At 35.5% G+C, this 288,358-nt stretch overlaps 2 protein-coding genes across 2 annotated transcripts; one reads left to right on the top strand and one right to left on the bottom strand.

Annotated features, from left to right (window-relative positions):
• The first annotated feature begins 3,458 nt into the window (after positions 1-3,458).
• On the top strand, positions 3,459-75,847 carry LOC124994178 (uncharacterized). The gene is made up of 7 exons (XM_047565991.1): positions 3,459-3,531; positions 26,413-26,507; positions 30,252-30,350; positions 60,710-60,808; positions 65,358-65,556; positions 69,261-69,395; positions 75,472-75,847. The coding sequence occupies exons 1-7, from the start codon at positions 3,459-3,461 to the stop codon at positions 75,744-75,746; spliced, it is 975 nt and encodes a 324-aa protein (XP_047421947.1). The 3' UTR covers positions 75,747-75,847.
• Positions 75,848-80,586: 4,739 nt separating this feature from the next.
• On the bottom strand, positions 80,587-156,848 carry Ugt8 (UDP glycosyltransferase 8). The gene is made up of 6 exons (XM_047565646.1): positions 156,420-156,848; positions 131,745-132,568; positions 90,584-90,726; positions 88,829-88,905; positions 85,709-85,928; positions 80,587-82,852 (listed from the first exon to the last, which is right to left on the bottom strand). The coding sequence occupies exons 2-6, from the start codon at positions 132,564-132,566 to the stop codon at positions 82,489-82,491; spliced, it is 1,626 nt and encodes a 541-aa protein (XP_047421602.1). The 5' UTR covers positions 132,567-132,568; positions 156,420-156,848; the 3' UTR covers positions 80,587-82,488.
• Between the last annotated feature and the right edge of the window lie 131,510 nt (positions 156,849-288,358).

Genomic DNA, 288,358 nt, shown 5'->3' on the forward strand with positions numbered 1-288,358 from the left:
GTCATAACTTTCCTATGTTCATATATAAATATACCTATAAATACACCACCAGTGAAACTCCACATCTGTACAACCACAAGAATGGGAAGTTATATTCCATGTTTGCATAATATGTCAAAATACACTCTATTGTCATATATAACTAAAAAGAACAAATAAAAAAATTAAAAAGAAGTATAATATGATCATAAAACTAAAAAATGCCCCAAGCACATCCAAAGACTTTAAGGGATCCTAAATAGTAGTGGGAGAAACATTCCATATTTAGATATTTTCCTTTGTGTAAGGGTGATAAGCTTTCACTGAATGATAAGCCTAATGATTAAGACCATCCAACTTATATTCTTCTGCCCAGTTACATGATTTTAGAAAGCAATTTGACTTTTCATATACATTGGACTGCAGAGAAAGAATAAACCCATCATTTAATGCAAATATCTCCATGTTCTGGTTGATATTTGTTTATGAGTCATGAATTCATAAATCCTTATTCTGGATTTTATGTTTTGTTTTGCTACACTCTTGGCTAGTTTTGTGGTTAGGTTAGTGACTCTGCATGCATTAGCAATTATATTTCCAAGACAGAAAAGCTAAAGACAAAACCCTGAAATGGGATTGTCAATCACTCCTTTAGAAGGATGGCTAGACTTCCTCAGGTAGCACTATTCCTTCTTATTGCAAAAATGAAACAAGGATAAAGAAAACACTTGGTTTTAGAGTTTATAATAACTGAGAAAATGAAGACATGTATCCTTGAGGGCAGTAATCCAAACATTTAGGAAAGAGTATCAATTTTATGGTATGAGATTCTGTCATAGTAGGTGGCTTAGGGATTCTCAGAAATATAATCTTTATCTTTTCAATCATAAATGATCCCATTGAGAAAGATGGCATAAAATACCTAAAGAATACCTGAAAAATATATACCATGTACTCTGATGAGCTCATATCTTTAAATTCATATATAAATGGTAGAGAAAATTCATTTTAAGATCAATAAGAAGGTGTCATACCAATAAGATCAATACCCATGCATACAAACTCCTAATGAGTTTAGGCTTTAAAAAATTGCTCTGAACAACAATGTACCCCTTTTTGGCTAAATTCAAGTGAAGTAAGATGATGAAATACATAGGCTAGGTTTCTGCAACCTGTGATATGCTATTGACAGACAACATGAGGCACATTTTCTCTGTTATCATGTTTCTATCTTCCCTTTCAAGGAGAATGATCTTCAGCATGGTAAGAAGGAAATAAAACCTAATATGAAAGAGGAGATTGTAAAAGAATACCTGGGATGTTGTAAATGAATTAAATTCTCATGGTGGGAGGATAATTATATCTCAGGATATAGGGAAAATGTGTAAATGAGATCAGTGAACTTCTGTTAGAAACCTTTGAAGAGTTTGAAGAATATGAATGATGCCAAAGGCCTGTGGAGAAATAAATGCCACTGCTAACTTAAAACAAGTGAAAAAATAAAATAAAATCCTTGATATATTTATTATTTATGCATTTATTTAGTTTTGCTCTGCTAATTTCATATAGGCTTTGAGGGGATTTATGCAAAACTACTATAGAAATAATAACAACAATAATTGAAATATAACAGAATAAAAGATTACCTGGGTAGGGAGAGGAGAGACCCAGCATGTGAAATGTTCTTATGGGAACTCCCTCTGTCTTCCTCAAGTTGGACTATTTTTCATTGGCCATAGCTAACTGATCTGGAGTTGGATACCTGATCAGCTTTGAGCCATTCGGATTCTTATTTCCAGGAAACAAAAGTTGAGAATGCAGCAACCTGGAGGCTGGTAGCTATTGGCATCCACTTAGAAGTTGTGCTTTTGATGCAAGATCAGTAAACTGGTACTACTGTGATTCTCCAATCTGGTCTGGATTCTTCTCGTCTTGAGACCTGGTCATTGAACTCATACCCTTACACTTTCCTCCCTGTATTAATGAAGGTAGACTAATCGTTAAAATAATAATTCTTCCAATTCCAATGATTTATCAAGGTAAAAATTTACCTGCTGCTCACACAATGGCCCTGGCTATGTACTTTTGGTAAAATAGCTTTCCTGGGAGGTGTCTTCCATGTGACAATTTGCAGACTTAGGCTTCTTGCATTTTATGACTCTCCTCTGAGTTCTCAAGTGAGTAAATGACTAGATAAAGAAAATACTTCGATGATTTAGAATTTGAAGTTTCAATTCCTTTCCTTCACCATCCATTGTGGGAACTGAGTCTTGTGGCCAAACATAACCACATATCATCTGTCTGTGTGCCCAAAAGAAAAAGACAGAAATAGTTTGGTGAACAACTAGTCAGTCTCTGTCACAGTCAACCCTGTGGTCACCAGATGGCTCATTTATGCCTTCTCCCATACAGAGAACATACTCACTCCATGCTCAAGGAACACCATTCAAAATTCATGTGGTCACTGCAGACAGTTTACATTCCCAGAAAAGGGTAAAAGCCTGGAGCCAAACTTTTCCACATCCAAAATCCTTTATCTAAACTAATAAAAGTAGACTTCAAAAGTTTTCACTTAATTCATGTGAATTGGAGTCTAAATAATGACACGTCTAAGACTCTCCCAGGTGTGTGCAGCATGCATTCAGGCCTGAAACCACTTCTCCAAGGTGAAAAGGCAGCAACTGCATGTGCAACCACCCTTTCTCTAACAAACAGAACCAACAGATTAAGAAGATTATCCACATAGAAGTAATATATTAATTTTCTGACCCTCTTTGATAAGCACATGACTAATGAGTTTATATTCAACATCAATGTACTAATCCTTTATTGTCATGGTTACATATCAGAGTAAATATTGTGAAAACACTATCTGAAAGAATTTGCATTCTGACTTGACAGAAAGTCATCACAGAGCCTAGGGTTCCGAATAACCTAAGGAGTGAGAAAAAATATGGTCCAAGAATGCTATTCAGAATTTTTCCAAAGAATTAAACCTGCCTGGTACGGTATATAATTTCAATATGCCACTGTGTTTTTTCTCCCCTTTTATAAAAAAAAATATTATTTTAATAACAATTTCAGATGTAGTAAATTTTTAGACAGAAATTCACTAAAAAGGGTATTGAATATTTGTAGATACTGGTTTTCAAGTTCCTCTGTTGTGAGTTCTTTGTCTTGTTAGATTGTTCTCTCCTTTTCATTCCCACATCTAGTCCAATAAAGGTAAGACTGAAATCCTACCTGCTGTGAAAGTGGGAGGAGCAAGTATTTGGCAAAAACAGCCCCACAGGCTGCTCAGACTGTGGGCTCAACACTCTTTAAGTTAGGGAGCTACTGACTAAAAAGCTGTCTGCCCCAAAGTTTTCTCCTAACTTTTTTGAGAGGATACAAATGGAATTTATAGTCATAACTTTAAAATTGCCATAGGATTGACACGGCATTCAGAGATTATTGAACCAAGACTTTCAGAAATGAAAATGACGGAAACAAATAACCAAGAAAAATACATTCTCTTAAACAATGACTCTGACCTGGAGGAGTTTGACAAAAGTAAAGTTTCACTGATGCATCAAACTCAAAAGGGGTAAGTTTTATGAAATGTGGGTAGAATAATTTTATTAAAAATGGACTGTCAAACAAATGAACACACAGAAATTCTATCTATAGATGTACACAAGTACTATATGCAAGATGGGAAAATATTTTATCTAAGTACTGGAATATGAGACAATTGGGGTATTTTTATTATCATGTGCAGTTAAGTGATTTTAATAATTTCAAAAAGATAATTTAAATGTACAGATATGTATCAGATTACCTATCTATAAACAGAAAAGCATCATGTAACAAAGGCATGTTTATTATTGACCTGGCATCTCTGACTCCATCTATGGTTCTCTGTAACTGCACATTTAGAGGCAGGCATTTTTAAAAAAGATAAAAAGCCATGTGGTTATTATCCAATATTGATCAGATGTAAATAAGGTCATTTGGCATATTTGTCTCTAAGTATCTTCTATTTGTTTTTCTAAATCACAAGCGTATGAATGGATTAAAACTGAACATTTTTTGGTAGACATATAGATCTGACATTTCTAAGAGCGTGGATTTAGAACTGGTTTCAGACTAACTGGCCAAATATGATAAGAGAAATTTTCAAGCTACTTTATATACTCCCATTTTGTAATCATTTTATTTCTAATTTTCTACCTGTCACTCTCTTTCAAACATAACATATGCTATAAAAGCAAACTGATTACAATCCTTTGAGGAAACAGCTCCAAGTAGTAAACAATAATGAGAACAGTTTCACAGTCTTTAATTTGACTCCAGAAAGGCTAATCCTACCGGGGGGAAGACATTTAGAATAAAAAATTGTAGACAACAATGAAAACAAGACACTGATTGGGTAGAATATAATACCGTCCTAAATTCTTTGCTTTTCTTTTAGTAGTTTTATATAATGTGAAGGTTGTAAATACTTTGCATGTCTGTATTTGTACTAAACAGTTGTATGTGCCTTTGGTAAATTGCCTGTTTTCTGTATGCGATGACATTAACTTTCAATGTCTATTTACACTAAAGCTTCACTATCAAAAGGGACTAGAGGTAGGTACAATTGTAATCATAAGGAATTTTCAGGATGCACTTGAGTAATCAACTCTGGATGAATCTTGATGTTTAAAAAACAAACTATTTCATTTGAAAATTGTAACATCTTATGTACCCTCAGCAAAGATTAGTTTTAACACAGATATCAAAGCCTTTCTCTTCATGACATAAACATTTTAAAAAGCGTGTTAAATGTTAGGACAGCCAGTGATTTAGAGACATGGTAATTAATCTAGGGGGCAGATTATGGAAGAAAAAGAATCTGTACAATATGAAAAGTGAAGACAAGGTTTTTGTTTTATCCTAGATGATATATTGAAAGGTTAAAAGAGGCATTTTCGTGTTTTGTGTTCCAATTGAGGGAGCGTATTTTTCACATGATATAAAGTGACAGTTTCTTGTAAAACAGATTAAAATCGAACCCACAAAATTCAATGTCTCTAAATCACCCAGAACTCTAACAATTGAAAATGTCATTTAATAATCCCTCTTTTCCTTGTGACATACTCCAAATCCCATCCTACTGGGCATAGAAAATTGAGAAAGTTTACGGACAAAAGAAGTACTACATTGTATATTCATCTAAAATTTCCATTAAAGAGAAGAAAAATGCAAAAAATCAAATAATTAAAATACTAATATCTTCTACCTCACAAAAAGAAATGATCTCTTTTATTTAGTTATTTTTTATGAGAGCATTAAAATCATACATGGCTATTGGGTTCATTTTGACAAAATCATACATTCATGTAGAAATGGTCTCTTTTAAAAGTATATACAACATTTTAAGGGAATTGCTTATATTAGTAGAATTTCAAGCCCTTTGCCTTCAAAATTAATATATTGCTTCCCTAATAAGACATATTCAGGGAAGAATGAATTCAAAAGAATGTCTTTGATGTGAAACCATTTAAATACATAAATTCTAGATTAAAACCTTTGCCTCTACCAATAGACCAGTTTCAACTGTGACGAGTAGCTCTGTGTATATTACCAAAAGCATAAAGATAACCTGCACTGGAATTTTGTTGACTTTCTCCAGTTTCAGTTTACCTGGTTTTGTTTTATTTGATGCTCTTTCTGTTCATGCATTGGTACTCTGCCTGACTACTAGAAAAGTTGCTATTTAGCACACTCAGAGTTAACTTTTTTCAGATTCCGGAATAGAAAAGCACAAACTAGGTTTCTTTTAAACTCAATAACTTCTTTTCTTCTTCGATTCCTATTTCCCTTTCTCCCAGGGAATATGGAGGTATAGTTCCAATGGAGACAAGTAAAATGCACTGGAGCCAGGCACAGTGGTGGTGCATGTCTATGAACCCAGAGACTGGGAAGGCTGAGGCAAAGAGGATCATAAGTTCAAGATCAGCCTCAACAATTTAGTGAGGCCCTAAGCAACTTAGTGAGACCCTGACTCAAAATAAAAAATAAAAAGGGCTGTGGCTCAGTGGTTTAGTCCTCAGTACCAAAACAAACATGGATTTGAAATGTAGAAACTATACTGAACTGAACTCAAGTTGGAAAGAGCTAGACTAAAGTTTGTTTAGGAAATTACACATTTTTACTTTTATCTTTCATTGTTGGGAAGTTCACTAAATCAACAATCATCATTTATTGAGCACTAAATCAATAACCATCATTTATTAAGCACAATGTCCTATATAGAATATAGAATATATTGTATTTCACAAAAATTGAAGCTCAGGAAGTGCTATTTACTAAAAAGTATTAAAATCAGGAAAAGGTCCTTCCATCTCTCTGATTCTTCACTGTGAGTATTGAAACCTTTGTGCCTTTTGCTGACTATAGGAGGTAGGTTAGGAGTTTATGTGCTTATACTCACTTTGATACGTTGGTGGCAGATATTTAAAACCTGAGTTGGCCCCTCCTATTTATCCTGGGCAGGTGACTCTAAATGGTCTTCATTTGCTCTTCTTAGTAGGAGACATACCTCTTACATTAATTGTGTGATAACCATGATCCTTTCCCGACAGTAAGCTGCCCAAGGACCCTCAGACCAAACTTATTCACTGCTGTGACTTCTAGACTGCCATAGTATTGGGCATTTAGTTGAGATTCAGGAAATGCTTTCTTAAATGATTGATTATAAATTATTGTCTCTTGGTATGAGACCAATGTACTTGGGAAAAAGAAAAAGATATGTGCCAATGGTAACCCTCTAACAAATTGCTTAAAACTGTAGATACACTTTCGCGGTCAGGAATCTCCCTCTAAGGTAGGAGACCCTGAATTCAGAGACACTGAATTAAACTTGGTGGAAATTTGGTTTCCACCTCATATGCTAATACTTGGCTGGAATTTCGTTGCTAAGCAAGGCTATTTCTATCCGTACTTAGAAGGTACAGAACTGGGTTTCCTGTCTACTCTGTAAATGAGGGCATATGTAGCTTCACTCAGAGAAACTGGTTTTACTAAAGTTGCAGTTATAAGATTGAATAGATCATTTGAAATAGGAGAGTAGAGAAAACGGTTCTTTTGATCTTTTCTGTCTGGTAGTATATAAAATGTGTTCTCTTCAAGATTAAAAAAAAAAAAAAAAAACAGACAATCACATCACTTTTTGTGCCAAATAAACCCTCAATTTGCATCCATTATCCCCCTTGGCTAACTATCTCAGGTCCTTTGATTGTTCTGGCACAATAACTTGCCATCTGAGAAATATAATTGTTATTGCAGAGAAAACTGTTGAATCTTATTGTGTGCTTGGTCTAAGCAAAAACATCACAAATTTATAATTAAAGTGAATTGGACAATTTTGCTAGAATGGATAAAGGCAATTGATAGCCACAGACATATATTTAGACAAACATAAGAAGCAAATTGAGCATGCCATTATTTCAAACTGGAAATTAAAAAAATAATAGATTACTCATAAAGCTATCCAGGAACACAGAAAAATTGGTCATGGTGGAAATTTTAACTGTGAAAAGTGATGCAATTAAATATAATTGGACGCTCACTTGAACAGTAAGATGATACTCAGGGCAATCAAGAATAGATTCAGAATCAGAAAGAAAAAATTGAAGAAAGCACCATCAACAGTCATATTTTTAAAAATGTAGTCAGGCAGTGCACATTATGACTTTCAAGTAAAATTACTTTAACAGTTTCATTTGGCACATAAATGAAATCTTTTGTTCCCTAAATCTCTACAGTACCTCAGGACTTCCTAAAGTCATCTGTGCTCCTTAGAACAAAGGGCTGTTAAACCCAAGCTTAAAATGATCATAATAATATTCTGAGATATATCTATTTTTCATTTATTCATAAGCTCAACTGTCTCTAATACATTCCTATTATAGTCAGGTAGTAGGGAATATAAGAGTGTATGATTCTTCCCCTTGAGATTGCTCAAAGTGACATGTTTGAGGAGTTTATGCAGAGTGCTAGGTAATCTCAGAAAGAGAGTCACTAACTTCCTTCAATTATTAGGGAATCCAGTTTGGCCTAAATCTTGTCAAATGCATAGAAATTTATTATGTAGAGAAGGAGTAAAAGGCCATCCATGTTTGAGGGATCAACTAAAGGAGAAAAATTATGGAGGAGAAACTTTTATTTCCTTGTGCTAAATCATTTAGCAAGAAATATTACACCCTATAAATGAAAGCAACAGAAATATTGCTTACTAAATAGTGATATTTTGATGCTTCCACATTATGTGCTCTTAAATAAGGAGGGGAAATTCTTTCCCAGAAGTCCAGGCCCTGTGTGTTCTCTCCACATTGATTAAAGAAGCTGTGATAAGCTACTACTATGGGTTTCTATAAAACCTCTACTCTTCACACAATATGAAGAAATTGAGGGTGAAAACAGATTTTCGACACTTTTACAAGAGGTTATTGTACCTTTTTCCAAAGAACTAACTCTTCCATACTATCTGCATTTGAATCTAATCTGCATTTCTTTTTCTTTTTTTTTTTTTTTTAAGTTTGGGGAAGTTGAGCAAATTCCTTAATCTTCCTGAGCCTCTATAAATGGCAATTATAATGCTACTACATTTAAAAGTTGTTGTGAAAAGTATGCTTTTTAGTGATATGCATAGCTCCTGGTCTGAGTAAACAGTGTTTTAATTAGTATTTTAATTTATGTAGTCAAAGCTTAATCAAAGAATGCATACACACACAAACACCAAACACACACACACATACACACACACACGCACACACACACACACACACACACACACACACACAAGCATATTCAGAGTTAAGGGAAGAAAATCCCATTTTATCTTAAAAAGTGTAACCATAATTGGTTAAGACACACCCAGGTGTTAACTTCTCATACCAACCTTTCACCTTCACCTTTACTATGCTTTCTCTTTTCCTGTGCATTTTGGTTGAAACAATTAAAATGGTCTAGTTCAGTGTCTTCCCCAACCTTGACAGTGCAGCATGCCTGGCCATCACTAAGACCTCTTGTTACATGAACAGCTAAGTGAAATAATAAGGTGGCCCCGCATTATATGTGATCTGCTGTCTAGATATCATGTCTCTTGTTAAAATGTCTCTTCTTTTTTTTCTCAAATTACATCTACTTCCATCACTTCTTCTCTTTAATATTTAACTCTTTCTCTCTATCATATGTATTCCTATCACTTATTCCTCATGATGGTGACATCTGAAATTCTTATCTACAACTGTAGCTGTCACTTCTCAAAAGCCAACTGATTCTCCCCTTTCAAAACTCTCTTTCTTAAAAATGGCCACCCACCTGTCGCAGGCCCCAGTCTCTCATACGTGCCTATTGTAAGAGTCTTCCTGTAATCATACCAATCCATACAGCAGATCAAGGCCAGAACACACTCTCTTGTGCAGTAGCCTCTAAAGATATCATAGGATGTAAGATTAGCTAAAATTGCTTAGTACTGTGTTCCAGGTAGAAAATTCAAAGAAAAAAAGTCCCACTAAGATGTTTTTTCCTTAATAGGCAATTATTTTAAAAAATGGAAATTTGGGAGGACAGATGAATAAATGGAAGGAAGGAAGAAATGAAGGGAGGAAGGGAGGGAGGGATGGAAGGAGGGGAGATACTGGAGTTCCTGGACTTCATAGGTCAAGGTGGTAAGCAAAAATAACTGAAAACAGGAGCACACCTTGGATCAGCAAGCTGTCTTTATAAAGCAGCTGTAGACTGGCACATGGCATGTTTTCAGGGGAGAAAATGGCAACTGGTTGCAAGAGGGATTTGCTTTTTATAGACCTTAAAGAGAGTTAATCAGAGCAGAATGTTTAGCATAACTTAATCATTAGAGACTTAGGACACACCCGCTGGGCAGTCAGGAAAATAGTGCAGGTTAAAAATCTAACTCAGAAAAACAATTATAAAAGCTTGAAACTCATTCTAACTCAGGGATACAGTTGTAAAGGTTTGAAACTCATTGTTATTGGTATAAAAATCCAGAGCCCAAGTCCATTTGTTTGCCTTCCCCTCCAGGACTCATTGTTACTGGGAAAGGATGAAAGACTAGAGCCCACAGCCTAATATTTACCTCCTTCCTCTTTGGACTTATTGTCAATGGAAGGGATGAAAATCCCCTGTTTACCTTCTCTCTCCTGGGACCTATTGTCCTCCCTCCTCCCTGGAGGCTGTCATTCCCCTTTATTTTCCGTATCCTTCGAAGGTCACATTTGAATTTAATATGACAATGGTTAGAGAATTTCTATTAGCAAAAACAGTAAAACTATATAATAACTGTTGATGATTGCACGTTGTAATTTTGGAAACATTAATTAAAAATACTGATTTCTCTTAAATATCATTACTTACCAATGTATAAAAACATTGGAGATAAAACTCGGAGATATAATCCTTGCTTAGTATGCAGGAGACCCTGGGTGGGGTTGGGGGAGTGGAGACGATAATAAAAAGCAGGATTCCACCCCCTGGGATTAGTTTTCACGTGGAATTTCAAGAACTAAGGTGTATCAGCTGGGTGCGGTTGCACAGGCCTGTAATCCCAGTGAAGTGGGAGACTGAGACAGGAGTACAGGAAGTTGGAGGCCAATCTTAGCAATTTCTGTCTCAGAAAGTGAACAGGACTAGGGGTGTGACTCAGTGGCAAAGCATCCCTGGGTTAAATCCCCAGTACCAAAAGAGAGAGAGGAGAGAAAGAAGTAAGAATTATCCTCCTCGGAAAGAAAGACCACTGTGGTCGATGTGGGAAGAAGTGGAGGCTGCAAGATAAGGGCCTGTTCTGACCACTGCCAGAGGCAGTGCACTCTGGATTCCCCTGGGCCCTGGAAGATAGCTGGGTCCCAGGCTGCTAGGCCCCACCCTGCCTTGGGGCTTCAACTACCGGGATCAGATCACTTTCAGAGCAACTTGGTTCAAACAGCACAAAACAGGAACGGGTTGTGGAGTAGGGGATAATGAGAATAAGTGCAAAGGGAGTCCCGTGGGTGTGTTACTGAAAGTTTGGTCCTTGACCCCCGCGCCCCTCCAAAAGTTATTATGCTATCTCAATTATATATTATCACTTAATTTCAAATCATGGATATTTTAAATAAGAAATTCAATGTATTATATTCTTCAACTTTTGATATATCTCTCATACTTTTTGTATTTTCACTGATTGCCAGGGAAAAATATAGCTCTCCTTTCACTGACGGTAAGAACACAATACACCTTAATTAAAACAACTAATTTTCCATATTTTGGCAGGAAACTCTTCTCAAGAAGTCATAAAATTAAGAAGTTCTCATCCTCTGAAAAACTCCAAAGGCTCTGCCATACTTTCTTTGTGCTGCTGCTATTAACTTCCCAAATATTTTTAAGTTTCTTTGTCCTAAAAACTCATCAAGATTTGAATGCACTTAAACAAAAGGGAGCACCAGCAAATATAAAAGGTAAATGAGTTTATTATCTCTTTTTTTGTTTTGTTTTGTTTTGTTTAAATCACACCTTAAGTTTTAAGTTAGCTAAGTCCCAGGTAAAATCTGGAATCAGGTAGTTTAATTGAGTCTGTTCTATTTTTTAGAGATTTAAAGTTTTTCCAGTTCTTGTTTCTTTTCTCCAATGGGAAAATCAAAACGCTCCCCACAGTTTTCAACAATGGTTCAGAGACCACTGCTATTCTGGTCCCCTCATTCAAATTCTAACCAAATCAACTTTATCCAAACTCTGTTGCATTCATTCAGAGTTCTGCCATACAGATGTAATGTAAATTACGCAAGTAATATAACATTTTAATGTATTTATACCATCCCTAAATATTATTTGAAACATCAAGAAACCCATTTCCAGAATTTAAAACAAAATTTAGAAATCCCATTATTATCTTTTAGTAAGGTGTGCATTCACGTGCACACACATCAGAAATAAAATGAAAGATGAAGTTTGTTATTTATATGTATTTTGGCAAAATTTTCTTAAGGATGAAAATATATCTTTCTTATTAAATTACCTCAAGCCTGTGTGCTTATTCCTCTGGCAATCAATCCTACTCACCTCCAATATTATGTAATTATTTTCCTGGAAATACTTCTATATTTCTTGAAGCTTGAGTTTTTAATATTTAAAAGCATATATTTAGTAATGACCTTAAGAGAAAAGGTAACATATACCTGTGATCAATTATGTTGTATCTCTGCAATTTCAGTTTTAAATGGGTTGAGAAACACAGTTGTACATTTGTCATTTGCTAATTAGTTAAAAAAGTTATGGTCAAAAATATTCCCAGCAATCTATTTACTTTCTAATTATTTAAAAATATCCTTCAGGGCGAAAAAAAAAAGACATCAAAATGAACACTTAGGTAACAAGCCATCAAGTTTTGCCTAAGCATCAACTTTGAGCTTCCTTTCTCAGACTTATTTTGATTTACGTATTGAATCTACAACCCTTGATAACCTTAGAATCCAAAGAGCCTACAGCAGTTGGCTCTTAACTCTCCCTTTATGGTTATGACCAACTTGTCTCCCTGACACCACGCTGAAATCGTTGCCCTCATAACAGCCTGATAGCAGAAAACTTATTTCCTCAAAACTCCAATTGCCTTCCAAATTTTAAAAAGAAAAAAAAGATATCCTTGTAAAACACTTTGCAACATAACCAAAACTGATGTCAATTCCAGCTTTTCATGGTTTCTGAAGACCCTTCACTAATAAACAAAACCCATTCAAAATACCTGGATTTATATATATTATATTAATGTCCAAGAAACAATGGTGGTAACAATGAAGCTCTCAAAACAACAGAAGTAAGTTTTAAGCGCTGGTATCTTGCCAGGTAGTGTCTGAAATGCTTTATAAAGATTTTCCCCACAACGCCTCCACCCAATTAGAAAAACACTACTATTATTATTTTACAGATGAAGACCCAGAGGTTTAGAGAGGTAAAATGCCTTGTCCCAGGTCATTCAGCAAGTCAAATGGAAAAACTGATATTTAAACCCAGAGAGTCAGACTAGTACCTGTGTTTTTAAAAACACGCACTCTACTATAGCCTATATTCTGAGTCAGTACTATGCCATTACTACCATACCACCAGCACTTAATAATCATGATAATAAAAAGTTATGTACAAACCTCTTTCATCTCTTTAAATCATAAAAATATACTCAAAACATCATTTTGGGGGGCTTGATTTTAGCATATAAATTTGATCAAGGTGAGTAATTTGGAATACATGTGAATTTGCAGGAAACATTACAAAATTTGAATTGCTGTGATGCCTTTAATAGTTCTAGGAAGAAATGCAGTTTGCAATATTCACTTTCCTTCAACCACTGTTGGTTAGGCCCCCAGTTACACAGCCTCTGTCTCATAATGTAAGCCTTTATATTAAAAAAAAAAAAAATTACATTGTGAAGCCTGAAATACCAGCTAGTTGAAAGGAGAATATCCAGCAGGGCTCTTTTTATATATGTTTGAGAGTTTAATCATGTGCTGCTGGGTAGATGTTTGGCCTGTGAAGGTTACACAGTGGTCTCTTAAAGTATACTATAAAAATGTTCCTAGAGGGGGAAAGATCTGACGAGGTGATGAAGCTCCCAAGCTGGGCAATTATTTCAGCAAATCTCCATACCTTGGACTTCTTAAATCACATGACCCTTTTTATATCCCTGTGTCTATTAATTGGGAACAAATAATGTCACTTAGAAAAAATAGCTCCTTCAATTTCCTTCCTCCCCTGATTTTAACTGAAGGCAATGCTGTTGTAATGTTATAAGCTCCTGGCTCTTCAAGGGACCTAGAATTCTGGCAGCTTTCTGGGTCTCTCTCTCTTCCTCTCTCTCTTTCTCTCTCTCTCTCTCTCTCTCTCTCTCTCTCTCTCTCTCTCTCTCTCTCTCTCTCTCTCTGTCTCTCTCTCACACACACACACACGTATTTGATGTATTTGATTATATAATATCAAAGTGGAATAAAATACTATTGCTTTCAGCTACCTTGAAATCATTTGTTTTTTGCTCAAGTTTTTAAAATTTGCCAAATATTCACTATCTAGAAAACTCTACCTCCAGATTAGGCATGTGGATCTGAATACTTCTTCCTTCATGGTGTCCTTTACGGGAGCACAGCCGAAGTTATATGATCCTGGTGTCCTGTGAAATGCTAGATAATACCTTTGAAAAACCAATTTGGACAAGATAGGTAGCCCATGATTAAGATCATTCTGAGATTTTCATCATGTTCATTTGCGATCTGCTGTGACTAAGCAGAAATTCAAGATGGTCCCTGAGAATAAAGTCGGCTTTGTGGCATTTGTCAACAAAGCTATATTACTGTTTTGATCCTGATGGCTCTCTAGATGAAAGAGAGATGCCTGTAAATCATAGACTGGATGTAATTTAAGAGGAGGTGAGCAAAAACAGACCTGAACAGCAAAGAATATTATGATGATTTTTTTTTTTTGGTGTTCCGAATTATTAGTGTCACATCCTTCACAATTCCCTCCATTAATCCATCAGCTAGGAAAATATCTACAGCACTGAGAAGAGAAAGGAATACCCTTCAATAGCAACAGGGTTCCACTGAGAAGAGTGGTAATCATCCGGACAGTTACTCTCTATGAGACTTCATGCATCCTTTCAGTTCAATTTATAACATTACCAGATCTTAAAAGGTAATGAAAAATGCATTTCCAATGAGAATTTTCTTTTTTTCAATTATTTATTTTTTTATTTTTTTACAGACTGAATTTTGATTCATTGTACACAAATGGGTAGATCATTTCGTTTTCTATGGTTGTACACAATGTAGATTCATACTATTCGTGTAATCATACACGTACATAGGGTAATGATGTCTGTCTCATTCCACCATTTTTCATACCCCCCCATTTCCTTCTACATAATCTAAAATTTCTCCATAATGAGAATTTTAATCTTAAAAAAATTAAGCAATTTTCCTTTTTAATGAGAAAGAAATAAATACCATGGCTATGCTAGTTCCTACTTAGTTTTATTTTCCCTGTGTTGTGTATTTTCACCTTTTCTTTTTCTTTTGTTAATCTCAGTACTGCCCTGGGAATCTGCTCTATTTTTTCTGTTCTTCCTACCATAAAAAACTTAGGTTGACGTCAACAATGAGTGTACACTGAAAGGTACTGGCAGATTAGATTCAAACATCAGCTTCTGTGAATCAGAGTGCTTGTTACTATTATCATGAGAATAAGACTATGCCTCTGGGTAGATATTATTTCTACTCTTCTTGATTTATTTGAGATTGGACTTTAGCTTACAAACATATTACTATTCTTTGTTTAAGCACACATATTCCGTATTTCCTAATGCAAACAAAATAAATCCAAACACAAATGAACCTCTTATACTTTTTTCAAATTTTCATACTTTTTCTAACTAAAATATTGACTTATATTATAGTCTTCATGTATAAAACTAGACAATGCTGATAAAGAAACCAGTGGATCCTTTTGTTATTTCACCTGTTTTCTGTTGATGTATAATTTACCAACATTACATGAAATTTTATTTTCCAAAGGAATACACATTGCCTTTTTAAAATTTTGTAATAAAAGGAAGTTTTTCTAGACGTTTAAAATTCAGTTTTTAAAAATTGTTTTTCTTCCCAGTGACAAAGACATAATGCATTAAGTAGCAAGACAATACTATATAAACAATCTATTATAATTTGGAAAAGTTCACAGACACCGAACAAAAAGTAGTAAAAATAACTGCCTTTATTCAAGCAAACTTGAAATTACATCTGTTATGCAACTTAGGGAAATTTCCATCTTCCCTGAAATTAATTTTTCTCACATTCTAAAAAAGAAATTAATGCATATTCCTGCCCTATAGAATGATTAAGAATTTGAAATTCTTTTGTTTTTAGGATTTTAATAATTAACTACTTTTCTTTATTATTATTATTATTATTATTATTATTATTATTATTATTATTGAAGCTGTATAGTTATAATAGTAGTTGGGTTCATCCTGACAAACTCATGGAAATTGATTTCAATTCATAATTCCCTTCTTTTTCCCTCCTTTTCTTTTCTGTCCTCCCTCCCCATTCCCATTCTCTTTCCTCTACTCAACTAGATTTCCTTTTGCCCCTCTATTAAGGAATTTCAAAATTCTTATTAGAAAGTTTCTGTTCTAATAAATCCAAAGAAAAAGCAAGGATTATTATTTTTAGCATTATTGAAACCATTAGTTACGAAGGGGTTTTGTTGCTTTAACTTTGTTGACTATCACTTTTCTTTCCATTGCCAGAAGCTCTGTCCTTGTCCCTTATGTCAATCCCATAATGAGGACAAAGAAGGTTTATTGTTTTGATAGCAAAGGAGAAACACAGGGACTCTTCTCACTGGGTGATTCTGCACATCAGCAGGAACAGGGGACTTTAAGAGGTGATTCAAAGGCTACATTCCATGTGTTCTCTGTTGGAGTTGTAATTTGCTTGTTAATTTGGAGATAGTCATTTTTGAGAACTTCTGGTGCCATCCTCAAAGTCAGGACTATTTCATTCCTATTGTGGGTGTGTACTCAAGAATAGATAAATCTGCCTAAAATGGGGAAGAAAGGTAATCCTATTTCCCCTGAGATTAGGGAGGGGGAGAGATTACAGAGGAGCAGAGAGAAAGGAAGAGAGAGAAACATGTCCATTTTAAAAATAAGTTGCAGCTGATTGTTTTCCCTGATAAGTGGATGATGATATATAATGGTGTGCTGGGTTGGGGGGTGAGAGAAGAATGGAGGAACTCTAGATTATGTACAGGGAAATGAGCACGAGGAGGAGTATGAAAAATGATGGAAAGAGACAGACATCATTACCCTATGTACATGTATGATTACATGAATGGTATGAATCTACCTCATGCACAACCATAGAAATGAAAAGATGTACCCCATTTGTGCACAATGAATCAAAATGCAGTTTGTAAAAAATAAAAATAAAAAAAAATTAAGTCACAGTGGCAGAGCAGCAAGGTTTATATTCAAAGCATAAAGTGGACCACTGTTACATTTCTATGACCTAATACATTTTGATTTTTGTTTCTTCCCTGATCAGATCACTAATAAATCTTTCAATGGCACCATCTTAAAGTCTGTATACACACCATCTTCCCAACCATTAACACTTATAAACCAGGAATTTTACAACTATTCTCTCACTTTTTCTCCTTGTATATCTTACCATGCTTTTCAGAGAGAGAGAGAGAGATTAAAGACGGAAGAATTCTAGGATTTGGGCTGTTTTTTAAATCCCACAGAAAACACATAGTTAAATCTATGGATATAAAGCTAAAAATAGAAGTCAAGGCTGGCAGAATAAAAGGGCAGGAAGATCATGAGTTAGATTTTCTGTAAATTGAGTTTGTAGTTCCTTAAATCTATTCAACTCGAGGCATCAGGTTACAGTAATGCCCTGCAGCCATCTGCACTACTGCCCAATCCCACATTCCTTGCCTCCCACTCTTCAGAGAGAATTGGGGCTATGAATTGTTCCCATTCCCACAACTACATTAAACTGTAACTGACTTATCTGTCATTTCTTCTTTTATCTGGTTTCCAGGGAAGGGATATTTATTTTTAAAAACTATTCCCTAAAGTAATAATTTATGTTCTTTGTGTCCCTTTGCTCACCTTATATTCTTAATTTGCTAAAGACAATATGATTTTCACTTCTATAACATATTCAATCAATTGATCAATCTAATTCACAAATTTTTTAGTGTTCAACTTGCTTTGACTCTTCTGCTGCAATTCACTCTGTGATATGTCCCCTTCTGGAAAGTCTTACTCCTTGGCTTCTGTTACATAGCATACATTTTCCTTTTCATTCTCCAAGCATTACTTCTAACCACTTTTGCTGGCTCTTAGTTTTATAGAAATGTATAAAATGTTGATATAATCTCAAATTTTATGCATTCTTTCTTCTCATCATACACCAACACTTCTCATTATACAATTTAACCTACATTCGCAATAGTTCAGTTTCTTATATACTTGAACTCTAAATCACCTATTTACTGTTCTCTAAGCTTACAAATGAATAGCTAACTGACTTCATTGCCACTTGCGTGACCATAGACACCTATGTCAACATATAAAATTGAGCTTATCTTCCCTTTCTGAAATGAGTCTCATATCTTGTATTAACTGTTCCTGGACACTGTTCTTGGCAAACACCTAAGATCCAGTCAAGATTAATCCTTCTCACTCCAATCTTAAAACCAGAAGCAACAAAAATCTTATTCATTCTACTTCTCCATTATCTCCACTATTACTTTCTTTCAAGAACATCCAATTAATCTTCAAAGTTTTACAAAATCATACTTTAATATTCTTTAAAGACTCCCTACTTTCTAGAGAAAATGACGGAAAATACTGGCATCCTGTTCAGGTACTCTGATCTAGGACCTGTATAGCTTTATGATTTCCATCTCTCATGATACTCTCTCACTGTCCACTAAATTTCTGGTCTTTGAATTGTCCATATTACTTTATAATAGCATGCTTTTCTTGTGCTGAGCATCTAGAGATCCTCCCACCTGAAAGGTCTCTCCCTAATCAGTTTGGAGGAAACATACTCATCTTTCAGATTCAACTCAGGTATGTCCTTTTCTTGGAAACATTTCTTGATCCCTTTCTCTTGTGTATTTATGTTATTCAAAGTCACTTGTTTCTTTCGTGGCAGAACAATCTGTTTGTATATTTGTTGGCATGTATCTATATTTACCACAGTGTAAATTAATTGTAAATGTTTTACCCTTGTACCTTGGCATTCCCAACTAAGCTCAGTGCATAATAATACGGAGTCAACACACAACCTAATATGTACAACAATTTTCAACCTACACCTCCACGGTGCCATGGTTTGTCCCACGTCACTCTGAAACCCACTATCATAGTTAGTCCCTAATTTTGCATGGAGTTGATTCTCCTCCAATTTATTTCCCTTATACATTTAGACAGTACTCTGACTTAATCTCTCTTCTTAACAAACTCAGTGAGAAACCCACTCCTTCTGGCTTTCCCATATTAAACTCAAATGTTGGGTTTCCTAGTTGACTCATTCACTCTAAACTATGGACCGCCGTCCTCTGCTAGGAGCCACAGCATTCTCCCCTCCCCTCACTTCTATGTGATACACAGTAATTGTACACTTGAGCCATTAGAGGAATTGATACTATTCTTCTTAGGGCAAGAATTGTACTTAGGTTGTACTTAGGGTACTTAGGGTACTTAGGGTAGTTTATCAATTTCCATCTCAAACTGAATTTGATATTCCACAGTGGTTTAGTCACCATTTTATAAAACAGTATTTCTGCTTATAAAGATGACCATTTATTGAGCATTTATAAATTCCAAGTACTCTTCAAAATGCTGTTTATTAAATAGGAATGTTTGGAATGGGACAATATCAAATTAGATAAAAGGAGACAGAGAGAGAGAGAGAGAGAGAGAATTATTTTATATGTACTCAAAATTAAGTTCCCTATAATATTCTGGTCCTATTTTGAAATTATGACTTCATCACTCACTTATAGTAATAATTCTTTCTGGATCAAAACATGCTTTCACTTAGGTGAATATTCAATGCAATTACTATATTAATGTCAATGCTTGTAAGTACTTCTCTGATCTTTCTTCAATTCTCAAAAGTCTTTCCCTCTTACTCCACCTGTTCTCATTTTCAAATTTTACTAGCTCATTTGTGCCAGGAGCTGGAGGACAAGGACATAATGGAAGTATCACTCATGGTCGGGTGCACATTGGCATAATTGTAGGTAGTGTGGCACTCCCTCACTTTCATCTGCTCCTCCAGCTGGTGCAGGTACCTTACAGGCTCTCTTGGCATGGACAGTTTCTGAGTTGGCTTTTATAGTGTGGCTATGAGAGTGACCTTCATGTGCCATATGGGCCTTCTTGCAGCCTACGGACTTAGATAACTCTCCCAAAGCATGACTGGACCCTTCCTTTTTTATCCCCACTGGGTAAATTACTACATGTCTTCAGTTGGTGTGGTCATTGGGCCTGCTGGGCTGATGCACTAGTTTATATCCCCATTCCAGCCTGCTGAGACATTTTATGAGAAAGAATCTAAAAATAAATTTGTTTTTCCTCAAAGCTTCATGTACTATACAAATTTGGTAAGCATGTTTTATTAATTAAAATGAAGCTATTAATTGAAAATATTGGGTATTACTATAAAGAGTGTAGCTCTCTGAGATTTAAGGTATTTTTCTATACTAACAACTCATTAAATTTTCAAACTTTGCAACCAATTAATAAACTTCTTACAATCTTAATGAATCATATTGCCATTCACCCTCCCACACACCATTCTGCTATGTCTTTCACATGGAGATTACCAGAAATTATCATTGCTGTCCTGTAGGAAATCAAGTTCCATGTATCTGTAAAATTCCCTGATGATATTAATAAGCAAAGAAGGGAAGAAGAAAGAAAGAAGTTAAAGAAGGAAAAATAAAGGGAGGAAGAAGGAGGGAAGTAAGTAAAGAGGGAGGAAGATAGAGGAAAGAAAAAAGTATGAACCAAAAAGAAAATAAAAAACTGTTGTGGTTCCCATTATCACTCTACTAAGCCTCTTCCTCAGTTCTCTGTGGGTGATGATACTGCCTGAAGTTCTCCCCAGGTGTTCACAACTCATTGTGTAATGGCTTCAGTTATTCTCGTGATTTTTAAAAAATTCCATAAAACCTTCCTTTCTAATCAAAATCCTATCTGAGCAAAACAAAGCACTGATCTTTTGATCAGGGTCTTCTTGCTGGGCCTCTCCACCGAGGCCTCCTTTGTCACCACCACCCCTCTCACCTTGCATTGCAGTGCCTGTGATTTTTGCTAGGAACCCCAAGGCCTGGAGAACCACAGGGCATGTCCCACCAATGTTTGCAAAACTCCTGTTGTGTATATCTTTTTTTCTTGAATTACTTCAAGCTCTCCAATCTGCAGTTCAGCTAATCTATGCTCTCCTCTATTTGTTGGAAACCAGAATATTATTTATTTTCTGCCTCCAATTTTCTAGAATTCTTTCCATCCCCCACAAGTCCTCCAAATGTATCAACAGCAGACATGTAAACATCTCTTCCCCAGCTTGCCTCAGAACCTACAATGTAGTTTGTCTGGATCATTTGGAGCCCCAGGTCCACTCTAAATTATCTCACCTTTCTTGAAGATCAATCCCATTTGGCAATAAATGTTCTATCCTCTCAAGCTAAAGGATCATTTTCACTGATAAAGTAGCTAAAATCCAACAGGAATGAGGAATTTTGCTTTTCCCCTGTTGTCTGTTAACATTATACCATCTGTCCCAAGCAGCAGGCTTCATACTTCTGTCTTCTCCTTGCCCTTAACATGCCTCAAAAAAATTTTTGGTACCTTTGACATTTTTCTGAAGCCTAGTTTTATTCAGGGTTATAGATTTTCTGATGCAGTTTATAATTTACAGACTTTTAATTAATTTCCATGTTTTGGTCTTGACAAATTCCACTCTAAAGCAACAGAAACTAAATGTTAGTTGATGTTCTGAATATTAAACTTGAGCTCTTCAACATGTTCTTTCTAGAAATAACAATGGCATTATATCTCTTCCCTGATTCCAACTTGTATCCTCCAGTTTTGGAATTCTTCATGATACCAAAATTTTTGTTTTCAAGTTACCAGTCTCTGTTAAATCATTTTTCCTTTTAAAGTCCCAGGACATGAGATCCCATACACATCTTTACTTTTAACTATTAAAATCTACCTTCCTAAACTTTCCATAGCACATGTGGCAGTTGGTGACTGGTGCTCTTTTCTTCACTTACAGCCATCTGCTTGCAACATCTACACATATCCAATCACTGTAATTTGATAGTTATAATAAGTGCAGAGTAGCAGTCCCAATTATTACTTGCTCTGTGATGTTATGAATGAAGTATCATCCAAGATCATTGTTATGGACTAAATTTTTATTCCTACAAAAGTGAATACATCGAAGTCCTCCAGTACCTCAAAATGTGACCTTATTGAGAAATAGTGTCACTGTACATATAATTAGTTAAGATGAGGTAATGCTGAAGTACGGTGGACTCCTTCTGCATTATGACTAATGCCCTTATTGAAAAGGGAAAATTGGACACACACACACAGACCACCATGTGAAGTAGACAGAAATTGGCGTGATATATCTAGAAGCCAAAGAATGCCAAAGACTATCAGCAAAACACCACAAGTTAGGGAAAAAGCAAGGAACAGATTTCCCCTCACAGTCCTCAGAAGAAACCAGTCGTGCCTACACCTGTATCTTGGACTTTTAGCTTCCAGAATTTTAAGACAATAGATTTTTGTCTTTTAGGCCTCTGTGTGCCTTTGCTATGGCAGCGTATAAATACAACCACTTAAAAATGGATCAAATGGTATGTTTTTAGAAGAATTTCAATTCCAAATGAATTGACATGCTTGGAAAATCCCAACACTATAGAAATTTGTATATGTCTTTTGTCAGTTTTTTCCCCTAAAACCCATTATGCATTTCTACCTTCTGGCTGGAAAGTCTCATCTCTATGTAAATTTTACTTTTACTCCTTAGATGGATGATAATTATCTTTCCTGACATTCTTAATACATTTTTAAATGAAATACTTGGCAATTTATCTGGTATTTCCCCTCTAGTTGTTACATATCTATTGGAAGGACAGAATAATCTTTAGGTCCATGGGCTCAGGAGTTGAACTGGTGACTTTAAATCTTTAATAACAATATAACCTCAGCCAAGCTTCTTAATTCCTTTAGGCATCGGTTTCCTCATCTATATCTGAGGACAAACAAAAGAAATAAAGGAAGAAAGAAAGAAAGAAACAAACAAACAAACTTACCCAACAAGTCAGTGGAGAAGATTAAACAAACTAATGTATGAAAGATGCTTACAACACTTAGAGCATATTGCAAGTACTTTATAAACTTTGGTTCTCATCATCTATCTAGTATAGCTTTTTGTTTTTAAATGAATCAGAATTTCTCTTTCTCCCTCTCTCCTCTCCACTTTGAGGATAAAATTCTACTGATCAGAATGGTAAGTGCCTAGATCACTGTTCTCCATCATTTCCAAATAATTCTGTGGAAACCAAAAGCACATTTCCATAGTTTAAAACATGTCCAGTAAAATAAGTGTGGTCCTTCTTCACAGTAGCTAATTGTTCACTCCCAATTTCCTTTCTTTTCAAATGGTATAATATTCCATTAGAAGAAGATATAAAATCAGCATGTTTTCAAACTTTTCAGTTTTTGAATGGAACATCCATGGCTCCCTAGAGATGCCTTGCCAGTGTACTCCAGCGGTAGTTTCTGTCCCATTATAAACAAACAGAAAAGCAGTAATTTCAAAAATTTCATCAGCCACTCTGCCACATAAATGATGATTAATATGGGAAGACAAACCTTTCCCACCTCACCATGGCCTGTGCACAAAAGCTGCCTTGTACCCATCAGTCCCCCGATATCAGCTGCCTCAGCTTTTCTTTTAGAACCAGAAAGCAGATTCCTCAAATCTGTTAATGACTGAAAATCCTATTTCCTATTCAGACACAGAAAGACTGCATTTGCTCTTAAATATCTCAATTCCACTCAAGGTAAAATGAATCGACACATCCTACCGCACAATTGGTTCAAAGTTTCTTATCCCCTTTCACTTCCTTGTGATTTTTTTCAGTCATCAGCATAGCTCTACTGATTTTGAAAGCTTCAAATTGCTCACACTCTGTCTTTAATCCCCGTGTTTTTCTTCAAGCTATTTATTATATGCCATCCTGGAACAGAAAAATCCCAATAAAGAAGTTTCCCTCAAGCACTCACATCTTTTTCCATCTTTCACTTTTTTCTTGTTGCTATTTTGCTTTAAAATCAAAAATTTCATGAGAATTTCCCAGAGATTAGGATTAATATCCTATTTTTTCAATCAATAAATGCAAACACAGATGCAATCAATGATTTTATAGACAGCTTTGATAAAATGCTTTTGAACGAATTTCGGTTTTCACAATCTTTTCTTTCTGTTTCTTAACCCTCTTTGGCAGGCCTTTAACCATCTTTATAATTGTTTGAATGAATCAGATACTGATACCAATAAATTAAATTAAAAAAAGGCTTTCCTAAATTTGTCATGCAGCATTGTCAGCTGAAGACAATCCTGACCTGAAACCCCGCTTTGGCACTTTTCTTTTGGCAATAACTGCCAAATGGATGATGATTTAATAATCCTACTCTTGGCATGGGGAGTTGTACAAATGGACATTTGGATGAGACTAGCAAACTCATTATTCACATTGACCTAAAAAGTGATCCCTTGAATTCTAGCACTGAAAGGTTAATGGCATAATTCACTAGACTCCTCTGAATTTTAGTTAAATATAAAAAAGATTTTAAATTTCAATATGAACATGAGATTTCTGGATTTCTAGGTTGATCATCAGATATGACATCAAATTTAAATCCTATACATAGTAAATGATGAACTCTGACAATGGTCCTCATTTTTATTGATGAATTTCATTCTGTGAACATTTCTGGGAATGCATTTCAAATTATTCTTATACTTCTTTAACAGAATAATGTCATCCACTATTTGTTGATGACCTCTGTACTGTATTCCAAGAGACAAACTCTCAGAATGATTTGGATAGCTATTTTCTCAGTATGCAAAGGGGACAAGCTTGCATTTTCAACCCATGGAAGATTCTTTTTATACATTTATGTATTTCATGTTTCCTTTCATTCTGTTGTGCTTGATTTCTTTAGATCTTAAAGGGGGAGTGATGATTAATACTATCTACCACAAAATTTTTAGTTTATCTAAACTTTTTTCTTTAATTGTCAAAAGAACTGGTCTCTGGGAATAATATTACCTAGTATCAAACTAAGTAATGTTGATAATAGAAAATGTGTTGTAATAGCACATAACTACATGGCACTTATTCTATTCCAAGCTCTGTGTTAAGTGTTTTACACATATTGACTCAATCCACATGACAATGTTATAAGTGGGTGTTTTAGTCAGCTTTCTTGCTGCTGAGACCAAAAAGACCTGACAAGAACAATGTAGTATAGGAAACGTTTATTTGGGGCTCATGGTTTTAGAGGACTCAGTCCCTAGATAGTCAAATCCATTGTTCTTGGCCTAAGGTCAGGCAGAACATCATGGTGGAAGAGCATGAAGGACATGGCCACCAGAAGCAGACAGAGCATTTGTCACCAGGGACAAGATATATACAGCCTAAAATCACTATCCTAGTGATATACCTCCTTCTGCCACACCCTACCTACTTAACAGTTAATTCCTATCAATGGACTAGTTCACTGATTAGGTTAAAGCTCCCATAATCTGATCATTTCACCTCTGAAATTTCTTGCACTGTTTCACACATGAGTTTGGAGGGGACACCTCATATCTCCTAACAGTAGGTATTACTACTACCTGTCTTATAGGTGATGAAACCAAGACACAGAGAAGATAAAAAAGTGGCCAAGACAGGATTCAAAACTGGCTGCTCAAAGTCAGAAATAAGTGTACAATTTGTTTTAGGTAAAATCATTTATTATCTCCAGATCTACATATGTAATGAAGCCTAATACTTCCAACATGCAAAATTTTTTCACTTAAATAAGACCTTACACAAGTATGACATACAGACTATTATGAGATGCCCGAGTATGATGTTAAACATTGCAATTTTGAAAAAATTAAGAAAAATTGCAATTTTGTTCTCTTTCTGATATAAGTAAAAGAAAAAGAAAGCAAAGGGAAGAACTTTTAAGAAGTAATTTATTGAGTGCTTAAGAGTACAAAGAATACAGTAAAAGAAGTAGCCTAGTGTAACTTGCAAGGAGGGTTATACTTTTTAGTATGTTTATTGTTGGGTATATTCTCCAATGTTCCATCTGTAGCAGAATCAAATACAATGTAATAGCCTTTCATGACTAAATTTTTCAGATGAATCAGTGTGCTAGTTTCTGTGTCATTGTATATTTACATTATAAATATATATGTATATATATATATATATATAAACTTATCCTGATTATTCTTTTCCTCAAAGATTGTCATAAATTATATTTCTTTTTATAATTTTCTTATAAGCAAATGTTCTAGAAGGCATTTATTCCATGTGATTAGGTTTGCTCCTATTTATAATTCTAAACTCAAAATTCTCAGTATAATCCTAAATTATCAAGCCTGATTACACTGTGTATACTAAAGATTTAACTTTTTTCTATGACAAGTATGTTTTAAAAATGTATATTCCATATACTTTAATGTAGAAAATGCATCATATTCTGAAACAAAAGTTTGAAAAACGATGTCACTGTCTATATTTTTATTTTAACAGCATCTTTTAACCTGGCCAGTGAGCAGAGAGATACAGAAACAATTAACAGCAGAAAGAAACAGACAGAATCTGAATTCAAAGACTTAAAACAGCAGGTAAGGATGGATTCATGGTTTACCAAGTCTAGACCCTGCAGTGAGAGAAAAGTCATGATTTAAAAGAAGTAGATGCTTTATTTTATAGAAATGATAAATTAAAACCACAGTATTTTTTAATTAATGATGAAGATGTACTAAATTAATTTATTCAGGAGAATCAGCTGGTATGATTTTAGTCTCCATTTTCCTCCCTCTTAGAAGCATGAAAATTCAATTCTTTTTTACCCCGCTGATTTTTTGACATTTTCCATTTGGCAAAAAAGAAATTTCTCTCCCTCTCTGGTGTTTCTAATGGACCTGAAACCCATGTGATTAACATGGTTTCCTTCTGCTTGCGAGACTTGGCATCAATATCATTGCAGAAATAATGTGTGTATCTCCTGAGATCAAGTGCTAATTTCTGAGAGTTCTAGTTTAAAAAGCTATTACAAATGACTGCCTTTACTGGGCATGAGATTTAAAAGGGAAAGAAAATATTTTTGGTGTTTGGATTTTTCCCTTTAAATTATTGAGGTAGAATTAAAATTATGTTATAAGAATATCATGATAAAGTTATAGACTTCTTCCTCTTTGCAGGGCACTACTCCTCCTAACTTAGCACCAATAGGCAAACTTAAAAGTTTCTAAGCTTGCTGCATATTTATATATAATCATTGGTAAAATCAATAATTTCAGATAAATGAAATATGCAAAATATTTCATTTTGGTAATATCCTTTACTGAGCCAAGGCAGTCCCTCTTGTTTGACATTTCAGTCTTACCAAAAATCAATTGAATGACAGAAGCTTAAAATCAGTTCTCAGAGGGAATCTTTTTTTTTCTTTTAATTCTCACTACCAATTTATCAGTAAATAAAAATATGCCTAGAACCTGATCACTTCTCACTACAGACACTCTTGTTCAGGTCCTATCCCCTCTTACCTTGAAATCCCCAAATCTCATTGGTCTCCCTTTTGCACTACTGTATCCTTACAGAATAGTCCTTTAAGAACCTAGGTCAACTCATGCCAATGCTCTGTGCAAGAAGACTTCCCAAAATCTTCCCATTTCACATCTAATAACAGCTTAAGGACTTCCAAGTCCACAAGGCCCTTCATGATGGCTGCCTCCTCAAATCTCATATCCCGCTGCGTTCCCTAAGTTCCTGCAGCTTCTTGCTCCATCATAAACATTCCAGGTGTGCTCTCTCCTTAACATTCTCACACTATCTATGCCTGAGTTCTTCCCAGATATCTGTACCATCTCCCTCACTGATTTTGTCTTTCTGAAATGCCTGTTCTTCTTTTCTTTTTTCTATAACACATATTTTGAATTATATATATATGTATATATATATATATATATATACATATATATATAATTTTCTTGTTTATTCTCTATTATCTTCCCCTTTTAGAATATGAGTTCCATGAGGTCAGGAACCATTGTTCATTGATTTATTTCAAGGGCCTGACTCAGTGAGTGGTATATATTAGATGTCACAAATAATTATTGAATGAATCAGTGACCAAATAAATACAAAGGCTATCCTACAGGATGACACTTTCTAATGGCAATTCATAATTTCTTATAGAATATGATATCTGGTTTGTGTTGGACTAGTTTTATATGAACAATGTTGTGTTCTGAGTGCTTTAACATTTCTGCAGCCTCCCCAGTCCCTTAAGTTTTTTCATGCAGGGAGAGAGACATATAAAGCACAATAATCTACTTCAATATGAAGAATATTCCCATTAAACTGTTTCTTGATCCCTAAAATTATTGCCCTTTCTTCCATGTAAGTGCAACTTTCTACTTTATCTTCATATTTACCTTATAAAACACACCCATTCCATTTTATGTCAAGCAAATTCCTGGTCTTCACATTATTCTTCATCAGGATATTGACATATCTAAATCCTTAAGCAGAACTTTAAATAATTTTCAAATCTGTCATTTTACCAATTAATGTTGTCTGATAATATAATCTCACTTGATTCAAAATAATTTGAGAGAAATTAATAACTTCAAATACAAATAAGTTCTCTTTCCCAATGACAAGAGTGTGTTTTAGTTAGTTTTCTCACTGCTGTGACTAAAGGACCTGACCAGAACAACTGTAGAAGAGGAAAGGTTTATATCAGGGTTCAGGTTTCAGAGGTCTTGGTCTATAGAAGGGTGGCTCCATTCCCCAGGCCTAGAGGTAAGACTGAACATCATGGCAGAGGAAAGCAGCTCATGTCATGAGCAGGAAGCAGAGAGAGACTCTGCTGGCCAGATACAAGAACACACCTAAAACCAAGCCCCAATTCCCACCTCCTCCAGCCACACCCTACCACTTTAGTTACCACTCGGTTAATCACTATCAGGGGATTAAATCACTGATTGGGTTAAGACTCTTTCATTTCTCCTCTGAACCTTCTTGCATTGTCTCACATATGAGCTTTTGGGGGACACCTCACATCTAAACCATAACATGTGATTCCTTTGGGTTAACTGTTTGATTTTTTATTTTATTAATTTAATAAACAATTTTCAGTGTCAGGCACTATCCTAGACAATGGGGTTCATCAGTGAAAAAAACCAAAGACCCCCATATTTGTGGAGTTCAGTTTAGTCTTCTAATTTAGTGACTGGCTCAACCATTCTTTTCATCCAAATGCCTAAAAATTTCTAGCACATCTGGTGCTGATTAGATGCATAATTAAAGGTGGGTAGACACATTTTAAATAATAGAAAAATGCAAAAGTTGACCTCTTGCTAATGAACATACTTGCTCTCTGTGGTTGCTTTTGTCCCAGGAGTACAAAGCTTGTTGTTGTTAGAGATTTCAGATCTGGGCACATCTTTACTCCATCATGTCCTGGGTGACACTGGAAACACTTCTCAATTCTGCACCTATCACAGTTCCTGTATCCTCAGAATAATATACAGATTAAAATCCCATCAAGCATCTACCACATTGTTAGACAAAAGTGAGTGGTCACCAATACACAGTTGTTATTAGGTTGTATAAAGCAAAGAAAAAAGAATTCCAATATTTTCTGTCAGTAACATCAGTGAATTGAAAAAGTAATTCTTAACATTAAAAAAAAAAATCCCAGCAAAAATATTTTACCAGTGAAGAAAACTACCTGGTAATTCTTGATAATAAAAGCCCTTAGTAAAAATACTTCACTAGTGGAAGAAATAACACATCTCTCATATAGGTGTTCTCTTTGTAGTGGATAAACTCATATCTCTTCTACCCTGGTAAGAATGTACGAGCAACCCAGATTAGGGAAAAACCCTTGCTGTGTTCCCATACTACCTAATCTGTCCTCTTCCCAACACGGTTCACACTCATGATTGCATGATTCATATCTGATGCCACATTTCACTCCAGTCTGCCAGACAGCAGGAAAGGTCATAGCCTGCTGGCCACTAAATCCTCAGCACATAATGTAGACCCTGGGACACAGGAGGTACCAGACAAATATCTTCTTAATCACAATGCAATAGTAATAAATTTTCATTTGACTCACAAAGGCTTATTTACATTTTATAGTATAGCCTAAGTCATCTACAGTCTTCTATAAGAATTAAGAAAAAATATAAAGTACATTATGGAAATCTATTCAGGAAAAACAATAATCATTTGGGTACAAATTTCCTAAAACTCAAAGCAGACCATTTGTTATGGCTTTAATTTTTTTCAATTAATTTGTTATATCTATTGCGATTTTTGTCCATTTGTTTTATTCCTCTTGTTTTGTTTCTCAGGGACTTGCCTCCATAGAAACTATTATTTCCAAGAATACTGAAGAGCAGTCCACATCAGCTAAGAAAAACGAAACTGACATTCCTAAAGACAAAAATAAGGTACTGTAATATAGGAAAAGGTTCAGAAAAAAGAGATGCTGCCCCAGTCCTTCCTTGTGCCACTGTTGGTGGACATTTGTTAGGTTAGGTTCAGAATTCTCAGGAGCACACAACTGTGAGAAGGTGATCTAGGTTCCTATTTCAGAACCCTCTGATTCAAGTCATGAGCTTTTGACAGCTGTTTAACTGCTATTTATTCTTGAATACTCTTCATGTGATCCTTGTCCCGAGTTCACATAGGAACAGTTAGATAAATATATATATATATATATGTATATATATATATATATATATGCACACATACACAATATATACCTATATGTATATGTGTGTGCATATAAATACACACAAACATGCACATATACACACATATGTACACATAACATACATGCATATACATACACAATCATACACACATAATACATGTATAAACACATTTATTTACATATATATGTACATTACAAAAGTAGAAAAGTAAACCCATGAAATAATCACAAATCAAACAACTGATTTAATTTTTCAAATTCATTTGTCTGTAAAGATGTCATAAAGAACTGTTTCATAATAACAACCTAGTTTCAAAGAGCAATTTCTTTCTATAAAGAGTAATGTAGGGACATGCACCACCTTATAGTTAGGGAGAAAAAAATATCCTGGAATATTGTAAGGCATCATTTAGCAGAGAACATTGCCCAAGACTTTCTAAGACATTGAAAAAATAAAATAGCATTAGTAGAAATAACTATTAGCAGTAAACATCTGGGGAATGTTTCCATATTGTTTTCAATATCCTTGCAGCAGGTATACAACCAAGGAATTGGTATATATAAACTAAAATAAGTAAATTTATATGTTCAGTGCTGTAACTGACACACTAATAAAAATGCTAGATTAAGTTTAAAGCAGGAAAAGCTCCTAGCTATATATTATTTAGTGGGTGGTGTGAAAAGTATTAGGAAAAATGGGCTATTTAATTTTATAAAGTCTCTAGTTTTAAGGAGCTCACAATAATTTTCAAATTATAATTCTAGACCTTATCAGACTTAAGAATATAGAAGAGGGGTATTATGTTAGATTATTTACCATTCTCTTGAAGAATAAATTGAAACACAAGCAGGTGACATTCAAAATGACTCTAATTGCCAGCACAGTCAGGAGCAAGAAAGAAGCTCTCTTTTACAAAACGTCCCTAAGTCTCCACCCATCACATGCACACATCAAAAACTTACCAGTAGACTACTATATCAGGAGCTCCTTACTGTTGGAAATAGATTTAAATGGCTTTATCAAACAAAGATAGCTTAAAATTTTAGTGATAGTGTTCAAGTGACATCAAATGTATGAGCAAAAGAAAACTAAGGGAAATGGTAGAAGCATGGAGATATAAGGAAAGTAGATAATGGTTTTAAAAATAGTACTGCTCCCATTTTTCAAAGTAAATTTCCATTTCCTTTGGACTGTCCTATTGCTTCCTTAACCCTCAACGTGAGGATTACTAGTCTACAACACATTGCTGCAAGTAAATGTTGAAAATTAATTCCTGTAGACATCTTAGCACAATTATAAAGGCAAAAGATTCTCAAATTATGCTCTTTGCTCACTTCCTTGCTCAGCTTTTTAATAGTACTGCTGGTTTTAATCTTCTTTTCCCACATAACATTTCATAAATCAACTGAGTACATTCAGTACATTTAGGTAGGATATGAGAGAGAGTGTGTGTGTGTGTGTGTGTGTTTGTGTGTGTGTGTGTGTGTGTGTGTGTTTGTGTGTGTTTCCAAAGCAACCCAATGCTAACCTTGGTTGTCCTAATGTTCTTTCATTCAATGTACTTTGGATAAAAACAATTGCAAAACACAAATGTGGATTGCCAGCAAAAGTGACCTTTCTTTAATATTAGATTGCAAACTTGTTTCTATAAAAATGAAGGTTACCTTTGAGCACTAGTTTCTCTCAACCTTCCTCAGTAGAGTCAGAAGCTTCCCTAGCTTACTGCTGGTCAAGACTTAAAATTTAATTAGATGTTTATAGGGATAGATTCAAGAATCTCTCTATTGATACAAATTGTCCTTATGCAGTTTTTGGTTGTAGTTCTCATTGAAGAAAACAAGGTGCCAACAAAATAAGCAGTAAAGGGTATTCATGGGGAAGGAGGTCTTTCGACATAGACGTGAAATGTTCTGCTTTGTCAGTTCCTGTGGCCTGGCTGACTATTTTTAGAATCAGGTGGTATCAACCCTCGATGTGTCAGAGAGCTCTAAGCAGGGTCGATGCCTGGTGGAGATTGCTGACAGCAGCTCCAGCCAGGTTACTGCTTCACAGTACCCCCTGCCAGCTGCGTGACCATCTTCCTGCCAGCCACACGCTCACCACAGCTGCCTCCTGGTGCTCCCAGCTGCCTCAAGACAGCCCCTGCCAGTCACACCCTGGGACTCTGCCAGCTCCACAGCGGTCGCAACCTGCCACACGGCAGCCCCTGTACCCCGTGCATCAGTCCGGCGGTCGCACGGAGAAAACTCCTTCAGTGGGCTGCCTAAAATTAACTTTTCCACAGAGCCTTTTTCCCTAGAGCTCAGTGTTTGTATGAAGTGTGGGTTAATGTTCTTCTTCTAGACGGTTTGCATATTTTATGTGAAGAGATTCTTGGGCTAGCATGCTCTCACAATTACAGATTTGCTTCTCATGCATTTGACTACTATTTTCTTGTACCATCGAATGAAAACAACTAAATCTGAACTTTGAAATTCAGATTCAAATAAAGTATAGGACATATAAATGATCTCCTAAAATATAGAAAAAGATATAAATTAGCAAGAGAAGTGTCAGAATGCATAACTTCTAAAGTTTTCAGATTTCCAGAATATACCAGTTTGGGCAGGGGTCTCAAGGTCTTGATTAATCAACTGCTACCCCCCCCCAAAAAAAAAAAAAACTATAAGATAATCAACAAATTGCAATCAAATAGCTGTTGTGCTATATAAGATAATATAGATGGAGAGAAATGTGAAAATGCTTAAGATGGCTTTCATTTCTAAGTATTATGCAATTTAATTTGTGATTGAAGTAAGAAGCATTTGCAATAACATGTTATAGAACACTATAACACCAAAAAATAAGTACATGTTGGATTGTACATGGTATACCACAGTTTATGTGTATGTGTAATGCTAAGGGTTGAGGGGAAGGAAAGAATAGTTGCTGCATTGAGTAGTAAAAAGCTTCCATAGTAGGTGGATCTTAAATTAAGCTAACTTAACTCCAGTTAGGAATTTTTTAGAAGAAAAGTGCCATGTCTAGATTTTGAATCCTCTGGAATATCCAAGTTAAGGAAACTGGGTTTTACCTTGTCAATTCACAAGAAATGATTGGAAATGTTTGGGAAGAAGAGTGACACGATAGTTTTTGGAGTAGGTTGAACAGTACATATATGCCTTTTTAGTGGGGGCAGTAGAGGTAGATCAAAATTGTTCGGACATCACATCATTGTCTTAAGTTTCAACTTAAAATAAAAGACAAGGTGAAGAGGAAAAAAACAAAATAGGTTTGGATTGGTTTGGTTTGGTCTTCCGTGTAACCCCTGCTCTATCATTTGCTTAGCCTATTTTCTTAAGCAAAGTAGTGAAAAGGACACACACACACGCATACTCACACACACACAAACACACACACAAAGAAAAAAGATAAGGCAATGGGAAAAGGGAGGAGAAAAAACAGGAAATCAGGAAGAATCATAGAGCATCTTGAAATTTTCTTTAACAGAAAAAGCAACAATATTATCTTGGAAAGCTCTTAAATAAATCTGCATGACTCTTGTACCTAGGTGCCAGCTACTAAAGCAATTCTGAAAAAGTTGCACCCAATCTATTTATGTTTCAACACAATATAACTAGACTTCTATATTTTCTTTCTTTTTCTCCTCAATTAGCTGTTATTTACATTTTCTTTAAAAATATTTTGTTTCTGGGCCTCACATGAATTCTGGCTATTTGTAGCTTTAATTCATTATTTTAAGTTAGAGATATCAGAGTATATCCATTTAGTTGTGTTGCATTCTACAGAAGAATTGTATTTCCTGTTAAACTTTAGCTAATACAACTGAAATGCTAAACATATTCCTTCACAAAACGCAAGTACAATGTACTACTCCTTTTGTGATCTTCACAGCTGGGATATATTAATTTCCAGCCCACACTCTGAACCTCCCTATTTCCACAGAAGAGAATATAGGGATCCTAGCTTAGAACTGGAGTCAGCAAAATATTCTTTTTTGTTGATTATGGAGAATGCTATGCAAAGTCCGCTGCCATGATCCAAACCCCAGAAGAAATGGTCATCTATGTTGGTTTCTAGCATCCATGTTGAATACTAAGCCTAGTATCTCTCTGCTTTCTTCTTGGCAACCATTAACTTTTAAAAATATACAAAAGAGTCATTTACATGTACCAGGTCCTCTGCCAGCAACCTGAATTTTAATCTTTGAACTTGCATTGATTATCTTTTCTGGCCTTTGCTTAGGAAGACATACTCATCTTGGATTCTCTTCTACGAGCAAAACTCAAATTCCTAGAGGGGCCTGAAAAGGTAATATAAATGAATGACAGGTGTAAGAAAAATAAGGTGTGACAGGGACTATGTTGATCTGGAGGGCCCATCCCATTTTAAGAAGACTGTAACTAATGTGAAATTCTTAGTAATTGCTTTGCAAAAAACTTAGCCAGTTTTCAAAGACTTTTTACATATTTAAAATATTTAAATTTGAGAAACTAATAAATATTCTAATTATTGTGACGATGAGATGGTAAATCTTTACAACTGTACCTTCAAAACATTCATTCAAATGAACACTCACTTTTTGGATGCAATCAAGTAGGTTTTCTATACTGGAGGTTAGCAAACTTTTTCAATTAAGGGTAAGATGGTAATATTATCTGTTTTTCAGGTTGTGTAACTACTAAGTTCTGCCACTGAAGTGAGAAAGCAGCCATATGTAAAAGAATGACTGAGGTTGTGTTCCAATAAAACTGTATTTTCCAAAAAATTGGGAGAGCAGATTTGGGCTAAGGGTCACAGTTTGCTGACCTTAATGAATAAGTACTTCCATAAAGCTATTGGGAATTTTACAGTGCACAAATGTAAAAGTTCATCTATTCCTCATATCCCAACTTAAGCAGTGCCTGCTAAGGGAGACCTTTCCAAGGACTGGACCAGATTAGGCCCCCAGTGGAGTGTTACATTGTATCTGCGTCTACCCAACTATAATATTCACCAAAACATCACACTATTTTTTTTTACATTAAAATTTTACTCTGCTTTTACTGGAATGTAAGATTTAGGAAAACAATGCTTTTCTGGCCCTAGTACTCCATATCCATGGTGCTTCGATACATAGTAATTACCCAATTAATATTTTCAGTGTCCTTTCTGATCCTCTTTCTAATTAAGATGAAATTTTTTTAGTTTTTGGAGGATTTTTTGTTTGTTTGTTTTTGCTTGTGTTTAAGAAGGAAGGCAGCATAAGATTTTTTTAATTTAAATTAATTTAATTTTTTATTTGTTCTTATTAGTTATACATGACAATAGAATGTATTTCGACACATTATACATATAAGGAGTATAGCTTCCCATTCTTCTGGTTGTACATGATATGGAATTACATTGGTCATGTATTCATATGTGCACCTAGGAAAGTAATGTCTGATTCATTCTCCTATCTTTCCTATTCTCATTTCCCCTCTCTTTCCTTCACTCCCCTTTGTACTTCTAATCTTCCCTAACCCCACCTCCTTATTGTGATTTAACATCCACATATCAGAGAGAACCTTCAGCCTTTGGTTCTTTGGCTTATTTCACTTAGCATGATAGTCTCTAGTTTCATCCATTTACCAGCAAATGCCATGATTTCATTTCTCTTTCTGGCTGAGTAGTATTCCATTGTGTAAATATACCATATTTCTTTATTTATTCATCCGTTGAAGGACACCTAGGCTGATTCTATAGTGTAGCTATTATGAAATGATTTGCTATAAACATTGATGTGACAGTTTCACTGTAGTATGCTGATTTTAAGTCCTTTGGGTATAAATTGAGGAGTAGAATAACTGGGTCAAATGGTGGTTCTATTCCAACTTTTCTGAGGAATTTCCATAATGCTTTCCATAGTGATTGCACCAATTTGCAGTTTTACCAGCAATGTGTGAGTGTACCTTTTTCCAGTATTTAGAGTTACTTGTATTCTTGATGATTGCCATTCTAACTAGAGTGAGATGGAATCTCAGTGTAGTTTTAATTTGCATTTCTCCAACTGCTAGAGATGTTGAACATTTTTTCATATTTTTATAACAAAATTAGTTGTACATGACAGAATATGCATTTATACATCTTCAATAAATGGTGCTAGAAAACTAGAAATCCATATATAGCAAAATGAAATTAAACCCTTATTTCTCACCCTACACAACACTCAACTCAAAGTGAATCAAGGACTTAGGCACTAAAACACAGACTCTGAGCCTAATAGAAGAAAAGGTAGACCCAAAATCTTCATCATGTCAGCTTAGGATCCAACTTCCAATACTCATAACTTCCTCATAGAAATAAATGCATATAATGTCCTTAGAGAAATGCCCAGGGTCCTGAGTACTTAATAAGTAATAGTCAATATGTTCATTCCCTGTGTTTAAAACCATGACTGTCTCCTCCAGCATCCTACTCACTCCACAAAGGGAAGCCTTTGTTCTGACCCTTCACTGGAACTACCTTTATCAAGGTTACCAGTGACCTCCACGGGACATCATCTGCAATCATTTGTTAGCATCCATTCTACCAGATCTCTAAACAACAGTTTGACATAGTTTATCTCTCCCTCCTTCATAAAGAAATTAGTCCAGTTTTAGGATACTTGTTTCTTTTATATCTGATGTCTACTTCACTAGTCACTTTCCCAAGCATCTCTTTCCCACACATTTCGTTGTCTCACCTTCTTGATCTTAGAATACTCCTACGCTCAGAACTTAAACTTCTCTATCTTTACTCACTCACATGCAGGCTTTAAATATTATCCAGATGTTGATGATGTCAAAATTTACACTCCCATAGTAAACTCTCATGTGACCAGTTCCTACTCACCTCTTGACCTCACTATCTAATTACAAATTCATCTCTGCAACTCTTTATATCTCACATAGTCACATACCCAAACTCCCTTCTGCTTCTCCAGTTATCCCCATCTTGTCAAATGATGTCTATTTTACCAGTTACTTAGAACCAAGGTCAAAGCTCACTCTACTGCCCACAGTTCATCCATCTACAAATCATGCTAACTACACCTTTAAGAAATATCAAGGGGGGTATGAAAAATGGTGGAATGAGACAGACATCATTGTCCTATGTACATGTATGATTACACAAATGGTATGAATCTACATTGTGTACAACCATAGAAACGAAATTATATACCCCATTTGTGTACAATGAATCAAAATGCAGTCTGTAAAAAATTAAAAGCTAAATTTAAAAAATTAAACAAAAAAGAAATATCCAGCATTTAAACACTTTTCATCAAATTTATCATTCCCTCTCAATCCCAGCCCTACAGTGTCTCACGTGATTCATTCTGGTAGCTTCAGGACTAGGGCCCTAGTGTTTAATTTTGTACTCTCAATGACTTACTGCACACAGAGGCCTTTGAAATATTTTAAGAGGAAAATCAGGCCATGTTTCTCTTCTGCTAAAACCCTCTGATTTAATTCTTTTAAGATAGGTGATCCAAGTTTTGCAGTACTATTCTGAGCTAAAATGAAATGTGATGAAGAAATAAGGTTCTAATAGTTCAGTTTAGATGACTGACTTTGAAACAATTTCAACAGATGAGTTAAAAAGTATTTAGAGAAAAAACATTTTGAGCTAGATGTATGTTAAGTAGAACTATTACTTATTCAAATGAATTTCAGAATAGAAGGAGAATAATTAAAAATGATACTGAGACCACTGAAAAATACAGAGTAATTCCCAAAATAGTTCAATGGGAATGCTACCCTGAGTGAAATGCAAAAAATGAAATTGCAGAAGAATACATAAAGAAGGGACTAACATTAAAATAAACAACAAAATCAGTCTGTAGTCTTCAGATTAAAGTAAATTGATCTTTCCCAGATTTTGTCATATGTGTGAAATATGTAAACAATATATGTAAACATTAAAACCATAATTTATTAAAACCATAATTCATGAAAATCATATATTTATTGAGAATTCAATTTTGATGAGGAAATTTAATAGTTTAGACAATTTTTGAAAGGTGGAAGGACAGAGTAGTTCATGTGTAAGTTAAAACAGAGCCAGTTGCCCATAGACAGTTGACCATAAGCTGTCCCTTTCAACCTCTCTGACCTCATTTCTTTATACTCTCCCTATCACTCATGGGGCTGTGACCCCAGTTAGTATTCCTTAAAAATACCAACCACACTCCTGCCTGAGGCCTTTGCAGCTGGGAAATTTTTTACCTGGGATTTTCTTCCTCCACCTAACCTCAGCCCCTTCATTTCCTTCATATCACTAAACAAATTTCACACCTTAAAAGTCTTGTGTTTGCCTGGAAAATATATACCCATGATCATATCCTAGCTTCCTTGTTCTGTTTTTTTCTAGAGAATGTCATTATTTGATATATTATATAGTCAATATATTATGTTTCCCATGTATATACTAGAATATAAGAATCATGAAAGAAGAAATTTCATTATTGTTCAATTGTTCCATCTCTAGTGATTTCAATAAACCTGGGCACATTATAGATGCTCAATAATTGTTTGTGGATTAATTTATCTTAATTATTATGGTTTGGATATAAGTTGACCCCCAAAAGCTCACATGTGAAACAATGCAGGAAGGTTCAGAGGAGAAATGATTGGGTTATAAGAGTCTTAACCCAATCAGTGAATTAATCCCTGATGGGATTAATTGAAGTGGTAGGGTGTGGCTGAAGGAGATTGCAATTGGGGCGTGGCTTTGGGGTATATCTTTTGTATCTGGAGAGTGGAGACTCTCTCTCTGCTTCCCAATCACCCTGATGTAAGCTGCTTCCCTCCACCACCTCTCCTGCCATGATGTTCAGTCTCACTTGGAGCCCCAAGGAAAGGAGCTGGCCTTCTGTGGACTAAGACCTCTGAAACTATGAGCCCTCAAATAAACCTTTCCTCCTCTACAGTTGTTCTGGTTGGGTCTTTTTAGTCACAGCAACAAAAAAACTGAATAAAATAGAAATTATCCCGGTTTTTTGTATATTTGCAAATTTTTTTTTCTTTTTTTTTTTTTTTTTGCGGTACTGGGGATTTGAACCCAGGGCCTTGTGCTTGCAAGGCAAGCACTGAACCAACTGAGCCCAATTTGCAAATATTTTCTACAATTCTGTGTCTCTGTGATATTGAATTTTCTAGAAATGTCAGCCACCTTCCCCAGGTGAATTTCCCACCCCCTCCAGGTAGATTTTTAATGGAATCTGGGCACATATAGAGCATGACAGGACCCAAATCTGTTTTTCAAATAATATTAAATTTATATGACAACTGCAGAGTAAAATCAGAATCTGGTTAAGGATGTCAAGACAAAGTGACATACACTAAGGTACTGGATTCTAATCTAGACATAAGGATTGAGGGATTAGAATTTGGAAAGGCAGAGAAAAGATATAAGAAAAAGAGAATATGTGCAAACGCTGGGATATGTCTAACTCTGGCAACATAAACTGGGGTTTTCTTCCATGAATCTGCTCTAGGAGGCGGGGCTAGCATGTCATATCTCATAGTACATGAAGTTATCTCCCAATACCTCTGGGAAGAAACTCTTCGTCACCAACTTTTGTAATCTCAGTGTTTAGTAGAGTACTCTACACATACTATATACCTAATCAGTGTGCAATTTATTAAAATACATGTGAAATTCACAACAGGTGGATGAGTTAAAAGTATGTATCCCTTTAGCAGATAACTCACTTTTCCTTGCATTTCACCCCCTGTTGAAATTTAGACTTCTGATTGCTAGCTAGGCAAACAGAGGAAATAATCTTTGTGTCATCTTTCTTGGGAAAAATTGTGAAAGGCATAATGAACTAGATGTCAAGAAGAAAAGAGGATTATTCTTTGGATTCTCCCTAGTAGTGATGACAACCTTTCAACACTTTACTTATTTAGTATTTTCATTCTCATCATTTCATTTCATTTCTTTCAAAGAACTTCAATAACACCTTTAACTTGAAATGTGTCTTTTTGTCTTCATGCAAACATTACAGGTAGTCTCAAAATTTTTCTTCTATTTCAAAAATCCAAGAAACTTATGGACAACTGGCTCTATTTTAACTTACATATGAGCCACTTTGTCCTGCCACCTTTCAAAAATTATCTAAACTATTCATTTCCCTCATCAAAATTCAGTTCTCAATAAAAATATATGATAATTATGGTTTTAATGTTTACATATGTTTTTTACACATGTCACACATGTGACAAAATCTAGGAAAGATAAATTAACCTTTATCGGAAGGATAGAAACTGATTATGTTGTTTATCTTAATGTAGTCCCTTCTACATGTATTCTTCTGAAATCTAATATTTTGTATCTCACTCAGGATAAAATTCATTGAACTCTTTTGGGGATTACTCTCATTTAGTTCAATGGTCTCAGTATCATTTTTAATAATTCTCCTTATATTCTGGAATGTGTTTGAATAATTGTCATTGTTAACATATATCTAGTTCAAAATGTTGATGTTCTCTAAATACTTTTTAATTGAAATTATTTTCAAAGTCAATTATCTAGACTGGACTGTTAGAACCTTATTTCTTCATCATATTTCATTTTAGATCAGAATAATACTGTAAGACCACCTGTCATAAAAGAATTAAATTTGTATTTATTTCTAATAGTCAAATATGCTTTTGGAAAAACAAATATCTATAAAAAATAATTTTATAGGTAAAATATCTTTATAGATAAAAATGATATTTTTATAGATAAAAACATGTAGCAACTAAAGGCAAAAGCATCTACTGTAATAGTAGAAGTAATAGTAGAAATAACAGTAGTCGCAACAGAGGAAAAATAAGTACTATTTATTGGATAATTGCTATTTTCCAGTTCTTGTGTTAATCTGTTTATGTAATTACGTATAAATAGTCTTCATATCAACCCTGAAGACAGTGACAGTCTCCTCATTTTATAGATTAGAAACAGGTGTAGGATTTAGTAATTTTAAGTAACTTAACCAGGTCTCACTGCTAGCATATTGCAAAGCCTATTCTAATAAGTTCCAAAACTCAAGACCCTCAAAACTGAGCTCTACTTCCTCTCCAAGTTCTCACCACACACAAAGCTTGGTTAATTCTGAGAATATTTGTGATCTAATGTGGCTAGAATATAAGGTAATGGGATATGTTACAGACTGAAGGTTTGTGTCCCCTCAAAATCCATGTGATGAAACCTACTCCCCAGCACGATGGTGTTTGGAGGTGGGGTTTTTGGAAGGTGATTTGGTCATGCGGGTGGAGACATTACGACATTACTGCCCTTACAAAAGAGACCCCAGAGAACTCCCTGTCCCTTCCACCATACAACTTCAGAGAAAAGACTGCCTTCTGTGAATCAGGAGTTGGCTTCTCACCAGCACCAAATCTGCCAAACTTGATCTTGAACTTCCCATTCTTGAGAACTATGAGAAATAAATTTCTGTTTTTATAAGCCAGCTAGTCTATGATCATTTTTATAGCAGCCTGTACAAATTACAACAGGGTGGTATCAGAAAATGAAATGTGGAGCTTCTTATAAAGAACTTCATAAGTCAAGTTATAGAGTTTAACTTGCTTAACTTGATATAAGAGAGACTTAATGGAGTTTTTCAGTCAGAATAGACAAGATTAAATGAGTTTTAGAAACAAAAGTTTGGAGGGAAGGAAGAGGTAAACTTAGAGAGACCCTAGACATAGCAATGCTGATTAGAAGGTCAGTTCTAGAAAATACATAAAAAGATCCTGAAAAAAATCATTGACAGAATGAGATGGGGGAAACTTATTAAGAAGATATTTAAGAAATAGACAAGACTATAGGAATGACTGGATGAGGTGAAGGAAGATGAATAAGAAGAGATAGATGATTCTTGTAGCTTGGGTTCCTGAGCAACAGGTAATGTTATCCACTAAGAATGTGGAGCAGTTGCAGGTCAGAGTCTTTGGGGGACAGGTGGATATACAGAATGGAGTTTAATAATTGTTTAGTTTGTGGTTCCTGTTTCTATATCATAATTATAAGGGATGTTCTGAGAAAGGAAAGCCTAGAACTGGTATGATAAAAAAGATCATGAGTTAAAATAATTTGAAAGATAGACTAGAGGTAATTAAAGTATAAATGGAACATGAAAATCAGGCTATTGAATTGAATACTAGAATTTTCCTGTCTGAACTTCTATCTTGTGTCAAAGGTTTCATAATGATTCTTTGCCCTTCCTCTTAGAAGTAAAAAAGTGATGTGTCTCTTTTCTGTTTTACATAGGATAAAGTACAGAGGATATTAATAAAAATCCAAGAGAGTTGATGCACTGGCCCCTTTGAGCCAGAAATAGTGTGCTTGATGTTGATTGCTAAGTATAACTGACTTCTGTCCTATTTTGAAAGTCACTTTAACATTTCCAATAATAATAATAATGACCTCTACCATTGCTATCTTTCCCCCTCACAATTGGATGCTGTGGTATAGCTTACCCACAGTGACAAGATTTAGTGAAGAACAAACATAAAGCTACCAAGTTTAATCCATTGCTTCTAATCATTTTGTAATCTGAAAAAGAGGAAGAGGTTGAGGAGCAAAGTAAAAGCTTCTTATTCATTAGCATCAGATGACTTTAGTACCAAGTATTAGACTCTTTTTTACCTCAATGCTGTTGAAATTCTCTACATATTTGGGTGCTGACAACAGGCTGGGAATATGCTGGGAAACTAAATCTAGATGAATGTATTATGGTGTTATTGTAGTAAGAGTACAGCTTAGCCCATCTCATCTCTCAGATTTAAGTTTATTTCTTCTTAAAATGGTGACATTTCAAAACACCACATGGAATTCAATAGTTATATCTTGTAAGAAGTTAATGACAGGAATAAAGAACAGAGGCAATGGATGTAATGTGCAACTTTCATATATAGGAAATTGATATAAATATTATCAGACATCTATTAGATTGTTCATCATGACAAACACATTAAAATTTGGAGCCATAATTTAAAGACTGTATTAAATAGAACACTTAATAAGAGGTTTAGTCTATGTACTTAAAATTACACAAAGAAAAAAAATAAGAATGGTAAAATATGGAAGCCCTGTTAAGTTCATGGCATTGTGGTCTACCTATGTTACCTTTATTGATCAGTCCTGATCTTATTATTCAGAAAAATATTCTGATGTATAAAAAAAATTTTATCTGATGACATTTTCCTTAGGGCACTTTCTATTCAGAGAAAATGAGCTATTTATTTTAAATCTATGCCCCTGTCACTACATCCACACAGCACACTATAATAAAAATAAAACTTCTTGAGAATTCAGTCACTGAAAGTACAACTGATTCATATTCTTGATATTCAATTTTTTTTAACTATTACAGTAGGTTTTAGAAGAGAAGAGTCTTGGAAATCACATCAGTGAGTCAAACATGAAACAAGTCAATGGAAATGGAGCTTTGTGTATAAGCTTTGTTTATATCTTTTGTGGATATTGGATCTGAAATAAAATACAATTACTTTTTTCCAAAACAATTTTCTCTCACATTTGGAATTCATTTGATGAGGCAAAGATTTCTATTTACTCAGGGAAGACCTTGACAAAAGTAGTCAGAAACCTCTGCAAAGACGAATTTGACAGCATTTTATCAGCCCACACCCAACCAAAGCCCAAGGAGGCCTGAAACCTTACTCTGATGGAGTGGAGATGAGCACTCCATCAGAGTGGAGATCATCAGGTTTGTGAATAATTAATAGATTAGTGTAGGAATAATTAAAATCCCTTCTTAACCTGAGATGAGTGGGAAGAAAAATCTCCATTTACAGCATCCTCTATCCTCTTCCATCGGGGTCATGACATTATTAGGATTTCAATATACTGAAACTGACACATACAGACAGATCATTCTATTTGTTCTAATGTGAAACTGTTTAATGAGGTTTATTTTAAATTGTATTTTTAGTTTAATATTTACTGAACACATATTCAGTATACTCATAAAACTTTGTAGTAAGTTTGATCATAGAGTATATGTCTAAATACAAATTATATTATTCACTTGGAACCCATGTATCATCAACTCTACAAAGAATTCTAGAAATACACAATTACAAAGTAAATTCCTACCCTGTATGATTTAACTGGGAAGATTAATATGATAATAAATCACTATAATTCAATAAAGACAATAATAGGAAGACAAAATTCTTAATTATCCTTAGAATAAAATAAATAACTATTCAGAAATGAATCAAAATGTCCGTAAAAATAAAAAATATTTTAATTAAAAAAAAAAAAGAAAAACTTAGCAAGGAGTTGACATTTGAGATGAATGTTGAAGACTGAATAGGAGTTTTCAGGCCACATAAAATGGATGTCTCTCATTGAAAGGTGGCTTTTCTCCACATAGTGATTCAGACTTAGGCTCTTTCTTTCATGGGTCCTACTGTCTCTTTGGGTGTGGTTACTTCCCAAATCTACCCAGCAAACGGGGCAAAGTATCTTTTAGGGTCAAATCTGTTAGCCCAAAAAATAATAAGCATCATATCTATTCACTTCCACTTGCTAGAACTTGCTCATATGGCCATGATTAACTCCAAAGGTTAGGAACTGCAATCTAGGTTAACTTCTATTAAAACAACAACCACCAAAAAAACCCAAAAACAAAACAAAAAACCCCTCATATATTTACCATAGGAGAGTTGGCAAGGAGGCTTTGCTGTATGCCCCTGTTCAAGGATCAGCTTTTTTCCATAGAATGCTTCAACAATATCTTAGGACATTAGGTTTCTGCCTGATCCTCCACAGTAGCCAGAATACAAAGGGATGGAGATTTCTGTGAGGAGCTGGGTCTGAAAATGGAGGACTATCTTGTATACAGAACTTCATTACATGACTTCACCCTTGAAAAAACTGGAGAGTAACATGAAGCTATTTCCCAAACAAAATAGATATTCATGAACAACTAGTCAATCTGTAACACCCTTCTGTTTTGAATATTCCCTTTGCTCTTCATACTTTGAAACACACATTGGCTGTCTCCTTTGCCAAAGGTCCATCCAGTCTTTGCCTCTAGATGAAAGTATAGAATCTCCAAGAGACATGCTGTCCTCAAGCACAAATGTTTGCAGTAGTGACATATGAACTAAGAAGACAAGTTTACTTGGATACCCACACCAAAATATTTATGTGTACATATAGATAGATAAAGATAGATACAGATATAGACATAGTATGTATGGAATGAAAAGAGAATAACCACAACAAATACTAAATCTATTCCCAAAAGGGAAGACTCAAAGTAGTCATTAGGCTATAGAACTCTGAAATCTTGTTGGCTCAACATGGTGAATGAAGGATTTTTTCCTATATTCAGTAGAGTTTCCAAATTGGACCCTGATACTGTTTTCTGGAAGAAATTTTTAATTTTCCATTATTCCCTGTGGTCCCTGACTTGCCCTCTTAGATGAGTCATTTGCCATCATTCTCTATTGGGAAGAATACCACCCTTTGGGAGAGCCCAGATTTCACATCTCATTTATTCCTAAATAATTGGTGGTCCAAAATTTGTTTAATTGCTTGAGCATTCAAAAGTAATTTGGGGGGTTATTGTTTTTTGGCAATACAAATCCCTCACAAACTTGGCAGGCTTCTAATTTATATGCTTCTAATCACCTTCATATGCCAGTTACCACACTCAAAGTATTCTCCTAGACTTAGTTTTATTTCTGTATTTTGCTCATCCTCAAACCACTTCTCTAAACTTAATATGGTACCTTGATGCCAGCTGGAACAATAGGCCTGAAGAGAAGGTAAGTTTAATTTGATTTTCTATGTGTCTGAGAAACTCACTTCAACTGAAAATTCTCCCTGGGTCCTCTGTGCTCACAGCCTTTATTTCAACCTCATCTTTTATGTCTCTCATCCTTTGGAGTTCAGAATTAGTTGGCTTTCCCCTTTAGAAAGGCCTCCAAATGCCTCCTGTTCCTTTCTTTTTTTGCTAATAAATAGGCCAACTATTTTCTGAGTTCCTCTCTTTCTCACAATACCTTGCCAAATTCATGAAATAACAACCAATAGTCCTGAATAATATTCTGTTTTCTAACCTCAGGTGCTAGTTATAATATTGATAGGTTTGTGGTCTATCTTTTTAGTTATAATAAGTTACATTTTTGTCAAATATTGTGCCATAGTAAAAGATGGATCTCAACTGTCAGCCTATTACATTTGTTCTTTATTTTTTTATGTATTCTTTTTAGATATGCATGGCAATAGACTGTATTTTGCCATAGTATACAAACATGGAGTATAAGTTATTCTAACCAGGATCCCATTCTTGTGGTTGTGCATGATGTGGAGTTTCACTGGTCATGTATTCGTATATGAACAAAGGAAAGTTATGTCTGATTCATTCTACTATCTTTACATTTGTTCTTTATAGCTCATTGCCCATGCACTGAACCAATGGCAAATTCCTTGGGTTTTATTTATAGCAACATTCCCCTTCAGTTTCTGTGTTAATATGCAGGCTCGTGGTTATTAGAATCAACAATTAAGTGTAAATGAATTATCACCCTCAAGAAGACGTTTTGTTTACATCATAGTCCAATGTAAGTGTGGGGAGGCATTTCATACAATCTTTCAGGGATCCGAACTCCTGATCCTCTCGTGGTTCTGCCACTCCTTAGAGACTCAGTCTTCCATTATATTGTTCACATCTGGCCTGCAGATAAGGAAAGAGAAAGTGAGCATGGGTAAGTCAGTCAGACTTTAAGAGTCAGGCCTGGAAATGGTATATGTCACTTTTTATGTTTATTCAATTACCCATCACTTAGAAACATGGCCTCACTGAAACGTATAGCCTTAAGGGGGTAAGTAAAGAGATAAGAGAGAGATATTGATTGCACCTGCTAAATTTCTGCCACAACAAAAAAGAAAATGGATTTTTAGGGAGCATCTGGAAATTTCTGCCTTAGCCCATCTCCAGGTTGCCATACTATTTAGAAATTGAGTCTTTGGGGTTTAGCACCAAAGGAACTACCATAACATACCAATAAGCTCTGCCCAAAGTTGGAAGAAAATAAGAAATAAGAAGGCTAGATCCTCGAACAACTTGTATTGCATTGTAAAAACTTATTTTTGATTCTATAGTCCTGGATAATATGAATTTTTTATCATACAACCAAAGTTCCATTATAGAATGATTTATTCAGAAATAACAAGAGAAAATAGAAAACTAACATTAACTGGATGTCATTTAGTACCAAAAATTAGCTAAGCGTAATATCATTTGATTCTAACAGAAACCTTGTATATTAGGTAATTTTATGGTGTCCCATTTTGACAGGTGGAGAAAGTTTAAGCTCGTAAAGCATTAATTATTCTTTCTCTTGTCCCAGGGTAAGTCTCAAAGCCAATATGCAAAATGAGAAGCATCTGACTCTAAAATCCATGTTCTTTTCACTAGAAAAGTAGATTAATTGCAGGTAATACTAGAGTCATAAAGGCCTTCAGAAAATTATTTCAATATCTCATGTAGGGAAGGAAGTAAGTACTGGGCCAGAAGTTATGAGAGAGAAAAATGGTAACCCATTTGGGAAATACCTTGAAAGTACAATAGACAGGACTGGGCATCCATTATATATGATAGATAAAGAAGAGGAGAGAATTAAGGATGTCTCTAGTCTCCAGTTTCTAACTTAGGAGAAATGAAAGCTATTATAGGAGAAGCATGTTTATGGGGAATAATGAGTTAAGTTTGGGTTATTTTGTTCTTGAGAAACCTGGAATTATCATTTTTAGATGAACAATAGACAATGGAAAGTAAGATCTGAAAATAAGAGAGATCAAAGTGGAGATCTATGCTATAGAACACATACAATCATTTACAAGTTCCCTCATATCCTCAACTTACTTTCAGATTGTCTCTCCATCTTTTGCTCTAATGAAAGTGCAGCTGTTTTCTGTGAACCTTGTTTCCTTGAAACCTCTAGTGTGAAACCTGATTTCCCTCTCACTATTCTTGTACTCCTTGGACCTCAAAGTGCCCTTTCTTCTCATAATAGATTCTAGATCATTTTTTCTCTCTCTTCCCTGAAAAATAATGAAAAACTTAAAATTCCTTATTTTCAGAAAACTCCACCACTGACCCTGTTTGTTATTGTCATAAGTGATTCCCTCGTGTATCAGTTGACTTATGCTCCACAGTACAGCAAAATAACCAATCCCAAAGCTCAGTGGTTTATAGAGATAATAATTTATTTTTCAGTCACAGGGCTGTGGCTTGGCTCTAACTTGACTGAGATAAACTAGGCTAACTGTTCATTAGATTGCTGACCTCCTTTGAAGAAGACTCATTCCCACAGTCAACCTCTAGATATTTTTATTACTAAATAACAATTTCAAGCTTACCATTCTCCAAAAACCTCTTTTTTATATACACTTTCTCACATCTCCTCCCATTGTTCTTATTACTACTTTTGATGCCCAGGGTTGGTCAAATAATGGCCCCCAACAAAGTCAGTGTTCTAATTTCTGCTATATTACATTGCAAAAGGAAATTAAACTTGTAAAAGAACTTAAAACAAACCTTACAAATATGTATATTGGGACTGGGAATGTGGCTCAGTGGTAGAACTCTTGCCTAAAATGCACAAGACCTTGGGTTCAATCCCTAGCACTATAAAATAAAATAAATTAAATTAAATAAGGTTGTCCTGGAATACCTAGATGAGTTTAAGTGTTCTTAAATGAGGAAGAAGCAAGCAGAAGAGTCAGAAAAAGAGAGATAGCATCTTAAAAATGCAAATGAACACTAATGATCAAAGATGAAAGGAAGCCATGAGCTAATGAATGGAGGGGCAGCCAACCTGTGGAAGCTGGAAAAGACCAAAAAAGTGGATTTTATCCTGGAGCTTCTAGAAAGAAACTCAATATTGCCATCGCCTGGATTTTCACCCAGATATATTTCACATTTCCAACACCCAAGGTTGTAAAAATAAGTTTGTGTTAACTCACTGTAGCAATAATAGGCAACCAATATACATTCCAGTTCCAACAATTCCACAGCTTAAGAGAAAACAGTGCTTTGATGTTACCACAATTTTATTCTTCTTCACCAGGCTTCACTTTGTTCACTCAGTTCATCAACTTAAATTCTAAGACCATTCCCCTCTCTCGCTTTGTGATTATTAGTAAAACCCAAACACTACTCTCAGACCACTAAAAGTCTATGCCCACACAACAGGATGAGGCAACAACCTGAATAATACAGATGACAACTGTTTTAAATCTATATGTCTTCCATCCAGTGGGACTCTAACGCTGCCCAGCTAATCCAAAATTCCCTTTTCACTCAAGTCTCCATTTTTCCCTTTCTCCTGGACCATTTTCCCCATACATGACCCTGTTGTTATTTCAACAATTTTTTAAAAATTAAAACTATTCTTTTAATCACAAAGCTCCTCCAGGACTACAACTGTTTCTTTCTTTATAGCCAAACTTGTCAAGAGTTATCTATACTCATTATCATCTATTTCTTCTTTCCATTCCCCCCAATTTTTTAGCTACTCCATTAGGCTGTGCCTCACAAGTGACAAGGCAACAGTTTTTGTTATGCCACCAATGATCCTGTATTCTAATATCCAAAGAAAACTACTGGTCATCATTTGATTTGACCTATCAATAGTATCTAATACTATAAATCACACTTTCACCTTGAAGTACTTTTATTCATTTGGTTTCCAGGACCTTTTCTAATTTTTCTTTTATCTCAGTGATATTTCCCTCTCTATCTCTTTCACTGCTTCTTTCTCATACTCTCAATCTTCAAAGAATGTGATATGTCAGATCTCACTGATTGGACTCCTGTATTTGTATTTGCTTGGATATCTCATGACTTGAAATAGCATGATGAAAGTTCCCAGATTTACATTTCTACTCAGAAACTCTCCACTGAACTTCAGTCTTTTATATTTAAGAGTGTCTACTCAATGTTGTCATTTGCATATTTAATTAAATTATATTTAATATATTTGTATATTTAATATTTTCAAACAAAATATCTCTCTTGGGTTTCAGCTTTCTATCACTATAACAAATAACTGAGGTAAAAATTTATAAAGATAAAAGGTTGATTTTGGCTGACAGTTTTGGAGGTTCTAGTCTGTGATCAGATAGGCCCACTGTTTCTAGGCCTGTGATGAGACAGTACATCAGGACAGGAGCACATGGCAGAGCAAATCTGGTCACCTCATGGCAAGGAAGCAAAAGAGAAGATGAAGGACTCAGGGTCACAGCAGTCCCTTCAGGGGCATGCCTCCTAATATCCTAAAGCCCTCCTACTAGGCCACACCTCTTAAAGGTTTCACAACCTTACAATAGCATCTCCCTGGGAACAAAACCTTTTTAACATGTGAACATTTAAGATGTAAAATATAGCACCTCTTGACTCCCTTCTCTCTGCTGCACAAACACATGTGCACATGTACATGCACACACACACACATACACACACACACACCCCTCTCCCAAATCCATTCTGTCTGAACTTTTGTATGGCAATTCTGGCCCTTCCTGTCTAATAACCATTTTCTGTTGGTTCTACTTTCAAGATGTATTCAGAATCTGAACATTTCTTCCTTGTATCTACTGCACTCTCCTTGGTCACAGCTTTCTCCGACAGCAGTAACTCCCTAATTTATCTCAACTCAGTCACTATCAAGTGGCTTCCTATCCCAATGGGTAGGAGTAAAAGTCAACACAATCACTTTGGCTGCTTCCTCAAAGCCAAGCTTAACCCATCTGATCTTTGCATAAAACATTATAAAACTCTTCCTGCCTTGAATACAACCACATTACAGGGCACTACCATCTACCCTCCTAAGGAAGATGGCTCCTGTCTCCACTCCTATTCACCGGTACTCCCTGTCTTCCTTCCTGACTTGTTTTTCTCCATAGCATATTATTATTGGTATATCTCACTTATTTATTTTGGTCATTTTTTTCTCTCATTCCTCTAGAATTCAAGATTCATAATGACAGATATATTTGTCTAGCTTGTTTACTACTGTATTCTTGGTGCCTACAAAAATGCCTGTTGCAATTATATTTGTTTAATTATGTTTCTTTAATAAGAGAACCTAACATAATTGAAACATAATAAATGACATCACTCAGAAAGAATGTTTGGAATGAGAAAACATTGACCAGTGGAGACAGGAAAGGACCCTGAGAAGAAATAGCTAAACTAAGTGCCTTGATTCCAGTTTCCCAAACTCAAAATAAACCAATTGCTTCATGTGATAACACAAATCATGTCAGTGATTCTTAAAGTTGTAAGAGTTATTGTCTGTAAATCTGATGGGGAATGTGAAGAGGAAAAGATATGATATTAACAAATTTAATTTTACCTTCAAAGATTGGAATTTATTGAAATTCACTCCAATTGATAGACCATTATGTATGTTTGGAAAACCTCAGGCTAAAGTTAATGAATGTGAGCAATTATATTGGGGAAGATCATTCCCACCAGAAAATTCTGCAGAGGTTCAAATAAACCAGTTCTAGAAAATTAAAAAAAAAATGTTCAGTTTTATTTTTATCTTTTCTCTGACTACTGAGATTTTTCTCACAAAGTACAAAATCACAAGTAGTAAAATACATGTCAACAGCAGAAAATCAATTTTGAAAATTAAAGACAATTCTTTGCCACATTATTTTGTAATAGAAGATCTAAAATCAGAACCATATTATCTTTACTAAATTTTATTCTTTATATTAAATTTCATTCCTGATGCTTAATTCTTTCAGTTTGATTGTAATTCAGTCGTTCTACAAAAAATGTTAGTAAACTAATTTTTTAGAAAGTAACGTCTTTGCTTTCCATACTCATGTGTTTTTCACCTCACAGAATGTATCCTATCTGAATTCTGAATGTGTTTACAATCTGAACATGTCCACTACACTGGAACTTCATGAAATAAAAGGAAAAATCAACCAACTGCACAATTGTTTGCATAATTTATCAGACCAGTTTCTTTCTATGGAAGTAGTCGTGAATTCTCTCTTCTATACTTTCAATCCTCAGGTTTGTTCACTGCCTTGTTACTTGCTGAAATGAATTCTAAAAGCATGATTCCTATCCTGCGACTTTGGAGTCCAACTGCAAAAATACCAATTGCCATGAACAGCATGGTCTGGCTGCCTGCTCATATGTAACAGCCTGCTCTGGCCAGGCCTTTTCCTTGCCCTTTCCATTTGCTAACATTTGTCCTCTTCTACTAGCCAACTTGTATAAAATTAATTGCTTAGAAATGGCCAAATGATATTTAGATTATATAGAAAGCAACTCAGTAATTGCTTCCCATTTAAAACTATTTATTGTAAAAACAAATTATAAAAGACATTTTAGGAATAATTGGCAACATTTGAGAGTGGACTGGGTACTGGGTGACATGAAGGAAGTACATTTTTCAGATGTAGCAATTTATTTTCAGTATTTTGTAAAGATGCACATTGGAAGTACTTAGGGATGAAATGTAATGGTGTTGGTAATTTATTTCATGATAGTTCAACAAATAAAAAGTGAAATTTTAAAGGGAAAAATAAAGCTATCATTTCCCCAAGCCTAATTAATGATTTTTAATAACTCTTATGTTGGCATATATTATCCAGTTATAAAAATAATCATTACTAAATAATGGTTATTGAGTGCTTATTATGTGCCAGACTCAACTAAGTAATTCATATGCATTATCTCATTTAATTATCTAGTAAACTCATTTGTTGGGTAACAATATTCTCCTTTTAAAAATGGGAGGAGACTTCTGAAAAATTAAAGTATGTGCTTAGGTTATACACCTATTCAGATACTATCCAACACGATAGTGTTTAAAGTGTCTTACAAAGAAGCATAAAGATAAAGAAAATTATATGCCAAGACAAAGAAAATTAAAATAATTAAAGAAGAGTAATGATGAAAAGTTTGGAATGGAAAAGTAAATACAACCAGGGGTGGTTTACCTGACTGAATCAAAGCCTTGAACTTGCATACAATACACTTGTGAAATTAAAAGAAAACTAAATGTGAACTTGTCTTTAAGTTTATCAGCAGATAAAGCACAAAGAAACATATATTACCAACTACAGAAGTCGCAGAATACTGATAAATTTTAAGTTGTTCAGTAGTTTAAGCATAACTATTATTATTTCCAAGACTAAGTTCAGAGAATAATTTCTATGAACCCTATAGGACATAGTAATTAAAAGAAAACATTCATTGAACCAATGATATTCACATTGTTGCTCACAATATTTATCTAATTTAAGTACAGATATCCCCTTTCCTTCATACAGACTTTCTCCCACAATTGGTATCCCGCATCCCAGTGCTAAATGTTACCATCAATGAACCTGTATTGACATATTATCACCTTGTTATGGTTTGGATCTGGAATTCCTCCAGAGTCTCATGTGTTCTGAAGTAGGGTTTTGGGAAAGTGACTGGATCATGGGGCCTCTGACCTCATCAGATGAATGGATGAATCCATTGATGGTCAAATGTACTACTAGGAGGTGGGACCTAGCTGGAGGAAGCAACTCAGTTGGGGGTGCCTGAGTTGATCTTGTCCCTGGCTGCTTCCAGTCCACCTCTCTATTTCTTGGCTGCCATGAGCTGAGCAGTTTTCTTCCACCACACCCTTCTGTCATGATGTTCTGCCTCACTTCAGGCCCAAAGCAATGGAATCAGCTGGTCATAGACTGAAATATCTGAAACTATTACCCAAAATATATTTGTACTCCTTTAAGTATTTTTCCTCAGGTCTTTGTGACATTGATGCAAAGCTGACTAATACACATTTAAAGTGCATAGGTTGGAGTTGTAAGTAATGTGGGCATGGTGAGTCATATCCACCACTGTAGTACCATATAGTTTCACTGCCCTAAAACTCCATGGTGCTCTCCCTGCTCACCTCCTCTCTAACCCTAATCTTTTGCTGGCAACCCCTGATCTTTTTACTGTCTCCATAGTTTTACCTTTTCTGTCATGTCAAATATTGGAATCACACAGTGCATAACCTTCTTTGATTGACTACCCCCACTGATTGAGTTAATTGTCTCATTTTAATAGAATTCTTGACTTCACTCCCAGATACTAGGTTTTAGTAAGTATGGGACAGGCTCAAGGAATGTGCATTCCAGAGAACTATGATAGAGTGGTACACTTATTAGTCTTTGAAAAACACTCTTCTAGAGATTTTAATAGTAAACACATAATGTTTTGTAGAAAGTAAGTCATGTGGATAATACTATGTCAAATGAAATTAAGCAAGCTAAATTACATATGTTACTAACATGATATAGTTTCTGATAATCTATCTTTAAATAGCCACATTTAGACTATCAGTGTAGTAAAATAGAAGCTTAAAGCTTCATGTACCTTGTTTGGACAGTTAAGTATTTTACAAACAAACACACTGTATTTGAATAATGCCTTTTGGAGGTGTATGTGCACACACACATAGATATACAACAAAAATATACACACATACATAGATACACATAGGATGTAGATATTAAAAGTATATTGATATATGTATATATCATATCTATATATGCTTATCAATAAATAGGAAATAGGTATAGATATGTGATATGGACTCATTTCCTTTTCCTGAGCAATCTCTTAAAGACCCTTGGTCTTGTAACCCCAATTACACCAGTGACTTTCAGATTTCCCCATGGGCTTCATTGAAGACATTAGGGGCCTCCTCTCAGTTAACTGGAAATTCCAGGGATAGACTCCTCTTTTGGTGCATTTTTTTTTTTTTATTAAGCTGTTTGAAAAATCTCCTTTATTAAAAAGGTTCTACTACAAAAATGTTTTGAAAAATACAGATTTAGTTGAAGTAAATGGATAACATAATCTTGATTGTCGCCACCCATGGCAACAATCCCGCGGATATTTGTTACCACCTGCAGCAACAATTGCACGGGTATTTATCAGAGGTGGACTGGCAATAAACTACTTCTATTCCTGAGCTGCTTCCTTGCTTGCTTGCTTATTCTCTAGCTTATAGAGGAAGAGAAACTTACTTGATTTTAGAGAAAGAGAGGCTTTGAGAGGAAGATAGGCTTTGTTTATAGAGGAAGTTTTAGAGAAAGACAGGCTTCTATGCTTATCAGAGATCTGTTTCTTCTTAGAGTTCTTCTGCTTCTTCTTAGAGGTAGGTCCTGCATCCTGTGAACTAAAGGTGCGAGCTATCTATCTACGACCTAGAGGTGTGTTCTCAGTTCTCCGCTCTACAATCTGCCTTCTGCCACTGCCCACTGCTTACTGCTTGCTGCTGCTTCTCTCTGCTGGCTGCTTCTTCTAGCTGCTTCTTTTTTGCCTTCTGCCTACTGCCCGCTTATATTCCCTCCAGGAGGCAGAGGGCGGAGCCACGCCACTTGAGATCAGGCAAGGAGCCAGCTGCCCTATCACAGCAAAGATTAAAACGAGCAGGCCCTAGCAGGAACACTCGGGAACACCTGTGCACACGTTGTGTGCATGGACTTAATTGAATACGGCCAATGATAAATCACCTGGGTGTGCTTATGTCAATCAACCTCCTCACTGCTGATGTGATCAAAACAACCTCCGGCTGACCGCCAGGTGCCATCCCAGCGCAGCCCACATGATACAGCCCCCAACACTTGATACAGGACCCTATGACTCTCTCTTTCTCTCTCTCTCTCTCTCTCTCTATATATATATATATATATATATATATACATATATAGTCACACTACATATATATACATACATATATAGTCACATTTTGAAAGCTATTAAAAGGCAGCAAGATCAAGAGTATACTTTTGAAAAGGACCTTAAGCACCGTCTCTCTTACTTTTGGAGTTAAGTGCAGTGCTATATGCTTCAATAGGCTGTTGGGCTGGGAGCAGGCTGACATCCTCCTGTAAAAATTAAGAATTCTGAAAAGGGCCTGTACCTGACTAGAGGGACTTCTTACCTCTGTCATAAGGTAAGCGAGGTAATACCTATGGGTAAGGCTAACATTATCATCAGACAGCAATTTCAAGTGTGCTCTTACACAGCAACAACTAGGCAAGCAAGCCACTCAATTCCAAACCATGAAACATGCTTGCAACTTAAATCATAGAAAAATGTCCCATAAACCATTCATGATGAGTCTACCAATTGTAACTTTTACCTGCAAAAAGTTCTAAGGAAGATGAAAGTTTTACAAGATATGATAACTTCCATTTCCGACTATTTTATTTGCAATTCTTCTATCAGGAAATAAAGATGTTTTCTATGAAGAGTCCTATTAGATCCTAGTAATAACACAAATTTAGTTCCATATAACATAATTCTTATCCTTTAATTGTCTGTGGTAGAGGAATGAATATTCACCTGGAGATATATTTATGGATTATGTTGAAATGAGAAAAGGGAGTGACTGAAACCCATTCCTTTATCTGTGATTTCCTTAGTATTATTACAATGCAAAGTTTTCTACATTGTTAACCAGTTAATAATAATCAGTGTGATACAATCATTAGTAATCTCTGTTCACAAATGTAAAGACTGAGAACATACCAGTGAAAATCACAGTCTTAGATTACTGTGGATTTATCTGGTGACAAAGTGGCACAGAATGTAGCAGTGGTTAGTCCTGGAACAGCAGAGGAGAAACAGAATCTCCAGTTCCCATGGAATATTGTTCTGAAATATCCATAGTTGCATCAAGCAAGAAAATAGCATATATTTAATCATTTTTAAAAGAACTACATTTTAAAAGTAGGGTAGACTACATTCACAGTTATGTCAAATAGTAAAATAGTGGTAAAAGCAAAAAATAAAAAATAAAAAATCTTTGAGTATTCATGAAAGATGGAACTTTCAACACCCCTCCCCAGTATATGATATGCTGTTTAGCCCAATCTGATAATTTTAACTTTGCTCTATTGCCTGGTCAGACAGTAGCCAAGAATCTCTCAATTGGTATTGGTTGGTATACTGAGGAAATTAAATAACCATCTGAATTTGTATCTGAGCTTCAACAGCTTAGCATCTTTATATTTGAGTGGCAAGCTTCCTTATTTAATCTTCTTCCTGGATGTATCCATCAAAGTTGCTCTTCTCCCCATGGAATTATTTTGTAACTAAATTATAAAGTGAACATAACATGTTCACATTAATTTGTCCCTGAATGATGACTTCTCATTTTATTTTTTCCATCAGCTCACGAATCTGGTTAGAATTTTTTCAGTTGTCTGATCTGATCTGGTTTAGATCAGATACTAAACCAGAAATTCCTAATTTCCTGGGACAATGAACACATGAAGTGAATTTAGGTTATTGATCCTCTATGGTAGTGAAAGGAGAAAGTTCTCCCTCAAGTTCCTAAAGAATTTTCAGTGGTCCGGAGTAGCAGTAAATCTCAAATACAACCTGAGAGCACCTTGCTGATCTCAGTATTTTCTATGTTTAAACCCAGTCTTGCTCAATTCAGACCTGAATGCAGAGAAACCTGAGGTTGAAAAGAAATGTGCAAGTTGAAATTGTGCTCAACACCACCCAATCCCATTCATCTTCTCCTATCTCAAACATCCCAGTCATATATTTGGATTTTCAAAATAGTAGGAAATTATACTTGCAAAATGTCTAGCATACAGTACACAGTGCATAGCTATATGATGCATAACTATACATTGATTAATTGGATTATTTGAAAGGTGCAGTCAATCTGCTTATCCACAGTCCTGTGTCTATCATATTCTCTTAAGCTTTCTCACTGTCATAATCTTTTTAATTTTTCATTAAGCCTTCCAGGAAAGAAAAAGAAAAATGAAATAAAAGAAAAATTCATATCCTTAATCTTCACAGAATCCAAAACACTTGAAGATCTAAACAAGACTTAAAAATAATTAATAATCTTTGTTTTAGGTATTTATGTAAAAACAGAATAATAAAAAATTAGGGGTAAAGTTTCATTTCTGTATTTTGTTTTCAGTTATACATTTATTCATGTTTTTTTTGTGTAAGTGTTCTTCTTTTTATGTTTTTCTTGATTGACTCTTTGCAGGAAACTATTTGACATTGGTAGATGTAATGTCTATATTCCAGCCACAATATTCCAATATTCAAAATGACTTTGATTTATGTTACAGAGTTCAGCTCCTTCATCAAACACATAAGGAAAACAAAAACATAAGAAAGTGATTTGTTCAAGATCACTGAATTAATAAAAGCAAAGCTATTGACAGAGTTTTAACTATTCTCAGGTTTTAGTGTTTTTATTTATTTTATTTTACTTATGCTATCCTTTTTATGCATAGATGTAGTGCTGTCTTTTTTCCAAATAGATAATAGAGAATAAGCTTCATTTTGCTTTGAATGGGAACTCTGTGAAAGAAAGAGGGTGAACATCTATCATTGTAAACAAATACATTATAATTTGTTTCAAAATTCTTAGGCTAGTCAACAGTACATGGTTCACTACATTGTTTAGATACCTTTCTTTTACAAGAAATTATAATAATAACAACCTCTCTGAAGGCTAGGAATGTGTCTCAGTGGTAGAGTACCTGCCTAGGTTCAAATCCCAGCATTGAAAAAAAAAAAAAAATCCTGTCTTAAACTGACTTAGGTATATGAATGATGAATGAACTAAATCAGACAACTAATAAATCTGATACTGCTTTTAGGTACTGCTGGATCAAGGGATCCAGAGTCTCTGAGTCTAAAGCCCCTGTCCTGTAGGATTAGTAACCCTGGCAGAGTCTGAAAAACTTTTTCTGTGTTCATGTTCTGATCCCTGTATGTGGACAAAGGATTACTCAAACTGGCCAGATCTAGGTCACATGCATATCCCACTAAGACAACATGCTATCTCACAATAAACAGTGGTTTTATTGTAATTAAAAAAAAAAAAGGAAGCAGCTATACAGAGTAAGGAAACATGCACACACATACATACACACATAGACATACTCATCATGGCCCCCTTTTCCAATTTCTTTTTCAATATAGACTTTGAACTCTTAGTCAAAATTATCTGGGTTTTTAATATGAATTCATTCAACCCTGCTGGACAGTATCCACCCTGCACAGGAAAATTATGGCCTGAATTTCTGATTCTCACTGACATCAGTGACTTTTTAGAAACAATTATTTACACAGACTCTGATTTACTACACCAGTGCTAATGGTTTTCTCATATTCTTTTAATTGTCAAAACACATATAATTATGCAGTATTAGGAAATTGCCCAATATTAACTCATCCTGACTCTATTAAATTATTGGGGAAAAATCTACAATAACTTGCTTTCTTTACTATGAATAATAGGATCATTTTAATGTCATGAGTAGAATTAATTTATTAATTATATTTAATTGTACACATACAATTAAATATAATTATATAAGCAAATGATAATAGTCTAATGAACAAAGAAACAGATACTTACTTGCAGTGACTTTCCAATAATCAACCACAACAAAAAGATTACAACTGAAAACTTTTGACATATTTATACAACCATATGGAAAATAGAAATACTGGTTTGGAGGAAGAATGTAGAGATATGAATATACATGGCTTAAAATTGAATTAATTTTTCAATGTGAAAGATTTCTTAGAAATATCATAAATAACTCTTCTCTCTCTTCAAAGGGAATAAATAAGTTTCAATTTGTATCTCCAATGGATGTCAGTACTGTGCCACTAAAATATCACTGGCATCTTTACCTTGCAACAAAAGATCCTGATAGTTTACTGAGAAATTCAAAAGTTAAATTGTGGAACTGGGGTTGTGGCTCAGTGGTAAAGCGTTTGCCTAGCACGTGTGAGGCCCTGGGTTCAATTCTCAGCACCACATAAAAATAAAATAAAGGTATTGTGTTCACCTACAACCAATATATATACATTATATATGCATGTATATATTGGTTTTTTATATATATATATATATTATATACATAATATGTATATATATTAAGTTAAATTGTTTCAACTCATTTTACCTACAACCCAAGTAATGATATAATTGTTTCTGCCTGATATAAATGCCTTTGTGATGCTTGTCCTCCAGCAGCTACAGAATCCTGTTGGTTCAAAAATGAATGCATTTGAAAAACGACTTGAAAATGTCACTACCACTTTGAATAACCTTCAAAACCGCTTGCAGGAGGTCAGTACTCTGTCTGGGTTGGTGCACAAGTGAGGATGATTAATTTTTTAAAAGGATAATAATTTAATTTTAAAAGATACACAGTTACTCACCTTGTATGCAATAGCCTATTTGTTCATTTTGGAGGTGGTTGGCAGGAAACTACACAATGATTTCTGAAGCTGCAAACGGAGGTATAGAGCATATCATAATATATTTATTAAGGACTAATGCAAACCACATTGAGTTATAGAAAGGAAAATGTATTCCCTGGTGCTTAGAATTTACTGAACATGAAGAATTCGAATGAGATTGTTTAGTGAGAAGGAGGAAGAATTTCCATGCTTACCTCCCCAAACAAATAAATCACTGCTTCTATCCTGGGAATGTTTTCAAATAGATGATGTTTAATGAGATGAGTAGTATTTATAACTGAGTTTATATTCACATGTCTTTTCTGTTTTATTTTTCAAATGTATTCTTCAGACTAGGACTTGAATACCAAATATGTGTTCAGGATATAATACTAGGGTACCAAGGTCACTTGTTCTTGAATTGTTCTTTCATGTTTTAAGACAGCAGCAGTTGATCCACTGAATAGCTAGCTTGTAGTCATCTACAAATAGCACAGAATAATCTGGAGGCACAGCATAGAAACATCTTTGAAATCATCCCTATACCATTCTAGAAAAAAAGAACTGGTGAACTAAACAGGAAAAGGAAGACATTTCACCCCAGATTTGCCTTATGTTCAGATCATTTTATTGAAAACTTAACTTTCGTTCTTCCTGAGCCAGTGTCTTGTTGCTGACTGGTAAACTTTTTAAAGAAATTTGCAAAATTTTGGTTGAAAAATTGAAGTTAGGTTTTCTACATGATACATCTAAAATAGGACATATTTAGGGGAGATCTGAACATAATTATGCTGAAATAAGCAAAGGAGCAAAAGTTAAAATCAGACACCTAGAATTGATGTTAGAAGATCTGAGTGTCAATTATTTTATTCAGGCAACAAAAACATATAACACCTTACAGCCATTCATTTAATGAATGAATTGAAGGTCAGTGATAGTCAAAGCCTATGAATGTATAAAACCTGAGCAAGAAAAATAGTCTCCTTAAACAAGAAACATTTCATTTTTGTAAAACACAAAACTTTCATGACAAAGAAAGTATAACATCAGAATGAAGAAAGTATTATTTAATAGACTGTTACAATATTTAGTTCACATTTGGGAGCAAATTATTTCAGGTAAATATTTCATATCAAAGATAAAGATTAATATATATAAATTTAAAAATCAGACATTAAAAATGAAACAACACAACTAAAATGAGAATCAATATCTATCAACATTCTGGAGGGGACATAGGTGATTTTGTGAGTCTAACAAGTTAAGAAAAAGACAGATGAGGAAATAATTACTATGCAAGAACCTTAAAAGGCAAAGGATATAGTAGTAATATATTTGCACAAACATCAAAGTTCATGTAAATCCTGAAGAAAATTGAAATATGTACAGACAAGAGAATACATACAAGTATCTGTTTTATTAAATAAATGAAAATTCAAATAAAAACTACATGTAAATTTCACTTAGCAAATCAGCCAAAGAAGAAAAAAATGTTTAATTCCTAGTAATGATGTATGGTACGAAAATAAGTACTAGTGAAATTGAAAAATATTGATGTCTCTTTGGAAGGCCATTAGACAAAGTTTATCAAGATCAGTGAAATATTCTTATCCCTTAATCTATCAAATCTCAGTTCTATGGCTCTATCTTATTAAAATATTGCAAATTTTGCAGAAATAGCAAAATAAACATATTTCTGAAAGACTCACAGTAATACACAATGGGAACGAAATACACAACAAAATTTATACAATCTACTTGGCATACAGTATGCACTCAAGAAATATTTCCTAGTGAATTAATAAAAGTCGTTGGCCCTAAAATTTTATCCATAGATTTCAAATATTTGATTACTCATATACAGTATGATTAATGCAGTGAAGCTTATCTAATATAAAGAAAACATTTACTTGGAGAAACTATGGTAGCTTACATTATCATACACTCTCCTATTACGTCTGTTAGTTCAGAGAGCTAAGTCAACATAGTAAAGTGAAGCTAAACATTTAATTTAATCATCATAGACACATTAATGTAGGTAAATGACACTATGAAAATTGAGTTTGGATTTAAACACCTAAAGTAATTAAATTAACTCGATAATTAGCAAAATTCCAATTCCATTTGTAATGTGTGGACACAGCCCTTAGAAACATAGCTGTGACTTTTTTTTCTTTTCCTTGGCAAAATTTTGTACCAAAAAATAAAAGGGTTTGGAACTTATTCAATATTGGAAAATAATTCAATATTTTCTTTTCTAAAAGTAATTTTGAGGCTTAACAATATTAAATAATTTACCCCAATTTCTGTTAGTATGAATGCATTAGAAGAGAAGCTCTGATCACCTCCAGCATAGTGTCTCTGACCCTGAAATATGTGATTCAAAGTCTGAGTGGATTTCTTTTTTTTTTTTATATATTGTTTTTAGTTGTAAACACAATATCTTTATTTATTTATTTTATTTTTATGTGGTGCTGAGGTTCAAACCCAGTGCCTCACACACGTGCAAGGCAAGTGCTCTACCACTGAACTACAGACCCAGTCTCTGAGTGGATTTCTTAAGAATCTAAGATAGTTTTGTTCCTTATAGCATGGTAAAAAGTCAAAGTTTTTTTTTGTTTGTTTGTTTTGCCATTTTGCTTAAAACATTAAATGGGAAACCAGATCAACAAAATTTTCTGCCACTCATTATAAGAACATTTTTACTTGGTAATTCCAAGTGTATGCATGGTAGATTGTAGAAAACAGAAAATATACACATAGGTTCTCTCTTGACTCCCATTTAGCTTCTTTCAGAAGTCCACATTACCGGAATTCACCAAATTAAAACAACTGTCAGGGGGCTGGGGAGATAGCTCAGTGGGTAAAGTGCTTGCCTTGTAAGCACAAGGCCCTGGGTTCAATCCCCAGCACCCCCCCCCCCCCCCCCCCGGAAAACAACAACAACAACTGTCAGCAGGGCATGGTGGTTCATGCCTCTAATCCCAACTACTCCAGAGGCTGAGGTAGAAGGATGGAAAGTTTAAGTCCATTCTTAGCAACTTAGCAAGACCATGTCTCAAAGTAAAAGATAAATACACAAATAAAAAGGGATTAAAAGAACTGGGAATGTATCTCAGTAGTAGAGCACCTCTGGGTTTGATCCCCAGTACCACCACCAAAAAACTCCACAAAAGAAACAAAAAACAAACAAAACAAAGCCAAGGACAAAATCACTAAGTGTAACCCTTCTCTCCAGAATTGAAACACATCCACAAAAGCTAAAATAATTTCAGCTGTATCTATACTATAATCTGGTGAACAAATTATTTTAAAATTTATTCTTTAAAGAAAATTTTTATGATGCAGTTTGAAAATCTTTAGTAAATGTTGATTCTTTTCTGACTTTTCCTTTATTCATAACCAGTTTTAAGGCATTTTTGCTGAAGAAAATAAGATTAATAAATTTCTCCATTTGGGTCCAATCTTCAATTTATGTCAGCTTCTCTCAAGATTATATAAATTGTGTATTGACACCTTAAAATTTTGAAATGTGAATAAATCTACCTTTCACCACTAGATGTCACCAAAGGTTCATTCATCCTAACAGCAGTCCAGCTTTTAGCCGTTGGACCTCAGGACCTTAGAAAAGTCACTCGTTCTGCTTCTCATCCTAATCAGAAAGTGATAGCTTTAGTAAAATATTCTTCATAATATTAAATTCCTCCGTGTTTCAATAATGTTTTATATGTAAAAATATCTTAAACATATATGGAAATATTCGAATATGCATTCATAGAGAAATCATTGTTTATCTTTTCAAAATTCCTAATAACCTAACTGACAGTCATGCCATTTTCATTATGATATAAGCAAAGGTTAGATTCTTTCACCCATGGGATCTTCATCAATGTGAGGAATTATACTACTACTGAAACTGTTAATATCATTATGAATATTATTATGATCACCAAGGTGGAGAACTTGATCATTAATTTCATGTGATTAATTGGCTTAAATGATTTGAATATGTAATTTACATTTGTTCTTTTTATGCACACAAAAAATGATAATGGAAAAATTTATTAATTTTCTTCTTAAGGCTTTATGGTAGAATCCCTTTAAAAACAAAATTTCATGCTACATATATTTTATTTGAAACCTCTATCTAATCATCTTCTCCTTGGTTATATGAATGGTCAGGTTCACCTAAATTAGCATATTTTCAAAACTTTGGCATCAGCAAGGGAAAATTAATAATAAAACAATTTAAATAATGAGTACATTATCTTAAATATAGACTTTATTCTTCATAATTTGCTATCAAATAACATTTTGGATGTTAAATATTTTCCCTGAATGTAGTTTCATCATATAGTTTGATATAATTAGAGCCATTTTGATCAAACATATCTGGTCTTCTTTTAAATGCTCACTCTTTATACTTTGCTCTCTAGGACTTGAATGATATTTATTTGCAACTTTCCCAATTTAAAGATAACATCTATGTTTTGGAGAGTACCCTGACTATGGCCAGGATGGAACATTTGAATTCATATACTGAATCAACAACTCAACCCTTCCAAGAAAATGAAAAGACAGTATATTCTTCAGGACTGCCGTATTTAACACCTAGTGAGAATTATGGTATTTCAGGTATGTCAATCATTCATTGTATGGATAATTTGCTTTAGTATATGGTTAATTAGAAAAGGACAGCATAGTGCATGTTCAGTTCATTGCATAACTTCAGTCACACTTCCTGTCACATAGATTCTCTGTATTACTTATTGAAGAAATTGATAAATGTGTGAATGATACATGGCCATAATCATAACGAAAGAGACTTTGGCTTCTCCTATATTAATCCCTTCTGTAAACAATTTAGATGCCACCTGTGATATAATTTTAATATGGGCAATATTTTCTTTCTGTTATGTACATTTGCAAGTAGGCGGAGATTTTTGTTTTTAATATCTTTTTTTTTTTTTGGTACCAGGAATTGAACCCAGGGGTGCTTAACCACTGAGCCATATCCTCAGCCCTTATTTATATTTTATTTAGAGACAGGGTCTTGCTGAGTTGCTTAAGGCCTTGCTAAGTTGCTGAGACTGGCTTTAAACTCACAATCCTCCTGTCTCAGCCTCCCAAACTGCTGGGATTACAGATGTGCACCACTGCATCGGGCTAGGCAGAGATTATTAACAATGAAGAAAATGAGGCAATCGTCCAACTTGTAGCAGTTGCCTGAGATAAATTGAGAAATAAACTTACTATATATAACAAATGAAACCTTATTATAATATTAATTATTCCTTACATTCCTGTATTTCATAATATTCAAGTCCATGCGGACCATGTAGGACTTGGAGAGGGGTGTTATGCCTTAAGGGATGCATTGTTTACTTACATTTAAGGAAAGAATATCTACAAAATTTTGTGTCACCATTCAGAAAGAGATTATATGGATTGCCTTTGCTGGTTAACACTTACTGAGAATATTCCCTTTTTAGACATTTGCTTGCTCAACAATATTTGTTTATCAAATACCATTTGCCAGGCATTGCTCTGGTCACTGAGGACTCAGCATGCATGAAGTTCCCTGCTCTCTCTTGGAGATTGCATTCTAATTGAGAGAAACAAACATGAAATAAGTGAAAAAAATAAACACAGAAATAAGATGATTTTAGGCAAGGGAAAGTGTTAAGAAGAAATTAAGAATAATTAGGATATACACCTCTGGAGAAGGTTGGCTTAAGCTGCATTATAAAGAAAGGACTCACGGAGCCGAAGGCATTTGGATAGAGGCCTAGGAAAGAAGCAAAGGCATTTACATGAAGCTCTGCCTAAGGCATTCTAGGCAACAGGATCTGCAGTGCAAAGGCCTTAGAGGGAAAATGAGCTTAGCATGTGAGAAATAAAAACAATCCAATAAGACTGAAACTTAATGATTAAAGAGGAAAATTGTAGGATATTGGATCAAAAATATTTCAGGCAGCAGCAAGAACATGTCGAATCCAGTAGACTACAGTGAAATTTTTGAGAAGCCAGAGGGTTTCGACAGGGAAGTAAGATGACAGATTGTAGGACATTTGAAGGGGGCTCTGGTTGCTGAATAGAATCTCAATACTAGAAAGCCAAGTATGGAAGGTGGAAGATCTTTTAGGTGCTTTGTGCTGAAGGCCGGGCAGGAGATCATCATGGTTTGGGTGGAAAGAAATGAAGGGTTTTAGGAAAATGTTCAGCAGTAGAGTCAGCAGGACTTAATCCATCAGATGTGGAGAGAGGAAAAATAATATTTAGCTATCTAGGTGTCAATTCGATGAATATTGGTACCATTTACAACACAGAAAAATCTTGGGGGAAATTATAAGTTCTATTTTGACAATTTGAATATGAAATCCTCAATAGACTTAAAATACAGATGACAAGTAGTCAGTTAAGTTTGGAACTTAAGGTGCAGATGAGAGGTGGAGATGTAAATTTGGGACATTAATATATATTAATATATCAAAGTCATGAGGATCTCTGGGATCATATAGCGAGAAGGTAAGATGAGGAAGAAGGCCCAGGACTACATGTGCTCCTTCATTTTTCATTTATAGGTCAGACAGCTGAGGCACAAACAGAAATCAAAAAATTGTGAAGTGGACATTGAAATAGAAGAGGAGAGTACCTCTTAGGAAACGATAAAAGTTTTCATTCCTGAAAAATATATGCTAGACACTATTTAAAACTGGTCATGTATTAGTGTGAACTCATTTAATCTTCATAATAACTGTGTGATATAGGTACACATAAACACTACTGAATTTCTCTCTTTGTAGAAGAGGAGATAGAGATGGAAATTTAAAAAAGAAAATATTTCAAGAAGGAGAGAGCTGGGTCAAATATCCTGAGAGGCTGAGGTTAACTAAGATGAAGACAAGAAAGTGATTCCTGAATTGGGCAAGATGAAGGTCACTGGTGGTCTTGGAAAAAACAATTTCAATAGAATGATGATGGTGGGGGTTCCACGAAAAGCGTTATGTAAAGAATGCAGGGACTTTGTGAGAAGTTTTACTATAAAAAGGAAGGAGAAAAATAAATTTGTAGGAGGGAGACTCAGTATTAAGATTTTTTTAATATGAGAGGTATTAAGAAATATTTTTATTCTGTCAGGGGTTTTCCTATAGGTGGAGAAAAAATATTACATGGGAAAGATGGTAATTATGCTGTAGCAAAACCTTGAAACCAGGATGGAATTCAAACTGCAAGTGTAGAGAAATTGCCATGGTGGGTGCTGGAGACTTCAAGCATTTAGCAGAAATTCTCTAGCAATATTCAGCTCCTCTGAAAACCTAAGTGGGTTTTCCCAAGTAAATAAGTAGATAGGTTTGGGTTTTCCCCAGGGGAGTTTGTTGAAGATCCATACCTGGAAGTTGGTACAGTGGTTAAATCAATGCAGAATATCCAGAAATGTGCCTTTACCCAAATAATGTGAGATTCTTATCTGTCTTCACTATCTGAATCTTGAGTGGGAGAAATTCCATATTGTATGCATGATGTTGTACAGACATGATTTCAGAGTCCTGTACCAGAGTAGTGCTGAATTTAACAAAGTCTGGAATTTCAATTTTAACTCATATCCTAAGCATTTACATGAGTTAAAAGAATTGAATCAGCAAATTGTCCTTAATGATTCTTTAGGACAAATCCCTCCCCCTAAACTCATGGGATTCTTCTACTTTTCCAGTCTATTGGAACTCTTTCCATTCATACAATCTGGTATTTTATAGTTAAAGTTTCTCTTAGAATCCGAAATAGTTAGCTGTTGCTTGGTTTCTTGAGCATTTAAAGTCATTCTTTCATGATTTTCATTGTCACTGACTGTTTTATTAGACAGTTGAATAAAACTACCTTTGACAATGTTAATTGTACTAGAAATTTCACCCTGGGCATTTTCTACACATCACACCTCCAAGGATCTCTCACTGTTGAACTTATCATGAGACAGTAGTGTTTGTTCCAAAGACAATGTCTTACTCATGGTGGCATCCATAATAACTAGTCCTGCCTAGCACAGAGTGGGTGCTCAGTGAATGTTTTTTGAATAATCAAATGTATGAATTATTCTGCTGAGGAGTCTAACATACACAGTCAAGCAATAAGTGAGATGGTAAAGGAAATGAAACATTAGCCTATGAAAACAGGTATGCCTTTTATAGTGTTTCCAACTGAAAAGAGCATGGAATTAAATCTTCTGTTCCAGATCACTTGGTGAGATGATTATAGAGCTAGTGGTAATTGAGATCTACAATTTGTTTGCCTAGATACCCTATACCAAGTGTGTAATCAATTCATTCTCTCACATCTCCTAGATCAGGTCAGTGTTTCTGTTCCCTTTATAAACACTGCTCTAGAACCAACGTCGCAAAATCCTACAGATGCAGAAAATGCTGAAATATTAGAAGAGAAACCCAAGATAATAATTTCATTCATAAAGAATCTTACAGGTAAGTTTCACTTCGATGCTAAAGGTTGGGATCCAAGCATTTCATCAGGAAATGATTTAAGAAGTTGTGCCTCTGTGTCATCTGCCTTATTTTCAATATTTAGCATACAAATATGGAAAGTCAAGATTTTAATTGTATGTACATATGACTTTTCTACTGCCAAGCTATTCAATATATTTTTATATATTCAACTCTAAAATAACTCTGGGGCAGGGGATGACTGAAAGGGAAAATTTCTTCATTCTACTCTGTAGTGCTATTACGTATAGTTTATTTTATAAAATGAAAGGAAAAATGCATATGCACTTAAATGAGTAGTCTCCAAGTCCTAGAGGCATAAAATCAAGGCACACTAAGGCTGTAACATTTACCCAAATATAAAAACTTGTAGTGAATTTTACATTACCTGAACACTCATAAGTAACATGTTAATATTAATTCATGAAAAGATAACAAAGCCTTCCAAAATGGGGGAAATGTTGATGAAAGAATTAAGAAAATGACTTGACTTTTGGCTGCCTCTGACAGAACTTAGGTTGTTTTATTTTGAGATTTCCATTTGGGTGAAAGTAACATATTTGCATGCGTTTGTGTTTTGGTTTCTTAAAATAACAACTTTGTTTAATTATAATTTACATACCATCTATTCTAACATATCAGTTATATATCATATAAAATCATTGTACATATAGTATTTTTAATTCAAGCTTGATAGTGGATATGGAAAACCAGTATATTCATGCCTTTATATATAAAACATCTATCATCATCAATATCATAAGGGCAGCAGGTATGAAAGGAAACTACTAAACAAAGAACCAGAAATAAGGTTATCTTTAAAAGATCAAGAACAGTGTGTACTTAGGAAAGAAATACAGCCTCTCTCACTCCTATCCTAGACTTGCCCTGGAAGAGAATCAATTAGTGAATTGCACAGACTCTTTGCAAAGCTGTGCTGTGCCAGACACTGAATGTCCATCAGTGAACAAGAACAAGATAGAGGAGAACAAGATGGGAGAGAGGAAAACAGACATGTGCTTAGGGCTAGCAGAAAGCTAGCAAGGGGGTCTTACTTGAGTCAGGGTGATCAAAGGGCAACAGTAAAATATATTTTGTCTCATAATACATGCATTTAGTCCTATTCCGACCCCAGATTCTCATCTCATGTCCTAACACATGCTGATATGGAAGCAGTAATAGGACAATAAAAAAACTAGAGTGCAACTGTTAGTCATTCAGCAAACATTTAATGTGTCTTATCTCAAGTCTGCACAAAGTGGGAATGAAGATGAGAAAGTCAGAAGCACAGTGTTTTTAATGGAGAAGATAATATATGAATAATTATGATGAGAAGCCATGAGCACAGAAAATTAGAAAAGAAGTCGGGATCCAGGAGCATACCTAGGCAAAATCTTTCTCTAAAAGGTAATATTAGAGCTCTGATTTGAATAGGAAAGGGTTAGCCTAGGGAAGGGTGAGGACACAACTGGAGAGATGTGAGGGAAGAGATCAAAGTAATAAGAACTCCATAAAAAAGGAAATACTAAAGGTTATATTCACTAGGGAGCGTAATGCAGATGAGCAACTTCAAACAGTTCTGCCTTGCTAGTAGGAAGACCTGGGAAGTGGAACAAGTGAGTTAGGGGTGTAATCAATCACCAAATACAAAAGGCCTTATATGCCTGGCTAGGTTTCATCTTACTGTGAACAGGATGCAACCTGATAACTTAGGTAATAAAAAATTAGAATGATAAATTTGCACATTTAGATAGATACAACTGTAAGTGGAAGGGAAATAGGTTTGAGGTAGAAAGTCTGGAAGCAGGCTGTTAGCAAACTGTAAACTATAGTCCTGATGAAAGTAGAGAACAATTAGGGAACTGGCAATAAGCCAGACAAAAGATGAAAAACAGCTGAACTAAGGCAATGGCAAGAGAAAGGAGACTCAAGAAACCCTGGGGGCATGAATTAGCAAAATGCTGTTATAGGCTGGAGATGGTGGGTAAGGATAAGGTAATTTCAGGGTTTATTTCCTTGGGCAATTGTGTTGATGCCATTATTGAAAGAGAAAATGAAAAAGGAAGAAATCAGGGGAACTGAGACGAGAAAGTAGTGGTATGATGTGATTTAGGTGCCATTCACTATTTTTCTGCCACGATTTTAATTAATTTTTATTTGATACTAAATCCCAAGCATAAATCTAAAGCCAGGTTTTCTTTCCTGAGCTCTTAATCTGTTGACCAAATATCTCCTAGACCTTTCCATTTGGATATCTTGATAACACCACATAAACGAAGAATTTCAAAGTAGAATCTAAACAATGAGATTAAATTTAGGCACTAGAATAGAAATTTTTGTGAGATTACTTTCTCACCGATACTACAGAAAATTAGACTACGTAGAGGTGGATACAGATAGGTTAGAAGTGGCAGGAAGGTGAAGGACCACTTGTTTATCTACATTATATATTTTGGTAAAGTAATAGATCATCTACTGAAACCAATGGAGGTAAACTGGCAAATAAAAAAGAAACTGAAGGGAATCTGATGAAGGTTTGAAATAGCTATGGAAAAGAAGAAAGGGAGCCACAAGGGAATAAATGTAATGATGCGTAGGTATCAACTGACCAACTAAGAGAAGGATCTTGATTTTTCAGCAACACCAATCCATGTGGCTTTTTAATTCTTGTCAGTGTTGCTCATCAACCCAGGCACAGGAATGGAGAACATTGATACAGGGTTGATGCAGGATTGGATTTTTGCTACAGGAGTGTAGCCGGACACTAGAGCGAGTTTTGAGGGTGTAGTCAACAGAAATGCTAACGTTAAGGATGGAAGGTTTGGATTATCAAAGAAAATCAGGGTTTAGATTGAGAGGGGAAATGGAGGAGTTATGGAAATAAACATCACTAAGTGTAGTGGGAAGGTGCTGGGATGATAGCAAGTTGAGGACTAAGAGTGGGATCCTGGAGAATATTTCAGAAGTAGAGAGACGCTAGGTGATAAAACCCCTGATTTGGCATGGAGGTGATGATGGAGGGGGAAGAGAGGAAAAGGTCAAGGGCTTTGACAACAACATATAATTTATCAGGAGGTGCACCCTGTATTTGGAAGAACTTTAAAGGCTGCTAGTCCAACCTCTTTAAACAGAATTGTGTATTAAGGTTTTAACTTTCAAATCTTGGCCAACCAGCTGTCATCTTAATGAACTGCTCATCCACAATAGATTATCCTCTATGAATGACTTGTCTTAAGTCCTCTAAAGCAAGCATAAAGGAAGTCAGTGGCTTTTTTTTGTTGTTGTTTAGTGATTATTTACATATAATAGTTTGTAAATAGTTTGTGGGGATTTTGTAACTTTTCTCCACAATGAAAAACAGTTGGAAAAAAAAAATAGAACAGTTGACACAATTTGGAGAAGAAACTTGATTGCCCTCTTGAATAAAAGCACTTGATCAAACCTCCTGGATAAAAGGGTAATAAGAGAGTAATGAACATTCTTTGAGTTGACATCTAAATTACTTTTCTTTGCATACACATGAAACCAGTCTCTGTCACCACTCTGTGGGTTATTTGGCCTGCTCTATTAAGTTAAACTCCAATGTCCAGCAACGTATCTGACAGCTAAATCATATTTTTTAACACTTATGTAAATTTTAAAACACATATATTAGCTCTGGGCTTAATATGAATCTAAACATAATTCAAAAAGATGAGTATCTATGCTTGAAGTTTTCATTTAATTAGATACCATCATCACCTTTTAGTGGAAGGAAATCCAAGGCTACTGTCTTTCCCAGTCTCTTTCTCTCATTATTTCCCCAAAATGAGTCCAAAAAATTTTTTTTATTTTTCTTCATTCTCAAGGGGAGGATGTTGCTTATCAACAGCCCCAAGGATATAAAAGACCCAGTGAGCTAGAACAATCTAATCTAATCTAGATAAAAGGGGTTAGGTAGAAAGTATCTGCAGGGGCTCCAGACTGTCTTAATTTCATTGCTTTAGAGCTTGTGCTTTCCGCAGGTTGGCAGACATTGAATCTGGGAAGAGAATTAGTTAGTGAATTAATGGTCACACGCCACAATTGCTGTGTTACCACACCTCATCGGTTCCACTTGTTCCTTTGGCAATGCTGAAGTTTTGTTTACCTTTTCTGTCCCTTCTACACATTTAAGCTTTAGAAGCTGCATTTCATCTGATTCTGGGACCTGGGTTTGGTGTTTGGATGTGTGCTTTTTGCAAAATGGAGATTAATAAAAACAGAGTGATGGCTGCTAATGCAAAACCAAAAATCGTAGAAAAACAAGTACAGATTGAATAAAGGGTATGGCTAGATTTAAAATCTCTAAACATTATATCACATTCAGTTATTATATTTCCTGCATAGGAACGCATTACTAATTTATTTTCTTCTAACAAGAATAACGTTCTGTAGCAATCCATGGCTGCCTCGATGACCACGATCCTTACTCTGTCACTGTTGTTCTTGAACACTTGGTCAGTCAGTATTCCCAGGCATTTTTCATCACCTCGTTGAGTAAAAAAAAGGTTTGTAAATTGTTGCTTTTGCTGAATCTTTTCACTACCAGAATACACTCTCATATTTTAAGATGAAAAATCTTTCTGTTCTTTTTCTTCATACTAGTTAAGCTATACATATTACAATTGAGTATTCCTAAGCCAAGCACAAGCAATCTTATCATTTTATCTATCATATCATCTCTATATATGAAAAACCTTTCCATTATGTCAAACCTGCAACACAAGAAGCTTGACACCAACAGTTTTAAGTGATATGTGCCATATGACTAGGTACATTGGACACAGGTACATAAATAGACATCCCAAAAGATCACTGAATGTAAAGATAGGTTGTGCTTCACAGTGATACAAGGAAGACTGATGAAAAGGAAGACTGATGTCAGAAAGGCTCTTTTCTTTGTATAGTGGTCCTTTCTCAACACGTACGCTCCAGTCAGACTAAACCATGTGCAGGTTCCTAATGTTCCACACTCTTCCTTAACTCAGTGCCTTTGGCTATGGGGCTCACTTTCCCCAGATTACCTCCATCAACTTGGTCTGTTGAATTTCCATGCATTTTCTGTGATTCAACTGAAACAACCCTCAGAGGGAAACGCCCCTCCCTTTTGTTTCAATGGCACATTGTCTGTGCCCATATTACTATACAGATCCTATTGCTTACTGAAACTGCTTATTTGCTGTTTTTGTTCCCTTGAAGTCAGGGACTGTGGCTTCTTCATCCTTGCATCCTAGTATCACATACAGTGCCTGGCACTTTAGAACCCCAGAAAACAATGTTTGCTTGTGTTTTAATAAAGGCAGTACTTAGAGCAGTGAGATGAAGAGGATAATAAGAATATTGACAAAGGAATATTATTTGCTGATTTTATAAATGGAGAAACACAATTTGATTACATGTGAGCTAAAATAAAATTTTACAGGTGATAATCAGCTTATGAATGTAAGAGATGCATGTCCATACCTGATGGCAAATGAGCAGGGATTTCTTGATGTAAAAATTAAGAAATGTTAGAAAGACAAAAGTAGGCAGTGAATGTAAGCAAGATAAATCAAGGAACTGGGAGGAGAAGACCACTGAAACTTAGCCACATGGATTTTTTTTTTTTAATAGTCTTAGGAGAGAAAGAAGATCTGGTGAACATATCAAAAACTGCAGGGCAGTGGAAAATATTCCATTAAAATGACTGTATCAATAAATGAGGCAAATGGAAAATAGCAAAAACATTTATGGTTATTTATGGTTTAACATTAAAACATCATGGGGATACAGGTAACAGAAAGATAATTACTGAAATAAATGATCAAATAATTCAGAATAGACTAAAGAGAAGATAAACAGTGTTGGAAGAGAGGGGGGACAATTGAATCTATAAAGAGTTGCCCAGCAAACACCAACTGGGAGGAAATGATCTGCAATTGTGATGAACAGAAAAAAACAGCAGATGAGAAGCCCAGTACTGTCATGAAGGGTGTAAATGTTTGAGTTCACATTTGAAACTTGAGTTGAAGTACACAAACCATTTTTATTTCCGTAGATCTTCAAATCTTTTTCTATGGTGCTGATAACAATGCAAATGGATATTTAACATACCATGAAATAGAGAGCCTTCTAGGAGAAGAGACACCAGAACAAGAGCAACTGGAGCTGTTTGATGCTGATCACAACCAGATGTACTCCTATGCTGAACTAGTAAGAGCATTTGGACTGACTGGTAAGGGTGTTCTAGGTCTGGAACATGGGTATGGTCTAGAACATTACAGTCCCAAACCAACAACCCAGCTTTCAGTTTTTCCTTTGAATATTACTTAGTCTTCCCTTGTACCTGCTGTAAGGATTTCAAAATGGCACTCTTAATACAGTGAAACTTTAGAGTTTGAGTAGTATAAAGTGATGATATAAGAAGGAACTAGAAGGCTACTATTCATGTCAAAGAAATAAGAAGTTAAAGCAATGTACATTGCATGACATTTTAAATACCCTTTGAAATTGAACATTTCCTTCAGTGCTTCTTTTCTATTTAGTTTTCATGGAGTCTGTTGTGTGAATAATTTGAAAACATTTCCCATAAATACCTAAAAGCTATTTCTCAATCAGTGATGTGAGTAATGATAGACACACTAGAGCTGGCATCCAAAAACTGGTAGAGTAATAGAGCACTCTTGGCATAAAATAGAATTCCATGTAGCCAAATGTTAAAATTATTTACTTTAAAATTCGAGAATGGAGCCAGGCACAGTGGCCCACACCTGTGACCTCAGCAACTCAGGAGGCTGAAGCAGGAGGATGACAAGTCTGAGGCCAGCCTCATTAACTTAGTGAGGCCCTAAGCAATTAAGGGAGAACCTGTCTCAAAATTTAAGAATAAAAAGGGCTGGGGATGAGGCTCAGTGGTTAAGAGTCCTGAGTTCAATCCCAAGTACGAAAAAAAAAAAAAAAAAAAAAGAGAGAGAGAGAGAGAATTAACATGTATTAAATTGCTATTGTTTCCCTCTGATTTAAGGAAACTCAAGTAAAGATGTCTGTATACCTCTGACTTGGCAGAGGTGACTTTATTTACCTCTCCAGTGGTGTAACTACATTCTCAGGGATCACTTCCATATATGTTGAAAAGCACATCACCAGAACATGCACTATGTAACAGGGCCCATGTGCCTGTAGATTGCTGGATATTGCCAATGTCTTGCATTTGCCAAATCCCTCTGACTTCTCTGGATACTACATCCAAGATCTTTAAAGGTCTCTGCTTGATTTTTATTCTTCCTAAGAAATATGAAAGGCATTCTGAGGTGGGTTTTGATCTAAACCTCAACCTCTGCCTTCTTCCCAGGCAGACCCTGCATTTCTCACCCACACCTTTTTACTGACATGTGGAAGATCATCCTGCTGCCATCCTAGGTTGAGATGTTTTTGACTGCCTATCACCTATCCATCTTGGGCTTTTCTTTGACTCTACCAGGCAGCTGACTGCATTTCCAGCATCTTCTGTCAACATTAGGAATATGAGCTATGCTAAATAAGTGGGGTTACAGAATCAGGGATTGAACATATTTCTTGATGCTGAAGGATCCTGTTAGGAGCATCAACAATGAATGTATGAGGCAGGCATCCACTGGGGACAGGCAGAGTTTCTCCTGGTACAAGTGAGCTGTATAAGAATTTTAATTGACCAGTGGGAGGTACAAAGAGGTACATGTGACTTGACAGTTTAGAGATCACTGAGCTGTGCTCCAGAGAGTTCACACAGTGAGTCACACAGTGAGTGTCCTGAGGGAACAAAATGAGCCCTCACTGGTAGGGCTCTTCCAATACGCACTGGAAGCACGATCAGCACATTCATTATTTTCAATGAACCTTACAACCTACATGATATTCAACTGGCACAAATAAAACCAAACCAAATCAAAACAAACACAAGTGCTGGACATTTTCTCCGCTTAGCATTCTGTACTTTTGGATATTTGAGCTCCAGTTGGTTCCACATTCTGTTAATAACAAAAAAGCATTATTAAATACACAGACACAATCTGTGCACCATAAATTGAAAATGGGAGTCCAATTTAGTGAATGCCTAACAAAGGTAAGAGAAAGTTTTGAAGCAGGACAATGGGAGAGAACAGGTAATGAAGAACAGCAGAGGAACTTGAGTGAAATTCTCCATTGCTTTTATCCTCCTTGAGACCCCAAAAGAGAAATTGTCATTATCAGTTGAAGTGATTATGAGAAATGTTATTTATACCTAGAATCTACATGTAGTTTAAATTTCTTAATCTAAAAATATTTTTATTCTAGAATAAATAAGAAGATGGAAATACAAGAAAGAAGAATATATTCAAAGAAGTGGATTAATTTTATATTACAACATGTTCATTCTATATTCTTTCATTTTGGCAAGAAGTGTTAGGAAAGGTACTCCTAACAAGTTTCTAAAACTTGTTAGTTCTTTTTAACTTTCTTCAGCTTAAAAGAAAGTTTTTATTTCCTGAAACAGTCTTTAAAAATTCCATAATACTGCCAGTCTTGAAGAAATACAATGTTTTTAGCTTGAACTTTTAAAAAGTATAATTTCTAAAGAACTGTGTGTGTAATGTAAATATTAAATATACATAAACATATGTAAATGCTATTGATATATTTTTTCTCCCATTGATATACATATCATTAGCATTTGCTTTCTTTTTTTTTTTTTTTCTTTTTGTCATTGGGGGATTGAACCTAGGAGCACTTAACCACTAAACCACATATTCACCCCTTTTTATATTTTATTTTGAGACAGTGTCTCACTAAGTTGCTTAGGGCCTTGCTAAGTTGTTGAGGCTAACTTTAAACTTGTGTGATCTTTCTGCCTCAGCCTCCTAAGCAGCAGGAATTACAGATGTGTGCCACTGTGCCCAGCAGCATTAGCTTTTTCTGATGAAACTTAATTAATTGTTAATGTTAGTATTTTTAAGCATTCCTGTACTGTCCTATTCGTAAGTTGAATCTATGCTATAGCCAGAAGGCAGACTTGAAAGCAGAACTGATGGTTTTTAAGATATTCACCACCATTTCCTTTGATTTGTGAACAAAATGCATAGCCACTCCAAGATTTAACAGCACTCACACACATCATTGCTAATGTAAAATTTAATGTTACAAGAAATTTACCAACGTATTTATATTCAAAAGTTTCCATTCGGAGCTTCGAGTAAGGAATATTCATGGATCTCCATCAACATTTTACTGGTGTGACTGAACCAGAATTGTCTTGAACATATGAAATTCACCTTTTCAACATATCATACTCTAATGCAGTTCTGTGCTAAGTAAAAGAGTAACAGATCTTGATAACAAAACTTTTCTTGGTTGCATTGTTTTTTATTTAATTTTGATCTAAATGGAAATCTGATCCTAATGTTAAAACTAAGTCAGAGTTTAGGAGAAATGGTCTTCTGAAAGTATGGATAACTCTACAGATTTAGTGAAACTCAAGTTAGTCCCTCTCTCTGCAGTAAGGAATGATCACTTATTATACAAGACAGGATTACTGAAAAAAGCTTAGAGCTTAAACTAACTGTGGGAAGTAACATAGGAATATAATACTTTTAATTCTATAAAATTCAGTGAGTAATTCATGTTTTACTGGTTAATACACTAAAGTGCTTTGTAATACCTGAGATATTGTAATACCTGAGATTAAAGTTGGTATTGGACTTCTTTCACAGACTTACATTTTAGCCATCTTACTTGAATAACAGTATCATTTTACATGTAGTCAGGATTCTTCAGTTTGAATTTCGATTATACTCTACTGAAAAAAATCTGGATTTATTATCCTAACTAAGTAGAGTATCAGAGATTTTGCATTATCAGAGTATAATGTGAATTCTCTCTTCAATTATGTCTGAATTACCCAAAAGAAAGAGTGTGAATGATATGATTATTTCATGCCTTTTGGTTTCCATATTTTAAAAACTAAGATTATCATTATTTATGTCACTCTTCCCCTGCTATATTACCCCCAATTCAGGAAAACAAACACACAAGTGATTTGGGACCTATAACGTTCTGTGGCATTTACAGGAAAATGAAAACATCAATATTTTATTTGTGTGAACTTCTAAGCACTTTTTATTAAAACTTGCCCAAAAAACTATTTTGCTATCTGCCAAAAATATGAATAGCATCTTTTCATGACATATATGTCTTTAAAAGCTAGTTAAAACCCTTACCATCTCAGAAGCAGGATAACAAGTTCTCTAACGCATATTTTGGAGAGGTTTTAATAATAATTCCTATGATTCTCAAACTTCATTATATAAGATTTAAAAATTCTCTATTTCAAAATGTTTTTGATTATACCAAAAGGAAACAGACATTCTCAAATGTGATTTTACATTTACAAATTAGCTGAATTGCTTAGCAGCAAGAATGAAAATGAATTAATTGTACTTTTTTAATAAAAGAGATGACTAGATTATCACTTGAAGTCATTCTTCAACTTACTTAGGTCATTTTAAAACTTTTTCTTTTCAGAGTGAAGCCATTCAATTTTAGTAGTACTTTGGGATTTGGTAAGTAGCTGTTTTGAAGAGAGAGTCTACAGCTTTCTCCAACCTCAATCATAAATCATTGCTATAACCCAAACATTTGCTCTTTCCTGACCTTGCGTGCTTATGTGGTAGAATACTAGAACTTACACTGTAGAGGCAAAACTTCTTAATTCTCATTTGTGCTGGACATCATGATAATCAGCTATGGAGATATTTAAAAGTTGCACCAAACTCTTTCTAAAAAGCAAATGAATTAATACCTTCTTGAAAATTTTACTTTATTAGAGAATCTAACCCAAGTGTGGAAAATTTAAAATCATTCTTTTACCAAAACTGTCTAACAGTAAGCCTCCTAAGAAAAAAATAAAAATAACAATGATCAGTAAATACTTACACTTAACAAACTTAATTCTGGGATAGAATTTTAATATCCATGTTGATGTACTTGTAAGGTAGATCCCTCTGTTTAATAAAAACACACCCCCACATTTAATACATTGTTTTCACACTCACATACACATATAAAAATTGGGAGACCTGTCTTAGAAACATGTTTATAATAAATGTCCATAATATTGTGAAATAAAATCTGAATAAAAATTTTATTCCAACAACATTTCTCTATTTTAAATCATGTTTATTGTTTAAGTTTTTATCACAGTGGAGATTAATTTATAATCATCCAGTCAGTGCTTGTTAACTTCACCAAATTCCAAAAAAAGTAAAATCAACTCATTCATACACTCTAAGCCCTGTTACCATCCCACCATTCATTGCCTGTGTCTTTTTTTCCTTTTAACGACAACATTGTGATAAGATTGTGAAAAGGTATAATAGGCTTATATGTGTAATACCATTTCTTCAAGTATTCAGAGAGCAGTATGTTTGTCTGTATTGTACATTAGAAAACTACTTGTGACATTATTTCTAAGTACAGGAAAGTGGCTCCTGGTGGGAGTGTAATGAAGTTGTATGTCATAGTGTATGACAAGGATTTACAGCATTCTAGAATTTTCACAACTCTTCCGTTAGTGAATGGCGTTAGGTAAATGTTGCATTTTTCAGATGTCAGTCATAGGATTTCAAACTACAAATAAATAAAGCATACACTCAACAGGTGTAGTGCAAATGCTAAGTAAACAGAATGACATGGAAAAAAACTAATAGTTGCCACCGAGTAAATGGTCCAGCAGGGAAGTCCTAATTTTATGATGTTTGTGACTTGCGTCCCTGTTCTACACGAATACTGTCACTGTTCCATGTCACTCACAATGACTGGAAAAGGCTGCCCAAATGGGGCTGAAGGACTGAGAAGGGAAAGAAGAACTTATCTTTACAAAACAAGTGATTCTATTTCTGTCATTTCTGTATACCAGGTAAATTCTACAATCTTTGCAGACAAAGCAGGTACCAATAATGAGAACTGCAAATCTTCTGTTTAAAAGAAATAATTGTTGGCACCTATATACTATATAGAGTGTGGCCCAGAAAATAAAAGGGATGAAGATGATATTTTAAAATTAGAACTTTGGATTTGCAACATCTAAATATTCCAAACTTACATCACAGAAAAGTCATCAAATAGTCACATAAACATCCAAGCAATGGCCCTATTTTAAAATGCCACATAAGCAATAACCTCTAGTATTCTGAACAAAAGTCAGAGTTTTGCTGCTTTGTCTTAATTATGCATTGAACAAAATGTTACTCCTTAAAATAAAAATAGGGAAAAAATAATAAGATTCTTCCAGAGGAAAATTATTGGTAGGGGGAAAACAAAAGGAAAATGTGACAATAGATTTATACATTTTTAATTACACATTTTCCCCCAGAAGTATCCATAAGTTGGTAAGAAAAGGAAAAACAAAACAAACAAGAAAACATGAAGTAAACAAAAAGTACAAAAAACTGTGCCATTTATCTTTTCACTTTCTTCCTCTGCATTCAGTTTTGAGAGAGGTGTTCTCTGATGGTAGTGTTCTGAGTGCACACATTAATGCTATAGAAGAAGCTACAAGAGAAGCATGTGGATCTTGACTGTCTTACTACTTCATTCATGAATGTGTTGTACCCTCAACAAATAAAACAAGCAGCCAGATAAAATTCTCTGAATTAGGACACACACACAGACACACACACAGACACACACACAGACACACACAGACACACACACACACACACCTCAATAAGAAAAAAGAAACCATTCCTTATCTGTGACACACACATATCAACATTTAAAACTAAGGTCTGACACGGTCACTTAATTAATTTAAATAATTAAGGCTTCTAAAAGGTTCAGTGCCAAAACTTTCTGCATCAGTATTTGAATCAAATACACTTTCGCATTTTAGGTTTGTGCTTTGTACAGCCATCTTAATTCCACAGAAATTCATTAGTAAGATCTGATAAGGAAGTGTTAGAATTGTTTGCTGACATTTTACTTTTAGTAGCTGTTAGACTAATTTCTAGCAATAAAATTTCAATGACTGAACAGATTTGTTTCCATCACCTGGGCTGCTGGCTCATTTCACTTTCTTTTCATGTTTAATATGGCCATTTCTTTTGTATTTGCCATTGAGGATTCCATTGTGGTAATGTCCATTAACAGCACTATGCTTATTTTTAGACCACAGACTTTTGATTTTTCTGTAGATAAATTTTGTCACCCAGGACAAGAAGAAGTAAAACAAGGCAGCACCAAGCAAAAGCACAAAGGCAATATCCAGTAAAAAATACTGACAGAAAGAGATTTGATGGACAGCGGCACGTAGGTGATGGGCTCCATCGTGACGAAGAATATAATCTATCCAATAGATAGTCCGATTGACAGGGTGACCAGGTTGATCCTTGTGAATTTCTGAAAGCTTTTGAGCTCTCCGACGATAGCTATGGAGTGGATGCAAAACACAAATGATTATGTATGTTGCAGGTTCTGTATTAAGAATCTCTTGATTTAAAAACAGGGGAAATAATAAAACTACTATCCTTCATTGGGTACCTCATAAATTCCAGGCACAAAGAAATGTATGACATTACATGTAATATATGTGTGAATGTATGTGAGCATGTATGTATGTTTAAATATTTTATATTAACTTAAAAATGTATAACTGCAATAAAATGCATTTTAATTTAAAAATATCTGAACACAATAAAGTACATTTTATTTTAACTTAAAAATATGGAAGTGCATAGTAACAATCAATAACAAATGGCCAGAGCCCCTTTATGCATGAATCTCTGGTTGAAGTTGATATTGTTTTGACATAAGAAATAAATTCTACCCAGAGATATCAAAAATATATATCATAGAGGATATAGCTTGAATTGTGCTTTATAGACAAAAAAAAGTTTGCAGATATGTGAATATCTGATAGGTTAAAAGAAAAGTATGAACTAAATCATAATGGTGGGAGGAAAGAACAGGACCAGACAAAGTCATTTGGAAAGGGCATCTAGTGCAAGGGATGGTCAGTTGGGTTAGACTTGCTCAAGGGTAATCAGAATGACAAAATATGTAGCTTAATATGAAGAAATTCAAAAATATGTTCCAGTAGGAATATAAAGATTGCAAAAGGAAAAAAAAAAGTGAATAGTGTAATTAAAATGATCATTCAAGCCAGATTTGAACTATTCCAAGGAACACCTTATATAAGGCCCTTTTGGAAAAAGGAACTACCTTGTAATTATAGCACATTACATTACAAAGTGTGTCTTCCATTAAAAGATGGCCACAGATTAAATATGTGCTTTTAATAGTGATAACTCCCCACCTTTCTTTATAACGTGCCCTAAAATGATAAAATCACCAGACTAAAAAAAAATTTTTCTCAAAACAAGAAAATTAATAAGTTCTTTAAATAAACCTTAAGGACTAGTTAAGGAAGTAGTAAAATATGTAGTATCATTTAAGTATGATATGTAATAATATCATTTAAATCATGGATAAAAGAAGAAATAGCTCTTCAGCCATATTGGTTACTTGGTTTGAACCTTGGCCATGAAACTGGTGAAGCCTTCTCAATAATTATTGCACATTAAATGTGGTACATGGTCATGTATTTGAAATCAAGAAAGATAAACAAATTCACTTATATAATGACTTTTGGCAAAGGACATATTATACAAATTATTATTAATTTTTATATTAATACAGGCTTCTGTCCTGAATGTTCAAGTCTTTCAGTTAAATATTTAAAAATTTTCAAGTTATGTGCAATTAACTCATTGTTTATCAATATGCATACTTTTCTTAGAATGATATCAATTTATTAACCATACAAAATTTAAAATATATTAACTATACAAAATTTAAAATTTAAAATTCTAAAACTGAGCTTCAATGCAAATTGATATTTTGTAACTACCATTTAATTTTAATGTGACCTGAGATTAAAGCCTGCTTTCTCTGTTATTCACCCTAGCTAATCCCTCACAGAACACAGCAGGATTGGGTTGGGGTTATAACTCAGTGGTGGAGCCACATAAGACTCTAACAAAACAAAACAAAACAACCTAGCTGGACTATTCTAAATTACTGAACTTTTTTCTCTTCTCTTTATAATCTAGTGTCAGCAGCAACAGCCCAACCCAAAACACTCTCACTTTAGGACTTTGCTTAAAAATTTATATAGCATATACACACATTTTCCCATAAGAACATCATACTTTGAAATGCATTAGACCACAAGAAGAAAACTATAGGTTACAGAGAGGGATATACTCTGGATCATAGAACACATTGCTCAAGTGCCAGAGCTGTGATTAAGACACTGGGTCTTTTAAGGGGTCAGAGCCTAAAGAGCACGTCTGAGACCACATGAAGGTTGCATAAAGAACCTCAGTTGAATCCAGAATTTTATATGCAAGCTGCATCATTTTATATGAAGTAATATTTTTTACTGTTGGCATTCCTTAGAATTTGGCAATGTTTCTCATCTCAATGTTAAGCATTATATATGAACCAAAAAAGTTTCAAGTCTAATGCCATTTGAAATGCATGACATATTCAAAAAAAGAGGGGAAAAGTCCTCCTTTGTTTTAAAACTACATAGGCTAGTTCTCCACCCTCTGCTCCTTTGTTTTAAAACTACATAGGCTAGTTCTCCACCCTCTGACTCTTTTGCGAAGTGGATTAACTCAGGGCAAAAGAATTTAAAAAACAAAATTTAAAAATTGATTCATCATTCACATAAGGAAATAAATCTCAGCATTTCAACAATACCCAGTACCAAGGAAAGCCAGCAGCAGCAGGCTTACCATGCAGTTACAAAGAGCTCTGGCCTGGGAATCCAATAGTTCTGGCTTCGAACTTCTACTCTAATAGCTGTGTGACTGTGGGCAAATGACTAACGCTCTCTGAGTTCCAAGTGCCTCATTTCTACAATGTGGATAATGAAAACTGATATATTACATTATAAGTTTTACAATGACAAGAAAGACACAACATTTGACACAATGTAAGGACCCAATGATTGTTCCCATTCTAGTTTCTCTCTGTTTGGCAAATCCTGGTAGAATATTATTCAGGGTCATAACATGGCTTGACAAATGATTGCTACTTTTATTTTCCAAATTATGGGAACCATGTACAAGGCATTATCACAGGAATCTAAAGAATATTTCCCTAATGGGCTTATTGATAATTTATTGCCAATAACTGGTTGCAGACAATGTATTGTGATGTGTATGCATGTGTGTGTATGTATATAAAATGTACTTTAGTATTAATTGAAACCTTACCTGGGATTATTGATAACTTTCACCAGTGCTTCATAGAGCTCTCCTTCAGTAACTGTCTTCCACTCTAGCAATATCCCCATGCCTTTTGCCTGTACCCGGGTCATAGTATCATAATGATCTCCAAAGAGTGGGATTCCCACTACAGGTACACCATGATACATAGTTTCAAAAATACTGTTCAAACCACCATGGCTCAGGAAGGCTTTAATATATGAATGCCCTAAAGAAGAATTAAAAAAAAAAAAAAAAAAACCTTACATTATCACTCTAGACGTTTCCAGAAATTTCTTAAACAGCAATACTACAGTAAATATACATTTAATATACAGGATTTTTAAAGGCATAATTTAACTGATTCCTACTTTTCAGCAATGAAAATGTTTACTATATACGAAATTACCTGGTTTGTATACATCAATCAAAAGCCATTTTTAGGTAACTGAAATGTATATCTTTAAGCATTAAAACACATTACGACTTTCAAACACTGACAAGATGTGAATAGCAACACATATTTAAATGGTCAATAATGAATAGGAAGCCAATGAAAGCAGAAATGCCAAACAATACCAGAGTACAACCACATTTTACTAAAAATATGGATCTATTTGCTGACTACTCAAGCGTTTATCTATATTAAATTCAAACACACTTTGTAAAAAAAAAAAAAAAAATGTAACAACGTAAGGCTGGATTCCAGAAGTCAAAGAACAGTTTAGTGCATATATAAGAAAGAACACTGTACAACAATCACCATCTACAACACTCAAGTTCTCCAAAAATCCATTTTTATAGTACTTGTTTATATATCTAAAATGTAAAACTGAACGAAGCAGAGGTGGATATTTAGGCAAAATCAGTAGTACTAAGAGATGCAATATCATGTAACATCTAGTTGTCTTGGGAATAAAAGAGATGACTTCTCTAAATTTTAGTGAGGTATTTCAAAACCCAAATTTGTGCTCACATAGGAAATAGCCTATGTGTCATAAAAGTGACCAAAAACTTTCATACGAAGTTTATAAAAAATAAACTCCTCACTTAGGAAATCTGTTATTGGCAAAAAAAAAAAAAAAAAAAGAATTACAGCATGCAGAAATGTCTTTTAGATAAACACAGCAAGAACAAAGTAGACTGTGTGCGTGAACCTCAGCCTTAAAGGGTTCCCAGAACATTCCTGCCCAATGTCTAACAGTTTGGTCAAGCAGTGTCTCTATCCCTTACCTGCAAAAATGGCTTCTCACACTGTTAGGCTCAACTAAAGGATCAGCTACAGAAGTGGATCTCAAACTTTCTTTTTAGCAGTTGAACCCTTTCTGTGAACATAACCATACCAAGCCCAGCAGTGAAAAATAAAGCAGAGTTGGCATACAGAAAGGAGGGGGATATTAAGAGGTGACAGGAGGGGAAAGATACTAATTTGGTTCCTACTTCTCACCCTGGAAGAATCTTCTGATCATAGTTAGAAACCATCATAGAACATGCATAGATCATGCCTGGAGTAAAAAAGGGCATTTATCTTGGAGAAGTCAAGGAGTTGACTGGAAGAATCCAGAAAAAGGTAAAGATCTGAGGAGTCCTCCAGGCTTGGACCACTGAATAAGCTACACCTTGCTGTGGGTCACACATGATAGAAGTTCAGATGTTGCTGGATAACAGTGTCACACTTGCTCTGAGACAGCTGAATGTCAAGTTACTTTACTGCTTATTTCCAGTCTTCCATGTAATTTGAAGTCATAATAGACACACAAGCAGAAAGGAGGAAAAAATGCAAGTATCTATCACAAGAAAAAAATGCCTTGTAGGCTGAAGCTCTAGCTCAGTTAGTGGAGTGCTTGCCTCACAAGCACAAGGCCCTGGGTTCAATCCCCAGTATCACCAAAAAAAAAAAAAAAAAAAAAAGCCTTGTGTTTGTGTCTCCTCAATTTTATCATTTACAGAATATCTGTAATGAACTAGTTAAAAAGAACCATATGCATAAAACTCTTTACTGTTTAATGTTTACAAAATTCATATTGATGGTTTTACAAGGATCACTGGGTAGCTTCTAGAAACTTTGTTCTAAAAGCTTATTTTTAAGAGCATAATTTAAAATTAAAGCCACTTTTATATAATGTTAGGTATTACTATTCTTGAGTAAATGGTGGCTATTATTGCAAACACCAATAACAGTTTTTATGATTTTCTTAATGTATATTAAGGCTTAATATAGTGTTATATTTTCCTAGAAACTTAATACTATTTTTACTATTTGTGATTATTGAACATAGAATTAAATTATTTAGATTCAAATATACTTAAAAGATAGGAATATAATTGTTATATTTTAATTTTGAGTTGAGGATCAGAAGTTCAAGAAATAAATGAAACCAGAAAATAAAGTGTTTCACAATGAATCCCACTTTCATGTATAATTATGCCCATTAAAAAATAAATGGAAAGGAAACTAGTAGAATAGAAGAAGGGGACCTCGGAGCAGGAGGAAAGAAAGGATAGGGTGATTACTAGGGAAAGAAAGAGAGCAAATTGTGTTGTGTGCATGTACAAATATGTCACAATGAATCCCTATTATTATGTACATTTCTAATGCACCAATAAAAACATTTAAACATTTAAAAAATAATATAAAGTGCTTCAAAAATGCCTACTGATTTAAGAAGAAATTCAGACTGATGACCTAATATTTACATTAAAATAAATCTATTTCTCTAGCTTTCTGCTTGTCTTTCGTTTGACACAAATGACTTCTCATTTCTCTGAGTTATCAGAGACATGTAACACTAGTTTGTATTATTTTCATTGTTTTAATTTTACTACTTTTATTTGCTTAGCCTAATTAGGTATACCTTTATTCACTGGTAATCTGTATAGCTTATTAAATATATCTTACAGATAATTAAATTTGATGACTAGTCTAAAATTTTAAATTGAAGGCTATCATGATTACACTTCACAAATTATTTTCCAACAAAGGTTTGAAATGTTGGTCTAAAATTGAAGAATTGAGAGACTAGACAAAAACACAATGACTTTATCAGAAACTACATCCATATTTTAAAAACCACTCAAGTATAAAATTTAAACTCTTAACATCCAAGTAAGTACCCACATGTCACTCACCAAGCAGGTCATTTTGTGGTAACCACTCTATTAGTTTTGTGTTGTTTCCTAGATTCTTTGGCTTGGTTCCAGAAAACCTAAAATGTACACCAGATAATGAATTTTTCAAAAATCAAACCTCACTCATGGTATAGGCTCTCTGGTTAAACTTTTAGACTTAAAGTAAATGTTTCATGATTATTTGTTGGTATTTTTATGAAAAAATCATGCATCAGCATCGGCAAAAAATTGCTTTAAGTTTCTTTGTGACCAAAAATCTTTCATTGATTGAGGGACAGGTGAGAATTAATTTGCTCCCATAAAGATCTATTTTCCATTGGCTTTTCTGACTTATGCACAGAGATGGGGGGAAACCAACAAAATTGTCCTTCACTAGAAGTCATTCCATCCTAGTAGTCAGAACCTGAAATAGGAAGAGCCACCAGGGGCAGTCATCAGCCCTCATCCTGAATACCTTGAGCCCAAGGGGAGGGGCAAAAACCAGAATAGAGCATAAAAAGCCCCAGGGAAAGGAGGTCTGGCTGTTCCCAACATGATCTTTGAAGATAAATCACAAAGATGCTTAACAACCAGAAGAATGACAAGAGTCTGAAAAGAACAGGCAAAACTATCCTAAATAAAGCAGAAGCAAGTTTTCTGGGTTAAATCTAATAAAATAAACAATGGGACTAGAATCTGAAAGAAAAAGTTTTGAATAGTTAGAATACAACAATATCCATCTCATAGCCAGGAGAAGAGGGAAGTCATCCCTACATAGTTATTATTAATCAAAGGGAAAAATCTACATGATTCAGAGCACTTAGAATGGCTTGAGACACTTTCTTCTAATTGTAGAAACCCTAGGATTGACTGTTTTCATTACTATATCCCTGTAACTCCATAGCAGTGGCACATCTTAAATAAATATGTGCCATATAAAGGGTTCAAAGTTCAGGTATGATTTTTAAACATAGGGTAGGAAATTTCAGAGACAGACAACTATTGGCAGGGCCTGCACAAGAAGCTGGAGCTTCTAGGGGTCATTTTTATTTATTTTTTTTAACCCTGATTGAAATCAGGGGCACTTAAACACTGAGCCACATCCCCAGCCCATTTTAAAATTTTATTTAGAGACACAGTCTTACTAAGTTGCTGAGGCTACCTTTGAACTTGTGATCCTCCTACCTCAGTCTCCTGATCAACTGTATTATAGGCGTATGCTAGATTACAGGCATGTGCTCATCGCTGACGGCTTAGGGGTCTATCTTAACTAGTGTTAACTGGTAAGTTCCTGAGGTTTTAGAGGCCTGGTCTCTTGGATTAAGAAATAAAAAGTATCTGTAAAGTGGGAGCCCAAAGGAGTCCAAAAGTCTTTGAAATATATTGCCTATTTATTCAATCATTCTTTTCTGCCTCATTCCAAAATTGCTTTAAAGGATTACATATGGGCATACATGACTAAATTTTAAAATATCATGGAAGAGTAATCCAGGGTACAAATCTAAGGGAGATATACAAATTAATCTGACATAGGATTAATCATTCCAAATCATATAGGGTAGAAACATTATGGACAAGAGGTCTCTTTGTCTATAACAATCTTATGAATTAATTCTTAAATTTCAATTACCAAGAAACAAAATGAAAATTCAGGGTTTTCTGCTAATCTTGCCAGTGAATCAAATATGATGTGCTTTATGGGACCTGCAGGCCAAATAAGCTGAATAAAGGGGTACTGAAAATCAACAGCAAAGAAAGAATGAATCATTACCTTACCTCCAAATCACTTTTTGAGGCAATCTCCCCAGAGCTCCTGCCAGTTTGTTAGCAATGTCTTCTGACAAATACTTGACACCAGCTCCGAAAGACACCAGGACAAAGCCATGTTCATTAGCACCATTTACCCACCTTTGGAGATCCTGTAAATCAAAATAGGGCAGTTAATTTTATGAAGACCAGTATCATCCTCAGCCAGGATCATCAATACCCCAGTTTTAAAAAGCTAAAGGTAAATATATCTTGGAGAAAAGACAGGATTTTTAACACATGGTGCTGGGAAAACTGGATAGCTATATATAGAAAAATGAACTTAAACCCCTCTCTCTTACCCTGCACAAAACTCAAATTGAAATGGATCAAAGACTTAGAAAGAAATTAGAGAAGAAACTGTACAACGAGAAGAAGAAAACACAGGGTCAACACTCCATCATACAGGTACTGGCACCAACTTCCTTAAGACCCCTAAGGTGCAAGAAATAAAACCAACAACCAATAATGGGATGCCATCAAACTAAAAAGCTTCTCCACAAAAAAGGAAGTGATGAAGAGCGTGAACAGAGAGCCTGCAGAACGGGAGAAAATCTTGACCAGCTACTCCTGCAATAAGGGATTAATATCCAGAAGATACAAAAAACTCAAAAAACTTAACCCAAACACACACACACACACACACACACACACACACACACACAAATAACACAACCAATAAAGGGGCAAAAGAACTAAACAGAAACTTCTCAAAAAAGCAAATACAAATGGTTAACAAATATATGAAAAAAATGTTCAACCTCTCCAGAAACCAGGGAAATGCAAATCAAAACTACACTAAGATTTCATCTCATTCTGTCAGACAACAATGATCAAAAAAGGAACAATAAGAAATCCTGGTTAGTGTGTGGGGAAAAAGGAACACTCACACATGGTTGTTGGTACTGCAGACTAGTACAACCACGTTGGAAAGCAGTATGGAGATCCCTCAAAAAACTAGGAATGGCACCACCATATGACCCAGTTATCCCACCCCTCAGCATATACCCAAAGGACTCAAAATCAGCATACTATAATGACATGGCTGAATCAATGTTTATAGCAGCATAATTCACAACACCTAAACTATGGAATCAACTCAGATGCCCATCAATAGATGAATGGCTTAAGAAATTGTGGTGTGTGAACAATGGAGTTCTACTCAACCATAAAAAAGAATGAAATTATGGCATTTGCCAGTGAATAGATGGAAATGGAGAATGGATTTTATGCTAAGTGAAGTTAGCCAAACTCAGAAACTCAAATGTCCAATGAATGTTTTCTCTCAGATGCAGAAATCTATAAATCTCTAACAAAAAAAAAGCTGAAGGTAACTTTCGAAAACAATTAGAAAGTAAAGAGCATATGTTATTTTCCTCCAAGTAACTTCTTTTGCTTAAAATATTTCATCTGCCAATACTAATTGAAATAAGGAGAACATATTTTTAAGTAGAGGAGAATCAGTAAGTAATAACAATTGGAAGTGGTGGTGCATGCGTGTAATCCCAATGACTTAGGAAGCTGAGGAGGGAGGATCACAAGTTCAAAGTGAGTCTCAGCAATTTAGTAAAACCCTGTCTCAAAATAAAAAGGACTGGGGATGTGACTCAGTGGTAAAGCGCCTCCTGAGTTCAATCCCTAGTACCAAAAAACAAAACAAACAAATAAAACAACCACCCAAACAAAACAAAATCAGTAGCTAATGACCTAAAGTCTCAGAAAACTAAAACTGACATTTGACATACAGTAAGAGATAAATTTTATATGAGGTAATGAACAAAAAGCTTGGATTGAACATGACAAATCAATCGTATTGGCAAAAATGTGTTAATGCATCTTTGACATATGCTTGATTTGTATTGAAAAAGAAAGCATTTCATTTTATGGGATACTACTTGCTTTATTTTATTCCAGAGGCACAAGCTTGTTTTTAACAGCAAGTCATCCTTTTGAATAAATTTTACTGAAGACATCAAGCTTCAATTCCCCATATGAAAACTAATAGAGTTACAGCACTTTGAGGAACACGTATTCTCTTGTGAAGGCAACACAACTGCTGTCCACGGAAAACACCTAGGCCATAGATAGTCAGGAAAACAGGGTCCTGACCCATCTGTGCTCATGTGTGCAGTGAGCTATCAGTTATCTCTCACACAGCCTGCAGCTGTCCTGCTCTAGATCATGAATCATTTCAATGGCTGCATCATCCAGAGTTTTGTATCTCCTATCATTTTCCAGCATAACCTAATGTGTAGCTGAGGAGTACTACTCAATAAGAAGTATTACTGCAAAGTAAAATGGAAGGTTAGGCCCAGGTTTTCTTTATTTTTTTTCCTTTTTCTCTTATCACTTAATGGCATTTGCTTTACCTGGCTCTACTGCACTCATTCTAAGGAGGGGAAGGGAAGGACCACCTTCTAGGCTCCAGGTGAATAAGTGAACACTGTCACTACTGAACTGAAAGTGAAGATGGAAAGGAGGAATAATGTCCTAGCTACTGAGAGAGTAAAATAAACTACACTTATTTGGTAAGGGGGGAAAAAAACTAACCAGTCACATTCTTTTCCAGGAAACTCTATTCATTTATAAACATATAAAAGAAAGAGAGACTCTATCAACTTTAGATTAGAGAGATTAACTTATATTCTGCTGCCTCTACTAAGTATATCACACGTACTGAAAATTTAACGGTGTTATCTGTGGATTCAAAGGAAGAAACAAGAGCAAACTGATTTAAAAATTTAATTTTATGTAAAGTCCTAAGCCAGATGTACTTAAAACACATACAAATGCTGCATGCTAGAATGATTTGAACACAAATGACACTTTATTCCTATGGTTTGTCTTCAAGTAATTTATCACCTATTATCTAGTTCTCTAAAGAAGAAACTTTCAGGGCCAATGTTATTTACAAAAAGTTCACATTCAAATATAGTAAGGCCTTATGGTAATAATGTTATTTAAATTTTGCTTCACAAAAACTTAAAATGTCTTTGAGTTTCAACAAACTCCACATAAAAACGCTTCTTTGGTTATTTGTTCTTTGTTCTGCAGGATATAAAACAAAATCCAAGTGCTTATTTTCCCTACTTTTTCCTTCCATAATCATTAGCCATAACAAGAATTTATTTAAGTATTTGGCCCTATGTAAGGGAACAGAAAAAAAAATGCATCCATCATGGTTATCTTCAGGAAAAGTACTCAGTATTTTTAGCAGATACTCATCTATTTAGCTTAGAAGAAAGAACAAGACCCCAAGGTGATATCCAAACTGCTATTTCCTGGGCTGGAGGTAGAAGAGATGAAGGTAAAGGGCAGAATTGAGACTGGGAACCAGGGGACACTTAGTTACTCCTGGACATACACCTCTTTCCCTCCATAATCTCTAGCTTCCAACCTAAATGCACAGAATTTTGATATGACAAAAGTTTCATGGGAACATTGCAGGAGTGGGTTCTGGATATGGTTGACAAGGGTGACATGCAGGAGACAGCAAACAAATGTAAGAGCCAAGGCTGAAGGGGTCTTAAATTTGCAGAACTCATGGCAAAGACTTTAAAATTGGAATTTCATGAAAAGAATGTCTGTATTTCCGATGGGCTGGGAGGCCCTATGTATACATATACAGGATTTTCTGAACCTTAAAATCCCATCAATTATAAAGTGTCAAAATGTGTTCAATATAAACAAAAGAAATTCAGAAATTTAACAGTTAATCTTTTTTAGCATATATAGTTCAACAAATATTTATTGAGCGCCCAACATATTCCAACACCATTTGAGGTTCTGGGGGTGTCACAGGAAATAAGACAGATAAAAATCTCTTGATTCAAGGTTGAAGTGAAGAAGTACTGATAGTGAACAAATAACATATTCAGCATGCTTGAAGGTAGATGTAATTTGTGAAGGAATGAATGTGCTTTATTTTAAATAAGATGACACTGTTAATTTCTAAAGCATTTTAGAATTGCCCTGTCCCTACTCCTCAGAAAAGGATCAAATTAAAAAATCGGATTAAATCTTCATCCATTTACAATATCAACAAAATCTGTACATAATCAAGAAGAATCTGAAATATCCAAAACATACATGAAAAAAATGAATGCTTTATTAAAAAAGGAAACCTGAATAAACAGAGGGATGTAACACATTTCTTAACAGGAAGTATTAATGTCATAAAGATGCTAATATTTTATATAATTTTTATAAAATTAAATTTGACACAGTCTCAGTATACACTCCACGATGATGAGTAAAAAATTCATTTAGAAAAGAGAATGTACAAGAAACGCTAAGGAAGTTTTTGAATTGCCACTGGGTTTACTGTCTAATTTACCATGTCCCATGATTACCTTTTAAGTAGTCAACATTTTCTGTAATGATTTTTTTTTAAATACTTGGGATTGAACCCAGGGGCACTCTACCACTAAGCTACACCTGCAGTCAGCCCTTTTTATTTTTTATTTTCAGACAGGGCTCACTAAAGTGCTGAGGTTGAATTTGAGATCTTCCTGTCTCCATCTTCAGAGTCCCTGGGTTATAGGTGTGTACCACCATGCCTGGATCTTTCAGTAATTTAGTTAAATTAAATGCATTTCTTTAGTGTTTTAACCTTTCATGCATCTAGAATTTATTCTGAAGAAAACAAATGAGGCTGGGATCCATCTATTTTTAGCCACTCTTAGACAGCACTATTTTTTTTAATATCTCATCCTGTTCTGAGCCATAGGAAATACCACCCTCTCCTTGATTTCTGAGTTCTCTTCTGTTCCACTGATTTATGCATCCATTCCTGTATTAATGTCCAAATTTTACTTGCTGTTATTTTATACACTTTAATATTTGCAGTGTTAGCTTTCTCTTGCAGGAATTTATTCTTATATTTAATGCATCTTTTTAAGGACTCTAACTGATCAACTGCCACTTATTAGCAGTATTACTTCCTATGAATATTGTGGACATTTTTGTATATACATACACAGCAAACGTTTCACTCAAGAGATGAACTGAGAAATTGCATCCAGTTCTTAAATTTAGCTGTCAGCACTGCAGGCACACTGCTCCACTAGATGGCATGGCAGGCACAGAGCAGGCAGGCCTGGGCTTCAATCATCAACAGCCCAAACCCAGAGTCCATCTCTATGGGTTCAAGGAAAGGACTCTTTCAAAATGTAAGTGAAAGCCAAATGATCAAAATAACAGATCAAACACTGAGCAAGAAGTCAGCAACATTCATAAGTACTCCCCTCACTATAGCAGTATTGTATAATCCCATTCCTATGCAATTATCACTGTAGATGGCCACCTATACTTTCCTATAGAGTTGTCATATATACATATATATATACACACACACATACATACATATATGTATATATTTATGAATGATAACTTCACAATAAAAATAATCATTTTATCTCTTGTATGGTTAAATGTCTTAAGTTCCTTGAAGGAAAATGTAGCACAGTAAGGAAACACAGATAATATATATGATATGTATCATAATCAGATGCATGTTAAAGCATTTGCCTTTTCTTTAATGATCATGACCTATATAGAAAACGATTTGTTCTCTAGTGATGCCAGGTTTCTTTTCCTAAAATAATTATATGCCCAATATTTTGACTTAGTCACAGGATGAATAAAAGCAATGAGAGGCCTGCTGTGCTCCCATTGCCGACTGCCCTCCACACAGCACCGTGCAGCCTGATGTGGTGCAAAAGCCTGGCTCTGTGAAACAGCGGACAGGGTGAAACAGGAATGAAGGAACGTACCCGTTACATGCAGAAAGCAAATACTCCAAAAATGTAAAACTTGACATGATGGATGTCAAGAAAGGGAAGATGGTAAAACACAATAAAAGAAGGAGTATAATGTTAGTTCTTGAGACCTTTACAAAAGACTATTATTGGGTGATTCTGTTTTTATATACTCAGCCTCTATCCAAAAACAGTGACCTCCTATTATGGCTCACGTAAACACACCCCCAAATCCAGAAATGTAAAAACAGCATTAAAAAAAAAAAAAATACATGCTACAGAACCAATAAAAGAATGACTAAAAGTTGGATGGTGTAGGCCCGCACCTCTATCCTCACTAGACTTGATTATGAGGACACGAGAATCTTCTAGACCTCTACGTCTTCAACAGGTCTGAGTCCTGTAGCCAGATGGGGCCTCAGATATGTTCTAAGGGTACTCTGTGACCCAAGCCTACTCCTTTCTCTCCCCCCAGAATGGGAACATTGAGAGGGGGCCAGCCAGACAAGAAATCAAGAACACTGCATCCTTTGTCAGCCCCACTATTCTGAGAGAAAGAATGCCTGGACTGTGAGAGAATCCTACACAGGGACAGTGAGGCAGAGGAGGAGGCAGAGTGTTGGGGCTGCTTTCCTTGTTCTTAACACCAACATCCATAGGCCTCTCTTCCCATTTTAAGGTGTCTGATAAAAAACGTTCTGCTTAGGTTAGGTGGGCCGTAAAGAACAGAAAAATTCATTCTGCAAAATCCAGTAGGTAAAATAACAATAAACATTTTGACACAAAATATTTTAAAACATCTTGATTTTTGACTCCCGCAAGGGTAGTTAAGATTTATTAAACAAACAAAAAAACCACAGAGAATGTAAAAGTTGCCATTCAAAATGATCCTTATTTTCAGCAAAATTTGTTTGGCAAGAGATTTTCCTCAAACTCCAAGTTTACAACTTGTTGTGATCACAATGAAAATGGCCTAATCTTTAAGGCCCAGCTTCCTCATCTCTATAAATGCTGATAATACATCACAGGACACGGTGAAGATCAAATAAAACTAAATACATAAAAGTACTTTTTTCAACTAAAAATTAGCCTATTCTTTTCCCTAGCTAGGATGTCTGATAAATAATAGAGTATGGGGATAAAACGATATACACACTGAGAAAAGGGGGGGAAAAGTCATATTACATCTAGAAATTTTCTCTGTTCTTCTTTGTTTGCCATATTTTAAATTCTTCAGAATAAAGCTGCTTGCAACACAGAAACAAAAAGTAGTAAACAAAAAGTAGTTTTTAATATGTAATATCAAGTCTAGTTGTTAGTTTTCCAGAAAATTCAAATTATTTCTAAGATTATCCAAAGGGTTAAGCTTCAACTAACCCAAGAAAGCAATAGAGAATCAACGTCAAGGTGATTTCTATTGAGATTCTGCATTATCTCTTTTTCTTTCACACAGGCTTTTACTTTTTGGCAGTACAGTTACAATTAGAAGAAGTAAGCAAAATTTGAAACCTGGACTTGACATTGAAGAGAGTAAAATTTTCAAGGTTCTTGAGACCTTCAAGAGACTGCACACAAGCAGTCAGGATGTCCCAAAGACATGAATATGACAAGGTATTGAAGTACTGGGGAAAGTACCCCTCCATGGTATGTTAAAAAAAAAAAAAAAAAAAAAAGGAAAGAAACATAAAAAAGGAAACTAAGAATGCAGAGGTTTGGAAAGAATGGGGGATATTTGCATGTGTTTATTTGAAATAAGAACAGGGGAGTCAGGGGGAGAAATAAAAATGAAGAAAGAGGAGGCCCACAACTCTGCAAATATCCTGAAACATTCTTTACTTAATCTACTATCAGGGTAACTGTCAAAGTTCTATCAAATGATCACTTATCAAATAGTGTTCCTCCCAGAAAGTTAGCTGGGTTTCTAATTTCATTCATTAATTCAACACTTATTGAGCATCTGCTGTGCATAGCACCTGACACTCTTCTAAGCATATGGGGAAAAATAAAGAATAAATGAAAAAAAAAAATTCCTGTCTTCGGAGAGTTCACATCATTTTTTAGGGGACTAGGCATTAGGGATTTAACCCAGGGGTACGCTACTAAGCTATATACCTGGTCCCTTTTATTTTTTCTTTTGAGACAGGGTTTCACTAAGTTGTTGAGGATGGTCTCAAACTTGCCATCCTCCTATCTCAGCCTCCTGAGTTGCTGGGATTACTGGTGTGTACCGCCACGTCCAGCAAAGTTCACATTCTTAGCAATGTGGCCATACCTATATTTCCACCTGAAGACCATTGGGTTCTGACACTTTATTCTTCATTCCCCAGATGCAGCCTGCCCCTGGGAGGCCTCACACTTCCTCCTCACATCAGTTATTTATCAGAGGCCCTCTGTTCCTCCTGTAGACCTGGCTTCTCACAGGGTTTCAAACTCACTGTCTTGCTGTGGTAGCATTTGGATATATATACAAGACTTCCCCCCCAGTTTGTGAGACTCAGTACTTAGTTAATTACTATTACCTAATAGTAATTTGAACCCTTAAACAAAATAAAAACAATTAGTAAATTGCTGCATTTTCCCATTCAATTAATTGGATAAAAAAGACTGTCTTTCCCTTAGAATTTAAGAGAGAGTATTGGTTACCTAAAACAAAAGTTTCATTTTAAAATTCAAGTTTAGCTAACATATTATATGACCTGCCTAGAAGAAAGATAGGCCAATCTTTCTGCTATCCTTCCTTCCCTCTAGGAAAAAAAAGAACAACAACTGACATGTTTTTCATAATCATCACAATGGAACATCACAGGGACACAGAGACTGATGAAGACAATTTGCATAGCTTCTAATTTTGAGTGATTACCAAAGTAAAATTAGTAACTTGACAGAGAGTAAGCCTGGGTGTCATAACACCTTAGTCAAAGTGGACATCATCAATAATGAATCAAGTCAAGACCATCTGCCCCCTGATCAGATGCATGCCTTCTGCAGTATTCCTGCCAAGGACGCATAACCTGAATCCAATCAGGAGGAATGGAAGAAAAGTCCAAACTTAGGGACATTCTATCAAATAACAGTTTACACTCTTCCAAAGTGTCAAAGTCATGAGAATCAAAAAAGCACTGAAAAAACATTTATGAAGAAAGAGCCTAAAGACACACACCTGGTTCTGAACTGGAGTCTTTCCTTTAAAGGACATTATTTAAAAATGGCAAAACTCTACTGAGGTATGAGAGTTAGGTGGTATGAATGTACCACTGTTAATTTCTTTATTTTGTTATTCTCTATTGTGGTTATATATGAGAACATTCTTGTGTGTACAAAATGCATACTAATATGTTTGAGGGGCATAAGGTATCGTATAGGAAAATTACTTTCAGATGATTCAGGTAAAAAAATAATAATAATAACTAGCTGGGCATGATGGTGCACAACAGTAATCCAAGCAAATCAGGAGCTGAGGCAAGAGATTGTGAGTTCAAGGTCAGCCTCCACAACTTATTGAGATCCTAAGCAACAGGATGAAATCCTGTCCCAAAATTAAAGAACTGGGGATAAATTTAGTGATAAAGTGCCCCAGGGTTCAATCCCCAGCACAAAACAAAAACAAAAACAACAAAAAAAGCCTTTAAACTATACTTGCAAATTTTCTGTATATTTCCTATTTTTTAAAACATAATAATGTATTTTGCAAATTGCTATATTGTAAGAAAATAAAAGAAATATAGCTTTTAAATTTTTTTTAGTTGTAGATGAACATAATAACTTTTTTTACTTATTTATTTTTTTTAATGTGGTGCTAGGGATCAAACCCAGTGCCTCACACATGCTAGGTAAATGCTCTACCACTGACCCACAATCCCAACCCAGAAATACAGCTTTTAATAACAGTTCCATGCATTATCATTGTTTTAAAAAACAAATACTGGGATTTGGGACACAAATTAAGTAAATAAAATTTTATTTCACTGCAGAAAATATTTCTATTAAGTTTTATTTTTAGATTTAAACTTTATCCACTGAAGTGGATCTGAGTAACACATTTAACTGCATATTTTTTTTAACAAACTAGATACAGGGAACTGATAAGTAATCTTTGGTAAAAGCAATGTAGGAATACATAAATTATTAATCATACCTGAAAATTACAAAGCCATAGCAAAAGACATGGGAATTATATTGCATATCAGACTGTATTTTCCCAAAAAGAGCTAAGGCACTATTTCCAGTCCCTTATGTGCTTTCAAAACCTTTACATCAAGAGGGGCTGTCTACATTCATACCTGGTTAGGTTGGTGACTTCTCTGATTAACAGAGCACAGCAGAAGTAACAAAGGATGTAGTTGTCACCTGTTTCTCTAGCTCTTGGAACATCCACCCTTGGCAGTCCACTACCATGCTACAAGCAAAAAAAAATAGGTGTTCTAGCTAAAAACCCTGGTCAGGGTCTCAGGCAACAGCTAGTATCAGCCACCAAACTGATGACTGAAGGAGACTGAAGATAATCCCACCTTCCAGCTCCTGAGCCTCATTCCATGTGGAATTCAAAACAATCTTTCCCCTGTTTCCTGTCTGAATTTCTCACCTACAGGCATGATAAATGGTTGTTTAACATCACTTGGGTTTTTACAACTCTAGGGACTGAGTGTCTCATTGTATCTTCATTTGGTTCCTTTCTCAAGAGTCACAAGTGGATTTTTAAAACAGGGCTAGGAGATCCACAGGAGGTCCCTACCATTCTTTCTCAGAAGAGATCATGGAGAATAGAAAGTAATTAACAGCAGCTAACATATGACTTTGTGACTTTAAACCCATTTATGTTATCTCTTCTAAGAAAAAACAGGAGTAGATAACAATAAGGCCCGATAATACAAAGAAACTAGTTCTGAGGCATGTACCTCAACAATACTTCAATAAACAAATGCAAAAACCTGGTAGTTTTCCAAAATAATGCTGGAACCATATTGCCTTTTGAAGTTTACTGATATTACCACCAGGGAGAAAGTACAGTGCCCTTTTAATGTGTTGGCATATTCATTTCATCAATAATTCAATCACAGTTAAACAAACTGGTCACCTTCTATGTGCCAGGCACTAGGCGCCAGGAAAATAAAAGAACAAGATATGGTTTCCTGCCCAGAAGTTCATAGTCCAATTCAAATTTGTGGCCCATATAAACACTGTCTTTTCTCCACTCACTGCTTGATGCTGGGGAAATGGAGACCCTGGAAATAAAAAATAAACTTTAAATAGTACAGTTACATTAAATATCTGAAAATTTTATTCCTGTTTTTTCTTGTTTTCAAGGTGGCATTCTCAAAGAGATGAAAAACAACAAAAGGTTGTACACTAATATTTTCAAAACCAATTAGAAAAATATTGATAATAATGTATGATCTTAGACAAAGATCTAAATATGCCATAAAACCATATCCTAAGACCTCATGAATATTCCATTAGTGCTAGTATTTATATCTGATCAACTTGAATAGTGTATGTAGGCAAGAAAGCAGGAGAAGTCTCATTTACTTTCTTGAGGTGAGTGACTGCACAGACCAGAACACTTGGAAAGTTCTGCCTTTTCTCCTCCATCTCCCTCCCCCTTTGCATCATCTATTTCTACAATGATTGATTCAGGAAGTAAACTCCTACTGAACAGCGAAGTCAATGACCCAGAAGGGCATGGCCAGTGGTGCATTAATCCTGGGATGAGTATCTGTTCATCCAGGGAAAGCATTCATACCTTGGGCAGAAACTTGCGGAGCCTGTGAGACTGTATGCTTCCATGTTCTACCTTATATAAAGACAACTTAAAAATAAATCTCACTCTGTTTGGACAGAAAACAGAAAAATCCCAATGGGATTCAGCAAGGGCTATATAGATTAAGACTAAACGTCAGTTATAAAACCCAGTTAATGGCGCACACCTGTAATCCCAGCAGCTTGGGAGGCTGAGGCCGGAGGATTTCAAGTTCAAAGCCAGCCTCAGCAAATTTGTGAGGCCCTGAGCAATTTAGTGAGACTCTGTCTCTAGCTAAAATATTTTTTTTAAAAGGGCTGGGGATGTGACTCAGTGGTTAAGTGCCCCTGGGTTCAATCCCCAGTACAAAAACAAAACAAAACTAAACAACAAAAAATAAATAGAACTGTTTGGGGTTGCTATGCCCCTGAGCATCCCATCCAGGAAGAATACTCCTCATCTCATTGTGTACTATAGAGCCAATTTTATAGAACAAAAATTTTGATTTATCTATTTTTCTTATATTCTAATACAATGTCTTCTTTCCATTGATATAATTAACCACTATGCACTTAGAAAAGTCTAGGTAGTCCTATATCTTTGAATAAGCAGGCAAAAAAAAAAAAAAAAAGTTTTTTTTCTCACCAAAATTTCCATTTATCTTAGTTCCTGGTTCATCTCAAAGTTTACTTCCCAATCCTAACCAGAGTATTCCAAAGTCTTATTCTGGTACTCTCCACTCACGTTCTCAATACTAATTCATTTTTTTAAACTTTACCCATGAAAAAAATTCAAAACTTTTATTGGTTTAATTGCCAAATGACATCCAAGGCCCCATCTGTTTTTCACTGCTTACTCTGATGTGCACTGGGTCATTTTACATTCTCTGAGCTTATTCATCCTTGCCCACTCTGGTGACTGTTCACTCCTCACATGATGTCCCTTCCATCTATCCAAATTCAACAGACCCTTCATGGTCAGCTCACCTGCCATCTACTCTATCAATCCTTGTCTGACCTTGGCAAGTTTAATAATTTATTCTTTAACCTTCTTTGATAATACTTTATACCTTTCTATGGAACTATTCATTTTTGAACTCATTATAATATTATTTGTATAGATATGTCATTTCCTCTAATAAACTATAAGTGCCTTGAATTTCAAGATACCCCATTCAATAAGCATTCATTGAATATGTATAATATATATTATAGTCTCACTATTGTTTTACAAAATTTCATTATTTTTCGCAAACCTATGTAAAAAAATCTATCGGTTTATAAGTGAACTTACTCCAAAGGGTCATTTTTAAAACTTATTTTCAGAAGTCTATGTGCATTTTCCAAAATGATCACTGCTATACAGGATAACTAAAGCTATACTTCAGTACTTCAGGTATATTATGGATTCATTATTAATTTAAAAGCCATCTGAAAGAAGCATTAAAAACCATGGAACATCAAATTGATGTTCTCTACTCCCATTCTGGGTACCAGAGACTAATGGACTCACTGCATCATTCAAAAATTCCTCTCTTGCACATGCTGAACAGTGAGCAGAGATACAGGAAGAACTTTCAATCAGAAGATTTAGAGAGCAGAAGTGAGGCATACTTGTTCTCAATCTTGAAAATGTCATAAATTTTCCATAAAATTAAAAGGGAATCTGAGATTTATTTATTTATTTATTTAGAGGACTGAACCCAGGAGTCATTTACCACTATGACACATCCCAGTCCTTTTTACTTTTTATTTTGAGACAAGGTCTTGCTGAATTGCTGGTCTTGAACTTATGATCCTCCTGTTTCAGTCACCCAAACTGCTAGGATTGCAGAAGTGCACCACAATGCCTGGCTAGACTTTTACATTTATAAAAGAAAAATATGACTAAAGAAAAAAGCTTCAGTAACACTTCCAAGGAAAGGGCACTTTGAGTATTCTCGACTGAGAAAAAAATGGAGACATTCATAACTTGCCAAGACTTTTCAAGTCAAATTGTTTGCAAATTTCATGATATATTTTATATTACCACATGGTTCCAAAGGACAATTGATTAGAAAAAAATGATCTACTAGAATGAAAAATTGAGAGAAAAAAAAGTAAGCAACTTTTCCCATCTAAGCCAAGAAAAACAGGGGAAAAAATGTGCTGGCAAAGGTATCGAGATCTCTTCAAGTTCTGAAAATTTGAGTCTGGGCAATCTCAGAACCAGGGTCCAGAAGGAATGCCTCATAAAGGAGGGATCAGATTTTTCTAGGACCAACAAAGGAGTTTTCAGAGAGGTGAATTTCATGCAGTAAAAGTTATGATATTACAGAGAAGAATTGTAGGATTAAAAAGGGTTTTTCAGGTCAAAGGAATAGTAAATTCAATGGAAAACACTAGAAAGACAGGCATTGCATAATAAAAAAAAATCTTGTACAGGAGAAAAACTTTTCTACAGAAAAGCGAAATGAACATGATTGGTAAAGAGAGAGAGGGTGCCAGAGGGGCTCAAAGGCTTAAAATAAAAAAACCCTGAATTAATAATGAGTTCATCGTGGATTCCTGTTACATGATAGTTGATTCCATAAAACTGAATAAGCCTCCAGATTAAAAACCAATAATCAAAAGTCAAAAACACTACAAGGAAAGAATTTTTTTTTTTTTTTTTTTTTTTTTTAATTTGGTACTGGAAATGGAACCCAGAGACACTGCCACGGAGCTACATCCCCACTCCTTTTAACTTTTTATTTTGAGACAGGTCTTGCTAAGTTGCTGAGTCTGGCCTCACACTTGGGATCTTTCGCCTCAGCATCCCGAGTCGCTGGGATTACAGGTGTGCACCACCACACCTGGTAGCAATTCTTTTAATGGAATTAGAAAATGTAGTCATAATATTGGCTAAGTACTTAATTTTCATAAATATGTAAGAACACATATTTAAATATCATTTTAAGTAGAAACTGATAAATTGACTGTGATATATTTGTAAGTTGCAGTAGTACACAGATTGTTTTGAAGAATATGAGTCTTTAAAACATAGCTATACAACAGAGAGATGTGAACGTGGAAAAATTCAAGTGCAACTTGTAATGTCCCATGAAGAGAACATGAAGATAGAATGGGTAGAAAAAGGACTCCAAGGCCAGCCAACTGCCAGTCATTTTGGAATAAAGCAACACCAAAGGCAACAAATGTGACTATGCAGCTGAAGTCACTGCAAAGAATTTAGCACCAGGGCAGAGGGTACTCAGTGATCCTCATACTCTTGAGGTCCCCAGGGTGAATGCAGAATCTCCATGCGAGCTCAGCTTGGGAAAATCTCTGCATACCAATTGAGTGTGGTTAAAAAAAACTCACTGGTCCAAAACATTGCTGATTTTAATTAACAGTTCACATACAATTCCAAATCACTGTTCACTGAATATAAATAATTACATATAAATCATTACTTCTCAAAGTGAAGGAAACAGAAGATGTACCAGGGAATGCATACCATAAAGCCATAACATCGATACATTATCCTGGAATGTTCATTTTATTCCACATATAAAGTTTAAGTCTCTTTTTAAATTAATAAAACAAACCAAGGTGTATCACTGTGGGAGAGATTGCTAGTTGTCTAGCAATAGTCATTTCCTCTACTTCCTTAATAACATCTCCAAACTTCAGCTGGACATACTACAGCCCAGGTAAAGACTGCATTTTCCAGAGTTGGAGTTAATGTGCCTAGCCAATGTTCTGGCCAAAAAGATGTGAGCCAAAGTGAGCCTTCCAATAAAAGATGGTAAACACCTTCTCCTTAAATAAGAAAAGGGGGGAAAAAGTACTTAATAGAACCGACACTAGTACCATCATTTTAATATGCCAGGAATGGTAGAGGGAGTGTTGAAGGAGCCCGAGTTTCTACAGACTTCTCAAATCTCTCACATGCCATGGGCGTCTCTCAGACATTATTTGATGTAACATAAAAATAACTTTCATTTTTGTATGGCTATTTATTTCCAGTTATGCACATTAAAACATCATTTGAATGATGTGACCATGAAGAATATAAAACAGGAGAAGTTTCCAACTGACATCAATACTTATGGTTGGCTATACATGGCTTTCTCAGTATCACTCAGGTGAGCAAATTCCTTGCTCTGTGGTATGTAAGTTGGAGAAGTACTGAAATGTAAATTATTAATATAAGACTACCTTCTAGGTCTTGTGGGTTGTTTTAAAACCAGAATATTCATGCTATATTAGCAACTTCCAGTACCCTAGGGACCAAAAGTTGCACCTAAAAATCCAACATCATCCCAGCATCATTAATTTGAAAGAAAAGCAAAAATTATGTTGGTTCAGTCATTTAATTCACTGCTGAAGGAACTGAATCAAAACATTAACTGACAGGAGGCAATCAGAAGCAGAGCTAGAACTAAATTCCAGTTCTAAGTTTCAGTCCACTGCTGTCCTTTCTAAAATGCCAGCATGGCCAGAAATCTATGAAATAATGTAAAGGCTATTTTAAGTTCCTCAGAAGCATAAAGCTATATAAACTGAAACAATGCATAAGCTTTTAAATTTTTTCTCAATGAAAAGAAATTGCTGTATATTCCCCAGGGTTAAACTTCTCCTTCCTCTTGGCAGTGCACTTAGAAAAAAGATGATATGCATAAAGAAATCTTAACCTATGTTGCAAATAGCAAATGCTTTGTTTCCTATTTACTGTTTTGATTCTTTTCTTTCCTTTAAACAAAAAGTCTTTTTTTCTTTAGTCACTAAGTATCCACCTTAATTACTGCCACTGGAGTTTAAAAATGTGCTAACATCTTATTTTTCATAAATATATTCTTAATTATGATTCATGACAAAATTGGACTAAATTATATAGACCTTAAATCTCATTTTTGTGCCATAATGGCAAGAATTTTTTTAAAAGTGGCTCTTCCAAAAACTATTATATGTAGCCTAAATATTATTCATTAAGTACTCTGAAGCTGATGTGACTAAGTAAATGAATGAAATACTTTACTACTGAAAATATGTGCATATATATGTGTGTATATATATATATATATATATATGTATTTATATACACTATTTCCTCATCACAGGCAAGAACTGCAAACTCCTTCTCTTATACTTTGAGTGCTAGTAAAGCAACCATTATCATATCTTGATTTGCTGAGAGAAGGCTCATTATGTGGCCACGGCACTGCATCCTATGCAATGAGAGGGAATAAAATGGACTCAAAACAAGGAATCTTTTTCATTATTTATGAATAGTACAAACCATGCAAAGGACCTTAGAAAAAAGGCTGAATTAATTAGAATTTACATTCCTCAGGGAAGAGAAACCACCTACACTCAAGTTGGCAAACAAGACATTTAATCAATACCAACTAACTATAATAACTTATAATAATAAGCAAGTATGCTACATTAACCATGAGCTGAAATATCTGTTAATATCCACAAAATGTCTTCCACAAAATGACTTATGTGTCAATTAACACATAAGAACAAGGAAACAGCAATGGAAGGCTAAAACGAACAGAGCTGGGGTGATGCCCAAGAGCTGGCAGCTTGAGTTCAAATTCTGTCTTCTGCCATCGCTGGCTGTGCAACTTTGGGCAAGTTAGTTAGAACACTTGGACTTCAAGTTGCTCATCTGCAAAATGGATATAAAAGCAGTCTTTATCCAGATCAGGATTCACATCAAGGATAGTTCCTTGATACAGGTCTCCATGCCATATAGTACTAATTCTTGTGTTTGTGAAATGGCCAGATATGAAAGAAGGAAAGTATCTCTCTTTCTCTCTCTCTCTCTCTCTCTCTCTCTCTCTCTCTCTGTCTCTCTCTCTCTCTCTCTCTCTCTTTTTAAGTATCTTGTTTCAGGTAAATTAGTCAAATGGTTGTTTGAGCCACTGCCAGCTTTATGTTACAGTCATGGCCCTGCAAAAAAATAAATAAACAAACATTTCCATAATATTGGGAACAGGCTTTTGCAAAAGTGTCAGAGTTTGAGGCACAGCAGAATCCTTTGGAGTTCAGAAGTTTGACAACTGATTTAGGTAAAAGGAGCATTTTATTGTTCCAGGAATTTAGGGACTTTATGAGGCTTAAATGAGCTAATTGATACAAATTGCTTGAAAGGGTAAAAGGTATAGAAAAGCCTTCAATAAAACTAGGAATAGTGGCACATGCCTGTAATCCCAGCCAACACAGGAGGCTGAGACAGGAGGATCACAAGTTTGAGGCCAGCCCCAGTAACTCAGTGAGGCCCTAAGCAACTTAGACCCTGTCTCAAAAAAACAGAAAAGAAAAAGGGCTGGGAATGTAGCAGTTCAATCCTGAATACAAAAAAAAAAAAAAAAAAAAAAGCTCTCAATGAGCATTAGTTATTAGTACCTAACTTACTGTTAGTACTGATTAAAAGAAAATAATAAGTTCTTACTATAGATCCTCAAGAAGAAAGGAGTTTGCAAGACTTTTATATCATTTCAGCATTTCAGGCACTTCCCCTGGAAACCACTTACAGATTAAAATTACAATTATGTATTTTATAAACTCTCTACAGGTGTCAATATTACTTTACAAAAAGGATGAATTATTTGTCACTGATATTGCCAATCTGTTTCTAGTTGTGTCTTTTTTTGCATCTAGAATCAAGCATTCTAGAATGAAAGCTTCAGAATAAATCCCAGGGAGAGTAAAATGCTCCTTTTCCCCAAGTCAGTAGTCAGGTTTCTGAATGCCAAAGGATTTTGCTCTGTCTCAGTCTTTGAAACTTTTGAAAAGGTCTGTTCCCAGTGATGTGGAAATGCAGTTCTGCAGGGTCATGAATGAGACATGAAGCTGACAATGGCCCAAATAATTTGATCAAATACTTTCATTTCTGGGCACTTCAAAAAACACCACAGGGGGTTGGGGTTGTAGCTCAGTGGTAGAGCACTTGCTTAGCATGTGTGAGGCACTGGGTTCGATTCTCAGCACCACATATAAATAAGTGAATAAAATAAAGGTCTATCAACTTAAAGAAAAAAAAAAAAACACTACAGGAATTGCAGGTAGTACATGGCACCCTATTCCAAGGGTCTGGCCTTGGTCTGAACCCTGATTGGGATCCTTTCTCTCCCCAGGTTTTGAGAGAATTCAGCTGAATGCCACATCCATGTCATCCATGATGGGTAATGAATTAACTTCTTTTGAAGGTAGCTGGAATGGTACTAGCTCTGCGTCATCATTAAAACTGAGAAAATAGTCATTCACATCATTTTAGGTAGGGTTTAATTCTTTTTTGGGACTTCAGTTGAGAAATGCTACTTTTGGGAAATAATCTCTTTTGTTAAAATATAAAATAATGTCCCCTGATACTGTTGATGCTACACTGTTTCTATCACATTGATTGATGAAGCTTTTTATTTTTCTTGCTCATCTAATGTACTTAAATATCAGTTATCTTTTTTACAGTGAATTTCAAACAAAATTTATGTTGTACTTTTTTTTCAACAAAAGATACCTGATTCCAAGTTCTTTTAATTAGCAATAAAAAACTAATAGAAGGCTTTGTTTTTCTCCCTAAGAGGCATTTTTGTTTTGTTTAATAAATTCCATGGGAATCATTCTTTAAATATCATATCACATAAATTTTTGTCAGAAGCACCTCTGAACTAATTCGCTTTGAAAGATCAAATGTGAATAAATAGCCTGTATTTATTTTTATATGCCAAATAAGATTATCTCTGCATTTATGTGTGTTTACATCTGACTCCCAGCTTAAAATGGTATATTCTTGGCAGAACTTTATTTCATTCTATCTTCTTTACCCAAAACCTTGGAAAGCTTTAGCTCTTAGGAAGAATTTAATAAGTAGTTGCTAAAGTAATGGTGTCCTGAAAGACTTAAAGTCTACCTATTTCACTAATCTATCTCTGCATAACTCAGATAAACAAAAAGCATTTTATAGATCATTTGAAGTCCCAAAACATAACAAGTCTATTCTTTGTAGAACTATTTAACTTGAGGCCATGGTATATAAAATTGCTAACTTCTTTAATGATTTTCCTATGACAATCATAAGAAAACTTTTATTTCTTAATTTCTTATTAACACTGTATAAATCATTACAGGGGATTTTCACTGTAGTATTTATTTACAATCTGTAGGTCTTTTTCTATTTCAAACATTGTGATACATTAGCAAGTCAATTATGTGTTTATATAACATGATCTTACCAAATAAATAGAATCATACTATGTGTAAGGGTCCAGAAGACACAAAACACTATTCATTTTGTACTAGTTTTGTTTAATGGTTCAACCTGTTTGATACCAAATCAACCCCACAGAGACCAGAAATAGTGGTTAGAAACAATGGTTTTCAAAAAGACCTGAGCCTGATATTTCACTATGTAACTTGGACAGAGGTACTTATCTTTTCTTACCTGATAAGAATAAAGAGGTTACCAATAGTTCTTGCGCCTCTCAGGTGTAAGAGGATAACATGCAATTAAAAGAAATGGCGTATATAATGCCCTCCACATCATGGCTCCTCATAGTAAGCACTCATCAAATGGTAACCACTGGTGTTATTTTAATGGATACTGAGTGGTGAAATTTGTAATGTTTCTTCCATTAAAGGAACAATTTTTCAGCCAGCGTTTAGATTAGTTAATTTATTTTGCTCATTTAATTTCCTCCAGTATAAACTGTGTGAATTTCCTTCCATATTTTTCCAATCATTGAAGATGTTCAGAACAACTGTATCTCTGGGTCTTGCATTATTTAATTATCATAGAAGAAACTGAAAGTAGCTTTATGAAGCTAATAACCAGGTTAGAAATAATAAGACATAAAGGCTCCAATGAATAAGTTCCAGCAAAGTAGTACGTAAAAATGACAACCTGAGAGGTAAGTGGAGCATTTTCAGCTATAGAGGGACTATGCAGAGGTGCATATTTATCACTTATATACTCAGCACACCCAGGACATTACTGAATGTCAATGGATATTAACTGAATGAAAGAAAGGAAATGTGGAATTTTTGTAGGCATAAAGCAAAAGATAGAACATTTTAGGCAGGGAAAGATTTGAAAATGCATAGAACACAAACTATAAGTAATTTTAACATCACATTCAGTGCCTGTTTATGGAAGACCTACAATACTCTGACTTTAGGGATGCAAAGATGATGGAATAAGACATCCAGTTGAGGAACCAAGGGTCATCATGGCCAAAGAACGAAAAGATGAAGAAATAAATTAATGTGATGGGCTAAAATAGATTATGGAATTTAGGTAAAAAAAAAAAAAAATCAAAGCTTCTGGGGCTGGGGTTGTAGCTCAGCGGTAGAGTGCTTGCCTAGCATGTGTGAGGCACTAGGTTTGATTCTCAGCACCACACATAAATAAATTAAATAAAGGTCCATTGACAACTTTGAAAAAATTTTAAAAAATCAAAGCATCATTTCAAATGAAATGATATTAAAAAGGGAGAACAGATCAGTTGACCTGTAATGAGCAACTGTAAAGAACAAAATCAGACATTTATAATGAATAAGCAAGCAGATCTGATAGCTGCAAGCCTCGTTTTTTTCATGTAGATCATTTAAGTGTGGGCACACAAAGAACGTGTCAGGAGATAAATAACAAGTGTTGCTTTATTTGAAGGTTAATCAATCACTGTTTTTAGAATAGATTAGATTCAGGAAAAAGGGGTACTGCAACTGAAAGGTAAAGCCTGGGAAACAGGTTTGTGGGCTCTATCATTGCTCACACTTGAAGTCAAAACATTTTGCAGAAAACGGGAGTGGAAATAAAATTGAACAGAAAAGGATGAATGACATTTTCAAAGAAAAGCCACCCACATTTGCTGAAACCAGAAAGAAGGAAGCATTAAAAGAATTCAAGGAATATGTATTTCATTTTTGATGTGTCATAGCTTTCAAGAGATTTTAACATTAAATAAGAATGCCTGTTAGTTAAAGTGATTCCCTTTCTATAACTCTATATAATATGCTTACAGTCTTAAGTTTCTCCACCATGTGAGAAACTGACAAATAATTTGCAAATGTGTTCATTAACCCAACAGAGATTCACCTACCATGTATAATACCAATAACATCATCAGGAGATACAGCGTGAGTGATTTATATACTTTACAAACAATATATACTAATGCCCTGAACCTACATAAAGGCTGAATATTACAAACCTCTCTCAGAAAAATGTGATAACATTTTCCCCAACTCCCACAAAGTTCCTTTTTTTATCAGAACTAGATGGAAAACCACCAAACCTATGAACAACTCCTTGATTCCACAGGCCTCAGTCCTAATGTTTTTCAAGTTGAACTATCCCCACTATTTCTGCTTTATTTTCCCCACTGTAACTCAAGTGAGTTTTTAAGTGTTTTATTATTCCCCAAAGCTGTGTAAATTAAATTGTAAACTTATGTTTACAACATTTCTTTCCATCCTCCTGAACATGAGGGTGTAATTGCACAGAAGCCACTGCCATGTACCTAGACATTGTTTTCATACTTTATTATAAACAAAAAAAGCAGAAGGAACATGACTGTTCTCTTAAATCCTGAATGCAACCCATTCAGTTTTTATCTTGGACCTTAATCCAAAATTATACAAGCAATTTTAATAAGAGGAAACTTACTCAGCACATAGGTAGTACTGATGCTCCCTCCCACACTTTATAAGGACAATGAGGTCGCTTTCTCATTGAAATAACGAGAACTCAAAAGGGCTTTTGTTGTCAGTTTTCAAAGGTGACTGTCTTCCTTACAGGGATGTTTTGCAGTTTAAATAGGATTATAGAGCACAGCACTTCATTTAATGCCACACTCAGTGCATTAAATTAGTAGCAGTTACTTAGTTCCTAGCAAGATGAATACGTGGTTATAATTTCTTGGTTAGAATTTTATCAATGTGTTTTTTCTAATGGGTCTGTTCTGCGAAACCTGTTCTTTTTATCAACTTCTTGGGCTGTCAATATTTTGCTTCCGGAATTCTGCTGCTGTATTTTCACTTGAATGAGCTGGTGAATACTGAGTCACTCAGCATAGACAGCTGAATAAATTGCACTCATTGCTTTAGTATATAAATTTCCTTTTATTTATTTTATCTCTTTCTTTCATAGTATTTTAGTTTGTGAGAGTGGATTTAAGTTTGCTGTTTGACTTTCTGTTGACAAATTATAAAAATGTCTTAATATCAAAAGGATATTGCTTTAAAGGCTCTTTATAGGGATAAGTCATAGAAAAATAAAGAGGGTTGAATTAATTGTTTAAAGACTATTTTCCTCTTGCATTTATACAAATGCCTTATAATACAGAATAAGGTGCTTTTATCTTGTAAATTATTGTCCGTGAGCCCCTAAGATAAGCTATGTGATCTCTGATTAGTACCATGCCTCAATCAGAACATAATCAGAAACAGCTATTTTGTTAATTTTTCTCCAAAATGGGGAATCACTTTTCTGGAGCTTTGAAAGAAAGACTAATAGCTCAAAGATGTAAATGGGGGGCTGGGGATATAGCTCAGCTGGTAGTGTGCTTGCCTCGCATGCACAAGGCCGTGGGTTCAATCCCCAGCACCCAAAAAAAAAAAAAAAAAAAGAATAAAAAAGACGTAAATGGTTACAAAAAATAAAAAATTCAAGCAAAGTTAATGTAAGTCAAAAAAGCTCAGTGTCCTTCAGACAGACATTAATGCATCTGACCTTCAATTCTATTAACACATGCGGGTCATGTTAACAATTTTAATAAGAGGAGACTTACTCAGCATATAGGTAGTACTGATGCCCCTCTCCCACACTTTACAAGGATAATGAGACCCTTTTCTTCCTTTAATTAATGTTTATTTCTGTTCCTTTAATATGAATTTCCATCACTTAAAAACTACTAAATTTCAACTTAAAACTTTCTAATTCACTTTTAAAACTATCAGCCATGTTAGTTTTACTGTCATGTTATTTTCAGAGCACATATGGATAGAAAAACATAAACTTACAAACATAAACCATCTACAAATCTTTTCTTTGTTCTGCCAAAGTGCAAAAGAAGATGAGAAGGTTAATTCAGGCCATGGAGAAATAAAAAATTTCCTCAAGTTTAACTGTGTCTATTTCAGATTCTAAAACTCCAATAAATTTTTTTTTCTTTACCATCTTTCTATTTCCCTACAGTTTATTCCAATGGTTTATTACATCAGTTACTGCAATCACTGTACTATAATGGTCAATCATTCATCTTAAGAATCAATAAATATCACCAATACACTAAAGATCTTAAAATCATCATAACTCTGGTCAGATAAATAACTTGGCTGGGTACAGGTGCACAAACCTGTAATCCCAGCTACTCGGGTTGCTGAGGCACAAAGATCACAAATTCAAGGCCAGTGTGGTTGCTTGACAAGCATGTGCAAGGTGCTGGGTTCAATTCTCAGTCTGACTAAATAAATAAGTAAATCTATACTAACATACACTGAGGTTTGACAATATTCTTTTTATTTCTTTTTTTTAAACTGCTATATCATGGAAGTTTTGTTAGTCAAACATTTTAAATTATAATATAACTTTGTTACTTCTGTAAATTGGAATTTATGATTGAGTCATTTAGGGCAGTGATGACTCAAGTTTAATATAATCCAGGTTCAAATACTGCTTTGATTATGAAACAAAGTGAAACTTGAGTCAAGAGGGACAGATCTCTTACTTGGTTGGAGGAAAGGGAAGAAATAAACTAATAATTGATGCCGTATTTAAGGTAACATCACTTACAAAGATAGCAATGTCACCAACGACAGGACCCTAGCTGCCATCCAAAACGAATAGAAGATTTTTTTCAAAGAAAGTGAAAAATACATATATAAATATAACGATGTAGGCAAATATATTCTGGATTTGTTTAATTCAAAGATGTATACTAGGAAATACCACCATAAGGATAGACTTTCATCTTAAAAGGAATGCCCTTTTAAGAGTTCACTTTTGTGGTTCTTTTTTCAGTAATTGGTGAGTAATGACAAAGATTCATTACAAATCTCCTCACCTTCATGCTTAAGCTTTCTAAAGGCTATTAATTTTAGCTACTTGATTTTGATTTTTGCTTCTCAGGTTCTCTGACATTACAACATTCAAAAGTTTAGCAGAACTTTTTCACAGAAATTATTCAAACATTAGAAATCAGGGTTTCCCTTTTAAGATGAGACTATCCTATCCTTATGGTGCTATTTTCTATGGTACATCTTTGAATTAAATAAAAATCCAGAAATATATTTCCCTAGAGCATTATATTCTTATATATTTTTAACTTTCTTTGGGAAAAAAGTCTTTTATTCATTTTGAATGGTTACTAGGGTCCCCTTGAGTTCAACGGCTATGAATTTATTTCTCCCAAAAAATATTACATAAGTAGGAACTGAAAATATTTCTCTTCTAAGAAATATCTCTTTCCATGAAAATTATCAATTCATGAAATCTGAACAGTGAAAAGGAAAATTCTCTAAATATCACCCTAAACTAACAGGTCAAAAACTGGTCTTTGGTGAATCCAGAAAAGCAACCATCATTCCCACTCCAGGATCCCCTTCTCCTCCCTGGTGGCTATGTCAGGAAGACACTGTGAACCAATCGAGGGCAAGTAATGCCCTATGTGCCAGGTACTTGTTATCTTGCTCATTTTCATAATAAAACTATTTTTCTGTTTTCATGAAGTTAAGATTCAAAACAATTGCATCATTTGCCCAATGACCTACAACCTATAATACTAAAGCCACAATTAAATTAAAACTCAGGTTTGCTGTGTCAAAACTTATGCTCATTCCAATACCAACCAGCCTCCTTAAGTTTAGTTCAAAATTGGTTTCAAAGAAAAAAAAATAAAAACTATACTACTCAGATACTGAGATGTTATCAAAAAAGTCAAATGGCAGTTTAAAAGATGAAAAGGCAAAGCAAGTGAAATGGGAGACATTATATAGGACAGAGATTCATTCCAAATTAACTCAAGTCCAGTGTGGTCACCTTTCCTGGCATTAGTCTCTGGACACGACACACACTCCCATTCCAGCCCTTTGCCTCAACTGTGCCTAGGTTTCATGAGGATATGAATGCCATTATGATAAACAACAGACCCAGGGACATCAGAATACCCACATGGACAGGCTTAGAGATGGAAGGTTCTTCCAGTACCTTTATAGGAAGGCATGGTTAATACACTATTCAGCCATGACACTGAGAATAGATCTGAACACTCAATGAGTATTTGCTGGTGGTTAATGAATGAATGAAATAAGTAAATGGAGTCTGATGAAGAGGGTAGAAGAGAAGTTAAGACTGCTGTCCTTTATTTCCTCTTTAGGCTTTCTTTCACAAGTGAAATCAGTTTTGGAATCCCAGAGTTAAGAAAAGTACAGACTGCAGGGATTGGGGTTGTGGCTCAGTGGTAGAGCACTCACCTAGCGCACGTGAGGCCCTGGGTTTGATCCTCAGCACTACATAAAAATAAAAAAAAAAAGGTATTGTGTCCACCTAAAATAAATAAATATATATACATGTGTACATATCATATATATATAAAGAATCCAGAAAAGCATCCATCATTCTCACTCCAGTGTTCCCCTTCTCCTATATATATATAAAGAAAAGAAAAGTACAGATTGCATGTGAGATTCTTGAAAGTATTAAGGACTAGGGCACATTATGCTGGATCCTCAGCACCTAACATAATGGAATCACTCAAAAAATATTGCTCAACAAGTAACTGAATATGACAAATATAGGTATGAAGGACTAAGCATTTTTTAAATAAGAATGAAATGATATTCTTAGTCAAAATCCCCATCACTTTAGGGAAGTCTCTGAGACCCAGAAATTCTGATTTGCACATAGGATGGAAGCTAGAAAATCTATAGTAAGAGTTATGTAAGGATGGCAGTTGGACTTGAGTATGGATGGACCAGTGCCAACCTATGAAATCTCATGGAAATCATAAAATGACAGAGCAGATTCATCACAAAAACAAGCAGCTATTGCAAGGGATTAACTTTTTAATAAAATAGAGATTATTCAGCATGAACAAAGATTAAAATGACCTAAAATGTCAGCCTTTACAGTAGCAGGAGGAAGTTCTTGCTCCATGTCACAGGAGTGAGCTTAAAAGTGTATGTATAATGTGTCACATGAAGTGAGCTTCAATAAAGTTCTGTGTGGAAGATGGAAAAGCAAGGAAAAAAAGAAGAGAGAAGGAAGACAGATGAAGGCCCCTAACATTTGTCTAGGCTAGAGATTTCCTTATTATTCCTTTCAAGGACCTTTGTTACTGGGTTCCAGAGGGCGTTGTTACAAGGCATTGGTCTAACCCAGTAGGAATAGCACAGATTCAGCAGCCAAGAATGGACACACTACAGTGGAGCATCCTTGGAACGCTCATGTGAAAAGCTGGTACTGGTTGGGCATGGTGGTGCAAGCCTGTAATCCCAGCAGCCTGGGAGGCTGAGAGGCAAGAGGATCACAAGTTCAAAGCCAGCTGCAGCAAATGAGCAAGGCCCTAAGCAACTCAATGAGACCCTGTCTCTAAATAAAATACCAAAGACGGAGAGAGAGGGCTGGGCATGTGGCTAAGTGGTTGAGTGCCACTAGGTTCAATCCCCAGTACCAAAAAATAAACAAAACAAAACAAAACAAAATGGTGCTGGTCTATTCATGATATCTAGGCCTTCATGATACATTCCCGTTTTCCTTCATAGCACTTCTGAATGTCAATTAATATGCCTAGCAGTTTAATGTTCGTGTATCTCATTAGACTTAAGCTACTTGAGGGCAAAAATCAAGTCTGTTTTTGTAAGTCCTGTTCCCAGGAGTTAACACAGTCTCTGGATTTAGGAAATTCTCAGTGTATATTTGTTAAATAAATAAATAGATGATTTGAAATTTTCTATGTGTTATGTTCTGACCTCATCATTATAATAAAATAGCCTTTGGGGAAGCTCTTTTTAAGTAACTAAGGCAAGTTCTGCCTATCATTCTATAAACAATATACTTCAAGAAGTCTGACAGAGGTTTAAATATATATTATTAATAATATATATATATTATTCATCTGGAACAAGGTATATATGAGGTTACAAATTTTAACCTGTGGTTCTAAAGGTTTAATTTAACCCAAACTCTTCATTTTGCAATGAATAATCTGGGGCCATTTTGATAAAATAGTTCTGGATCACTTAACCTAGGTACAAATGCAGTTATCTGAAACCTACTGTGAATTGCATCTTTCTAGAACTTTCAGTTTGCATGAAAGCTGAGGTCCTAAGAGGTGCCCTGCACTCCCTTCCTTGATCACACTTAGTATGTACAACATATGAATTTAAATATGACTTGTGTGCTGTGACAGAGAACTGTCCTCAGGCTCTGTGACACTAAATGGCCCAAGAAGGCCAAACCTTATGAGAAACTGATACTCTTTTTATTATTGTTATTCTGGAGGGCTCTCCTCCTTCTCTTACAATTAAACAATTAAACCACAGTTGTCAGTTTCCACTTGGCTTTCAGCATGACTGCTTCAAAAATTAATTTCTGTTTTACTTTTCCATGGATTGTGGAATAAGATAATCAAGCTTTGTAGAAGATACACAATTGGAGTAAATTAAAGCAGGGTGAAAAAGGCCTGAAGGTGACTACTGTGAATAGAGCATATGAACTTTAGTTCCTGGGCATTTTAACATTTACTTTGGCTTCTGAATGTCCTTTTTACTTTCTTTCTAGATCTTGGTTGTCATCCAGATTACTGAGACCTCCAAAAAAACTTTGCTCATTATTGAAATTAGTAGGAGAAATTACACCAAAATTCCAGATCAGTGTATCTCTACTAAATGTGCTCTTAAAAATACAGCTTACCTTAGTGAATGATGTTTTATATTTAAAAAATTCATAATACGGTTTCGATATAATGTTGCAATAATTGTTCACTTTTATAATAATGCTCTGTAACTGACAGAGGCAAGAGTTCAATCTTTAATGAATGTTTTTTTGTAAAGACATAAATAGTATTCCTCTCCCTTTAAAAGAAAACTATCTGCTAAGTTCATGTGACAAGCCCCACAATGACAGATATGAGACTCAAACTCCAAACTCTTGAGTCCGAGGACTCTGTTACTGCAGGGACACTGGATGCACTATGTGAATTGGTGAAGCAGAGCTAGTAAACAAAGGCTAGAACTCATTGTGTACCTGGTAACTTTCAGACAACCAGAATGACTTCATTATTTCCCAAAAGGCATCTTTCTAAACAAGGACACTGTTCCAACAAAATCTGTACATCTCAAACATTTTCAACACACTGAAAATGTGCTAACTTCCCAACATGGCTTATGACCCGCCCATTTTAGTCTTGAACCTGAAAGGAAAGTGAAATCTATAGGACAATGTTAAGCACCCGTTATGTCAGCACCGTGTCGGGAATGTAACATTGGTTATTACTTCTGAAGTCACAGTGATTGTGACATCTGGAGTTGTAAAAAGCTGAAAATGTTACACTACCTCCTTTCTCAAAAAAGTTCAAACCTGGGCTGGGGAGATAGCTCAGTCAGTAGAGTGCTTGCCTTGTAAGCACAAGGCCCTGGGTTTGATCCCCAGCACCAAAAAAAAAAAAAGAGTCCAAACTTTTGAGACTAATAATGCCCCCATGCAAGTGAAACCCAGAGCCTGTCCCTCAATCCTCTGGAACCACTGCCTTTTACTAACCAAACTAATTATGTTGCTAGTATTGATTCTTCTGACTTAATGCTAGACCTCTGATTTCAGTATAAAATATTCACTACTAGAAAGGTAATGAGTTAAACTGCTCTCAGCTACTAATACATAGGACTGAATGAATTTTTTTGTCCTTATTCTTTCCTGCAATTTAACACATCCAAGGTTTAGGAAAAAAAAAGAGGTGTGTGTCTGTGTGTGTGTGTGGGTGTGTGTGTGTGTGTTTTACTGGGAATTGAACCCAGAAGCTCATGCATGCTAGGCAAGTGCTCTACCACTGAGTCATATAACCAGGCCTTTTTAAAATTTTATTTTGAGGCAGGGTTCTTACTCAGTTGCCCAGGCTGATCTGGAACTTATGACCCTCTTGCCTCAGCCTCCCAAGCAGCTGCGGTTATAGGTGTGTGCCACAGTGGGTTGCAGAAAAAAGACAGTTTTTATTAAAGTAAAGTAGAAAGGAATTTTAGAACATCGGGCAGCCTGAGCCACAGTAAGGTCAACTGAGGATGCTACAGTGGGATTCCTGGCCTCAGAGTTGGAATTAGGAATAACACAAAGCAGAGAGGAGTGAGCAGTTGAAAGTTTATGCCTACAACATGGAGGGAGCTATTGAAAGGAGTAGAAAGAGGAAAATGAGAAAATAGAAAGAAGTTGAAAGGCCAAGTGTAAACAGCAATTTTGACTAAGGCAGGCCATATTTTAAAGAGATTATGGATTTCTGTGAAAGGAAACTATTGATAAATTATTCCTAGTGGGTTAAGACATTTTGTTTAAAGATTGCCTGCTTACATATTCAGCACAAATGCTTATTAATGAAACCACTAATGTATAAAGATTATTTATTTGTTTCTTAAACAAAAATGGTATTGTATCAGCTTCACTGAGTATGCTTTGTGTGGTTTGATTTTCTAATTAGCAATTCTTAGCATGATTAAATGCTAAATACACAGCTGTGTAAAGCTTCAGCTGGTAGTAACCAGTAGTGCCTAATACTGACTTTTTAAAGAGAATAACAAAAGTACTCAAATACTGGATATAAAACTTTTGAGGCCCTATTCTACTCAAAGAAGTAAAGTTATCAATATAAGCACTGATTGTATACAATATGTGAATAAAGCTAAAAATTATGTAGTTATTTGTCATCTCTGTTGAAAAGCTCTGTGGACTAGAGAGAAAACAGTCCTAGATTAAGTAGCACATCAGTTGAAATCACATAGAAATACATATGACTTCCGTTAAACTGTAATTTGAAAAAACTTAAAATTTATTACTAAGCAAGTCCATGAGGAATAAACTACACTTTCTACATTAAAACACTGTCATCAGAAGCTCATACATGCTTAAAAAAACGGATTTTTTCATTCAACTGAAAATAAGTTGTACATAATCTAGCATATAAGTAAATTCTTTTTATCTTTACCTTTCTTTCTTGTAATACCTAACTATTCTAGATAGTTAAAAATAATGGAGACTTGTGTATCTTCATAACAGAAAACAACCCATATTACACATCAACATAAACATCTTTAAATCTATGAAGAGCCAGTAGACAAGTCTCATTTCGAAGTTTTATTTACGAAATAAGTTGTTTAAAATTTATCTGAACTAGCTGTTAGGAAAAATAAAATGAAAAGCATTTGAAGTTTACCAAAATGAAATCAAATTTGCAAAGAGTTGAACCATTTACCTATATTTTCAGTTTTTGCCTTTTGGAAAAAGCATTTTATATTATCTCACAATTTCTATATTACAAAAAACAAAACAATTTTCAAAAAGGATAAACTAATACACACATATACATACATACATATGTATGTATGTATATACTAGTTTTATCCTTTCTTACATGCAATCTTAAAGATATATATATATAAATATACGTATGTGTATATATACATATAACGTACATATGTATATCTCTATATATATACAGATATACATATGTATATCTGTATATATATATATGTATATATGTTTAATGTGACTGAAAATTCTCTTTAGGATTGCGGTTTAAGAAAAAAAAATTTTTAACAATGGTAATTTAATTATATTTCTCTGGGGAAAAAAGCAGTTTATGAACTATACAAAAATGAAATGGTGGTTTGAAATTTTAATCGTTAGTTTTGAAAAACGCTATTTGTCTTGATGCTTTTTCTAATTTTTATTTCTGATTTACTGGAAAATGGAAGTTTCCCTAGTACATACATTGCAGAATCAATCCTTTTATGGAACTCCCCTGGTCCCCTGCAAGGCCCCACCTGTTTGACTTTGCTTCTGTAAACATAACTTCACCAAATATAAGAATGTTTTAAGTTGAGAGTAGAAGTTTGCATTTTAATATATGAATGGTGCTCAAAACATTCTCTTTCACATCATCATGAAGTGGAAGAAACTTTAAAAAACAGTCCAAGCCTCACCATTCATTCACCTGTCCATAAGTCAGTGATATGGGCAAGGCAATCTTCCTAGGAACTGTATTCAAAGGCTGATTGTATTCACCTGGTTCCCAGTGGGTGCTCTGTCAACTTTGGCAATGGGTTGGACCCACAGATCTAAGTGGATTGTCAAAGGAGAGTACGGATTTAGTTGTTTGTTGCTATTTATCTGCTTTACACTTAAAATCGTCCAGAGATATGTGACTAAACGTGCATACATTGGGAAACATCAGACTCAGCAGCAATCATAACTGCTGGGCCCAAACACCACTTGTTCTGGTCTCCCTTTACTTCTTAGGTCATGACTTCTCAGAACCTTGGAGACACCCCACCCTGCTGCCAACCTTGACTCAGTTTCTACATGGTACAACACTAGGGACTCTACATCTCTTTGTAAATAATGTCATTTATGTACAGGGCATTCATCCAATATTTTGGGAGTCCCAAATTTGAATACCTATCTCTGACTTTTCCTATCAATACCATGTTTACAGATTGCAGTGTCAACTTGACACCTGCACCTGTATATCCACAGGCTTCTCAAATTCAATATGCCTCAAACTAAATACTGAATTTCCTGCCAAAATATGTTCATCCTTCAGTCTTTCCCATTAAGGAAATGCCATTGCTCAAGCAGGAAAACTGCCTGTTTTCTTAGAATCCCCAGCTCAGTTAGTTCTACCTCCCAAATATTCTTGGAATCATCCCACTTCTCACCATCTCTGAAGTCACTAACCCACCTCTGAGCTACTGCAATTCCCACTTAATCTCCCCTCTCTCCTTTCTTCCCCTTACTTTCTTCATAAAACATCAGCATAACCCTTTCTAAAAGTAAATCCAAGCATGTGCCAGCCCATTTGAAGCCTCAGTACAAAGTCCAAACTCTTTATAAAGTACATCTTCCTTACATGATATGATATCTGCTCACCTCTCCAAACTGAGTGGAGCCACCCTGCCCTCAACTCTTCAGCCCCTGATCTTTGTCATTTTCTCAAAGCACTAGGTCCTTCCCACTTCTCCACTTGGGTATGGGTGTACTCTCCCTCCAGTGACTGGCTCTACTTTCTCTAGAGTCTCTAGAGGCATTACTCTAATCATCTGGGAAAGTGTTTTTGTTTTTGTTTTTGTTTTTGTTTTTAAACTCTTTAATTGTGTCCTATTGGTTTCTTTCACAGCACTTCAACAATGAAATTATGCATCTTATTGATTTGTTTACATCTTTACCATTCTCCCTTAGGACAGAAGTAGCACAAAGAAACTCTAACTTGCACTTAATGTTGCTAGCGCGGTGCCTGGCACATATTGAGACACATGTTGGCACATAATGATCTGCACTGAATATGGAACTAAATGGCTATCCCTTGTGTGAGTAGTCATTCCTTTGTGGTTGGCAAAATTTTTTGCACTACCACATGTGTGAAAAAGTTCTAAGAGTACTTCGCAGTCAAAAAGTAAATGTCAAACCAGTTTATTTGACCCTCACCATGACCGAAAAAGGTGGTAGGAGATTTAATTAGCTTCAAAGTTTTAAAATTTATCAAGTTATTTGGGTTGTTTTTCACTGATAAAAAGTCTGAGAATTTATAGTATCAAAATAATCTTATTCCATTTTTGCAAAATGAATTCAATTCATTCATTCGCTGCAAATTGAATTAATTAATTATCAATTATTAATTATTGCAAAGTGAATTAATATAACTTCAAGTTACAAACACTGGGCATGAGAGTGGGCAGGATGTCAAGAACGACTCAGTTCTCAAAGAATTTTGCTTCCTCCATTATTCTTTCCAGAAGATTTGAAAGTTTATAGAACCTAGTGTTTTTTCTTAAAGAGCTATGCAAATTAAAACTTTTCAACTGCTATAAGAGACCATTTCTCTGAATCTAATTGAGTATAAAACAATTCAATTCAACAGACATTTATTAAGCAGTTGCTATATTCAATGAAGTATAAAATCAGCTCAACTTTGACAAGTTTAGTTTTACTATATTATAGATCTGGGAACTTGGGGAAGCAGAAGCAAATCAAGGGAAAATAAATAACATCTACAACATGGCATTAGGCTTCTCTCTTGCATCTGAACATAATTCTCCTGAAAAGTCACCCTTTCGAAAGTCACCCACATGAAATACTACAGGCGAAAGTTAATGACCTCTCTAATAGGAAGTCTATGAAGTAGAAAACCATTTCAGAGAAAAGCAAGACCCGCCTGTTGATCTCCCTCTCTCATATCTCACTACACTCTTACCTCTCAGAGTACTTTCTGGATGCTCTGTGAACCAATTAATTAACTGACTATATTTATGTTGATAGAATGAGAATTTTTGAATATCCTACTAAACAAGGTTCCTACAAAGAGCAATAAAGGCTGCTTTACAAAATATACCTTGACACAGAGCCAAAAACAAACAGTAGAGATGAATGAAAAGAGGGAGAAGAGTTTAAAAGGATTAGTTCTGAGGTCTTTACCTACTACTAACACAGCTGCACGTAGACATTGTACTTAGATCAACATCTTAAAGCAAGGGTTGGTAATTCCACAGAAATTTTGTCTAGTTTCACAAAATAGAACTGTAAGGTAATGAGCTGACTAAATACACAGTGAAATCCAGGGCTTTTCTAGTTCTTGAAATCAAAATACATACACATTTTCTTTGATATAATTTACACTGAAAATAATTCTCTAAAACAGAGGAAAATCTGCAAAAAACAGGTAAAAAGTACTTCTCATACAAAACACATTACATAATAATCAAAATTTCTAGATCACAAGATTTAGACTGAGTCTAAAGCAATGGTTCTTAAAGAGTACACTAACAGTGTCATATCCTCAGGGAACTTGTACACATAATTAGGCCCATACCAGACCTATTAAGTGGCCTACAATCATGAATTAACACGTATGTCACAGAATTCTAATCTAAACAACACTGAGGAAAGTAAATAAGAGTACAAATTATACAAGGGGATATATCATACATATACAGGAAGAAGAGGATGAAGACTGGGGTTGGTTGCTGGATCTGTACCCTCAGTCTTAGAAAATACTCAACTTACTTTTAAGGTTTCTAGGTTACATAGTCTAGACTCATTGAAGTTTGACTACAGAACGGAGCCTGGGCAGGAACTCTGACTACAAGGATGGCAGTCATCAGTTTGCCTGGAGTTTCCCCACAGTTCCCTCAAGAATGAGAAACACAGAAGCAGGAGAATGGACAAGTGTGGAGGCAGCAAAGAGAGGCTGGAGTTCCAATTGTCCCAGCTCCTCCATTTAAAGGCCTGAAAAACCATAAACATACCACTAAATCTGAGGAGGCCAGCAGCTGAAGGCCCTCAGAGCTACTCCATTACTTCTTCTTTCTACCCTTGAAAAAAGATATTCATCAGTTTCTGCTCCTTTCTAAGACACTCTAGAAGGCCTAAAGATCACATATCTCACTCATCATATTCCTTCTACTTCCGTGAGAAAAGACAAAGATCCCCAACATGGAAAGAGAAGTACCAGAGTCAAGTGATAGAACAGAGGTGAAGCCATGAATGCTTCCCCAATATCCATCCTACACCTACACCCTGAAACCATTCTTCTATTTACCATGTGGAAAACAGGAAGTGAACTGTGACTCAGTAGTTATAGATAATCTTAAACTACAAGAGTTATTACAGCAATAATAAGAGTAGCAACTACCACCACCAGATCTGGCCACAGCTCTCATTGACCAAAATCCTCTAGGGCAAGTATCCTCATGTCAATAGGGATGACTCCTATTCAAAGGATGAAGACCAGGATTCAAAGTTAGGATCATTTGGCTAAAGAATATTTTAAACATGTTTTTTTTCCCTTTGCAAAACACTGTCCAATATCTGGAAAGCTGGTATAAAATATTCCATAAACAAAACTAGGAAGTAGGGAGTTTGTTTTCAGTGCCACTGATTCTTCATAAACCTATGCTCACTTCATCCTCACTGTCAAAGTCTGCACTCAGGAATAGATCTAGCAAACTCATTGGCAGTAGCAACTTTAACTTCCGAAAGAGAACTATTTGCTTGGAACGAGAAGCATTTATTGAAAATATCACACCAAAAATGTTGGTGCCAACAGTAATTTATTTGCAAAAATTGTCATTTGTAGAAATGCTCTGTTAAAAAATATTTCTCTTACCATTTGCCAGTGTTTGAATTAATATGTAAATGAATGATTCACTGGGGCATATTAAAGCTTAAAGACTTAGCAGAGGGGAAAGGTGTTTAAAAATCACACCAGGCCCTGCAATATCAACTATTAACCAGTTTTATTTGAATTTGGTTGTATATATATTTGGTTCTCATATTAAACATGCTTTTATACTCATAATGCCTAGAAACAACATATAAGTTGTTTAAAACTACAATGCTGCTCAGAAAATTATGGTATCAGTGAACTGAACAGTAAGTTATTGATGGTTTCAACAGTGCCTGATTTACTTCCTGGATAGATTCACTTAACAAGGCAGTCTGGTTTCTTATTACAAAATAAAGACAAAAATGTATGAACAAGCTACAAAACTACTGCAAAAATATCTGTAAGAACATTTTACATTAATGAGTTCCCATAGGGAAACTATCATTTCTGCTCAAATATCATGTTGTGTTGAATCTGAACTCAGAATTGATAAATGGAATTAAATTATCAGTCTCTTCCAAACACTGCAGTTCTCAATTTTCTGAACCCCAGATAACTATATGGCATCTATGGCATAATAGTACTATACAGATGAAGACATACTATAAAAACTATTTGTTAATGATGGGATCCAAATTAGGAACCCAACTACAGAGGATATACATTTTGATTAAATGATACTGGCATTGTAATCAATATGGCATAATAGTTATAATCCTGTCTACAGTTTTAAATTTCATTAAGATAACATGTTAGAAATGTAAATATAACATATTGTTAAAATGGTCTTCATATCTGCTGCAATCTGCATCAACCTTTTAGCACCAAGGACTCTCATTCCACAACCCAGCCTAGGAACTGCATTCCTTAGTGGTGAGATCAGCTTTCAAATACCACATGCAACAGTTAAATAATAGCTTCCATGTGAATCAATGAATGTTGAAGACATCCAGGAAGGCATTGTTTTATTTCTTGGTTTCATTCTTCTCACAACCTGATCTCCTCACAAAGGGTTTATCTATTCAATGTTATTCATTCTCTCATTTTCCCCAACACTTCCTCCATTAAGTCTGACCAATGAAAACATGACGGACAGCGGTTATCTCAGGATCCTGACCTTGATCTCACGCTATTTCTTATCTTTCTCCTTTTTTTTGGTAGCAGGGATTAAACCCAGGGGCACACTCTGAGCCACATCCCCAGCCCTTTTTATGTTTTATTTTGTGACAGGGTCTCACTAAATTGTTGAGACTCCCTTTGAACTTGTAATCTTCCTGCCTCAGTCTCCTGAGCTACTGAGACTACACGCCTGGCCTTCTCTCTCTTCTTATCTCTTAACTACCTCTCTCTCAAGACAAAGCTTCCTTCAATTAAAAATGTTCCCAGAACAAGAAAATGAAGACCCTCCTAGTTCTCCTTACCTGGAGCATCAAAGCATCTCTGAAGGTCACCTAAGGAGTGCCATGCCACCTAATATCTTCCTTCAAGATGGAAGTGGCAGGTCTGTCATTCATTATTAAACCTGTTTACAGGCATTTTTGGAACACAGTAGAAATTATTTTACTTCACCAACTGAGTAATGTATGGTTCCCTTTTTTCTCAATATCAATAACATCAGAATAGGTATTGCAGTTCATTAAATAACTTAGCCTGGAATTTTGGGTTGCTTTATGGCTGGAATGGTATAAGGACCTCCATTTGGAACAAACAGATAACAATGGTTATAATAATAACAACATTGTTGCAATAGCCAAATCATCTAATTTTTGGCAACTATTTATTTGATATAGTTCATTTAATATTAAACATTTAGTGAATGCAAACATTTTTTGCAGGCACTCTGGATGAAAAAAGTGAATAACTAGGGTATGCACCTTCAGGGTGGCCATGTTCTGGTCAGAAAGAAGGTGGTGTGATAAACCAACAGTGAAGGAACAATGGTTCAGTAGTGTAAGAGCTGAAAAGTGGCAGAGATTAACAGTCCAACAGGGCCAGAGCATTTCAGTCAATGGGAGATCACCCAAAACCCATCACGTGAAACGTTTTCATTTTAATAACTGAAAGTTTCCCTAAGTAAGCTCGTAATCCAGTAAACTGGTACTACTGTTATTACTCTCCAATGAAATTACTAAAAGCTACAATCACTCTCTATTGGATTTCATTCACTTTTAACATTTAAAGGACCTACTCAAAATAGGGACCTGTTTAAAGAGCTCTGTCTGGGCTGAAGCAAAGCATATTTATTTATTTATTTGTTTATTCATTCATTTTGCATCCATGTTCTCTACTGACCTGCAATGACATAGCAGGTAAAACACTGTACTGATGGGATCAAACCCAGACCTCTTCCCCTTAATCCACATCTTTTAGGACTCCTTCTGTGGGCACCCAGGTAGTTGATAGTATGATGAGAGGGTTACTCCAGGCACAGTTCTTACATGTATTTTAAAATGACTCTATCATCCAGGTACTCTGTTTCTTCATTCTATACCAACACAACAATTTGGAATCAAAAGCATTTGGATTTGGCTGATTTCTATTACCAAATTTTTAAAGAACTAAAGTCCAGAAAGAAAGAGAATCATCAAAGGCTCACTTTAAGCACTCACAATCTTTTGAGATATCAAAAAAAAATGATATTAGTAAAACTGCTATCTGTGTATAGTTTTGTACACAATTTTAAATGTGTAAATGACCAGAAAAAAAATGAGTGACAAGAGGTATGGGCATCTTGATAAACACCAAAACAATCCACTTACATAGGCTGTGCCACAATCTGTTTGGCAGAAAAAATTGGGAAGAAAAATTAAATGAATGGAGCTGATCTAGATACTCTCCCAAAGATTCTGAAGACTCAATCCTTATGGAAAGATCCTAAAAAAAGTCTTTTAGAACTTTTCACTACCCTTTCATCTCAGGTTGTGAAATTCAAATCCCTCTGGTCAAATCATCTCCAGACATCTGGAAAACTTAATCCATTCCCAGTGTAAGATACCAAGGCAATTAACAATTAAGTCATTATTAGTGAATTGTGTGTTCTCCCTGGCCACTAACTGGGCCCTCTTGTTTTAGTGCCACAACCATGCCTTTTAAATAATACAGGCATTTGAAAAACTTATTAACTTTTAGAACCCCACAGTATAGTTTATCATCTCAGATAAATCTACTTGAGAAATCTCAGTAGGAACACAAGTGTTCTTAATCACATAAAACCTCAACAAAGTAAGGAATATCTAAAAGAGTAAGACACATCATTCTTCAAATACTTCCTGCTCAAGAACTACAAATGGTATACTGAAATGAAAACAGCCTTTTACACTTAGAATCCAAAACTTTCAATGCTAATAATATACTTATCCATGTCCTCATATTACATATAACACACGTCATACATCTATGTCTGTGCGTGACCCAATTACAAAGCAATTGTTGCAAATAGAAAACACACTTTAATAAAATCACTACAGAAAGCCTGAAGAGGGAAAAAGAACAAGGAAGCCCATGAAGTAGATCAAACTCAGTGACAAACAAGACATTATGGCAAATTAAAAACTTTTGAGTATTGGCTCATGTGAGCATACAAAGAAAACTCAAAAGATTTTGTTTTTAAAGTAAAACAGTGAAACTAATCAAGATATCAGTGGATAGAGGGATCCATGGGAAAACAGATGACTTTGACTATAAGGAAAAATGCTCACATACTATGCACCTTAATGAAGATCAAAGTATAAAAAATGACATGAAATATCATTCTGCACTTAAACTGTGACATTCCAGTTGCTGCAGGGAGTAGATTCCTTTTCATATTGATTCCTTCTTTAATAAGGTGATAAAAGAAAAAAGACAGCATCCAAATCAAACCAAAAGGAGCTGGCGGAGGGCACTGCTCTCAGGGGAGAAAGAGGAAGACCTGGAGAGAACAAGGCTGATCAGTATAATATTACAAATGACTCCATTAAGGTCAAGACAGACTTGCTTACCAAATCTTTTAGAAGCTGCTTCTAAAATCTGATTTTAGCTACCTTTAATTAGGAGAGTTATACATCACAAGGTGACTCTGGCAGAGAATATTTAAGGATTCACATTAGACTTGGATAAATACGTGAGTGAGTGAGATAAGCTGGGGTTAACCCTATCCTTTGTACTGTGACACTGGCTCTCGTGGCTGTTATCTATTCACAATGCTAGTGCTGTACAGGACATGGATCTGGCCATTTCCATGTTTCCATGCTACATGAAATATATCGAGGTATTTCTTCTCAAGTGTAATTTCTAATGGTTGTATTAGAAAGACCATGTATTCCAAACACTTTATTACCCCATGAAAAAAAATCTGCCCAGTAACTATCCTTATCTGATATCTAGAGCAGAAAATCTGAATTTACTATTCATCAAAGCTCTGATAAACTTGTTTGCATGTAGTGCCCAGAGCTAGGAAGCAAAAATTTAGGAGAGTTATTGTAATTATTTCCAAAAATAAAGAGTAGAAATAGTTTCAATAAACAAAATTCTGGAACAAGTCCTATGCTTCCTGGTAAATGGCATCAAATGTTGAGTCAGCCTGAGATTAGAAAACCCACTACAATAGACACATGTTTGGCTCCTGTTGGTTTAGGATACCTAATTACAAACAAACTAGGATGGAGAACAGAACTTTCAGGGATTCACTGATAGCCCAGCCAAAAAAATTGAGGTTTGGCAGTGAACAGAAAGATTTTCTTGAAGTGGCATTAATTCTGTCCTTGAAATGAAATTGTACTAGGGATGATTTCCTTAAAGAGTTACATTTCCTTACTAACTTAAAATTAGTTGACTGACCACTTTGATGGAAGTTCATGTCTCATTCCCATTGTTAGGACATAAGTTTTCTAGTGGTTCTGACTTTCCAAAAGTGAACCTTTATTTTCTCAGTTTATGTTAATCTAAGTTGACTAAACAGACACCTGTGATTGTACTATTTGAGGAAAACAAAGAGGACTCTGTGTTTAATTAAAAACAAAAATTAAACTCATTAAAACTAACCATCTCACTACATTCTCTTCACATACTATAGCTATTACTTAAACAAAACTCTATTTCCCAGCCATATGGCAGAGTGGCCTCTTAGAAATACAGAAATGCTCAGTCAAAGCAGGAATATGTCCAGGGGAAGTGGTAGATCTGCAGATGACAGCACTTTATATCCTAACTGCTTTTTCAAGTAGCCTTAGTTTTGGAACAAACCCATCTCTTCCGGAAATCAAAAGTGACCTTTAAAAAAAAAAAAAAACAACAATTACCAAGGAGTTCAGCAAACCTTACTTCTGGTAGTGGGCTGGCCGGTTTGGTGAGGATTCCTCCTACATAAACAACGTTAGGCAGAGTGGGTCTTGGAAACTCCAGTGCCACGTCAGTACACAGCATCCACAGGCTGGACCCATGAACCAAATCATACATGGACTTCTCCGGCAGCAGGTTGTACTTCTGCATTATCCTTTCATATTTGGGAAGAACCAGAAAGCTGACCCCTAATCTGGAAATGAGGTAAACGCCGGTATTTTTCATCCTTTGTAGCAAGTTCATGCGGTCTGTGAGGAGTGAGTTAAACTCTGGGACGTAAGCTAATGGAGCAGGAGCTCCCACTTCAGCAGGATACCAAAGGCCAGTTGAAAATACAGCATATTTAACCCCTAAAAGATGGGCTATCACAAATCCACACATATCATTCGGGTCTACCAGCAGCAAATCAAACTTTTCCTTTTTCAGGCTCTGGATTAGGGCTCGGTTGCCAACCATCATGTCACAGTTCTTAGTATAATGATCCAGTATGTCAAACAGTTCGATTGCTGTCAATCTCCCAGAGAAAATATTCCGCATTTTGGACTGCAGGAAAGCGTCCGAGGTGGTACTGTTGAAGATCCCTGGGTAGCGCTGGAGGCTGTAATGATTAGATGGGGCGATGTCTCTGCCTTCAGAGAGGAGGAACACTGTGTGGTGGCCCCTCTCGTGCAAGGCTGAGGCAAGCGTCTTGAAAATGTACATATGGCTTTCAAACATAATTGGCGGCACGATGATGATTTTGGCAGCCCTTGCTATCCCAACAGCGCTCCACAGGAGCATGAAATACGGAGTGTAAGACTTCATAGCTGTAATGACAACCAGAGAACAACTTAAAACAGAATACAAGTTTTACTACGCAAAACAATGTACCAAGCCTATGTTTTTCAAAATATCTGATGATCCAGTACTTTTAGAAATCATGCTAATATTTTCTCTAATTAAACCTTCATTTTTAAAAGCTAGATTGTTTAAGAACAGAACTGGAAGCAAAGTGGATACACAATGCAATATACTTAAAATGAATCAGTCTGAAAGCATATAATTTCATTAATAAACTAGGATTTTATAGCTTGAAATAAAACTTATAAAGTTGAATGACATGTAATATTTCTTCTTTCAATATAACCTATGAAATAGTATGAAGCCATTTATCTGTTTATCTCCTAATTGAGCATCAATGTTAATTTCATGAACTGTCAAAATTTTTGATTTCCAGGTATATCAGCATACACATTTCTTATTTAAATCATCTAAATCAGTAGTCACATTCCCAATTATAACCAAAGCATACCAAGGACAGCATGCTTTAGAAAACAATTATTTTAAGTAATAGTTCAGTAATTTTATAGAAAAGACTTTTCCCCCAAAGGTATAGTCATACATTGCTGGTGGGGTTGCAAATTGGTGCAGCCACTCTGGAAAGCAGTATGGAGACTCCTTAGAAAACTTGGAATGGAACCACCATTTGACCCAACTATCCCACTCCTTGGCCTATACCCAAAAGACTTAAAATCAGCATACTGCAGTGATGCAGCCACATCAATGTTTATAGCAGCTCAATCCACAATACCTAGATTACGGAACCAACCTAGATGCCCTTCAATAGATGAATGGATAAAGAAACTGTGGTACATATACACAATAGAATATTATTCAGCCTTAAGTAAGAATAAAATTATGGCATTTGCAGGAAAATAGATGGAGCTGGAGAATATCATGCTAAGTGAAATAAGCCAATCCCAAAAATCCAAAGCCTGAATGATATCTCTGATAAGTGGATGATGATATATAAGAAGGGGGTGGGAGGGATAAGGCCAGAATGGAGGAAGGATGGATTGTGCAGAGGAAAATGAGGAGTGGGGAGAGGGCAGGGAAAGGAAAGATAATAGAATGAGACAAATATTACCCTATGTACATGTACGATTACACAAATCATGCGACTCTACTTCATGCACAACCAGAGAAATAAAAGTTGCACCCTATTTGTGTACAATGAATCATAAAATAATAATAAGTAAGCACTAAATGATCCATACATTGGAAATGATGATTCCAGATACATGTTATTTTTTTTAAATTATGACCTATTATTTTCAATATATGACATAAGACTACACATGACATTTTAAAATGCCAAGGATATACTTTTTATTACATGAGGTAAAAAATAATAATAATAATGCTACCTTTTTAGTTTGGTGCATAATTACACTAGCATAGACTTGGGTGGGGCTTTAAATGCAATATCATCGAAGAAATCAAACGTATGAATCCCTCCTACTAATGCTTTTCAAACCCAGAAGGTTGGTGACAACTTAAGAATTCCCCATTATCTCTACTTATTTAACATAATGCTGATGCTCAAGCATGTAATAGAAAATAAATGAGATACAATAATTAGCAGGAAGCAAAATTTATGGAAATTTTCTTCATGGAAAACTCTAATGAATCAACTAATATCAAGACAAATTGATAAGAAAAGTCAAGATTCCCATTTATCATACACACACACACACACAAACACACACCACACACACACTTCAAAAGTTTTTACCACCAGCAATAATTACTTATTCATATGATAACCAATTTATTTCCTAGAAAGACAAAGAGGATTATTCAAAAAAAATAATTTTTAAGAAATACAGAAACCCTTACCATTAGGAAGTATGGGTTCTATTGGAAGGGGAATAAAAATTTAAGAAAAAACAAAAATACATACTATATAACAATTTATAAAATATTACCAAATAGTAAAAAAACAAACAATTAAAAGAAACCCTCTGCATCCACTTTCTAAAAACAAATGTTAAAGTCTTTGATTTTTATGAAATTAACCTGAGCATCTGAGCACTAAACACACTATTTGGTTCAAGGCTGATGTTTGTCTTTTAATTTTAAGGAACTATTCTTGTATTTTCAGGAGATTTTTTAAAAAGCAGAAATTTTTGTCAACTGTTTATCTGTTTTTTTTTTTTTTTTTTTGCATCTCAAGTTCACACTTTTGTTCAGAAAAAACACAAAAAGAATAGTAAATGGAAATGGCATTATATACCTCATTCACTCATTATTTCATACTTATTTAAATAATATAACATGCATACATTTTAAAACTGCTTAAAAACAAAAGAAAATGAAAATCACTACAATGTAAAGATCAAAAAATTTCTCAAAATACAGATTTATAAAAACCACAAATTACTAGTAACATATGACCCCAAAGTTAACCAAATGATTCTGCAGTCTACTTGAAAAAGTGAATAGTAAAAACAAGAAATAAAATATTAAATGGGAGAAAAAGGAGGAGGCTTGAATTTTCAGCTGTTAAAACACAGTACAATGTTACATTAAAATAATGTTACATTAAATTAATGTTACAGCAAAAATAATGTAGTAATAGCAAAAAAAGAGAGTTGGGTTAAAATGAAAGAAAGAAGGCCCCAAACATGTCTTTATAATACTTACAAAAATATACCTTATACTAAACTTGAACATTTCAATTCAGTGGGGGAAGAATCCCTAAAATAATGGGATTCCTCACTCTTTAAGTAACTAGAAAAGAAGTTAATATCATATTTCAAACTTTGAGATAAAACAATTTCAGATAAGTTCAAGTGAAAAACTTTACAAAGAACACTTAAAACTCAACAATAAGAAAATAAACAATAAATTTTAAAATTTATTAGGCAAAAGACCTGAACAGATTATCTCACCGAAGAAGATCTACAGATTGCAAATAAGCAAGTGAAAAGACATTCAAAGTCATATGTCACTAAGGAATTGTAAATTCAAACAATGAGAGACCACTACACATCAATCAGAATAGCCCAAATCCAAAACACGACCATCATCAAACACTAAGGAGGATGTGGACTAGTAAGAACTGCTATTGGATCTGATGGGAATGCAAAATGGTAAAAACACTGTGGAAAGAAGCTTGATGGTTTCCTAAGAACAAGAACCACTCTTACTGGATGATCCTGAAGTCAGCCTCCTTGGAACTTACCCAAAGGAGTTGAAAAACATATCCACACAAAGAACTGCACATAGATGTTTATAAGCATCTTTATCCACAACTGCCAAAACTTGGAAGCAATCAAGATGTCCTCCCAGAAGGGAGTGGATATACTGTGGTACATCCAGAAATGGAATATTTTCCAGCACTGAAGCAAAAATGGGCTATCACACCATGAAAAGACAAGAAGGAGGAATCTTAAATGCATATTACTAAGTGAATCTAAAGTGAAGCCAATCTAAAAAGGCTACTTACTAGATAATTCCAACCCTAATGACATTCTGGAAAAATCAAAACTGGAGATAGTAAAAAGATCAATGGTTGCCAGAGGTTGGGAGTAAGGAAGAGATGAATAGGCAGAGTACAGAGAATTTTTAGGGTAGTAAAGGTACTTCAGTATTATGTTGGTGGACATGTGACATTATACATTCTTTAAAGCCCACGCAGTGCCCAGCACCTATTGGTGCCCCCTAATGTAAACTATGGTCTTTGAGGGATGGTGATTCGTGAGTGTAGGTTCACTGATTGTAATAAGATAGCACTGTGGTACAGGATGTCCATAGTGTGGGAATATGGGAAATCTGTTTTTTCTGCTCAATTTTGCTGTAAACCTTAATCTACATTAAAAATAAAAGTTTATTAATTTTTAAATGCTTCTATGCAAGCAGTCCACAATATTTATCTTATAGTTTAATATTATTATATAAAGTAATATTACATTTTAGTTATTATGTAATTATCTTATATTTTCATATGATTACAATGTCATTATAATAGTTCATATTATTATTTATATTTGAAGCTACCTAAAAGAAAAACTTAAGAAAAAGAAAATAAACTTTGTTAAAAAAAAATGTGAATTGGGCTAACTAGAAAAAGCAAAGTGGATTAATTAATCAAAAACAGATTATAGAGTCTGGCTAGCTGAAGAGCAAGTTCTCAAGACATGTAGTTCTTCCTGGAGTTTAGTATTACATGGATAGCAAGAAGATGAGCAAATATTCCAATCATAATTGCCATAACTGGTCAATCTTGGTGCTACACGAAATAGTATTAGAGAAACTTCATCTCTCTTCAAATACTCTCTACAAGTAAGCCTTGGAAAATACCATTAGTAAAGATTCAGTAAAATAAACTGATTGGACATCATTACTAGTGCTTTTAAATAAGTATACATTTTATTATAATTTTTTTTTCTCTCTTCCCCTACCACAAATTAAGCTCCATAAGGGTAGGGATGTTAGTAAACTGTAGTAATTGTCATTCTCAATGTCTAACCAGGTATTAAATGCTCAGTAAATAATAATATTTGAGTGAATGACTGCAGGTGGGACCATATACCAGGACCACAGAGACCACCACTAAGAGACCTATTTTTTTCTTAATTTAAATGATGTGGCCTTCTAATCACATCAATTGCCTGACTTTGGAATAAAATATTAAGCCAAAAGCTTTTGCCTGAGGCACTGAAATTAGTTACAGGCATCACCTCAACTACAGAGACCTTTCAGGGTTAAAAGGACAATGCAGGTGGAGGAAGAAAGTAGCAAGTCCAAGTGCAGACCTCACTACAGTTTTTCCCTGAGTTTAGGGGTCTTTTTTTCATTTTGTTAACGAACTTCAACAATCGTAGCAATATTACAAATGACTATGAGAATTACCATTATATTCAAAGATCACAAAAAGAAACTGGAATTTGTTGGGTGCCAAACAGAGGCACATAATAGGACACAGCGGTGGCATCTATTCTTTTCCAAGAATGGAATCCTTACTTTAGCATGGCTGATAGACAAAAAGAAGACAACATATCCAAGCCTTCCTAACAAGTAGTTTTAGTCATACATATAAGTTCTAGTGCATGAGAAAGAGATGGAAGAAGCTGCCTGCAATTTCTAATTTATGCCCTCACAGGTTTCACGTTTCACCTTTCTGCCAGTTGGAATGAGAAAGTGGTAATAATTAACATCCTGGATCAGGCAGACAGGAAAGGTGTAACAACAAAGCACTTGAGCCCCAGCACCGTGGAACCAGAACACCAGTCCACCCTGCTTCAACCCAGAATACTGTTTGTGAGGCAACTGAAGTACCTCTGCTAAGCCACTGTCTCTGAAGATAGCACCAGGGTGACCAACCATCCTGGTTTGTCCAGAATAGAAGGGCTCAGGGTGGGACTTTCAGTGCTGAAAGTGGGAAAGTACTGGACAAACCAGGGCAAGTCAGTCCCCAGAGCTCTGACCCTGTCTGTTCCTTTCCTACATTACAGACTTTATGAGCATTATTTAAAGAGGACAAAAGAGCCAGAAGAATCGTTCCAATTTTATAGATATTAAGACAGAAGAACTTGTCAAAGATGTAGTATCTAGTAAGTTAATCCACTTATATTCTACCACGTGAAGAAAGGAAGAACATTAAAAGAAAATATTGTAACTATGAGCAAGCTGCTGAGAACATCAGCTTTTTTTGCTACATAGTTGTTAAAATAGCCTAGGTTTAAAAAAAATATCTTTCATATGCAGACAATATCTGATTTTTTAAAGGTAAAAATGACTGGTTTTCTGCAAGTAAACTACTAAAAACAAAAAAGTCCACTAAAATCATTTAGAGAATGAGAACCTTTTGTTATGGGGTAGGGAGAGGAGATAATTTATAAAATGAAGGTCACCTACTACTGTGGACTCCAACCTTAAAAAAAAAAATAAATACATAAAGTCCTAGCCCCTTAATTAACTTAAGCTATAATCCCAGTGAATATTTTACATTCGGAGAATTCAGATTGGCTATCAGCAGTTGAGAGATTAAGACAGACAATGCTAAATTTTCAAATCCACCTCTTTACTAGAAACTTGTTTGTATGGTTATGCACAGTTTAACTGCAGAGATAAAACTGAAAAATGATACATGCAAAAGAAAAAAAATATTTGGTTCCATTTCATAAATTAGGTTCCCTGTCAGAAGTTTTTTGGTCAAAATTTCAAACACAATCACTTTTTTTTTTAACTGGTGAATCTCAATTATACAGAACAGTGGGTTTCATTGTGACATATTAACACATACATGAAAACACAAGCTAATAATTCCCATCCTCCCTCCTTGGGTTCCTTCCTAGTTCCCTTCCTCTACCCCAATGATCACCCTTCTACCTTCATGGCATCTACTTTTATCCTTGTTGCCCACCCCCCACACTCCAGCTTCCACATATAAAGGAAAACATACTTCTCTGAGTGTGACTTTTTTCACTCCAGTTTCATCCATTTTCCTGCAAATTACACAATTTTTTTCTTTATGGTTGATAAAACTCCATTGTAATACAATCACTTTTTCTTTTTTAAAACACTGTTTTGTCTAAAAACAAAAATCATTCGAAAGGGTATGATGGAAAGTATTTTATCCATATGACTTACAATCCTCGTACTAACATATCCTGTTATAGAAGATAAAGATTAATATAAATCTCTAGAAGCACTACACAGGTATCTTTCTTTGTACACATGAAATATTGGAAGGAACAGACCATTAGCAGTACCATTCAAAAAATTCCATTCTGGGACTCTGATGAATTGCCAAGGACATCCAAAATCCTATCCTTGAAGAAGAGGTTATAAAGAAAGTTGTTGCTTTTGTAGCATCCCAAGCCAGCTGCACTTAGCACTTCTCCTCACTACAATTATCTGCAGTTATCTCCTTTCAGACATCTACAGTACAGGTGGTGAAGCTGTAACGAGAAACTCAACCCCATTCCTTTATCAGTGATAGCTGGTTCCCACCCACCTGGGGAGTTTCTCCACAATCAGGTAGGGAAGTGAGGTAAAAACAAGACTATGGAGAGGAAAGGAAAACAGGATAGTAAGAATTATCAACAGACACTAAACCCAGAACCTTGTATCCAATTAACACTTGAAGATAGTGACTAAAATTAGTCACTTAAAACCCACAAATTGAATCAGTTAAAAAAGTGAGCCTCAAGTTTTAGGGTCTAGAAGACTCACCTGAGGAGGTACTTACTAAAAATGCAGATCCCCGCAGGTCTCTTCAGCAGATAGTCTGTTACTTGGGGAGAAACCCAAGAATCTGCTTTTTAAATAAGCAGCTGGAAATTTTTATGCAATTCTTCACCAGAATGATGGATAAGGATCTAGTACTTAACATCCTAGCTTGTGGCTCTAGGGCTGAGGTAATAGCTCAATAGTAAAGCACACTGCTCTCATACATGAGGCACTGGGTTTGATTCTCAGCAGTGCATATATATAAATAAAGGTCCACTGACATCTAAAAAAAAGATGTGCATCTAAAATGGAAAGATATGAATTAAAGCCCAAGTGTTTGGTTGATTCAGAAAAGTATAATGCATAGCTCCAGATCCCAAAGAACACAGGATAAACAACTAAAACTATCCCAAAATAGTTTTTTCATTTGCTTTTTTTAAAAAATGCCTACAGTCTTTCAGGAGCACATGAATAAAGCTTCTGTGTTTTAAACACAGAAAAAAAAATGACAGTCCCTTTCATTTTCATTCAGTTTAATATTTGCTTTCCCCATCATCAATTATTACACAAATTCTAAACCACTTTGAACTATTAGTGTGTTTGTAAAATATTATTTTCAAGCTCAATTTTAAAATAATTAAATGTCAATTTTAAGTTTGGAGGTCTGAGGATATATGTCATATTTAGTAACCTAAGACTGTCTTTCAGTTAGCTCACATTTCTAGTTCTCTAAATTAAGAAAATAATATTTTAAATGACCTATAATGAAAGCAAAAATTAAAATGAAAGTAATGTGCATCTATGGATCCCAACAATCAACAGTCTTAGACCAAGTCTTTAATTTCTCTGAATCTTATTTTCTTGACCAGCCAAGTGAGGATATCAAATCAGATGGTTTTGAAGATCTCACTTGCTAAAACTTACTGAAAACTGGGTTTTTATATAGGTTTAAAGCTAGATGCATTAGCACAGACCTATAATCTCAACAATTTGTGAGACTGAGGCAGGAGGATCACAAATGTGAGGCCAGTCTCAGCAACTGAGATCCTGTCCCCCAAAATAAAAAGGGTGGGAATGTAGCTCAGTGGCAAAGTGCCCCAGGATCTCTTACTCACCCAAAAATAAATAAATACATAAAATAAAAGACAAAAAATAAAATACAAAGAAAAGGAAAGGAAAGTTTTAATGAGAATTGGGAGAATTAGCCTTAGTTTACTGTTGGGCACTTCCCTAGTATGCAAGAGGCCTTGGGTCAGAACCCCACACAGGGTAGCGGTGTGGATATTAGTTTAATGAGACTGATATTGAAACAGACTGAATTTGGGGAGACCCTCTGAAATTAAAAACAACTTCCTCATTATGAGACTGAAAGCTGAGAGGCCTTGCCCCCCCACCACCAGAGGCTGACAGGCTCCAAAGAAGTTAAGGATGGAGACTGCCCCTCCCTCCAGGCCTGTCTGGCACAGTCTAACTAAATCTGCCTATGTACAGTTCCTGCTTTTTGTCTCCTTGCTGCCTCTTCTGCTTTAAAAGATTTCCTCACCTTCAGAGAGTTCAAAGATGAACTTCTAAAACAACAAGTTTCTTCCATTTTCCTTCAAGCTGGCTTTGAATAAAACCTATTTTCCCACCAATTTGACTCCAAATAATTCTGGAGCACAGTAGCCTAATCTCTTCCCCAGACAAGTACTGATGCTGAACAAGTAACATGATTTGGTTTACAAAAGTAGTTAATACCAGGAGCAAAAGGGTACTAAGGAGGAAAATTAAGAGAGAACAGTATTCACCTTGATTTTCAACTTTATAGGAAATCTTATAATGTGAACACAAATTTCATAGGGTTACTGTTAAAAATATAAATTAAAATTCAAAAGGTATAGGGTGGGACCCAAAATTTTTTCTTTGTAAAACAAGCTCTCTGGTGATAGGATGCTGCTGGTGCATGGAATATACCCTTGAGTTAGCCAGGATTTAGAGTAAAGACAAAGAATCATGAAATACTATCAAAGGCAAACAGTCAACAATATGAAAAACCTACTGGAAAATAAATTACTTTTTAATCACACATAAAGAGCAATTTGCTTCAAATAATGAAAGGACCTAATGGGCCTAATAAATAATTTTTTTTTTAATGCACTGATAGGTGGTAGGTGAGTCAATCTTTAAACATATGGCTCTATTTCAACTCTGGCTGCACATTATCATGATGTGGGGAGCTTTTAAAAGCTAGAGGTGCCTGAAAAGCTGCCACCCCCAACCTACTTCAATTAAATGAGAGTTTCTGGAAATTAGGCCCAGGTCTTAGAACTTTTTGCTTTTTAAATAAATACTCCCCAGATGTTTATAAAATTGAGAACCACGAGCCTGCACTCAGAAAAATACACAAAATTCTCTTACATTGCTGGTGGGGCTGCAAATTAGTGCAGCCACTCTGGAAAGCAGTGTGGAGATTCCTTAGAAAACTTGGAATGGAACCACCATTTGACCCAGCTATCCCACTCCTTGGCCTATACCCAAAGGACTTAAAATCAGCATATTACAGAGATACAGCCACATCAATGTTCATAGCTGCTCAGTTCACAATAGCCAGATTGTGGAACCAACCTAGATGTCCTTCAAATGATGAATGGATAAAGAAAATGTGGTATATATATACAATGGAATATTACTCAGCCATAAAGAATGATAAAATTATGGCATTTGCAGGCAAATGGATGAAACTGGAGAATATCATGCTAAGTGAGATAAGTCAATCTCAAAAAACCAAAGGAAGAATGATATCGCTAATAAGTGGATGATGACACAAAATGGGGGGTGGGAAGGGTTAGTGTTGGGGTTGGAGTTGGGTTTAGAGAGGGGGGCAGGAACGGAGGAAGGAAGGACTGTATAGATGGAGGGGAGGGGTGGGAGGGGTGGGGGGGAGGGAAAAAATGGCAGAATGAATCAAACAACATTACCCTATGTAAATTTATGATTACACAAATGGTACCTTTACGCCATGTACAGACAGAGAAACAACATGTATCCCATTTGTTTACAATAAAAAAAAATACACAAAATTAACAAATACAAATGAATTTTTCAATAGAATGAGGAGTGTGTGTGTTTTAAGTAGAAATATAATATCATGAATTTAGGCTATAATACTAAAGAGGGAAGCATTAAGCAGAAACGTACTTTGAAATCTAGGTGAAAATTTCCTTTTGTCCTCAAAATGATCAGAAATTTTTTATCACATGAGAAAATGAAATGACTGGATGGATATGTGGTATCACAGATCAGTGGGTCTCAAAGGTAGCACTGACCAAAAGCCCCTAAAGGGCTGAGCTGTGGTTATGCATTCCTAAAATTTCAACAACTTGGGAGGTTGAGGCAGGAGATTCTCAAGGCCCTGTCTCCAAAAGAAGCAGGTGAGGGGGCTGGACAGGCAGTTTAGCAAGACCCTGTCTCCAAAAGAAGTGGGTAAGGGGGCTGGACGGGCAGTTTAGCAAGACCCTGTCTCCAAAAGAAGTGGGTAAGGGGGCTGGACAGGCAGGGAATGTAGCTCAAGTGGTTGAGTGTCCCTAGATTCAACTAAGTACTGAAAAAAAGAAAACGAGGGGAAAAAAAAAAAAACAGAAAACAAATCTAGATTTGTTACAACATAGACTGCTGGAACAGTCATCATGGTTTCTGATTCTACAGACTTAAGATGGGCCCAAGAATTTGCACTTCTTGAGTTTCTAGGTAATGCTGATGCTGTCAGACCAAGAATCACTGATAAGGAAAAAAAAAAAAAAATTTCAAAAATGCAATTTTCCTTTTCAATAAAGAACATAGTATCAGAAAAACACTTTCAATTCTTTTATCAGTCTTAGTTTTAAAATCCATGCATATGTGCCCTCAGGTGTAGCTCTCTTTATCTGCAGTTCCTCAAAGACCGGAGTAGTACCATTTAGCTGTATGCATTGCAACATGTGATCAATATACAGCAAATAACATGGAAATTGTTTGTTTTGAATCTAATCTCATCCTTAAAGAAATGAGAAAAGTTTCACAAATCATACAACCTAGATTGAAGTTTAAAATTCTGATGGGTATATGCGTTCTTAAAAATAAAACCACTCTTTGTTTAAAAAACTCTTTAACTCTTTGATTGGAATTTTAATTAGTGAGATACAGTAAGTGAATCTGGAGGAAATACAGATCAAATTTCACCTCCCACACTGAAACCCCTTCACAAGTGCAGGGAACTGCTTTTCAAATATACCATGACTTAGAGGTTTTTAAGGCTACAAATACGTACTAGGATTGTAAAAGATCATAGAAATGCACCCTCTATTTATTAAGAACATCCCTTTTTTAATATCACTAAATGGATTTTAACATGATCTGCATTGACATTATTAAGGGTAACAAAATAAACTTCCAAGTGATGTCTCAAACATATTTTGGGGCCAAAAATGTCTGGCTGAACATTAGCAAAAAAGAATTCTAGGTAATCCCCTATTGATTTCTTTGGAAATCATCACAGTTAAACAAATAACAAATTTCCCCGCTGTTGTCTCATGAAATTCCATCACAATCACTACCAAAAGCTGCTTACAAACCGTTACATTAAAAAAATAACAAAGTGATATCAATCCCCAGATTTTGGAAGATTCTATAGAAAACCCATGCATTTCTTTGATGTTCCCTTACTAATGGGTAAAAATGTACAGTTTTGTGTCTTCTAAATATCTAGGATTATAACAGATATTTAGCACAATGAAGCAAGTGGTAAAGGTATATCACTGTTGTTGTTATTAGTCTTCCAAAAATAATGTAAATATACTTAACCACATTGACCCTTAATGCTTGTTATAAGATGATATGAAGCATGTAAATAAAAAAGTATATCCGTTTAAAAAGTGAATCAGAGCTACAATTTAAAACCTAAATATAACTCAGTACAAACCCTCTCATTTGTTGGAAAGGGACAAAGTCTCTAGGGAGTGGTTGCCTAGCATCATACAACTAATTCATAGTTACTCATTGGCAGAGTTGAAACTAGCACTCAAGTTTCCTGGGTCCTCACCCAGGATCTCTCACCTGTACCATATAAAGACACCCCTAGGTTGTCACTGCCATATGTCAAATACTTATTCAACTTTTGCTTGAATTCTGGAATACATGAATCAAAACAGTAGCCTTAGAAAAGTCTTAGTAAAGATGTTCTTAAAATAAGTCAATTCCCACCTTGGGAAAAACTAAAGATATCGTTCAGTGATGTTTGAATATCTTATCTCTGATAAATACTGTTTGTCCAAAGTGGTATGAGGGTAAAGAAGAGGAAAACTTCACCCTTTCAGAGCTCCTTTCTCTCCTTATTGGGAAGACATGAACAAATTAGGGGTCAAACTATCATCAATGTATCTAAAAATAGAAGTCAAAGAAAAGTAAAAGAAACTGGGAGGCAATCGTCTGAGGTGGAAATTGAGTGTCAAAACCTTTTAGGGTGATCAGGGCATAGCACTGCATGTAATTCCAGCCACTGGGGAGGTTAAATCAGGAGGACTGCAAATTTGAGGCCAGTCTTAGCCATTTAAGGAGACCCTCAGCAACTCAGGGAGCCACTATCTCAAAACAAAAGAATAAAAAGGGATGGGTTGTAGCTAGAGTGCCCATGAGTTCAATCTCCACTGCCATAAAAATAAAAAAATGGACAATGTAGCTCAGTGGTAAAACACTCCTGGATTTGATGTAAGGGCTGGGTGGAGGAGAGGGGGGCTTGCCTGGGATGGAGAATATCCTGAAGCATATGCTCCAAGGGACAAATGTGACCCTGACCCTGTCGTGGGTAGAAGATAAGTAAGCGTGATCCTCCCAATGCAGCTGAACAAGAGATAGCCTTGCAGGCCAGGCGAAGATTGTGGATCCCCAAGTGAAAATGAAGGGCACAGCCAAATTACTCAAAGGCAAGTCGGTCAGCAATAAGGACAACTGCCGAATGGGAAAAGATTCAAGGCCAAGGGAATTGTGAGAAAAAAGGCACTAATGCAGTCAAGGTCAAGAAGTGACAAGAGACTGTGCAAAGAGCACATGATAGATGGAATGAATTAAGAAAGGCAGGAGCTCTTCATGAAGAAGACGATGTTCGAATTAGGACTCAGACTAGCAGCAAGGGACAAGGCAGAGGGTAAACTCAAAAATAACACCAAATCTGTCACTTGAAGACTGATGCAAACAAGGATGAGTGTGGAAATTAAGTTTGAAGCTTTTGAGAGAGCAGGTAAGAAATCAGAGTTAGAACTATAGCTCATCTGTTTATAAAACAACACCCAGCCCAGCACATGAATAACCTCACCGAAAAGGGCAAGAACAAAGAAGAGAGCGGAGGCTCAGGAGCAAGTGTGTTCTTTAAAATGCCCAGGAAGGAGCAGAAGCACAACCAGAAGAATAGATCGCTGTTACAGCTCGCACAGGGGTATGGCAGAGCAATTCTGGGAGGCTCTGTTGGTGTTGTTGGTGTTGTTTTCCTAGGGATTGAAGCCAGGGTCACTTAACCACTGAGCCACATTCCGGGGCCTTTTTTTAAATTTTTATTTTGAGACAGGGTCTTGCTAAATTGCTTAAAGCCTCACTTAGTTGCTGAGACTGGCCTCAAACTTGTGATCCTCCTGACTCAGCCTCCCAAGCTACTGGGATTCCAGGCGTGTGCCACTAGGCCTAGCTGGGGAGGCATTTTCTTAATAAAAGTTTTTCTTAGAGCTACCTTCCTCCTCCCCACTGGAGCATTCTCTAATCTATTCTTCCATTGTGTACAGCCCTCCCTCAGTTCTAGAAAAAGCCCCCTGCAAAGCCTCTCCCCTCAGATTAAAAGGCAACAAGTTCATCTGAAAAGAAGATGCAGATCTGGAAACAAGAGGTTGAGGTTCCCTTTGATGTGACAAGGAGGCAACTGGAACCTGGAGACCAGGTAGGCCAGAATGTCTTGGAAGAGGGTGAACCTTGTGAAATTCCTGCCTTAGGTCTCAATCTACTCCTTTCCCTTTCATAGTTTTCAGTGTCTGAGCCCCTCCCCGCTGAAGGTGGAGCTTTGAAACAGAAAGTTCTCTAGGTTCCTGATCCAAACCTGAATAAAACCTGTTTTTCCTTTGCCACACTGTCTCCTGAGTTTCAGTGGAGTGTGACCAGCTTGGTAAACCCTTTCCTTCTGGGTTTAGGGGGAGGAAATCTCAAGTGAGAAAGGAGTGGAGAGGATGGTGGAGACTAAAGAGCTGCTACCTACAGGTAACTTTAGTGAGGTCAAGGTCTTCACATTCCAGAAAATTAGGCAGGTGGTGAGCTGAAGCTCAAGCACATTGCTCTAATCAGGAAGCCCAGGTCCTAATACTAAATTCCCCAAGGATGTCCTGGTGATCTCACGAAGCGACCTAAGAACTCTGGGTCCCATGTCAGGGTCTATAAAATGCTAGCACCTACTACTGGTCAGTGCTCAGGGGAAGAATGAGGATAAATTCATAGAATGTACATTGCTGAGATTTGCAAACTATAAAAAAAAAGTTGCATGAATATAACGTTTTATTATTATTTAAGGGAAATGAGTATTTCTAAGATGATGAAATTAGTGTCAGAGAAGCTCACTATATTTTCCCACCAATATTCCTAATATATACACCTCAGGCCTGATTTGGGATGGTGTGCCCCGCTTTGGATGCTTAGGACCACAGCTTGGAGTAAGTATAACAAATATTTCTTAGTAAGTATTTGTTATATTTACTCTCATCCTGTCAATACTATAGTTTCCTGGCATGAGACACCCAGTTAAAACAAGGCCCAACTATGACACTGAAACACCTTCCCTTTCCTCTTGAATTCTGTTTTTCCCTTCACTGTTAATTTCCTTTCTGTTTCCCCACCATGTTCTTATTCCCTTTCTCCCTTCCCATTCCAATTTCCCTTACTCTCACTTATCTCCATTAAGACACATTTTCACAAATAGTTACAACATATTTTCAAACCTATCACACAATTTCAAAAATGGCATTGATATTCCTTAAAAGGGTTTCACCTTTGACCTGAATCCATAACTGTCCGTTTATCCCTGTCAAATGGACAGGCAAACCTATTGGACTAGTTTCCTCCTAGTCCTACTCTCCTGACTGGTTCTGTGACAACAACTGGACAGAGAACAGCAGCACAAATGCAAAAACTATGTAAAACCAAGGGCTTTCCTCCTCAAGAAGGCTGCACACCCACTGCCCTCTGAGACCAGCTCTGTCAAAGCAGCAAGGCAATAGGTACTGACATTACTATTAAAAAAAAAAAAAAAAAAAAAAAAGCTTTTAAGTCTTCCTATTGGTTCTTCCTCTTCTAAATTATGAATACTATGATGAGAATGAGGTAGAATCAGATTAAGTGCTCACGTGAAGAAGTTTTTAAAAATGTGAGGAATGAGACCACATCTAAAATGTAATTATGGAAGTGCCCATGTTTCTCCCTGTTGTGGTTGTGAGTGTGTGTGTGTGTGTGTGTGTGTGTTAGCTTAAGCAGAGTAAAAAGTTGAATTTTCATAACAGATTAAACAAAATAGAATTTTTTTCCAGTATAAAGGTCTAAAGCTCTTTTTATATGTTTATTTATTTATTTATTATTTATTTTTATTTTGAGACAGGATCTCCCTAAATTACTGACACTGGCCTTGAACTTGTGATCCTCCTGCCTCAGTCACTGAACAGCTAGGATTACAGGCATGCATCATTGTGCTCAGCTAAATAGGATTTTTTGTATGAAGATTTATTTTGATATTGCTCTAAAGAGCAAAGTCCTTGTAAAATATGCTTTAAAATCAATAGCCACATTTTTTTAACTGGAAAATATGTCTAATATTCAGAAAAGTATGACAAACATCTGTAAACCATCACTGTATGTATTTATTTACTTTGTTACTGGGAATTGAACCCAGGGGCACTTAACCACTGAGCAAAATTCCAGCCCTATTAATTTATTAATTTATTTATTGAGACAGGGTCTAAGTTGCTGAGGCTAGGTTTAAACTAGAAATCCTCCCATCTCAGCCTCCCAAGTTACTAGGATTACAGGCATGTGCCACCACTACACCTGACTCATCATCTATATTTTAAAAGGGTTAAATGTTTGACCTATTTTCTTCAGATGTTTTGACATTTTAAAATCCTATGATCCTATTTATAAAAACTGAATTCACTACAACTTTTCAGAAACATCTTATCATAGCAAATACAACTATTTTGTACCAGGTATTGAACCCAGGGGCACCTAACCACTGAGGCACATCATGAGCCCTTGTGAGTGTGTGTGTGTGTGTGTGTGTGTGTGTGTGTGTGTGTGTGTTTTTAGAGACGATGTCTCACTGAATTGCTTAGGGACTCCCTAAGTTGCTGAGGTTGGCTTTGAACTTGAAATCTTCCTACCTCAGCCTCTCAAGTAGCTGGGATTAGAGATGTGCAGCCACTGAACCTGGTCAACTATTTGTACAAATGATCATACTTTCTAATTATAAGGACCCATATTACTTAAATTTAAAATCTCTCATGGAGTAAAATTAGTCCCATAGGCACTGTTTGTTAAAGTGAGTTATAACTAAAATACTAACTAAAATATTATGACTTGATATCTTGAAAATATTTCAAATATTAACTTTCTTCATGACAATTGAAAAGTATAAATGATTCTACACATAATATATCATGTAATTATTCCCAAATCAAGCAAAAATTTAACAAATTATTTTTTGGTTTTTTTTTTTTTTTCTCCTTTTTCTTGGCACTAGAGATTGAAACTAGGAAAGCTTTACCACAGGATTATATCTCCAGTCCTTTTTCTTCTTAATTTTGACACAGGATCTCACTAAATTGCTGAAGCTGACCTTGAACTTGCAATACTCCTGATTCACTCTTTACAGTCACAGGGATTACTAGGCATGTAACACTGTGCCTAAAAAATCAGTTAGTTCTAAATGTAATTATTTTTAGTGAATGAAATATTTGCAGATGCATTTCTGTTATTTACATCAAGTCAATGGAAACTACTATACCTTAAAATACAACCAATATTCTGATTACTATTCGTTAAAAATTCAGACAAATAGCACAAAGCTATAAGCAAAACACAGTGTCTCTAAAATGTTCATATTACACATTCTTCCCACCTAAGTTAAATGTTTTAAAACTTACATACATTTCCAGACTGAGAATAGGAACTGACCTAGGCTGCTCAGGTACCCCACCATTCACAAATCCCAAACTACCATTTTTATCCTGGCTACACCTCCTATGTGCTTACCTAAGTATGGCACTCCTAGATAGGTGAATTCTGACTTCGTGGTACTTTTATCTCTGTAAGGGAGGGTTGAGCATAGCAATATATAGTATACAAATGAACTGATGTATACACACCATTTCCTAACCTGAAAATCGCCTCCACGGGTCACTACAAATTTCAAATAAGAGAACCATACATTATTGAGGTAGTAAGCATAGTGGGAAAAAAGCACCAAAATTCCACTCCAGCCTAACAAATTGCTGATAACCAAAGTATAGCTGGAGAATTTCAGGTAAAGAAAAAGAACAAATATAAAGATACATACATAAAGACCGCAATTCATCTTAAAAATATAGAACATCAAATTCCATTAACTCAACAAGTACTTACTGGGTGTCCTAAAGCTATGTACTACTCTAAGTACTATATAAACAAAAGAACAGCAGTAAATAAATGAGATGTACTGAGACAACATGCTAATTTGAATTAAAACATATTATAACCAATTAATCACCATTATTTCTTACAAACAATTTGCACTGTGTTCAATTACTGGCTGATCTCCAAACCAGCTCATAAATGTAAACATTTTATCAAAATACCAACTAATTATAGGGTAAAATACTCATCTGCATCTGAAAATAGAAATCTCACTTTGATGTATGTCACTTACATAAAGTATGGCTTCAATGAAATAGAAGAAATCTTAAGATTAAAACTAGGTATAATAAAATATTATTAAAGTAGACTCCATCAAAAAAAAAAAGCAAATAAATCTCTGTGAATCAGTCCTTCCTCTATTACTTTTCATTGTCAGTTTTAAGACCCTGTAGGATATCAAAGTGTTTTCTGAATCATTCAATATTGAATTATAGTTTAAGTTTTGATAACATGTTTTGTATTTTTTTGCTTCTGTTTTCTGATCTATTAAAATGAATAATCAACATCCTTATTAGAATATCTAAGGATCTAGTGCACTTAGAACATCAAGAATACTTTAAACATGATGTTTAAAATTTCTACTATTCAATATTCAAGTTCCTTTAAAACAACCCCTTCAGTCTACAGGAGGTTTCTCCCAGAAACTTACCATATGTCTCCAGAGCCCTGGAGGAATTCCCACTCTCTTCAAGGATCTTATTCAGTTAATTTCTTTGTTTCCTTCAAAACGTTCAATTGCTGTTAATCTACTGGCTTCTAACCCAAAAGGCCATAAACTGGATCAAGTTTTCATCTTAACAATCTCTTTTCAATCACTTTCCCTGAACCCTGACAGCTAGCACTTTTGAAAGCAAAAGTCACTATGGGTTTCCTAACTACAAATCCAAAGCTTTCATAAAAACGGCTCACATTTATTTAACACAAACCAGGAACCTTCCAGGAGTGTGCTTGATGAATTCTCTCAATCAATCTTCTCAGTAGCTCTATGAAGTAAGTAAGTAATGATCTCCATTTAGTAGATAAGGAAAAAGAACTAAATTATAAGCCCAAGGTCACAAAGCTCCTTGGGGACAGAACCAGGACTGTTTGATACTCCTCATTTTAGTACCTGAACTCTTCTTGAAATTCTTTCCTTCTTCAGTTATTAAAAATCTATTTCCCCTAATTCTCCTTCTTGCCTTTCTTTCTTGAATCTTTTCACCTTTGCTGCTATTTACCTACCCAACTCTCAAATTTTAGGATCTCCTCAGGTCTCTATTTTCTTCTTAATACATGGTACTTACCCTGGCACTTACTTATCAACTTTCATTGTTTTCAATCATACATATGCTGAAAACTGCTAAATCAATCCATCTATCCATCCATCAATCATCCATCTATTATCTACCTACTGTCTAGCCCAGGACCTCTCTGCTCACAATTATGAAATGATTTGTTGGACACACACCTCCAGCTGGATTTTCTAGAGGCATTTTATAGTCTACATGTCCAAAAATCTAACTTGCCCTTGCTTCTCAAATCTGCCATTCCTTTAAGATTCCTGTCCCATCCTCCTGTGTCATCCACCCCAACTCCATCATCTAATTAATCACAATTCTTGAAACTCTACCACTAGAATATCTTTGTGATCAAATCCTTTTCTTCATCTGACTGCTACCACTTTGGTATAAGATCCTTAACCTTTCTTACAAAACTCACCCAAATACCTTCTAAACTGCTATTCCTGTCTTACATACCTCAGATCCACACTTTTAGACTACTGTGAGAACTGACTTCTCATCATATTTTGTTTAAAACCCTAAACAGAAAATCGTCCACACTCCTGAGGGTGACAACAGTCCCCCATGATACTACTCCTGCCTGCACTGATTCATCTTTTATGGCACCTTCTAGAAGAACTTTTGGGTCTTCTGCTGCCCAACGGTTCACTTCCAAATCCTGCATATCTCTACCACAGCACTTACAGAAGGTACAGCACTACCTTATGTTTCTTATTGAAGCTAGCTTGTTTCCTATCTGCCCCCCTTTTAAACCCAAAGCTCTCCTGTGTTCTTAATTGTCTGCACATCTCCAGGACACAGTCTGGGTACATAGTATGCCTTTTTTTTTTTTTTTTTGGTACTAGGGATTGAACCCAGGGGTGCTTTACCACAGAGCCACATCCACAGCCTTTTTATTTTATTTTTATTATTATTTTTTTTATTTTGAGACAGGATCTTGCCAAGTTCTTAGAGCCTCGCTAAGCTGCTGAGGTTGGGCTTTGAACTTGCAATACTCCTGCCTTAGTTCCCAAATCGCTGGGATTATAGGCATTTGCCACCAGTGCCTGGTCACATAGTATGCTTTTTAATAAACATTTGTTGAAGCAAAGAATGAATGCTTGAAATGCATCAGATTAAGATAATATTATCACCCTGTTCAAGACTAAATTAAACTACTTTATTCAAATGAATTTGATTATGTAGCTCCTCCTTAGATAGGTATGCAAAATGCCAGTATGGTTAACAGGATTATCAAAATGCACTTCTTCCTAGGTTCCAGGGCAAGGCAATACTAATAATTACACATAGGGTTAATGATTCTTAATAACAGAAAGAAGCATGCAAAATATCAGAGTATACATATTCCTAAAAAGAAAAAAAAAAGAATATTTATGCCTTCCATAAGACAAGCAAATTTTTTTTAAAGGGGTGCTTCAATTTCTCAGAAAAGCACAGAGTTTTTTTTAGAAAACTGAACTGTCTAAAATTAGGATATTCTTCTAATGACCTCATATGCAAAAATTTCTACAAAAAACACATTAAAACTTTGAATATAAAAGTCACCCTACTGGGAACCTCAATCATTCAGCTCACTATCCGGTTCAGTCTAATAATAAATTAGAAATAATTTTTTAAAATTTTTCAGTAATGGTGTGAGAAGTAAGCTTTCTAGAAAATATGCTTACTAGTGCTTACAAAATAAGCACCAATGGACATGACATCAAATAAATAAGGTATTATACATTGCGTAAACATAAAAATTTCTCAATCTCTGGGTTTATCTTGGCAATTTCCAAGTGTGGCTTGGAAATCCAGTGTAAAACAGCAGCAAAGCACGTGAAAGTATCTGTCACAAAGTCCACAGGCTTTACACATGCCCACATCATTTCATGAAGAAAGAAAAAAAAAAGACAACAGATAATATAGCAGTAGGGCCGCTCACAGCCTGACAGCAGTAGAAAGTGATAGCTGATAACAGAAAGAGGACCCAAAGAAAAACCATAAAAAGAAGAATGGTACTTCTGTCTCCATTCTAGTATTTCAAACCAGCAGGCTAAGACTATCCGCTATAAACAAACACAGCTCTATACACCTCGACCAATAGCACTATTCAATTCTTTATGAATTCATGCTCATAAAGAAAACCCAACCACCACCACAAAATAACATACCCAATATCTTCCAAGGATAGACTAACGTTTATCTGTTTTAATGTCTAACTTTTTTAAATTTTTCAGTAATGGTGTGAGAAGTAAGCTATCTAGAAAATATGCTTACTAGTGCTTACAAAATAAGCACCAATGGACATGACATCAAATAAATAAGGTATTATACATTGCGTAAACATAAAAATTTCTCAATCTCTGGGTTTATCTTGGCAATTTCCAAGTGTGGCTTGGAAATCCAGTGTAAAACAGCAGCAAGTCAATATTATTTGATAAACAGGCAAATACGTAAGTTTGAAAGAAATTTGAGGGTGGTATTGCAGCAATATTAAATGGTAATTAAATTGATTGTTGTTCATGGATACCTCAGGATGTTTTAATTTAAATTAAAACGTAAACTGTCAATTTTTAAATTCAAAAACTAAATTTTACAAAAATAAATTTTGTTAGAAATACATTTTCTGTATTTGTTTAGTCTTATAAGGGCACCAAACATAAATAAAACCATAAAGCTCTGGAAATGTTAGATTTAGAAAAAGTTAAGATCTCTACTATAGTATTACCCAGAGCTCAGTTATGTTCAAGCTCTAAACAGAGTAGCAAGCTTTTTTACTGAACTTGCAGTCACTCTGCTTTACCATAGGGGTTAAGGGATGCCCTGTGCAACTTAGTGAGACCCTGTTTCAAAATACAAAATAAAAAAGGTCTGGGGATGTTGCCCTGGGTTCAATCCCCGGTATCTATCAATCAATCAATCAATCAATAAAACATTCCTATGACACAACACTAGATGTCAACTTATCTTATTGTATGTGTAAATCAAACAATACTAGTTATTTCCCGCTGGCACTATGGAGAATAGCTGCTGAACAAAGACATTCCCAAAGCAAAATTTCAAACTATGGAGATAGTTTCTATAGAAGAAAACAGTGTGCAGGCTCAGATTTACTTCAACTAACACAGAGTTTTGTACTCCCTTCAATTAATTTAAAAATCCTCTGGGGACAAAAAGTGATTATTCCTCATACTACTAAAATATCCAGTTTAATCACTTTCTATCCTTCCTGCAAATGGTAATCATTCCCCCCACCCACACACCCCCGGGGATGTAAAGGGGATGAAGTATGCCAGTTCTGAAAGGATACAGATTTTTTTGTAACATGAAATTATCAGAAATATAAATAACAGCACACCTGGCAGCTAGCCAAACTGCCACACGTTCATGTCATTAATCTTGAAAGACTCCTTGTACAAGGTGACAGCCTGAGGGGACTGAAAATATTTTGAGTAGTGTAGGGTTTTTTCCTAACCTTTTCCAAAAGAACCTACCTGAAACAAAAACTGTCTCCATGGTTAACACTGGTCCATAATAAAGGTAACTCTCCAGGTAATGCCTAATTTGGAAATGCCACCCGCCCCTTCTCTTTGTGCTACTCCTGTTGAGAATGCCTAGTTAGCGCAGCCTAGCCTTCTGCATTAGTTTCTGGGACTCTCAGTTCTCCATCTTCTCCCCTCCTGGTCCTCTGGCGTGCTAAAAGGTGACAGGAACCCGTGACCCAGGTACAGGTGCAGTGGCGGAACCCTCAGGAAGTGCTGCCTGGTGGCACGTTCACCAGACCCAACTTTATAAAACCTCAATGAAGGCAGTGAGTTGGCACGTACAGATTAGGCACCCGATCCCGCCAACCTCCGACCGTCCTTTCGCCCGGACGCACAGCCTTTGCTGGCTCTCGCCTATGCGGTTTGCCTCCTACAACTCCAAACCACACATCACTGGGCACCTCGTCGCTCCTCCAGCCCGTGGAAGGCGCCCTTCTCCAACTACAGCGCGTCCTTCTCTCCATCCTCCCGCCGCAGCTCACTTCTTCTCTAACCCGCACCCCCACACACACACCACCCCCGCACGCACAAGCTTCTCAATGCAAGGGCACCCCGTACTGTTCCTCAAGCAGCGCGCGACCCTGCCACCACTGTGCGCTCCCGGGGTCGCACGGGCATACGGACACCCGCGGTAGCAGAAATGTCCCAGCTTGTGTATACAGCCGGAGACATTCCCTGCTCCCAACCCCCAACAGCGCCCGCTCAAATTCCCCCTTAGGGGAAAAACGGAGTAAAGGAGTTGGAGAGGTCCCGAAGCACCCAGTCCCGCACTCCTGCCCAGCAGCTGTCTCGGGCCTCGAAGCTCCGGTGTGCCCATCCCTCCCCGGTCAAGTACGAGGTCCTGGGCGGGTTAAGCGCCCTATTATCCCCTCTCTCCTCTCGTGCGCACGAAGCCAGAGGACCCTCGAACCTGGGCCATGGAGGGGGAAGCGGCTGAGGGCGCCCCGGGGGGCAACCTGGAAAGATCTCCTTTCCCCTGCCCCCACACCCACTACCCACTCCTAACTCCCCCATCCGCACTTTCCGATTCCTACCCCAACCTCTGGATCGCAGGCATTCGCCCGGCACTCACCTCAGGGAGCCAACAACGCCCCTCTTCTCCGCCCGCCCCTGTCCCCCTGCTGGAGCGCTGTGGTCCTTCCTCTTACCTCTTCTCTGGGCTGCTACGCGTGAGTTAGAGTGTGCCTCTGCCGCGTAATTGTATCCGGGACAGAAGGGACCCGTGTTTGTGTGCTGGATCAGGTGTCGCCGCCTTTGGTGGCACGGGGGCGTGAGGGAGGCTGCAGAGTTCGCGTGTGGGCTTAAGACGGGCTCTCACAGTTAATGGCAATACTTTAACCGTGCCCTCCCTCGGGGCCGCAGCGCGCCTGCTCCTCCGCAGCTCCCCGCGGGTGACCGGGCCCCCCCAGCAGCGCCCCGCCCAGCGCGTCGCGAGCAGAGCTGGAGCGCTCCCGGTCCTCCCGCGCCTGGTTCAGCGGGACACGACCACGGGCCGCAACGCGCTCAGCTTCTCATCACAGGCCCCGGGCTGCGAGCACCTCCCGCTCACTCAGCTGGGACAAGGATGCGGACACGCTTCGTACCACACGCTTGCAATCTGGGCGAGTCAGAGACCGGAAACCAAGGTTTTCGCCCGTGGGGTGGCTGTCGGCCGACAGGCTGGGACACTGGTGAGCTCTCCCGACGAGTTCAAGCTGCTAGCTCTGGGACTGGCACGTGGCCCCGCCTCCTATCTCCCCCTACCAAATGTTCCTGAATCCTCTCTGCCACCACCAGGCTGGTCCCCGCGCCCGCCTTTTTTTCATCACGTGCACGCAGCGAGCTCGGCGAGTTGGTAGCGCGCCTTCTCTCACCTTCCTACCTATCCTGTGACACTCTTCCCCAACACATTCAAAAGTTGCCCTTGGACTAGTGGGTGGAGGAGACACGCGAAAGAAAGGAGGAGAGGCTTAGGTGAGCAGACACCTGTGCTCCCACCAAACCAGGCTTCATTTCTGGGCCACATGAAACGGAAAGCGTCAGAAAACGTGGGTTTTGAGATCCTGAGAAAAGTAAATTGGGTTGCTGGGCTCAGTAACATCCCTCCTTTTGGGCTTGTGCTGAAAGGGCCATTTATGTTTTGCTTAGTTGAGTCTGTGGCGACTTTATTCTGACTAATCTGTGTTTGCCAGCAGCATATCCTTGCCAAGTTGGCGTCTAGGCCAGGAAGCAACTTTGCCCAAGACCTGCTGGAGCAGTCTTCCTGTGGCGCCTCAGACCAAAGGAACCAAGTACCTCTAAGTGTCCAACAGTAGATTATGGGCTTCATGAGAACCAGGAAAGTCTAATTAAAGTTTAAGCTTTACCTCAGTGCCTGGTGGACATTGCATTCTATGTAGATAGAGACATATGACCTCATATATATGCATGTATATTGACATGAACAGCACTGATTAGTTCAGACTTTTAAAAAATTAAGAATCAGACTGAGTATATATTCCAGAAGCTGACGTGCCACCACTGCACACAAGCATATGTTTAAACGTTGGGAAATGGGGGAAAAAAAAAAGTCCAGTGAATCTGTTCTTTCTTTGCTACAAAGAAAGACAGATTCAGGAACAGATTGGGATTTTCTACTCTTAGATAAGAAAATGGAACTTATATTTTATTGTACTTATATAATAATAAATGAAAAAACATACATTGCTGTTATTAATATGTCTAGGTTTAAAAAGTGCAGGACCTGCAACTCATATATTCAAGTCTGTTCGCTATTGAAAGTATTTTCAAATGCCAGTTTCAAAATGATAGAGCACATTTCTTCTTTGCAGATTAAAAATTGGATTTTCCCAGACTTTGCACCTGACCTAGAGAGATTACCATATGGTTTATTTCCTATTTATATTGAACTAGAAAAACACTAAAACAGATAAAAAAATTAACAAAAGAGAACAGAGAATGTTATATTTTCTTTAAAGGATCTATTATCTCAAATGTCAGACTTTCATTTTAAACCATTGTTTTGATGATGCATATGTAAATTCTTGGTAAAACAATTAGAAATTATGACAATATCCTCAGCTTTTATTTTGCAAAAGCTTCCAAAATTTGTCACGTGCATGTGCTTAATAAAATCATATGAACATCATTGTGTAAGATTCTGTTAGACTCATAGATATAAAAGGCGTTACTATGTATTATGTGTGACTGTGTCCATGTATATTATTTTTATGATCTATTGTCTTCAATGTTTTTATATAATGATATAAATGATATTATTGATATAATGATATATAATATTATTGACTGTCTTAGTTCTACTGAAAGAGCATCCCGTAACTTAAGACTTTAGTCAATCTCTGAATAAATACAGTTTTTGAAGTTCAAAACTATAAAAGCAAGAAATCAGTAAGTTTCTCCCTTCCTCCCCTCTTTTCCACCTTCCCTTTCTCTGTGTGCATTTCTACTTACATCTCTATCTTGACCTCTCTCCCCCTAAATGCACCACTAGCTCTTAGCATATAACATTATTGACAAAATAGTTGGATAAAGTAAATAATGAAAGAATTTGCTTTTTCATTTGCTCATCTTTTATGAAAGATTACTATTTTTCATATTTAATCGATCCTTCAAGTTCCCATCCAAATTAACCAAGATTCTCCCCGTCATCTTTAGTTCACAGAATGTTGAATTACACAGCAATTCTTTGTTACGTTTCAGTTAATGAAGAGTATGGTAGTAAAATTCCCTCATTGTTTCTGTATACAAGTTGCATCAATTTACTCAATTTTACTTTTTAAATGCTTGTTAGAATTCTTCATCCATTTGGGCTCATATAATTTTATTGAAAAATATCAATCAACACATGGGAATTACTAGCTTAGCCTGGTAAACGTTAGCCATTAAATTCAGAACCACACTGCCTAGAATTAAGCTTTAATCTCACCATTTGGCATGTTACCTAACTTCTCTGTGCCTTGATTTCTTTACCTATAAAAGGAATATAATAATATTATCCATTTAATAAAGTTATTATGGGAATTACAGGAATTAAAACAAATGGCATAGGACACAGTTTCTGATGCCTGCTAAGTGCTGAATAAATGTTAACTTAGTGTCATCTACCATAACTCTAATGGACAGCAGAAGATTTAATCAACTTTGTAAATGTTGGGCCGTTATATTTACTGACACATTTATTGAGGAATTTTCACATTACTGGAAGCAACACACTATAGTAGAAAATTCTTAAGTCCTTTGCTACTTTCTTGATTTTAGGATTTTACTTTTCATACAGCATTCTAGTAAGATAAGTTCTCATGCTTGTCCACTTACTATGACAAGTATATTAGTATGTCTTAAAAACTGATCTTAGATTCATTTTATTTATTTATTAAGTATTTAATTAAATATCCAATGTATGCTGAGTTTTGTATGCACTGTAGAGGACTTATTCCATTAATACATGACAAAAATTATTTCGTGGATCCTACCCTGAGCTGGAGAAAGAAGTAACTTAAGAACATTTAGAAAATTATGAGTATATAATCATAGCTTATTTAAATGTATTCAAGCATCAAATGCATCATAAGAACAAGAAGAAATATAGAAAGGAGAAAGAAGGAGATTAATATCAGCTAGACTTGTCAGAAAAAGTATCTTGGAAAAGATTATAATTTGACTTAGAGCCTGAAGAACAGATAAGGTTTTAATGGGTATTTTGTGTAAGAATCAAATAGTCTATTATTAATTCTTCATGAACAATTTTATATCCCAGACGAATAAAACTACTATGTTAAAGTACAAGCATTAAAAATAAAAAGATAACTTTTGTGTCTAAACTTGAAGTATATTGCTGTGTTCAATTGTACTTTTCACTGGTTCAATCCAAGTGAGCAGATAATTGAGCACCTGTAGGGGCAGACCCTGCTAGACACTCCAGCCACAAAATTGATAGTGACATGATCCTTTGACCCTGAAAGAACTCAGAATGGTGGGGTAGAAGAACAACTATATTATGTATGTAATCATAGAACACAAAAGCACAGAAGTAATTCAGAGGAAGTATGTTAACTGCAAGGAAAAGTCTAAGAAGACTTTCCAAGGAAATGATGCTTGAACTGTGTTTTGAAGGTTGAATATACGTTCAAAAGTCATCATAAGGACAATTCAACTAGAGGGACTATTCAGTTACTCTATTTCCCTTCTCATTAAATTCATGCATTTCTGGCCATTGTCCCCTTAATGTATTTGGTACTGACTCTTGTGTATTCTCTGATAAAAATTTCCTACATTCTAGAAATAATACAGATAAAACCTACTGACAAATATAAGAAAGAGTAGATCATAGATTGTTTTCATGTAACATTTTAAGTGAAGAAGAATGTAAAAGTGGGGATAGGTTTTAAATGAAGATTTCTTTAAAAAGAATAATAAAGAAGAAACTGTGCTCAAAAATCTGTGTGGGTTTTAGGCACATGACTAAGAAAGCATGGCTTTAAAAAGCTATTATTCAAATATTAAAACACAAGAGTATAATTATGTAACTTCATGATTGATTACTAATTTAAAGCTAATATATTGTACAAATTTTCCTTTCCTTAAAACTTAAAAAAATGGCAAGCCCTACCATCAATTATGAATGGTACAGCTTTATATCTTTGGACCCTATAATACAGACCATGTAATGTAAAACACAGCAGAATGGATTTGCATTCACTTGTGGGCAGAAATACAGGTAATTGTGCATTTCAATACTGTTTTGCCGACGGTCCCAAAGATTTGAGTATATTGTTTTGGGACGCCTTATTGCACTGACAGCATCACTGACTTCACAAACCAGTCTTGCTCTTCGGACACTTCAAATGTCTTTGTCAAATAGAGAGTTGAGGAAGAGGAACAGAGATTAGGTCCACACTGATGCTGTTCTCCATAATAATAACAAAAATTATGACTTCCACTTTGAACCCTTTATAATACATAATACTAAAAGAGATTTCATTTAATTTTCACAAAAAAGTCTGGAGGAGGTAGGTACTATTATTATTGAAGCAGAAAGATAGCTCTCCCATAGGCAGCCAGGATGAGGGCCTTGAAGAACAAGATGGAAAGGGCACATCATGCCAACCTGAAAGGAGACCTTGGGTCTGAAAGACATCCTGTGACTTTCTACTTCCTGCCAGCCTTAACCACAATGCCTTCTTCTGAATACCTGCTTCTATTCCTCATAGCAGCCTTTCCTTAGTTACTGTTGCCCTTACCCCTAGTAACAGCTAACCACAAGCAGACCCCCTACCTGCAATGCTTCCTTTTTTCTAACAGGTATCAGAAAACACCAGGTGAGATCCATTCTCTTAATTTTTTAATAAGGGGTTAAAATCATATACTTCTGATTGGCTTATTAAACTCAGAGCTCAGACAGCTTGATTGGTTCACGCTAGCATTCCTCACCCCACCAATCACCTGTGCTGGGTCATTAGCTATGCCTTTAGAAACCCCTAGACAGGGTCTGGGTTTGTAGCCTAGTGGTAGAATGCTTACCTGGTACTTGTGAGGCACTGAGTTTAATCATCAGCACTACATATAAATAAATTAATGGTATTGTGTCCATCTACAACTATATATTTTTTAAATCCCTAGACAATAGATAACAGGTGGCATTCCTTTCTTTGGGAACTTTCCCTTCTTTCTATTACTCTAATAAATCCTGTTACTTTGTTCTCACCGTGGGGTCCATATATTTTATTCCTTGAATTTATGAGACAAAGAGCCTGACTACCTACATCCAGTGTTACACAATCACTTTTTAAGGGAGAGTAGCAGAGGTTAAGGAATAAAACTTATCCAAGTAGCAAAACTGGGAATTGAATCATGGTCTGCTTGAGTCAATGGTCATGCCATGAGCAGCTTTAATGATTAGACAATGTCATCAATGAAACTCTGCTTCCTAACCAAGTGCACAGTAAGATGGATCTTTAATTTCTGACAGTGATAACAAATTTTAAAGGGGAATAAAGTCATACTATAAGACATTGAAGTTAAGGTTCTCTTCAAAACACATCTTAGTTCCCACTCCCCTTCCTATCCACTTTATAGGTGACACTTATTATTATGACCTTCTATATTTAGCCTGTAATGCCTCCTGGGAATAAAGAGATTCAAAATACATTATAGTAGTAGCACTATAATTTCTTTTATTTGACATAAATATATTCCAAACTCCAGGCAATAATAATTAATTCCAATATCCATCATAGGCGAATGAGGTATGTTCCACCATATTCTCTATATTTTTACAGATGGTAATCTTCAGATCTTTTTATTAATCACACATCTACATGCAACAGCTCTCAGATTTGTTGAGCATAATTCTAAAACATCAAAACATTCTGACCTTTTCTTCATATATCCCTGGTACCATGATAGACATTTCTATTTGTTAGTATACTTGCATAATCAACTTGTCTTATTGATGAGTTTAAAGAACACCCTAGAATCCATGATTTTATTTAGAACAATACCTTCTGTGTTTTAACATAAAGAGCTACTTTTATTGTTTTCAGGAAAGAAACAAGGAGCTTGCCCTGGAATACTGGTAAAAGCAGTATTATGTGGTCCTTATTTCATGTGATTACTTTAAAATCCTGGAGCTTAAATAGTCACTTCTTCAGCTCAGGCTTGAGTTGTCAGATGAAACTACTAAGTATATGTTTGCCCATAGTGTCAGTCCTAACTCTGACCCTCCCAAAGTCTGCAAAGAGCAGGAGGGCTTAATCAGTTAGCCACATCCCCACCAGTCTCCCCCAACTCTTTTTTTCTTTTCTCTTTGAGACAAGATCTCATTAAATTGCTTAGGATCTCACTAAGTTGCCGAGGTGGCTTTGAACTTGTGATTCTCTTGCCTCAGCCTTCTGATAGTGCGTGCAATATCAAGTCCAACAAGCATAGATTTTTATACTGTTAAAAAACAAAGACTAAGAACTTCACTTCTAGTGATAAGTCGTATCAAGTCTTATCAATGATAAGACTTATCACTATTTACCAATGTGTGTTTTACTTTATAGACTGAATCTTGTTTTGAATATTTCTACTGCCTTGTTTTTCCTTCATCACTTCCTTTGTTTTGTGTAACAAAATATTATAGTGTACTAAATAAACTGTCTAAAGAAATAGTCAATATAAAAGGGTGAACCAGGTGGAAAAAATCTGACCACATACAGTAGTTTTCCATAATGTGAGGACATCAGAGTTGTGGGGTATTTTTCAGGGTATAAGTAGAAGTGAGGTTCTTATTATAAACCAGAAACAGACTACATATTACTTTTTTAAAATGTGATGGTCAAGTAAAAGTTGCTCCTGTTATGTTTACAAAAACCTGATCTTTCCATATCAAAATAATCCTCTCTACCAGATCATCTCCCTCAAACCATTTGGTTAAATAATCACCTACCATTAAACATATGCAGGGTTTTAGATTCTATTCCTACCCTGATTAAGTGATAATTTTTACAGAACACAGATGGAATAAAGTGACTTCCTAAGATGCTTTCATGTAACCTTTCTTTTGCAGACAAAAATTGGTAAAATATAAATGGAGGTGGGAGGATTAGATAAAAAGAATTTAGAAATTAGGTAAACATTCTCATAAACTAAATGGTGGATGACCTGGCAACAAAGAAAACTGTGGCTGTGGGAGGAATGAGGACTCAAAACTCTAATCAGTTTAAGTTGTTAGCTAACTCTACAGTCAGGATCCATGACACTCCAAATATCTCTCCAGAACAGGAGCTTATTAATCCTGTAGTAAAAGTTAGATCTGAACTGGTGTCTGAGGCATGCCAGGTAAAAACAACTATTAGTACCTGAAAACTATTGGTCAAGAAAGGCAAGACCAAAGAGAAAAGGAAATCATCCCCCCTTCAGTCGAAACAAGATATATTCACAAATCCAAAGGCAAATAAAGAACTCTAAACCTAAAGAATGAAAACCACAATGCCCCAAGCATGAATTCCATACAGGTGAAATTAAATTTATGGACTAGTTTGACACAGGTTTTGAAATACTGGATTAAGGAATAGTATCTACTAAGAGTCATATGAATTTGAAAACAAGGACAGGTCGCAAGAAAATTTGAACAGGAAAATGAAGATAGATATCTTAAAATGTTGTATGAAATAAATTCTACATATTTGTGAAAGTAATAAGTAAATATGAAGATGGTTCTGAGAAATTCATTCAGGATAGAGGAAACTCACATATACACATGAAAACTTAAAGACCTGAAGACGATTGTCTTACGATACATCTAACTTGTGTTTCAAATGAAAAGTAGGGAAGAACTGTCAAGAGAAATACAAGCCAGGCATGGTAGTGCACGCCTGTAATCCCAGCAGCTGGGAAAGCTGAGGCAGGAGGATTGAGAGTTCAAAGCCAGCCTGAGCAAAAACAAAGCACTAAGCAACTCAGTGAGACCCTGTCTCTAAATAAAATACAAAATAGGACTGGGGGTGTGGCAGTGGCCAAGTGCCCCTTAGTTCAATCCCTGGTTATCCCCCCCACCAAAAAAAAAAAAAAAAAAAAAAAAGAAAAACAAAATAATACCTAAGATTTTTCCAAAATGTAAGAAAGACTAGATCATCACATCTTAACTGATATCTGGTTGTCACTAGATAGAACAAAAAGCACCTGTTAGAAGAAACAACATCATTGATGATCTCTGAGAACATTTGAAAATCTTTCACTCCAGACCCATTAAATTGTAAACAAGTACAAAAATGCATACTTGAAAATATTTCCAATCTTCCTTCTTTAAACTCAACCCTAGCCAAGTCATGAAAAAAAAAAAAAAAAAAACAGCATCAGATAACTCCCAGTTTAGGAACATTCTACAAAATACATGGCTAATTTTTCTCAAATCTGTCAATCATCAAAAATAAATCTAAGGAACTGCCCAAGCACAGAGGCACCTAAGAGACATGATAATCAAGTGTGTTGTGTCCTGATGGGGTTCGGTAGCTGACAAAGACATTAGGTAAGAAGCAAGATAATCTGAATAAAATGTGAACTTTAGTTAAAAATCATGGGTTAATATCAGTTAGTTATTTGTAGTATACCTACCACATTAATGTAAATAAGATGTTAATAGATGACAATGGATATGGGGTATATGGGAACTTTACTGTTTTTGCAAACTTTCTGTAAACTTAAATTATTCAAAAATTTTAAAGTATCAAAAATAAAAACTCCTAGTTTCACTTTCATTATCAGATATATTAATTTATTTTATGCCTCATGTTACAGGTGAGAAAACCAAGGCACTTTAATTACAAGCATTTGTTGGGTTCTACTAACATTTGGAGGTAATAGAGTAGTTATTAAATTATTATTGCTACCAATTGTGATTACAAGTTTCTTTGAAATATCTTAAAATTAACTTTATTTTGGATTCTGCAGTTTTAAAAGAATATCAATGGAAAAAATATTAATCACAATCAATGTTTATTTTTCAGGACTTTAAAATGGTACCGAGACATAAAGTAGGTTATAAAATCAGCCTCTGTTAGTGCTAAATACTGCTGAAGTGTGTCATTGAAATGTTTTTGTGGTACCAAGCCAGCACTAATGCAGTATAAGTAAAATTGATGAGAAGCAGTCTTAAAAGAATATTATACTCTTACTGCTCCTTTTCTTCTTTAGTGATTGCCTCTTACGCATTTCTTAAAGTTTTCTACCTTTCTTCTTTGTACCTTGTTACTTTCCAGTAGTTCTCTAGAAGGGAATAAATCACCTTCTCACAAAAAAGGTGCAGTCCCACTCATCCCAATTATCTATATGCTTTTTTTTCAGGCTGATTTTTCTTATTTGCTCTGTCTTCTAAATCCCTCCCTTCAGATGGACTGAAGCAACTCTCCCTGCTGACAATAGCTTTGGAATTTCACTCTGGTAAAATTTCACTCTTGCTAGATGTGTGTGAACTTAAGTATATCTCACACAACTTATTAATGACTCATTTTTGCAACTTGAAAAAATAGCAACAGGATTACCTACTGCAGAGTTGTCAAGATGAAATGAGGTAATATAAAAGGAGAAAGTTCCTAAGTCTCTGGTGTTTTAAAGATGTAATTTACTAAATGTCATTTCTAAGAATATTTTCTAGTTTCTAGGGAAACCCAAACACTACGTGGAAAAAAAAAAAGTATATTCACTTTTTATTTACCTTCAGAAGTCAAATCAGTTTTTCCTAAACTTGATATAGTGCACTTAGATATAGTCAACTGAAGTCTTATAGGTTTAACTGAATTCTCATAGGTTGTTGCTATTAAAATTATGAATGTTATTCTTCTACAATATATTTAGACATGGTGGAAATGTGCAACTTTCTGTTGCAACTCAATTTTACTTTCATTTCTAGGAAATAATTGTCTTGATTTACTTCCCACAGACTCTGATTCCCAAGTAGAATAATCATATGATACAATATGACCATAATTAGATAATGCACAATATCATGATCCAACTGTAATAAGTTTATGTATGATTATGTTTAAATTATGTGAATTCTCCACTGAAAGAGCCAACTTTTAAAACATCTGGAGCCTTTCCCTAAAATTCCTTCCAATATTGTTTCAAGAATTTTGCATTTTAGCCTAGAAATTTAGTTAAGGTGGTTTAACTGCTGGTATTAATTAGACATTCAACATCAAAATGCCATGATGTGTTATGGAATCTTAAGTTCAGATCATATTCCTGGAAATTTATACACTGGATTTCCATCACTTTAAGATAAATCTTGGTATGAAGGCCTCTAAGTTGTCACCACACATAGTGGATACTAAATATTAACTACATGCATTCATTTGTGAACGTTCATTGAGTTCTTTTACACAAAGATCATAAGATATTGGTCTTTGTTCTCAAATACTCCCAGTATATTGAGAAGGGAGAAAGGAAAGAAAGAAAAAATGAGGAGGAAAGGGAGAGGAAGAAAAAGAGAAGAGCAAATCACTGCTACAGAGGGGAGAAATGCCAGTAAAACTAACAACAAAGTAATATGGAAACAGAACCAATAAATGTTTGAAAAGGTTTTATTGAGAAAATAACATATTGGGGGGGGGGGTTTGCCAGGGATTGAAGCCAAGACACACAACCACTGAGTCACATCCCCAGTCCTATTCTGTATTTTATTTAGAGACAGGGTCTCACTAAGTTGTTTAGTGTCTTGCTTTTGCTCAGGCTGGCTTTGAACTCTCAATCCTCCTGCTTCAGTCTCCCCAGCTGCTGGGATTACAGGCATGCTCCACTGTCTGAGCAGAGATTGATAGTTAATTTACCTTCAAGGTAACAGGAGCTTCTATTAGAACTTAACCTCCACGAGAAGAGAAACTTCGGTTTTTATTTTACTCTTCTGTCTATCTCCATTGCCTGGTTTATAGTGTGCTAAAAACTTGGGATTAAGTGGTTGAATAAATGAATGTGTACTAGGCAATAAAAACTTCTGAATGAAAACATTTACTACCTAGTGATCTTGCTCATGTTTAAATATATATACACACACAAATCCTGACACTATTGGTTTTCATATAATTTCAAATGTTGCTAGAGTCAAGCTAAGTAACTCAAGTCTTAGAAATTTTAAATTGCCAAGAGTACCATCAAGAATTTTAGGAAATAGGAAGAATCTGATAGTAAGAACAAATAACTTAAAAATATTAACGATAATAATCTGAAGTTGAGAAAAAGCCAAGTTGATCTACTTCTTCCACTAAAATTCCCCACAAATATATGCATTTACATGACTTGCTGGACTGGATCAAAACTTTAGTAAAGGCTATGACACATGATTAAAAATGTATACAGAATCACTTCTTGGATCAGTTGAACAGAAAGAATCTTCTCTATAGCAAGACTAAAGAGTCTCCAAGTTTTGGACATGTGCTATATGGGACACATGACAAAAAGTTGTGGAACATACTCTTCCCTGTCAAAAATTTTTTTAATCCTGTCTTTGTAATGTCAGGTCCATTGTGAAGCATTCCTGAAGTGATCTCCCCTTCCTTCCTATATCCTCAGCTCTTTGATCAGATCTTTCTCCTGACATTCAGGAAGTCTGTACTTATTTAAGTGTATCCCAAATTTCTATTAATTTCTTGTGGTCTTGAATGACACCTTCTCATTCTTGTAACTAACCTATTTCTTCTACTTTCCCATGCACATACGTATATACACACAAACATTTGTTGAGTGAATGTTGATATAAAACTAAAACTTGACATAGGGGAACAACAAACTTGACATTTTCTAAAATAAGGAAGGATCCTTAAAGAAATACTGATATAAGGTTTATAATGGCAATGCAAGATGTTTAAAATAAGCTAAAAAAAAAAACAGAAAAGTAATTTAAAATGTGAAATATAAACCATGATGTAACATTAAGAACACTCTTTGATGCTGGTAGATATTTATTTCATATCTTTTCTTAGGGAAAACTATACCACTGCTTCTGATAACTTTAAAAGCAATGACTTCCACATCATCAAAACATATTTATTTGTTTTGGTGGTAATGGAGATTGAACCCAGTGGTGCTTTACTACTGAGCTGCATCTCCAGTCCTTTTTATGTTTGTATTTTGAGACAGGGTCTTGCTAACTTGCTGAGGCTGGCCTCAAACTTGCAATTCTCCTACCTCAACCTCTTGAGTTACTGGAATTATAGGAGTGCACCAACAAACCTGGCCAAAACGTCCTTTGATTATCACCTGGAGATGCTGTGTCCTACTCATTTCTTATATCAGTAAGGATGCTTTCATGTATAAATATTGCATTACCTGTGGATAGTTGCCAAAACAATAGGATCTTTATCTCCTTTACTAAGAAGCATGGAGGATGGTGACTCCACAGTACCATTTGGATTTAAGTTTTTTCTACCTTCTGCTTTCATGCTGCAATATGGATGTGAGAGCTGCACATCTGGTATCCCAGATAAGAAGGTAGGAGCAGACATAAAAATGACTATTCTCTTGAGCACCTCTTTCTTAAAGGGAGTATTTTTCTTAGAAGAAATTTCTTAGCAGATTTCCCCTTATATCTCATTGACAAAATTAGGTTAAAGACACCTATCACTCACATAGGGGAAAGGTTACTGCTGGTGACAAGTTCTACTTCCTCAAATGTTGGAAGTTTGAACATTAGAGAACCACGCCAAGGCAAGCATATTAAGAAGGTTTTATTTAAATGTAATAATACAGACTTCTCCTTGGAGGGAGAAGGGGACCATGGCTGATGTCCTAGAGTCCCAAGAAGTGTTTAGGGTCTCCTTTGTTCTGTTCTCTCCCCACTTATCTCTCCTTCCTGCCTACTGCTGCTGGTGAGATGAAAAACTGAGAAAGGGATGGGCAGGGGGAAGGGACAAAGTGATTCAGCCAGGTTAGGGCCCAGGGAGTATTAATTAGCAGTTTCTTGCCTGTAGTCCTTCACAAGGGCAGGTAAATTTAGTAATCAATGGGCTCCAGGGATCCTTGACAATGGGCTCCAGGGATCCCAGGGGCAGTCTCTGATTTCCAGGAGAGATGGCTTTCATGGCCCCCACTTCCTCGATTTGACCCAATCCCCTATTTCCTACACTAATTGCCTGTCCCCAGTTCTGGCTTCACTATGATGTACTTATACCAGTTGAAAGCACTCACTAGAGCTGGCATACCACAGCCTCAAAAAAATCAAGATTCTGTTAACAATGATGGAAGACAAATAACTCTTGAAGAGGAAGTCATTAGTGCCCACCACATCACACAAGGATAGTCTGTGTAATCACTTTGACATAGAATGTAGACGTTTGCTGACCTTGATTTCATTGATTAGTAAAAATCCCTGAAAATCCTCTATTGCTTTAATATTAGGTTTCATATGATTTCTTTAAGACATGGGTAAAGTGAATTATGTTCATTTGTAGCATCTGCAAAATAATTGTAAATAGCAGAGAAAATCATTACATTTAATTTTCAACACCTATATCAAGTAATTCAGATTAAAGAAACATTGTTTTAACAAAAATACCAGAACTTAGATCCAAATGAGTGTTTTTCTACTTACCTTGGGGAAACATACACTTCTATGGAGCTACTGGCTAAAGAAAGTCAAAAAAGTATTTGTGTGTGTGTTGGAGACAGAAAGCGAGAGAGAGAAAGAGAGAGAAAGAGAGAGAGAGAGAGAGAGAGAGAGAGAGAGAGAACTAGTTATACTGCCCAGAAGAACTTGAAACCCTAGGTTCAGGTAATTGTCCTATCTCAGCCTCCTGAGTAGGTGGAACAAGATACGCACCACCACACTGGTTCCAGAAAGTAATCTTGAAGAGTTGCTGTGTCAGGGCCTATGGTATCATTCTTAGAAGTATTTTCAGTAATAAGAAATCTTGGTCTCTTTGTGAATGAATTTGCTGGCTAGCAGTTAACGCCATTCTGAGTCAAGCCCAGAAAACTGGATAGATAGTTAAGCTGATAAAGCCATACTTTGATTGAAAAATAATGACTACTAAGAAATATCTTACATGCTTACTACGGCTTGCTAACATGCTCTAGAAATAATTTCAAACGGGAAATTCTAAACCTACTTTCAGAATTAAATCACATCCCAAAACATGATTAAAGGACAATATTATCTTATGCAGTTACATTTGAAAATATTTATAAGGTCAATTATATGTACAGTCACCTTCAAACCAGACCAGTTTTTAATAACACTGTCCACTAATCTGTAGTCTATAAAATGTTTATTTTAAAAATAAAAATTTATATTTTCAAGCAAGTGTTTTTTCTAATATTATTTGAGATTGATGACATCATTCAATTATACAACAGCATGCATCAACTGTCTTTTATGTCTTAAGCACGCAGAAGAAATCTTTTAAAATTGAATATATCATTTCAAAGATTTTTTTTTAAATTGAATGATGTCAATATCAAATAAGTAATAGATTAAAGAACACTTGCTTAAAAATAGAAATTTGTATTTCCAGGTACTAAATGTCTTCCCATTGACTTAAGTTATTTAGAAACTTAGCAATGGGAATGCACCTATGTATGCGTATCGTAATGGAATCTGTATTTTTCATTCTACTTGTCATAGTCAAATGTATATTTCTGAATGAGAAGCTTCATATTTAGAAAAATTACCTAGGATTTTAGATACAGTATAGATCCAGAATTGCATATATGAGTATGATCTTAGCCTTTGTGGCAGGAACAACTAAAAACGTAACAGAATAAATAACCACCATAGTTGGTAGAGCCCTCACAATTTAAGTATGTTACTTTCCACTGTAGATGTTTAATTACCAAAGTAAACAATAAGAAAACTATCTTCATTTAGAACTTTAGCTATCCACTTATAATTCTCGCCAATACTATTTATTTACTAGAGGAGCAGTACGTATAGATTAACAAAATTGTTGGATTTAACTGTATCCCTGTAAGAAGGGAAATCAGTCCATCAGGGAAAAGATATTAGTATCAGTGAACATGCCTTCAGATGTGAACTTATTTCTCCCTTGAACTTACATACATGATAAGAACAGCACATATAAACTTGTGAAAGATGATCATGTATTTTGAAAATATAACAACATAATATTTTGATGTATCTTCTTATATTAATTTGATATTTATCCCACCCTAATACAAAAATTTCATAACAGATTTTATTTACCTTTAATTTGTTACATTTTACCACTTTGTTTTCCCAAAAGAGTCATTTTAACTTTCCTATGTTTCCATGTTACTCTGCGTGTTTCAGACTGATGTAGTTTTATTACAAATGTCCTCAATTTGTGTCTTTCCCACACCTTATTTATCTTAGTATTAGTCTATGAAGAGTTGAGAACTATACTAAATTGTAAATTTCTAAGGAATGGGACCTTATTCCTATATTTTCAAAAGAGGATTCTTAACCTGTGCTGATTATTTGTTGACTTTATCTCAGCTGGGACATAAATAACCTCTCTGTATCATCTCTGTTAATTTGGAAAAATGACTTCCCCTTTGAGTGTTTTTTTTTTCCCTCTATTTGATTACTAAACAATTTATATTTACTCTGTAAATGTTGTGATTAGTTCCTTTTTTGCAGTTGTATACTATCTATGAAAAATTAAGATATCAACTATCTCTGTGTCTTCTAGTCATCCACCCTTAAGCTAGTTTCTGCTCAACAAGTACTCCCATATGTAGACACTTAGACACCTTTATATGCTGAAATCTTTTTCCTCTTAATAGAAATTATAAAAACACTATCTCACCTTCCTATATTTAAGAGTTTAAGAGTGCACAAAGTATAAAGGATTACTGTCATTATTTCTTATTTATATATGAATGCATTCCATTATACAGTGTTCATCTCATGCAGCAACGTGTTCCCACAGGAAGAACAGAAAGCTTTGAAAACATTATCTCACTAATCACTTGTAGAATCCTTGAAGGTGGCCTGATGATGAATACTACATGTATTTTTCAAAGAAATAGTGGTGTAGGACATGACTTACTGGCTCTGAGAATAAAAAATAACTAAAGGTGTGTTTGGAATTGAATTAAGATGTTAGGTTTCCTCACCAATGATGTGATACACACAATAGTATAATGTGTGAACCCTAAATACAAAAATTTAATTTATTATCTATAAGATCATTTCAATTGCAAAAAAAGACATTAGAGTCATTTCACACTGAAATGATAACTCTGCAGAGCTGTGCAGAACAATAGTTCTTTCATCACTGTAACACAATGAATGCATAATCAAAGCTAAAAACCAACAGAGAAAAAGATATAACAGGCTTTGAAGAATCACCCCATCAGTATTTTAACAGTGCACAGCTATTAATTAACATGCTGTATATAATATATGTGACATACCTATGGCATGGTAGGATTATGAAAGTATATCACACACACACACCACTACTTTAAGAATACATTCATTTCCTTACTCACTCTATAATTTCAGTTCCAATATATCAAGGTGCTGCTTGAAGCTTGGTTCTTGTTCCTGATGCCAAGTCAATAACAAGGACAGTTTTGAGAAAAGGGAAAAAGATGGTTTATTGCTTTGCTAGCAAAATAGAAACACAGGGACTCCTGTCCCAAAGACTGTGATTCTGCCCACCAGCAGGAAAAAGGGGCTTTTATAGAGGTGACTCAAAGAGAATAAGATTAGGGAGGAAAGATCAGGAAGGAGAACATCAGGGGAAAGAAGATCAGGGAGGAGAAGGTTAGGGAAAAGATCAGGGAGGAGAAGTTCAGGGAAAAGAAGATCAGGAAAAAGTTTAGGGAAAAGAAGAGCAGGGAGAAGTTCAGGGGAAAGGTTGGGAAAAAGAAAAAATCTTGTAAGTTTCAAAGCGACAAGGGATACAATCGAAGCATCAAGGGAGCCTCTGTTACAAAGGTACTCAACTGTGATGATCCCAAGAACTCAATGTGTGATAGATACTAATTTCACCAGGCATACTCTGAGCCATAATTATGCAAAGTTATAGAACTCTACTTCCTAACAAGTATGTAGTGAGCCTTGATGTGGCACTCCACTGAGTTCTCTAGAAGAATTAAAAAGAAGTATGTGAATTGCCTTAGCCCTTTGAAGAAACAGGACTAAACATTCTCACTGTGTAATCTGAATTTCTTCTTTAACAAATTCTTTCAATACTAGTATCTCCATTAACAGTAATGTCACCAAAACTTGTCATAAAGTCTTCATTTTTATTTTTTTAAAAAGTATGTACTCTTTCTCTCGGCAAACTTTGCCCACTAGTCCACTTAGGTCTCAATTTGTTTCTTTTCCTCAGAACATACCCTCTGATCCCTTCCTGAGCTGATCCTGTAACTTCTATTATACCACTAAACTTCTATAACAATGGTCCACTTCACCTTTTGAATATAGCCCTCTCTGCTCTGAGGCTTATTTCTAAAAGAACATATTTTTTTCTCTCTCTTCTCCCTTTCCCACTCCCTAACAGGATTAGGGAGACAGGGTTATCTTTTCTTCCCCATTTTAGGCCTAGCTATCTACCCTTGAGAACACACCCACAGCAGGAAGAAGATGGCCCCTGATCTAGGAAATGACTATCTCCCAAATTAATAAATGAATCACAGTCCCTCTACAGGTAACACCTAAACTGTAGACTTCGTATAGTTTTTTGAAAAACCCTCTGTTCTCCTAATGGGCAGAATTCCAGTCTGGAACTGGAGTCTCTGGAACTGGAGTCCCCTGTGCTTCTCCTTTACTAGAAGAGCAACAAGCTTTATTTCCTTTTCCTCAAAATCGTGTCCTCCTTATTAAATTGGCATCAGGGAGAAGGACCCAGTTTTCTGGAAGACTTCCCCTAACTAGCCCTTAAACTAATTTATTGTAATCACATAATTGTCTGTATCCTTTGCTAAACTGCAAGTTCTACAATGACCAAGACATGATTTGAAATGAGAAATTGATGACTAATGAATGATAGTACATATACTTTCTGTAATGTACAAAGCTGCTCTCCCCACCCTTTCTGTTGCAGCCATTTCCCCACCTCCCAACTACTGTCAGTCTGTGAACATCCTAGCTAGCTATTGGTTCATCATTCCGCTTGCAAGTATCCTTCTCCATTATTGGTCCTCTGTTAGCCCAGTGGAATTCAACTGCTTCACAGTAGCTACCCGCCATCTTTTCTCTCTTGCTTTTCTCTCTCCCTGACTCACTTTCTTTCTCCTCTTCGCTTTCCACTCTCTCTAGCGCGCACCCTTTCTCTTTCCCTTTCTTTTCCTCTCATTTTCTCTTACCCTGCAGGGAGACACTCTGTTTGCTTAATAAACTCCCTTATGTGATTTCCCATGTCTGGAGTAGTTTCCGTGGGATTCCTTACACTTTCAGAATCCCATTGTTTGGAATGTACACACTTCCAAGCATCAAAGATTTCCCAAGTTTTGGAGTCTCACAAGTAGAGAGCCACAATATAACCAGAAGTTTTTGCTTAGAAAGAAAGAAAGAGAGATGGTGGGTGCAAGGAGGGAGGGGTGCAGGAGGTGGGGGGGAGGAAGGAAAGAAGGAATGAAGGAAGAAAAAAAAAGAAATTGGGACACTATCTTGCTTTATAGTGCAAATAAAATGTACACTAGTGTCTTAGTTAGCTTTTCATTGCTGTGATAAAAATACCCAACAAGAACAAGTTAGAGGGAGAAAAGTTTATTTGGGTCTATTTCAGAGGTCTCAGCCATAGCTAGCTTACTCCACTGCTCTGGGCCCAATGTGAGGTCGCACATCATGGGGAAGGGGCCTAGTGGAAGAAAACTGCTCAGCTCTTGCCAGGATCAGGAAGCAAAGTAGAGAGAGGAAGGGGCTGCAGGAAGAACAACCGTCCCAGCCGGCTCCCTCCCTCCTCCCCCCAGGGTCCCCCTCCCCCAGCCATGTTGCAGGTACTATTACCACCCAGTCAGCCCGTTCAAATTAGGATGAACGGATCATGTTACAGCTCTCTTAGTCAATCATTTCACCTATGAATGGTCCTGCATTAATAAGAACTTGGGGGGACACCTCATATTCAAACATAAAAACTAGTTAGCATTTGTCACACACTTCTTCTGTGCTTGGCAGTACACTAAGCAATTTATTATATTGTTAAATTTCTTTCTCATAATAACTCCATGTTAATAATTGTTCCCATTTTATACCTAGGGCAATTGATTTTATCAAGTGTAAGTAGCCAAAAGACACAGCTATTAAGCGATGGAACTAACTTCAGGCAGCTACCAGCCCCGCTCTTCTACCATGGGTACTTATTACTATGTTTTCCGCACCAGTTAATATCTTCTCTTTCAGCTTCGAACTGCCTTTCTTCTATCTGCTCTGGAATTCTGAGGTAGGAAAGACACATTTCCACATTTCCAGCATTGTATATTAGGCTTTGCCAAAAGGGGGCCCAAGAAGTTGGAGGAGGAATGCCCTTCCCTTTTCTGCGTGCTTCCTGTGGACTTCCTGTGGCTCCAGTCTACTTTGCTTCCACTGGGCAATACATAAGCCTGCATGGTTCTTCATTCAAGTAGCAAAAAGTCCTTTCTCTAGTTGCATGAGAATCCGGCTTGTAGTTCTTAGACACTTCCAAAAGCAGCCTCTTCAAGACCATGTCCTCAAAGGGTTGGGTTCCATACCCAGGGAGACCTTCCCCTAAAGTTCTAAACTTCAATAAATCCTTCTATTTTCCTAGTACTATGTATGAGGGCTGATCTTGCAGTTATAACCTCTATGAAATCTAGAGTTCCCTTTCATTGACCTAATTAATTACTTCATACTAAAGGGCAATCTCATCTGACTGAATTTTGACCCTTAGGAAGTTATACATGCAGCTATTAAGTGATAAAGTCAGTAATTAGAGTTGAACCAGTCTACCAACCAGAGCTTTTATCTACTGTGGAATACTCTTATCACTATGTGAAATTCCATTAGTTTTTCATCTTTTTCTAAATAAATAATAGTAAAAAGTGGAACAAAAAAGAAATAAATTCACAAAAAACAAAGTTTAAGGCTTATAAACTGTCAAATTTTAAAATCTACATTTGTCCATGCAATCACATGGATTTCTTTAAATAAAGTTTTTAGAACCTGCCTGGTGGCGCATGCCTGTAATCCCATGGCTTAGACTGAGGCAGGAGGATCGAAAGTTTGAGGTCAGCCTCAGCAGCCAAGAAAGGCCCTAAGCAACTTAGAAAGACCTTGTCAAAAAATTAAAAAATAAAATAAAATAATATGGGCTGGGATATGGCTCAGTGGTTAAGTGCTCCTGGATTCCATTTCTAGTACCAAAAATAAATAAATAATCTTTTCAGTTCAGAGAGAGAGAGAGAGAGAGAGAGAGAGAAATCACTGTGTCATATACCTTATATATAGCCACAGATAGAGGGTGTGATAGAGAAATCTAGCTAGATTATCCACTAATTTGGGTTTTTAAGTATTTGATGAGGTGATCAGAAACATTAACTTTTTTTTTTTTGCAATACACACACTTGTTCACAAAATATACAAAGAATGGAAAACTCAACAATCAGCAAATAATGCAATTAAAAATTAACAAAACACATAAACAGGTATTTCAGAGAAGAGGATTATCAAATTGCAAATAAGCATATGAAAAAATATCAAGCATTATTTGTTGTTAGAGATCACATTAAAACCATAATGGAATACCTAAGAGATTGCCTATGATTTATATATATTTATATATATATATATAATATATATATATAATATATGTGTATATATGCCATTTATATGTAAATATATATATAACCATTTATATGTATATATTATTTTTTATTTGCAAAATAAAAAGTGTTAATAAACAATAAAATAAATCTGTTGCTATGTACCATATGATAGATGAGAGAATGAACAATTGCAACAAAAGCATTCCAACAATCTTTTCGAGCCTGACAGCAGGACTATTCAATCCATTTTCCTGAATATTATATCATCAAAACTATCATTTACCCAGTTTTTCACTGACCTTCATGTCAGGCGTCCTTTTTTTCCCTAGAATATCAATAATTAATTTAAATATAAATGATCTTGCTATTGTAATTAAAAGGTACACATGTTCATCATGTGTAAAAACCAAACAATAACTATAGGCTCTATCATATGTCACACTTTAAATATCAATATACCAATAAGTTAACAGAAAAAAATGGGGAAAATAAGCATGAGAAATGTGAAGTAGAGCTATTAATATAAAGTAAATTTCAAGAAAAAGTATTTTCAGAGATAAAAGGGAACATGTCATAACCATAATAGGATAACCTCTTCAAGAAAGTATAACAATCCTAAATGTGTATGTGCCTAATAACAAAATTTTAAATACATGGAATAAAAATTAATAAAAACAGAAAGACAAATCCACAATCATATTTGGAGATTTTAATTCCCCTCACTTTGCTGGAAGGAATAATGATACAGAAGGTTTAACAGCATTTTCAGTCACCTTGACCTGCTTGTTATTTATAGAAAACTATACACAAAAATGAAAAGTAGAAAAATAACAAAGATAGAATATATTCTATCACAAAATAAGCTTTGAGAAATATTAAAAATTTGAAATCATACAGACTATGTTTCCTGCATGATTTATTACATGTGAAATCAATCACCTTAAGATATATAAAACCCCACTCCCACATTTTGACTACTTCAAAATTAAATGGCACACTTATAAATATCTCACAGATCAAAGAAGAAAGCACAGAAAAATAAATAAAAAGTGCTTTGATCTAAGTGATAATAAAAGCTTAAAATATGAGAATCTCTGGAATGAAATAGTACTCAGATGCATACTTATAATTAAAGTATTTGTTCCAGAAAGAAGCTAGATTTACAATCAAATTATTTTCAAATTCGGTAGTAGAAAAGAAAAAATAAGAGTAGGGGCAGAAATATGTGAAATAGAAAAGAGATGATACAGTGAGAATTTGATAAAAATCTAACAAATCTAATCAAGAAAAAAGCAATAAAAAAATCAATGGAAAGGGGGAATTAAAACAACCCTACAGATGCTAAAAATATATTAAGGTAATATTACAATTATATAATTACAATCATATAGCTTACATAATTTGGTCTAATTTAGAAGATAGAAACCCCTGCTTGTTTATGCAGTCCATGTAAGTGGCATGTTTTTTCCCACCCTTTCACCTTCAGTCTGTGGACGTCTTTGCCTATGAGGTGAGTCTCTTATCGACAGTATACTGTTAGGTCGTGTTTTTAAATCCAATCTGCCAGTCTATGTCTTTTGATTAATGACTTCAGGCCATTAATATTCAGGGTTATTACTGAGATATGATTTGTATTCCTGGTCATTTTGGTTTATTTTTTATTTTTAACTTGACTTAGTTTTAACTTTAGTGTAGTTCTTCCCTTTGCTGGTATTCATTGTTTTTTTTTTTTTTTTTTTTTTCATTTCCTCTTCATGGAATATTTTGCTAGGAATGTTCTGTAGTGCAGGTTTTCTAGTTGTGAATTCTTTTAACTTTTTTTTATCGTGGAAGTTTTTTATTTCATCTTCAAATATGAAGCTTAATTTGCCTGGTTATAGGATTCTTGGTTGGCATTCATTTTGTTTCAGAGCTTGGTATATATTATTCTAGGACCTACTAGTTTTGAGGGTCTGGGTTGAAAAATCAACTGAGATCCTAACTGCTTTCCCCCTATATGTAATCTGATACTTTTCTCTCACAGTCTTTAAAATTTTATTCTTACTCTGTATGCTAGGCATTCATTATAACATGTATTGATGTGGGTGTGTTGTGATTTTGCACATTTGAGGTCCTGTAAGCCACTTGTATTTGATTTTACATTTCATGCTTTAGCTTTAGGAAATTTTCTGATATTATTTCACTGAAAAGTTTGTGCATTCCTTTAGTTTGTATCACCACAACTTCATCAATCCCAATAAATCTTAAATTTGGTTTTTTCATATTATCCCTTAATTCTTGGAAGTACTGTTCATGGTTTCTTAACATCAACTTTATTTTCATGATTATATATTTTGTCTATATTGCCTGAGGTTGTGTCTTTCAAGTAGTCTAGTCTGTTGGTGATGTTTTTTTATTGAATTTGTAATTTGGTTTATTATTTCCTTCACTTCAAGGATCTTTTTTTTAATCTCGATGTCTTTATTGAAGTGATCTTTTGCTACCTGTATTTGCTCTCTTACACTATTATTTCCTTGTAGATCAGTTTACCCATGTACACTCTAAACTCCTTCTCTGACACTTCTTCCACTGTGGTATGGATGCATTCTGTTATTGGAGTATTTTGGTTTGCTTGGGGAAATTTGTTCCCTTGCTTTTTCATGTTGTTTGTGTGTCTACGCATCTAACAGTATGGATCTGAGGCAGTAGAGTTTCTACCCTGTGGACTTATGGTGTCCCTGAATGTTTCCAGTACCTCACTATTTATGGGGGAGACAAATAATAACAACAACCAATGCAAGCAATTTGCAGTGTTAAACCAAATATTTTCTACTATGTTGTCTAAAATGTTAATAATTACAATAAAGAGGAAGGATATGATCAGTTATGCCTATAATAAAAACAGCAAGTTTGCAAAAGGGTTTACACTTTCAAATGGTAGGCAGGAAGAGAATAGAAGTGATAGAGGATGTGATGATTATGAGAGAGGAGGAGAGAAGACAGAAGTAAAAGATTAAAGGAAGAGTGAAAGAGAGAACAATAGAGATTGACTATTAGCAGAAGAAAAGAGAGAATCAAGAGAAACAGGAGAAAAATATACATAAAACAAAAATTTAAATAAAAAAATTAAAAATAAAAATAAAAGAATACAAAACAAAACTATAATATAATAACCAAACATCCTAGTTCACAAAAAACTAATCCACATAAAACAATTGACTTCAAAAATGCTAGACTGGGGATATAGTTCAGTTTGTAGAGTGCTTGCCTGTCAAGCACAAGGCCCTGGGTTCAATCTCCAGCACTGAAAAAAAAAAAAAAAAAAAAAAAAAAAAAAAACTAGAGATGAGAAGAAAGAAAAAAAATAGGAAACTGTATAAATGTCCATGTACAATTAAGGTCACAATTAAACAGTGCAAAAGAATTTTTAAAAGTCTTGATGAAAAGTTAAAGAATTATTTCCATTGGAGTTCAAAATAGTCTCAGCTTCTCTTCTCAGCAGTTTAGGTGGGTTCATCTGGAGCATGATGCTTCTTCACCTTCTGGATTGTTGGAGTGAGAGATAACCCCATGGGTGGGATTCCTGGAGGCAGGGTTTCAGCTTAGGCAGGCTCCAGGCTCTTCGCTGAATGCCAGTTGGTCTGGAGATTTTAAATCAGTGCCCCTCAGCACACACAACCACAGTTACAAAATGGTTCCTTGCTTTGCCCTCTGCAAGCTGACTGGAGAGATGGTGGCTTCTTTCCCCACGCTTGGATATTGAGCAGGGCTTTTTTCAGGTTTGTGGGGTTTGTTGTGCAATGTACTTCGTCTCTAAACACTCTATAACCAGACAAACCTTGGGCCTCCCAAAAATGTTCGTTCCTTTAATTCTCTTTCCATCTGTATGCTCATGGGTGGATCTCTTTGGTTGGAGCTTCCAGCCTGGCTGTGGCAGTAGCTGTGCCACTGGAGACTTTTTTATTTTTTGACTTATAACCAACTTTATTTTTTTTAATACTTTTATTTTTACAGACTGCATTTTGATTCATTGTACACAAAAGAGGTACAACTTTTAATTTCTATGGTTGTACACAATGTAGATTTACACCATTCATGTAATCATGGGTAATACTGTCTCATTCTACTATCTTTCCATCCCCCACCTCCTCCCACCCCATTTTCCTCTACACCATCCAAAGTTCCTTCATTCTTCTCTTCCCCCACTACAAACCCCCCTCATTGTATGTCATCATCCACTTAACAGAGAAAACATTCAGCCTTTGGTTGTTTGGGCTTGGCCTGTTTCGCTTAGCAAGATATTTTCCAACTTCATCCATTTACCAACAAATACCATAATTTTATTCTTCTTTATGACTGAGTAATATTCCATTGTGTATATATACTACCGTTTCTTTATCCATTCATCAATTGAAGGGCATCTCAGTTGGTTCCACAATCTAGCTATTGTGAATTGAGCTGCTATGAACATTGATATGGCTGCATCACAGCAGTATGCTGATTTTCAGTCTTTTGGGTATAAACCGAGGAGTCAGATAGCGGGGTCAAATGGTGGTTCCATTACAAGTTTTCTGAGGAATCTCCATACTGCTTTCCAGAGTGGCTGCACCAATTTGCAACTCCACCAGCAATGTATGAGTGTGCCTTTTTCCCCACACCATGCCAACACTTATTATTGCTTGTGTTCTTGATAATAGCCATTCTAATTGGAGTTAGATGATATCTTAGGGTGGTTTTAATTTGTATTTCTCTAATTACTAGGGATGATGAGCACTTTTTCATATATTTGTTGATCATCTGTATATCTTCTTCTGTGAAGTGTCTGCCCATTTCCTTAGCCCATTTACTGCTTGGGTTCTTTGTATTTTTGGTGTAAAGTTTTTTAAGTTCTTTATAAACTTTGGAGATTAGTGCTCTGTCTGAGGTGTGTGTGGAAAAATTTTCTTTCACTTTGTAGGCTCTCTTTTCACATTATTGATTGTTTCCTTTGCTGAGAAAAAGTTTTTAGTTTGAATCTATCCCATTTATTGATTCTTGCTTTTATTTCTTGCGCTAGGGGGGTCTTGTTAAGGAAGTCTGATCCTAAGCCAACATGATGTAAATTCGGCCTACATTTTCTTCTATTTGGTGAAGGGTCTCAGGTCTAATTCCTAGATCCTTGATCCATTTTGAGTTGAGTTTTCTACAGGGTGAGAGATAGGGGTTTAATTTCAATTTACTGTATATGTATTTCCAGTTTTGTCAACACCATTTGTTGAAGAGGCTATCTTTTCTCCATCATATGCTTTTGGCACCTTTGTCTAGTATGAGATAACTGTACTTATGTGGGTATGTCTCTATGTCTTCTATACTGTACCATTGGTCTACCTGTCTACTTTGGTGCCAGTACCATGCCACTTTTGTTACTATTGCTCTATAGTAGAGTTTAAGGTCTGGTATTGTTGTATCTCCTTCATCACTCTTCCTGCCCAGAATTGCTTTGCAAAGACAGAACATGTGGTTCCAGTTTAGCAATATAATAGGTTTGATGTTAAATAAGTGGTACTTGATGAAAATATTCAATTTTATTCATTTATCTGGGTTTTTCAGTAAAAATAAGAAAATACCTCTTAATGTACAACTAGAAGATAGTAATCAAAATTTAATTTTTTTTTTTTTTTTTTTAGCAAATGAATTCATTATCTCAAGTTCATGAGTTACATGGCAACTTCAGAAACACCAAGAAGATATGAAGTGCCCATGTGTTGGTAACACAGCTTACCCTAATTTAAGGTCATGCCAACCCCAACTTTAATGTCTATATAGAATTGGTAGTATTGTTAAGTAACAGAATGAAATTACATTAACTCATGAGTAATATTTGCCTTTCATAGATGCAGTTCTCACCATCCACACATTAATCACTGTGAAAAGTTTTCTTCTTTAGGGTTATTAGAGAATGGCTTTGCTTCATTCCATAAAAGAAACTGTGACTGGGAAGAAATGATAGCTGGATGTCAATATCTGCCTCTGAATCCCCTAAGACTAATTCATTGTTTTCTATTGCTCTACATTTCACACAGATTTTATAGTTGTGGTTTGCAAATTTGGTGTACTCAAGAGTCACTAGAAAACTTGTTAGAAATGCAAATTTCTCAGCTCTACCTTTAGAGAGTCTCTTTTTTATTTTTAAATGGATCTGCAGATTAGAAAGCTCAGATGCAACAAAACCATTGCTTTGAAGATTAACTAGGTGCATCAGAGTGTGTGTGAACCAGGAGACAGGTAAAATGCGGGGTCAGGATCTAGAACATAAGTAAATCCATATAGTTTCAGAAGATATCTTGGAAATAGATCATTGTAACTTGGCTAATGATAAGAGTCACCTGGGCACTTTGTCAACCAGATAATTTCTGGCTTCATTTCCTAGAGTAACAGTTCCCAACTCCATTTGCAAAAGAGAATGACCTGCAAACATTAATAAAAATCCAAATATCCAAGCCACATTGCAGACTCAACAATGCATACTTTAAAAAAAAAAAAAAAAAACTCCATATTCAATTTGAATGTGCAGCCAAGGTTTTGAGACACTGTAAGTCAAGAGTAGTGGCCAAATATTGGTTTATTTATTTATTTATTTAAACATAAGTTCTATTAGTACAAGCTTCTGGTGATTCTTAAAAACACATAGTTCGGAGGATTATTAAATTTGAAACATAAGTACCTATTTCAGGTTATTTAAGGAAAGAGTCATCCACATTTGATTAATTTCTAAATATACAGGACAAAGAGATGAGTTTCTATTATTTGGAATTGATAATTTTGACATTCTTTAGCTCATACTATCTTTAAACACCATCAACAACCATACCAGAATATATGTATGTGTGTATGTTCATATTCTCAGTGTTCTCAGAGATAAAAAACCAATAGAATATAGAGGTGTATGTAAAAGGAGATATATTATAGGAATTGGTTCCCATAGTTATGGAGGGTGAGAAGTCCCATGTCCTGCTCTCTTCAAATAGCAGAATCAAGAAACCCAGTGGTGTCATTTAGTCAGAGTCCTCTGAAAATTAGAGGGTTGATGTGTAAACTCTGGTCTGAGTCCACAAGCCAGAGAACCAAGAGTGCTTATGTCTGAATGTAGAAAAATGTAGCTGTCTTAGCTCAAGTAGAGAGAGTAAATTTATACTTCCTCTGCTTTTTTAATTCTATTTGAGCCCTTGGCTGATAGGATGGGCTCATTCATGATGGAGAGGCCCATAGGCTTCTCTCATTTCATCAATTCAAATACTGATATCTTCCAAACACCCTCATGGTAAACATCACAAGAAATAATGTTTTCCCAGCTATCTGAACAACCCTTAGTCCATTAAGTCTATACATAAATTAATCATCCATAGCTAGATAGATAGATAGATAGAGGAACAGACATAGAAACATTTGTACTCTTATATTGTGAAATAAAGACTAACATGCAAATGACTAGTTACTATCTTAATAAGATTTACTGCCACTTTAGAAATGTGATGAAACATTATTTCCTTAAAAGATGAGTTTTCAGGGTGTGGGGTTAAAATTGCTTTTCCTGATTTAAACCTACTATTCATCTCCATCAAGTCCTTTAAAATGAAAAGTGAAGCAACTTGTTCCTAATGAAAAAGTACTACCCGACCTTCTTAAAAGACTTACATGGGAACACAGTGTAGGTTCTATTGAGGGCAATAGAACACAGAGAGGTTACCTCTTCCAACCCTATCAAGAAGAGAGTTACTTACAAACACCTCCACGAAACTCTACAACGTAGATACCATGCTGTCACTGTGGCTCCATGCCAGGAAAAATCCATCATGCTCTGCAGTCATCTCACATCTGCTTTTAAGTAAGAATGGGACAGCAGAGAACCCTGGTCTACTTAAACTGCCACATTTTATAGAAGACTAGTGAACAGAGAAAGTAACTGATTTGATGCGTCACATTTCCATGCCTTCAGAGTTTAAATCAATCCCTCACCCAACCCATACATACTCTGTCTTTTCCTCCTGTCTGCTCCCTAGCTCACCTTTAAACTGTTGTTGTTAAACACTTTAAAATCTAGTACTTTTGAGGAATCTAACACCCTCCTCCTTCACTTTGGGGAAGGGGAGCACGAAACTGGCAAAAAATCAAACATACAATACAGTGCTGAGGATGGGCTCTTGGTGTGAATCTGAAGGGTTTTAAAGTCTTTGTTTTGTGCACCTTGAGTAACTTTTTTTTCTGTCCATTCCTTGAGTCATTTGGGGGTAAGATGCTAAGGATGTGAGTAATTGGTTAAGCTATGTTCTAGTGTTTAAGTAGATTTCACTTTCTTTTGACTCTCATTTCCTTTTGCTTATCTTGTTTCTACTATGGCTTCCACGGTGTTATGACTTGGTATATTTTGTGGGGATGGCCTGTTTTTCATCTAGGCTATACATTCTCCAACTTGTATTTATTCTTTGATATTCTAGAGTAATACATGAGAAATTATAATGGATTTCGTGCATTCTATAGCTTTTGAATGACAACCTTTTATCCTAGTACCATAATTCGGTTTCAATGCCCACATTTGTGTTTGTGTTCATAGGTGCATTTCATTAAATGAAGATCAAATAACACAGGATGCTGTGGAAAGAAAAGCTTTCAGCAGTACAAATAAAAAAAAAATGGGAGGGTAATTGGATATTTTGCTGGTTTGGATCCATTCTCAGTACGAAACAAGTTAAATTAGTATAAGTGTAAGAAAACTTACTGATAATTTTCCTCTATCATGTTCTAGAATCATCTTACAGAACTACTTCACCTGTGAATTAAAAAGTATTTTTAATGTGCAAAAATATTTTTGTTCTGATTCTAGTAAACATCAGATAAATTTTCTCTTCCTATAGATTTTATAATTGGTATGGTGCTTTTTCTTAAGTGAACAAGACAATCCTATGAAGTTATCTATTGACACCTGATTAAATTATCATTTGTGAATTTCTTGTGAGTAGTTTGGTTCAGTATGATATTTGAATACACAGATTTAGCAAACAGTGATTGAATAAAGCTTCCTGGTCAAAGGCTCAAGCTCTAGAATCAGGACACCTAGGTCCAAATCCTAGTTCTCTTGGGTCTAGATAACTTTACTAGACAAGTTATGGAACATCTTTGTATTATTTCCTGATCTGTAAAGTGATGATGATAATGCTTTCTACTTCATAGAATTATTGTTGGGATTAAATTAGTGATTCATAAACTTAGAATAGTAATTAGTGCATAGTAAATGCTCAAAAAGTTTTAGTAGTATTGAAATTGAAAAACAAACATTTAAATATTACATATATTTTATCATTAAATCTAACTGGTGATTTGGTGTCAGTCAAACACAGTATTATCTGCCATGTAAAATGCTAATTCTTTCTTTCAAGGATTGTAAATATGTTTATAATTAATTTGTGAGTCCATTTACACATGATTTACATTTGTATAGATTTAGATAATAGGTGGTAAAAAGTAATTTATATCAGTATACTTGGTATTTTACCTAACATATCCATTTATCAAGTTTGAAAAATAGCAGTGGAAGCCAGTGGTTATCAATACTTGTTTTAAACAACAATGCTCATTTCATTTTTCCTATTGGAGGAAATAGATTTACAAATAATAAATAGACTACTCAACAAAAGGATGTATAAGTGAAATATGTGGGATGCCTGCAGAATTATTTTCACTTGGTAAAAAGGGAGAGTTAATTAAGACATGGTTTTAAATGGTTTTATAAACAGATGAGAACTTTAATGGGTAAAGATGGTGCTATCTTTGGAGCCAAGGGACAGGTGTATTTAGTTGAGTGTATCTTGAATAAGGATTGGAAGAAAGGTTGGAACTAGATCAAGTGGCAAAAGGGATCTGAAGTGTCGCTGAGTGCACGGTTGAAACTTGATCATGTATTTCAGAATGAACAGGGATAGAAGGGAAGCCAACAAGGTTTGGGTAAAGAAAAAAAAAAAAAAAAAAAGATTGAGAGTATTTGTCCTGAATAGAATGAGTGCTGTGGTTACTAGGAGACTAGAAAGAGCAGGTTATGGCTCAATATGTCAGTAAGTGGAGGTTTCAGTAGTATGGTAGAGTCTAATTTTGTGTAAATACCAATGCATTCAAAATGCCCATTTTTTTTGTTGTGTTTCCTTTGAATTCATAACCCTACTATTGCAAGTTGCTCTTTCTAAAACAAAAGCCTGATTATATTTTTCTATGATTTCAAACACTTTCCTGACTCCCTGTTGCCTAAGGTATGTATAAATCCTTTCCATAGTAAACAGAGAACTTCATGGTTGCTACAGATGTTACATACTTACCACCATCCTACCTGTACATTTTAAAAAATATTTCACTTAATCCTGTTTTGCCTTTGATTATGTTGTTCCTTCTGCCAGGTCTACTTGGCAAAATGGCAAGCCCATCTGTATTATTTTAAGCCTTTTCAAAAATATTACAATTTACAATGCCCAACACATGCATCAGTTCATCATTTCCTCCTCATTTCTTCTTATATACTTTGTGTGGGCTTTTGTTGTTGATCTCAATGCCGTAGGGTAAAGGTAACAAGCCAAATACTTGTAGAAGGCGTGCATTAAGCATAAATGCCAGAAATTGGATGAAAGACAATTCACGCTAAGGTGCTGTATTTCAACTAAGCAGAACACCTGCTAGTAAAACTGCTTTTTAAAGCATTGTTGGCTTAATGAAACAATCAGGCAAAGTATACCAGGCACACATGTTCCTCTTCTCTACACAGGTCACAGCATAACTAAAATGAAATTTAAGAAGCAGCACATAAAACTCTGCTGTTAAGGTGTGTCCATCAGAAAAGCACTTTAAATTTGAGGTGGAAGGCTACTCTACAGGTAAATACTATGTGACATCATGAGTTCAGTTTGTAGGATGGCAATGTCTACTATGAGTGTTTCTTAGTCGAAGGCCTGAAGAAAACAGTGGCACAAATGTATTACCTCGGAAGGACCTGAAAGTGAACTTTGTACTGATGTGTAAAGACCTATAGAATCCACCTGTCACTTTGTTGCCTCTCCCATCAAATTGGCCCTTATGATGTCTGAAAAAATGACAATGCCACTTTTCAGATTTATAAACGGCCTCTGTGATTTATCTCTCAGTTCATGGTTTGGTTAATGAAAGTCAGCCTAAAAGAGTCCTCTAAGAGTTTGACAATGGAAGCAGGTTTTCACAGTACTTTCAGGAAGCTCCAGAAATGAAAAACAGTTTTAATTATTACCTATCTTTTGATGGATCATGCATCTTTATTTCTTATGAGCTTCAGAGGTATATTTCCAACTTTCTTCTGGACATCTTCGTTGACTCATAGGTATTATAAACTTAATATATTCAAAGTTGAATATATCCTCTCTTCCTTCATAACCAAAAACAAGGACAAAGCATTGTTTTTCTTCATGATTCATCTAGCTGTTTAGTGCATAAACATATGGATCATACTGGAGGACTTCATTATTCTTTCTCTTCCTTATCCAGCCCATCACCATCTTCTCTTCCTGTTTTCTCATACCATGCCCAATGGTTTAATCCCAGTTCACTCTGGCAACTGAAAGATTGTCTCTTTTCTAATCTGTTCTTTACATGGAAATCAAAACCATCCTTCTAAAGTGTAAACTATAGCTGTAAGCTCTTCTCCATCTTCACCTACCCTTAGGTGAAGTGAAGAACTCCTTAAAGCTAAGAATCCCCTGCTTTATTTGTCTCCTGGGTAACTAGGGTCTTTCTTACTATTCCCTCCCTAACCTTTGAACTATTAGTTTTTTTTTTTTTTTTTTTTTATTGATTCAACAAATATTTATTGCCTAAAATGTGCCATAACCATGTGAGGGTGAACAAAACAGAAAGTAGAAATAGAATTTTTTAAAAAAATCATAAAAATGTAGAATCACATGCTATGCTAAGAGAAGAAGAATAGTATGGCATTTGCAGATAAATGGGTAGAATTGGAGAATATCATGCTAAGTGAAATAAACCAATCCCAAAAAACCAAAGGCTGAATGTTTTCCTTGATAAGTGGATGATGATATATAATGGGGGTGAAGGGAGTGAGAGAAGAATGGAGGAACTTTAGATTACATAGAGGGAAATGAGAGGGAGGAGGGGGATATGAAAAAAGGTGGAATGAGAGAGACATCATTACCCTATGTACATGTATGATTACACAAATGGTATGAGTCTACATCGTGCACAACCATAGAAATGAAAAGATGTACCCCATTTGTGTACAGTGAATCAAAATGCAGTCTAAAAATAAAAATAAATAAGAAGTCAAAAATAAAAACAAAAAAAATCATAGAAATGTAGATTCACATGTTATGCTAAGAGTTGTGTAGGAAAAGTAAAGGAAAGAACATTAGAGGGTAGCATAATTTAGATTAGATGTTCAGGGATCCTAATCTTAAAACTCCATCACAGCATTCCTGAAAAGAGCTGTGCTCTCACACCTGTGAGGCTCTCCTATGTCCACAGCTACCACCAAGCCCATAGCTGTCCTTACTTATATAATGCTCCTTCCAAGACGTCACCCCTAAGACTCAAAGCCTGAGATTTGTACTTCTTAGCCCCCTACAGTCTCTTTACCCATTGTATTATAGTTTTTGGTTACCTTTCAGTAGTTCAGGGATGCAGGCACTCTGGTTGTGTTCTTTTGGATCTTTAACTTCCAGCACAGTAGTCAGTACACAATAGTCCTCAATAAACATTCCTTGGATAAATAAATGGAAGAATGTTGCTGTCACTGACAGAATTGAAAATCTGGACAACAAATACTCATGGAAACTGTGCCCCTTTACTACTGATCCCAAAAGATGAATCTTAAATTCTTTCTCTTGTCCAAATATGTTCATACATCAACCCTATTTGTATTAATTATTTGATATATAATAGGTAACTGACAATTGCAAGAGGGTGAGGAAGATTGACGATTGTTTAAACAGAAAAGAGTTATTACTTAGGAATCTAAGACCCCATGCCTCTGTTATAAAGATAATCTTGCATTGTTTTGAGTCATTTTATCTATTAGCATCCATTTCCATCTCCATCCCTGATAAGGGATCAGAGTTTATGTCCTTATAATTTGTTGATCACAAATTGATCAGCCTGAAATATTGCAGTAATAATTCTCTGAAAACTTGTCATATTATAGAAGAAATGCATAGATAACTTTGTGATATGATATATGTGAATCGTTGAAGGGGCTCTGTGCAAAGATTTAAGTAGGCTCCTTTATAGATGGGCTGATAGTCAGTTTTTTAAAAAGAAATAGATTAAGTTTATAACCTAATCACCACATTTGGGAAGCCAGGTGTATCGTAGACCATCAGATGCAAATCATGTTACCTACTGAGAATAGATTAACCAAATGTATACAAACCAGTGTGTTTTCATTTCCCTTATATCACTTATTGGTTTATCAGGGTAGGTGAGCAACATGCTTCCCTGTAACCCATAGCCTTAGCAATTCCCTGGAACCCTGTGAAACTCTGTAGTTAATGGCTCTCACTCTTCCAGCCTTTCCTCTCCCCTGCTTCACTTTACTCGGAAGCAGAAGACCCAGCATGGATATATAGTGAGGTTAGGATGAATGACCCACATGTCCCATCTTCTCTACAGCTCAATACATTTTCAAGAATTGTGATATATATTATAGAATTCTAGTGTAATTTCTTTCTTTCTTTCTTTCTTTTGAACCCAGGGGTGCTTAACCACTGGGCTACATCCCCAGCTCTTTTTAAATATTTTATTTAGAGATAGAGTCTCACTGAGTTGCTTAGTGCCTAGGTAAATTGCTGAGGCTGGCTTTGATCTTGCAATCCTCCTGCCTCAGCCTCCTGAGCTGCTGGGATCACAGGTGTGCACCATCACGCCTGACCGTCACATTTTAAACCTGAGCTTTAAAGGTTTGCTGGGGATAGTATACATCTAATAGCAGTGAGGGGTATTAGGGATGGGCCCTGAGAAGAAACAGCACTGTCTTGCTTGGTAACTGCTTCACGGGAAGCAGTTACCATAATCCAGGTGACTGGAAAGGCTGAGGCAGGAGGATCAAAAGTTTGAGATCACCCTGGCAAATTCGTGAGTCAATGCCTCCCACCCCAAGTCTCAAAAAAAAAAAAAAAAAAAAAAAAAGGCAAGAAAGAACATGTGTGGAAATAGATATATTAAAGATATGGGAGTATAGTGGAAGCAACTTGAAGTTGGATCAGGCCCAATGGTGGGGTTGAGCACCTCTGGGTTCAATCCTCACTAAGGAGAGAGGGGAATAGGGGGTAACTCAATGTGCCACTTCATGAGGGTATTTCCAAGAGCTTCGAGAGACTGGATCTCAGGGGTGAAGTCACTCTCAAATTGTAGTGTAATTTCTTGCTAAAGAAAGTTGGAAACAAAATGTGACAAGGTCACATTTAATTTAAGTGACTTTAAAACTCAAAGTCATTTTAAAATAAGAATTTCAAATGACACAACATTGCCTGAATGAATTATCTCTACATTTCTTCATATCTAGTGGGTTCCCTCAACATCATATTTTATAGGTCTAAATCCTACCCACCTACTTGAGCTCAAATGCCAACTCAACTACAAAACTTGTCAGATTTGTCCAGTTAGATGTGTTCTTTCCCTGTTTACATTAGACCTAGCTTCTGAGCTCTCCTATGGGTTAAATTTCTTGAAGGCTTTGTTCTTGTTGTTTGTTCACAAATGTTTGCTGATTGATTAAATAAATAAATTACATAATTAGGTAGAGCAAGAGTTTCAAGTTTTCTAGACATTGAATTAAACCCTTGCATTTGGAAATGGAAGTAATCTCTGGAACTTTCTGTTACATTGAGCTGATGATTCAAGCTCCAACTTGAAAATATATCTGTGACTCCACAACTTTCTCTTCTTTCCTCTATTTTTCTAACTACACTATAAAACAGCCCTGTTGATGAATTGGCTGAATTTTTCCCTCCTAAGGTGATTTGTGCTAGCTCTTTTCTATGCCTGGACTTCCCTTCTTCCAAAAAATGGTGCTTTGGTTTGAATGTATGTATCCCCAAGGTAACATTAGTAAGAGGTGGAATCACTAGGGTGGTGATTAGGCCATAAAGGCTCTGCCCTCTTGAGTGATATGAATGGCTTTATAAAAGAGGTTTCAGAGAACTGCCTGGTCCTTCCATCACTTCTGCTATGTGAAGATACAGTATCAAGCCACCATCTATGAGAAACAAGCCCTCAGACACAGAATCTGCTGGCTGCCTTGATCTTGGATTTCCTGACCTCTGGAACTGAGAAATAAATTTCTATTATTTATAAATTATCCAGACTAAGGTGTTTAATTATAGTAGCAGGAAGAGACTCAGGCAAGTGGGTCTATGTTCCAATAAGACTGTATTTAATGAACACTGAAGTTTGAATTTCATAGACGTTTTGTGTCACAGAATATGATTGTTCATTTGAGTCTAGTTTTTCAACTTAAAATATAAACACCATTTTGACCTCATGGCTATACAAATAGATAGGGAGTCAGATTTTACCTTTAGGTTATAGTTTTTCAACCTCTGTATAGGCCACTAAAAGGTTAAGATTAGTAAAGAGTTGAAGAAGATAGAAGGGTGAACATGACAGCATTCTGAGCAGTAGGGACAGTTGTTGCAAACATTCTAAGAAAGGGGTATGCTCATGTTTGGAAGAACAGGCAGTGAGACTGGAGCAGGTTAAGTGGAAGCAGATGGTAGGGGGGCAGAGATAATACAGGTGGGATGGCTCATGTGTGAGCTAAGCCCCCACACTCCACAATTCTTAATTCCCTCTCAAATTAAATGCAGGCAAACAAAACAAAACCAAACAACAATAAAAAACAACAACAACAAAAAGAGAAAATAAGCCACCCAGAAGTTTGAGAGACCATAATATGCTTTAAATGAAGAGAGTACACATTATCAAATCATTGCCTTATATCAGTCTCCAAAATTTTGGTCTCAGGACACTTTGTATTGTCAAAAATTACCGTAGGCCATCTGAGGGGTTGACTTTAATTCTGAATTAAAAGTTGAGTCATTGGAGGATTCTGGGTAGAGCAGTGATGTGATTTTTCTATTGTCACAGATGACAAGGAAGCCTAAAAGATTATCTCTAAGTCCCAAAGATTTAAACTTAGAATTAACTCTGGTTGGGGTGGGATGTTGGCAAAGATTCTGAGACTGGAACCTGTCTGTCAAAAACACTTGTATGATCAATTAGCAATCCTTACCCTGGTGTAAGTTCTATGTTGTCTTGTGCTTATGCTCCTCAGCTAGTCTTACCTTTACCTTTTTTGCCATTTAGATTTGCTGAACTTTCAACAGGTTACTTACTCATCAAATATCATCACTTAATTAATATCAGGACTTTCTGATCCTCAGATTAGTGATCTCATTGTATCCAGACCTTTCCCCCTTTCAGGATAGTGATCACTTCCATATTTCCTAAAAACTGAAAAGAGACATTTTAAAACAAAACTGGTGTGGCAATGAGGATCACTAATGCAAATTTTATTCCTTTAAATTTGTACAGACTTCATAGTTTCTAAAGCACCTTTGTATTTTCTTAGGCAAACCTCAGAATGGCCTTATAAATCCCTAATAATCCAAAAGAATGATCCTAAGGCCCTGAACAAGGAAGAGCCACACCTCTGGGTTACTCTTAACTTTGGCAGTATTTGCCTGTGACTGCTGAGCTTTATTTTTTTATTTTTAACAATAATGTTTATAAAATTTGATTTGACATTATAATCATAATTATATAATTATTACCAAAATACTTCTCGGTGTAAATAGAGTACAGGAAAGGAAGGACCAAGGTCCCAAATGTTCCATGGTAAGCTGAAAACTGCCATTCTTTCTGTGCATTGTGGGGAAAAGGAGGAGGAGGAGTTTGTGCTGCGCTTCTGTGATGACTAATGAAATTTTTATTCTTTTCAATAAGAAGACCTTTAACAATTAGGCTGTGTTATAATGAAATGTGCATTTGTCCAAAGTCTGATTCCTGGTCCATCAATACCTCTTTGTGAGAGGTACATCCCTAAAACATGTCTTTGTCTGGAGTGGAATGCAACCAGAGGCGTTTAGTGCAAGGAGTCTTAGTAAAGGGGGCTGGAGTGAACAATGGGGCTTCAGAAAAGCTAAAATTAAAATGTATATATATTTTCAGTACCATGTGCTATTCATTACCTGACTAAAAACTATCTAAAACAATGAGTTAGTAAAGCTTCACATTTCAACGTGATCATAGAGAAATGTTTAAAAATCCAAATTCTAAGTGAAACCCATTTTTATGTTCTCAGAGACAATGTAAAGGACATCTGAAAACTACTTTTTAACATGCATTTTTAATGAATCTAGGCTTCAAAACTCTCTAAAATTTTTAAGCAGCCCCTACATTTCCTATTTTAATGAGAAGTAGTCACTTTCCACCCCTGTTTCTACTGCAACCCAAACCAGCTGGGGTCTAATTTTATTACTTTCTTGTTCTTGCACCACACCATCTCCTTTCATGAATATTTAACATTTAGGGAGAACCAACGACCATATTAAATATGATCTTTGTCACAAGGGATTCACATTTCCAACAGGGCAGGAAAGAACTAAGCATTTATAAAGATTACACATAGTGCAGAGAATGAAAGCAATATGATAAAATCCTGGGGATTTATATTCCCTATAATTTGTTTGCGTTTGTTTTCATAGCTTGAGATAATTCCAAATGCTACTGAGAATTCTAAAAAAAGATGTTTACCAAGGATGGCATTTAAGTTTGTAAATCTCTGTGGAGAATGAAGTCCCCAGAGCTGAGGGGAAGGAAACAAGACCAAGGCAGAGGCGGGCAATGAGAGCAATGATGGTGAGACTGGTCCACAACTCTGCTGATGCTTTTTCCACGGTTGCATGATTAATCCATGTATCTTTGACATTAAATGAATATTAGTTTCCATTCCATTGTGTCCCTCATTCCATAACCTGTATTAGAACCTCTGAAGTTATGGCATTTGCCATTAAATGGATGGAACTGGAGTCTATCTTGTTACGTGAAATAAGTCAATCCCAAAAAACCAAAGGTTAAATGTTCTCTCTGATATGTGGATGCTAACACACAATAAAGGGAGTAGAGATAGAAGTTCAGTGGATTAGACAAAGGAGAATGGAAGGAAGGGAGCGGGGATAGGAATAGAAAAGACGGTGGAGTGAATCTGACGTAACTTTCCTACGTTCGTATAAAATGTATAAAATACACAACCAGTGAAACTGCATCATGTACAATCACAAAAATGGCATCCTAATTAGAATAAATTTTACTCCATGTATGTATAATATGTCGAAATACATTCTACTGTCACATATATCTAAATAGTACAAATAAAATAAAATGAAACAATTAACCAGAAGAAATACATTTGGTCCTACTTTAATCCCGTTAAGAAATAAAGTCTTCTTAAGAATCCTTGAAGATTTGATGCCATAAAGTTGAAGGATGCTTTAAATAATTGGAAGGATGGTTTTTATTTCTTCTCTGTGTTGTTATAAATTTCTAAAAGACAATATCTGATATATAATGAAATAAAGTAAAAAAAAATAAAAAGGAACATCTGATGGGAAGTGACTACTGGACCCATTGGGCCTAAAAAACTTTATCTCCTCTCACAGACAATACAATTATCTGCCCATGTTCTGTTATCTTGTTCCTTGAATGAGATGCCATTTTTTCTGCCTAGCTAATTTCTAACCAGCTCTTTATCCCTTTCCCTTTCCCTCTCCAACAAAACCAGTAAAACTCAGTGAAAGTCACCTGCTCTGGAAAACTTCTTTAACATCTTCAGTCTGAATGAATGATCCTTACTTGAACTTCTGTAATACTTCGGGCACACTTCTGTTTTTACATGATTATTTGTTGTGTGTACTTTGCTTCAGGTTTGGTAAGACATAATGGATGTTTTTATATACGTAACATTACAAAATGATTACCATGATCTAGCTAGTTAACATCACTTCATGTAGTTGTTTATCTTTGTGTGTGTGCATGATGAGAATATTCAAGATTACTCTCACTGCAGATTTCAAGTATTCATATGTTATTATTAACTATAGTCATCATGCTATATAATAGTTCTCCAGAATTTATTCATCATATAGCCAGTATCCTTTGACCAACATCTTCCTATTTTACCCACTCCTCTTCCCCTGCAAACCACTGTTTCTATTCTTTGTTTATATGAGTTTACTTTTTTAAATTTCACATATAAGAAAGAGAAAAAGCAAGATTTTTTTCTATGTCTGGTTTATTTCACTTAGAATAATGTCCTCCAAGTTTATCCATGTTGTATAAAATGATAGGATTTTCCTCTTTTTTTCTAAGGATAAATAATTTTCCATTGTATACTTACACATGTTTTCTTTATCCCTTTATCTGTCAATGAACACTTAAGTCATATACATATCTTGATTATTATGAATAATACTGCAATGAACATGGGAGTACAGATGTCTCTTCAAGATAAAGATTTTATTTCCTTTGGATGTATGCCCAGAAAGAGAATTGCTGGATCATATGATAGTTCTAATTTTGATATCTTAAATAATCTCCATACTATTTTCCATAATTGCTGTACCAATGTACATTTCCACCAACAACATACAAGGCTTTCTTCTCCTTACCCTCACTAACATTTGTTAAATTCTTACTTTTTTGAGAATAACCAACATAACATGTGTGAAGAGATATTTCATTGTAATTTTGATTTTTATTTCCCTGATTAAGTGATGTTCAGCATTTTTTATATACCTGCTAACCAATGTTATATTTCTTTTGAAAAAATATTATTCCCCCATCTTTGTCTACATTTTTCCTTGGTGCATTATAGTTTTTCATAATGATGAGATTTGTTGTTACATATTTAGACATGTATACAACATAACATTATAATTTACCTTTTTTCATTTTTAAGGTAGGTTGTTTGGTTTATGTGTTACTTGTTTTTTCCTCTGAATTGTTGAGGTCCATAAATATTTTGGATATTTGCAAATACATTGTCTCCAAATATTTTCTCCCATATCTGGGTTTGACTTTTCATTTTGTTGAAAATTATTTGGTTTCTTGTGCTGTTTAGTCATTTTTTAGTTCCATTTACTGTTGCATTAGTTATGTATGCTCTTGGTTGCCACATCCAAGAAATCATTGTAATAGGGCTTTTCTTCTATGTTTAAATATAGGAGTTTAACAGCTTGATGTCTTGTATTTCAATGTTTAATCCCTTTTTATTATTTTTGTTTAGGTCTAAGGTAAGAAGCCAATTTCATTTTACTGCATGTGGATGTCCAGTTATCCCACCATCATTTATTGCACAAATTAAGCTTTCATTATTATGTGTTCTTGAGATTTGGTTGTGTGTATGTCTGTGCTTACTATTCCATTTAAATGAATGTATGTCTGATTTTATACCAGTACCATGTGTAATCAAATTTGAAATCATGAAGCATGATGCTGAGGTCTCCAGATTCTTTCTTTCTTAATATGTGCATAGCTATTCTGAGTTCTTTGTGTTTCCATATAAATGTTAGTATTGTTTCTTCTATTTCTGTGTAAAATGCTATTCTTGTTTTGATACTTACGCATTGATTCTGTAGCTCACTTTGGATAATATAGATTATATATATATATATATATCTACACACACACATATATACATGTATATATTATATATATGTACACATTTATTATATATTATACAACATAGATATTCCTGACCCATTAATATGGGATATCTTCACATTTATTTGCATCTTCTTCAATTTCTTTCTTCAGTGTTTGTTATTTTCAGTGTGAAGATGTTTCATCTGTTGTTGAATTTATTCCTAAGCATTTCATTCTTTTTGATGCTATTGCAAAGAGAGAGTTTTTTCCTTACTTTATTTTTCATAGAGTTCATTATTAGTGTATAGAGATGCAACAGATTTTTATATGTTGATTTTTGACCTTGCAATTTCACTGAAATCATTTTTGGTGACTTTTGAAGGTATTCTATAAATAAGATCATGTCATCTGTAAACAGAGATAATTTACCTTTTTCCTTTCTGATGTAATTCCTTTTATTTTTTATTCTTACATAATTGTTCTCACTAGGACTTTTAACATTGTGTGGAATAGAACTGGCAAGAGAGAGAAAGTGGTTGACCTTGTTTGGCTCCAGATTTTAGAGAAAATCACCATTGAGTATGTTAATTGAGATAGATAATCTTTATTGTGTTAAGGTAAAACCCTTCTATATGTAATTTATTGAGTTTTATTGGGAAAGGATGTTGAATTTTGTCAAATGTTTTTTTCTGTATCTATTGATAATGATTATATGAATTTTGTCTTTCTTTCTGTTCTTGTAGTCTTTCATATTTTTTATTTGAAAGTGTTAAGATATCCTTGCATCCCAGAGATAAATCCTATTTAATGGTGGTATATGATCCTCTTGACGTGCTATTGTATTTGGCTGACTAGTATTTATTGAGGATATTTGTATCTATTTTCATTAGGGATATATTTCTGTATGTATTTTTTTCTCCTAGTATCTTTCTATGGTTTTAGTATCAAGGTAATGCTGGATTTGTAAAATGAATTTGCAAGTATTCAATTTTTTAAAGAAGACTTTGATAAAATTTGGCAATGATTCTTTAAATGTTTGATAATTTCATCAGTGGAGCTATCAGGTCCTGGATTCTTCTTCAGTGGAAAAATTTTGATTACTGATTCAGTGTTCTTATTGTTATTGATCTGTTCAGATTGTGCTCTCCATCTTGATTGTATTTCTGTGGTATTTCATTTTGTTAATTGTGTTCTAGACTTTTTTTTTTTCTTCTTGTTCTACCTTCCTTGTGATTTTATGTCTTTCTGAGGGATATTCTTTGATTACTTTCTCTTTGTGCTTCTCTTTTTTGTAAGTTTTTGTTTTGTAGTTACCATGAGGCTTACATAAAACATCTTATAATAGTCTTTTAAAAACTCATAATTAGTGCTCCTGGGTTCAATGCCCAGTACTGTAAAAAATAAATAAGTAAAATAAAACTAATAACAACTTCTCTTACATACAAAAATTGTATGCTTTTACTGCACTGCCCATATTATATAATTTCATGCCACAATATATCTTCTTATACTATGTGATTCTTTTTACATAGCTTTAATTGTTTTTAATATTTTTGTCTTTTAACCTTTATAATAGAGTTATCAGTGATTTATATACTACCATTAAAGTATAGGGTATTCTGAGTTTGCATACTTACTTGGACCTAGTAAATTTAATACTTTCATAAGTTTTTATGTTACTAATTAGCATTCTTTAGTTTTAATTCAAAGAACCTGCTTTGGCCATACACTAACTCCATGGCTATGCTTGGCTATTCATGGCTATGCACAGATGCTATGTACCAGACATCAGAACTACTGGTACCATGAGTATAACTATAAGGAGCACAGTCAAGGAAGACAGTATGTGCAAGAGATAGCAAGGACTATTGTGTGTTTTGGTGAAGAAAAATGCTGGAAATTCCCCTAATGTTCTTTTCTCCCACAAGGGAACTCATGACCAAAGAGATCCTTATTGGGGCATGGGTTCAGGTGAAAGGATCATAACTCTGAAGTCCAAAGGAGTGGTGACATTAGTGCCTGGTGGGAAGCTACTCCCACTGCAGCATTAGTAAATGTGTGTGAAATGTGGGTGTTTGTGGAATAACTGTGGAGCTTGGGTCTATAGTCAGTCATGCACATAAACAGCTACACCAGCTCTGACAACCTGGGTGTATACAGAGTAACCATGTCATCAGGGTCTAAAGAGTGGGTTAGCATGCAGTAGTGGTAACTCTGGTGTTGGGGTTGAGAGTAAATGCAATTTGACCCCTGAACCTGGGCTTGGAGTGTGGGCATGTGCAGAGCAACTGAAGCTCCAAGGTGGGGCTATGCATGGAGGCAAGTGTGTGGTGATCCAATTTAGGATGGAACAATAGCAGTTCCTTCTTATTTTTTCTTGTTGGTGGGATCAAGCGGTGGCAGCCATTGCAGTTGGTTACCTCAGTGGTGATAGCTGCCATTACCCTCTGCAGAGCAGGCCACTGGGACAAGGTGGAAACCACTACATGGCTGATATTGACAGGCCCCACACTTCTTCATTCCTAGCATCTCCAGATGTATTAGGCTTGCCAGTCTCCCCTTGATCCTTTTTCTGTGTATTTTGATCCTTTTTCTTTGTATTTTGCTCCATTACATTGCTGAAGTTTCTTAATTGGACTCCTGTTTTCTTTCATGGAGAATTCATTATCTATTTCTATTAATAGGTTATAAACTACTTTGAGGAGAACATATTACTTATATGTGTATCTCTAGTCTAATGACAGTTCCTAGTGTGTGATAGTCATTTTATAAATTTTTTAAATTCATTTTTATTGTAAACAAATGGGATACATCTTGTTTCTCTTTTTGAACATGAAGTAGAGACCATTTGTGTAATCATACATTCACCTAGGGTAATAGTTTTTGATTCATTCTGTTATTTCCCCCACACCCCTCCCAACCCTCTTATCCCTCTATAGAGTCCCTCCTTCCTTCATTCCTCCCCCCTTCAAACCCCCTATATGTGTCATCATCCGTTTATCAGCGAGATCATTTGTCCTTTGGTTTTTTGAGATTGGCTTATCTCACTTAGCATGATATTCTCCAACTGCATTCATTTGCCCGCAAATGCCATAATTTTATTATTCTTTATAGCTGAGTAATATTCCATGGTATGTATATATATATATATATATATATATATATATATATATATCACAGTTTCTTTATCCATTCATCAATTGAGGGGCATCTAGGTTGGTTCCACAATCTGACTATTGTGAATTGAGCAGCTTTGAACATTGTTGTGGCTGTATCTCTGTAGTACGCTGATTTTAAGTCCTTTGGGTATAGGCCAAGGAGTGGGATAGCTGGGTCAAATGGTGGTTCCATTCCAAGTTTTCTAAGGAATCTCCACATTGCTTTGGAGTGGCTGCACTAATTTGCAGCCCCACCAGCAATGTATGAGTGTACCTTTTTCCCCACATCCTTGCCAACACCTATTGCTGCTTGTATTCTTGATAATCGCCATTCTAATTGGGGTGAGATGGAATCTTAGTGTAGTTTTGATTTGCATTTCTCTTATTACTAAAGATGTTGAACATTTTTTCAATTGTTTGTTGATTGCTTTTAGATCTTCTTCTGTGAAGTGTCTGTTCATTTCCTTAGCCCATTTGTTGATTGGGTTATTTGTATTCTTGGTGTAGAGTTTTTTGTGTTCTTAATAGATTCTGGAAATTAGCGCTCTATCTGAAGTATGAGTGACAAACATTTTCTCCCACTCTGTAGGCTCTCTCTTCACATTACTGATAGTTTCCTTTGCTGAGAGAAAGCTTTTTAGTTTGAATCTATGCCAGTTATTGATTCTTGCTTTTATTTCTTGAGCTGTGGGAGTCCGTTAAGAAAGTGTGATCCTAAGCCAACAGGTTAAAGATTTGGACCTACTTTTTCTTCTAGAAGATGAAGGGTCTCTGGTCTGACTCCAAGGTCTTTGATCCATTGTAAGTTGAGTTTTGTGCAGGGTGAGAGATAGGAATTTAGTTTCATTCTGTTGCATATGGATTTCCAGTTTCCCAGCACCATTTGTTGAAGAAGCTATCTTTTCTCCATTGCATATTTTTGGACCCTTTGTCTAGTATGAGAAAACTGTATTTATTTGGGTTTGTGTCCATGTCCTCTATTCTGTACCATTGATCTGCCTGTCTATTTTGGAACCAATACCATGCCGTTTTTGTTACTATTGCTTTGTAGTAGAGTTGAAGACCTGGTAGTGTGATACCCCCTGCTTCGCTCTTTCTACTGAGGATTGCTTTAGCTATTCTGGGTTTTTTATTCTTCCAGATGAATTTCATGATTGCTTGCTCTATTTCTGTAAGGTACATCATTGGGATTTTAATTGGAATTGCATTGAATCTGTATAGCACTTTAGGTAGTATGGCCATTTTGACAATATTAATTCTGCCTATCCAAGAACATGGGAGATCTTTCCATCTTCTAAGGTTTTCTTGAATTTCTTTCTTTAGTGTTCTGTAGTTCTCATTGTAGAGGTCTTTCACCTCTTTAGTTAGATTGATTCCCAAGTATTTTATTTTTTTTAAGGCTATTGTGAATGGGGTAGTTTTCCTAACTTCTCTCTCTGGAGATTCATCACTTATGTATAAAAATGCATTGGATTTATGAGCATTGATCTTGTAATCTGCTACTTTACTGAATTCACTTATGAGTTCTAAAAGTTTTCTGGTGGAATTTCCAGGTTCCTCTAAATATATAAATATGTCATCAGCAAATAGGGATAGTTCGAGTTCCTTTTCCTATTCCTATCCCTTAAATGTCTTTGGACTAATTGCTCTGGTCAGAGTTTCAAGGACAATGTTGAATAGAAGTGGTGAAAGAGGGCATCCCTGCCTTGTTCCAGTTTTTAGGGGGAATGCTTTCAGTTTTTCACCATTTAGAATGATATTGGCCATGGGCTTAGCATAGATGGCCTTTACAATGTTAAGGAATGTTCCCACTATCCCAATTTTTTCTAGTGTTTTGAACATGAAGGGATGCTGTATTTTATCAAATGCTTTTTCTGCATCTATTGAAATAATCATGTGATTCTTGACTTTAAGTCTATCGATATGGTGAATTACATTTATTGATTTCTGGATGTTGAACTAACCTTGCATCCCTGGGATAAAACCCACTTGATCGTGGTGCACTATCTTTTTAATATATTTTTTGTAAGTGATTTGCTAAGATTTTGTTGAGAATTTTTGCATCAATGTTCATTAAAGATATTGGTCTGAAATTTTCTTTCCTTGGTGTGTCGCTGTCTGGTTTAGGTATCAGGGTGATATTGGCTTCATAGAATGAGTTTGGAAGGGTTCCCTTCTCTTCTATTTCATGAAATACTTTGAGAAGTATTGGAATGAGCTCTTCTTTAAAGGTTTTGTACAACTCGGTTGAGAACCCATCTGGTCCCAGACTTTTCTTTGTTGGTAGGCTTTTGATGACTTCTTCTATTTCATTACTTGAAATTGATCTATTTAAATTGTGTATGTCCTCCTGGTTCAGTTTAGGTAATTCATATGTCTCTAGAAACCTGTTGATGTCCTCAAGATTTTCTATTTTGTTGGAGTAGAGATTTTCAATATAACTTCTAATTATGTTTTGTATTTCAATCTTGTCTGTTGAGATATTTACTTGTTCATTCTGAATTTTCATAATTTGGGTTTTCTCTCTTCTTCTCTTTGTTAGTGTGGCAAAGGGTTTATCAATTTTGCTTATTTTTTCAAAGAATCAACTTTTTATTTTGTCAATTTTTTCAATTGTTTCTTTTGTTGCAATTTCATTGATTTCAGCTCTGATTTTAACTATTTCCTGTCTTCTTCTACTTTTGGTGTTGCTCTGTTCTTCTTTTTCTAGGACTTTGAGCCATAGTGTTAGGTCGTTTATTTGTTGATTTTTTTCTTTTATTGAGTGCGCTCCATGAAATAAATTTTCCTCTAAGAACTGTTTTTATAGTGTCCCAGAGATTTTGATATGTTGCTTCTTTATTCTCATTTACCTCTAAGAATTTTTTAATTTCCTTCCTGATGTCTTCTGTTATCCATTCATCATACAATAGCATATTATTTAATCTCCAGGTGTTGGAGTAGTTTCTGTTTTTAACTCTGTCATTTATTTCTAATTTCCATCCATTATGATCTGATAGAATACAAGGTACTATCTCTATCTTCTTGTATTTGCTAACATTAGCTTTGTGGCATAATATATGGTCTATTTTAGAGAAAGATCCATGTGCTGCTGAGAAGAAAGTGTATTTGCTCTTTGTTGAATGGTATATTCTATCAATTTCTGTTAAGTCTAAATTATTGATTGTGTTTTTCAGATCTATGGTTTTGTTGTTCAATTTTTGTTTGGAGGATCTGTCCTGTGGCGAGAGAGGTGTGTTAAAATCACCTAGTATTATTGTGTTGCGGTCTATTTGATTTTTGGCACTGAAAAGAATTTGTTTGACATATATGAATGAGCCACTGTTTGGGGCATAGATATTTATGATTGTTATGTCTTGCTAATTTATGCTTCCCTTAAGCAGTATGAAATGTCCTTCTTTATCCCTTCTGACTAACTTTGGCTTGAAGTCCACATTATCTGATATGAGGATGGATACTCCGGCTTTTTTGCTGAGTCCATGTGCATGGTATGTTTTTCCCCATCCTTTCACCTTTAGTCTGTGGGAATCTCTTTCCATGAGATGAGTCTCTTGCAGGCAGCAAATTGTTGGTTCTTTCTTTTTAATCCAATCTGCCAATCTATGTCTTTTGATTGATGAGTTCAGGCCATTAACATTCAGGGTTATTATTGAGATATTACTTGTAATGCCGGTCATTTGGCTTTTTTTTTTTTTTTTTGACACGACTTGATTTCTCCTTTATTTGGTTGTTCCTTTATGGTAGTTCCTCCCTTTGCTGATTTGCATCATTGTTTTTCATCTCTTCCTCATGGAATATTTTGTTGAGACTTTTCTGTAATGCCAGTTTTGTTTTTGTAAATTCTTTTAGATTTTGTTTATCATGGAAAGATTTTATTTCATCGTCAAATCTGAAGGTAAGTTTTGCTGGGTATAAGATTCTTGGTTGGCATCCATTTTCTTTCAGAGCTTGAAAAATGTTGTTCCAGGCCCTTCTAACTTTTAGGGTCTGAATTGAAAAATCTGCTAATGTCTGTATTGGTTTCCCCCTGAATATAATTTGATTTTTTTCTCTTGCAGCCTTTAAAATTCTGTCTTTATTTTGTATGTCTAGGTATTTTCATTATAATGTGCCTTGGTGTGGGTCTGTTGTAATTTTGTGTACTTGGAGTCCTGTAAGCCTCTTGAACTTGATTTTCCATTTCATTCTTCAGATTTGGGAAATTTTCTGATATTATTTCATTGAATAGATTGTTCATTCCTTTGGTTTGTTTCTCTAAGCCTTCGTAAATCCTGATAATTCTTAAATTTGGCCTTTTCATGATATCCCATAGTTCTCATAGATTCTGTTCATGATTTCTTACATCTTCTCTGTTTGGTCAACTTTGTTTGAAAGATTAAATATTTTGTCTTCAATATCTGAGGTTTTGTCTTCCAGGTGTTCTATCCTATTGGTTATGCTTTCTATGGAGTTTTTAACTTGGTTTATTGTTTCCTTCATTTCAAGGATTTCTGTTTGTTTGTTTTTTTCAGTATCTCTAACTCTTTATTGAAATGATCTTTTGCTTCCTGTATTTGCTCTTTTAACTTTCGATTGGTTTGATCATTCAATGCCTGCAATCGCCCTCTTATCTCCTCCTTCAATGCCTGCATTTGCTCTTTCATCTCCTCGTTTCCTTCTCTGATTGTTTTAATTATGAACATTCTGAACTCCCTTTCTGACATTTCTTCTGCTGTGCTGTCATTGGATGTTATTGCTATACCATCGAGGTTTGTTTGGGACATTTTCTTCCCTTGTTTTCTCATATTGTTCAGGTATCTACCCCTCTAGTAGTGAAACTCTGGGATATTGCAGATTTCCTCTATTGACTAATATTGTCTCTGTAGATTTCCGAAAACTCACTGGTTAGCCTTCAGTAGCCTGAAGTCTTGGAGGAACTTGATAATGAGGTGCTCCACTAGGAAGCAGCCTTCTACAGGCGGTGGCCTTCAGGTAGGGTATATTCCCTGGTGGCTCTGAGTTGGTCCCCAGTCTCTCAATACCTCCTCTTCTTGGCTCCTGGGTCTTGTCAAAGGTCCTCTAGCTTCCTGTAGGTGTCTCAGGAAGGGAGTTGCCCCTCCAATGATGATGGCCACACCCTCAGGAGTAATTCAAAATGCCTGCACCAGCCTATAAAGAAGCCTCTGGCTAACTCCGTAATGGCGACAAACCTGGGAGTGGTGGTTGGGCGGGGTTGTTCAGTGGTGGCGGCTGTATTTGGCCTGGTGGTTGGGAAGGTTGACTACCCACCGCAGGGCTCACAAGGCAGGCGGGTTGAATGCCTGCCTTCTACCTCCACCATGCAAGTAGCCTGACTCACCCGTCAGCTCGCTCCACGACTACAACCAACAGTGATGGCTTCTGTCCTTGGCCTGCTGGCTGGGCAGGTTATCTGCCCACCGCTTAACTCTACAATGTAAGCGGCCTGTCTCACTCCCCAGCTCGCTCCACGATTGCCTATAAATATTTTTGAACAAATATATGAAGAACAGAGGAGGAATCTTATTTCTCATTCTATAGTTTTGTCCTTTTCTTATCAATTTTACTGTTGGTAAGAAGTTGTAGGTGAAAAAGAAATAAAAATTCAGGTAATATGTATTTACAGAAGCTTATATAAAATTGGAAGTGATTTTAAATTGATTAAAATGATTTTTGTTCGTGTTAATATAGAATGTACATTAGCAAAACCCACTGTAAGAGTTGATTGCAATGAAAAATCATACCAAGTTAAAACTAGCTTGTCTTAGCAGTGTCTTTTGTAAAGCTGTGTAAAATATCATGCCAGGTAGAGCTGATTGAAACAAGGAACATGTTTTAACCTCAGAGTAAATTTGCTAGGAGACCTTGATAGAATAAGTGGTGCTTGCATATAAAGATTTATATTGTCCCCAGAATCTCCTAGATTCCAAATCTGTCATTCATTCCTCTGACTACCATGATGTTGAAATCATTCTGCGATGATTTTTTATCTTTTATCTAACATTGTTTCTATCAGAAGAGATAACCTAGAGATGTTATCATTTCTCACTTGTTTAAAGCCACTCACTGCTATGAATTATTTGCTAGAATAGATGAGAAATTATGCATTAAAAATAGAAATTAGCAAATACTACAAAATCTGAAGATTGTCTGATAGCAGCACTAGCTAGAAAATATTTATGGAGATTTGATGAACAGTCTCAATTCCTTGGGGGTTCCAAATGGTTGTCTACATAAAGGTTTAAAGTTTTGAGTTTAATAGTTCCTTGTTTTAAAGAGATACTTAACCAGATACATTTATAATAATAGAAAGTAAAACAAATGGTCTATGCCAGAACATTAGAAGGATCTTGGGTGGAATTTTTTGGTAAAGAACCAAGACAAGCAGACAGAAATATCTTAAAACTAACAACTTGTAGTATGAGATAATGGGGTTAGGGTTAATATCCACTGACTTCAATCATTTCACAATTTTTCTCAAAGCTAGTAAGAGAGAGAGAGAATTAGACTTTACAGAAAATTGAATGACAGGCACAAAAGCACATGATCTTGAGAGCAATTAGAATCTTGAAAAGCTTCTGGAATAGTATTTTTGATCTAATTGTGACTATACAGAAAATGAATAATAATGAATTCTGGTGGAGTATAGGTGTTGTAATTATTTACTAGCTTCCTGAGGGTTTAATTCAAGAAATACATATGAGGCAATTTTACATAAAATAATTTTACATAAAATAATTAATAAATATCAGTTATTCTGTTGATAGTCTCTGGCTAATTATTGGTTTTATCCTCCTTACCCTCCTATGAGGCACATAGTATTTAATTTGCATTTTACTGGCAAGAAAACTGACACCCAGGAATATTAAATAATTTGCTTACAGTAAATGGTGAAGTATATTTTGAACCCAGGCCGTGGACTCCAAAGTGGCCTTGAACTCTTATCCATTAAGCAACATCAAATTGCTAAAATTTTGTTTTAAAATGTAATACAAGGAATTCAGCAATGTTTTAAAGTGATGATCTTGGAAGGGTGGTGTTCGGCATGTAGCCATCCTCTTCACCCTGGAACTCTTAGTCCCCTGTTTTGTGAAGCATCAGTGGCCACACTGTGCTGAAGGCAGAGGCGGTGTGCTCACCCACTTCTGGTTTGCAGGGCTGCAGCCGTCCACCTGGGCTGCGTGAGCACTCCATCCTTACAGCTCTCCCTACCCAGGTAGGAGCAAGCCAAACTAGGCCCTTGTTCCACTCTAAGTAGCAACTTTGTGTAGAAAAATGACATGGAGAATATCTCTTCATTTCTTCATGGTCTCTAGCACTCCTGACACAGGATTTACACTCCACTCATGGAGTTGATTCAGTTCCCAGGATGGACTTATGACTCAGATTGCCTCAAATATCCATTCTTCACTTTTCTTAGCTTTGTAACAAGACATATTTGGTTTTCTTTGACAAAGGATGGTAAACTAAAATGTCAAATGAATTCTCCAGTTATTAATAGGCACTTATCAAGAAAAGAACACAAATAAAACACGTTTTTAAAATTTATTAATTCACCATTTGATTCTTTAAAATAATACACTCATAAAGTCTATGACGTTATGTCAGTATATTTTAGGTACTTTTAGGTAAATCATATTCACAAAATCACAGAGTTATAGAGCTGATAGTTTCTTAAACACTTTGGTTCTTGGCCTAAGTATCAAAGATACTGAATTGCAAAAACTCTAAAAAGTATTTTCCCAATTCTCACTTCTGTGTGCATTGCATCATACCACATTGTCTTGGAATTTTGACAGCGGAAAAAAAAATGTATAATAATGACAGGAATAATTGAATAGTGTCTATTAGATTATTCAATTTCTAGATGTCAGCATGGCATTTTTGGAAATACTACTCTTTCTCATATCAGTCACCTTTCATCTATCACAGCATTTCCTACAACAAGACCCCTATTTCCTATAACTTCAAATGAATACCATTTTAGAAGCCATTTGAGAAAACTTTTCAGCTTAGATTTGATTCTAGTCAGTTTTATATATGGCTTTGCATCGCATTATTATATGTACACCAGTTTTTAATCTTAAAAATAGTCACTGCAGGAAAGCTCTCTGGGTGACCTTAGAGTGATCAAGTTTCCCCCCTCTTTCTCCCTTGTAATTTTCAAAAATAACTATAAATTATGCTGATAAACTAGCATTCTGAGATAATAAGGGTCTGGCAGAAGCAGCCTAGGCTGTATACCTGCCCCCTTCACCATACTTCCAAATAGAATGACCTTCAAAGTTTCAGCCTGGCCTGTTTTATTACCCCAGGGTATAAAATCCTGTGAAGCAGTCTCCCACAGTGACAGTGAAAGTAGAATGCACAGAAATGAAACTCTATCAGCCTTAGGCAGCTTTGGGGGACTGGCTCACAATGAATTCCAGGATTTTGTTGTCCTTTGTTGCTTCTCTGTAATTAATAGATCTGCTTTTATAATTGTTTCATATATGTGTGTTCTATTTCACTGGACTCAGGAAAATTAGTGATCAGGTCAAAGTGAACCTTCTTTCCAGTGACCATATCTTCTATTTTGTATAAACCTTCCCTTGGTGATCTGCTGCCTGCTTTTATAAAAGAAATGCTTAATAAATCTCATTTTCTTGGACAAGCTTAGGTTTCCCTGAGTTTCTTTATTACAGTTAGAGAAATAAATTGAAAAATAAATAAACAAAAATATATAAAATAAATAATTTGAATAATTGAATAAATTTAGAAAATTTAATCTGTGAAACAACCTCCTCTCAATACCAAAGTACATCCTTCCATTTTCGTCACAAATAACTCACATAGACCTATACCCAGTCTGGCACCTAAATGATCATCTTGAATTTGTGCACTTGATTGAGTTATAAGGTCATTGTTTCTTAAACCCTGGCAATGACCTATTTCAACATGATAATTAATCAGTGTTCTCACAGGTTTACCAATATAACTCTTTGGCAACAAGATCTTTTCTGTGTCTAGAACTTCAGGAAGATGACTTGGGAGTTAATGGAGTTCCTGTGTCCCTGTAGTTTGCTTAATCTGGGTAAAAATGGGGACAAAAGATATCAGCCACACCTTCAGTCAGTCAGGTACCTCTCCTGGCAGGGGCATCAAATGTGTGCCTAGATGAAGTAAGAGTCTGTGAGGTTAGGTGGAAGGGACAAGGAGAAGGAGCCCTACCTTGAATTGTTTCTTTTCCTGCTTGTAAATCCTGCTTTACCTGTCTAAAATTCCACTTCTAAGCTTTATTATTCTGAACATAGCAATAGATCTTCATTCATTACAATTGCCTTTACAAAGTATGACAGCAAATGATACAGTCACTGAAATTAGCCATCTTTTGTTTACTATTTCTTTTTCAGTGTGATTGCTCAAAGTAGCCTCTGACTGGTGACACAGTATGAGAGAGGACCATGTGATGCAGGAGAGAATGAAGATGTGGGGAAATGTGAAAAATGCCATAGTTTTGCTTTGGATTAACTGTGCTTCCCAGGGTATCTAGAACATCTTGGAATACAACCAGGATGTGAATGCTTTCAATAGAACCTAAAACTGCCTATAGGTATGTCCTTGGGCACACAATATGGATCTCTAGCCAGAAAGATGCTCACTTTTCAGAAGTCACACCAGACCAGGAACAACTTGGCCCTCTTTCCCTTTCACTGTAGATCTAGCGCAAAGAAATTATAGCAGTTTTCTTCAAATCAGATTTTTGAAAGTATCATGTGCTCTTTGAAGGCCAAGTAAAATAATTTGGTTTCTTATATACTTCACAAAGCTTATAAATGTGGCCACAAAGATATTCAAATGAGTTGGACAATAAGAACACCATGCAACAAAAGGAGGTCGTTCAGTCTGAAGAAAACTGAATGGTTTAATAGGCATATTAACAGTGAAATGGACATCAACAACTTCTTATAAAGGTGAAAACTACCCACCAATCAGTGTAATCCTTGCTGTAATTCTATAACACAACATTTGAAAGAATGATAATAATTTTCCTCTAGAAAAGTAGTTCATTCTTTTTTTAGTCTTTTTAGTTCATTATTTTTACTCATCAGTCTTCTGAACTACAGAGATATAATTATTTCCTACTATTCTTTAAAGGGATAACAAACTATTTTTCAATAAACTGATGTTAGCAAAGTACAGTGAGGTAAAAAATACAAAAATATTCATGTTACACGTCTTTATATGTACTGCAGGTGTTCAAATTTTCCACATCTTCAGGCTAAATTGAGAAGCATGATGTTGCTAACAGAGGTCTAATAGACCCTTGCATAATCTCTAAATCTACAGAACTAGAGAAGTTTTGTGATAGGATAGTCCCTATCAATCCTCATTTTATTAAGAAATTTAAGAATTACAGCTAACTGTAATGCTATTTGGATCTCAATTTACTGTTGCTTAAAAAGATATATTCTCATTCACTCTGGGCGTGACTTGGTCATCCCCACCATCCTCACTGCTTCTAACCATACCCATTCTAAACACACATAGGCTGTGGCTTCAGAATTTTCCATTCATTCTACTTCCCAATTATTTCATCTTTGTTTCATCTTTCTGTGTAGGGAATCATCTACTGTAGTTTACTTTTGGATTACAAAATCAGTGAGATGTATCTTTTACAAATACAATAATTTAAACATGTATTAAATTCTATCTGGAAAGACAGGGATTTATAAAGCAATAAGTGAGAGAAACAGGAAAATCGAAATGGTTTGTGCCTCCAAAGTATTTGCCTTGAAGCTATTACCATCTGACTGGATCCACACTTGTGATGGGAGTAATGGTGGGTATCTGAGTGGTTAGACAAATTACTTATTTTGTTTTGCTTATTAGCCAGAGTGATTTCATTTTTAAACTTAAAGGAAATTTTGAATTGTTTCTTTTTAAAATTTTTGTTATTTATTTTTTGTCAATTCAATATAATTGTACATAATGGTGGGATTCATTATGCCACATTCATACATGTAATCTGATCAGTCTCAATTCCTAACACCCTTCTCACTTCCCTTCTTCTACTCCTGATCTGCCTGTTCCATTCCACTGATCTCCCCTCCATTACTGCTCTTGTGATTTTAATTAGTGCATTATAATATCTATATGTGTGTGAATGTATGTGTATATATATATACACACATATATATGTGTATGTTTGAATATATATGTATTTACATTTCTACATATATGTGAATGGAGGCTTCACTGTGGTATATTCATAGATAGACACAGCCTTATTTGGTAGATTTCATTTTATAATACTTCTTCATGCCCTTCCTTTCTCCTTCCCTTCTTGATCCTTGTCCTCTACTATATTTCTTCCATTTTCCTAAGATCCCACACTTTTAAAAAATATATTGCTTTTCTCTATCTCTGTCTCTATCTTTGTCTCTCTCTCTCTCTTTAACTTCCATGTATGAAAGAATGTATCCAACTATTGATTTTCTGAGTCTGGATTATTTCACTGGTATGATGTTCTCCAATTCTACCCATTTACCAGCAAATGACATTTTCACTCTTACTTGTGACTGAGTAAAACTCCATTTTGTAAATGTAACATGGTTTCTTTATCCATTGTCTGTTGATTAATATCTAGATAGTTCTATAACTTGGTATTGGGAGTTGTATTACTAAAAACATTGGTATGCATGTATCACTATAGTATGCTTATTTTAGTTCTTTTGGATAAATACCAAGGACTGGGATATCTGGGTCTTATGGTGTTTCCATTCTTGATCTTTTAAGGACTCTCCATAATGCTTTCCAAAATGGTTGTACTGATTCATGGTCCCACCAGCTGTATAAGTGTACTTTTTATCTCACATCCTCACATATTGATAATTGCCATTCTAATAGGAATGAAATGGAATCTCAGTGTAGCTTTGATTCCCAGTTCTCTGATTGTTAGGTATGTTGAAAAATTTTTCGTATATTTGTTGCCAACTGAGAGTCTTTTGAGAAATGTTCATTTAGATATTTTGCCCATTTATTGATTGGGTTATTTTTGTTTGTTTGTTTTGGTGTTAAGTTTTTGAGTTCTTTATAGATTCTAGTCATTAATCCCGTCAGAAGAGTAGCCACAAAGATATCCCTCTATAATGTAAATTCCTTCACACTCTTATTTCCTTTTTCATGCAGAAGTGTTTTAATTTGATGCCATCCCACTTACTGATTTTTGGTTTTATTTCTTGAACTTTAGGAGTCTTATTAAGGAAGTCAGTTCCTGGACCGATATGTCAGAGGGTTGACTCTGTTTTCTTCCAGCAGTTACAATGTTTCTGGTCTTATTCCTTATTCCTTTGATTTGATTTTTTCCCATTTTTATTGGTTATTTTTAGTTACATATAACAATAGGATTCATTTTATAAAAGCATGGAATATAATTTGTTCTCATTCAGTCTGTAGTTCTCCCTCTTCCCCTCCCCTCCTCCTTACCCCCTGCTCCCTTTCCTTTACTGACAGGTGTGCTTTGGCTATTCTGGAACTTATATTCTTCCACATAAATTTGAGAACTCTTTTTTTCTATTTCTGTAAAAATCATCATTGGTATTTTGACAGGGGTTACATTGAATCTGTGGATTATTTTTGGTAATATGTCCATTTGGACAAGAATAATTGAGCCAGTCCCCAAAAATGGAAGGTCTTTTGATTTTCTAAGGTCTTCTTCAATTTCTTTCTTCAGTGTTCTATAATTTTCTTTTTAGTGTTATTTAATCTCAGTGGTTAACCTCTTTTCCCCAATTTGTTTTGAGGTCATATGAATTCTTTCTCAGCAGAAAAGCTACTGATCTTTTTTTTTTTTTTTTTTTTTTTTTTTAGAATGAATTGGAAAATATTTATTTTTTAACTTTCTTGAAGATTTTTTTTTTCTTTTTATTGTAAACAAATGGGATACATGTTGTTTCTCTATTTGTACATGGCGTAAAGGCATACCATTTGTGTAATCATAAATTTACATAGGGTAATGTTGTTTGATTCATTCTGCCATTTTTTCCCTTCCCCCCCTCCCCTCCCACCCTTCCCCTCCATCTATACAGTCCTTCCTTCCTCCATTCCTGCCCCCCTCCCTAAACCCAACTCCAACCCCAACACTAACCCTTCCCACCCCCATTATGTGTCATCATCCACTTATTAGCGATATCATTCTTCCTTTGGTTTTTTGAGATTGGCTTATCTCACTTAGCATGATATTCTCCAGTTTCATCCATTTGCCTGCAAATGCCATAATTTTATCATTCTTTATGGCTGAGTAATATTCCATTGTATATATATACCACAGTTTCTTTATCCATTCATCAATTGAAGGACATCTAGGTTGGTTCCACAATCTGGCTATTGTGAACTGAGCAGCTATGAACATTGATGTGGCTGTATCTCTGTAATATGCTGATTTTAAGTCCTTTGGGTATAGGCCAAGGAGTGGGATAGCTGGGTCAAATGGTGTTTCCATTCCAAGTTTTCTAAGGAATCTCCACACTGCTTTCCAGAGTGGCTGCACTAATTTGCAGCCCCACCAGCAATGTAAGAGTGTACCTTTCTCCCCACATCCTCGCCAACACCTGTTGTTGGTTGTATTCTTGATAATTGCCATTCTAATTGGGGTGAGATGGAATCTTAGGGTGGTTTTGATTTGCATTTTTCTTATTACTAGAGATGTTGAACATTTTTCCATATGTTTGTTGATTGCTTGTACATCTTCTTCTGTGAAGTGTCTATTCATTTCCTTAGCCCATTTGTCAATTGGATTATTTACATTCTTGGTGTAGAGTTTTTTTGAGTTCTTTATAGATTCTGGAGATTAGCGCTCTATCTGAAGTATGATTGGCAAAGATTTTCTCCCACTCTGTAGGCTCTTTCTTTGCATTGCTGATAGTTTCCTTTGCTGAGAGAAAGCTTTTTAGTTTGAATCTATCCCAGTTATTAATTCTTGCTTTTATTTCTTGTGCTATGGGAGTCCTGTTGAGGAAGTCTGGTCCTAAGCCGACATGTTGAAGATCTGGACCTACTTTTTCTTCTATAAGATGCAAGGTCTCTGGTCTGATTCCGAGATCCTTAATCCATTTTGAGTTTAGTTTTGTGCATGGTGAGAGATATGGGTTTAGTTTCATTCTGTTGCATATGGATTTCCAATTCTCCCAGCACCATTTGTTGAAGAGGCTATCTTTTCTCCATTGCATATTTTTGGCCCCTTTGTCTAGTATGAGAAAATTGTATTTATTTGGGTTTGTGTCCGTGTCCTCTATTCTGTACCATTGATCCACCTTTCTATTTTGGTACCAATACCATGCCGTTTTTGTTACTATTGCTTTGTAGTAGAGTTGAAGATCTGGTATTGCGATACCCCCTGCTTCACTCTTTCTGCCAAGGATTGCTTTAGCTATTCTGGGTTTTTTATTCTTCCAGATGAATTTCATAATTGCTTGCTCTATTTCTGTAAGGTACATCATTGGGATTTTAATTGGAATTGCATTGAATCTGTATAGTACTTTTGGTAGTATGGCCATTTTGACAATACTAATTCTGCCTATCCAAGAACATGGGAGATCTTTCCATCTTCTAAGGTTTCCTTGAATTTCTTTCTTTAGTGTTCTGTAGTTCTCATTGTAGAGGTCTTTCACCTCTTTTGTGAGATTGATTCCCAAATACTTTATTTTTTTCGAAGCTATTGTGAATGGGGTAGCTTTCCTAATTTCTCTTTCTGAAGATTCATCGCTTATATATAAAAATGTCTTCGATTTATGTGCATTGATCTTATATCCTGCTACTTTACTGAATTCACTTATGAGATCTAAAAGTTTTCTGGTGGAATTTCCTGGTTCCTCTAAGTATACAATCATATCATCAGCAAATAGGGATAGTTTGAATTCTTCTTTTCCTATTCGTATCCCTTTAATTTCTTTGGTCTGTCTAATTGCTCTGGCTAGAGTTTCAAGGACGATATTGAATAGAAGTGGTGAAAGAGGGCATCCCTGCCTTGTTCCAGTTTTTAGAGGGAATGCTTTCAGTTTTTCACCATTAAGAATGATATTAGCCATGGGCTTAGCATAGATGGCCTTTACAATGTTAAGGAATGTTCCCACTATCCCTATTTTTTCTAGTGTTTTGAGCATGAAGGGGTGCTGTATTTTATCAAATGCTTTTTCTGCATCTATCGAAATAATCATGTGATTCTTGACTTTAAGTCTATTGATATGGTGAATGACATTTATTGATTTCCTGATGTTGAACCAACCTTGCATCCCTGGGATGAAACCCACTTGATCATGGTGCACTATCTTTTTAATATGTTTTTGGATGCGATTTGCTAAAATTTTGTTGAGAATTTTTGCGTCGATGTTCATTAAGGGTATTGGTCTGAAATTTTCTTTCCTCGATGTGTCTCTGTCTGGTTTAGGAATCAGGGTAATATTGGCTTCATAGAATGAGTTTGGGAGAGTTCCCTCCTCTTCTATTTTCTGGAATACTTTGAGAAGTATTGGAATGAGTTCTTCTTTAAAAGTTTTGTAGAACTCGGCTGAGAACCCATCTGGTCCTGGACTTTTCTTTGTTGGAAGGCTTTTGATGACTTCTTCTATTTCATTACTTGAAATTGGTCTATTTAAATTGTGTATGTCCTCCTCGTTCAGTTTAGGCAATTCATATGTCTCTAGAAACCTGTTGATGTCTTCGAAATTTTCTATTTTGTTGGAGTATAGATTTTCAAAATAGCTTCTAATTATGTTTTGTATTTCGGTCGTGTCTGTTGTGATATTTCCTTGTTCATTCCGAATTTTAGTGATTTGGGTTTTCTCTCGTCTTCTCTTTGTTAGTGTGGCTAAAGGTTTATCAATTTTGTTTATTTTTTCGAAGAACCAACTATTTATTTTGTCAATTTTTTGTATTGTTTCTTTCGTTTCAATTTCGTTGATTTCAGCTCTCAGTTTAACTATTTCCTGTCTTCTACTACTTTTGGTGTTGGTCTGTTCTTCTTTTTCTAGGGCTTTGAGCTGTAGTGTTAGGTCATTTATTTTTTGAGTTTTACTTCTTTTATTAAATGCGCTCCATGAAATAAATCTTCCTCTAAGTACCGCTTTCATAGTGTCCCAGAGATTTTGATATGTTGTTTCTTTGTTCTCGTTTACCTCTAAGAATTTTTTAATTTCCTTCCTAATATCTTCTGTTATCCATTCATCATATAGTAGCATATTGTTTAATCTCCAGGTGTTGGAGTAGTTTCTGTTTTTTACTCTTTCATTAATTTGTAACTTCAATCCATTATGATCTGATAGAATACAAGGTAGTGTCTCTATCTTCTTGTATTTGCTGACATTAGCTTTGTGGCATAATATATGGTCTATTTTAGAGAAGGATCCATGTGCTGCTGAGAAGAAAGTGTATTCGCTCTTGGTTGGATGGTATATTCTAAAAATGTCTGTTAAGTCTAAATTATTGATTGTGTTATTGAGATCTATGGTTTCTTTGTTCAATTTTTGTTTGGAAGATCTGTCCAGTGGTGAAAGAGGCGTGTTAAAATCACCTAGTATTATTGTGTTATGGTCTATTTGGTTTCTAAAATTGAGAAGGATTTGTTTAACATATATGGATGAGCCACTGTTTGGGGCATAGATGTTTATGATTGTTATATCTTGCTGATTTATGCTTCCCTTAAGCAGTATGAAATGTCCTTCTTTATCCCTTCTAACTAACATTGGCTTGAAGTCCACTTTATCTGAAATGAGGATGGATACTCCAGCTTTTTTGCTGAGCCCATGTGCATGGTATGTTTTTCCCCATCCTTTCACCTTTAGTCTATGGGTATCTCTTTCTATGAGGTGAGTCTCTTGCAGGCAACATATTGTTGGATCTTTCTTTTTAATCCAATCTGCCAGTCTATGTCTTTTGTTTGATGAATTCAGGCCATTAACATTCAGGGTTATTATTGAGATATGATTTGTATTCCCAGTCATTTGGTTCATATTTAAAATTTTTGACACATCTTGGTTCCTCCTTTATTTGACAGTTCCTTTAGGATAATTCCTCCCTTTGCTGATTTGCTTCTTTGTTTTTTATCTCTTCCTCATGGAATATTTTGCTGAGAATGTTCTGTAATGCTGGCTTTCTTTTTGTAAATTCTTTTAGCTTTTGTTTATCATGGAATGATCTTATTTCATCGTCAAATTTGAAGGTAAGTTTTGCTGGGTATAAGATTCTTGGTTGGCATCCATTTTCTTTCAGAGCTTGAAAAATGTTGTTCTAGGCCCTTCTAGCTTTTAGGGTCTGGATTGAAAAATCTGCTGATATCCGTATTGGCTTCCCCCTGAATGTAATTTGGTTCTTTTCTCTCACAGCCTTTAAAATTCTGTCTTTATTTTGTATGTTAGGTATTTTCATTATAATGTGCCTTGGTGTGGGTCTGTTGTAATTTTGTGTATTTGGAGTCCTATAAGCCTCTTGGACTTGATTTTCCATTTCATTCTTCAGATTTGGGAAATTTTCTGATATTATTTCTTCAAATAGATTGCTCATTCCTTTGGTTTGTTTCTCTAAGCCTTCCTCAATCCCAATAATTCTCAAATTTGGCCTTTTCATGATATCCCATAGTTCTTGGAGATTCTGTTCATGATTTCTCACCATCTTCTCTGTTTGTTCAACTTTGTTTTCGAGGTTAAATATTTTGTCTTCAATATCTGAAGTTCTGTCTTCCAGCTGTTCTATCCTATTGGTTGTGCTTTCAATGGAGTTCTTAATTTGGTTTATTGTTTCCTTCATTTCAAGGATTTCTGTTTGGTTTTTTTTCAATATCTCTAACTCTTTATTGAAATGATCTTTTGCTTCCTGAATTTGCTCTGTTAACTGTCGATTGGTGCGATCGTTCAATGCCTGCATTTGCTCTTTCATCTCATCGTTTGCTTCCCTAATCATTTTAATTATGTACATTCTGAACTCCCTTTCTGTCATTTCTTCTGCCATGCTGTCGTTGGATTTTATTGATGTAACATCTAGATTTGTTTGGGGCATTTTCTTCCCTTGTTTTCTCATATTGTTCAGGGATCAGTGGGTCATTAAGATATTGCAGATTTCCTCTATCAACTTATAATGTCCCTGAAGATTGTTAGTATATCCCCTCTTATCCTTCAGTAGCCTGAAGTCTTGGAGGAGGTTGATAATGCAGAGCTCCACGAAGAAGCTGCCTCTCTAGGGTGGTGACCCTCAGGTGGCGTATATTCCCTGCTAGTGGGCAGAGGTGTCTCCACTTGTTGACCAATGGTCATCCAACGGGGAAGTAGGCTGCGGGCTGAGGCAAGGCCTGTTTGTGCCTATGTCTCTGACTTTACTGTCCCTGTGGGAAAACCTCCCCTGGCCGGGAAGAGTCACTCGGTGGGGACGTCTCGCTAGTCAGTTGCCCTCCTAGAGGTTCCCCTCAATCTACAACTACCCCCTGGGCTGGGCTGTCTTCTTCTGCAACGATCCCAGGGGCCCGGGCCTACGTCCTGGGCCTGGGAGCCTCACCCTTCGCAGAGGAGTCTCCTTAGGCTGCCTCTCCCAGAGAGTCTGCCCGCCGCCCTGGAAACTTCGCTCCGCCCCTAGGCGTGTCTCTGTGCGGCTCTTCCAGCAAGAAGCCACCTAGCTCCTGGGACCCTGCTCTGCACCAATCGCCTGGCTATGCAGCCCCTCCCCTGAGCCACTACCTGGAGCCCCGTACAATAGCTCCGAGACACAGAGACCCGCCACACACCTCCTCCTCCGGACAGCCGCCCGGTTTCCGACGCAGTCACTAGGAATCCAAACAACTCACTTTGGGTCTCCTCCTCCCACCAACCACCCGTAGCCCTAGGCAGTCACTCCAAGTCCAAGTGACCCGCCCTGTTCCTCCTCCTCCTCCTTGGGTAGCCGCCCGGGTGTTCAGGAGCGGTGGCTCCGAGACCAGGTGACTCACCACGCTCCTTCTCCAGGCAGGCCACCGGTGTTCCGGAGCGGTTGCTTTTAGTCCAATCAACTCACCACTCGCCTCCTCCTCTGGCAACCGCCTGTGGTTCTGATGCAGTCACTCACAGACTAAGCGTCCCACCGCTCTCCTCCTCCAGGCAGGCCACCAGTGTTCTGGAGCAGCTGCTCCGAGTTCAAACAGCTCGTCATGCAGCTCCTCCTTCGGCAACCGCCCGCAGCTCTGATGCAGTCACTCCCAGGTCAAACAACAAGCCACGCTCCTCCTCCTCCTCCGGGCAACCTCCCGGCACTCAGGAGCGCTAGCTCTGAGTTCAAACAGTTCACCACACAACTCCTCCTCTGGCAACCGCCTGTGGTTCTGATGCAGTCATTCCCAGACCAAGCGTCCCGCCGTGCTCCTCCTCTTCCTCTGGGCAGTCCCCCGGCGCTCAGGAGCGCCCACTCTGAGTTCAAACAGCTCACCACGCAGCTCCTCCTCTGGCAACCGGCCGTGGCTCTGATGCAGTCACTCCTAGACCCAAGCGACCCGCCGGGCCTCTCCTCCTCCTCCGGGCAACCCTCCGGTGTTCGGAAGCGGTCACTCTGGGTCCAAACAGCTCACCACGCAGCTCCTCCCCAGGCAGCCGCCCGGAGCCCCAGCGGCTGCTCGAGTCCAAGCGCTATGCTGAGCCGCCTCCTCTACGATGATCCCAGTTGTCCGTGTTTACCGCTCCAGTGGGGGGAGGGGCGTGTCGCCGAGCAATTCCACTTCACAAATTCCCTTCGTTCCGGGGCTACCGCCCCATCCGGGACGCCTCCCCAACAGGAGAGACTCACCCGGCAGCTTTGAGTTGGTCCCAAGTCTCTCACTATCTCCTCTTTTGAATCTTGCGTCCTGGAGCAGCGTGAAATGCAGCCGCCCTCTAGTCCGCCATCTTGGCCCCTCAAGCTACTGATCTTGTATCCTGCAACTTTGCCAAATTTGTTTATCATATGTATAAGTCTTTTGGTGGAGTTTTTTTTTGAATCATGTCATCTGTAAAAAGACAGCATATGACTTTTTTTTTTTTCCTGAGTGTATCCCTTCAATTTCCTTCTCTTGTTGATTATGTTTATTGATTTATGTATGCTGAACCAACATTGCATCTCTAGGATGAATCCAACTTGATCATGTTGTAAATCTTCTTAATGTATTTTTGCTAATATTTTATAAAGGATTTTTGCACCTATGATTATCAAGGATGTTGGTTTGTAGTTTTCTTTCCTTGGCGTGTCTGCCTGGTTTTGATATCAGAGTATACTGGTTTCATAAAATAAATTTGGGAATGTTCTCTCCCTTCCTGTTTTATGGCATAATTTGAGGAAGATGGCATTAGTTCCTTATTGAAGATTTAGTAGAAGTGGGCAGAGAATCAACCTTGTCCTGGGCTTTTCTTTGTTGGAAGCCTTTTTATTAGTGTTTCAATCTTTTTGCTTAATATTGGTCTGCTTACCTTTTTTATATTCTCCTGGTTCAATCTGGGTAGGTCATTTGCGTCTAGACATTTGTCAATGTCTTATAAGCTTATCAGACTTGGTTAACTTTTTAAGAATCAGTTATTTCTTGCATTGATCTTTATATTTTTTTTTTATATCTCTATTTTATTCATTTTAGCTCTGATCTTAATTATTTCCAGTCTTCTGCAGGTTTTAGAATTAGTTTATTCTAGCTCCAATCTTAATTTTTTCCAGTCTTCTGCAGGTTTTAGAATTAGTTTACTCCTGTTTTTCTGGGACATTGAGATGTAGCATTAGATTGAGTTTTTTTTTTTTTTTTTTTCAAGGGGGACAATCATGCTACAAATTTTCCTCTTAGAAGTATTTTCATACTTCTAAGTATTCTAAGGAATTTTAGTATACTGTGTCATTATTCTAAGTATTCTAAGGAATTTTAGTATATTGAGTCATTATTCTAATTTGATTCTAGTAGTTTTTTTAAAATTTTCCTCTCATTTCTTCTATGATCCATTCTTCATTTTTAAAAGTTTATTTCAATTTCCAAGCATTTACTTAGTTTCTCCAATTTTTCTTGCTGTTGATTTCTTTTTATTTTTTAAAATTATTTATTTATTTTGATTCATTGTAAAAAAAATGGGTTACAACTTGTTTCCCTGGATGTACATGAAGTAGAGTCATACCATTTGTGTAATCATACATGTATATAGGGTAATGATGTTTGTCTCATTCTGTTATTTTTCCTTCCCCCCACCCCTCCCACTGCTCTATTTCCTCTATACAATCCATTCTTCCTCCATTCTTGTCTCCCTTCCACCCTCCATCATCTGCTTATCAGAGAGATCATTTGGCCTTTGGTATTTTGGGATTTTGGCTTATCTCACTAAGCATGATACTCTCCAACTTCATCCATTTGCCTACAAATGCCATAATTTTAACTTCTTTATGGCTGAGCAATATTCCATATCTTTATCCGTTTCTTTATCCATTCATCAATTGAAGGGCATCTAGGTTGGTTCCACAATGTAGGTATTGTGAATTGAGCAGCTATGAATATTGATGTGGCTGCATCACTATAGTATGCTGATTTTAAGTCCTTTGGGTATAGCCCAAGGAGTAGGATAGCTGGGTCAAATGGTGGTTCCATTCCAAGTTTTTTAAGGAATCTTCATACTGCTTTTCAGACTGGCTGCACTAATTCGCATCCCCACCAGCAATGTATGAGTGTTCCTTTTTCACCACATCCTCACCAACACCTATTGTTGCTTGTATTCTTGATAATCGCCATTCTAATTGGGGTGAGATGAAATCTTAGGGTAGTTTTGATTTGCACTTCTCTTAGTACTAGAGATGTTGAACATTTTTTCATATATCTGTTGATTGCTTGTAGATTTTTTTCTGTGAAGTGTCTGCTCATTTCCTTAGCCCATTTGTTGATTGGGTTATTTGTATTCTTTGTGTAAAGTTTTTTTGAGTTCTTTATATATTCTGGAGATTAGTGCTCTATCTGAAGTATGAGTGGCAAAGATTTTCTCCCACTCTATAGGCTCTCTCTTCACATTGCTGATAGTTTCCTTTGCTGAGAGAAAGTTTTTTAGTTTGAATCTATCCCAGTTATTGATTCTTTTGCTTTGGGAGTCATGTTAAGGAAGTCTGGTCTTAAGCCAACGTGTTGAAGATTTGGAACTACTTTTTCTTCTATAAGGTGCATGGTCTCTGGTCTGATTCCTATGTCCTTGATACATTTTAAGTTGATTTTTGTGCAGGGTGAGAAATAGGGGTTTAATTTCATTCTGTTGCATATGGTTTTCCAGTTTTCCCAGCACCATTTGTTGAAGATGCTATCTTTTCTCCATTGCATGTTTTTGGCACCTTTGTCTAGTATGAGAAAACTGTATTTATTTGGGTTTGTGTCCATGTCCTCTATTCTGTACCATTGATCTACCTGTCTATTTTGGTGCCAATACCATGCCATTTTTGTTACAATTGCTCTGCAGTATAGTTGTAGTTGTGGCATTGTGATACCTCCTGCTTCACTCTTCCTGCTAAGGATTGTTTTAGCTATTCTGGGTCTCTTATTCTTCCAAATGAATTTCATGATTGCTTGTTCAATTTCTATGCAGTGCATCATTGGGATTTTAATTGGAATTGCATTGAATTTGTATAGAATTTCTGGTAGTATGGCCATTTTGACAATATTAATTCTGCCTATCCAAGAACATGGGAGATCTTTCCATCTTCTAAGATTTTCTTTCATTTCTTTCTTTAGTGTTTTGCATTCTCATTGTAGAGGTCTTTCACCTCTTTTGTTAGATTGATTCACAAGTATTTTGATTTTTTTTGAGGCTATTGTGAATAGGGTAGCTATGAATTCTCTGAAAATAGCTTATGAATAAAAATGCATTAGATTTATGAGCATTGATTTTATATCCTGCTACTTTACTGAATTCATTTATGAGTTCTAGAAGTTTTCTGGTGGAATTTTTTGGCTCCTCTAAATATAGAATCATGTCATAGGCAAATAGGGTTAGTTTCAGTTCTTCTTTTTCTACTCGTATCCCTTTAATTTCTTTGATCTGTCTAATTGCTCTGGCTAGAGTTTCAAGGATGATGTTGAATAAAAGTGGTGAAAGAGGGCATCCCTGCCTTGTTCCAGTTTTTCAGGGGGAATGCTTTCAGTTTTTCTCCATTTAGAATGATGTTGGCTGTGGGCCTAGCATAGATGGCCTTTACAATGTTGAGGAATGTTCCTACTATCCCTATTTATTCTAGTGTTTTGAGCATGAAGCAGTGCTGTAATATGATCTGACATGATGCAAGAGATTTATTGAGTTTTTTTTTTTTTTTTTTTTGTATTTGCCAAGACTTGCTTTATGACCTAAAATATGGTCTATTTTGGAAAAATTTTCCATTAACTGTAGAGAAAAAGGTGAATTCAGATGTTGTTAGATGAAATAATCTATGGATGTCTGTTTGGTCCATTTGATTTATAGTATTATTTATGTCAGAGGTGTTTATGTTGACTTTATGAGTGAACAACCTGTCTATTGGTGAGAGGGGTATGTTGAAATCACCCAGTATTATTTTATCATGGTCTATTTGGTACTTAATGTCAAGAAGCATTTGTTTTATGTAATTAGGTGCACTGAAATTGGGGTCATGAATATTTACTATCATCGTGCCTTTTTGTTGGATTATTCCCTTTACCAATATGTAGTGAACACTGTCAACTCTTGATTTTCTTTCTTTCTTTTTTTTAAATTTGCTTTGTTGATATATCAATAGCTACCCCTGCTTGGTTTTGGACTCAATTTGAATGGAATATCTTTGTCCATCCTTTTACTTTCAATCTTTGAATGTCTTTATCCTTGAGACACTTGCAAACAGTATTTAGTTGAGTCTTGTTTTTGAATCCACCTGCAAGTCTGTGTGCTTGAGATCACTTACATTCCCAATTAATATGAAGATATATTTATTGTTTCCTGCCATTTTTGTTGGTTTTACATGTTTAACTTGGTCATAGTTTTCATTTGCTTAACTGCTCTTCTTAATTCATTTGAGGGCTCTGGAGTTTGTTTTTGAGTTCTTCTGTGTATAGTATTTGTTTAAGTGTTTGATTTAATACTGAGAGTGTTCATGATTCTTTTAGTTTATCTTTATAGTAGATAATTTTTATTCATCTTCAATTCTGAATAATATTTTTGCTGCATATAAGAAATCTTGGTTGGGAATTGTTTTCTTTCAGATCTTGAATTATCTAATTCCGACTCCTGGATTTTATAGTTTGAACTGAAAACTCAGAAGTGAGTCTTACTGATTTACCACTAATTTTAATCTGACATTTTTCTTTTATGGCATTTAATATTCTATCCTTATTTTCTATGTTAGACATTTTGATAATGATGTTTTTGAAGATATTCTTGTTTTGATCTTTTCTATCTGAGATTCTATATGCCTACTTTATGTGAATGTCCATATCACTTTTAAGGTTCAGAAAATTTTCTGGTATTTCACTGAAAAGTTTCTTACTGCAATTAGCCTCTATCTTCATGTCTTCTTCTATCCCAGTGACACTTAAGTTTGGTCTCTTAAGGTTATCTTACATATTCTTATATAGTCTGATTGCTTTTTATTTCTTTGTTGCAACTAAGTGTTTAAGTTTATATAACCTATGTTCTAGGCCTGAAGTTCTGTTTTCTAGGTAATATAATCTGTTGGTGATCTTTTCAAGCTAATATTCAACTTAATTTGTTCTGTCTTTAATTTCCAGGAGTTCTGTTTGACTTCTTTAGAGAGTTCTAGCTCTTATTGAAATGGTCTCTCATATCCTGTATCTGCTCTCTGAATTTGTTCCTTGGATCTTTTCTTAACGATCAATTGTTTTTAGTCTCTGGAATTTCATTCCCTTCCATATCTGCTGATTATTTTATTGGAAGATTACAAATTTTGTGGGGAGATGTATTTACCCATTTCCTTATATCTTCAAATTTGCATATCTCATGAGATTGACTTCTATACTTCTCTTATGAGGTTGCCCTTTGGTATGCAGTTATCTCTTTGATAATAAGTCTTGTGTTGTTGGTACATCTTAGCTTCAATACCTAGGGTCAGGGTAATCCACGTGTTAATTTTAACCACCATTTTCTCTCAGTTTGCTACTTTAGTACTGAAGAGCTACTGCAACACTGTGGGTTTTTCTGAGCCATGATTTTGGAATCTCTCCCTGTTTTTACAGTAGGAGCTGGAGCCTAAGAGTAGGACTTGATATCCCCCTTAGCCATTCCTACCTTGTGCCTCGTCATTGATTTGGTTTACCTTGTACCTACTCATTGATTTTTTTTGTCTCCCCTATTTTATGTATTAAAGTATTTTTGAAATTTGAGTAGGGTTAGCTTGTGTGTGGAGCAAAGCTGTCACTTGACTGAGTTATGGGTGTAGTTCAGCAGGAGAGTGTCTGCCTTGTGAATTCAGTGACCCGTCACTTATTAGCCCCTCAGAAAAAGGAGAAAAGGGAAAATGAACAACAGGAGTTGTGAGCAATATACAACAAAAACTACTCATACACCTGGAGACTAAATAATATGCTATTGAATGATGCAATGATAACAGAAGACATCAGGAAGAAATTTAAAAAAAATTCTTAGAGGTAAATGAGATAATGACATAAAATATCAAAATCTCTGGGACACTCTGAAAGCAGTACTAAGAGGAAAGTTCATTGCATTGAACTCATACATTAAAAAAATAAAAAGCCAACAACTAAATGACCTAATATTACATCTCAAAATCCTAGAAAAAGAAGAACAGATCAACACTAAAAATAGTAGAAGACAGGAAATAATTAAAATCAGAGCTGAAATCAATGAAATTGAAACAAGAGAAACAATTCAAAAAATTGACAAAACAAAAAGTTGATTCTTTGAAAAAGTAAACAAAATTGATAAACCCCTAGCCGCACTAATAAGGAGGAGAGAGAAAACTCAGATTACTAGAATTAGTGATGAAAAAGGAAAGATCAGGACAGATACCACTGAAATACATAACATGATTAGAAGCTACTATGAAAATCTGTACTCCAACAAAATAAAAAATATCAAAGACATTGACAAATTTTTAGAGATATATGATCCTCCCAAACTGAATCAGGAAGATGTACCCAATCTAACAGATCAATTTCAAGCACCAAAATAGAAGAAGCCGGAAGGTTTTCAAGATGGCGGACTAGAGGGCGGCTGCATTTCATGTTGCTCCAGGATGCAGGATTCAAAAGAGGAGATAGTGAGAGACTTGGGACCAACTCAAAGCCGCCGGGTGAGTCTCTCCCGTTGGGGAGACGTACCAGAAGGGGCGGTAGCCCCAGAACGAAGGGAACTTTGTGAAGTAGAGTTACTTGACAAGACGCCCCTCTCCCCCGCTGGAGCAGTGAACGCGGACAACTGGGATCATCGTAGAGGAGGCTGCTCAGCACAGCGTTTGGACTCGGAGCAACCACTGGGGCTCCAGGCCACTGCCTGAGGAGGAGCTGCGTGGCGCGCAGTTTGGACTGAGCAATCGCTTCTGAACACTGGGGGGTTGCCCGGAGGAAGAGGAGAAGCGCAGCGGGTCACTTGGTCTAGGAGTGACTGCATCAGAGCCACAGGCGGTTGCCAGAGGAGGAGGCGAGTGGTGAGTTGTTTGGACTCAAAGCGACCGCTCCTGAACACTGGTGGCCTGCTTGGAGGAGGAGTGCGGTGGGTCGCTTGGTCTCCGAGCGACCGCTCCTGAACACCCGGGGGGCTACCCCGAGGAGGAGGAGGAACAGGGTGGGTCACGTGGACTCGGAGTGACTGCCTAGGGCTACGGGTGGTTGGCGGGAGGAGGAGACGCGAAGTGAGTTGCTTGGACTCCTAGTGACTGCGTTGGAACACTGGGCGGCTGTCCTCAGGAAGAGGTGTGTGGTGGGTCTCTGGGTCTTGGAGCTATTGTACGGGGCTCCAGGTGGTGGCTCAGAGGAGGGGCTGCATAGCCAGGCGATTAGGTGCAGAGCAGGGTCCCAGGACCGGCTTCTTGGTGGAAGAGACGCACAAAGACACGCCTAGGGGCGGAGCTAAGTTTCCAGGACTGCGGGCAGATTCTCTGAGGAGAGGCAGCCTAAGGAGACTCGCCTGTGAAGGGTGAGGAGGCTCCCAGGCCCAGGAGGTAGGTCCGGGCCCCTGGGAACATTGCAGAGGAAGACAGCCCAGCCCAGGCGGTAGAGTAGATTGAGGGGAACCTCAATGAGGGGAACTGACCAGCGAGACCTCCCCACTGGGTGAGTCTTCCCTGCCGGGTGAGGTTTTCCCACAAGGATGGTAAAACCAGAGACACAGGCACAAATAGGCCTTGCCTCAGCCCTCAGCCTAGTTCCCCTTTGGATGACCATTGGTCAACAAGTGGAGGCACCTCTGCCCACTATCAGGGAATATACCCCACTTGAGGGTCACCAACCCTAGAGAGGCAGCTTCCTTGTGGAACACCACATTATCAACTTCCTCCAAGACTGCAGGCTACTGAAGGATAAGAGGGGATATACTAGCAATCCTCAGGGACATTATAAGTCAATAGAGGAAATATGCAATATCTTAATGATCCACTGATTCCTGAACAATATGAGAAAACAAGGGAAGAAAATGCCCCAAACAAATCTAGATGTTACATCAATAAAATCCAACGACAGCATGGCAGAAGAAATGACAGAAAGGGAGTTCAGAATGTACATAATTAAAATGATCAGAGAAGCAAACGATGAGATGAAAGAGCAAAAGCAGGCATTGAATGATGAGATGAAAGAGCAAATGCAGGCAATGAATGATAGCACCAATCGACAGTTAAAAGAGCAAATAAAGGAAGCAAAAGATCATTTCAATAAAGAGTTAGAGATAATGAAAAAAAACCAAACAGAAATCCTTGAAATGAAGGAAACATTAAACCAAATTAAGAACTCCATAGAAAGCATAACCAATAGGATAGAACACCTGGAAGACAGAACCTCAGATATTGAAGACAAAATATTTAATCTTGAAAACAAAGTTGAACAAACAGAGAAGATGGTAAGAAATCATGAACAGAATCTCCAAGAACTTCGGGATATCATGAAAAGGCCAAATGTGACAATTATTGGGATTGAGGAAGGCTTAGAGAAACAAACCAAAAGAATGAACAATCTATTCGATGAAATAATATCAGAAAATGTCCCAAATCTGAAGAATGAAATGGAAAATCAAGTTCAAGAGGCTTATAGGACTCCAAATACACAAAATTACAATAGACTCACACCAAGGCACATTATAATGAAAATACCTAACATACAAAATAAAGACAGAATTTTAAAGGCTGTGAGAGAAAAGAACCAAATTACATTCAAGGGGAAACCAATATGGATATCAGCAAATTTTTCAATCCAGACCCTAAAAGCTAGAAGGGCCTGGAACAACATTTTTCAAGCTCTGAAAGAAAATGGATGCCAACCAAGAATCTTATACCCAGCAAAACTTACCTTCAGATTTGATGATGAAATAAAATCCTTCCACGATAAACAAAAGCTAAAAGAATTTACAAAAAGAAAGCCAGCATTACAGAACATTCTCAGCAAAATATTCCATGAGGAAGAGATAAAAAACAAAGAAGCAAATCAGCAAAGGGAGGAATGATCCTAAAGGAACTGTCAAATAAAGGAGGAACCAAGTTGCGTCAAAATAAATAAATAAATAAATAAATAAAATTTAAAAAGTGAACCAAATGACTGGGAATACAAATCATATCTCAATAATAACCCTGAATGTTAATGGCCTGCATTCATCAATCAAAAGACATAGACTGGCAGATTGGATTAAAAAGAAAGATCCAACAATATGTTGCCTGCAAGAGACTCACCTCATAGAAAGAGATACCCATAGGCTAAAGGTGAAAGGATGGGGAAAAACATACCATGCACATGGACTCAGCAAAAAAGCTGGAGTATCCATCCTCATTTCAGATAATGTGGACTTCAAGCCAAAGTTAGTCAGAAGGGATAAAGAAGGACATTTCATACTGCTTAAGGGAAGCATAAATCAGCAAGATATAACAATCATAAACATCTATGCCCCAAACAGTGGCTCATCCATGTATGTCAAACAAATCCTTCTCAATTTTAGAAACCAAATAGACCGTAACACAATAATACTAGGTGATTTTAACATGCCTCTCTCACCACTGGACAGATCTTCCAAACAAAAATTGAATAAAGAAACCATAGATCTCAATAACACTATCAATAATTTAGACTTAACCGACATTTTTAGAATATACCATCCAACCAAGAGCGAATACACTTTCTTTTCAGCAGCACATGGATCCTTCTCTAAAATAGACCATATATTATGCCACAAAGTTAATGTTAGCAAATACAAGAAGATAGAGACACTACCTTGTATTCTATCAGATCATAATGGATTGAAGTTAGAAATAAATGAAAGAGTAAAAAACAGAAACTACTCTAACACCTGAAGATTAAACAATATGCTATTATATGATGAATGGATAACAGAAGATATTAGGAAGGAAATTAAAAAAATCTTAGAGATAAATGAGAACAAAGAAACATCATATCAAAATCTCTGGGACACTATGAAAGCAGTACTTAGAGGAAAATTTATTTCATGGAGCGCATTTAATAAAAGAAGTAAAACTCAACAAATAAACGATCTAACACTACAGCTCAAAGCCCTAGAAAAAGAAGAGCAGACCAACACCAAAAGTAGTAGAAGATAGGAAATAGTTAAACTCAGAGCTGAAATCAACAAAATTGAAACAAAAGAAACAATACAAAAAATTGACAAAATAAATAGTTGGTTCTTCGAAAAAATAAACAAAATTGATAAACCTTTAGCCACACTAACAAAGAGAAGATGAGAGAAAACTCAAATCACTAAAATTCGGAATGAACAAGGAAATATCACAACAGACACGACTGAAATACAAAGCATAATTAGAAGGTATTTTGAAAATCTATACTTCAAAAAAATAGAAAATTTCGAAGACATCAACAGGTTTCTAGAGACATATGAATTGCCTAAACTGAACGAGGAGGACATACACAATTTAAATAGACCAATTTCAAGTAATGAAATAGAAGAAGTCATCAAAAGCCTACCAACAAAGAAAAGTCCAGGACCAGATGGGTTTTTAGCCGAGTTCTACAAAACCTTTAAAGAAGAGCTCATTCCAATACTTCTCAAAGTATTCCATAAAATAGAAGAGGAGGGAACCCTCCCAAACTCATTCTATGAAGTCAATATTACCCTGATACCTAAACCAGACAGAGACACATCGAGGAAAGAAAATTTCAGGCCAATATCCTTAATGAACAAAATTCTCAACAAAATTTTAGCAAATCGCATACAAAAACATATTAAAAAGATAGTGCATCATGATCAAGTGGGTTTCATCCCAGGGATGCAAGGTTGGTTCAACATCAGGAAATCAATAAATGTAATTCACCATATCAATAGACTTAAAGTCAAGAATCACATGATTATTTCAATAGATGCAGAAAAAGCATTTGATAAAATACAGCACCCCTTCATGCTCAAAACACTAGAAAAAATAGGGATAGTGGGAACATTCCTTAACATTGTAAAGGCCATCTATGCTAAGCCCATGGCTAATATCATTCTAAATGGTGAAAAACTGAAAGCATTCCCCCTAAAAACTGTAAAAAGGCAGGGATGCCGTCTTTCACCACTTCTTTTCAATATCGTCCTTGAAACTCTAGCCAGAGCAAATAGACAGACCAAAGAAATTAAAGGGATGCGAGTAGGAAAAGAAGAACTCAAACTATCCCTATTTGCTGATGATATGATTATATACTTAGAAGAACCAGGAAATTCCACCAGAAAACTTGTAGATCTCATAAGTGATTTCAGTAAAGTAATGGGATATAAGATCAATGCACATAAATCTAAGGCATTTTTATACATAAGTGATGAATCTTCAGAAAGAGAAATTAGGAAATCTACCCCATTCACAATGGCATTGAAAAAAAGAAAATACTTGGGAATCAATCTAACTAAAGAGGTGAAAGACCTCTACAATGAGAACTACAGAACACTAAAGAAAGAAATTAAAGAAAACCTTAGAAGATGGAAAGATCTCCCATGTCCTTGGATAGGCAGAATTAGTATTGTCAAAATGGCCATACTACCAAAAGTGCTATACAGATTCAATGCAATTCCAATTAAAATCCCAATGATGTACCTTACAGAAATAGAGCAAGCAATTATGAAATTCATCTGGAAGAATAAAAAACCCAGAATAGCTAAAGCAATCCTTGGCAGAAAGAGTCAAGCAGGGGGAATCGCAATACCAGATCTTCAACTCTACTACAAAGCAATAGTAACAAAAACGGTATGGTATTGGTACCAAAATAGAAAGGTGGATCAATGGTAGAGAATAGAGGACACGGACACAAACCCAAATTAATACAATTTTCTCATACTAGACAAAGGGGCCAAAAATATGCAATGGAGAAAAGATTGCCTCTTCAACAAATGGTGCTGGGAGAATTGGAAATCCATATGCAACAGAATGAAACTAAACCCATATCTCTCACCATGCACAAAACTAAACTCAAAATGGATTAAGGACCTCGGAATCAGACCAGAGACCTTGCATCTCATAGAAGGAAAAGTAGGTCAGAGCTTCAACATGTCGGCTTAGGACCAGACTTAGGACTCCCATAGCACTAGAAATAAAAGCAAGAATCAATAACTGGGATAGATTCAAACTAAAAAACTTTCTCTCAGCAAAGGAAACTATCAGCAATGCAAAGAAAGATCCTACAGAGTGGGAGAAAATCTTTGCCAATCATACTTCAGATAGAGCACTAATCTCCAGAATCTATAAAGAACTCAAAAAACTCTACACAAAGAACACAAATAGCCCAATCAACAAATGGGCTAAGGAAATGAATAGACACTTCACGGAAGAAGATCTACAAGCAATCAACAAACATATGGAAAAATGTTCAACATCTCTAGTAATAAGAGAAATGAAAATCAAAACCACCCTAAGATTCCATCTCACCCCAATTTGAATGGTGATTATCAAGAATACAAGCAACAACAGGTGTTGGCGAGGATGTGGGGAGAAAGGTACACTCATACATTGCTGGTGGGGCTGCAAACTAGTGCAGCCACTCTGGAAAGCATTGTGGAGACTCCTTAGAAAACTTGGAATGGAACCACCATTTGACCCAGCTATCCCACTCCTTGGCCTATATCCAAAGGACTTAAAATCAGCATATTACAGAGATACAGCCACATCAATGTTCATAGCTGCTCAGTTCACAATAGCCAGATTGTGGAACCAACCTAGATGTCCTTCAATTGATGAATGGATAAAGAAACTGTGGTATATATATACAATGGAATATTACTCAGCCATAAAGAATGATAAAATTATGGCATTTGCAGGCAAATGGATGAAATTGGAGAATATGATGCTAAGTGAGATAAGTCAATCTCAAAAAACCAAAGGACAAATGATATCGCTAATAAGTGGATTATGACACATAATGGGCGGTGGGAGGGGTTAGTGTTAGGGTTAGAGTTAGGGTTAGGGAGGGGGGCAACAATGGAGGAAGGAAGGACTGTATAGATGGAAAAGAGCAGTGGGAGGGGTAGGAGGGAAGGGAAAAAATAACAGAATGAATCAAACAACATTACCCTATGTAAATTTATGATTACACAAATGGTATGCCTTTACTCCATGTACAAACAGAGAAACAACTTGTATCCCATTTGTTTGCAATAAAAAAAAAAAAAAGCCAAAGGGGGGAAAAAAAAAAAAAGAAGCCATCAAAAGCCTACCAATCAGGAAAAGTCCAGGACCAGATGGATTCTCAGTCGAATTCTACAAGACTTTAAAGAAGAACTGATATCAATACTCCTCAAAGTATTCCAGGAAATAGAAAAGGAGGGAACCCTTCCAAATTCATTCTATGAGGCTAGTATCACTCTGATACCAAAACCAGACAAAGACTCATCAAGGAAAGAAAACTTTAGACCAATATCCTTGGTGAACATAGATGCAAAAATCCTTAACAAAATACTGGCAAATCGCTTACAAAAACATATTAAAAAGATAGTGTACCATGATCAAGTGGGGTTTATCCCAGAGATGCAAGGTTGGTTCAATATCCGGAAATCAATAAATGTAATTCATCACATCAATAGACTTAAATTTAAGAATCACATGATTATTTCAATAGATTCTGAGAAAGTGTTTGATAAAATACAGCATCCCTTCATGCTTAAAACACTAGGAAAAATAGGGATAGTAGGAACATACCTCAACATTGTAAAGGCTATCTATGCTAAGCCCATGGCCAACATCATTCTTAACGGAGAAAAACTGAAAGCATTCCCTCTAAAAACTGGAATAAGACAGGGATGCCCTCTTTCACCACTTCTATTTAACATCATCCTTGAAACACTTGCCAGAGCAATTAGACAGACCAAAGAAATTAAAGGAATACGAATAGGAAAAGAAGAACTAAAGTTGTCACTATTTGCTGATGACATGATTCTATATTTAGAAGATCCAAAGAACTCCGCTAGAAAACTTCTAGAACTAATAAATGAATTGAGCAAAGTAGGAGGATATAAAATTAATACGTGTAACTCTAATGCATTTCTATTCATAAGTGATGAATCCTCTGAAAGACCTCTGCAATGAAAACTACAGAACATTAAAGAAATAAACTGAAGAAAACCTTCGAAGATTGAAAGATCTCCCATGTTCTTGGATAGGCAGAATTAACATTGTCAAAATGGCCATTCTATCAAAGGTGCTATACAGATTCAATGCAATTCCAATTAAAAACTCAATGACATTCCTCATAGAATTAGAGAAAGCAATCATGAACTTCATCTGGAAGAACAAGAGACCTCAAATAGCCAAAACAATCCCAAGTAGAAAAAGTGAAACAGGAGGTATCACAATACCAGACATTAAACTTTACTATAGAGCAATAGTAACAAAAACAGCATGGTATTGGCACCAAAATAGACAGGCAGACCAATGGTATAGAATAGAAGACACACAGACAAAACCACATAAATACAGTCACCTCACACTAGACAAAGGAGCCAAAAAACATACAATGGAGAAAAGTTAGCCTGTTCAACAAATGGTGCTGGGAAAACTTTAACTCCATATGTAGTAAAATGAAATTAAACCTCTATCTCTCACTCTGCACAAAACTCAACTCAAAATGGATCAAGGATCTAGGAATTAGACCAGAGACTCTGCACTTAATAGAAGTCGAAGTAGGCCCGAATCTTCATCATGTTGGCTTAGGATCAGACTTCCTCAACAAGACTCCCAAAGCACAAGAAATCAAAGCAAGAATCAATAAATGGGAAGGACTCAAACTAAAAAGCTTTTTCTCAGCAAAGAATACAATCAAGAACGTGAAGAGAGAGCCTGTAGAGTGGGAGAAATGTTTTCCACACACTTCAGATAAAGTGCATATCTCCAAAATTTATAAAGAACTTACAAAACTTTACAACAAAAATACAAAGAATCCAATCAATAAATGGGCCAAGGAACTGGACAGACACTTTACGGAAGACATCATACAGGCAATTAATTAATATATGAAAAAGTGTTCAACATCTCTAGTAATTAGAGAAATGCAAATTAAAACAACTCCTAAGATTTCATCTTACTCCAGTTAGAATGGATTATTATCAAGAACACAAACAATAATGAGTGTTGGCATGGATGTGGGGAAAAAGATACACTTTTAAAATGCTGGTGGAGTTGCAAATTGGTGCAGCCACTCTGGAAACAGTGTGGAGTATACTCAGAAAACTTGGAATGGACCCACCTTTTGACTCAGTTATCCCACTCCTTGGTGTATACCAAAAAGGACTTAAAATCAGTATACTATAGTAACACAGCCACATCAATATTTATAGCAGCTCAGTTCACAATAACTAGATTGTGGAACCAACCTAGATGCCCTTCAACAAATGAATGGATAAAGCAACTGTGGTGTGTATATATATATATATATATATATATATATATATATATATATACATACAATGAAATATTACTCAGCCATAAAGAAGAATAATATGGCATTTGCAAATAAATGGATGTAATTGGAGAATATCATGATAAGTGAAATAAGCCAATCCAAAAAAAACCAAAGGCAGAATTTTTTCCCTGATAAGTGATGAATGATATATAATGGGGGTGGGAGTGTGGGGAGTGAGAGAAGAATGGGGGAACTTTAGATTATGTAGAAGGAAATGAGAGGGAGGGAGGTATTAAAAATGGTGGAATGAGACATATATCATTACTCTATGAACATGTATGATCACATGAATGGTATGAATCTGCATCGTGTACAACCATAGAAACGAAATGATGTACCCCATTTGTGTACAATGAATCAAAATGTGGTCTGTAAAAAATTAAAAGATAGATAAAAAAAGAAAAAAAAAGTGGCATAGGAAGCCAAAAGAAAGTTTAAAGTGCTCTAAAAGTGAACAGAGGGAAAACAGAAGAGACAGCAAGTCATCAGTATGAAGAGTGAGAAGTAAAAAATAACTAAAAGAAACAAACTAAACAAAGAGAAAAAGCAAGAGTTTGGCTGTTAGAAGGGGAAGGAAGGAGAAGAATAGTATCTAGAGAAGCAAAAATGAAAGCAAAATCAAACAAACAAACAAAAATTCAAATCCTAGCAAACAGACAAATAACCCTAACATTCCAAAGACAAAACAAGGTGAAATAAGAAATGAGTGGAAAAAATAATAAAAATGAAATGTATATATTCACAAAACAATTAATAAAACAAGAAAATGTTTGTATATATGTACATGCACACACACACACACACACACACACATACTCAAAATGGAAAAAGGAAAAAGAAAAAAGTAAAAACAAAAACTTAATGAAAAGTGGAGGAATTACCTCCTCTGAGGTGGTCAGAGGTATTGACAAGGATGGATGCTCACTGTCTGTGCCATACTGTCCTTTCCATTTTGTCCTGGACTGTGGCTCCTTAGACAGAGCAGGGTTGGGGGATTGTTAACCTGTCTTCTTGGTGTTTCTTGCCAATCTGTCAACTATAGGGGCCTAGAACTGCAGCTGGTTGTGATAGTTCTCAGCTTCCCTTCTCACCATACAAGGTAGTGCAGAATGGGAAGTGTCAACAATTAGAGTTTTGTCTGAACAGACTAGATTGATACACTCCCAGGGTGGGGCTGATACAGAGTTCAAAATGGGAAATTCTGGCAGCTGGCACTTAACTCTGATGGGAACTATGCAGCTTTGTCTCATGGCACCTGGTCCAGAGTTATTAGACCAACACATTGTAGGGCTGGGCAGATGCTGACTTATGCTGGGCAGCAGGATTTCAGGAGCCTCCAAAAAATTCCATTCATAGGGTCAGGTAACTAATATTCCATGTTATGCACATTCCCCTGCCCATGAACGTGATTTTCCCTGCATCAGACCCCAAGGGCAATCGTGCCCACCTGAACAGCTTCTAAACTCTCCCTTGATGATCCTCAGAGTCCCCAAACCTAAAGGGAAAGTGAGCCACCCTCTCCTTGATATCCCCAACCTAAATCCCCTGGGCTCCATCCTCTCTGTGCTCATCCCAGTTGGGCCCCACCAGGGACATTCTAGGCCCATGGCATCTATTTGCTGGGACAGTCTGGCAATGCTTTCTGTGATCTGCCAGGCTTTTCAAACACCAACTTACTGTGAGTCCCTGTTCCAGTTAAAATCAGACTGCCTTTCTCTTCACAGGTTCTTCCATGCCAAATTTGTTAGCTTGTTTTTCTCTCTTCCTGCCTCTGTTACCCTTCCCTCTGAGGTAAACTGGTGTCCTTGGCACCACCAGCCTGGTTCCTAAGAACTCGTTCTATATTGAAAACACATGCATTTCTGTCTCTGTTCTTACTGTCTGATATTGAATTTCATTGAATTCCCTATTATCCACCTCATCGAGAAACCATACTCGCACTGCTTGAATCCTGAGTCATGGAGTATCTAGAAGATGCACTCTTCCTCTATTCTTTCCTGCTCTTGAATTATTTCTTAAGAAATAATAATGATTTTTTTCTCAGAACTTATTCATCAGAGGACTCTCAACACTAAGGAGAAATGATCAGAAATTAACAAACAAGAATTCAATATTGAATTTATTTGATTTTTTTTCTCTCAAACTTAAAATTCAAGTTGAGTTAATTTCTCACATTCTGATGTATCACAAAATAAACTCAAGATATCAGTGTTGATAAACAGTGTGTCCTATAGAATCACCTCTGCCCTTCCTCCTTAGGAACAAATAACTAGAAGTATAGCTAGTCATCTGGCCAGAGTTTGCTCTTCTTTGACCCCTCTGACAGCCAGAGTAAACACGTGACTGAGTTCCCACAGATAGAATATGATCAGAAGGGCCCTAGAACATTGTATTATTAGTGCTCCTCTGTACTATTCCTCCTTTTCTCAGGGAAAAACTGGACATTGTGGTAACTAAGCTTCACATCCTGGGATGGTAGTCAGTCTCTGGGCAACATCATACACTTAAGTCTACTTACCCTCCCTGAACATTTACATGTAAGAGAGAAATACAAATATAACTAATACAGATGAAGACTAATACAAATTTATTTTAGGCATTTGGTTTTCTCAGAGTAGAACATGATATATTGCTAGAATTGGATATGATTCAAGTGATTAAGTTGGGGAGCCCTTTTATACTTTAATTATTTATTAGTTTGTACTATCCTTGCTGGTTAGAAATAAGCAAAACTCAGAATTAACTGAGATTAGAAAAAAACATTGCATCAGTCTGAAAAAATGTTGTTTATACAATACAAGTGCTCCATTTGAGGGCTTTCCAGTGTGTTTAATGTAGAAATACAAATGTAACATATGTAAAAATCACTGTATAATTAACTTAGAATTGATAAATGTTGCTTGAACCTCATAATTATATTCAAAGAGCAGTAAAACTCCTTTAAAATTGGAATATTTGCAGGTTAAATTTTATTTATACTTAAATTCTCTAGACCTTCCCACCCTTCCTGCTCTTAATTGTGTTTATTTTTGTTGATGGGGAGTTCTTAGGTATTTGACTATTGTGTTGTAGCAGAACAGAACCATGAAAAAATTTTATAAATTTCATTGAATGATCAGAAAACCAGTGTCCATTTAATTATGACCAGAGTTTATAGAAAGCTAGATAAAGTTTTATCCATTAAGCACTATACTGGTGTTGAAAAAATTAAAGACCAAAAAGCAGTACTGCTAAAAATGGTAGGGCATGTATTTCCAGTGGCCCAAGCCTTTAATCCAGCTAAGAGAAACATGCTTTCTGCTCCAAATGATTCAATCACTTAAAAGTTTGAGAGTGGTGAGGTCATGCCATCAAATGGAGAAATTTGCTCAGAGAAGATGGGTAGGTCCTGTACAGAACCAAGAGGGCAAATGAGTTGAGGCTTGAAGAACAGGTCATGACATCCTGATTATACAACTGAGGTGTGTTTGTCTGGAAATTCCCATTCCCAAGCATAACTTTGAACTTCTTGAATTATATCTACACCTTGACCACCACTTCTGACAATAAATTTTATCACTGGGAAGTGTCCTTTGACTAATGGTTTTTGTATTCTTCTTCACATGTGCATGAACATGGATATAAACTTTCCCCTTTGGGCATGTTATAGTGAATATGTTTACTATCTCTTATCCCCTTTTCCTTCCAAAGTGAATCCTAATATTTAGTTACCAACACCTCAGTTGTGTAGGTTAAGTGCCTCATAAAAGCTCCAAGAGTGAGTCTGGTGCTTCTAATGCTAACACCACTTTCATTTTTAGTTTTTGGCTAAGAGACAGGCATAGGACATTCAAAATACTGAAAGTCAGACAGTGTTTGCAGGAAGCAGGTAGGAAATTTTCACTATTTTGGAAGAACTTCTAGAGGGCATCCTCTCTTATATTCACTGAAAAATATAAGCACGTATCTTTATTTGCTATTCTAGAACAAGACCACCCTAGGCCCAGGCAAGGGACTAATGCTAGAAGGAAGATGACAATGAAAGTCATAGAAGAGGTAGAAGATGGAGCTTGCTGATTCAAAGTATTAGATCAGCCAAAACTCAAAAGCCTGTCCTCCCTTTGGATTTTCAGTTATACTAGTCAGTACATTTCCCTACTACTTAAACCAGTTATAATTATTTAATTACTTCTAGCTGAAATCATCTTAGATTATATTACATAGGATGCATTATGAAAGCATGACTAAAGTATCACATATGTGCCCAGACAAATTTTCCAAACCAGGCTACATAAGAAAAATATTCATAGTTTGCAGAAGACATGTTTGGGTAACCCTAAGATGGTGGCTGGCGTTGAGCTAAGAGGTGGCGCATAATTAGTGTTAACACGGTGTGATCTACTTTTGCCTGATTAGTTAATGTCTCCTCTGCACTAGTGGTCAACAGATATTCCTCATTCTTTCTTGATTGGTACCGAGGGGTGTGCTTCAATTGTGCTAATCCTAAGCTGATTGGCTGCCTTAGGTATATAAGACACACCTATAGGAAGCACCACGGATAATCATATAAGCAGCTAGTAGAGGGGATAACCGGATAAGCATGGAGAAGCGGCACCTCTGAATGATGGCAGAACCCAGGTTGCAGATTGCAGAACGGAGAAGTAAAGCCACACCTCTAGATAGCAGAGTGAAGGACGCAGGATGCAGGATGCCCTTTAAGAAGCAGCAGAACTAAGAAGATACAAATCTCTGAAAGTGTAGTCTCTCTCTCTTAAGCAAAGTCTCTCTTTCTCTCTTATGCAAAGCCTCTCTCTCTCTCTCCTCTCAAAGCCTTTCTTCCTCTATAAGCTAGGGAACAAGTGAACAAGCAAGAGAGCAGGGCACTAAAGAGAAAGATAATAGAAGTAGCTCAGATTCCAGACCACCTCTGATAAATACCCACGCAATTGTTGCTGCAGGCGGTAACAAATTGCCTCGGGCGGCGACAATAGTTGGGTTTAAGATGTTTACTGGTTGAATCCATCAACATTTTTGACCCTGCTTTCTTATAAGTTACCTGTCATACTAAATAGATAAACCACCCATCATCATCATTATTTTATGGTTTGTCCATCTAGTTGTTTTCCAGCATGCTGCAGCTAGATTTCAACTCTCTTGGATAACATTTATTTTGGTTATAGTGACTTGTATTTATCCAGAGAAAGGGAATTTTGATGCCATGCCAGTGTAGCTTATTATTTTTATTATGTTATTTTGTTTGACTAAGTATTGATATACCTATCTTAACATTCATATCAACTCATCAGACACTGATATATGATAATACTTAGTATGGAACTGCCCAGGATAACAAATCTGATCTAGAGATTGAAGTCATATTCTTTATCTACCAGATTCTCAAAGGTATGCTGTTTTTCTTTTTCCTTTGTATTTATATAACAACAATTATTTAAAATATTCCCAATTAGTTAAATAATAATTTAATTCTTTTATCAATCTTCAACTAAGTGTGCAGGAAGCAAGTACTTTACACGCTTCACAACCTTATAGAGTCATTGTAATTGCATTGAAGAATGTTTGGAAATCAACATAATCCCAATGTTCATTGAAAATGTTTTATTCATTCATTTTTTTAAAATGCCAACATATACACATAAAGTACAATCAAGAGTCATGTATTTGGAACATATATAATTTTGTGCCCTGATGATTTCAACAGGTCCTGAAGATGTTTCATGTGATCATTCTTTTCTTTCTTTCTTTCTTTCTTTCCTTTTCTTTCTTTCTTTCTTTCTTTCTTTCTTTTTTTCTTTCTTTCTTTCTTTCTTTCTTTCTTTCTTTCTTTCTTTCTTTCTTTCTTTCTTTCTTTCTTTCTTTCTTTCTTTCTTTCCTTTCTTTCTTTTTTGTACTGGGATTGAATCCAGGAGTGCTCTTCCACTGGCTTATATTCCCAGTCCTTTTTATTTTTTACTTTGAGATAGGGTCTTGCTAAGTTGTTGAGGAACTCACAAAGTTTCTGAGAGTGGCCTCAAACTTGCTATCCTCCTGCCTCAGCCTCTGGAGTTGCTGGGATTACAGGTGTGTATGACCATGTCTGGCCCATACAATCTTTCTTAAAGTCAGAAGAATGTCTCAAGTTTTAACAGCAAGCACCCCTGTGGAAAAGTAGTTGAATGTATTATGGTTGAATAGCAATTCACTTTATATTTTATTTGATAATTTTATAAATCAGTGGATTGTGAGTGGTTACATTTACATCTTCACTTTGCACTTTCTGTATTTTTCCAATTAAAACGATAGGGCACAATAATTTACCAAAGATTCTACCAAAGAACAAAGAAGAACAGGATTAAAAAAATGTATCATCCATTTTATATGACTTTCGTACATATCTTTTTAAAAATGTTTTATAGATGTTGATAGACCTTTATTTTATTCATTTATTTTTTAATATGTGGTGCTGAGAATCGAACCCAGTGCCTCACTTGTGCTAAGCAAGCGCTCTGCCACTGAGTCACAAACCCAGCCCTCGTACATATCTTATATGAAAGAAGTGTATAAAACATTCAAGTGATTGCATATATGAGATTTTAATAAGTTCTTAGTTGATGTATATACAAGTTGCTTAAAATTTTTCACTATTACATTTAGCACTATATTGTGAATGTTTTACTTAAAGCACTTGTCTTATTAAGAATAAATTTTAAGTGAAATTTATCAGAAGAAGCATTGTTAGATTTGAAAATTATTTTTCTTATAATAATTTTATAGAAAATTATAACGAGTTTTAAAATTTATTTTCTAAAACCTTGAATTAGTTTACACTGTCATCAGCAACATAAAGTTTTATATTCACTTTAAAAGAAGTATAGGGATAAAAATTTATGAGTATCTCTTTCCTATTGTTCTTACAATCACTTTTCATGTTTATTCATCCATTTATTCATCTGTATTTGTTCATTCAGGCTACTATAACAAAATAAGATTCTCATGATTATTATTGTTATGGTTCCTTCCTAATCTGGTCTTGAGGTCTCTGCAGAGTGGCCACAAACCAAGGTAACCATTCTCTAGGAGAATTGTGACATGAAGAAATTTAGGTTTGGGTATGTCAATCAGGTGAGTCACAATGAGGAAATGAAACCAAGATATAAAATTCCTCTCCCACAATGAGGTAAAGAGTGCTGAGAGAAGCCCCACAAGAAGTGTGAAGGTAGAAGGGAGCCAATCAAAAGGTTGGGATGAGGGGTATAGTACCTGTGGGATTATGTTCTTATTAAAGTCCTTGGTCATTATCTGTGTGGCTTTGCCACAGATTGGCTACTCCAAAGAAAACACATGCAGAAGGGAACTTATTTACATGACCCTATGTTGACCACTAGGTTATATCATGGTCATCATCTGTGAGATGTGTTGGGTTTTGGATAAGTGAGATGAGAAACAACTGGGCTAATTCTCAGACAACTACCTGGGAGGGGAAGTTTTAACTAGGCCAAAGATGACAGAGTAGAACTGTGTTTCATGTAACTTATGTTGGATCTCAAAATGGTTGCTGAAGCAGCAACTCTATTAAACAAGTTTAAGACAGCCACAAACTGGTAGCTTGAAAACAATACTTGTTTATTTCTCATGGTTCAAGAGTTTGGGAAGTTCCAAGATCATGATGTGAGCCGATTTATGTCTGGGGAAGGTCTGCTTCCTGATTCATAGATGGCTCCTTCTGACTGCATCTTCACCTGGTGGAAGAGGCAAGGTGACTATCTGGGGCTCCTTTTAGCAGAACAATTTTGCCACTCAGAGTCTTCATGACCTGCTCGTCTCCCAACTGTTCTATCTCCTTATATTAGCACATGTGTGATTAGGTTGTAACATCTTCATTTGGGGTGGATACATACATTCAATCTATAGTTTAATCCATTTTTTCATTTAGCAAATATTGAGTGTGACTATCAGTTATATTACAGATATGGGTACTCACTACTGAGAAAAGACAGAAATTCTCATTTTATTAACTTCTTATTAACTTAATCCCCAAGTTTGAAGAAAAGATAAAGAGACACAGTCAAACTAAGAATTTATTAAAGATTACACAGAACTGAAAGACCCAGGATTTAAATTCAAACTGTCAGATATCAAAGCTTATATTCTTTGTAGTCTACCTGCCACCACTGAGTATTATGAAATAGAACTTTTAGTCATTTTTGCTGAGTGAATATGGCAAAGTGAATATCTTATTTTTATTTTCAGTTTCTTTGATATCACAAGGTTGAAGATATTTTTCTGTTTGTTTACTAGTTATGTATCTTTGTGTGACTGTTTCTCTGTTTATGTTCTTTAGTTACTTGTTGCTATTGTGACTTTGATACTTTTTTTTTACTAATTTGCAGAATATATGTTTGTGTGTGTGTGTGTGTGTGTGTGTATCTGTGTTTATATATACACACAGATACATATGCTGGTTGTAAGAGTTTGAATACAGATTAATTTAACACAGTGTCTTTTACCTTTATATTTATTGATGCAAACAAATGGAGGCTATTAAAAACTAAGATGAGTAGCAATCTAGGAAAATATGAAAAAGGTTCCTTTGGTATTTAACCATCCAGTTTTGATTATATAAATATGTTATGATTTGCATAATAAGTAACAGGGTCTATTGTTAGAGAAATGTTGATTGATCAGTAATTGTTTGGAACACAAATCAACTTTTTATTTCAGTTTGAAAGAACTGTTTCAATGGGATGTTTTAGGACTTTCTCTAATCTTCACATTCAGAAACTGTAATCCTTGCCCATATTTTCTGTTAATATTTTGCTTTTGTTATCACTGGATGAATGTACAGTTTCCCTAATAAATGCTGTTATATAACTCTAGACTTGTTTTATTGTTGTCATTTAGTTTTATCATTGTAATTTAGAAGTTAATGGCACTGTGTTTACTCTTCTCAGTGAGTCATGTTTCTTTATTTATTAATATGCTTTACAAGATAACTTTTTACACCATTTATGTCTTTAATTACTTGGAGGTTTTTTGATAATGAATTGAAATCTGTTGTGGGCAGAATTTTTATGGAAATTAGCTTAATATTGGTTTCTAATATATATAAAGGAACTATAAGTATGAATGAATAAGATGTATAAAACTGGGTCAGTGAAAAAAATATTAATGACATAAATAAAAATAGAAACCTAAAGCCTATTTTCTTCTATTAATGCTATGGCTACTAGCTCCTATTCACTTAGCATTTACTAATTGCTATATACTAGCTAAGTACTTTTATTTTTAAATTTAATTTCACAACTGTTCCATAGATATAATAATTATAGTATTGTCTTTACAGATTATGGAAGAGCCAAGTATTTGATGCAATTCATATAGACAAAGGATATGTACAAGTGTGAATTTAACTTTGGTTCCAAATTTTTCTGAGCATAAAGCATTAATATCAGAAATGCCTCTATCTTAGTCTGTTTTCTGTTGCTATAATAAAATACCTGTGAGTGGGTCATTTATGAAGAAAGTGATTTATCTTGGCTCACAGTTCTAGAGACTGAAATGTCCATGACTGGGCAGTCACACCTGTTGAGAGTTATGTACTATTTCAATTCATGGCAGAAAGTGGAATGGCAGTTGGGTGCATGCAAATAGGTACATGCATGCAAGGGTGGGGAGAGGTCAATCCCATTTCATTTTAACCTATTATCTCAAGAAATAACCCATTCCTTTGAGAACTGATTCACAAGAAAGACAAACCACTCATTAGGATGGAGCTCTCATGAACTACTTATTAAAAGTTTCACTAATACTCAACACTGAAACATTGGCAATCAAGTCTCAACATGGGTTTGGAAGGAACAAACTATATCTAAATCATAAACAACCTCTTTGTAACTCTTAGGACAGTTTTGTTCCAAGGAGCACAGTCTAAATATGTCATTAGGTGTTCCAGACTCACTCAGACTTGAAGAGTCTGAGTCATTAAAATAAAGCTCATGAGACAAAAATAAATTAAAATGCTAATTTTATAATGTATAGTAAGCATACATGTTAAAAGAATTAGAAACTTGAATTTCCCCAGTCAGTGCATTCTCTTCCTTTAAGCAAGTTACAGGAAAGTGCCATTTCAAACTGAGATCCTGAAAAAAAATTCACAACAGGAAAAATCTGATTATTTTATATGAATGCTTAAAAGTATCAGGATCTAAATCTTTTCTCACAGAAGACACATCTGTCAATAGCTTGGATAGCTGAAGTGCTTTGTCCAGGAATTCCCTTCCTTGGAACAGTATTTGGATTAAATGGCTAATATTTGACTCTGTTACCACATCTTCTATAATTTCATAACTTACAACCAAATTTCATTTGACCAACACTGTACTTAAATCTGTTAAGATTTTACCAAAAATCTAACAGGCCCAAAGGAGAATTTGCGTTCGATATAATCAATATACACAGACAAACACATATACACACATATATTGCATATTCCCATAGTATGTTTATTTCCATAGAAAATTCTTGTTCCCAAGGTGAATGGGTGAATGGGTGAAGGAATAGCCTGGGACAAACCCAGGGCTATTCCAGCTATTAGGTGCCCCCATGACATGATAAATACTCATTAAATATTTGTTATGATGAATAAAATGTGAATCAGGGGGCGATCCAAGATGGCGGACTAGAGGGTGACTGCATCTCCAGTCACTCCACAACACAGGATTCAAGAAGGGGAGGCATTGAGAGATTCTGACTAAAATAGAGCCACGGGGTGAGTCTCCCCCACCAGGTGAAGCTTGGCCTCGGTGGCAGGTACGGATAGGGGCAGCTTATCAGAGCAGGACAGGGCAGCTAGAGTCTTCACCAGGTAGCCCTGCACACTCTGGCAGTGGGCTCCTCCCACATGGCCAGCTTCTCAGAGCAGGCCCCCCAGTGAGAGCCTTTCAGCACCGAGCCAGCTACAAGCCCTGGAACCAGTAGCAGTCTGGGGGCAGCTTTCTTCAGAAGCACTGCACTATCAAGTTCCTCCAAGACTTCAGGCTACTGAAGGCTGGGAGGTGATACACTGGAAACACTATAAGCCAATAGAGGAAATCTGCAATATCTCAGAGTCCCTCTGACATCTGACCAATATGAGAAAACAAGGGAAGAAAATGTCCAAAACCAACCTAGATACTATATCAATAAAACCCAATGACAGCACAGCAGAAGAAATGTCAGAAAGGGAGTTGAGAATGTACATAATTAAAACAATCAGGGAAGCAAACGAGGAGATGAAAGAGCAAATGCAGGCATGGAAGGAGGAGATGAAAGAGCAAATGCAGGCATTAAATGATCGCCCCAATCAACAGTTAAGAGAGCAAATACGGGAAGCAAGAGATCATTTCAATAAAGAGTTAGAGATACTGAAAAAAACAAACAAACAGAAATCCTTGAAATGAAGGAAACAATAAACCAAGTTAAAAACTCCATAGAAAGCATAACCAATAGGATAGAACACCTGGAAGACAGAACTTCAGACATTGAAGACAAAATATTTAATCTTGAAAACAAAGTTGAACAAACAGAGAAGATGGTAAGAAATCATGAACAGAATCTACAAGAACTATGGGATATCATGAAAAGGCCAAATTTAAGAATTATTGGGATTGAGGAAGGCTTAGAGAAACAAACCAAAGGAATGAAGAATCTATTCAAAGAAATATAGGACTCCAAATATACAAATGAATTATAGGAATTCATATAATGAATTATAGGACTCCAAATATACAAAATTACAACAGACCCACACCAAGTCACATTATTATGAAAATACCTAACATACAAAATAAAGACGGAATTTTAAAGGACGCGAGAGAAAAGAATCAAATTACATTCAGGGGGAAACCAATAAGAATATCAGCAGATTTTTCAATCCAGACCCTAAAAGCTAGAAGGGCCTGGAACAACATTTACCAAACCCTGAAAGAAAATGGATGCCAACCAAGAATCATATACCCAGCAAAACTTACTTTCAGATTTGATGATGAAATAAGATCCTTCCATGATAAACAAAAGCTAAAGGAATTTACAAAAAGAAAGCCGGCATTACAGAACATTCTCAGCAAAATATTCCATGTGGAAGAGATGAAAAACAATGATGCAAAGCAGCAACGGGAGGAACTAGCCTAAAGGAATAGCCAAATAAAGGAGAAACCAAATTATGTCAAAAAACAAATATGAGTCAAATGACTGGGGATACAAATAATATCTCAATAATAACACTGAATGCTAATGGCCTGAACTCATCAATCAAAAGACATAGACTGGCAGAGTGGATTAAAAAGAAAAATCCAACAATATGCTGCCTGCAAGAGACTCATCTCATGGAAAGAGATACCCATAGACTAAAGGGGAAAGGATGGGAAAAAATATACCATGCACACGGACACAGCAAAAAAGCTGGAGTATCCATCCTCATATCAGATAATGTGGACTTCAAGCCAAAACTAGTCAGAAGGGATAAAGAAGGACATTATATGCTGCCTAAGGGAAGCATAAATCAGCAAGACATAACAATCATAAATATCTATGCCCCGAACATTGGCTCATCCATGTACATCAAACAAATCCTTCTCAAATCCAGAAATCAAATAGACCACAACACAATAATACTAGGCAATTTTAACACACCTCTCTCACCACTGGGGATGGATCTTCCAAACAAAAATTGAATAAAGAAATCATAGATCTCAATAACACAATCAACAATTTAGACTTAACGTACATATATAGAATATACCATCCAACAAAGAGCGAATACAGTTTCTTCTCAGCAGCACATGGATCCTTCTCTAAAATAGACCATATTTTATGCCACAAAGCTACTGTTAGCAAATACAAGAAGATAGAGATACTACCTTGTACTCTATCAGACCATAATGGATTGAAATTAGAAATAAATGACAGAATAAAAAACAGAAACTACTCCAATACCTGGAGATTAAACAATATGCTATTATATGGTGAATGGATAACAGAAGACATCAGGAGGGAAATAAAAAAATTCTTAGCAGTAAATGAGAACAAAGACAAATCATATCAAATTCTCTGGGACACTATGAAAGCAGTACCTAGAGGAAGATTTATTTCATGGGGCGCATTCAAAAAAAGAAGTAAAAATCAACAAATAAACGATCTAACACTACAGCTCAAAGCCCTAGAAAAAGAAGAACAGACCCAAACCAAAAGTAATAGAAGACAGGAAATAGTTAAAATCAGAGCCGAAATCAACAAAATTGAAACAAAGAAACAATGGGAAAAATTGACAAAATAAATAGTTGGTTCTTTGAAAAAATAAACAAAATTGATAAACCCTTAGCCACACTAACAAAGAGAAAGAGGGAGGAAGCTCAAATTACTAAAATTCAGAATGAACAAGGAAATATCACAACAGACACGAGTGAAATACAAAACATAATTAGAAGCTATTTTGAAAATCTATACTCCAACAAAACAGAAAACCTCGAAGATATCAACAAGTTTCTAGAGACATATGAATTACCTAAACTGAACAAGGAGGACATACACAACTTAAATAAATCAATTTCAAGCAATGAAATAGAAGAGGTTATAAAAAGCCTACCAACAAAAAAAGTGCGAGACCAGATGGGTTCTCAGCCGAGTTCTACAAAACCTTTAAAGAAGAATTCATTCCAATACTCCTCAAAGTATTCCATGAAATAGAAGAGGAGGGAACCCTCCCAAACTCGTTCTATGAAGTCAATATCACCCTGATACCTAAACCAGACAGAGACACATTGAGGAAAGAAAATTTCAGACCAATATCCTTAATGAATATCGACGCAAAAATTGTCAACAAAATTTTAGCAAATTGCACACAAAAATATATTAAAAGATAGTGCACCATGATCAAGTGGGTTTTATCCCAGGGATGCAAGGTTGGTTCAACATCTGGAAATCAATAAATGTCATTCACCATATCAACAGACTTAAAGTTAAGAATCACATGATTATTTCAATAAATGCCAAAAAAGCATTCAATAAAATACAGCATCCCTTCATGCTCAAAACACTAGAAAACATTGGGGTAGTGGGAACATTCCTTAACATTATACAGGCCATCTATACTAAGCCCATGGCCAATATCATTCTAAGTGGTGAAAAATTGAAAGCATTCCCCCTAAAAACTGGAACAAGGCAGGGATGCCCTCTTTCACCACTTCTATTCAACATTGTCCTTGAGGCTCTAGCCAGAGCAATTAGACAAACCAAATAAATTAAAGGGATATGAATTGGAAAAGAAGAACTTAAAATATCCCTGTTCGCTGATGACATGATTATATATTTAGAGGAACCTGGAAATTCCATCAGAAAACTTTTAGAACTCATAAGTGAATTCAGTAAAGTAGCAGGTTACAAGATCAATGCTCATAGATCCAATGCATTTGTATACATAAGTGATGAATCTTCAGAAAGAGAAGTTAGGAAAACTAGTCTATTCACAATAGCATCAAAAAAACATAAAATACAAGGGAATCAATCTCACAAAAGAGGTGAAAGACCTCTACAATGAGAACTACAGAACACTAAAGAAAGAAATTCAAGAAAACCTTAGAAGATGGAAAGATCTCCCATGTTCTTGGATAGGCAGAATTAATATTGTCAAAATGGCCATACTACCTAAAGTGCTATACAGATTCAATGCAATTCCAATTAAAATCCCAATGATGTACCTTACAGAAATAGAGCAAGCAATCATGAAATTCATCTGGAAGAATAAAAAACCCAGAATAGCTAAAGCAATCCTCAGTAGAAAGAGCAAAGCAGGGGGTATCACACTACCAGGTCTTCAACTCTACTACAAAGCAATAGTAACAAAAACGGCATGGTATTGGTACCAAAATAGACAGGTAGATCAATGGTACAGAATAGAGGACATGGACACAAACCCAAATAAATATAATTTTCTCATACTAGACAAAGGGTCCAAAAATATGCAATGGAGAAAAGATAGCCTCTTCAACAAATGGTGCTGGGAAAATGGAAAACCATATGCAACAGAATGAAATTAAACCCCTATTTCTCACCTTGCACAAAAATCAACTCAAAATGGATCAAGGACCTCAGAATCAGACTAGAGACCCTCCCTGCATCTTATAGAAGAAAAAGTAAGTCCAAACCTTCAACTTGTTGGTTTAGGATCAGACTTCCTTAACAGGACTCCCATAGCACAAGAAATAAAAGCAAGAATCAACAACTGGCATAGATTCAAACTAAAAAGCTTTCTCTCAGCAAAGGAAACTATCAGTAATGTGAAGAGAGAGCTTACAGAGTGGGAGAATATCTTTGCCACTCATACTTCAGATAGAGCACTAATTTCCAGAATCTAAAAGAACTCAAAAAACTCTACACCAAGAATACAAATAATCCAATCAACAAATGGGCTAAGGAAATGAACAGACACTTCACAGAAGAAGATCTACAAACAATCAACAGATATATGAAAAAATGTTCAACATCTCTAGTAATAAGAGAAATGCAAATCAAAACTACCCTAAGATTTCATCTCACCCCAATTAGAATGGCGATTATCAAGAATACAAGCAACAATAGGTGTTGGCGAGGATGTGGTGAAAAAGGAACACTCATACATTGCTGGTGGGGTTGCAAATTAGTGCAGCCACTCTGGAAAGCAGTGTGGAGATTCCTCAGAAAGTTTGGAATGGAACTACCATTTGACCCAGCTGTCCCACGCCAAGGACTTAAAATCAGCATACTACAGAGATACAGCCACATCAATGTTCATAGCTGCTCAATTCACCATAGCCAGATTGTGGAACCAACCTAGATGTCCTTCAATTGATGAATGAATAAAGAAACTGTGGCATATATATACAATGGAATATTACTCTGTCATGAAGAATGATAAAATCATGGCATTTGCAGGCAAATGGATGAAATTGGAGAATATCATACTAAGTGAGATAAGCCAATCTCAAAAAAATAAAGGACGAATGATCTTGCTGATAAGCAGATGATGACATATAATGGGGAGTGGGAGGGGTTAGCATTAGGGTTAGGGTTAGGTTTAGGGTTAGGGATAAGGAGGGTGGTAAGAATGGAGGAAGGAAGGACTGTATAGAGGGAAAAGAGGGGTGGGAGGGTGGGAGGTGTGTGGGGGAGGGGAAAAAATAACAGAGTGAATGAAACAACATTGCCCTATGTAAATTTATGATTACACAAATAGTATGCCTTTACGCCATGTACAAACAGAGAAACAACATGTATCCCATTTGTTTACAATAATAAAAAAATGTGAATCAATAAATAAAAGAGCACTTTTGATGGTAATTCCTTCATTGTCATGTATTTAAGAAAAATGAAAAATAAATTCTTTGTAAATTTTGTGCTGAAATGACTTATTGCCAATATTATAAAATGCTAACACCCCAAGACCTGTCTGTTGGTTTTATTGTGTAAGATAATTACATTTTGCTTGTATCTTGAATAATAGAGTTACTATGTGCTTACATATGGAAAGGTTCCTTTGATTTCAATTATACAATGCTCAAAACCTAGTTTTTTACTTTGTATATGGTCAGAGTAAATGGCTATAATATAGAATGTATGATTACTAAACTCTGGCAGAGTACAATATTTATTCATATTTAGCCATCCTATTATAAATTTCAAAATTTCAAATTTTCCATTTGATTGTGCCCCTCACTCTATACGTCCTCCTACTACTGTCACCACCACCCATCACTGATTCATATTTTTAAAGGCTGCAATATTATCAAGAGTGAGAGAGGCAGGCAAAGACACCTTTGCCCTTGATGGTGATATTTTTCTCTGGTTAATTAGTAGATGTGAAGAAACAAAAGAAGATGGAGAAACACTTGTGCCTTTAGAATGATAGACAGACATTTATACCCTACGTGGATTTTCATCAATTTAACCTTGCTGAAAACCTGTATATCCACATTTAATTGTACCTTTGTTTGTTGAAAAAATGAGAGAACTAGTAGGGAAAATGCAGAGCTTGGGAGTTGGCAAGTTTTGAACTTAGCTTATCTGTAAGAAAAGAGAAGAGAGTTCAGAAGGAGAAGTAGAAGAGAAACTCAGAAAAGAATGAGGAATGTGACAATAAACTTGGAAATTGGACTTATTTGACAACTTAGCAGCTATAGCACTGTGGTAAATGCCCAAGAGCTTTCAAGAGAGGTCCGAAAATTAGTCTTGGTGCTTACCCAGGTCTCTTCCCCCATGTTAGTCCCGATCAAATTCTCCAAGTCCTCCTGGTATCTGCTATCCAGCTTTCAGTCATTCCTTGTGAGATATAGAGGAATAGAATAAAATAAGCACAAAGAAGGGATAGACTCATGTCATCATCTATTCAGTTTTTTTTTTTTTTTAAAGGCTAAGTAATGTCATTCCCTTAGAGTTACCTGTCTATGGAACATATTCCTTGTGAATGTCCAGTACTTTCCATGATACTTCCCCCACTGCCACTGAGCTACAGGTTTCCCACCTGACTAGGCTAGGCTTTTGAGTGCCCACCATCGCCAGGATGCTTTTGACTCTTGTGATCCTGAGGGTGACTGGGAGTTATGGTTGACTGCTGCTTCCCAGTGTCATGAGAGTATGATCCTACATATTGCTAGGTTGGGAAAAGATCAGTCTTAAGGTACAGTTTCTAGTGAATGTGTACCACCAGAAAAATTGTAATGTCATACAGAATGCAATGAAAGTTAAGACAAGATTAAAGTCAGAAATTTCCAATGATGAGGAACTTAATTGTGTTTGGTTGGCTAGCTCCTAAATTGCTTTCTTAACCATCTCTCCCCCAAAACCATTAATTGTTGACCTAATCAATGTAAGACCAGTAAAATGTTTAGGCTAATGAGCTTACATTCAAACTGTTTGTAGTGGTACAGATATAAATACTATGAATTTACAAAATGATATCACCACAAAGTAAGCTTTTCATTAAATACTTTATAAAAGAACAATTGACCTTCCTGCTAATAAATAACTTGTTAGGAGGTGATATCATTTTCAGGTACACATTTTCTAGTAGGAGTGGACTTCACAAAGATATGGACTGTAGTAAAGGTTAAAGTCTTGTTGTTACCCTCTCAATTTCCTCACATATATCTCTTCAAGAGTGCCATCTGATATTTTTAAGTGAGTGGGCTGGAAATTTATTAACAGATTTTGTGTTTTTTGACACAAACTATTGCTCAGTATATTTGAAGATTGTGAGTCCAGCTGCTGTTTTGTTTCAGAACCCCAATTCAAGATTTAGAAGTCTTGATTGAATGAAATGTTGCAAATTAACACTGAAATTATCAACAACCTAAATAATCAACATTAATTCAAAATAAACTTTATGCAAAATAAAATTATGAATGTTATTAATATTTAATGCTAAAAACCCAATTATACTTTTCCCAAGGAGGTTAAACTTAACATTACTTGTAAAGCTAAATAAAGAAGTTAGATACTGCAAGATAAGAGGGCTTGCTATGAGATCATATAAAGTTGTGTTTTTTTCCTGATATAATTTTCTTCTTTTTTGTTTATTTTTGAATGATATTTACTATGTTTTAAAAACGTCTTTTGTTGGGGAGCAGAAGGCAGAATGAAATCTAAGTAATCCTGCTGACTGTAGAGGCAGTGATAATATAACCAATTTCCTTTACCAAATGCTCCTGAGTGACTCACATAACATACATTACCAGCATTTCTTTTTTGTCTTTTCCATGTCAATTCCCTTAACCTCTTTCTATTCACAATAGGTCCCAGATACACCTATTTCGACATGTCCTCTATTTCCATCGACCTCTCTTGATGTGACATAAATTTCTAATTTTCACTTGGAACACACCATCCAGAATTTCTTCAGTTCTATTTCTGTACTCAGAAGTTCTGGTTGATCTTACTCATTTGTGTTTTGCATGCAAGTACACATTCCTCATTTATGGGACCACAGTAAATAATGAACGTAAAGAAAAAAGGTGAAAAAACATCTGGAAAGAATGAAGCTCAAAGCATTGACATAGCTGGACTTAAGTCTCAAGTTATAGCTGCTGATGGGAATTTTGAAGAATTGGAAGTGGCAAAGGAGGAAGCAATTTAACGATTTGTATGCATAATAGGAAGTCAGAAGTGGAAGTAAAATATGATTAAGTTCAAAATGATGATTTATAATGAAGAATAAGAGTAATAAGAATATGATTTCAAGTAAATACAGGAAAAGGGCAATTGTTTTACAGCATGAAGAAGGAGAACATGGGAATGGAAAGGGATAAGATATAATTCTTATAAGAATATAATTATATATAATTATATATATTATATAATTATAAGAATATATATATTCTTATAAGAATTATATAAGAATTATATAATTAATTATATAAGAATTATATATAATTAAAAAAGGAAATGTATATTTAATTATAATTATATATAATTCTTATATTCTTATCTTCTTATCTCAGAAGATGGGGAGTACTAAGGAGATTTACTAGGTCCTATAGGCAAAGATAAAAGAATGTTTTAGTGTTATGATGTCATGCCTTGCTACTCAGTGTGTGGCGTACTGAATTACATCATCAGCATTGCCTGGGAACTCCTCAGAAGTAATGGAATGCATCACACCATGGGCCACCAGAATCAGAATCTGCATTTAACAGTAACCACCTGAATCTGTTGATTTGTTTGTGCATTAATACATGAGAAGCACTTATGGAATGGCATCTTCTAGTCATCATTCTGGGCTTTTTTTTTTTTTCTTATGGTTGTTGTTGCTTTTGTTGTCTTATTCTTTTTTTAATTTCTAGAAACAAATTAATATCAATGATTTCACAGATGTTAGGAACGATTAATTAAAATGTATTCTCATGGTACACATGTAAGATAGATGCTTGATAAATATACATTTCCTTTTGCTGAAAGTTTCCTATAGTTTTTCTTGTAGCTCAAAAAATAAGGAAAGAAATTTTAAAGGAATAAAGGTAAGAAATTTTAACAGAAGCAGATTAGATAATTATGCTTCAACCCTGTAGTGAGAATTATTAGGAAAAAAACTAACACAACAAACACATTGGCACTGGAGCTTATTAAAAGATACTGGAAATTATGGAAAAAATAAATAAATATGTGGATGTGTCAGGGAAAGGAAGGAAATGGAGAGGTGAGCCGGGGAGGGTAACTGATTCTTCCTAAGAAGAATCTGCATACAGATTCTTGAAGAGGAAAATGAGAGGATAAGAATGTAGACAAAGAAATCCACATAATCAATGGATTTGCAAAGAAAATCTATGTTCAGAGCCTTCTAGTGAAAGAAATGTACTGACAATTTACTGGTTTGTGAGTTACTCACAAAGAGTTAAACCCTAGGAGTAAGAGTAAAGCAAAACCAAGTAGGCTTTTAAACTCAAACTTCCAATCAACTCAGTTTCAGAACTAGATTAAGATGGTCTGAAATTGAGTGTAGATTTAAAAAAAAAGAAGAATTAAAAACTATAAACAATTTCTGGAGGAAGATAACATCATCCTAAGTCTTATAATACTTCTGCGAATTTTCAAATAAAATATCTGATTTAAAGCACACAAAGAACCAGACATGAGGTAAAAGTGTGCCCAACACAAAAAGATACAGCAGGCAATGGCAGAGAAGTCAACAGGGGGAATCTGGATAATGATTATATTTAATGTGTTCATGGACATAAAGTATAAGGTGGTGAATTTGGCAAATAACTGAGATTACAAAAGAACAAACTAGACAAGGAAATTTAAAATGGCAGATTAGAGGAATGCTGCATACCTAGTTGCTCCATGACTGAAAATTTAAGCAATGGAAGTACTGCTTCTCAGTAAGGTGGATGAAAGAGAAATTTTACTAAAATTTAATATTGGACAGTTAATGTCCTAGAGACTCAGGAATTTGGGTACATTGAACAAAGAAGAAAGACTGCATTGGAGCCAAGTTGGTTGGGGCAGTGGCAGAAGCACTGGTTGACTACAGAGGGGAGGATAACACAGAAAGATACACAACAGACAGATTTGTATTAAAAAAAAAAAAAACCCAAGATTAGAAAAGTAGCCTGAACTTAGCACATTTAGAGGATGCACTGTACACTGTTGTTTGAAAAGTTCTGTTTCTCAACTGGCCAGGGAGACGTGAGGCAGAGCCATCTTGAGGTGGCCATGCTGCAGCTGCTGTTTCAGGGTCAAGAGATCATAGCAAACACTGCCACATTATCCTAGCAAGTGTCCACCATGTGGCCTAGGGTGTAGCTAGCAGAACACAATTGAAACAGGCATGAAGAATACTGTACCCAGAGGGACTCAAGTTGGAAAAATGAAGAGAGCCCAACTGGCTTCTCCTTTGAGTCTGGTGACTAATGGGACCAACTGAAGTGGTCCACAAATCTGAACAGGAGGGTGTGAATACACTCAAGGACTAATCCTGGGAAGGCTGTGTTCATGGGCAGCAGAGTGTGGAGAGGATTGGCTCCTCTGGTCCACAGTAGAATTCTTGGGAGGCTCCTGAGATCCAGACCCCCAACAGAGAACAGTAACTGCCTGGCTTTAGAGGTGTGTTAAGCTAATCTCTCCAGAACAAACATCACCCAACAAGCCCCTAAAATCTGATTAGACCTAAACCCTGCCGTTGGAACTCATGGAACTTCTCCCACAGAACTCTGTAGCAACCCCTCCCTGGAAGTACATCGATTTGGTGTTTGCAAACAAAACTCTGACTGCACTTCCCATTCCATCTTGCCTTACAATGATGAGAAAGGAAGCTGAGAGTCCTTTCAATCAGCTTCAGTCTTAGGCCACTCCAACTTGCAGCTTAGTGAGCAACACAGAAGAAGGAAGGGCTTAACAATTTATGGCACTTGTGCACTTTCTCTCTCTCTCTCTCTCTCTCTCTCTCTCTCTCTCTCTCCCTCTCTCCCAAGAAGAAAGTAAGACATTTGGGCATAGACAGTGACCATCCATTCTCATCAACTATTTTGACTACCTCAGTGAAGTCAATTCATTCAATTTTCATTAAAAGACTTTGTGTGTGTGTGTGTGTGTGTGTGTGTGTGTGTGTGTGTTTTCTTACTCTTCTGTTTGGTTCATGGGCATATATGCATATTTGTTTCTTTTTTTCTTATTTTCTTTTTTTTCTTTTTTTTATTGTAAACAAATGGGATACATTTTGATTCTCTGTACATGGAGTCAAGGCATACCTTTTGTGTAATCATAAATTTACACAGGGCAATGTTGTTTGATTCATTCTGTTATTTTTCCCCCTTCCCCCTTCCCCACCCAACCCTTTTTTCCCCTCTATACAGTTCTTCCTTCCTCCATTCTTGCCCCCCTCCTTAAGCCTAACCCTAAACCTAGCCCTAACCCTAACGCTAACCCCTTTCACCCCCCATTATGTGTCATCATCCGCTTATCAGCAAGATCATTCATCCTTTGGTTTTTTGAGATTGGCTTATCTCACTTAGCATGATATTCTCCAATTTCATTCATTTGCCTGCAAATGCCATAATTTTATCATTCTTTATGGCTGAGTAATATTCCGTTGTACATATATGCCACAGATTCTTTATTCATTCATCAATTGAAGGACATCTAGGTTGGTTCCACAATCTGGCTATGGTGAATTGAGCAGCAATGAACATTGATGTGGCTGTATCTCTGTAGTATGCTGATTTTAAGTCCTTTGGTTATAGGCCAAGGAGTGGGATAGCTGGGTCAAATGGTGGTTCCATTCCAAGCTTTCTGAGGAATCTCCATACTGCTTTCCAGAGTGGCTGCACTAATTTGCAACCCCACCAGCAATGTATGAGTGTACCTTTTTACCCACATCCTCTCCAACACCTATTGTTGCTTGTGTTCTTGATAATCGCCATTCTAATTGGGGTGAGATAGAATCTTAGTGTAGTTTTGATTTGCATTTCTCTTAAAACTAGAGATGTTGAACATTTTTTCATATATCTGTTGATTGCTTGTAGATCTTCTTCTGTGAAGTGTCTGTTCATTTCCTTAGCCCATTTGTTGATTGGATTATTTGTATTCTTGGTGTAGAGTTTTTTGTGTTCTTTATATATTCTGGAAATTAGTGCTCTACCTGAAGTATGAGTGGCAAAGATTTTCTCCCACTCTGTAGGCTCTCTCTTCACATTATTGATAGTTTCCTTTGCTGAGAGAAAGCTTTTAGTTTGAATCTATCCCAGTTGTTGATTCTTGCTTTTATTTCTTGTGCTATGGGAGTCCTGTTAAGGAAGTCTGATCCTAAGCCGACATGTTGAAGATTTGGACCTACATTTTCTTCTATAAGATGCAGGGTCTCTGGTCTGATTCTGAGGTCCTTGATCCATTTTAAGTTGATTTTTGTGCAGGGTGAGAAATAGGGGTTTAATTTCATTCTGTTGCATATGGTTTTCCAGTTTTCCCAGCACCATTTGTTGAAGAAGCTATCTTTTCTCCATTGCATATTTTTGGACCCTTTGTCTAGTATGAGAAAATTGTATTTATTTGGGTTTATGTCCATGTCCTCTATTCTGTACCATTGATCTACCTGTCTATTTTGGTACCAATACCATGCCATTTTTGTTACTATTACTTTGTAGGAGAATTGAAGATTTGGTAGTGTGATACCCCCTGCTTCGCTCTTTCTACTGAGGATTGCTTTAGCTATTCTGGGTTTTTTATTCTTCCAGATGAATTTCATAATTGTTTGCTCTATTTCTGTAAGGTACATCATTGGGATTTTAATTGGAATTGCATTGAATCTGTATAGCACTTTTGGTAGTATGGCCATTTTGACAATATTAATTCTGCCTATCCAAGAACATGGGAGATCTTTCCATCTTCTAAGGTTTTCTTGAATTTCTTTCTTTAGTGTTCTGTAGTTCTCATTGTAGAGGTCTTTCACCTCTTTTGTGAGATTGATTCCCAAGTATTTTATTTTTTTCGAGGCTATTGTGAATGGGGTAGTTTTCCTAACTTCTCTTTCTGAAGATTCATCACTTAGGTATAAAAATGCATTGGATTTTTGAGCATTGATCTTGTAACCTGCTACTTTACTGAATTCACTTATGATTTCTAAATGTTTCCTGGTGGAATTTCCAGGTTCCTCTAAATATATAATCATGTCATCAGTGAACAGGGGTATTTTGAGTTCTTCTTTTCCTATTCGTATCCCTTTAATTTCTTTGGTTTGTCTAGTACTCTGGCTAGAGTTTCAAGGACGATGTTGAACAGAAGTGGTGAAAGAGGACATCCCTGCATTGTTCCAGTTTTTAGGGAGAATGCTTTCAGTTTTTTACCATTTAGAATGATATTGGCCATGGGCTTAGTGTAGATGGCCTTTACAATGTTAAGGAATGTTCCCACTATCCATATTTTTTCTAGTGTTTTGAGCATGAAGGGATGCTGTATTTTATCAAATGCTTTTTCTGCATCTATCGAAATAATCATGTGATTCTTAACTTTAAGTCTATTGATATGGTGAATTACATTTATTGATTTCTGGATGTTGAAACTTGCATCCTTGCAACCTTGCATCCATGGGAAAAAACCCACTTGATCGTGGTGCACTATCTTTTTAATATATTTTTGTGTGCAATTTGCTAAAATTTTGTTGAAAATTTTTGCATCAATGTTCATTAAGGATATTGGTTTGAAATTTTCTTTCCTCGATGTGTCTCTGTCTGGTTTATGTATCAGGGTGATATTGGCTTCATAGAATGGGTTTGGGAGGGTTCCCTCCTCTTCTATTTCATGGAATACTTTGAGGAGTATTGGAATGAGCTCTTCTCTAAAGGTTTTGTAGAACTCGGCTGAGAACCCTTCTGGTCCCAGACTTTTCTTTGTTGGTAGGCTTTTGATGACCTCTTCTATTTCATTACTTTAAATTGATCTATTTAAGTTGTGTATGTCCTCCTCATTCAGTTTAGGTAATTCATATGTCTCTAGAAACTTGTTGATATCTTCGAGGTTTTCTGTTTTGTTGGAGTATAGATTTTCACAATAGCTTCTAATTATGTTTTGTATTTCACTCGTGTCTGTTGTGATATTTCCTTGTTCATTCTGAATTTTAGTAATTTGAGTTTTCTCTCTCTTTCTCTTTGTTAGTATGGCTAAGGGTTTATCAATTTTGTTTATTTTTTCAAAGAACCAACTATTTATTTTGTTAATTTTTCCAATTGTTTCATTTGTTTCAATTTCGTCTCTGATTTTAACTATTTCCTATCTTCTAGTACTCTTGGTGTTGGTCTGCTCTTCTTTTTCTAGGGCTTTGAGCTGTAGTGTTACGTCGTTTATTTGTTGATTTTTACTTCTTTTTTTGAATGCGACCCATGAAATAAATCTTCTTCTAGGTACTGCTTTCATAGTGTCCCAGAGATTTTGATATGATGTGTCTTTGTTCTCATTTACTTCTAAGAATTTTTTTATTTCCCTCCTGATGTCTTCCGTTATCCATTCATCATATAATAGTGTATTATTTAATCTCCAGGTATTGGAGAAGTTTCTGTTTTTTATTCTGTCATTTATTTCTAATTTCAATCCATTATAATCTGATAGAATACAAGGTAGTATCTCTATCTTTTTGTATTTGCTAAGGTAGCTTTGTGGCATAAAATATGGTCTATTTTAGAGAAGGATCCATGTGCTGCTGAGAAGAAAGTATATTCGCTCTTCGTTGGATTGTATATTCTATATATGTCTGTTAAGTCCAAATAGTTGATTGTGTTATTGAGATCTATGGTTTCTTTGTTCATTTTTTGTTTGGAAGATTTATCCAGTGGTGAGAGAGGTGTGTTAAAATCACCTAGTATTATTGTGTTGTGGTCTATTTGATTTCTGGAATTGAGAAGGATTTGTTTGACATATGTGGATGAGCCACTGTTTGGGGTATAGATATTGATGATTGTTATGTCTTGCTGATTTATGCTTCCCTTAAGCAGTATGTAATGTCCTTCTTTATCCCTTCTGACTAACTTTGGCTTGAAGTCCACATTATCTGATATGAGGATGGATACTCCAGTTTCTTTGCTGAGTCCATGTGCATGGTATTTTTTTTCCCCATCCTTTCACCTTTAGTCTATGCGTATCTCTTTCTATGAGATGAGTCTCTTGCAGGCAGCATATTGTTGGATTTTTCTTTTTAATCCACTCTGCCAGTCTGTGTCTTTTGATTGATGAGTTCAGGCCATTAACATTCAGGGTTATTATTGTGATATGATTTGTATTCCCAGTCATTTGACTCACTTTTGTTTTTTGACATGATTTAGTTTCTCCTTTATTTGGCTATTCCTTTAGGCTAGTTCCTCCCGTTGCTGATTTGCATTGTTGTTTTTCATCTCTTCCTCATGGAATATTTTGCTGAGAATGTCTGTAATGATGGCTTTCTTTTTGTAAATTCTTTTAGCTTTTTTTTAACATGGAAGGATTTTATTTCACCGTCAAATCCGAAAGTAAGGTTTGCTGGATATAAGATTCTTGGTTGGCATCTGTTTTCTTTCAGGGCTTGGTAAATGTTGTTCCAGGCCCTTCTAGCTTTTCGGGTCTGGATTGAAAAATCTGCTGATATTCTTATTGATTTCCCCCTGAACGTAATTTGATTCTTTTCTCTCGCAGCCTTTAAAATTCTATCTTTATTTTATACGTTAGGTATTTCCATAATAATGTGCCTTGGTGTGGGTCTGTTGTAATTTTGTTTATTTGGAGTCCTATTAGCCTCTTGTATCTGGTTTTCCATTTCATTCTTCAGATTTGGGAAATTTTGTGATATTATTTCATTGAATAGATTGGTCATTCCTTTGGTTTGTTTCTCTAAGCCTTCCTGAATCCCAATAATTCTTAAATCTGGCCTTTTCATGATATCCCATAATTCTTGTAGATTCTGTTCATGATTTCTTACCATCTTCTGTGTTTGGTAAATTTGTTTTCAATATTAAATATTTTTTCTTCAATGTCTGAGGTTCTGCTTCCAGGTGTTCCATCCTATTGGTTATGCTTTCTATGGAGTATTTAATTTGGTTTATTGTTTCCTTCATTTCAAGGATTTCTGTTTTTTTGTTTTTTTTTTTCAGTATCTCTAACTCTTTATTGAAATGATCTCTTGCTTCCGGTATTTGCTCTTTTAACTGTTGATTGGTGCGATCATTTGATGCCTGCATTTGCTCTTTCATCTTCTCCTTCAATGCCTGCATTTGCTCTTTTATCTCCTCATTTGCTTTCCTATTTGTTTTAATTATGTACATTCTGAACTCCCTTTCTGACATTTCTTCTGCTGTGCTGTCATTGGGTTTTATTGATATAGTATCTAGGTTTGTTTGGGACATTTTCTTCCCTTGTTTTCTCATATTGGTCAGATATCAGTGGGACTCTGAGATATTTCAGATTTCCTCTTTGGCTTATAGTGTCCCTGTAGATTTCCAGTGTATCACCTCCCAGCCTTTAGTAGCCTGAAGTCTTGGAGGAACTTGATAATGCAGTGCTTCTGAAGAAAACTGCCCCTAGCCTGCTACAGGTTCCAGGGCTGGGGGCTGGCTCTGTGCAGAAAGTCTTTCACTGGGCGGCCTGCTCCAAGAAACTGGCTGTGGAAGGAGCCTGTTGCCGGAGTGTGCAGGGCTGCTTGGGGAAGACTAGTTGCCCTGCCCTGCTCTGAAAAGCTGCCCCTGTCCGGGCCTGCCAACCGGGTCAAGCTTCACCTGGTGGGAGAGACTCATCCCGCGGCTCTATGTTAGTCCCAGTCTCTCATTGCCTCCCCTTTTTGAAACCTGGGTTCTGGAGCGATGGGAGATGCAGTCACCCTGTAGTCCGCCATCTTGCAAAAAAAAAAAAAATCTCTTATTTTCAACTATTAAAAAATGTAGTTCTTTTTTCTTGCCTTGTCTTTTGAGGGTGAGGGTTTTTAGTTTGTATCTTTTCATTTTGTTTCCATTTCTTTGTTTTTCTTTCTTTTCTTCTCCTGCTAACAGTCAAATTCTCTTGTTTTCCATTTCTGTCCCTTTACTTTGTTTCTCCTATTTTTTCCCCTCCTTTATAACCATTATTTGCTATTCTCTTATGCATTGTGTCTGACCACTTTTGAAAATTTTAAACATTTCTACCTTCTATCACATTTTTTTTCCTCTCAATTAACTGGATTTTTACCATATTTTAGAACTAATTGGTATCGATAACTCATGCCTCCACCATTAAGGCTGTTGAAATTATTACTGCTGTGGATGACATAATTGGCACTTGTTGTTTGCTTTAATGGGAGATCTAGTTTATGGTTGCTTATTGTTTTTGCTATTGGCAATTACTAACCTCACCATTTCATTTTTTGTGGTAATTAACATTGTAATTGTCATAGTAGGAACCAGCAACATTTTTAATGCTGGATATTGTTTGCATCAGTTTTTGCAATTGTTTGTTACTCCCTATTCTATAAGGTGCTGGGAACCTACAAAGACATTACAAGTTTACAGGGTAGAGACTCTGCTACTGAACTAAACTCAGTCAAAAGAGAGTGAATTTTGCTCCACACACAAAATAATGACACTCAAACTTCAACTATATATTAATACAATGAATATAAACATGAAAACTCAAACTAATGAGCAGACCCCATGTAGAAACAACTAGGGACAGGCCCACAGGCCCCACTCATAAATATTCACTGCTACAGCAAAAACAGACAATTAAAAGATGGGCTGTGGACACCACACCTATGAGGGAATCTAAATCTACATCACTCTAGGACACTTTGGCAAGTGAAGACCATGCCCCAAAAAGGTCTCCACATAACAGTGAAATTCCCCCCAACAGATGCATAAATACAATAATATAAGAAATATAAAAATACAAATATAAAAATATATAAAAATATAAGTATAAAATATAAAAATATAAATATAAAGTATAAAAAAGGTAACATCGCATCTTTTAAAGTTCATCACTTACCAGTAATGACCCCAAAGATATTGAAGTAGATGAGATATCAGATAAAGAATTCAAAAGAATGATTATAAAAATGTGTTCAAAAGAACACAAAAAATCCTGAATGAATTAAGGAAATGAGTAAAGGATATGAACGATAACTTCAATAAGAAGGTAGAGATATTGAAAAAGAATCAAGAGAAATCTTGGAAATGAATGACACAATAAATCAAATAAAATGTTCAGTCAAATGTCTCTCTAATAGAGTAAAACATATCAAAGACCTGGAAGTGGCCAGCCTTGAACATTTAGACAGCATTAAAGAAAAGAAAAGAAGTAACCATTATCAGAATATACAAGAATTCTGGGACAACATGAAGAAATAAATTTAAGAATCATTGGAATTGAGGAGTGAGTGTTGTGAGATAAAAGCTAATAAAATAGATAACCTCTTCAGGGAAATAACAACAGAACAATTTCCCAACTTTCAGAATGAGATGGACATCCAGATAAAGGAGGCATTCAGAACCCCAAATAGACAAGATCAAAAACAAAACAAAAACCTCGCCATGAAACATTATAATTAAAATGCCTATTATGCAGAATAAAGATAGAATTTTAAAAGCCTCACAAGAAAAATGTCAGGTAACATTTAGAGTCAAGCTTGTAAAAATCACTTCTGATTTTTTAGCACAAACTCTAAAAATCACGTAATGTGCTCCATATCTTTAATGAAAATAACTGTCAACCAAGATTGCTAATCTAGCAAAGCTATCCTTCAAAACAGGAGATGAGATAAAAAACCTTTTAAGATAAGCAGAAAGAATTCATGACTACTAAACTGGCACTACAGAACTTACTTAAAGAAATACCCCACACAGAAAAAAATCAAAACCAAATTCCAGAGTTCACAAATGAACAAATCTAATAACATTAATAGTAAATGGTGTCAACTCTCCAATTAAAAGACATAGGTTAACAGAATGGACTCAAAAAACAAGACCCAACTCTACGTTGTTTTCAAGAGATGCACCTTATAGGCAGAGAGTCACAGGCTAAAAGTGAAAGGATGGAAATTGATGTTATGCAAATGGAGCCCTAGAACCAGCAAGAGTAGCTACTTTCATATTTGACAAAGCAGACTTCAAACCAACATTAACCAGAAGAGACAAAGAAAATTATTTCATATTGGTAAAGGGAACAATCCAAAATAAAATACTAAATAATAAATATTTATGCCCCAAACACAATGCTACTAATTACATAAAAGAGACATCCCTCAAATTGAAGCCTCAGATAGAACTCGGTACAATAATACTGGGTTATTTCAACATACCTCTTTCACTATTGGATGCATCATTCAGATATAAATTCAACAAAAAGTCTTTGAACCTGAAAAATATTATAAATCAAATGGGCTTAACAGACATTTATAGAATATTTCCTCCAACAATAGCTGAATACACTTTCTTTTTAGTGGCTTATGGAGGCTTCTCAAAAATAGACTATCTTTGGGACCACAAAACAACTCTTAGCAAATATGAAAAATAATTGATATAATTCCTTGCATCTTATCAAATCATAATGGAATCAAATTATAAATAAACAGAGCAAAACACTACAGAAAATATATAAACACAAGGATATTGACAATACCCTTTTGAATGATGAATGAGTGATAGAAGAAATCATAAGAGAAAGTTAAAAACTCTTAAACTCAAATGAGAACAGTAATATAGCATACCAGAACCTCTGGGACAGTATGAAAGCAGTTGTAAGAGGAATGTTTATAGAGATTAAACATTTCTGCCTACATAAGAAAATCAGAAAGTTTCTAAATAAACAATCTAATGATGCATTTCAAGACCCCTGAAAAAGAAAAATCAACCAATTCCAAAACCAGTAGAAGAAAGGACATAACTAAGACCAGAGTCAAAATCAATGAATTTGAGAATTAAAAAAAAATACAAAGGACCAATGAAACAAAGAGCTGGTTATTGAAAAGTTAAATAAGATTGAAAAGTCCTTTGCCAAACTAACCAAAAGAAAAAGAGAGAAGACTCAAATTAGCAAAATTAGAAATGAAAAATAAGAAATCACCACAGACATCACAGAAATCCAGCAGACTCGTAGGGAGTATTTTGAAAATTTATACTCTAATAAGTTGGAAAATCTAGAAGAAATGGATGCATTTCTAGACAAATGTGATCTGCCAAAATCAAATCAAAAGAACACAGAACATCTAAACATACGAATAACTTGTATTGAAACAGAAGCACTAATAAAAAGAGTTCCAATGAAGAAAAGCACAGGACCAGATAGATTCTCAGAGAGTTTGACCAGATCTTTAAAAAATAAATAATGCCAAAACTCCTCAAATTATTCCATGAAATATAAAGACTGGAACACTCCCAAATTCTATGAAGCCAGTATCACACTTACACCCAAACCTGATAAGAACAATGAAATGAAACTAGATACCTATATCCCTGATGAATTTAGATGCAGAAATACTTAATAAAGTACTAGCAAATTGTGTTCAACAATACATTAAGGTTATAACCATGACACGTTTGGTTTTATTCCAGATGAAAGGATTATTTAACATACACAGTTCAATAAATGTAATTCATTGCATAAATAGAATTAAGGACAAAAACATTTAGTCATCTCAATAGATGCAGAGAAGACCTTTTACAAAACTCAGCACCCGTTCATGATAAAAAACACTGAAGAAACTAAGGATAGAAGGAACTTACCTGAATATTATAAAGACTTTATATAAAAAACCAAAGGCCAACCTCATAGTAAAAGGGGGAAAACTGAAAGCATTTCTTTTAAAATCTCAAAGAAGGCCAGGTGTGGTGGCATATACTTGTATTCCCAGCAGCAAGGGAGGCTGAGGCAGGAGGATAAGGAGTTCAAAGTCAGCTTCAGCAATGGTGAGGGACTAAGCAACTCAGAGAGACACTGTCTCTAAATAAAATACAATATAAAGCTGGTTATGTGGCTCGGGATTGTTTAATCCTCATTATCAAAAAAAAAATCTCAAAGCAGAGAAGGGACAAGAATGTCCACTTTTGCCACTCCTATGAAATATACTATTAAAAATTCTAGCCAGAGCAATTAGATAAAAGAGGGGGAAAAGAGCAGATAAAAATAGGAAAGGAAGAAGTCAAATTATCACTGTTTGCAGATGATATGGTCCCATACTTAGAAAATCTAAAAAGTTCCACCAAAAAACTGCTAGATCTGATAAACAAATTTGAAAAAGTTGTAGTATACAAAATCAACATACAAAAACAATCATGAGCTTTCCAACACACCAAAAAAAAAAAAAAATCTACTGAGAAAGAAATCAGGAAAACATTATATTCACAGTAGCCTAAAAGAATATCTAACCAAGAAGATGAAAGATCACTATACTGAAAACTATAGAACACTGAAGAAAGAAACTGAATAAGTCTTCAAAAAATGGAAAAACCTCCCATGTTCATGGATAGGCAGAATTAATATTGATAAAATGGTCATACTACCAAAAGAAATTCACAAATTCAATGCAATCCCATCAAATTACCATTGACATTTTCACAGAACTAGGAAATCTAGTCCTATAATTCATTTGGAAGAATAAAAGACCCAGAATAGTCAAAGCAATTCTCAGTCAAAAACCAACACAGGAGGCACCATAATACTTGACTTCAAATTATACTACAGAGTTATAATAACAAAAACTGCATGGTATTGGCATTTAAAAAGACACATAGACTAATGGTGGAGAATAGAAGACACAGACAAACCCACAAACCTACAAAGATCCTTGACAAAGGTGCTAAAAACATATGTTTTTAAAAAACGGATCTGGAAAAGTTGGTTATCCATATGTAGAAGAACGAAACTAGATCCTTATCTCTCACCTTGCACAAAAATCAGCTCAAAATGGATCAAAGGCCTAGGAATTAGACCAGAAGCTATGAATCTCCTGGAAGAAAAGACAGGGTCAAAACTTGGACATATGAGCATGGCAATGACTTTCTCAGTGGGATCTCTAAAGTTTAGAAAACAATGCAAAAGTTAATAAATGGGATGGCATCAAATTAAAAAGGTTCTGCACAACAAAAGAAACAGTTAGGAATGCACAGAGAAAATTGACAGAATGGAAAAAATCTTGGCTAGCTACTTTACTGAGAGAAGATTAATATCTAGAATATATAAAGAACTCAAAAACTTTACACCAAAAAATCAAATAACCCAACTAATAAATGGACAAATGAATTAAAGAGCCACTTACAAAAAAAGAAATTCAGAAGTCCAACAAATACATGAAAAGGTGGTCAACAAAATTAGCAATTAGGGAAATACAAATCAAAACTACACTGACATTTCATCTCACACAAGTCAGAATGGCAGTCATCAAGAATACAAATATTAATAACTGCTGGAGAGGATATGAGGAAGAAAGGAATATTTTCACACTTTTGGTGGGATTGTAAATTTAGTACAAATGCTATGGAAATCAGTATGGAAGTTCCTCAAAAGACTAGTCATGGAAACACCATCTGACCATTCTTCAGTACTTATCCTAAAAAATTAGTCATCATACTATAAGTGATACATACATACCCATGTTTATAGCAGTACAATTCATAACAGTCGAACTATGGAACCAGTCTAGTGTCCATCAATCAATGTATGGATAAAGACTATGTTCTATATACACAATGTGTTTTTATTCAGCCATAAGTAAAAATTAAATTATGTCATTTACAGGAAAATGAATGAAACTAGAGACCATTTTGTTAAACAAAATAAGCCAAACTTAGAAGGTCAAAGATCTTGTGTTTTCTCTCATAGGTGGAAGTTAGAGAGGAAGTCTCATGAAAATCAAAGGACTATCAGTGAAGGAAAAGGACCAGGAGTTTGGAAGTGGGAAGGAAAGGGGAAGTTATATTGGCCAAATTATATTATTATATTGTGTGTATGCAACAACAAATCTCATCAGTTTGAACAGTTACAATGTACCAATAAAAACTGTGAAGAAAAAAATAAAGAACTAGACAAAAATTTAAAAACTAAAAAACACAATAACTGAAAATAAGAATTCAACAGATGGGGTAATAGTTGATTAGATACAATTTAAGAGAAAACTAATAACTCCCTAATGTAAATTAGAATAACAATAAAATATTTGGAAAATAAAGAAGAGAAGGTAAGATAGAGGATAATGAGAAGCTCAAATATATGTGTAATTAGGGTCCCAAAGGGAGCAGAGATAGAAACAATGTTTGAAGAAATAAAATTTTCACTATCATCCTGTTATTAATCATTGTACTGGGAATTCTAACTTTTCAACAGGGAAAAGAATCCTTTTAATAAAAAGATTGGAAAAAAAAAACAAATAAAATTGTCACCATTTGAGATCACCATGAAGTTTAGAAAATCTATAATAATGTATTTTGGTTTTGTTGTCCTCACTAATTTATCTCATAACTAAGAATAGTTCCTGACATAATATAAACTCAAAAATATATTCAATGAACAAATGTAGCATATTGTCAACAAAAACAGAGGACATGTTCCCTAATTTCTATACTGGAAGAGGATGTATGCAGCTATTACATGGTCATATCAAATTGTAAAGATCATAAATAGGTTATTAGGATACAACATTGGCTTTTACTATTTTAGACTGAAATATAGCTCAATAAGGGGTCATTTTTATTCACAATGATTATTCCATGGAATCTTGATGATAACTTTTGAGTGGTTTTAATAGCCTAGCATCCACATTGAGGTCTCCAATGCTCTTAACTATGTCCTTAACAAAATAAACAAAGTCTAGTGAGAGCCTGTAACAGTGAAGTACATTGGTTGTACCCGTCTTTGTGCAGAATTTGACTTTATGTTGATAGATCACTGCTGAATTTGTTTTCTATGTGAATTATTCAGAGTTTTCTATATCATTTCTGTAGTATGTAGCCATCTTTATGAAGTGTTGGTCTCTGAACCAAACAAAATTTGCTGATGATTGAATTACCTGAATGTAAATTTTAAGTAGTTAGCTATTTCTATTAGATAAGGAATCATTTCTTGTTCCCTGAAGGAAAACTTCTATTATGATGATATAGTACTCTCACTATAGAAGGAAGGGTTAAAAAAAATCCAAAATGACAGAATTTACTTCCCTCTATAGGAAAATATCCATTTTATTTTGCAATTTTTATAATACTTGACAAGTTATGTTTCACAAATCAAATGGTTAATAATTTTCATTATTACAGTTTATTGGAAGGTGACCTCTTTTAGTTCATCCACAGAGAGGACTGATTGTACAGAAAATGACATGATGTCTCCTGGTGTGAATTGATCGTTTTGACTCCTCTCTTCTGTTAGTTATGTACAAAAAAAGCAAGTTGACTTTGAAGCCCGTGTAACAACAGGGAGAATGATTTAATTCTTCTTTTTAATGATATAATAACATGTGCTTGTGTTAGACAGTTTCATCTAAATCTTCATGCTTCATTTATTCACACTCAGGCAAATCTGCTGAATCAAGTAAGACAAGAAAATGGCCTGCCTGGTGGAAGTTGATGGCTTTTTCAGACTTGAAGCATGGAACCAAAAACTCGAATGCAGGATCAAAATTGAATTTCAAGTATTGATGTAGACAGAAGGCTAGAGTTAAGAATTATTAGCTAACTAAGAAAGAAATTGTTCATGGTTTGTATGACTACAAAGCTTTCAAAATGAAACATAACATGCACAAAAGAGAAGATGATTTTTGGTATTTTCCTGGACCCTCAATTAGAACTGTATTAAAAACTGGATTCCTATTTTCACTGACACATTTCTAAGATGTTTAGTCACTAATAGCCAACATTAAGATATTATCACTGTGCTAATTTTATATTTCTCTTTTGAAAATAAAATTACTATACAAATGTATACACAAACATAGTAATACAATATATGCAAAATCAGAAATGTGTGCAAAGCCATTACAATACAGAACTCTGTACTCTCAGTCATCTGCCTCTGGTACTCCTACTAGACCCATTTTATTTGAGAATAACAATTTTCCATTAACAATTTATATTTTCAGTTTACCCTAATTTGTTAGCCTATGTTTTTAGATTCTGTCACCTACTTTTTCTCCCTTATTTACTATTGATCTTCTTTAGAGTTCTCATTCTTCAGCCAAATGTTGCTTTCAATTTCTTGACCTTTCCTGTGATTAGAAAAGGCATAAATTAAAGATTAGAAAGAAAGAAAGGTAAGCTATATGACCATGCAATGTAATTAAAATTTTTAAATTATATAATAATATGTGTTTATTGCAGGACATTGAAAGAGTATAAATGATGCTAAAAGAAAATATATCACTGATAATTCCACTACTCAGAGAATACTACTGTTAACATGCTGATTATCTTATCTACTTGTACTTAAAGAGACAAGACAAACAAAGGATTATATAACTAAACATTTTACTTGGTTTTAAATTTAATAATTTTTCATAGATATTTTACTTCCTATCTTAATTAGAATAGCTTTTTCATTATTACATTCATACCTGCATGGTATTGTATTATACACATATGATAAATTATTAGATTAATATCCTTTGCTTCCAAATTTTCATTGTTATGCATAAAACTAAGATTAATATCTTTAAATTTGCACATGTATTCCTCAGAATAATTTCCTAGTGGTAGACAGAATTAAAAACCTTCAGATATATAATGTCAAACTACTTTGACAACATTACTCTTCTCAGAAGTACTTTTCAACAATGGATCCTTTGCCTTAAGTTGTCATCAATTCTAGGTTTTACATACCATCATTCAAGTATATTTAATTTTATGTTTATTTTGCCAAATATATTATTTTGAAATATGTTTACACTGTAATGCCATAGTTAAGCTGATTATCATGAATTACCTCATATACTTATCATTTTTTATGGTAAGATAACTTAAAAACCTCCTCTTCATTTATTTTCAAGAATACAATACATTGCTATTATCTGTAACCATCACGTGGTACAGTATATCTCTTGAGCCTACTTCTCCTAATTAAAATTTTATATCCAATGAGCAATAACTACTCAATTCTCCTTTATCCCTTTAGCTGCCATTCTCCTGTCTGGGTCTACAAGTTCAAATTTTCTAGATTCTACATGTGAGTGAGACTGTGCAGTAATTTTTTTTTTTTTTGTGCCTGGTTTATTTCACCTAACATAATGTCTTCCAGTTTCTTAGTTATCATTCTTTTAATTCTTGCCACTCTGATAAATGATCTCCTCTCCCTGCCCCCCCCAATAATATGCCTGTTGCTTCTATATATATTTGCTCCTATTAATTAAGAAATTGAAACTTTTCATCACCTTACACTTTGTGGAGGGTTCGGGGAGAGGCAGAAACTTGGAATTGATCCCAGTGATGACTGACCACTAAACTGCATTAAGAGATAGGGTCTCTCTAAGTGATTGAGGTTGGTTACAAACTTTCAATTCTCCTACCTCAGCCTCCCCAGTCACCAGAATTACAGTTGTGTACTGTAGGGATAGAGAAAGAAATTGCAATCTGACTAGTAGGGAAAGTAGAGCTGAGTTCTGGATAAAGGGATATAAAAGGGCAAGAGCTAAGTCTTCTTTCCATATACCCTCTGTGGCGAGCAGTGAGTAAGAGAGGAATCAAGTTTGGTTGCAACAAGTGGATTTTATTCATGCAATGCACACTCAACTTAACATTCCTAATAACAGCAAGTCACAAATACATTGAAGATTCACTCCCTTGTTCACCTAGAGTCCAATCCCCGTGTACTTACTCCATGCAACTTAGCCAAGAAGTCAGCCTGGAAGACCGAGGGGATTCTTTTCAGCCATAGCCTCTCTCAGCTCCTCGGATGTCTTTGGATGTCCTCCGGTGTCCAATAAGCTGGATGCTGGGTGGCAGTCATCGCCGTGGGAGAGGTTTGTCAGTTGTCTGGCCTCGGTGACAACGGTTGATCAGCAATCAGTGATGGAGTGGACAGCAGCTGGGGCAGTCAAGAGACAGAGCAACCTGGAGTCCTCTGGTCATGGTGCTGCTGATAGTTTGTTCCAAAAGACCAGGGGTTGAAGTAGTGATTTTCAGCCCAGTCATGCTCTGGTCTTCATTGATAAAGACAAGAACACGACTATACTAGGAGCCACCACTCATATCATAGATAAAGGTTCACATTGGCATTGTTCAGGAGTGTCATCCTGCCACACAGCAAGTTTGTCACCAGGCGCCTTTATTTTAGTTTTACAAGTTCAGGCAAATACAAAATACAACTTATTATTACTGCATAACACACAACTATAGCAATTCCTACTATTTCTTTGTCTCATTACACTCTCAGCCCTAATTACTGACTCCAGAAATCATGAAATATGATGGACTATCTGTCTCCTAGTATCCATGTTGAATTCCTCCTAAGTGTTCCCTCTGCCTCCTCCCTCTGTTATTCACTTTGAAAGACCTGCACATCAGACCCTGTCTACTTTATGGATAGGGAGACTCAAAATTTTCATGAGGTAAGTTTTCCCATCTTCATCTAAGGTTTCAATGCAATCACAATCAAAATTCTATCAAGTTACTTTGTGGGTATCAACAAATTGATTATAAAGTTCATCTGTAGAAGAAAAAAAGACCCAAAATAGCAAACATAATGTTGAAGTAGAACAACAAATTTGGAGGACTGACACTACCCAGCTTCAAAAATTACAATAATCTACAGAAGTCAGGACAGTGTGGTATTGGCTAAAGTACAGACAAAACAACAATGAGATACCACTACGTGCCTATTAGAATGGCTCAAATCCAGAACACTGACATTAAATACTGGGGAGGATGTGAAACAGTATAAACTTTCATGCATTGCTGGTGGGAATATAAACTGCACAGCCACTTTGGAAGGCAGTTTGGCAGTACCAGCAAAACTAGATGTATGATGCAAGATTTACACTACTTGGTATGGACCTCAAGAGCTGAAAAACATCATCTACACAAAAACCTGCATTTGGGTATCTACAGCAGTTTTATCCACAATTGCCAAACTTTAGAAGCAACCAAAATATCCTTGTCATGAATTTAATATAGTTTCTGCTTTAGCCTGTATTTTTAGACCTGATATAAATTGTTTAAAACATAGTGAGAACCCACCCTGTTTGTCCTTATTAAAACTTTCCTTCTGCAGTAGTTGTTTGAGCTATGGCCTATGTGTTCCTCATCTCATAGACTTAAAACCCTACAAATACCACAGCTGCTGATCATAATAAAACCTAGTAGTTAACACCAGAGTCATGTAAATATGTAAATAACTTATATAACTTATCTCCCTTGTGAATGTTTTCTTTAAACAGACCATTCCACAAGCCCTCAGGAAGGCTTAAAGGAAAATGCCCGCAGATATTAAAAGCAGCCCCATGGTCCCCCCCTCTTTCTCACTCCCTACCCACTGGTTGAGTTACCCACTACCTCTAGACTTCCTTTTAGCCTCAGACAATTACCCCTAACTTCTTCAGGATCTGAAAATAAGTATCTATTATTTTGTGTGTTTTGGCTTCACTGCCAACACTCTCAACAGGAAGAGCTCCAGAGCAAATTAAACAACAATAAACCTGCCTGCCCTTCCACAAAAATTTAAAAATCAAGCACAAACTGTCAGAATCAATTGATAAACTCTGGAAAATAACAAAAGCTTTATAGAAAGAAGGTGATTATTGAATCAAAACTGGGAAACTTTAAAATGAAGGAAGATAGGAAGGAAGGAAGGAAAATAGGAAGAAAGAAATGAAATTAGTTTTTTAAAAATTTTCTTTTCTAAAAAAATTTTTTAAGTGAGGAGAATTATTCAGCTAAAGTAGTATATCAATAAGGAGACAAAAATCATAGAAACAAAACAATTTCTGGAGTCGAAAAGTGCAACAACTGAAATGAAAAAAAATCCCTAGATGATGTGGGCAGCAGATTTGAACAGGCAAAGGAAAGATCCCAGTAAATTCAAAGGTTAGTTATTTGAAATCATACAGTCTTATAACAGACTGGAAAAATAAAAAGAGTGAAGAAAAGTGCATAGAGATTATGAGACAGCATTGGGCATATCAGCATGTGCACAGTGGTAGTCACAGAAAGAGGGGCAAAGGAGAAAGGAGCACAAAGAATATTTAAGTATTAATGGCCAAAAAGTTCTCAAATTCATCAAGATAAATGAATCCACATGAAAAAAATCACAGTGAACTTAAAAGAGATAAATGCAAAGAGCACACCAAGATTAAACTCTTCCAAAAAAAAAAAAAAAAAGAACACATCATACTCATACTACAGGCAGACAAAGATATCACAAGAAAACTAATTTGATATCCCTTATGAATCCAGATGTGAAAATGCTCAACAAAATACTATCCAACTTAACCCAATACCAAATTTAAAAGGATTTTGCAACAAAAAGACCAAGTGGGATTTTTTTTTTTAATTTCAGGAATGCAAGGTTTAGCATATAAAAATCAACCAGTCTAATGTATCACATTAATAGAAGGAAGAAAAACATGACATTATCATATCAATTGATACAGAAAAAATATGTGATGAAATTCAACAAACTATGATAAAATTGTTTAACATGATTAAAAGACTGGGATCCTAATTAGAATAAGATATAATCTATGTTTGAATAAATACATCAAAATATACTCTACTGTATATCCAAAAATACCCAAAATTTTAAAAAATATTTAACAAACTAGAATAAAAGGAAATTAACATGATAAGGAACAGTTGTAAAAGATCCACAGCTAATGTCATACTCAATTGTAAAAGATTGAGAGTCTTGCTACTAAGAACAGGGACAAGATAAGAATGCCTGCTTTCAGCACTTGTATTCAAAATTGTACTGAAAGTTGTACCCAGAATAATTAGGTAAGAAAAAGAAGTTAAAAACAAGCTACCCAGTGGAAGAAGATATTTGCTAATCATAGATCTGGTAAGAGAATATACCTAGTAAGAATAAGAATTCCTATAACTTAACAAAAACAAAAAAATTAAAAATGGATAAAGATTCTGATTAGATATTTCTCCAAGGGTACACAAATAGCACATAAAAAGATACTCAACATCTTAATCATTAGATAAATCCAAATAAAAATCACAATGAAGTATTATTTTATACCCAATTAATATGACTATAATTTGCACAAGAAATAAAAGCAAGAATAAACAACTGGGATAGATTCAAACTAAAAAGCTTTCTGTCAGCAAAGGAAACTATCAGAAATGTGAAGAGAGAGCCTACAGAGTGGGAGAATATCTTTGCCAACCATACCTCAGATAGAGCGCTAATTTCCAGAATCTATAAAGAACTCAAAAAACTCTACACGAAGAATACAAATAATCCAATCAACAAATGGGCTAAGGAAATGAACAGACACTTCACAGAAGAAGATGTACAAGTAATCACCAGATATATGAAAAAATGTTCAACATCCCTAGTAATAAGGGAAATGCAAATCAAAACTACCCTAAGATTTCATCTCACCCCAATTAGAATGGCGATTATCAAGAACACAAGCAACAATAGGTGTTGGCGAGGATGTGGTGAAAAAGGAACACTCATACATTGCTGGTGGGGTTGCAAATTAGTGCAACCACTCTGGAAAGCAGTGTGGAGATTCCTCAGAAAGCTTGGAATGGAAACACCATTTGACCCAGCTATCCCACTCCTTGGCCTATACCCAAAACACTTAAAAGCAGCATACTACAGAGATACAGCCACATCAATGTTCATTGCTGCTCAATTCACCATAGCCAGATTGTGGAACCAACCTAGATGCCCCTCAGTTGATGAATGGATAAAGAAACTGTGGCATATTTATACAATGGAATATTACTCCGCAATGAAGAATGATAAAATTATGGCATTTGTAGGCAAATGGTCGAAATTGGAGAATATCATGCTAAGTGAGATAAGCCAATCTCAAAAAACTAAAGGACGAATGATCTCGCTGATAAGCGGATGAGGACATATAATGGGGGGTGGGACGGGCTAGCATTAGGTTTAGGGTTAGGTTTAGAGTTAGGCTAAGGAGAGCAGTAAGAATGAAGGAAAGAAGGACTGTGTAGAGGGAAAAGAGGGGTGGGAGGGGTGGGGGGGAGGGGAAAAATATAATAAACATCATTACCCTATGTAAACGTAAAAAAAAAAAATAAATAAATAAAAAAAATAAATAAATAAAAATAAAAATGTGTTGGTGAGGATGTGGAAAAATTTGAATCTTCATATATTGCTAGTGAGACTATTAACAGTATAGCAACTGTAGAAAACAGTTTTGTGGTTTCCCAAAAAGTTCAACGCTGAATTACCATATTACTACAAAATAACTCAAAGCAGGTACTTAAACTTACGTGTTGTATGTGTCCACAGCATCATCATTCATCATAGCTAAAATGCAGAAACAACCCAAAATTCCATCATCTGATTAATGAGTAAAGTATAATACATACATAAAAATAGAATATTATTCAACCATAAAAAGAATGAAATACTGATACATGTTAAAATATGACTGAACTTTGGAAACACGGTAAGTAAAAGAAGCCAGACACAAAAGATCACATACTGTATGATTTTATTTATGAAATATTCAGAATAGGTAAATTTATATAGAAAGCAGATTAGTGGTTGTGAGGGGTTTGGGAAAGAGGGAAATGGGTAGTGACAGCTTTGTAAGTACAGAGTTTCTATTGGAATGAAGAAACTATTTTTCAGCAAAAACAGATGTTGGTCAGACATCATTGAATATATACCAAATCCACTGAATTATATTCATCACAATGGTTCATTTCATGTTATATGAGTTCCACTCAATTTTTCAGAAGTTATAAAAAAAGTAATAATTTTTATCTGAAGGAGCTATAGAAATAGAAAAAGAAAATGAACCAATGGCAGAATGCATTAACAAAGCCACAAACAGTACCTCCAAATAATTAATTAGACTTAAAATCTCTTACAAGAACTGATCAAAAAATAAAAAGTAAAAAAACACAAGTGACCTACATATCAATGATTGAAGTGACATGATTACAGGGTTCAAAGATATTAAGAAGGTATGAGAATATTACATAGAGCTTCACAGTGATAAATATGATGAACTGGGGGAAAGAAAAAGTATTTTGGAAAGCCTAATATACCACCCCAACAAGTGATTGACTAGGAAATCTGAATAGCTCTATATCTTTTGAGAAAATTGAATCCATTACCACAAGCTTCCCACAAAGAAAACATTAGACTTTTCTTAATTATTTAAGGAAGAAATAATTATTCTTATTATTATGTTCTTTTCTCAAAACAAAAATGGAAATAACATATCCCAGCTTGTTTTATGAAGATGGCATAACCCCAATATTAAAATGTCAGAGACATTACAGGAAAAATTATTGATCAATTAAGCCACTTGTAAAATGAAGAGACTGCCGTTTCACATCTGTTTGCATTTGATTGATAGATGTTTTAAAGACCAGGAGGTTATAAATCACTCTTTTATAATGTGATTTTTTAAAAATCAAATATCACAGGAATGATCACTACCTAGTAGACAGGACAGGAAAAATGGAGCAGAGTCACAAGTTTCCATCTGTGGGTCATACATAACAGACGTTATGTTGAAGAGCAGTAGGAATAGCTGTCACAGAGCTGTTAATAGAAACCATAGACAGGGAACTAGTGATGTCAACATACACTGTAACTTCTAATACAGAAAGAGGATTCCCAGAGCATTAGTGTCTAAGCAACTTAATAGGTGCAGTTTCACTCTGCCGGTGCTGAAGAATGAGGTGTGCCTTGGCAAACATTATCCTAATTGAGATCCCTTACATGTTAAATCCAGAAGAAGGTGAGAAGCTCATTGTGAAATAAAAATAAGGACTACTGACACCCAGAATGTCATATCACTAAATCTTACTAGCAGTTCTAAAATGGAAAAATAAATGCATTTACTTAAGATAGTACTTCCTATTGTCTAGTCTGTGACTTCTCTCCTTGATGAATATTTTTAGAAATCCATTAAAAGAAATTCTATTTTAAGATAAAGACTAGTGTCGGCATTTTTCCCCTGTGAAATTGTAAAAAATTATCTTTTGTTAATGGGCTGTATAAATCTTTATTACACATCTGAGGACATTTGATGAGTAAAGGGGGAAACAAATTAATGTTTATGACTCATGAAGATTGCTAATATTTCTTCATTTAATCAGCACTTAGTTAAATCTTACTTATTACTCTGAACAACCTTCTTCATGGCACATGCCAGCATTCTTTATTACTTTTATTTATGATATATGCCTATAAAATATTTCTAGTGTGTCTACATTTTCTTCAGTAATCCAATGTCATGGTGAATACAGTTTTGCTGAATTAGTTAGGAGCTATATCAACCCGTTGAGATATTGTTTATCTTCACATGTGACCAAAACAAGTAATCTTTTTGGATTTTCCTTATCAAATAGCTACTAGATAGAAAAATAAATTAATATCTGTGTACATGTGTATCAGAATGAAACCCTTGAGGACTTGGCTTGGAAGAGTAATGTAAGTCACTGACCCATATCACTCTTAAAAAAGTTTAAAAATACAGGCTGGAGATGTAGCTTAGTTGGTAGAATGCTTGCCTTGTAAGTACAAGACCCTGGGTTCAATCCCCAGCACTGCAAAAAGAAAAAGAAAAAAAAAAAAAGTAGACCATTAAAAAAGTTTAAAAATCCATACTCTTTAAAAATGTCATATCTCTATCACCAGTCACAATGGTACATGCCTGTGGCAGGAGGACTGCAAGTTCAAGGCCAACCTCAGCAACTTAACAAGACCTTATCTCAAAATAAAAAGGGCTGGGGTAAGTTCAATCCCAGTAACCCCCAAAATTATACTCTAGCAAAACATAACCACTTTACCCAGATAGTGACAGAAGTTAGGTCCCTTATAGTGAGTAGATGAAATCAACATCTACTTTTAATTCTGCTGTATTATCCATTTAATAAAAACAAATTGTTTCTGCCCTCTGCTCACATATACATAAATAAATATACAACATATCCACCCGTTCTTGTTACACTTCTTACCACCATATAACTTATTTCCTAAGTAGATTACATCTCAGCACATATGCAGCTCAAACAGAAACTCACCTAAAATGCTTTGATTCCTATTCATCTTATTCAAGCACTTGTTCCTCTTTCTCACACATAAGTTCCTCTGCTTACAACATTAAACCCATAGTAAATTGAAAATAGCATAAGTTGAAAATGCATTTAATATGTCTAATCTATCAATTGTCATTACTTAGCCTAGCCTACCTTCAACATGCCCAGAATACTCATAATAGCCTACAATTGGGCAAAATCATATGACAAAACCTTTCTTATAATAAATATTGAAACTTTCATGTATTTTATTATAAAATTGAAAAAATCATTAAATAAGCCTCTATGTGTTGGGGACTATCTGTAATGTCAGGCATGGCTTATTGTCCCCAGTTCATGGTTTCTGTGTACCTCTGTGTATTAATGACTGCTACACATGCAAATGTGTATGCTTGCAAACAGAAGGTCCCATTTGTCATGTACATTTATTCCTAAAGGTTTATATGAATTTAATCTCATTTCAGTTTAACCCAGAGATACTGTGTTTAGATATTCTGTTCATCAACCAGGCAAGTCTACTCTTTTCAGTTGGTCCTTTTTTCTGCATCATTCTTTTGCCTCAAGTTACTTTTGGTACCCTTACAAAAGCATCACTTCCTCATGCTCTTTTCTACAACATCCTAAATGTTTCTTAATTACTACTTCAATTCTTCACCTAAGGATTGACCTGCTCTTCCCCATCATAGACCCAAGAAAGGCAAAATTTCTTTCATTCTTGAGAGAGATCTAGATCAGGGGTCAGCAAACCAGGACTAATGGCCAAATCTAACCTGCAGCTTGCTTTTGTACAGCTTAAAGAAAGGAATGACTTTTACATTTTTAAATGGGGGAAAAGATCAAAGGAAAATAATATTTTCTTACACACGAAAATTATATAAAATTCAAATTTCAGTGTCTATATAGGTTTATTAAAAGCTAGTCATACCTATTTATTTACCTATTGTCCATGGCTCCTTTCCCACTATAATGTCATAGATCAGAAGTTGCAACAGAGCCTGAATGGCCTGCAAATACTGAAGTATTTATTACTGCATAAACAAAAAACATTTTCCAGACCTGATCTGGAGCATTAGAAAAAAATGGAAATTGTTCACAGAGGTAAAAATGATTTTTCCAAGGCCACAGAAATGTATTGCCTAGCAAGGGCAGGAACATTGATTCCTTTCTTTACCAACCAATACTATTCTTATTATAGCATAAGCAACCTATCCCTTTAAAATATATAGTTAATCTTATAAAGGAAAGACAAGGGAAGTTCCACTTCTCCTAAGGTCTACTTCTACTGCATCTCTAGCATTAGTGACAAAGACACTACAGAGGACAACATTTAGATGACTCCTAAAACAGGGATTATCAATGAATTATTATTTAGATAGCAAAAATTATTTATGCCCTGGGTTAAAAATTTCTAGTTAGAGTTGTGTTAATATTCAAGCTACCATATAATGTTTTACTTCACACATTATTTTTTATATGTATATATAGATTCTTAGAAGCAAATAAGAATGCTTTTCTGCCATAATTTATTATCTTGCTTTAAAATAAAGAAACGAGTTCTGCTGCCCAGAGGTTTCTCACATGGTCCACCCTTGTCAGGATAAAAAATTGTTTGATCAAAATAGCAACTGGCCTGGCACCACTGGTTGAGGGAGCTGATTAATGAACTTGCATTAGTAGTTAAAACTCTAGAACCACCCAGCAGTCTCTGGATATCCTCTTCCTGCTCATTGCCTCCGTTCTCCACTTTTGCCTCTGGAGTGAATGCAGGGTCTCTTCACTTACCTGTCTGAGATAGAAGTTAAGGGCAGGAAATGCAGTGATCTCCTATTTGCTATTTCCTTGGACAAAGAAACAGGAGACTACAAAGAAAGCATAATGCTTTTAACTACCCTTTGTGACTGTGACCCAAAGTTCTGTTTCTTCCTTTTGTGAAAATACTTCATCCTTTTCAGAGCCTGTCCATGCAGCCACCACTGCCTCTCCCCACAGGGCAGTTAGCGCTCCAGGAAGCCTTCATCATTGCTCTGCTGGGAGCTACTTGCTGAACAGCCCAGTTGAGGCAGTGAAGGTGTTACTGCCCTAGTGTCAGCAGAGCATATTCAGGGAAAGCAATACTGTTCTTTACTATCTGTTCCCTTAATGCCCCACAACACTGCAAGTCTGTGTGTGGCTCTGATCTGAAGGTAGAGGCAAAACTCGAGAGAATAGGCAGACAATAGGATGTAACAGGAGAATCCACTTACAACTATACTAAATATGGCTCTTACCAGAGTCCGAGGGAAAAAATTGACCTCAGCAGGATGCCTCCACAGCCAGTTCAGCGCTTCATCCCCTCCTTCATGACTAAAGGGAGACCTGTCTTATAGACATCCAGAAAAGAAATTTCCCTGATCACCTTAACATTTTACTACCATTACTCACAAAAAGGTATATAATTTGGGTCTTATCTTCTCTTCTTCACTAGTGTAATACACAGAAGTAAAAAAAACAAAACAAGTAAACAAACTATTATCTAGGACCTTGGCAAGAAATGCCTGATGTTAAAACCAAAGGTATCTATCCTCAGACGCCCTGTTAATAAAGACAAAGTGAATGTATTCAAACTTCCCATAGTAAGCCTTTCTTTGCATTGTGAGAAATTCAGTAGGTTTAATAAGACTGAACTCAAACTCTGTTGAAGGTAGATCTTTTAAGGCAGAGAAATTCATAGAACTGGGCAAAATTCACGATACAATTGCTTGGGATTAGCAGATGCATAGAAGTGAAGGAATTGAAGTCATAAGGAAACCCTTGATTCATAAATGATCTCTTTACTGAAGTGAGCAAATTGTTATCTCTGATAAATTGATTTGTATGAATTTCTTGAAGTGAACTGTGAAGTTGTTCATTGGTTTAGTCTTATTTTGGGTGAAGTTTTATTTTTCAGAAGAAAATATAACTAAGGCAGGTTGACAAAGATGTTTCCAGTTCTCCTTAGGATGATCTTTAATTTTCCATAGTAGCAAAACAGCCATGAGATGGTTTGAATGTGTCCCTCTATTTTCATGCACTGGAAACTTGAGATGACAACACAAAGGTCCTCACCAGATGGGGCACGGTGCTCTTGTACTTCCCAGCCTCTAGAACTATGAACTAAATTAACATCTCTTTAAAATTTACCCAGTCTATCATAGCAGTACAAAACAGGTTAAGGCACTTTTACATAAAAAAAAATAAAGTTCCATCTTAATATCTTAATCCCACTTTGTTGGTTTGTTTTTACTTTTTCTGTTATATGACCATATGAAAATTCATAAATGATGTGACTTGCCAGGTTATTATCAGGAATCTACAATGCAAATTTAAAGCTTTCATGGTCATGGAATACATGTTACGTAATACAAAAATATGACTTTTTATACAATTAAACCTGAACTTTTAAAATTCCTTTGGAATTCCTCTATCAAAAATGAAGAGAAAAAAACAACTGGCAGTTATTTTTCCATCGTCTCCATCCTAAAGCAAAACGTTATCTTCCAACATTGTGCTTTTAACTGTTTAAAATCCTAGTGAATGAAAATTCTCAGAATAATTTTAGACAAGTTGAAATAATAACAGGTTTTCCAATTAGATCCCTTAATATGCTAAAATTAGGTAAATTTAAGGAATATTTATTTTCTTTCAAGTATCTTATGAAATATCAACTATAAGATGCTAAACACTAAAACTGTGCTGAGATTTTGTTTAGATTATATATGTTGTTTAGGTTTTTATTAAACTACTGCCATAACATTTAATTCACTTATTTCCAAATTTTAATGGATTCACAAATAATAGCTGTGAAATATTAGATCTTCGTTTTCTTTTAAAGCATGGTTTTGTATTGTACCCTTATAATGGTAAGGCAGGCATGATCAGAACAAAACAGCATTATCATTTCTAATTCCTATTTTTAAAACTCCTATTATGTGTCTAGAATATTCGACATTATTATGTATTATTCTATCTGCACATTCAGGAGACTTAATAACATTAATTAACCTGATATTCACAGGATGATATAAAATTCAGTTATACATTTACCCACTTTGTAGGGAAGACATCAGAGTCTAAGAAGGAGTATATGATCTGCATGAAGCTATTATCTGGGAAATAAATTACAGGGCTTGATGAGACCCCACATCTATTTGGGAGTGGTTTATACTCATGTTATTTAAATTCTCATCACTGTGAATCAGAATTTAAAGCAAACAGGAGTATTTCCACTTGTTTTATGAAGTCAATTTGATAGAATACTAGAAGTTATGTGATGTGTTCATACTTCATTTGCTCTCTCAGCACTTGTGACACTGAAGTGAGAGAATCAGCAAATAAAACAGTTGCATTATATCAGAATTAATTTGTCTAAAAAGTTTTCACATTGAATTTTATAATGGTCTTTTTAAATTATGCTTTTAATTGACTGTCCGAAGAAAATCTGGTTCAAAAAAGTTCTCTTTTTCTTATGTTTTTGTGGTAGTTTATTTCCATAAAGCTTAACAAAAGAAATCTTTTTCTTTAGGATTTTTTCTTCTGAAATTATAAGAGGACTCTCTGACCTTGCAGTTCACAGGGTTAATGATTCAGCTTTAACTTATTAGAGTTAATTAACTACATTTTAATGCCTCCAGAAAGGCATTACCTGGCTTGCTCACAATAGTCTAGCTAAATAGTAAATATTTCTTTCAGTAGTCTAGCATAATAATACAAAAGGCTTTATTAAAACAAACTTGTGAAACTCACTTACTTTCTTTGATTTTAACCTGGGTTTTAAAATAATTTCTTGAATTAGATTCTTCTCACCATTTTTTTACAGAACAATATCTTAGTGTTAATGTGATTCATCTAACAATTTTATTTGCTTGAATAAGACATTTAGAAAATTTCTACTATCTTAATACCACCTATTACAAGTAATTTATGCTATTTATCAAGATATAACAAACACATTTCATTAACCTATAACTAACTGCTAGGATATTTAAGTTGTGTACATTAATTTACCTCTAGAGTTTTGACAACAATTGCTTGAATATGCAGTATTTTCAGTTTGATTTTTTTTTCATAATTTTTAACCTAAAAATCCCTTCGATTTAAGTGAGTTTCTTTTGTTGTCAATTTCAAGTTCTTAGATTTTTGTCTTTGGTGTTTGTTGTTTGTTCTTAAACTTGAAATATTGAGTTCTGATTTTATTTATGGTTTTACACTTTTTGAAATAATAATAATGAAATGTAAGTGTAAATGTAGTGAATGACATTTTGGATTTTTTAATATTAAATTATGCTTGCATTTCTCCAGCAAAAATCTGACTTTAGCATGATGTGTTATTTTTAATACAAGGTATTGGCTTATGTTAATTATTTCTGGGTTGCAGTTTTATTCAAGAGCAAAAAGGCTATACATTTTACTTATCACATTATTCCTGTTTTTCTCTGAAATCATTTAGCCTCATACACAAAATAAAATTTTTACTTTTTTATTCTACAAAGATTTTTAAGAATTGAATAATTTTCTCATTAAAAATTTGAGCAATAAAACTGAGTTTGATGTTTTCTTTAGAGGAAGAGATTTAGCTTCTAATATAATGACTTCCTGTTTTTTATTAGTTTTTGTGTATCTATAAAGTATTATTTGTGTAATGAAAATGAAAAAAATTTTCCAAGTAAAAGATAAAAACTCATCATGCCAAAACTCTGAATACTTTTAATGTGCTACCCCTTAAGAAAAACTCTAGCTGGAATAAAGCTATAAGACTAGCAGTGTCTTTCTCTTTGGAAAATCAGCTCTTTAAGTGGAAAGATGTAGCATGTAACTCTATAGAGCCTACATATTCCAAACTTTTATCAACCAAGTATCTAACTACCTCTTTTTTTCCATATAAAACTTTCAGATAAAATCAATAACAATGGAATGCTTTGGCTGACCTGAAAGAACCATACCTTGCCCAACAAAGACATGCTCCTACTCAAATGGAAAACACAAATTCTCATTCTCTACTCATCTGTGGTTTATAGTAATTCATCTTTTAGCTCAGCCACAGATCTTTGATATCTTTCCAAAATACATGAAACAATGGATTTTGAATACTGATCAACAGGCAGTACAAAACAGTGATGCCTGATAGAAGAAAAATATTCATGGTGACTTGTTTGATTTCACCATTTCATTGCCTAGAGAAAGTTTTGAAGGCAAAGCAAAGAATGTTGAACACAAACAGAACCTTGTAATCTTAATAAATAGAAAAGAAAGAGCATGGTGATTGAAGAGGCCAAGGAGCTAGAATTTCATATCAGAATATCAGGGTCTGGAATTATACACAGAGGAAATTTGGAGATCTACATACATAAAAGTTTCCTTGAGTTTCTGCATAGGTACTAATCTGTATATTTGTAAGAGAAAATTTCCCAAGACAGGAGAAATGACCACTAGAAAATGATAGACCAATTAATTTCCAGAGCACAATAGGACTGGAGATTATTTTTTTTCCCAACAGATAACAATCAGAATCATACTATATAAAGCATCCAATTAAAAAGTAACAAGTCTTCAAAAAAGCAGGAGTATATCACCAATAACTTAGAGAAGAACATCAATCAATGGAAAACTTAACAAAAAGAGACTTAAAAAATGTTAAAATAGCTGTTTAAATATGCTCCGTATGTTCAAGAAGGTAGAGAGAAATGTGATTATGATGAGGAGAGAAATAGAAGATATAAAAAGATCCAAAGTAGGAAAATGTTAATAAATTAGTCACTGCAGAAGAAAAGATGTTGAAGATACAGTGTAGAAACACTTCAAAGTGAAACAAGGAAAATAACATTTCAAGGATGAGAGCATCAGTGAAATGTGGAACAATGTCAAGT

The sequence above is a fragment of the Sciurus carolinensis genome, chromosome 10 (assembly GCF_902686445.1).
Source record: "Sciurus carolinensis chromosome 10, mSciCar1.2, whole genome shotgun sequence".
Taxonomy (NCBI): Eukaryota; Metazoa; Chordata; class Mammalia; order Rodentia; family Sciuridae; genus Sciurus; species Sciurus carolinensis.

Excerpts from the sequence above, each read along its gene's own strand:
- LOC124994178 (XM_047565991.1), top strand. The coding sequence starts at position 3,459 with ATGACGGAAACAAATAACCAAGAAAAATACATTCTCTTAAACAATGAC. Across the intron at positions 26,508-30,251 it reads TCAAAGACTTAAAACAGCAG|GGACTTGCCTCCATAGAAAC; the intron begins GTAAGGATGGAT and ends TTTGTTTCTCAG. Across the intron at positions 30,351-60,709 it reads TTCCTAAAGACAAAAATAAG|CAGCTACAGAATCCTGTTGG; the intron begins GTACTGTAATAT and ends CTTGTCCTCCAG.
- Ugt8 (XM_047565646.1), bottom strand. The coding sequence starts at position 132,566 with ATGAAGTCTTACACTCCGTATTTCATGCTCCTGTGGAGCGCTGTTGGG. Across the intron at positions 90,727-131,744 it reads CGGCCAGCCCACTACCAGAA|GATCTCCAAAGGTGGGTAAA; the intron begins GTAAGGTTTGCT and ends TTTGATTTACAG. Across the intron at positions 85,929-88,828 it reads ACCACAAAATGACCTGCTTG|GGCATTCATATATTAAAGCC; the intron begins GTGAGTGACATG and ends ATTCTTCTTTAG.